At 45.6% G+C, this 288,358-nt stretch overlaps 6 protein-coding genes and 2 long non-coding RNA genes across 16 annotated transcripts; 5 read left to right on the top strand and 3 right to left on the bottom strand.

The window, feature by feature from the left end:
- Window positions 1–15,396: 15,396 nt before the first annotated feature.
- On the bottom strand, window positions 15,397–95,723 carry SYT12 (synaptotagmin 12). 4 transcript variants are annotated; one of them, XM_078858996.1, is made up of 8 exons: window positions 95,649–95,723; window positions 32,439–32,478; window positions 25,480–25,676; window positions 23,899–24,336; window positions 22,372–22,587; window positions 19,060–19,177; window positions 17,611–17,744; window positions 15,397–16,456 (listed from the first exon to the last, which is right to left on the bottom strand). In XM_078858996.1, the coding sequence occupies exons 1-8, from the start codon at window positions 95,676–95,678 to the stop codon at window positions 16,277–16,279; spliced, it is 1,353 nt and encodes a 450-aa protein (XP_078715122.1). In that variant the 5' UTR covers window positions 95,679–95,723; the 3' UTR covers window positions 15,397–16,276. The 4 variants fall into 4 exon arrangements, with proteins under 4 accessions (XP_078715122.1, XP_078715124.1, XP_078715125.1 ...); XM_078858998.1 differs by lacking the exon at window positions 95,649–95,723 and adding an exon at window positions 59,335–59,351; XM_078858999.1 differs by lacking the exon at window positions 95,649–95,723 and adding an exon at window positions 58,993–59,009.
- LOC144933817 (uncharacterized) lies at window positions 55,405–83,958 on the top strand. The gene is made up of 3 exons (XR_013637095.1): window positions 55,405–55,465; window positions 75,246–75,364; window positions 83,920–83,958. It is a non-coding gene; the product is annotated as an uncharacterized LOC144933817 (long non-coding RNA).
- Window positions 95,724–99,035: 3,312 nt separating the features above from the next.
- Window positions 99,036–145,397, top strand: LOC144933818 (uncharacterized). Its single transcript, XR_013637096.1, has 3 exons — window positions 99,036–99,322; window positions 100,585–100,640; window positions 145,219–145,397. It is a non-coding gene; the product is annotated as an uncharacterized LOC144933818 (long non-coding RNA).
- A 55-nt stretch (window positions 145,398–145,452) lies between these two features.
- Window positions 145,453–156,169, top strand: LOC144933816 (L-lactate dehydrogenase). The gene is made up of 8 exons (XM_078859000.1): window positions 145,453–145,579; window positions 149,881–150,028; window positions 152,418–152,535; window positions 152,757–152,930; window positions 153,205–153,378; window positions 153,923–154,040; window positions 154,414–154,537; window positions 155,185–156,169. The coding sequence occupies exons 2-8, from the start codon at window positions 149,897–149,899 to the stop codon at window positions 155,347–155,349; spliced, it is 1,005 nt and encodes a 334-aa protein (XP_078715126.1). The 5' UTR covers window positions 145,453–145,579; window positions 149,881–149,896; the 3' UTR covers window positions 155,350–156,169.
- Window positions 156,170–158,872: 2,703 nt separating this feature from the next.
- SMPD2 (sphingomyelin phosphodiesterase 2) lies at window positions 158,873–173,091 on the bottom strand. 4 transcript variants are annotated; one of them, XM_078859005.1, is made up of 11 exons: window positions 172,991–173,091; window positions 171,679–171,808; window positions 170,135–170,231; window positions 169,926–170,002; window positions 169,472–169,565; window positions 168,022–168,111; window positions 166,637–166,719; window positions 164,936–165,068; window positions 164,225–164,329; window positions 163,442–163,598; window positions 158,873–161,047 (listed from the first exon to the last, which is right to left on the bottom strand). In XM_078859005.1, the coding sequence occupies exons 2-11, from the start codon at window positions 171,729–171,731 to the stop codon at window positions 160,680–160,682; spliced, it is 1,257 nt and encodes a 418-aa protein (XP_078715131.1). In that variant the 5' UTR covers window positions 171,732–171,808; window positions 172,991–173,091; the 3' UTR covers window positions 158,873–160,679. The 4 variants fall into 4 exon arrangements, with proteins under 4 accessions (XP_078715131.1, XP_078715128.1, XP_078715130.1 ...); XM_078859002.1 differs by having other exon boundaries at window positions 172,978–173,083; XM_078859004.1 differs by lacking the exon at window positions 172,991–173,091 and adding an exon at window positions 172,821–172,960.
- An 8,851-nt stretch (window positions 173,092–181,942) lies between these two features.
- LOC144933820 (beta-parvin-like) lies at window positions 181,943–208,630 on the top strand. Of its 2 annotated transcripts, none has more exons than XM_078859006.1 (13): window positions 181,943–182,106; window positions 191,837–191,926; window positions 194,820–194,890; window positions 195,976–196,078; window positions 197,921–198,061; window positions 198,817–198,932; window positions 200,646–200,704; window positions 201,477–201,496; window positions 202,394–202,455; window positions 202,743–202,811; window positions 204,144–204,245; window positions 205,195–205,267; window positions 206,369–208,630. In XM_078859006.1, the coding sequence occupies exons 1-13, from the start codon at window positions 181,977–181,979 to the stop codon at window positions 206,443–206,445; spliced, it is 1,113 nt and encodes a 370-aa protein (XP_078715132.1). In that variant the 5' UTR covers window positions 181,943–181,976; the 3' UTR covers window positions 206,446–208,630. The 2 variants fall into 2 exon arrangements, with proteins under 2 accessions (XP_078715132.1, XP_078715133.1); XM_078859007.1 differs by lacking the exon at window positions 181,943–182,106 and adding an exon at window positions 190,116–190,267.
- A 6,326-nt stretch (window positions 208,631–214,956) lies between these two features.
- On the top strand, window positions 214,957–240,467 carry LOC144933821 (beta-parvin-like). Its single transcript, XM_078859008.1, has 13 exons — window positions 214,957–215,046; window positions 215,709–215,780; window positions 216,470–216,540; window positions 218,549–218,651; window positions 218,907–219,050; window positions 220,276–220,391; window positions 221,378–221,433; window positions 223,595–223,623; window positions 231,346–231,407; window positions 234,393–234,461; window positions 237,763–237,864; window positions 238,213–238,285; window positions 239,579–240,467. The coding sequence occupies exons 2-13, from the start codon at window positions 215,714–215,716 to the stop codon at window positions 239,677–239,679; spliced, it is 993 nt and encodes a 330-aa protein (XP_078715134.1). The 5' UTR covers window positions 214,957–215,046; window positions 215,709–215,713; the 3' UTR covers window positions 239,680–240,467.
- Window positions 240,468–242,523: 2,056 nt separating this feature from the next.
- Window positions 242,524–278,359, bottom strand: LOC144933822 (Wilms tumor protein homolog). Of its 2 annotated transcripts, none has more exons than XM_078859011.1 (8): window positions 276,925–278,359; window positions 260,897–261,034; window positions 257,762–257,876; window positions 255,701–255,788; window positions 253,154–253,325; window positions 251,547–251,636; window positions 250,004–250,087; window positions 242,524–246,527 (listed from the first exon to the last, which is right to left on the bottom strand). In XM_078859011.1, exons 1-8 carry the CDS (start codon window positions 277,604–277,606, stop codon window positions 246,406–246,408), a joined length of 1,491 nt encoding a protein of 496 aa, XP_078715137.1. In that variant the 5' UTR covers window positions 277,607–278,359; the 3' UTR covers window positions 242,524–246,405. The 2 variants fall into 2 exon arrangements, with proteins under 2 accessions (XP_078715137.1, XP_078715135.1); XM_078859009.1 differs by having other exon boundaries at window positions 249,995–250,087.
- Between the last annotated feature and the right edge of the window lie 9,999 nt (window positions 278,360–288,358).

The following is a 288,358-nucleotide window of genomic DNA, read 5'->3' on the forward strand; positions in this document are numbered from 1 at the left end:
GTCTATATCGGCCTTAAAATGAGTTCGGCGGTGGACTATCTGTTTGCTTAAACACGTTAATATTAATTCTTGATCGTTTCTGCGTGGATTCAATATCGGCTGTTCTATAGGATTGGAGGGGGGGTGCGTCAAGCGTACGTGCGCAGGTGGGGGGGGGTCAAGTTTTGACAGATGTTTGCATGCTACAGTACTATATTTACCCAAGAATGTCAGTGTGGAACGTGCGTGACGTCAGTCACGTCGACCAGCCCCCCCTTATTAATAATCATGGGCCCAGCCCTCGGTAATCAGGAGAAGGTGACGTCACTCCACATCTAACAGCCCCCTAATTAATATTCATGAGCAGGTGACGTCACTCCACATGGGGGGGCGAGGCGCCTCCTCCCCCCTCGGCGTCAACTTACAACCCTCACTACAAAGGCAGAACCCTCACGTCACGTGATCTCCGTAACGCTGTTGAGACATAGAAGTAAAAAGAACGTCATGATGAACAAGGGATTATAACCTTTACATGAAATAAGTTTGTGTCACCGCACCCTTACAAAGTGCACACCAATTGATGCAATGAATATCACGTCGCGGTCTGCTTTTCGCGTGCAAGTTTCAGATTTACTGCAATACACCCGTCCTTGGACGGGCAAAAGGCTCGTTACCTCGAGTTATACTCAAGTGTGAGGAAGAACACGTGTTGGCCTGTGTTGTGCCCAGTGTGAGTAATACAGAAGTACTCTCTATACGACGTGTCGTGGAAGTCGCTCATTACACGTGTATGAAAATACACAAAAACAAATAACGAAGAAAATCTTATTGCAGTCCGTGGCATTGGATGAGGGTCTTTAATTGTTAAAAAGACTTCACTTTGTACATTTCAGCTCGGAACAGTAACTGTAACCACCGCACTCCCACTGACAGGAACACGCTGAGTATTTCGATGGCAATTCAACATGTAACACTGAGGTTATTTAATCTCCCAATGCAAAACATGCTAACCACCGCTGCTCACGTCACATCCACCCACCAGAGAGAACGGGTATTGGTGGTGCAGTTTTGTCTCTTATGTATTCATCAGAGACAAAAACGTTGCCTTGTGTCGTCTGGTGAATGTTTCTGTGCTGTTTCAGTTTTCAGTTTCATTTATTTGGTATAGCCCTGTGAGCCATTCGGCTCTTGAATCTGGTGCAACCGCAACAAACAAAAAACAAAAACATGAACAAGAAAACATCTTAAAGTGACTATGCGCAAACAGAAAAATCCAGGAAAAAACTGCAAAGTCTTCCAGAAAAAAAGCACCGTACACCATGGGCATAGACCCCGTTATCTCCCTTTCTACCACCTGAGGAGGCTAAAAGTTGAATGGTTAATTATCTTTATTTGACAGATATAGGTGAATTTTAGGAATGAGTGGGTTATCCCGTAAGTCACTGTCTTCTTAACCCACTTTTGACCGTGACTCTTTTCCAGGAGGGTCTTGTGTGAGTAGATTTGGCCGGTTTTATTGATGCCTCTGACGTGTGGGAGGAAACTCGACGAGTACCTGGAGGACACCGACACATCTGATAGGACAGCACTCAAACCTCTGCACAAAGCTGAGAATCTGTTGCTTTCATGCCATCCCCGAACCACCTTACATGTAAAGCATTCAGTACAATATTCTTGGTTCTTTCGGTAAAGTCACGTAGAAAGGAAACAATAAAATAATACAAATGTTGCAGTCGAAACGTGATAATTTTATGTTTTATATTTTTATTATTGTATTGTTCCCCTTCTACGTGACTTTACCGAAATAACCAAGAATATGAATCCCTGCAGTCACGAAAGCTTTAAATCAAAACATTCAGTACAAGTAAAGTCTCGTCCCCTTCGCTGGCATCATCAGTCTCTACTCTGGCCCATGGATTCTGTGCCATGTCCTCTATTTGGCTTTCTGTTTACTGTACAGTACCAGGCACCTCCTTCAAACTTGCAGCATAACTATTTAAAGTCCAGTCTTTGACTCAAATACCCAGTGACATGTGGATGCTATTTGTAGCCTGTATCTACGGATGTGGCTGCTTGCAGGCTTTCAGGAATCGGTGACCTGAAATCTGTAAATCAAGTCCAGTAGTTCAGCTTGGTCCAAAATAAGAATTATGCCGCACACCATCAACTCATCAAGTCGCCCTGAACTGCAAAGCAATGTTTTAAGTCGAAGCACAATGTTGCCCTTTCAGTACCATTTGTTCTGGGAGATGGATTACATCCACTGGTGAATTCACCAATTTGTCTTTGCGCAACAGGAGCATACAGATTGACCCTGTTGGCACACGCTGTTACAATGACCCCACTCTCACCGTTTTGTCTCGGAGGTTTGTTTTTCACCCAGCCTTTATTCACCCAGCTCTTAAGGTGACCAGATTGTTCGATATTGCGGAAAAGCACAAAGGAGAATACAAACTAACTCTAAAATTGTAGATTAGCATCCAGGCTCCATCTTCTGGGTTGGTCGCCAGAAGTAGGAACGTTTGTGAATGAGATTAAATATTTAAAGTCACAGTCACGACCAACCGAGTCATGTCACTGTAGCGCCACTCTTGTACTTTACGTGCTCAGCATCATTAATAATTCAGGGCTACGTTCTGGACAACAGAGGGTAGCGCAGCAAAATTGTAGTGTACTGCCATGCACCATCGTCCATTCACGACCATCCTGCACTCACCAGCGTGGAGAAGTATTGCCACGTAGCCTCCCACGGCTCCCGTGGGATGTTGAAGGCCCTCATCCAGCAGTGGATTGACAAAACGGTTGGGTGTGGACATTTAGTAATTACCCACAATGCTTTGGCATCTTGCTCACCGATAACTTTAAGTGATTTTTCCCCTTCGTTGTTAACCAAGCGTCATGCTTACCTTGAACAGCCCAGGACACATCGCTTTGGTCAATATCTATAAAACTAGGGGTTGTTTTGCGGGCGCCTGTGGTGCCCCTCACAACCATTTACTGCCTTTGGCCAGGAATGTCACAAAAAAAATTCACACGAACGACGCATTCACGCAAGCACCCGATGCTCCGTTGTGAAGTTTTTAAATGAAACATTTTTTTTATTGTATTATGTTTTGAATTAGATAATTGTATTTGTTCATTAAAAGTTTATCTCATTTTACATCTGGAGGACTTAATTGAAAACGATATTTAGTGTGAATTTTCTCTCGTCGTTAAGTCGATGGCCTTGCTGGGGGTTCGGTTCGATGCGGACTTTCACCTGTTTGGGATTGCGGGATCGAGATAAGGCGACATGGAGCTGCTGGCCGTGCGAGAAGACCGCCGTTTGCAGATCGATTGCAACGTAATCGAACGTCTGTCCCTGTGCCTCTGTCGTTCATGGAGGGGGCGCATAGGTTTGCAGCGCCCCCTGCATGAAAACGACGGAAAGTGCAGCGTTCATCACAGATAAAGTTGTGTGCTTATGTAGTGACAGAGAAAGGTCACTACTGTGTCGGCCCGTACGAAGGCTGGGGGCCCCAAGGGGGTGCCTGGGGGGTCACGTGGTCGAGGGATCCGGACCCTCCCAGAGGTGGGGGAAGTGAGGCGTGTCCTGGGAAGGGAGGCGTGGCCTGAAGAGAGCCAGCCACGCCGGGCGGAGCCAGCCACGCCAAACCAAATATAAGCGTGGTGTGAACGCAGAGCGAGGCTGCTGTTGTACTGTACTCCAAGGTGAAGACATCTTCGGTCGTCAAGTCCCGAGTCGTCGTCCTGGGCCAGGCAGGCCGTTGCCTGCCTGGTCCAGTCTGTGTCGTGTTCCAGAGTGTTAGTGAGTTGAGGAAGGTGGTCACCACCTCATGTAGAGTGTTATATTATTTACCGTTTAATAAATAGTGTTGCCTCCAAGTTGCGTGTGTGTGCACCTAATTCGGTCTTACTACATTTGGTGTAGAAGTGGTCATCGAACTTTCGCTGATTAATTTGAAGAAGCTGTACCCTTCGCTGCCATGGTGTAAAAGCTGGCAGCGAAGTGCAAGACCCAACCGGAGGTGCGGATGGAGGGTGTGGGTTGCACCTGGCCTCTCCCTGCGACGACCACGGAGTCTGGGGCCCCGGTGATGTGCCCCGGGGGATGGGCGACTGCAGCCTGCATGGGAGGAGGCTGCGAGCCCGGGCTGATCGCCATCAACGGCGAGTTGGAGCGACGTCGCTCGTCAACTCGACCAGCTGCTGGTGGCAAGGGAGTGGCCGGGTGTGGTGAGTGATGGCGAAATTGCAAGATGACGCAGCTGTGGCGTTCGCGCCGTTTCGGCGGTGCCGGCGTTCCTGCATTTCACTGCGGCGGCGTTCCCGCCAGTTTCACAGCGCCGGCGTTCCCGCCATTTGCACCATGCCGGGGGTTTCCCGCCACTTCAACGTGCCGGCGTTCCCGCCATTTCAACGTGTGGGCGTTCCCGCACTTCCCACAGCGGCGTTCCCGCCATTTTCACCGCGGCAGTGTTTTCGCGATGGCGGCGTTCCCGCCTTTTGCGCCTTGTGTGCTGCGCCGGCCTGGCGGCGCGCCGCTGCAGCCCTGTGATTACGGGCCTCCCTCCCCACATTGAAGTAAGAAGAGCGGGGGAGGGCATCGGTGGTGAGAGCGAGAGGGGCCCGTGATTGAAGAGAGGGTTTCGACGTTGGAGACACTGCTGGGAGGGACTTTTTCAGTTTGACTCTCCGGTTTTGTGTTCCTCGCGGACGGTTAAATACGGCGTCGAGATCGGTATCTTCTGGGTGTAGTTAATGATTAATTCGTTGTTGGTGTCCCGAGCTCCGTTGATATGCTGTAGGTTGCCGTGTTAACGACTCGTGTTGTTACATCGTTTTGTTGCGAAATCGCCATTGTTATTGTGTATACTGTATGGAGTTTCGCTCGTGATTGTCACGTGTAACTGTAAGAAACTTTGATTGTCATTGTTGCCAAGGTACAGACCGTATGGAGCTTTGCTTGGAATTGTTAACAGTGTAGGGACTGTTGGGTACTTGCTTGTGATTATTTACTATGTACGGATTGTCTGGAGTATTGATTGTGTGTGTTGCCATGTGGGGACTGGATGGAGCATTGCGCCAAATGATTCACTGTACGAATTTCATATACTGCATATACTGTATTAATCAATTTGGCGATTCTTGGGGTTTGTGTATAGTTTTTTTGCTCTCAAAATTCGAATGCCCTGAGTCCCATGGTTAATGTTGAAGGAGATTTTGAAATGACAGGTTCGATTTGTTTCAAACTCGCTGGTTGGTTCCTGTCCGTTGTTGCACAGATGATGTCTTTTGTGCGGGAATGCTCCTTGTGTTCTATATGGATCAGGGGTGCGTTTCCGTTAATTGCCGTCAAATTGCGTTGCTCTCTCCACTCGGTTGGTACAGCTGCATGCTGCAATGCGAGTCTCGGAGATGATGTGTACGGATACGGGATGTGAGGTGTATTGTTGTGACCATTGAATATTCGGGATCGTCACAAATTGTGCGTACCTGTTCGGCATTAGATCAGTTCTGTGGGGGATCATAATTCAAATTGTATGTGTTGTGATGGTGTTAAATTGCGATGGTGACATGCTGCCAGGGATTTGTAATTGTGCTGCTGGCTGTCACCTATCTTGGGGCGCAGGTCCTGACCAGGATGGCCCAGTGAGTGTTGCGTGTCTAACATGAACGTTGTGGTCCCGTCATGCAATGGCTGACGGCTTGACCTGACAGCCCGGAGATTGAAACACTCCGTGGCATGTCTAGCCTAGTGGGCTGTGCGCTCACATGGCTCGGAGAGTGTGGTCCCGTCATGCAATGGCTGACGGCTTGACCTGACAGCCCGGAGATTGAAACACTCCGTGGTATGTCTAGCCTAGTGGGCTGTGCGCTCACAGGGCTCGGAGAGTGTGGTCCCGTCATGCAATGGCTGACGGCTTGACCTGACAGCCCGGAGATCGAGACACTCCGTGGCTTGTCTAGCCTAGTGGGCTGTGCGCTCGCATGGCTCAGAGAGTGTGGTCCCGTCATGCTGTCTGACAGCTTGACCTGACAGCCCGGAGATCGAGACACTCCGTGGCTTGTCTAGCCTAGTGGGCTGTGCGCTCACATGGCTCAGAGAGTGTGGTCCCGTCATGCTGTCTGACAGCTTGACCTGACAGCCCGGAGATCGAGACACTCCGTGGCTTGTCTAGCCAAGTGGGCTGTGCGCTCACATGGCTCAGAGAGTGTGGTCCCATCATGCTGTGTCTGATGGCTTGCCCTGACGGCCCGGAGAGTGAGACACTCCGAGGTGCGTTGAAACAGTGGGCTGGAGATTCGTAAGGTTCAGGTGGAGTTGTCCTGTTACGTTGAGACTGTATCCCTCAGTTGTTAGGGTGCATGTTGTGCAGTGAGTGAACGATGGGTCGTCTCGGCTTGGTCGGTACAGCTATATGCTGCGATGCGAGTCTTGGAGAGAGACTGGGTTAAAATCCCACCGATATGGCCGACGCGTCGGAAAGGCGGTGGGGTGGTAACATGGAAATTCCCCCCCCGATATGGCCGACGTGTGCTACTGGTTGTGACGCCGCGTCGGAAAGGCGGTGGAGTGGTAACATGGAAATTCCCCCCCCCGATATGGCCGACGCGTGCTACTGGTTGTGACGCCGCGTCGGAAAGGCGGTGGAGTGGTAACATGGAAATTCCCCCCCCCGATATGGCCGACGCGTGCTACTGGTTGTGACGCCACGTCGGAAAGGCGGGGGATGCTAACGGGTGACTGTCATTGCATGCGTGATTCTAACGGGGGGGGGGGGGGGGCTGTGCTGGAGCGTAAGTGGGTTAGCCAGTTTTCATGTATAATTGTTGTTAATTCCCCGTTTTCTATGCGGTTCCCTTTTACCCTCGTCGATTCTGTATGTATTACGTGATTGTATTTCTTATCGGTCGCCGGTCATTTATTGATGTTGTTGGTTCGGAGGCACACCTTTTCGATGTTTCACAGTTGTGTTACAGCCGGGGACGGCTGTGTGTTTATACAGGGGGGGGTGATGTAGTGACAGAGAAAGGTCACTACTGTGTCGGCCCGTACGAAGGCTGGGGGCCCCAAGGGGGTGCCTGGGGGGTCACGTGGTCGAGGGATCCGGACCCTCCCAGAGGTGGGGGAAGTGAGGCGTGTCCTGGGAAGGGAGGCGTGGCCTGAAGAGAGCCAGCCACGCCGGGCGGAGCCAGCCACGCCAAACCAAATATAAGCGTGGTGTGAACGCAGAGCGAGGCTGCTGTTGTACTGTACTCCAAGGTGAAGACATCTTCGGTCGTCAAGTCCCGAGTCGTCGTCCTGGGCCAGGCAGGCCGTTGCCTGCCTGGTCCAGTCTGTGTCGTGTTCCAGAGTGTTAGTGAGTTGAGGAAGGTGGTCACCACCTCATGTAGAGTGTTATATTATTTACCGTTTAATAAATAGTGTTGCCTCCAAGTTGCGTGTGTGTGCACCTAATTCGGTCTTACTACACTTATATAAGAGTATAAGATTTATTAGCTTTTTGGATCTTTCTCAAATAAGCTCCACAAACCCAAAGATTCCGACAAGGGTGCGCATACTTGCACAGAGATTTCACCACCAGCGTCGATGTCGTATCAATCAAGGTTCATCATGTTGAGTAGGTGCAGGGAACAGTTGAAATCCCCATACGCACTCGAGTAAATTAACACAGCCTAGTGGAGTGACAAGACATGAGACGTGAGAGTGGATAGAGTATTTACGTGGGCGAGCGCTTCTCTGTGTTTAATGAGTTGATGGAAAAGAAATAGGGTTGTTCTTCTTGGTTCTTTCGGTAAAGTCACGTAGAAGGGAAATAATAAAAATAAAACATAATAAAATACAATTCTCACGACGTTTCGGCCAAAACGCAAGCAGCCGTCCTCAGGTGAAGAACCTGTTCTTGAGAATTGTATTTTATTATGTTTTATTTTTATTATTTTATCATTTCCCTTCTACGTGACTTTACCGAAAGAACCAAGAAGATGAATCCCTGCAGTCACGAAAGCTTTAAATCGAAATAGGGTTGTGTTATTATTAGGTATTGGTGTTAAGAGAGAGCATATTCAAGGTATACAAACACCAGGATTCTGGCTCATTATCGTGATATATATATAATAGGTTCAGTTCACTTTATTTGTCTAACCAGGTGATAACTCAAGAAACAGGGATAGTTTCGTTTGCAAGAGTGGCCTGGTTAACAGGAATAGCAAAAACTAAATAAACGTCAACGAAGAATTTAACATATTGCAAACATAATTCGCTGCTACGCAAATCGGTTGGGGCAGATTTCCTCCACATTGGTATGCACAGACACTGCTTTTAATACATTAACAATTATTACACAAGCCCAGGGTTGGTGACGTCTCCATAATTCTAAATGTGATTTTGGAAACCAAAGACACATTCTCGCAACAACAAAAAAACTAATATTGACTGGTTTAAGGGGGAAAAAAAATCTTCTCTTTGCCTTGGAATGACCTGCAGAGAAAACATTGCATCGCGCAAGGACATACATACGTGCTGCTGGCCTCGGATGACTCGTAGAATGTGGTGAGCACGATGAGACAAGAGACTGCAAATGCGTTGTGTCACATTAATGTGATGCGGGGCACATTTTAAGCAAACATTTCCTTTTCGGTTTGCAGGATGCATGCGACGATGTAGTCCATGGGCCCAGACCAAAAAAAGTAAATCACTTATTGGTACCACCGGAGGTGGCAAAGTCTAGTAATGATTTTTGTAATCCTCCACGTGTGTGGGACATTCTGATATGATAACCTTTGCGGAGTGGCAGCTTAGTTGTAGTCACCATGACTTTTATACCCATACCCTGTGACAGGCGTCTGGAACGATGCAATGGGCATTGTTACTGAAACACTACCTGGACCAAAACCAGTTAGGTCACAAACTGGTCTTTATTTGTTTAAATACACAATAAAAACACAGGATAATAAGAAATACCATCGTGAGGTAAGGAACAACTTAAATATGATCAACATTGACATCCGCATATACTTAGTCAATGATACATGTAATCCCATACATATCGTTAGTGATGGGTATATGTGAAGGTTACATTATTGTTATCAAGCTCTGTGTGTATTTAGATGGTGTTAACAAGGGTAACCAAGTCCAGAATCACCACACTGTGCATCAATGTATACTGCTACTACTACCACAGTAATACCATCAGAATCATTACCCTGTGTCACTCATCAAACTGCTCGTCTATCTCGTCATCTGACTCTCCGAGTTCAAAGTCAGGTTCTGGATCATCCTGCAGTTTTTAGTTACTGCAGGTCTGTAACCTGCACATGTTTGTGCATGTCAGTCCATTTGCCAGACACGTACAGCTTGGCATTTTGCATGAATGCACACACTTGCTTGCTAGCAGTTCCAAGACCACATCTGGTGTGGCTGGGGAGCGCATCCGGTAAATGGCCAGCTTGCCATCATCATCTGTCTATCCACACTCAGCAGGGCTTGGCACCACAGGGTTAGCCTGCAGACAGCACTTCCAGATTGCTGCCTGATGGCTCGTTGAACATGCATGAAGAGACAGTCTCTACATGCTGGCAGCTGGCTGGAACTCGACTTCTCCCCTTTTGGTGCAGAAGAGCTGGTAGCGCAGTTCGCTCACCTCACCAGTGCTGCTATTAGCAACATACATGCGCCAGGTGAACTGCTCAATTTTCTGGAACAGCTCATCACTCACATTCCATGACTGCCCCAGTCGACTAAAAGTCTCTTGGCAGGAAGTGTCCATTCTCACCATCTTCAGGGCATTCAGCTTCCCTCGAGCGGCGAATGCACTGACAGTGTCGCAGCCTGTGACGGCGTGCAAGCTAATTAGACTCTCACAGATGCTGTCTCCAAGTGACCTTGCCAGTTTGCTGATATCGATAAACCGTGTGCGGTTCTGTGTCCCACACTTCTGGTAGATGGGACAGGTGATGTCCTTCTGGAAGCCTAGACAAAGCACCATGACATCGGTGCCCTCAGCTGTGATGATAACTGCCTTTGAGCCCACATTTGCTGCATGCAATGCATGCAGGTGTCAGCTTCTTCATGCGCGGAGTGCAGCTCTGCTACTTCCTCACACATCATCTTCTGTCAACTTGTAGCAGGTTTCCTCACAGGTCATGTACAACACCTTGCCATGCAGCATCTCTCTGTATCGTGGGAGTTTCCACTCTTCCACCAGAAACATGATGAGACTGGTCTTGTTGGAGGGACTGCACAGGAATTTCCTCCACTGCTGGACGTGGTGTCTCCCTGCAAGGTTCTTGTCCTGGAGAGTGGTGTCTGCACCCCGGTTCAGTCGTTCAGCATCTTTGATCGAAGTCTGTCGGTAGACATCAAAAACAACATCAATCCTCTCACTCTGTGCCCCCTCGTGGAGGACCTGGGTCAAGGCTGACTCTGCCACCTGTGCACAGGTTGTGTTGTTGCCATTCATTGTTTGGACCAGGCTCATCCCATCAATGATGGAAGTAGATGGGGTTGGGATGTCTTCTGCAGGAGACACATTCTTTTCAAGCTCTCTGGCAAGTGCAGCCTTGTTTGTTTTTCGTAGGGACCCATCAGCATGCTGCAGTGCCCATGGCAGTGGGCCCAGTGGGTGGGCAAGGACATCCTTCATATTCACCTTCCTGCTTTCAGCCACCAGGATCATGGGGCTGAACAGGTTTCTATCTGCCTGTCCTCTCTCAATGTAATGGCTGCTTTGGCTATAACATCTTGAGCACCAACACTTTTCAGGGTCCGCGGCTCCCTTTTGAGAGACTGATTTTATTCGCCAAGTTCCCTAATGGACAGGTTATCTGGATAGAGGAGGAGTTTTCCTTTCCCATCAGGGAAGATGTGCAAGGCTCCAGCAAATGCACTCTCCAGCTTTCGCATTATGTGCTTTTTTGTTGATTCCTTGACTTGGACAATGCCTAGGGAGTTCATTGAACCAACCAGTCTAAAAGTGAGATCAGTCATCGTCATCACTTGAGGATTGCCAAAAAGCTCCATCCTGATGAAGAGGAACAGCTGATTGTATGACTGATTCACAGCAGCTTCGTACCGGGCTGCAGCATCATTATTTTCATTGCTGGCAACCTCTTCTTTGGAAACCTCCTCTTTGGTGTACAGCCGAGAAAACACAAATAGCGTGCACGACTTTAGTCGTAAACCCAACTGTCGGTGCTGCGGCGACGAAACTTCAGGCAAGACTCGATCAACGAAATCCCCACCTATGAGAGTGCAATTGTATCCACGTAGCTTGGATATTTTTTTGTTCGAAACAAAACGGAGCTGGCTAGCGCCCGGGATATGCTTGTTTCTTGCCTGGGAGGGAAGTGGTCGCACCCCCCCCCCCCGGCTGCTACCCCACCATTATCATCACCGTCTTCCCCAAGCTCTGCATGGACCTATCGAGGACTCACGCCGTCTCCAGGCCACCACCGGGGCCACGTGGCCCTGGGCTCCCCCACACTTCCCGGACCGGAAATTCACGGGACAGCCCAAGCAGATCCACGCCGGGTTTTGAATTGATGCGTTTATTGTTTTTATCACTCACGGTCACTTGCCGCCCTCCTTGGACGAGAGGAGCCCTTTCTGACGGGGGTCCCAGACGTAATTTGAGAGTGAAGTCAAGGAGTCTAGCCGGTCACCAAGGGTTGCCACCTGCCCTGGTTTTCCCAGGAACATTATTTTTGTTCCGGTTAACCGCTGCCCAGGGTAATCTGTTTAAGTCTTCTGGAACGCTAAAAGTCCCAGTTTTTTTTGCCAGTTGTGTAACATTGCCACAGTCAAAACGGCGCCCTTTTTGTGTGGCTCTCCCCTCCTCTGGGAATTGTGAGGCATTCCTCTGCCCGTGGTGCTTACGTCCCAGATTTATTTCTACGGACCTGAGAGGTGGCAACCCCTACCGGTCTGGCATGCACGTGCCTCTGTGTCCCCCTGTCGCGGACCGAGATCAGCGGCTGGCACTGCGTGTACTCCGCATTGACCGCAACGATACCGTGGAGGAACAAACAGCATCCTGAAGGCCAGCTGATGGGCACTGACCTGGTCTAACTTCTATTGAATTCGACAAGCCATAGATGTGGTGATACTACGAGATGTATACATCGCGACGTTGAACAATTATCAAAGCGATGTCCTGCTCAGCTGAGAATTGAGGCGGTGCTCATCTCCCGTTTACAGCCCTGAGCCAGCGATGTAAATTCCACATTCCTATGGCGGGGTGTGGGGGGGGGCGAGTCTATTCAAAGGACAAAACCACTGTTGACTTCCCCACAAAGTGGTACTCATTTTATTGATCCCATAGAGATGATGGGCTGAGTCAACCCCCAACCAGGATATGAACTCGCAACATGCCGGACCTTTCCAATAGCGAGCCACCTGTTAAGATTATTAGTTAAGTCCCTGGCCTTAACTAATAATCTTAACAGGTACATTAACAATACATTGAGGGTAAAGTTAGCACTTTAGATATCTTTACTGAACAGAAATAATACAAAACCACCAGTACTTGCCTAACCTACCAGTAAATGATCATGAGCAAACAAGCTTCTAGAAACAGAATGAAAACAGATAGCGCCAATCTATTCCAGACTTAACTAAGTCACTGAAACTGAAGAACAAGCGTGAATAAATGCAAGAATATGTATGAAATACATGCCTTGGGGACAAACATCCATTTTGTAAATTATTTATTGTCTTAATTAAAAGCAGAGGTGTTGGAATGTTTTATTTGTAACGTCCGGGAAAATAGGCGTGATTGCGAGAGGTGCAAAAACAGGTTTTCCTGCGAGAAAAATTAAACAGCTTCTCATTTGGAAAGGTTATCATGTCCTATTTAACTTCTGTTGATGTAACAAATAAAATGGCACCAATGACGTTTTGACACCTTGGGTAGTGCCCATATCTGGTCTGGCCCAAGGACGAATGTATTATTTTCAGCCTCAACGCAAGCTGCTGTCTTGAGGTGGCAGATGTATTTAATTTTGAACAAAATTGGTGCAGACTAAACTAAACATTTGCTCGCGAACTGCACTGGGTGAAAAGCTCGTGACAGAAGCCACCATTCCACTGCTAATGGCCTTTATCGCTTACACCATCAGACATTCATGCAGAACAAATTTGCAGGACACCTGTAAATGATAGTACTGTGGGAGCGTTATAGATATCAATGATGTTGAATATATTCATACAAATGAAAACATTGTAAACCTCTGCATCGTGTATATGGTATATTTCCAAAGCAGATTTTACGTACACAATATTTAAATGTACATTATTTATAAAATATGGATCGTTAAATATATTTCTCCAAAATAAAATCAAGGAAATGTTATATAATCTACCATACATCATTATACCATACATTATTACAAGACATTCAGTAGGTAAAAGGTGTCTATAACAGCAAAATAACTACTGTATCAACTTTCAATGCGTTATCTACATTACAAAATTCAAAACCTTGTAGTGCAGATTTTATTCTCCAGAATTTATCAAAACTGGATATTATCTCATAATAGTTTGTTTACCTAGCTGATATTTTCTGCCTCTTAACATTCACGTATGGATTTGATAATTAAGGAGCTGACATGTAACGCGACTACTGTTGTAACTAGAGACTGCGAAATTTTTGTCATTCATAAAAAAAAACTGTAGTTAATTTCCAACTTTGCCAGGTCCAATCCAGCCCATGATTCCGCCAGGGTCAGTAAAACAAACACCACCAGTGGATATCGGAATTGGCAGTGCCATAGGAAAGTCTAATTTCCATCACTAGCTCTGAATTAACTGTGAGCATTGCACAACGCTCGTTTGATCATTTGTAGAAACGTTATTTTGGTTCAATTTTATACCTTGACCAAACCACATAGGATGTGCCCGGCTTCATCCAGTCTTGGAACCTAATCAGGTTTGAACCTGGACTGTGATAAGATGGGATACCACCATGCATAACAGGTGTTATAGACTGCACCGTCTGTAGTATTCCATTGGAATATTTTGAGTGTCTAGTATTGAATACAATACCGATTAGGAAACTACCATATTAAGCACCAGTATTGTTTTTTTTTTAAACAGCACAAAATTTTACCATTTACAGTTTGACATAAAACACCAGTTTCAGCATATGTGGGTTCTGTTAGAGTAAAATTGTGTCCATATTAGAAATTCCATTTGAAAGCTTGTGTTTAACCGCAATAGTGCATTTTTGCAAGGACTGCCTGCTTACAAAAACAAAGGTGTACACCTCTTTTTCCCACATTCAAGCCGCGCTGGGGCCATGCCGAGCTTGTCCATCGCATCTACAGGAGGCGCTATAGGTTGTTTTTTTCCCCACTGCAGGATCCAAGTCATCACACGTAATGAATGAGTCGCGAGTCTGGATCATAATGATTAATCCAGATGTCATGTGAGGCCAGAGTTCGTTTTCTTGGCCAGTGGAAAACCACCCTTTCTTTAGAACTGCTTTTCATGTCTCGTTTGTTGTCCTTCCCCGCACACCTCCGATTAGCATGAATTGCTATGTACGGTGCGAAAGAAGTTCAATATACATACGTACAACGAGAGCCCCACGCCGTTGGAGCTCAGATGTGCCAGTGCAAGAGGTGTAGCAGTGTCACATTGCAGCCCCTGCTTAAAATCCCTGTTTAGCAGGCGACTGATAAATGTATCTTAACCACTGGAAACCAAAACAATGATGTGACCATGGTACTCAGCAAAGGCCCCCTCTTTAAAATAATGGCTTTATTCACACACACAATGAGGACGTTCTCATGAATACTCTAATGCAGGCAGACCCTGCACATTGCTATTATGGCTTGTGTTTGGCAATTAGAGAATTAATGAAATGTTGTTTGATTAAATTATCACTCGTGCACTTCATTTGGCTTTGGGTATTGCCACTTGAATTGTTTTCTTTCCAATCGTGTTGTGCCCGATGCGCTGAGTGCACACTGCCCAACCACTGTACTATTCTTTGTCCCTTTGTTTGTGATTAATGCATACAAGTGATAAAAAAACTAGGGCTGCTGTAATTGAATGTCACCAAAGGAGTTGTGGAGCAGCACACGCCCGTGCTTATCACAGCACCTCGGGAATACGTGGAATTCAGGTTATCATTCCCTTCGTTGCAACTGTAAAATAATTGCCTTGCTTTTTGCCCTCTTGCTTGCTAATGAGTGGACATTTCTTTATGTCACGTGGCTCGTATGCGGCGTCAAACTGTGAGGCCCTCTGCCTTGTGGACTCCGGACAACCCCTTGGTGTAGTGGTGAGAGTTGTCGTTCTTGAATGCTCCGTGTGTATGAGAAGGCAACATGTATCCTGTTGTTCCTTCTCTGATAGAAGTGTGAGCAAAGTTGACTGATTAAAACGTACACTGCAATGTAAATGGACGATTTGGAATGGGGTAAATTGTAATGCACACAGGGTAACTGATGGAAGAAAGTGAAAGATGCACAAACGGTAACTGGGGAAATGAGCAAATGTTAATTATATAGGATTAGAACTGGGCCATCTGTTATCAACCATAAAGTAGTGACCAAATTAACGAATAAATCCTAAACTCGCATTTAAAGTGGACATTTTCGTAGGTAGTGTTGTTACAGAACATTTTATCTCCAGTCACACTTAACCAAGTCTGTGTTACAATACATTCTTGAAATCTTCAATGGGCTTTGTAGAATAACATCACTGAGACATCAGCTGAGATGAGACGGTATTTAAAATCAATAAAAAAAGTAATCTCGGAGTAAAATTTAATTTAAAAACAAAGGTTGAAAAGTTACCGCTGGGATTCCGTCGTATTTTATGTCATTTTCTCGTATTAGCGAGAACGTGAAAGTTCGAACTAATATCATTGCTCACTCCTGGCTAGACACCCTTGCAATAACACATTGGACTTAAGTTATTACCAGGGACAAAGTGCTGATGGCGAGTTTCGTGAGTCTCTGCTTCGTTGCACTCGGGCGTGAGCAAAGCCCACCGAGCAACGCGCGGGTGTTGGGCAGGGGACCGCAACGATTTACTTGCGATGCGCTCGTCTCTTCGCGCCCGATGACGAGCAGTCCAAATCTCATCCCGACCCACACCGCCCGAATCATCAGCGAGTCTCTCGGGGGATGCGAGACGCTGTCGTTTCAGCGTTCTGGCTGCAGGTGGTATCTCCCCTTGGCGATCGCGTCTTCCCGACGTGCGTATGAACGACGGTGGGCGCTGAGTGTTTGGGTGGTTGGGTGGTGGCTGGAGCCGCCCTGTCCCCTGGCTGAGCGCTGTGGCTCATGCGTGGGATTTACGCAACGGGTGCCACATGGACACGGGTCTGCGCAGCGTGGCCAGCATCTGCTGCCAATGAGCGAGTGCCACCCCTGAGCTCTGTGGGCCGATGACCGCGTGGCCGATGTTCTCGGCTCTCGTGCCTTCACTGTGGTCAGCCACCGTCACCCGCAGGGAGATGTCCTGCATGGAGGGGGAAAAAAACGTTGGTAAAATGTTCAAAAAGCCGTGACGATGACCTTCATGCTACGCAATGAAAATCCTAGTGAGATGACAGAAGAGAGAATTTTATTGTTTTATATTTTTATTATTTATTGTTTCCCTTCTACGTGACTTAACCGAAATCTCGATTTAAAGCTTTCGTGACTGCAGGAATTCATCTTCTTGGTTATTTCGGTATAGTCACGTTGAAGGAAATAATAAAATAATAAAAATAAAACATAATAAAATAATTCTCACGACGTTTCGGCCACAACGCAAGTAGCCGTCCAAGAATATGGATCCCTGCAGGCACGACAGCTTTAAATCAAAAGAAGAGATATCGACAAGCGATAGAAATGCAGTGAGATAAATATAAATAGAGCTGGAGCGAATGAGAGAAAATGCATTCGCTTGATATGTTTATCACGGTATGAATTGGAGCTGATATTTGATACACCACTATTTTTGTCATTAAACCCAGCTCCGACCCTCAACCCTGAGCTAATTGGGCCCTACGCCTTGGTTTGGTTTACTTACGTAGAGCACCACCATTGATGCTGCTGTCCAATTTGCACACCCATTGCTCGACAAAAGATAGCCCTGCGTGTGATTGCGTTCACACTGACCAGACCATCGACCACGCAGTGAACCACTGTGGAAGCATCGAGAGTAAACGGAGCACTCCACCACACATCACCTGCAGCCATCGACCCAAGCCGTTTCCTGGCTGCGAACTAATCCAGACACAGACTTTCAGTTGCTATTCATTCAACCGCACCTCCTATTCGCACGGTTGGCTACGTACGGTGCGAAAGAAGTTCAACATACAGCCGTACATAAGAGAGAGAGAGAGCGCTATGGACTGGTTCCAAACAATGTGAAAAGATATTTGATGTGCATGAATGAGCAGCTTATAGCTTTGAGTGACCGGTCTAATGCAGAAGTGAATCCAGAAATCGCCCTATGATATCGTCTTCCAGGGCCATACCCAAACGTGTGGTGCCTTCCTCCCCCGCCCCATCTCCTTGTGTGCTGCGTTGGCCCTTATAGGTGCTCGCAAACACCACTCGACGCAATAGTCTGTCAAGCAGGACGGGGGATGCGCGTCCGTCAGCGTCAGAAGAGTGCTCGCTCGCCTGCAGTGTGCTGGCGGGCACGGAGAAGATGATGGCATCGTTGTAGACGGGATTCCTCTCGTCTCTCTTGGTCACCGTCTTCTTCTTACTCACCTTGCGGCCGCCCTGCAGCAGGTACACCTTCACGAAGGGGGCTGCGTGCAGCAGGGCAGATGGCAGACGCAAGATAAAAAAATTAACCCGTAAAAAACAAAGTTTTTCACTATAAATCCTTTATATGCGTGGCATCGGTTTTATTTTATTATTCATTTCTGTTTTTCTTGAGTAAGAGTTTCATTTTTATCACATTGGTATTTTTAATTAAATATGAAAAAAAAATGATTGCCTGCCACCATTAAGCAATTGGTAATTAAATATTTAAAAAAATTCCTAAAAAGTGTAAAGTTATGGAAATTTTTTTCACGAAAATAAATTGTCACGCACAACGAGTTTGTGTGCAAAATGTCAGCTCGATTGGATCACGGGAAGTGGGTTAAAAAACGACCGAAAGATTTGCACGGTCGTAAGCGCGCAAGCAATCAAGTGAACTTAATATAAAGAATTTAAAAATATCTCCCATACAGCCTTGACATACTTTTGGGGCAAACGATGTTAGTGAGCACCTAAGAAGGCCGGAACGGCACACGAGGGGGTGGGTGGCCAGCACCACGCCCGACCCCCTTTGTCTCCCCAGTACACACAGCGCCAGGTACTCATTTTGAGGCTGACTCGACCTAGGGGAGGCCCAGGACCGGTTTAGATTATCGTCACTGGTGTTGGCAGTAAGCGCAGCGCGTTAACCACCACACTACCGCTTCCCAGGTGGCACACACACACGCACACGCGCACACGGGTTCGTGTGGATGAATGGATGGGGTTACCAACAGCACAACATCATCACTCATCACCTTCCCATCATGCGCCACGCTGGTCAGCGCGAGTTAGTGAAGGCAGGAGAGCAGAGAAGCGCCATGCACCACTCTCCGCCGCTCACCATCAGCGTATAATAACACACTATGTCACACGATTTTTTGCTTTTGTGACCGGGACTTTACGTGAAGGAATGACACAAATGCACACGTTTTGTCATTGAAAATAGGTAGGTTTCAAAATAGCACTGTCCTAGTCACAAAAGCAAAGTTTGTGGAGAATAATAGCCATTTTCTGTACTTTTGAGGCATAGGCAATTAGGAAATAACACTTACTACCTAGGAACAAAACATTAATAAATGTGTTACACAGCGTTATTAATAGAGTGGATTATTAACTTTGCTTTTGCGTCCTGGTCACAAAAGCAAAGTTTGTGGGGGAATAATATCAATGTTCTGTACTTTTGAGGCATAAGCAATTAGAAAATAACACTACCCAGGAACAAAAACATGTTATTGTTACACATTGCAATCAAAAGACATCGCACACGTCCGTGATCAGATGCACGCATCGCGAACGTAGGAGAGAGCGACGCCTCACCGCCACTCTCTCGGCCTTGGGGCCACTCGAGGCCCTTTGCCTTGACCACCACGACCGTGAGACGCTCCGCCGTGGGCAGGTAGCTGAGCGAGAGGAGGACCTCCCCGCAGCACTCCGCCTGCACCGCCGCGGAGTCAGACGTCGCCCACGTTCCTATGATTGCTTTTTCGTTGCTTTCATGGCTTTATTTTGGTGATTTCGAAAAGTGTATTGGTTTAGCCATGTTTTTTGTTGTAGTACAGAGTTAGACTGATGGCCTTAATCTAAGTTGTCTTATGGTTGTTGTTGTTGTTGTTGTTTGACTTGCATCCCACTGGGATTTTTGCACACAGCGTTGGTGTACGGTGTTTTTTTCTGCAATATTTTGCTGTCTTTTCTTGGATTTTCTGTTTGCACTCAGTCACATATTCACTTTAAGATGTTTTTTTGTTCATGTTTTTGTTTTTTGTTTGTTGCGGTTGCACCCGATTCAAGAGCCGAATGGCTCACAGGGCTATACCTAATCAATGAACTTGAATAAATGAACTTGAATAAAATGAACGTCGGCGATGACAAGGGGGTAAACGTCAGTCGGGAAAGTTTAATTGAACACGTAGGTTTCGATTTAAAGCTTTCGTGACTGCAGGGATTCATCTTCTTGGTTCTTTCGGTAAAGTTACGTAGAAGGGAAGTAATAAAATAATAAAAATAAAACATAATAAAATAATTGTCACGACGTTTCGGCCACAACGCAAGCAGCCGTCCTCAGGTGAAGAACAGGTCTGTCATTCAGACTCTGTCTTATCGACAGACCTGTTCTTCACCTGAGGACGGCTGCTTGCGTTGTGGCCGAAACGTCGTGAGAATTATTTTATTATGTTTTATTTGTATTATTTTATTATTTCCATTCTACGTGACTTTACCGAAAGAACCAAGAAGATTAACACGTAGGCTTTCGCGACCAATATTATTCATAATATAGGTTTTTGGGTCAGAGCGCGTTATTTATAAATGTGTCGTAACCCTCCACCACCCGACACGGCCAAACAGTAAAAAATGTGTCACGTTTTTCAAAGGACAAAATAATTCACTTCTTTAGCACCGGTGTGCTGTAGAGAGAATCAACAGCATTTTAAAATTTGAGTAGTACGACGTTTCGCTGATAATTATCCTGGAGAAATCCGATGAGCTATGAAGCTCTTTATTATATTTTTCTCACCGATGTCCAGTAGGGGAAGGGTTGGAAAGTTAGAACAACAAACAATACGAAAAACAACCGATAGGAATGCAAAGTATAGGAACGGTAAGCGAATCACTAAAACAAATGTGTTGTTAGTATTTACGTCTTTCAAGGAAGCAACATCCCAAAGCACGCACAGTGTCTCAGCTTGTAGATGATTAACCTAGGCTGTGTTCCAGGCTGACAATGTTTAAAGTTATGTTCATGAGAAGAACAGACGTTGACGTTACGGTCAGACGCGCTATTATAGCACTTTAGTCATGTCCCTGGAATGTCACGCAATCACTCGTATGATTACACATACTATCTTGTAAACTTAATAACTCAAACATTTACAAGTATTGTTCAGTTTTTTTTCATTTGCCTTTTCCTCCAGTGCGCAAACTTGGTTGCATGCAACTGAAACGCTTATTCGTGGACATCTGCAACCGGTTACGAGCGGTTGATGAACCAGTTGCGTCGAGCAGAGGAATCCGCTGAGTGATTTTTGGTCGTTGAAATCCTAAACGCGCTCTTTAATTGTCTTGTTGCGCAACTGCTCGCTCGGATGCGGACAAATAAAATATATCAATATTGGCCAGAAAGGGTAAAACCTATTGTTACTTTTCATACTTTGACACTGTCAAAAGAGGTCCCATTTTGTAGTTGCTAACTCACGAGCTATGAATGCTCTGATAGTGGAATTGTCTTTGTGCTGTTCGCCTTCTGGCGTTCTCTGGCCTGGCACTGGTGAGACTAGGCCATAAAGAAGGCTGACTGGTGTAGGCCAATTAGTTTAAAAGACAATGCATTTATTATCAGAGTGTGTTTGTTTGCATGTTCACCACCAGTACCGCGTGTGGTTAATGCAGACTTGATTCCTTGTCAAAATGTTTCTATTTGGTGTTTGAACATCTTAAAAAAAAATTATTTTGACTTAAAACTTTCATAACTGCAGGAATTCATATTCTTGGTTCTTTCGGTAAAGTCACGGAGATAGAAAATAACAATAATAAAATACAATTAAAATTACAAATTTGAAAAAAATATAAAATAATAAAAGCAAAAATACCAAATAAAAATACTCAAATAAAATTATCAAAAAAATACATTTTATTTCACTATTTTTTATTGTGTTTTTTTTGGCTTTGATTATTTTCAATTTATTTTAATTTATTTTTTGATTTGCTATCTACGTGACTACCGAAAGAACCAAGAATATGAATACCTGTTTTATTGCCAGAGACTGTAAAACCGATTATTTTTCAAGTGCTATTTTGTTTAACCAGGTGATAATTCAAGAGACCAGGATTAGAAGTCTCAGTGGCAAGCGTGACTGGGGGTCACCAAAATGACAAGGGCAAAACAGATTAAATTAACGTACAGCAAATGGAGCTAATAAAATATCTGAATAAAACCATATGCGTCATGTGGTAATTGTAGAATATTACATAAAATAAATCAATATTCTCGACTGTGTTTGTGTGATGGGTCATCAGCCTCCAATCCCTTTTAGAACAACATTAGAATTCAGTAGCGATGCTCTTGCCTGTCTTTTTCGCGCGCGTGTGTATTTAAAAAAAAGAAACCTGTGCAGTTTTCGCGCACACGGTGCAACCCTTGCTCACATAACGCCTCTTAGTTTATGTCACCGCACATTGATTCACTTGCGTCCGGGAAATCGGAAAAACAACAAAAACAATTGCGTCGCACGAGAATTAGACAGTACAGCGCGAACATATATCGATGCTAAATAATACATTCCCTCTCGCGAAAGTCGAGCAGTTGCAGATGTTGATTAAATTTCGATTTAAAGCTTTCGTGACTGCAGGGATTCATCTTCTTGGTTCTTTCGGTAAAGTCACGTAGAATGGAAATAATAAAATAATAATAATAAAACAATAATAAAATAATTCTCAAGACGTTTCGGCCACAACGCAAGCAGCCGTCCTTGAGAATTATTAAATGTTTTATTTTTATTATTTTATTATTTCCATTCTACGTGACTTTACCGAAAGAACCAAGAAGATGCTGTTGATTAAGTTACGCGTTTGTGAGAGCGATCTGGCTGCGGAACTGATCGTTCACGTGTGGGCATTAGGGACGCAGTCCACCTGGCTAGAGTCCTGCAGGTAGAGCCAGGTGCTGAAGGGCCGCACGGAGAGATCCAGGTCTCCGAGCCTCAGCTCGGCGGTCCCCATGCTCAACTGGCGGCCGTTGTTGTCCAGACCGAGAGCGGTGAAGGCGAGCGTCGTGTCGTCCGCAGCAGCCGCATCCAGCGGCATCACGAGACGCTCATCGAACGGCACGGACGCGGCGCTGTGGTGAACCTGCACACGCGCGCGCGGGCACACACACGGGGGTCGGATCCTCGTGCGGTGTCGTAGGAGCAGAGCAAGCTGTCGACTGTGCCACCCTGGGCCATTGCGCTGGGCGCACAGGTGCCGGCCACCGTTGGACCCGTTTCATTAGTTAGACTTGTACACTTGTACACCACTTATTTAAGATTCCTATATGTTGAATGTATGCACCTTCCTGCCAAAGTAAATTGCTTGTCTGTGCCAACTTTCATGGCGAATAAAACCCTTTCTGATTCTGATTACCTTGCACCAAGGCCCATGGGAATCTTGCTATGTCGCTGTGAATTTGGATGTTGTCTTAATCTATATATATAAAATCGCAAATCTGTCTGTCTGTCTGTGTGTGTGTCTGTGTGTCGCCGGACCATACGCAGTTTCATTGGACGGCGGTTGCCCCTGGCAACGGGTAACGACGCATTCGCTGCGGGGTGGACTCCATTTTTAATTCCCGTTAAAAATATGCGCACGCATTAACACGCGACTCTGAGGTAAATTCATCAAAGTTTCACGTCCTCTTCACTCCCCCCCCACCACAATGTGTGCAATTACTATTATAGGGTCGGTAGATAATAAAATTATAGCGATTACACAGTATTATTGTAGCGCGGGGGGGGGGGGGGTAACGGCCCCGGTACCCAGCCTCAGCCGGGTGGGCAATCTAGGCGAGGCCGGAGGCTCTGCACGGTACTAGGCCTCGACACCCCACCACACTATAGGCCGTACATATTACTGCACAGCGGCCCAGGAGATCGTGGCTGGGGGGGGGGGGGGCAGGGGTAGCAGCCCATCTGTGTATATATGTAAGGTTATTAAGAAATATATTTTTCACCCGGGCAACGCCGGGTACTTATGCTAGTATTAATATTACATCTGTTGTGGGTTGCTGTTGGCATGAATGACGCGATATCAATTTAAACATAGCATTTATGGCTAAAATGTTCATCGAGTTTTTTTTTCTGCGTTGGGATGTTTGGCCAATTCCTCAGGAGAAAACTGGAGAAGCTGCGGAAACCCCCACACATGGAATGAAGCTCACATATTTCTCTCCACAAACGGAATAACAAAATCCATAGCTGCTCTGCCATCTCCTCGCCGCATCTCAGCCCAAGCCTACAAAATCACAGCATCTCACGATGGTCGTGGCCCAAAGCCATGAGGCTGGGTTATGTCCAGCGGGCCAAGAGAGTCGAGGTCGAGAAACCCGGCTCACAAAAAACCACGGCGGGTGGTAAGAAGAAAACCTGGGCCGGCTCCGGCCACGTCCCGGTGAGGGCCCCCCACCTTGGAGGTGCACGCCACGCGGTTCCCGGGCCTCAGGCCGAGCTGCACGAAGCAGCGGTGCACGGGGACTCCCTCGGCCTCCCCAAGCTCCTTGCCCTGCAGCAGGGTGACGGCGAGGAGGCCCGCGCGGGCCTCCATCTCCACGCACACCTCGAGCTGCGCCGCGGGGCCCTCCGAGCAGCCGAAGTCCTGGCCGATTGACGACACCGAATTGAGCGACTCGGCCGAGAAGGAGCGGCCCATGGAGCCGTAGCGGCCGAGCGAGCCGCGGCGGGACAAGGAGCTGTCGAGGGCGGTGGAGCTCAGCTCGCCGACGACGTCCGTGCCGTCGTCGTCGTCGTCTTCGGCGGCGGCGGGGTCCAGGATGTACGGCGGTCCCCCGTCCACCACCCGCACCGCGTGGTCGCGGGAATGATGCGCCGGCTTGGCCGCGTGGCACTGATGGCGCAAGACGCGGTGGGAGACCGCGGGGAGGGGATCAGCGCAGCTTCGTTCATTCATCACGAGCCGCATGCTTTAAATTGGCGGGTCGTTGGTTGTGTATTTGTATTCTGCCCGTTTGTTTGGACGAGTGGGTCAAATAAGAATGTTGATGATGACGACAATTGATTAAAAACCACGATACGTAAGTTTATGATTAAAACGATGATGATGGCAATGCACAGTTCTCGACCACGCTCTTAACGATGGTAGTGAAAATGTGACAATAACCTGTCAGTGCATTGCGTATTTATCGTGGTGATGAATCTCCTGCGTGTGGTTTTCGCAGTGATGCACGTTATGGCTCAATGGTGATCATTTATTGAATGGTAAAATAAAAAAAACAACCACACAGCATTGAATTTTGATTTAAAGCTTTCGTGACTGCAGGGATTCATATTCTTGGTTCTTTCGGTAAAATCACGTAGAAGGGAAATAATAAAATAATACGTGACTTTACCGAAAGAACCAAGAATACACACAGCATTGCTCAGAGGTGTTTCCCCACTTCCACCCCGCCCTCCATCTCCCTCCCCAACTCACCTTCCCAAACCCACATCCCCCCCCCCCCCCGTTCTCCCCACCCCCACCCCCCACCTTTCCATACCCCACCTTCCCCCCCACCCCCCACCTTTCCATACCCCACCTTCCCCCCCACCTCCCCCCCATCTTCCCCCCCACCTCCCACCTTTCCATACCCCACTTCCCCCCCCACCTTCCCCCCCCACCTTCCCCCCCCACCTTCCCCCCCCACCTTCCCCCCCCACCTTCCCCCCCCCACCTTCCCCCCCCCACCTTCCCCCCCACCCCCCACCTTTCCATACCCCACCTTCCCCCCCACCTTCCCCCCCCCACCTTCCCCCCCACCTCCCACCTTTCCATACCCCACTTTCCCCCCCACCTTCCCCCCCCACCTCCCACCTTCCCCCCCACCCCCCACCTTCCTCCCCACCCCCCACTCCCCACCTTCCCCCCCACCTTCCCCCCCACCTCCCCCCCCCAACTTCCCCCCCACCCCCCACCTTTCCATACCCCACCTCCCCCCCCCCAACTTCCCCCCCACCTCCCCCTCCCCACCTTCCCCCCCCCCCCACTCCTTACTCTCTGAGCTCCGGAGGCCCACGCGCGCCCGTACTTGGCCTCCAGGTATCGCCAGTCGAAGTTGGTGAAGGGGGCGGCCCGCGGCGTGGAGGCCCCCGAGCGCCACAACTGCCAGAGGTTGGCGGCGGCCACGAGCACGATGGCGAGCGCGCCCAGCGCCAACACGGGCGCCTCCCAGCCGCCCACCTCTCGCACCACTGCGGTGGGCATCGCACACACGGACGTGGAGTCAGAGCCGGCCCAGCCACTAAGCGACCCTTGCAATTGCAAAGGGCCCCGTGGCCAGCAGAGGGCCCCCTAGAGTCACTGCTAGCTAGTGGGTGGAAAAAAATCATACATCAAAGGGGCCTCCAACCAAATTTTGCTTAGGGCCCCCAAAGGTCTAGGGCCGGTTCTGCGTGGAGTCGTGGACAAACGAGCGTGCTGGTGCCCACTCCCCTCCCCCCCCGACGCCACTCACATGCCTCTCTCCACCACCAACAAGGGGATGTCGAGCTGATGAAAGTGTTGGCCATGGTAATGTGTCATATTCTTGGGTTTTTTTCGATAAAGTCACGTTGCCTCCGAAACGTCGTGATTTTTTTTATTACTTTTATTAATGTTTCATTTTTTTTACCTACGTGACTTTACGGAAAAAAACTAAGAATATGAATACTTGCAGTCACGAAAGCTTCAAATCTAGATTGGTAATGTGTGTAGGGACGCTGCGGTGGACTTGCCGCGTCTCTCCACGTGGTCCCGTGGATTTTTCTCCGGGTCCTCCGGTTTTTTCCCCTCCACATTTAGAAACATTGCGTTCAAAGTATTTGGCTGCGATATATTTCCCCGTGATAAGCTACTTGTTTGAGCGATCATTTGTGGCCAGGTCGCTTCTGAAAAAGAGCTGTGTAGCTCAGTGAGTCTTATCTGGTAAAACAAGACGTTGTTAAGTTTTATTTACGTATATACACCGTATGTTGAACTTGTTCCGCATCGTACGTAGCCAAACGTGGTAATCGGAGGTGTGGTGGAAGGACAACAATCTAAACACAAAAATAAATTCTAAAGAAATACGTTTTCAATCTAGATGTAAAAGTGCATAGCTCCAGTTATTTGCGTTCCAGACAGCCGCAGAAGCGCATCTGAAAGCGCGCGATGCGGTGACCGTCTTTGTTCGATGGCGAAGCCAAAAGCCGCTGCGAGGATGACCGGAGTTCGCGTGATGGTTTATACTCCTTGACGAGATCATCAAAGTATTGTGGTTCATTTGTGGCAAGCACTTTGTGTGTGATGAGTACGACCTTGTAATGTCGGCAACCTTCATTCCTCCTGCCAGATTTCACAGCTGTTCCTCAATCAACACCTCATCACCATCTCTCCGATCCATCCACCTGGCAACTGGAATTCTTTCATGCATCGCTTGAACTGCGCTCTGTGTTTACACTCGAAACTTAACCGTACTATTTGTAACCCCTGAACAATGGGGATAGTATAGCAAGTAGATCTATTGATGAGCTGTTTCGTGTGGGTTTGAGTGTTTCCCCCTCATGTGTAGGCTTTTATCCAGACCTTTGTTTTCCTCCCACGAGGGAAAAAATACGATAACAAATTGTAATTAAACAAATCATCCAAGTAGGGCCTTTTCTGTTATTTGGTCACATTTGTTGGAATTCGGTTCCTCAGAGAACCTCAACGATGGGTGGCCTTCGTGAACTCCATCAGCAACGTTATAAATATATGATGCATTAATACCCGTGTGCAAATTGTTCTCATGAATGAATGATGAGTCAGATTCTCATTTACGCTAACGGCTTGAAAAGGGACATTCAAATGTGCTTAGAAAAAGGGGCAAATCCCGACTCGCCAATAACTTGGGTCGTATAAAATCTGGACCTCGCAACAAAACGCACACAACCAACAAAACAGACCGCACGCGTGCGTTGCCGTGTGTCTGTTATGGGCCTCAACGCGTGACAAAACAAACCGAAAAAAAGGTCCCCCGTATAGCCTTAACAGACTGTTGGGGCAAGTGCTGTTAGTGAGCACCTATGAAGGCCGGAAAAGTACACAAGGGGGTGGGGTGGCCAACACCACGCCCGACCGCCTTTGTCTCCCCAGTGGCGATGTTTACACATCGCACCAGGTACTCGTTTGAGGCTGAGTCGACCTAGGGGAGGCCGAGTATCGGTTCAGATAATCGTCACTGGTGCTTGCTGTGAGCAGGAATCGAACTCGGGTCGCCAGGTTCATAGCGCAGCGCGCTAACCACTACACTACCGCTGCTCACACACACACACCACGTCCTCTATTCGTGTACATAAAATAAATGCAAATAACCCATGTTGATGAAAAAAAGCCAACTTCCAACATATGAGGCTTTCAAAGGGCGCTTCGATATTCACTGATCCCAGTGAAAATAACACGCCGATGCTTTATGGGGTGTGTTTTGAGAAGAGCTTATTTTGACAAAGCGTTTCATGTTTGAATATAAGCGGCAGGTGTCTGACGGTACATCCTCATGCGTCGACGTGTTCCAGGTTTTCCTTTGCCATGCCTTGCAATTTATATTTTTCAAAGACCTGTCCGTTATTTTTCTCCATCGCATCCACGCACGCCTTGCACGGTTATTGGCCAAGAGCTTTCATAGCTGCACGCTGACTTAAAAACGAGCGTGCCCTTCAAATGTTTCAACGCAAAGAGCTCCGTTTTGAAAGCGCATCAAATTTAAAATCTCTACTTTCAAACAGCCCCCCTTCTCCCCGTGGAAATTCCAAAATGCTAATATTTTAAGTGGTGACGCAGTGCACGCATCCGTTTTTTTCACGTCCGACGATCAACAATGCCATGCGGTTAATGTTCAGTATTCTTGAATTGAGGGTGGAGCGGTGGTGCAGTGGTCCGTGCACTGAACTGCGAAGCCAGCGACCTGAGTTCGATTTCTGACCCCAATTGGCACCAGTAGCAAGCTTATATCTGAACGCCCTGAGCCTCATTTCACAAAACCCAAATTGCCCAGCATGGTGAAGCATGGTTAAACAACCTCAATCCACATGGCATGGGGAGGCCTTCATCCAGCAGTGGATTGTAATGAAATGTTTTTAATATATCATAGTTTCATTACATTAACTCATAGGTGATTTCGTGTCATAGCCACAGTGGTGTCTGAAACAAACCCTGGTATGTGCTGTCCGAAAGAAAATTCCAATAAAATATTGTCGTACCCAGTTTCCGGGCCTTTATTTCACTCGCTCGATTCAAATATTTGTTTTATTACAAAGCAAAAGGGACTTGCAATTCGTATGGTGAGATATTAGGGTATTTTGTTCTCTACTTCAGGTCAATGAACTGTGCATAATGACAATGATATTTAGTTTCAGATGCTACTGCCTCACACACCGTAGCGCAATCCACAAACACGGAGGCGCGTTTATTATCACTGTTCTTCTTGGTTCTTTCGGTAAAGTCACGTAGAAGGGAAATAATAAAATAATAAAAATAAAACATAATAAAATAAATCTCACGACGTTTCGGCCACAACGCAAGCAGCCGTCCTCAGGCAAGCAGCCGTCCTCAGGTGAAGAATTCTTCACCTGAGGACGGCTGCTTGCGTTGTGGCCGAAACGTCGTGAGAATTATTTTATTATGTTTTATTTTTATTATTTTATTATTTCCATTCTACGTGACTTTACCGAAAGAACCAAGAAGATGAATTCCTGCAGTCACGAAAGCTTTAAATCTAAAAATATCATTGTTCAGCCAATCTCTTTATGGGTGTTCATACATCTAAAACCACTGTTTTGTTTCACCCCGCTATTACGAGTGCAATTACATTTGCAAACAAGGAAAGCTGAATCGCAGGCAAGCCTCTATTAACAAACGATCTAAACAACAACATACATTCGTCGAAGCGACGGAATATGAAATTATTTCTTGGCGTTAAATAAACGCTTCTTATTGATTGATTATACTTGTGCAGCGCAGCTTTATTATAAGTAGCTCTAAATGTTGCCCACAAAGGGCCTCTTGCTTATGTCAGTGATTTTTTACTTATTACACTCGGTTAAATAGACCATGAAACGAAAATGCGATGGCCGATAAAGATGCAAAAAAAATGTCCCGTCAGGAGACGCCAAAAACGCTGCTTTCACCTTTCGCCGTCCCTTCTGAAGGACGGCGCACACCTAAGTGTAACTCCTAAGTGTGCTCTACTGACTCATGGTGGACACACTCCAAAGGAGAAACAAATTATATTCTTGGTTCTTTCGGTAAAGTCACGTAGAAGGGAAACAATAAAATAAAAAAATATATAAAACAATAAAACAATAAAATCCTCACGACGTTTCGACTGCAACACAAGCAATCATCATCAGGTGTGAAAAACACAGCAAGATTTTTTTCTTGCTGTGTTTTTCTTACCTAACGATGATTGCTTGTGTTGCAGTCGAAACGTCGTGAGAATTGTATTGTTTTATATTTATTTTATTGTTTCCCTTCTACGTGACTTTACCGAAAGAACCAAGAATATGAATCCCTGCAGTCACGAAAGCTTTAAATCAAAAGAGAAACAAATTGTCAAGCCAGTCCAGTTAGGTGAACGAGCCCGAACAACCTTTGATGTACACTCGATTTATCACTGACAATGCCCTGAAAATGTATTCCCAAATTTTCATCAGAATGGTATCAATTCACGTATCCCAACAGTTTCATTCAATAAATAAAGTATACATACATCTCCACTGATAATTGGTTTTTTACCATTTTATCTGGCAACAAAACTGACACCTTTTTGTACAAGGAGTCATGTTTGCATAGACCACAATACCTGCAGTCGTAATGCAAACAAAAAACATAACTCTAATAATGTATGCACTGTCCTTGAAATTGATTGGTCCACACCCGAGACAGCTTTTCTTAGAGCCTAGTCTCACATGGTGTTGGACCAGATGACGCCAAAAGGCGCACAACTCAAAGACAACGCACCATCAGAGTATGAGAGCTCGGGGCTAAGCATTTACACCATCGGAACCTCATTTGCCAGAAGAAAAAAATATGAGAATTGTTTTTTTACCCTTTTATCTGGCAACAAAACTGACATCTCCACTGTTATGATAACGTCAACACGAATGACAGCCGAGGCACCGGGGTCGGTTAAACCCACCGTGTAGCCAGTAGCTTCCGGCTGCCGGTAATCCGTTGGCACAATTACTGTCGGCAGCCAAGAGCCTTCATTGCTACGGCTGAGGTCAACCCGAGGAGCCACCACACCATGCGCATAATGGCTTTGTTACTGCTCCAAGTCATACATTTATTCTAGATTTGAAGCTTTTGTGACTGCAAGGATTCATATTCTTAGGTTTTTTCGGTAAAGTAACGTAGGTAAAAAATTAAAATTAATAAAAGTAAAATAAAAATCACGACTATCAACTCCCCCACCTATAAACTGGCTCGTTTTTTGTCTGAAATCCTACGGCCTTTCACTGGAAAAACCACCTCTGCGGTACTAAACTCTACTGACCTGGTATCGACAATCAAGGGGATTGCCCTGTCCCCAGACGACCTGCTTGTCAGTTTTGATGTGGTTTCCTTATTCACCAAAGTTCCTGTACCTGACACCATCGCAGTCTGTCAGAAAGACAAGTTTCATTCAGATGCTGTCTTTCCGACAGCCCTGTTCTTCACCTGAGGACGGCTGCTTGATTTGTGGCCGAAACGTCGTGAGAATTATTTTATTATGTTTTATGTTTATTATTTTATTATTTCCCTTCTACGTGATTTTACCGAAAGAACCAAGAAGATGAAACCCTTTAAATCGAAACTCAGGGTGTCAAATTCACTGCATAGTGAAACAAACCACTTCGCTACCGCTCCATCCAAATTGGTCGTTCATGAAAATAGTTTTGTGTGCGTAAAAGGTAACCACCTAAAATGCTGTCTGATTTTAGATGCACTTAGCAGCTAATTTCTCTGAGATATTTCAGTGGAAACAGCCCCAATGATGCCCGCGCTTTGTGTGTCTTTGACATCTCCGACTGAACCGTCCGTCGGGGATGCCTCGGAGTGTTCCCCACGCGTGTCCTTATAGATCCGCTGGCTTTTTGCGCAATTAAAACAATAAAATCACCAGTTCCATCGCAAATCCACCCGCGCGCTTTGATCGATACCTAAAATAAATATAAAAGCGCTCCACTGGGACACGGGGGCCCAATTTATTTATCGCGTCATATTCGATTCCAGTCAGGGTAAATGAAGATGAATGCTGAAGCCCGCGCGTATTGTTACGCAACCCTGCTCTCCGTGAAGTGCACCGAATCACCGTGCCGAGCATATGAGCTCTTTAAATCACCTGTCTTGGCAACACCTGCCGTAAGGAATTATCATGGCCAGACCGCTTGGATTCAGTGTTAATTAACTGACTGTAGCAATCACTAAAGCAACCCAAAGTTGTTTTGTCCCCTGTGCTTTAGAGCAAAGCTGTTAAGATTTAAATTTGTTTTCCTTCCATGCAGCGAAGCATCCCCGCTGTTTTTTGGCAATTGCTTTATTTGCTTTTGAGGTCAGCGAGATTTCACTTTTTAAACGGCACGCACATTTACTGTCAACTCGCAAGCGGTTGCATTTTCCTTCGTTGATTCGATCTTCTAAATAGTGCGTATAAACGCGCACGTGAGTTATTTTTTACTTGTGCTGTGTACGCACACACATGAGCATGGCCTGGGTGTTTGGGAAGAGCAGCTTAAGAAGTGAACGATACTGAGCGAACAATAATCTCTTTGTCCTGGCTCACAGCCTTCGCGCTAGAGGGTGGATGGTTAGGAGTGCATGCACGTACGTTGAACCTCTTTCGCACCGCACGTAGCCAACCGTGATAATCGGAGGTGCAGAGGGATTGCGGTGGGCACAGAGAATGAAACAGATGAAGGGTGCCGTGCCTCCCCTCCCGTCTCGCCCACACCCCCCCCCCCCCCCAGGCCGTTACGTACCGGTGGACTGATGAAGCCTCAAATCCATCTCCAGGGATCCCTTCACCCGACAGCGACACAGGAAGAGGCATCTCGGGTTAGTGGAGTGAAGCACGCACATTGTGCTGCACGTGCGGTGCACACATTACACGTAGGTGCACAACGTGGACATGCACATTGCGAGCGCAGACGCACAGCTGCCTGCATTATACGCGGGGTTCATCATCATCACCATCAGCAGCAGCCATGATCAATCCACTGCTGGATGAAGGCCTCCCCCAAGCCGTCGCCAGCTCTCACAGTCCTGAAAAGTAGCAAGCCACCTCGCACCTGCGTTGTGGGCCGAGTTCCTGGCTCCATCCCTGCCGTGGGCAGTGCTCGCACGCTCTCAATGGGTAGTGGGGTTAGAGTTCAAAATGCAACGTGCGCTATTGTGTATACAAATAGGCTCGCCGCAGCACCCGTGTCATTGATAAAACGCTGCCTTGTAATTGTAAAAGACGGAATATAATGAGCTCGTGTGGTTGTTTTTTAAAATCCTTTATATTAAGTTCACTTGCTTGCTTGCTTGCACGCTTACGACCGTGCAAATCTTTCGGTCGTTTTTTAACCCACTTCCCGTGATCCAATCGAGCTGACATTTTGCACACAGACTCGTTGTGCGTGATAATTTATTTTCGTGAAATTGTTTTCTCCAAAATTTTCTACATTTTAGGATTTTTTTTAAAATATTTAATTACCAATTGCTTAATGGTGGCAGGCAATCATCTGACCCATAGGTGGCAGCCATCTCAAGCCAGAGGACGAGAGGACTCTAGCCGCTACGCATATAAAGGATTTATAGTGAAAAACTTTGTTTTTACGGGTAAATTTTTTTTGGGTGTGCAATGGCTCTGACTCGGTGCGCTTTTGACTGTCTCTGCGGTGAGCGAATCTGAGTTGCGTGTTTGTGGTTACGTGACCACCTTCGTGTGCCACCAAGCACGTTGTTGGGCATTCGATACACACACACACACGCAGACCGGTACCCGCGTACACAACACGCAATAATCATCATGTACATCGTAACAGCTGGTCCTATACAACGTTAACGGAAGATAGATGACCCTCATATAACACCCGGTTAGAGGCCATTGAGACTAACAGGCTCTCTTTCAAGGGAGAAATCTAATTATATGCCCCCATGTATTACTAAAATAATTGCTTAATTCTTCACTGCCAGCAGGTCTCCAACATCGTGGAGAACTATTTCCATGGCAGTCGACATAATTGGGATGCACTTACGAACTCGGCGACAGCTCGATTCCTGATTGCAGCTAACATCAGTGGGGAGTGTAATCGGAACTGGTCGTGAGGTCCCCATTCACCAACTCCCACTGACCAATGTGGTGAAGTATGGTCACACAACACCCACGATTGGCATGGCGTGGGAGGCGCTTAACGAGCAGTGTATTGACAACGAGTTGAAAAGAATGATTCGTATTACCGTCGTTATTATAACAAATTAAACAGAACAACCCCTCTCCCCCACCTCTCTTAAATTGTTTAGTTGCGTTGGGATCGTGTTCCGCGAACTGTCGCCTGGATGAGTGAGCTTCGCAGCGCGCACTAACGAGCTCGCGTGTTGCTGTAATAAAAGCAACAACCAGCACGGTATAAAACCGGTCGTTCAAATGCCGCGGAAAATCAAAGTGTCTGTAGGCCCTCCGATGAGCACGGCTGGCTACGTACGGTGCGAAAGAAGTCAAACGTACGTTCTTTAATTCGAGAGCCGGAATTTGCGGTCGTGCGGCCTCATGCCTGGTTCGCGGAGCTTGGATGTGCGGTGGTTTGCGTGAGCCACCCACCATTCACCCCCCCACCACCCACCCACCCACCAGCCAGCCCCCCACCAGCCACCCACCAGCCCCCCCACCAGCCACTCCCCCACCATCCACCCCCCCAACAGCCACCCCCCCACCATCCACCCCCCACCAGTCACCCCCCCACCATCCACCCCCCCACCATCCACCCCCCCCCACCAGCCACCCACCAGCCACCCACCCACCAACCACCCCCCCACCAGCCACCAACCCACCATCCACCCACCACCCACCCACCCAACCAGCCAACCCACCCACCACCCCCCCACCACCCCCCCACCACACACCCACCCAACCAGCCACCCACCCATCACCCCCCCACCACCCCCCCACCACACACCCATCCACCAGCCCCCCCACCAGTGTTTGTGTGTTTGTGGATTTGTGTGTGTTTGTGCGTTTGTGTATTTGTGTGTGTATTTGTGTATTTGCGTGTTTGTGTATTTGTGTGTTTGTGTATTTGTGTGTGTTTGTGTATTTGTGTGTTTGTGTATTTGTGTGTGTTTGTGTGTTTTAGGTGATCTGTTTACCCCCCTTGTGCTTTGCGCTACTGTCGTGTGTTTGTACCGTTTGTTGTTGCAACCTTCTTACCCTGTGCCCCTACTGGACATCTGTGAAATAGAGCTTTCTAGCTCATCGGATTCCTCCGGTATAAATACATATTCTGATTAATGTGGCTCTTCACAACATTCAGCTTGAATTACCTGCCTGCCCATCTTCATATATCTCGCTTCGCTTTCGTCAGCTGCCAAACGGCGGCTGACGATGAGGCTACACAAACTTCTTTCACTCCTTCCATTATTTTCGTCACGGCGATTGATTCCTGTGGAACTACGTTTTATCTTTTAAATCTTCCTCCTTCATATGGATGGCCTCTGTTAGTCTCCGTTATTTTTAGTTGCCTAAACCAAAGACGTACGTGTCTTTGTATCATCATCATCATCATCTTCAACATTATCATAATTTTCACCACTTTAATGTTTAATATTTTCATTGCATCATCATCAGCAGCAGCCATTCATCAAATTATCGTTGCGAAAAGCACAAACATGGCGTTGTCATTGTGAGTAATTTAAGTAACCATTATCGTAATCATGAAATCACATCTACAAGCATGTTATTCAATCCTCATCATCAACACGATGAAAACAAAGTAGTATCATCGCCATCATAACACACGCGGAGTATTGTCTGATTTAATCATGCTCATCATTATGAATCCATCGCGGTGACGCTAACGTCATCTGCCCAATTCAAATCCAGGCTCAAGATGTTTCCTCGGCGACTATCGCCGTCTCTGTTCAAGTGTCAAAGTCAGCACATCCTTGTCCAGAGACGTTTTAAATCAGATCGCTTCATCTTTGGAGCGTGTGTGCTTTATTGACGAAACCCAAATGTTAAAACATTTAATTTCGCATCTTCATCATACAGCCGTCTCTTCTTCACCATACCACCATCACTTCTTCACCTCTACCATCACTTCTACACCACACTAACATCTCATCTTCACCACACTAACATCACTTCTTCACCACACCACCATCACTTCTTCACCACACTGTCATCACTTCTTCACCATACACTAACATCTCATCTTCACCACACTAACATAACTTCTTCACCACACTAACATCACTTTTTCACCACACTGACATCACTTCTTCACCATACACTAACATAACTTCTTCACCACACTAACATAACTTCTTCACCACACTAACATCACTTCTTCACCACACTGACATCACTTCTTCACCATACACTAACATCTCATCTTCACCACACTAACATAACTTCTTTACCACACTAACATCACTTCTTCACCACACTAACATAACTTCTTCACCACACTAACATAACTTCTTCACCACACTGTCATCACTTCTTCACCATACAGCCATCACTTCTTCACCACACTAACATCTCATCTTCACCTCTACCATCACTTCTTCACCACTCTACCATCTCATCTTCACCACACTACCATCACTTCTTCACCACTCTAACATGACTTCTTCACCATACTGTTATCACTTCTTCACCACTCTAACATCACTTCTTCACCACACTAACATCACTTCTTCACCACACTGTCATCATTTCTTCACCACACTAACATCACTTCTTCACCACACTGTCATCACTTCTTCACCGTACGGCCATCTCCGTGCCATTTTTGCACTCTCCTCCGAAAATAAACATAAAATTGCTCTTTTCCAATCATCCTCATGCGTGTGTCACCCAATGTGTGTGGTGCCTTCATGTGCCAATGCATTTAGATACATAAACCCAAATTGTATTACTGTACATTATAATGTATCATCTACAGTTACTACAACTCATTATTATCATCATCATCAACCTGCGCGGAGTGATGTTGCTATGCAATCAGCCCGTGTGCAGGGGATAGATGGATTGTTCCATCACTTCGGCTACCACATGCTGGTTTTCACGCTCAGGCACTCCAGTTTTCACGCTGAGCACACCTCGTGCGTGAACGGGAAGCCACGTTCGTGGGTTCACATCTGTCCCCCAAAGGCCCTCAGCCGTTTCCATGAAGCATTATCATTAACACTGCACGCCTGAGCTATAAAGCTGATGCTATCGATGCCTCGGTGTTTATTTCCCGGAGAGAGCCGCGGTATTTTTTGCATTTGTATGTGCGGGCTGACGTTGTGTGCTTTGACAGGAGATTCAATGGCCCGGTGCCAATCGCTGCCCAAAGGAAACCCAAGGGCATTGGCCAAGCGTCGCGCATAACTCTCCGCGCGCGTCTCTACACCGAGGATCTTTTACGGGGAACGGGCGATCTTACCTGTGTAATTGCACCCGGTCGTGCTCGTTCATTAGCTAAACACGGCCTCGACGTGCAAGCGCCAGCGCTGGATGTGTGGTTACAGAGGGCACCGTGTGTGTGCATAGCCCAGCCCAAGAAAACTCACTCCTATGGCAGTCTGGCTCCTGGCAATGCGTGGCACACTCGCTGAGCCGTAGGCTCCTTTTGTGGCCATCATCTACAACCGTGAATACCACGTCACGGCTGTTTGGTGTCTTTTTTTAAATCCTTTATATTAAGTTCACTTGCTTGCTTGCGCGCTTACGACCCTGCAAATCTTTCGGTCGTTTTTTAACCCACTTCCCGTGATCCAATCGAGCTGACATTTTGCACACAGACTCGTTGTGCGTGACAATTTATTTTCGTGAAAGAAAATTCCAAAATTTTCCACTCTTTAGGAAAAAAAAAATTCATATTTAATTTAAAATACCAATGTGATAAAAATGAAACTCTTACTCAAGAAAAACAGAAATGAATAATACAATAAAACCGATGCCACGCATATAAAGGATTTATAGTGAAAAACTTTGTTTTTACGGGTTAATTTTTTTTTATATATATCACCGATTATACCATCGGTACACAACGATAAATATTTCCATCAGTGCGTGCTGCCTGCTACGACGCATGGCGCAGAAACGTGGTCGTTCACGAAATAGGAAGTGGAACAAAAATCGGAAGAGGAGCACGTGGATTGAAGAACGCGCAGTTTAAATACGCAACTCAAACTTAGTACAGTTCGCTGTGGTGAGGATCATCGGCAGCCAAGGAATGGAACGTGTCTAAGAGTGTGTCTGCCAAGGAGATGGAGCAACACAATCAGTTCGTGATACAGGTGCTAGGCGGATTGTTACATTGCAGGATCGCAAGAGATGGCAGCGACTTAGGAAAGCTTTCATCCAGCAGTGGAGTGGCCATGGCTGATGATGATTATTAGTATCGGCATCATGTCACGCGATGAAGAAATCTCGATTGGAACCATCGCAGTAAGCAGCGCACAACCCCTTATTAGAGAATAGCCTCTTGGGAAAGGATATCATAGAACTACTACTGAGGTTCCAACAATTGCCTTCTTTACAGATAACTGTGCAGAGTCTCACATGCCCTGCTGTAAAGGAGTTTGTCATGTGACAATCATTTTTTTAGAAGCGAGACCTGGACATATACCAACTTAAGTAAAAAGACATACATGAAGGTTTGTTTGTAAAGGAATTGGTAAACAGGCTGAGAACAAAATTATGAAACATAAGAATAGGTTTTACCCTTTCTGGCATTTCTTATTTTTCATCATTTTGGATACTGGCAAAAAGGTCCCAGAGTAAGCTGAGAACATTGAACTGGTTCAATAGAAAGCCTTTTTTTATTATGGTGCATGCATCCCTGTTTGAATTAAGTTTCTAACCTTGTTCATTTGTTCTGTCATCCATGCATTTCGTCTTTCGGTCTCTCGATGTGAGCCCAGAATTTTGGAACTGCTCGCTCAGTGCTCTGAGCCATGTAGGCCATCTCAAAACAACCCGTTTCTTGTTTGGAGTTTAAAGGTCACTCTGTCTCCTCTGCTGCCCCCGCAATATGGAACTTCCTCCTCCCAGCCAGACGTGCTGTCAATTCCATGGCCCCTGTTCAAGTCAAGGCTCAGGACCATCCTCATCTCCTTTGGCTATCACTAATTGTCACTTCTTTAGAATATATAATGTGTGTATATCACTGTCCACGTAATGCCCATGTACAACGTCTTGTGACGTTTTTGTATTAGATGACATATACATCGAAATTGTGTGAAATGATTAGTTGTTCTTTCATGAGCAATATATTTTAAACGGTATTTCGGTGACTTCCCAACAATATTAAGGATAATGGGTCTTATTTGTACGACAGTATTCATATCAAACCCTTTGAGATGAGCTATTGTACCGCGAAAAACCATCAGTGCTTTAGGCGGTGGAGGGTTCAGAATACATTGTCTGACACGACATCCTGGGATATGAAAGTCCTCTCCATGCACCCGTTCTGTCTGTCGAGTGTCTTCATCGTGACTGAGGGCTGATGCTTACGACAGATGCTCTCCATATTTTGTGATCTCCGGTGTCTCTCATGAAGAGTGCCTTCCAACTTCTCGCATCGTGCCACCAACGGATCCGTTTCCTTCCTCCTCCTCTCTTCTCTTTTCGCCCGCAAAATCGTCTTCATCATCACGCGTACCCGTTAACGAAACAACATTTTCCAGGTACAGTAAAGTAAACACGTTGTTGTTTGTTGTTTGTTGTTGTCGACTAAATAGAATCTCTGTTTCCAGAAACATCTTGTCGATGGCATAAATTTAAATAAGTTTTAACTTGCCGTGCTCCAGATGGAAAATCAATTCTAGCAGTCCAAAAAAATGGAGCTTTGGACTCGTGACAGCCCATTTTCCGTACAACTTTAATTGGCGTAAAGTGCGAGGCACTCACGGTGCCAAATGTGAAAAATTGCATGCAATTATAATACTTTTAAAATAAGCGTTTTTTGAACACTCACTGGGACCACACAGTCCAGCGCTGGAACCCAGAAAAGGCATTCATCCCCGTCAAATTGTACGAGCTCCAGCGGATGAATGATTGCTGGGTACGGAAAGCCTCTGCACATCAACTTTTCCCTGTTTAATCCCTCTCCTCCTAATTTGCATAAACGTGTCCGCAGGATGAGGAGTGGGATGCTCGGATGCGCGGAATGATTTCGACTCCGAGCGATTTTTTTTTTATGAATTATGATGCAGGGTTGCCGGTTGAATCAAGAATCTATTCATTTTCTATCTCCGGTTTACCGTGTCGTTGTATATTGGTTATTTTTGTTGTTGTTGACTAATTTGTTGCAGTGTTAATGTCTCTAATGAACTACATGTAAGACTAGCATACCATTAGGTCTTTTCGGTAAAGTCACGTAGGTAAAATAATAATAATAAAAATAATAAATGAAGATAACTCAATGAAATCACGACGTTTCGAAGGCAACACAAGTCTCCAAATTGACTGTATCAAGTAAATTTGGCTGTGACGGTCCCACCTGAAGACGGAGACTTGTGTTGCCTCCGAAACGTCGTGATTTAATTGAGTTATTTTCATTCATTATTTTATTTTTTACCTACGTGACTTTACCGAAAAAACCTAAGGGTATCAATCCTTGCAGTCACGAAAGCTTCAAATCTAGAACTAGCATACCATCTGCGTTGTGCAGCAGAGGTCACGTGATATCCGCTTCCACCGGCTGTTCTCGAACACAGAAATATCCGAATGGATTATTGCCTCGTGGCATGACGCCGATAGCACAGTTTGCATTATATTTGGGGGGAAAGACAAAACACTTGTATATTTAGATAATTACTGAATTCATCAATTAATAGTTAATGTGCCTACTAAGTGGGCTGTTGCGAAGCATCGGTCACTTGCCCTGTTTGTGTTCGTTCTCCAATAACCTCTGAGGGTCTGTAGCTTCAAGCAGAGCATTGTCATTGCTCCCCAGTGCTACCAATAAGCCTGAGCCGTGCCATCGATGAACCCAGGTTCAATCCCAGCGACCCGCCTCCTCTCGCTGGAGGAGTTGGTCTCATCCCTCCGCAAAAAGCGCCTGGCGGGCGAAACGACAGCGCCGCGGGGCTTCACGCGTGCTCACTCATTACATCAATCAATCCTGGCCGGCGCGAGCGAGCGGACGCCTCAACAACACGCGTCACCTTCTTGGTTCTTTCGGTAAAGTCACGTAGAATGGAAATAATAAAATAATAAAAATAAAACATGATAAAATAATTCTCACGACGTTTCGGCCACAACGCAAGCAGCCGTCCTCAGGTGGAGAACAGGTCTGTCCTCAGGTGAAGAACAGGTCTGTCGAGAAGACAGAGTCATTCAGAGTCATTCAGACTCTGTCTTCTCGACAGACATGTTCTTCACCTGAGGACGGCTGCTTGCGTTGTGGCCGAAACGTCGTGAGAATTGTATTTTATTATGTTTACTTTTTATCATTTTATTATTTCCCTTCTACGTGACTTTACCGAAAGAACCAAGAAGATGAATCCCTGCAGTCACGAAAGCTTTAAATCGAAATTTAACACGCGTCGCGTCAATAATGACACGAGCGTACATGCTCTCGTCTGTCCGCGCGCGCGTGCCCGCGTGCGCGCACCCGCGATCATATAAATGGGCTCGGCGCAACCAAGCGTCCCTCCGAGGTGCCGAGTGCGTGCCACGCGGGCCATTCGATTAGGGGAAGCAGCGCCGACGTTAATGAAGGTGCTAATGGGTGGGATTCGGGCTGCCTGGCGGTAGGGTGCCCTGGCCAAGCACCCAGATCACCCGGTTCACGTTCCAGGCGTGACCCATGACAAAGCGATGGGCGTCAGCGTCACAACGGCGGTTTCTTCTCTATTTTGCGAATGATTTATTTTGTGAAACCTGCCGTTCGGTCTGGCTGCCCTGCTGTCATGTACACTGTAGTATTCATGCAGGTCATATTTGCTAAGGTGACGTTGGCGTATTAATTGGCAGCAAGTTGCACAGCTAGGAATTAAAGCTTCGGTCGGTAGGATTCTATCCGCTATCCGCCGATTCTTAATCATCATCATCATCTTTCCCTTCTCTCAGCTCATTAACGACGATAGGGCTAAACCAATCTCTGCGATTATTTTTCTTTAGCCAGCATTACCGCTGTGTTCAATCTCAATCCCTTGTCCTCTCGGTATTTTCCCATTGTATGTACCCCCTCCAGGCTTTCTGTTTCCCCCACCTCCGATCTTCTTCCACTTGTACGTGCATCCTGGCTTGGCTCATTCTCGTAACGTGCCCTTATACATAAATGTGTAATACTTCAAACTTCAAATCTAGAATGTGTAATACTGTATATATGCATACGGTTCAACCGGTGACAAATGATACTATTAACTGTGGATGATTAATGCAGTCGTATTTGCGAAGGCTAATTTAGCATACCAATTGCCAGTGAGTTTCAAGGCTAGGTCACCACAATAGTATGAACATGATACTATTCGTAATGTATATATATGATATACATACATACGCGAAATTCAACCGGTGACAAATTACTCTATTATCCGTGACCGATTTGTCGTCAATATCGCTAATGTCGCATTTGTAAAGGGCGATGCATGTATTGCCATTGTTCCGTGGACTTCCTGATAGAGGGGTGAATCATGATTGCAATGCCCCTTTTTCCCCTAGCGTATGTGATGCCAACACCAGCAACACATAATGTGTGTTCCCATTGCTTTGGCAGTAATGCCACAATACTGTACATGAGCGTACACAGCTTCATCATTAGACCTCCTTTGCCAGTACCAAAATATAATAATAGGGGTTTTTCCCCTTTTTACGCCTTTTGGCGTTATTTGGTCGAGCACCAATTGGGTCGAGGCTAAAAAAGAAAGCCGTCCCTGGTGTGGACCAATCAGTTTCAAGGAAAATGCATATATTATCAGAGTATGTTTTTTGTTTGCGTTTTGACTGCAAGTATTGTGGTTAATGCAGACATGAATCCTTGTAAAAAAATGTTTCAGTTTTGTTGCCAAAAAAAAGGGGAAAAACCCAATAAAATGATCGTACACAGCTTGTACAACTTGCAAAGCATGGGGCTAATTGGCGGGGTGGGGGGATATAAAAGATGATGGCACAGTGGTCGTGAATGACGACTTTGTGGCAGCCGAGGGATGGAACGTGCGTGAGAGGACGTCAACCATGGAGATGGAGCGACGAAATCCGCTCTGTAGATGCTCGGTGGATTATCACATCACGGCATCGTGAGAGATGGCAGGCGACGGCTTGGGGAAATCTCCATCCAGCAGTAGATTGATTATGGATGATGATGACGTTGGGGATATACTCGTGTGTGTGACCAAATACATTTAAAACTAGCACACTCGCCGTTACTCACTGTGATGCAATGGGCTTCTCTTAAATAAGATATCACGCGACTACATGGCTAGCCACAACGCAATGTGCCAATATTATACTTTTAACATAATACATGTATCTACAATGCTAAGAGTTAACACTGCATATGTGAACTTAAATTTTATCAGAAAATGTAATATGTTTTATGGTGTATACTTGCAATCTCCAACAATTTTTATTTTCTCTCTGGCTTTTTAATTTACGTGCTGTGAAGAAGGCCAATTCCAGAATTATCACATGTTATATGAATTTTTCACTTTTAAGACCACAGTGTTATTGACGAATATTTTTATTATTACTTGTGATTGTGCACCAATGCCAACACAATTCCACCACGTACTTTGTTTCACTTTGATGGCAAGGGATCAGTGCCTATAACGATTTGTAGATTTGCGAGTAAGCTCCTTGGCTTTTGCAGAGTTATTAAAGAGTCTCCATTCCTGAATATCAACAAATTGAGGCGTGTGCAAAATATCTGCATATTTATGAATGTGTGGATTATTGAGTTATCGTGTTGAGTTGTATTTCATAACACTGAACGTAATAGTGGAAATGCTACATTCCACTAAAATGTACAATTAATTATTTTCAAAAATAACCAAAATTGCTGTCTCTATAGATTGATTTTGAGACCTGATATATATTTAGTTTCATTCCAAAAGCTGTTCAATTGGTGAAGTAAAAGTCATTCATTATATGTTGTTTGTGCATTTCTGCCCAAGTAGTTTTAAGAGAGTAAGCTGTGAGCAACTGGATGTAAGCGTTGCTTTCGTCCCATGGTGTCGTGTAAAGTAAAAATAGATTATGGTAAGTCACGTATAAAGATAAAATGATAAATTAAATAATAGCATACTACGACGTTTCGATTGCAACACAAGCAATCATCATCAGGTATAAAAGTAATAGCAACAAAAATCTAACCAGAAAACTATAGACAGACATATAAGCAGGCAGATATCACAAAGATACATAGAGAGAGGACACGCATCGGCACACAGAGAGAGAACGTCTTTGTGACGAGGCCTTAAATAGAGAGAGGGGGCGGGGGCGGAGAGAGGGAGGGGTTAGAGAAAAATTTGCATAAGATAGATTATGGTAGGCTGATGTTTTGAACAGCGGCCCTTATTCAGAGTGTGCGCAACACAGAGATAGGACAGAGACAGTCCTGTCTCTGTGTGCTTGCACTCGGCAAAGTAGGGCCCTGTGGACAGTCACATTTAGAGAAAGTGGAATATTGTTTTAGCCGTGCTGACTGACGAAGGGTTTCTCAGTCCGTCGGCATCTCTCACGTGACTGCGGTGGCGGTGCAGCGTCAAGTTTAATTGGCATTTAACAGTTTCCCATTAATGGACGTTTAATAGCAAACACTTAAAAATCCAAATTACATGAATAATCTGGTTTTAAATATAATACTAAAACATCCACTTAATTAAGTTCTGCTTCTGCAGGTTGTGAGCCATAGGTTGTCGGTTGTTCAATGTTGGTCGTTGGCTTTAATAGCAGCAACCACAACAACATCGTAATAGCGTTGTCATTTACTTGTCTAGGAAAATCTCACCAAGTCTGAATTTGGATGATTGGCCATTTGCCGTTCACTCTGAGCTCTGGATTTCTGTCTGTATGTTGCTGTGGCTGTACATTGTTGTGGCTATCAGTGAATGTGGATGGTGGGTGTCAGCTGTGGGCGTAGAGCCAGTTGCTGTGACTCATTTTACGATTTATATTTTGTCATCCTTTTTATGAAGTGTTAAGAGACCTGGACCCAGACAAGAGTCAGGAGTTTGGGCCCAAGGTATACATCAAGGAGTATTAGGGTTCTGTGCTCATTCCCAAGGTTTACTGAGCCAAGGACAGCTTCAGGATTCTTACCGAATATTTTTTGTTTCCTTTTTACTCTCTTGTTTGTATTTATTTATTCTGCTTTATTCTACCCATTTGTTTGCTCTATCGATGAACATAAGCATACCATTTACCATTTCCATATACTTGACGTGAATCGTAAACATACGATGGCATGTATGAATCCTGAGTATAATAATGAGGCATTTTAATCACTCTGCTGGTGGTGGTGGTGGCGGAGGAACAGAGGTCTGCGCACTGCATTATAAACTCCATTAGCTGAGTTCAGTTCACAGCCGCGGCTAATAGCAATGTCAAAGGGCCTGGACTACTGATGGGACACAGGAATCTAAGAGGTTTGAGCCTCCAAGGTGGGCAGCTAAGGGGCTTTTATCCCCTGAAAATTTTGAGTAATGCAAATGGTCTGGACCCGCCGAGAGGAATCGGCCAAGGGGAGTGGAGACCTGAGGAGAGACGAGAGTTGGTCTGTGATGGGTTGCATAACAAATCTTAAGTCATATTAATCCTAGTACGCAATATAAGTCGGTGTAAGTTAAAGGGGCTATGTAACTGAAGGAATTGAATGCAACTGGCCATTGGATACTTTAGAAGAGACGCAGGTCACAATTCAATTGCTTCTCGTCTCGTTTTTATCATCTCATTCGTATGATTATTGTACATTGTTCTCCATCTCGTTTGTAAAATTGTGTCCGCTCCATTTGCCTAAATGTAACGATAGCATAGCATTTGCACGAGTGGCAAATTCGTCGATGACTCAACGCATCGATAACCTGCCTCGATTGATCTGCATGCAGGATTGTGTAGCGGCTCACAAATCTGGGCTCTCTCCCGCACACTCGCGCGCGTGTGCCGCGTGGTTGGGGTACATTATGGAGCGGTCGTCTGTGAGCTTACAGCCCAAGATGAAGCGGCGGCGGCTGCCGCATACCACGTGATGCGTCACATCAGGTCCCACAGCGCGGTGTGACAGGTGCATGATCCAACTGCTTCAAAAAGCAATCTGTGCAGCGAGGATGCGTGGAGCGTGGCAATGTGACCTTCTCTCAAGGATTGACATGCATTCCACCAAGTCGGTTTACTCAGCAGGCTGCTCGTTTTTGCGGTAGGCAGCAGCCAAAGATTCCTGTGAAAATGTACCGGTTTGATGCCATCTGTGTGTCATTTAGAGACTGTGAGCACATTTGTAAGAGCAAGCCTCCAAATTTCAGAAATTAAAAAAATTCTGGAACTGTTACTCCACGTGACTATATTTATATTCTCCCCCCCAGCAATCTCTCTAATAGAGTAGATTGTGCAGTGTTCTTTCATCTGATTAAATAATGCATCTGGTTAAACTACTACTGTGATTGTTATTGTACTGACACGCATTGGAAAGTGTTACGTAACTTTAAGTATCATAATGTGACGTATGGATGATGATGATGATGGTAGTCACCACTTTCCATCGCGTGAAAAAGGAAAATGTTCTCGACCGAGTAGAATAACTACGGACATCATAAAAGAAGTGGGACCAGCTATCGAAACAATTAAAGATGTTCACATTAATGCAGTGCCTCAATCGTTGAATGATGGCGCAATCGTTCTTGTCAATTCTGAGAACAAAAATTTATGAAAACTATTTTTAGAACCCTCGGCTTATTCTCACACGGATTTAAACCGCTCACGAATATCATATGGAGCCCAATAATGTACATTTTAGAGGCCAACCGACCAAACAAGGAGGATCTGGGAAATATATATTTCCACAATGAACCAGACAGAGTGCGTACACCTCGACCACCCAATCTGAAACAAAACACGTGAATAAATGCATCGTTAACACTCCCACAACAACACAAGTCAAATGTGCGGTGGGTGGTGTTGGATCTAATCCGTGTTTCAATCCCCTTCATGTCTCTCCAGCTTCATCGTGACCTGGACCTACGTTTGGGTTCATTACGTTGTATTATAAAAAAACACACACACAACACCCCAAGTGTTGTAGTGCGATGTTCTGTCTAAAGAGTATATACTCTAAATGTAATTGTGTTGTTCCCTGTCTACAGATGAATGGGAAACAAACCTTTTAGGCTATTGGCCTTCTAGGCTTTTCAGGCCGATCTCATCGAGCACTATTTGTTTGAGCTTGCAAACACTGCACCGGTTTGGACCTTCTGAATGTCATCAGCGGTATCAGGAATTTGAAATAAATGCTGCTGATTTAGTCACACAAGTAAATGTCACATTGTAGCAAGGTTGCTGTTACGTCTGTACAGCAGAGTGTTTGCTCGTATGCTCTGTAATTTCAGGTACCGGTAAGAGAGGGGAGTACTTTTTATCTGGCAACACAGTCCCTGTCGTTGAAAGGGGCCTTTTGATGTCACAGAAGTGATTGAGGTGTCTGTGTGTTAATGTGTGGCCTGCCAAAAGCTATCTGAAAGCACTATTTAGCCCTCAGTAAGACAAAGGATTCCCACTCCTAATCTAAGGAATCAAAGAAACAACTTGGAGTGGTGATGTTTCAAATTATGTTGCTGCTTTGAATGATGTGTATTATATTTCTGATTGAAAATGAACCTATTCACTCTCACCCTGTGTTCTTTTAAATAATGGTCTCTAACATTGCTAATTTGTTTCAGAATAGCGTGTGCCTAGTTATGAATTCAACATGGTCTATACAACGTTTACGATTTCCCTTCTAAGAATCGTTTCGCTCAAACGCATTCACAGACTAAGGCCAAGAAACCCACTTACATATCCTGGGACAGGTACACCCCCAAACACAAAAGGCAAAGAGATCCTCCGTACAGCCTTAAATAGACTGTTGGGGCAAGTGCTGTCATCATAAACACCAGGTGGCGGGGCCCACACCACGCCCGTCCGCCTTTATCTCCGCAGTGTTGATTTGTTTACACACTGCCCTCGACTTAGGGGAGATCCAGTTAAAATAATCGTCACTGGTGTTGTCCGTGTGCGGGAATCGAACTCGGCTCGCCGGGTTCGGAGCGCAGCACGCTAACCGCTACCCTACCGCTCCCTTACATCTGTAGTGTTGTAAAGGACTGACTTCTAAACTTCTTTATGGCACACACTGTTTATCGTCTTAATACACAGTCCCTATCACACTAAGGGGTATATGGTCCCCTCACCCGTTACCCTGAGGAGGTACAGCCTCCGGACCTTGTACAGCTCCACTCACGCTTAGCTCCTATTCTAAGGAGGTACAGCCTGCGGATCTTGCAGGCTATCTAATCTCCCTGCTATCCCAGCGTCCTATGGCTGGACCTAGGGGATCTCTCCCCGACCACTGGTTACTCTGAGCCCTAGCCCTGATAAGGGCTGGAGGGCTTGGTCCAGGGTCCTAGATGTCTTTGGCCGACTTGGGTCTTCGTGTAGCAGAACTGGCCAAGAGCTCTCAGCGCTCTGGCTTTTATACCGGTTCGTGGCCGGGTTATCCAATCCCCGGCCACCTTGTGGAACCCTCCGATTGGTCCTTCCCAATCTGGCGTTTGGATCCTACCTCACCCCATTTGACCCTGACCGTTTGATTGAGCGGGAAAACCTTGTTTACGATCCGCTCGCGAACAGCGAGTAGTTATCACCACTACACATCGAAAAATATCCGGCGTAGAGCCTGAACAGACTGGGCAAGTGTTGCTAGCGAGCAACTATTGATATCGGCGCGGTACACAAGGGGGTGGGTGGCCAGCACCAGGCCCTACAAAGACAAAGATCCCCCAGACTGTTGGGGACAAGTGCTGTTAGCGAGCACCGGCTGCCTTTGTCTCCCTAGTGGCGATGTGTACGCACCGCACCAGGTACTCATTTGAGGCTGAGTCGTCCTAGGGGAGACCCAGGACCAATTCAGATAATCGTAGCGCAGCGCGCTAACCGCTACACACAGGAGCACACGCACACACACACACCGCACATTCAATCACACACGCACACACCGCACGTTCAATCACACACGCACAAACACCGCACGTTCAATCACACACACGCACGTTCAATCACACACACACACACCGCACATTCAATCACACACGCACACACACCGCACGTTCAATCACACACGCACAAACACCGCACGTTCAATCACACACACGCACACACACCACACGTTCAATCACACACACACACACCGCACGCTCAATCACACACACCACACGTTCAATCACACACGCACACAACCACACGTTCAATCACACACACACGTTCAATCACACACGCACACACACCGCACGTTCAATCACACACACACACCGCACGTTCAATCACACACACACCGCACGTTCAATCACACACACACGCACACCGCACGTTCAATCACACACACACACCGCACGTTCAATCACACACACACACACCACACGTTCAATCACACACACACACACCACACGTTCAATCACACACACACACACAACCACACGTTCAATCACACACACACCACACGTTCAATCACACACACACACACACCACACGTTCAATCACACACGCACACACACACACGTTCAATCACACACGCACACACACACACGTTCAATCACACACGCACACACCACACGTTCAATCACACACACACACGCGTGACTGGAGATCAGGGTTAACGTCAGGATTCCCGAGCGGGCGTTTCCATCGATCTTTCGTGTCGCCCTCACCGAGAGAATAACGCATCCACTCCCCACCCACCACCCCCCACAAATCCACGTCCACACTCGTGAGGGCCCCCCTCTCTACTCGAGTGCGGTGCGAGTAACAAGTGCCACGGGCATTTGGAAGAGCAAATAAGATTTCACTTGAAACGTGGGTCTTCGAAGTCAATACATTTTCTGACCCCATATTTGTGTTTTTGAAGCCAGATATCCCGCACTCCAGGACTCGCGCACCAACACGGTACCTATTTTCGAGTTTACCAATTCACCTACTTTCAGATGCAACATTGTGTGCACGCTGCACGCGCCCGATGATTGCTAAACATACCCCATGTGCCATGGAGAGCGCTGAGTCTGATTAAGAGATCACGTGTCTGTGTCTGTGTCTCCCACGTGATGTCGCCAGAGCTGATTCGATTTAAGGCAGAGAGAGATCTTGAGCGGGCCGTTGTGCGTCCGCGCGATCTGCTATCGGGCGCTTATTCAGGCCAATCGGCTTGCTGTAACATCGCGTGGAACGTGTCGAGCAGTCATCAAGTCGGTAATGACTTCATTTGTAAAGTGAAAATGACGTAAGAATCCCTGAATTAAACACACCGGATAAGAGCCTCCCTTGAGGTCACCAAAAAAAAATCGACCGAACCACACAAAGTAGGCGCCCGCTGCCTTTATGCCACAGTGCCACTCAAATTGGGATGCTCTTTGGAACTTTGTAAATCCAGCCTCACTTGATACAGCAAATCTGGCTGTGACGGTCCCACCTGATGACGGAGACTTGTGTTGCCTCCGAAACGTCGTGAATTTTTTTATTTTATTTTTTTTATTAATTTTAATTTAATTTTTTACCTACGTGACTTCACCGAAAAAACTAAGAGTATTTGTAAATCCACACTTCTGGACGAAGGAGAAGGGCCTCCCACTCAATATTTGTCATGGAGTCTGACCATACTTCACGAAGCTTCTCATTGCGAATAGTCGAGGGGTGTGCGCGTGCCCCGGACTGTGGTTGGGAGTCGAACTCATGGCGCCCGGTTCGTAGCGCGGGTGCCACCACTTCCTCCTTCTCTATACTGGTGAGTATACAATTCCACGTTCCAATGACAAGACCAGGTCCTATCGTGGGCTCTCTCGTCCTTATTACTCACTTATTCTTAGGGTTTTTTCGGTAAAGTCACGTAGGTAAAACATTAAAATTAATAAAAGTAAAATAAAATAAAAATCACGACGTTTCGGAGGCAACATAAGCTTCCGTCTTCAGGTGGAACCGTCACAGCCACGACAGCTGTATCAAGTAAATGAGAGATTGCAGGAGCTACCACTCCGTATATATAATGGTTGGAGAGGGGGGAAGGGCCAAGTACGGCACACTTTTTATTAATATGGTAAGGTGAGGCTTAAGAGGCTGAGCCTTTGTTATGGAGAGGTACGGTTTGTGACTAAGCCTGGCCTACATAACAATAGTGTGAAAAAATAAACAACTAAACATGGTAAAACAAGCCTGGCTGTCTATCAATAACCTGTAATAGTTGTCTGTCAAATCACTTATTACCAATTCGCGTATCGGTCACCAGGCGATGCTCATTTTAGCGACCGCAGAAGGATGATGGCCCGGCTTGATCCAGGTCCGGATCTGAACTCGGCTTCGCAGACGCGTGTCGTGCTTTTGTGCTAAGTAAACGTGATCCGTCTTCCTCGCTGCTGTTAGTACAGCGATCGTTTGTCGCGTGGGCGAAGTCCCGTATTAATTAGAGCTAATTTGTCGAGGGTATAAATCTCACTCCTGCAGACAGAATGACAGGTCAGTATTCAACACGCGAACAGAGATTGGAAGCTTCCTCAAGTTTAATTCGAGTTGCTTCCCCACATTTTTTTCCCTTCTGTGGGCAAGTACTGTTAAACTCGAGTATGTATGTATGCTGAACTTATTTCGTACCGTACATAGCCAACACAGGCACACGTACAAAATGTACACATACCACGCAAACGTGTAACACACACCACCACGTCCATGCACAACACGCACACACACACATAGTCAACACATACAAAAGACAAAGATCCCCCCCTCCATATAGCCATAACAAACTATTGGGGCAAGTGCTCCTACAGCATTCAAACGCATGGACACATGTACTCGCACATACACGCGCCTGGGCACGCTCATTTTTATCATAATCTACAGAAGCAATCTTCATCAATTTGATAATCTCTTAAAGTTGTACTTTAACACGCCAGCGATGTGCAACAATACAGCATCCAGTCCTTCATGGTATTAACCGTGAAGATGGCATATGGATTGATATTTTACAGCGGTGGCGGGATGTTAACTCCCTCGCCTGGTATGCAGGAGGTCGTGGGTCCGATTCCGACCCTGACGCCTGCTGCTGTATATTTGGAGTTTCTCTCTCCCCGTGATCGCGTGGATGTTTCTCCGGGGCTTCCCTCCACATTTGGAAACGTGCGTTTAGAGCGTGTGGCTGCTACACATTTCCACATGATAAGCCACTTCGTTGAGCTATCATTTGTGTCGCTTCTGAAAAAGAGCTATACAGCTCAATGGGCCTCACCTGGAAAAATAAAAATCCTTTTTTTATATTTTCTTTTATATTTTTTCGTGAAAAATAAATATGTACTATATGTGTAACCATGCCTTTTACGACGCACGAACCCCCCCCCCCATGCGTCATTCACATCATCCCGGAGCACGGATCACGGTGAGTAACCTCCAATCGATGCGTTCATTATTCCCGCATCTGCACGCAAGGGCATCGCTCCATCACTCAGCTCGTAGGTGCAAGACGTTCATCCCCTACGACACATACAAGCACGCAGCAGCAAGAGCTGACGTTCGCCGCTAAAGTGGCGGAGGCGTCGCCCCAGATGGACCTTGTGCCAGGCTAGGTGCACTCTGAAATCCACGTGCAGTGTCGAAACCTCGCTGGCTAGATGGAGATCATGGGACAGACACAAGTTGATATGGGTTAACGGACTGAGATACACACAACAAACTCTTTCCTCCCGTTTAGCCGTGTGAACTGAGGGCATGTGCAGTTCGTGAGCATCTGTACAGACAATACAAATATCCCCATATAGCATTTAACAAACTGTTGGGGCATGTGCTGTTAGCGTGCACATATTAAGGCAGGGACGGCACACGAAAGGGGCTTGTGTGATTAGCACCACGCCCGGCCGTCTTTGTCTCTCCAATGCCGATGTATTAGACAACGCACCGTGTACTCGTTTAAGGCTGGGTAAACCTTGTGGAGGCCCAAGACTGGATCAGACATTCGTCACCGATGTTACCTGTGAGCAGTAATCGAACTCTGGTCAGCCGGATTTTTAGCGCAGCGTGCTAACCACTACGCCACCGCTCCCCTTATATGCACACACACAATACACACGATATCACACGCAATAAAGATAAAGGCCCCCCGTATAGCCTTAACAGACTGTAGGGGCAAGTGCTGTTAGCGAGCACCTATGGAGGCCGGAACGGTACACGAGGGGGTGGGGTGGCCAACACCACGCCCGACCGCCTTTGTCTCCCCTGTGGCGATGTGTACACACCGCACTAGCTACTCATTTAAGGCTGAGTCGACCTAGGGGAGGCCCAGGGACCGGTTCAGATAATCGTCACTGGTGTTAGCCGTGAGCTGGAATCGAACCCGGGTCGCCAGGTTCATAGCGCAGCGCGCTAACCGTTACACTACCGCTCCCCACACACAGACAATACACACTATATATCACACACACTCAATACACACTATCACACACACAATACACAAGATATTACACGCGCGCACAATACACACTATCACACACACACACAATACACACACTTAATTCTAGATTTGAAGCTTTCGTGACTGCAAGGAATCATCTTCTTAGGTTTTTTCGGTAAAGTCACGTAGAAAGTAAAATAAAATAAAAACAAAAATCATTTTATTTTACTTTCTACGTGACTTTACCGAAAAACCTAAGAAGATGAATACACACACTATCACACACACACGCGCGCACAATACACACTATCACACACACACACAATACACACACTATCACACACACACACACACGCGCGCACAATACACACTATCACACACACACACAATACACATGATATCACACACACACACACGCGCGCACAATACACACTATCACACACACACACAATACACATGATATCACACACACACACACAATACACACTATCACACACACACACACAATACACACTATCACACACACACAATACACACACTATCACACACACACACACACAATACACATGATATCACACACACACAATACACACTATCACACACACACACACAATACACATGATATCACACACACACACAGACACGCGCGCGCACGCAGAGTTCTCAGAGGCAGTGCGCGGCTCCCGCTCGCGAGTGAATCAACGTGGAGTGTGACACGAACCGAGGGCCGTTATGTAACCGTGTGCGCAAAACTCTGCAGGGTATGTTTTTATACACACACACGTATAGGACGGGCAGCGCATCGCCACTGAATTCTAATGTTGTTTGTTGTTCTATAAGGGATAGGAGAAGGCTGATGACACGGCACCCAAATGTATTCGAGAACACAGATTTATGTTTGTGCAATATTGCCCATTTGGCACAGTTGCTTCTTGCTCTGATTGATCTTTGCTTCATTGCTGTACTTTTATTTCATCTGGGTTTTTTTGGGTTGTTGTAAACGTGTCGTCAATCGCCGGCCACTCTATCCGGGTCTCTTAATGTCTCGAAAGTTGAAATCCGTTTTGTTCGAATTGGGGTCCCCCGCCAAAAGATATACATTTACTGCCAAGAGGTTGATTTGGTTCTGCTCACCGAGTGGCAGGGTCGGCCTAAGTTGACTTAGATCCTCAGTTGCTTTAGGTATCGTGCTAAACCATTACAAACATCATATTCCTGTCATCGGTAAACCAAGTTAAGTGGGACCCTACAGTCGACAGGTAACCACACAATACCCGCTACCGGTGTCAAGTACTGACTGATACAGTATCCACTAGCTTGACAGTACGTGGTCTCTCTACGTTTGAACACCGTTTTAGTCGATTAAGGTGTCTTGACGAAGGTACGAATTCTGTATTCGCTATTATACTGCCATCTGTAAATGTTAGAATCGTATACAATGTAGATGCGAACGACATGATACTCGTAATAAACGAATCTGAAGTCGGTGATCATCATCATCCAGTCGTAGTTATCGCCTATGTGTTAAGGTGCACACAGCAGCATTGTCTTGTGGCAACTCTCCATTATCATCAATCATCATCCTGACTCGGCAGTCATCATCATCATCGCTGTTAAAGTGCATTCATTAATCCATCATTATCACTCCATGTCATGAATTACCTTGCGGCAGTATGGCATAAAGCCCAGCTAATTGTTTTAGCAGTGTGTTCTCTCTCTCTCACGCACGCATGCAAGTGTATGTACACGACTGCACAGTGTGTGTGTGTACAACTTCGCGTCCACCACAGCTCTCACCTCAAGCGCAGATGGAGCGCGATGCTGCTGCTGCTGCTACTGCTAGCGCCGCAATGGAGCAAGGGGCATCTACAGCATGAGGAGGAGCCCGGGGAGAGGATAACGAGAAGGCGTTCGCGACGAGTGAAGTTTGCAGGCACAGCCTCGAAGGGAGGGAGGAAGCCTCCACCACCACCACCACCCGCTATCAGCAGCAGCAGCAGCAGCCGCGGGTTAATGTCGCTCTATGTAGCTTGAGTCGCGCGCACCTCGGCAGATGCGAGCTCGCGTGCTGACAAGGGGGGCGGGTTGTGGAGAGGGGGGGGGCAGCCTTTACTGAAGCACGCAAGGCACGGGTGCAGATGATTCGGAAAGATTTCCAGGACGGCCCATGAACACACTGCTCCTCTATGCCGCTGGTACAGATACTGCTACTTCTGCTGCGATGATATTCACGCTGCTGCTGCTGCTGATGATGGTGATACTGCTGTTGATGATGGTGATGATGATACTGCTGCTGATGATGGTGATAGTGCTGCTGATGATGATGATGGTGATACTGCTGCTGCTGCTGATGGTGATACTGCTGCTGCTGCTGATGGTGATGGTGATACTGCTGCTGCTGATGATGGTATACTGCTGATGATGATGGTGATATTGCTGCTGCTGATGATGGTGATGGTGATACTGCTGATGATGATGGTGATGGTGATATTGCTGCTGCTGATGATGGTGATGGTGATACTGCTGCTGCTGATGATGGTGATGGTGATACTGCTGCTGCTGATGATGGTGATACTGCTGCTGCTGATGATGATGGTGATACTGCTGCTGCTGATGATGGTGATACTGCTGCTGATGATGGTGATACTGCTGCTGATGATGGTGATGATGATACTGCTGCTGCTGATGATGATGGTGATACTGCTGCTGCTGATGATGGTGATGGTGATACTGCTGCTGCTGCTGATGATGGTGATACTGCTGCTGATGATGGTGATGATGATACTGCTGCTGCTGATAATGGTGATAATGCTGCTGATGATGGTGATGATGATACTGCTGCTGATAATGGTGATGGTGATACTGCTGCTGATGATGGTGATACTGCTGCTGCTAAGGATGGCACTGCTGCTGCTGATGATGGTGATACTGCTGCTGCTGATGATGGTGATACTGCTGCTGATGATGGTGATACTGCTGCTGATGATGGTGATGATGATACTACTGCTGCTGCTGATGATGGTGATACTGCTGTTGATGATGGTGATGATGATACTGCTGCTGATGATGGTGATGGCGATACTGCTGCTTATGATGGTGATACTGCTGCTGCTAAGGATGACACTGCTGATGATGATGATGGTGATACTGCTGCTGCTGATGATGGTGATACTGCTGCTGCTGATGATGGTGATACTGCTGCTGCTAAGGATGGCACTGCTGCTGCTAAGGATGACACTGCTGATGATGATGATGGTGATACTGCTGCTGCTGATGATGGTGATACTGCTGCTGCTGATGATGGTGATACTGCTGCTGCTAAGGATGGCACTGCTGCTGCTGCTGCTAAGGATGACACTGCTGATGATGATGATGGTGATACTGCTGCTGCTGATGATGGTGATACTGCTGCTGCTGATGATGGTGATACTGCTGCTGCTAAGGATGGCACTGCTGCTGCTGCTGCTAAGGATGACACTGCTGATGATGATGATGGTGATACTGCTGCTGCTGATGATGGTGATACTGCTGCTGCTAAGGATGGCACTGCTGCTGCTGCTGCTAAGGATGACACTGCTGATGATGATGATGGTGATACTGCTGCTGCTGATGATGGTGATACTGCTGCTGCTGATGATGGTGATACTGCTGCTGCTAAGGATGGCACTGCTGCTGCTGCTGCTAAGGATGACACTGCTGATGATGATGATGGTGATACTGCTGCTGCTGATGATGGTGATACTGCTGCTGCTGATGATGGTGATACTGCTGCTGCTAAGGATGGCACTGCTGCTGCTGCTGCTAAGGATGACACTGCTGATGATGATGATGGTGATACTGCTGCTGCTGATGATGGTGATACTGCTGCTGCTGATGATGGTGATACTGCTGCTGCTAAGGATGGCACTGCTGCTGCTGCTGCTGCTAAGGATGACACTGCTGATGATGATGATGGTGATACTGCTGCTGCTGATGATGGTGATACTGCTGCTGCTAAGGATGGCACTGCTGCTGCTGCTGATGGTGATGGTGATACTGCTGCTGCTGATGATGGTGATACTGCTGCTGCTAAGGATGGCACTGCTGCTGCTGCTGCTGCTAAGGATGACACTGCTGCCACTGTTGCCGCTAACCGCTGCTGCTCTCGCTTCTCCGCGCTGGAGTCGCCCCCCCGCTACCGGAACGCTCCGTGGAGACGCGACTGCAGCCGTCGCTGCGTTGTGGGTTTGGCGTAGGGGGTGGGCTCAGCCCGTGTGGCTGCGTTTGTAGGGGCGGGGAAGAGTGTGGGGTGGTGGTGGGGAGTTGGGTCGGTGAGCAGGGTGGTGGGGGGCTGGGGGCGATGGGAGGTTGTGTGTGTGGGGGGAGGGGGGGGGCTAAGCCGGGGGATGCTGCGCTGCAGCACCGATCACAACCCGCGCTTTGGCGCAGAGAGAAGTTGCCGTGAGCAAAGTCGTCTGCGGAGTGACGCCTGAGCGCGCACGCAGTCACGTGGCCGAGCCGCTCAGAGTACGCAGCCTCGCGCCCCGATGAGTGTTCGGGGTGCACCTCGAGCTGTCTGGCATGATGCACGTATGGTGCACTTCTTTCACACCGTACGTAGCCAACCGTGCTTACCGGAGGTGCGGTGTCTTGTCGGAACTGAAGCCGGTTCCTGCTACGAATATTTACACTGGTCAACAAAAAAAAAGCGTTTTTTTCTGGCCTGGACTTTTGCAGCTGTTTTAGACTAATTTCAGGGTGCTGATTCCAAATCTGATCTCAGATTTGCTCTATCACATCTCATTTTGATGCTATCGGCATACCCCATTTTCATTGATTTTACCCGAAATTAAGTCTGTCACTTATGATTGCAAGTTGTTGCGAGTCAGTGACTGCTTTAGTGTTAAAATATGGTGCTGTATTTTTTAGGATAGTGTGTTTATAATATCATTTATGTAGATATCCACATTTATTTAATATTTTTCTTCTGCAGTTTTTATTGAAAATGCAATATTTGATATCTCAAAAACCTGATGTGATAGACAAAAACTGATGCCAGATTTGGAATCAGCACCCCAAAATTACCTTAAAACCGTTGGAATACCTTATGCGAGAAAAAGTGTGTTGACCAGTGTTATTGTTCTACTGTTACTGGTGAATGATGATGATGTTGTTACTGCTGCTACAGAAACTGCTGACACTGAGAACCTCTTGATTCGTTTAATTGGGGTCCTGAAGCTGCCAGTACGTAGAGCGAAACGTCTGACAATACGCCGAACAGCCAATGCAACCCAGAACACATCGGGAGAGCTGCTATACGGCACACCTGCTATCAAGCCGATGCAGTATTCGGACACAGACTCTCGGTGTGATACCGTGCGTTCTCCTTGACTATATGCACGGTCCTTGATGTACAACGCGACGGGTAGCCTCGGGTATAGAAGCAATGCGCGTGCTGCGCTCTGATATAGTTCAATTACATGTGTCAGTTCCTCAGCGTCAATTGAGAATAAGCGTTGGGAAGACAATTCCTTAACTACATTCAACAGCCATCACGTTACAATATATTTCCATTTTTAAAACTTCACGATTAATAAATACTGTACACCCATACAATTTACGGTCCATTGTAAATCCCTTTCCGCGCCTTGTCTGTCATGTCGAGTTGTTTTGTCGTCCTTCCCCCAAGCTCGTGCGGGTTTGTGAATGACGCACGCCCGAGACTGGATGCGATGTCACTCACCGCTGATATTGGCCGAAGCGTGAAATTGAACTCGGTTCGCCGGCTTTCCGAGTGGTGCGCTAATTCACTGAGCAGCCGCTCTTCCCCAGTGATGATGCGTACAAGATGATACAGTATTTGATCAGCGCCGTATCAAAGCTATCGAAGGTGCAGTGCTCGGTGGTATCGATAGCGTGGGTTCAAGTTCGTTCTCTGCCAAGTGATGACCTCGCCATTCACACTATACTCACTCATCCTGCGCTCACCGTTCGCGACGTTACTATTGTAAAAAAAAAACAATATCTGTAATTGCGACTGGCGAAAAATAACCGGGATGGCTCCTTTTCCGTGTGATTCACTCACCTCGCCTCCACGTGTTCTGCATGTTGGAGGAGGCGTGCACAGGCAACTCTCCGTGCGCCCTGTGCGCGGTGTGAATGGGAACATCCGTGTTTTCACAATGGGTGAGGACACGGCCCCCGAAAGGGTTAAACGTGGCCCCGAGCCGCCCCCACCCCCCCCCCCCCCCCCCCCCCCCCGCTGAGTAATGGTGGAAGAGTACCTTGAGACATCGATTTCCTTTTTTAGATGAAAATTGGCGGCGGATTTTCTCTCCTCTTCCCTCTCCACCCCCTTTCTTTATACACGCCCTGCCTATCTCTCTTATTCCTCCCCATCATGCGCCTCTCAACGTCCCCCACATCCCTTCTGCTCAACAATCTCTTCGCTGTTCCTCATCTCTCTCCGACCATCCGCCTTTCAGCCCAACTCTCCGTAAACTTCCATTGCCCCGTCCATCCCTCTTGGCGCTAATACCACACGCGCGAGTGATTTGATTGGGGCGAATTAATCTTCTTTCGGTATTAAATGCCAGAGGAGCCTGAAAGGTGACCGTTATAGCAGTGGTTTCCAAAGCCTCGTCCCCAGGTCCTTGTTGCACGATCTGCATTTTCACTCTGCGATGGAGGCTTTCATTGTGCGGAACAGCGCTCGCAATAAAACCACGCATCCTAGCCAAGTGAATAGACTCCGCATATGCAGAATGCAACGCGCTTTTGTCATTCACCTAAACCACAATCTGCTCAACCATGCAGACGAGACCAACTTGGCATGATAGCATTCACCCCCACCCCCCTCTGTTTATATTACGTTACAAACACCACCACAACAACTCCAATTACCAAGAAATCTCTCCTGGAGGAATCGCGCACCGTTGCTCGCACTCGCTGAGCCGAGCACAACAACAATTGAGGTTCAGCGTATGGATCCGCATGGGTTTTACGTAATCTCTTTATAACTCGGCAGAAACGGGCCCGGTGCTAATACAAAGGTCTCTCCCCCCCCATCGATCAAGGGGCATCGATTGGTGATCAAGCAGCAGTAGGAGCAGCAGCAGCATACTCCAGCGTTTTAATATTGTAATGGGGGGCGAAGAATGCGCGGATACTCTGCTTCGGGTTGCTGTTTCAGAACCCGCTCCCCAGTGGACAGCGACCGGCGGCCAAGGCAGTATTTCATGCTCTAGCGCAGTGCGAGAGCCCCAATGCAATCCCTCCTCCTCCATAATTGAAGCGGCGAGCATCGTGGGGTCGCTACAGGGCACGGAGCCACAGCTTTCATCCAGACCCATGCAAATGCACGCAAGTCACGATGTGCGCCATAGCTACTCGACGTCGGGCACTTTTGATTTGAAGTATTAATGGAGCCGTCCCTTTGCTGATTCGTTCATTCATGATCGCACGCGCCCTTATAAACTCGTGCGACACACACACACACACTTTGTGTTTGTATTTATTCGCACGGCCGTGCGGGAATTGTACAAAAACACACAACGTCGGTGCATGCATAATACATGGCTAAAGGAGGCCACACTTTGGTGTGCCTGAGAAAGCAGAGCGGCATTACATCGCATTAATGCAAATCACTTGCGCGTGCTTAGCAAGATATTAATAATTTTAATACCCGACTGTCATGTCTTTTTTTTTATATCTCGGACACAATTTTTGTTTATACCTCATGTAGAGATTACTTCTACATAGCCCATAGCCGAATAATCCGTCCTTATAATTTAGCTCCTTTCACGGAAAAAACGCTGTCAGGTTGAATCTCCCCCCTTTAATTATGGCAGCTAATTGAAGTGCACTATTCAACAACAACAACGAAGGCGGACAAGCGCATCCACTGGAGCGAAGGCAAGTGCGTTCGGTTGTTAAAATTGACGCTTTTGACCGTGCATCGTGGAGAAATTCAATATGAACCTCCACCTGCGCTTTAACTGCCGCCCGTGCACTTTCCCCCACCGAAGACGAACAACAAAGAACAACACGGTGATGTCATCGCATAGCGGCGTTTACAATTTGTGCCTTGCCCCCCCCCCTCTTCCCCTAGAGTAGACATCGTAGCAGCTCTTGCCAGCAAGACCCGGCAAGAGCTGCTGACGTGCCCCGGCTCTGCTCAAATAACAAATAAACGAGTTCAATCAACTCGACTGGGATTGCTTTGAGTACGCGAACGCCTCCTCGCTTAATTGCACTGCCGCTCAATTTTTATCATCTGGAATTTTTTCGAGGAGGCAAGACGCACTTGGTAATGAACTCGTCGAGATTATTGATAACAATTACCGCGAGTAATAGCCCCCGTGACTGAGCCTGTGAACTGCCACTCCGGTGACCATTTCCCCTGCCATGAACAGAAGAAAAAAAAAACGGGAGTTCATTTATGGCGGTGTACGTCGTAGCTAATGCAGCTTAAACTGGCGCCTTCCCAAAGCTACCCCCACACTCTCTGCACTCCCCGTATGTTCCAGCACATGCCTGGTTTAAGTTCCAATAGGCTTACGTTTTAAAGGGGGGTTTCTTTTATATATGTGTTAGATCATTTATTTGAACAACACGTGCACAAAAGAGTGGAAGCAAAGTGCACGGGAGCAAGTGGAATAAGCATACGAAACTGTAGGTGCCCCTAGTTGTGATCTTGGAAAACGTAGAGCATGAAGAAAGGCAAAGAAATAAAGAAAAGAGTAGAATTAAATATAGCGAGAGTAAAGGAGGAAATTAAGAGCGTGGAGGGCGGTAATTCCACAACGAGGTGAGTGGATCAAAGCAATAAGTCAACAAAAGGAGACCAAACCTTGACGTGTCGTAGCGAACCATGAAGTGTTTTTATAATAGGTTCTGACATTCCAACTATATTACAAATAGCAACAAAACTGGTCCTCCTTCAAAGCACATGCGATGACAAAAATTCAACACGTTTGTCAATAACACTGGCATTAAAAGGAAAAAACATAACAGGCAACGTTTCAGACAAAGGCCCTTGATAGCACATGTAATTACTAAACTCAACACGTTCGTCACTAACACTGTTGTTGTTAAAGAGAAAAAAATAGGTGACGTTTTGGGCAACGGCCCTTCATCGCGCATACAAAAACACCGAGTATGTTACATTTGACGAGCTGAATTTATCTGCCCGTGCAGTGGCATTCTCATAACATTTGGTAAGAGAAGATAAACACGGTGCTGCTTTTATTTTACAGCACAAACTAGCTGCAGTCACTCACCGTGATTCATTGCTGTGAATTAATGAATTCCTTTATTTAGAGCAAGGTTGGCGCATATTGAGATTTCGCTATCTCTTTTGTGAACGTGCCTGGGGAGGAATGGTAAAAGACTCTGCAATAATAAATACAACGGTGACGTTATATTTTTTTTAATTAAAACGACGCGTCCGTTCTAATGACCTTATTGTAATGGCCCTATGTTAGTAAGGAACCGCTTTCGAAAGAAAAACGGTCATATTCATGAATATTATAATACTAATTCAATGTACCACTTGTCACCAAATGTGTCAATGCACGCATTAGACCTGAATATTTCATTTCAATGCAGTTTAAATTAAACAAAGGGAGGGGGGGGGAGAATTTGCCGAAATCTTGTCTCTGGTATATATTACTACAACTATATAACATTGTTAAATGTTATTGCATTTTTTTTGGTTCTTTCGGTAAAAGTCACGTAGGTAGAAACATAAGAATAAAACATAAAGTGAAGAAAAAAATATAAAAAACAAAACACTAATGTGAACTGTAGCCTAGTTCTTAATCGGAGCGAGTGTACTGGCAGTCTGTAATGTAGACTGTAGCCTGGTTCTTAAGTTTGGTGAGTGTACTGGCAGTCTATAATGTAGACTTACTCTTGGTTCTTTCGGTAATAAAAATAAAGTACAAATTAAAAACAAAAACCTTGACGTTTCGATCGCAACACAAGCAGTCGTCATAAGGAAGAAGCGGGATTAGCCTCTAAAGGCAAACTGTTTATGAAGGTTTAGAGATGGGCGTAGCCCAAGTGTGTCAGCAGCATGGGCGGGGCAGCTGTTAATGTGGGAGAAAACAACGACACCTGCAGTAGGTTTACACCAATCAGAGGGCCGCCAGGCAATCATTGCACCTCGCTCCACACACCCACACTGCTGACGGTGGAGGTTGACAAGAAAACACAAAGCAAGTCATGACCAAAAGTGGTTGATGACATCTTTGCAATAATTGCTTAGCTTATAAAGTTTATAACCATCCTCTCGGTGGAAATTGTGTCTGTATATATGGATGGCTCATGAACGAATCTTTGTTGATCGCCAGTAGGCTTGCAAAGTACCATCGTCTTAGAGAAATCTATTTCGTTTATTATTGCATTGCTTTGTGAGTAAAAAAAGAAATCTGTATTTAATGGGTTATGCTAATTGGGTGATGCGCTCAAGTGAATCGCCCTAAGCCAATCCCTGGTAAGCCCCTGATTGGGCTCTCCAAATCAGCTGTTTCACCAGCCTTTGCGTGCCCCCCCCCCCCCCCCCCTTTTGCTTGTGTGCTATTCACTCACTAATCTTTGGAGTAATATGGTCCAGTGCAACTGTTCGTGAGTGCTTGTCACCCATTCACGACGAGCCCGCAAGATCGTCAGTGCCCGTAGCCGCGCTTCAGAACCATTCCTAACATCCCTGTGAGATTTCAAATGAGCTTTGTTGAATGTGAAAGGTACTCAATGAAATACTCCACGGGGTAGAGCGCCTAACGATGCAGAATGGAATGCGGCTCGCTATTCAAATGGCACCCCAATCCAGGGGCCAATTTTACTTCTCAAATTTGTGTGAAGCAATGGCCTGAAACTGTCATAACATAAACATTTGCAGACATCTCTGCGATGTTTGTGTTGTGTGATAAATGAGATCTATGGGTAGCAAGCGTGCATGACAGCGGCATAGATCAGAGCTATGTGACTTCATGTGTCAGACTGATAAACCCAATTGAGTTATGTCAGAAAAATGTATTTTCCCATGTCAATCGGATAATTGAATTCGGGGTTGGAAGTGGACTAAGCAGACACCGTTGATGCAATCACAGGATCTCCAAACAGGGAAAATAGAATATAAAATGCCTCTGAAATTGCTGTAAAAAGTTAGTTTAAATCCCACAATGTACGACAAACTTGTAATCCATTTAATATATCATAGTAATGATGATGATGATCATCATGATGATTTATGAGGTCCCCTTGTATGCATTGCTGGCTGCTTTCAATATCACTTCTAGACAAACCTAGTTTTTGTCAAATTCATCTCAATAAGAGCCCTCCCCACGTCCTCTTCCATCATCCGCGCTGCGTTTCTCCTCCTGGTTAGTGGACTAACGTGACCCCGGAAAAAAAACCCTCTCAGTCTGGCACTCTTGGGATACGACCAGCTCAATAGAGTTTTTTTCTTTCCTGAATTATTAACCTGAGTGGTGTTCGCTGTCGTCTATTGTACAGCTCCTTAATTTATATGTGGTCTGTTACTTCACATTAGACAGCCTGTGAATATCCTACCTGTTTAAGACTAACGTTGGAAACTCCCATTGTACAAACACGCAACAGCCCCGAATTGCACGGTTGGCGACGCACAGTGCGAAAGAAGTTCAACATACATACAACACAAATGATGTTGCCGTGGTGAAAAATGTGAGCACACTGGCCTTGCAACCCAGAGATTGACAGTTTTATTTCATCTCCGAGTGTGGTAGTTGAACAATGGTGAAATATTTCTTCAATGACCCCTCTTCTGTCCAACCACCGGTATCAAGGGCTACACCATAATTCGTTGATCGTCTGGTCTCATGCGGTGGGAAATGCGCGGGTATTGCCACCTCTGCCAATATGTCTGGTCAGGGTGGAAGAGTGAGCAAAAAAATATCCCACTGGAGGGGCTCTCTCGAACTCCCTCTCTTGGAGGCTTTTCCACCAGCAATTGTGGCGTGGGCGAGCAGTTGCAGGGCTGCACCTTTACCTTTAGGACACGTGGTTATTTCTCCCCCGTAGTTGCATGTAAATGAACACAATGCTCTTGATTAGGATGCTTCGTTCATTCTGTTCCCAATGATAGGAGGTTATCGCACTCGCGCTAGACTGACCCTGATGTAATTGCGAGCCGTGCAGAAAGTGACAATTGCATCCACGTTTTGCCTGTGCTTCCCATAAAACAAAAATTTCAACACATTTATCAATAGCACTGCTCTGAAAGGAAAAAACAATATAATAGGCGATGGCATTGGTAGTGGCCCTTCTTCTCTGCTATCACTATATAAAAGTTCCTTTTAGCGCGGCATTATTGACGAACGTGCTACGTTTTTTTTGTCATTTGCGCTTGTGCACTACCAACGCAGTTTGACACCATTACATGCTACTTCCCATTGATGAAGTCAGCCTAAAACAAAAACACGGTACAGCGTATCATCGTAAAGTACTGGGAAGACAAAGGTGGCCAGAAATTCTACACCGTCACACCACGTTCACCCATTTGCAGTGCCGCCCTTGATGGGTGCCCACAAACGAAACTTTCTGCAACGTTAAGTCAGGCTGAATGCGAGGACATTGTCTGTGTGCGCTGTGTGTGTGCGCGCGCGATGCTGTAGATGTAATTGGGACCGAGTCATTCGTGGTCCGATGGAACAAATTCAATTCTCGGAGCGCCGTAAAGCATCGTTAGTGAACTGCGTTTTTTTCCAGCGAGAGCAACACGTCGCCTGTGGCGTCGCTGCATTGTTGGCGTTAAAGTGAGACACTTGTAATGGGGCCAAGACGGCAGGTGAGTGATGACTTTGCGACACAGTGGGCGACAGTGGTGCCTTCATAAATATCTCAGCGGATATTTACCGAACGCGGCGAGTCCCGTGCATAATGCACCTGGCTCCGGGCGATTTGCTACCTGTCCATGATTTTTTTTATTTATCGCCGCTCGTTTAAATCAATGTCCTGGCACTCGAATTGGTCGACAGTGTTAACATTTTGTCTTGCATATGCCGTCAGTCTGTTATGTAACTGAGAGAAGAAGAAAAAAAACTGAAGGGGGAGAGAAAAAAAACCTCGGGCATTCATGCTGGGCAATGCTCATCGCCAAGACATTAAGGGGGGAAAAAACGATGCCCACAAAAATATGTGCTTCTCTATACTGTAACCGCTATTAACTGAATGTTTCACAACAGCAATCCCAATTACGTACAGTAGCCGAGCGCACTGCTTTATTAACCCAGTGACCCGAGTTTGAATTCCGGTCATAGCTAAACTAACATTAGGGGCAATTGATCTCAGAACCAGTCCTTGGCTTCCCATTCACCAAACTGCAGGACACTCACCAGCATGGTGAAGTATGGTCAAACAATGACCGCCACAGCGTGGGGGGTTGGGGGGGGGAGATTTCACATCCAGTCGTGTATTGACAGAGGTATGCAAATCTATGTACTATATTGTAATTTCTGTGTGGAGATGTTGTTATCGATGTCAGTTCTCTCAATTTCCTTCATCACAGAGTCCTGCTCAATGCACGCAATGCACTCTGCTCATGGCAATAACAGTTACGTGTTTTTAATTGCCTCGTTGAAATGAACAGCTAACACCGTATTTATGCACAAGAATGTAAACATAAAGCGACATTGATTTCAGGTCATAATGCTCGCTCTCAGAGCAAGATTGGCAGAGTAGTGTGGATTAGTTTCGGCGTTACCACGTTGTGGAATGTGTTGAGGGCTCGCGTTGTGATTACTTCGTGTTTGTCGAACACAAACAGCTGCCCCCTGCCAAAGCAACTGCCTTGCCAAAGTTTTGATCGAGCAAGCATTGCTATTATGGAGGCCGTTGCATAACAGATTTGCATTATGGCAATTATTCTGAGAGCTGTTAACCCGCGGCCACAATTACGCAGGCTGCATTCTGTAAAAATCGCAGAATGGCAAAACCGACCCAGTCAGCAAAACGAATGTGTATTCCTGGGATAAGAGAAGGGTTATCGTGTAGAGTATTTTGTCATTGGATATATTTAATTAGTTTCCCCCCCCCTCCCCCATTGTCATAATTCCCGAGCAAGCCTTGGAGGACAGGCCAAGAGATAGAATTATGTGAGGAGTGCTTATTATTATTATTCAACTCCAAGCTGCGATGAAGAGGACCGTTGGCTGGCTCATACCATGTGTCAGTCATAACCAACCAATTTATTATGCCTCTGTTACTTAACTTTGATGCGCAGTAATTAATTAAAGCTATCATTTAAAAAAAAACACGCTTGCAAATATGATTGTGTACATGTACCTGTACAATCCGTTTGTCAAATCCAGTGGTGGATTTGACATACGGATTGAAGGCAGGGAGCATTAACGTTGGAACATAGAAGTACGCAAGTTTAGAGACATTGCATTGACTGTTCAGAAATGTAAGTGGGCATGGGCAGCACACGTCACTGGCAAGGATGATGGCTGATAGTCAGGACTAATGACGAAACGGCAGCCACAGGAGGACACGCGCCCGAGAGGACATCCATATCATAGATGGAGCAACAGAATCAACTCACGTGCAGATGACAGATTGATTATTTGCATTGGCTGAATTGCGTGACGGAGTGGGTTTTTTTAAAAAATCTCACTCGTGAATTGATCACGTATGATGATGATGATGATATTTAATTGACATGTACAGCCAGTAGTTAGTAGGCTCTAGGCAGGCTATTTCTCTGGGATATGGGTGATTTTTACCGTGTACGATACAATTATAATAAACTGAATAATTTGGCGAAATGTTTTAAGTAGGAATATCTTGCAATTTTTTTTGCTAATGCAGTTCTGTCCGACAGTGGCCTCATTTATAATTCTGATGGCACTGTGTGCTCACCCACCCACCCAAGAAGGGGTTCTCGCTCTCCTGCCACCATTGGTTCCGTAAAATGCCCTCTCCTGCGCCAACCCTGCCCGGCCCCCCTCACAATACCCCCTTTGCTCACAGCCACCGAGGTGTGTGGGGGGCAGGGCGGGTGAGAAGTCGCTCCACCGGGAGTGACTCCGGGCTATTTTAGCAGGGAGAGTGAAGTCTGCTATGCGAAGATAACGGCGGCACAACAAAGGGATTTAAAATGGCATTGGAAATTGAATAGCGATCCCAAGTTGATATTTCAAGCTACACGTCTCCCTCAATCGGGGCCCAAACTAACACGCAGATGGCCCTGACGCTTGGGGCAAGGCAATAGGTGGCGTCTGTCCTGCACATCATTGCCTCGCCTTACATCGTCGTCGTTGTTACCGGACAAAGGCGTAATGTATGAATCGCACTGGAATCTCCTTTTGTAAGGTTTCATATTTCGATTGATAGGATAACAACAACAACAAAATGCATTTAAACATTGGAATGGCACGCGACGTTCAAGGCACTGTCATCCTATTATTTACGTTTAAGTGCACGCCAATGCGAAATAAAGTGAACCATAAGAAGGCAACCCCGTAGCAAATCAAATAGAGGGGAAATAATAAACGATCTCAAAGTGGGGAAACATTGTGAACAGACGTTGGGCTTTTATTCTCTACATGGCATGGCAGAGTAAAGAAGGCAACAGCCAAATGTCACCTTTTATATTGTATGAATGTATCTGTAACTACCAGTGGGCAGTGATTATTACAGGCGCATACGTTTTCTTTGCATTTAAGAAGATGTTAATTATGGTTTATTCATGATGATGATGATGCCAAGGCTGGGAGCCTTTGAGGTCAAGGCCAGTGTCAAGGTCTGTCCAGGCCGGATCCTCCAGGCTGATGCCTTGATGAAGGATGGTGTTTCTAAGCCATGTCCTGGGGCCAGAGGTCAAAGTCTGGAATATGAGATAGGAAAATGTCCTTGAGTGAGGCCCCAATGCTAATGATGGGTCTAAAAGACCCAACACTGCTTTGAATGTCAGGATACCATCCGCCAATCAAGCGCCCATTCTGTATGTGGCCTTGTGAAAGCGACAGCTCAAAAGAGCCGAGATTGTGGCTTTTTTATTTCACCAATATGAACACAACTAGACAATTGTATACCGGTTTTATCCTCAAATTAGGGCTCATCATTGCAATATAGCCATCATTCTACCGACACAATTTTTGCCTGTGGAACTTACATTGGGTAGCCCACTCGCTGTATTGTGGGTACAAATGTAACACAGCCTAAGGGCAGCAACAAACCAAATCTAAGCCCTTTCATTGACGAGGCAATTCATCAGATATTCTACTGATATGGTTTTTCTGTTGAAGACATCTTTTTGTGTATATATATATGATAAGTTGTTTCATTGTTTTAATAACTGTTTGATTTCTTCATCAGCACAATCAGAATCTGTATTTATCCCGAAGGAATCCGATGAACTTCGAAGCTCTTTTCCACAGATGTCCAGTTGGGGTGGGCGAACAAGTTACACATCCCTCTCATCAGCCAGAGAGATGTGCTTGACATTTAGTCCCGATCATGTTGCCCTTAGTCACTGATTTTTTTTGTGTGAAAAGTGCTTCGTAAAGTGTGTGTGTGTGAAGCAAAGCTGCCTTTAGCGCTCTTTCAAAGTCGGGACAACTTATTGCTGTTCCGACTTGAAACATTCAACGACGAGAAAAATATTCCCGCTTAATCAAATATGTTGCTGAAGGACAAAGTCGTTAATACAAAGAAGCGTGGCATATTTAACACCTTAGCTATAAGCCGTGTGTGTGTGTGTCAGATAAGCTTTTTGCGAGCACCACACGACTGTGTCAGAGAATAAACATATAATTAAAAAAGCCGAGGAAAAGTAAACTCCTGTAGAGCGTGTTGAGGCCATTCGCCAGTAAACTCAATCATATGTAAATGCATCCTGCAGATACCGTGTCTCAGCTGGCTTTCACGAGCATATAATTACGCAATACATTTAGAAAATTTGTTTGACTGCAGGGGTTTTCCCTCAGGCTGCACCGCAGGATGGCAGGAACCAGATAAATAGAGAAAAGTGTGCTGGTGTTGCTGTTAGCGGAGGTGAATCTGGTGGTGATGGTGGCAGTGCTGGTGGTGGTAGTGATGGTGCGGATTCTGCTGCTGCCAGTGGTGGTGATTGTGAGTTGTCAAGAGTTGTCATGCAGCACTTTAAGGTATAATTTTTTTAAATCTCACTAGCAAATATTTCGTGGCTTTTTAATGAGGTGGAGCAATTTTGATAGGGAATTATTTTCACAATAGAAATCGCTCAGTGGCTAGGGAAATTAATGCGTCGTGTCCCTGATCTTAGCCAGAATCAATAGAATATTGTGCTTAAATCTAGGCACTCTGGTCTTAAGCCAGTACAAAAATAAACATTATATAGAGTAAAATAAAATCATAATTTGGCCTGTCCAGGTCTGATGATGAACATTTGGCGAACCACTCACTCTTCAGGGGAAATGACGACTGCCTCGTGTTGAGTGAGTGATGAGTCGTATTGAGTGACATACCTATTGATGGGATTCCAGACGTAACTTTGATGCGATATTTTACGCAGATTTCCGCTAACAATTATGTGAGGGGCTTCTGATTTTTGCTATCCCATGATTCATTTTCTCGATCATGACGCGACTCGTGCAACACACAAAATTGAATTACAAACTATATTTTACTGTACATGACATTAACTTTCGTGGTATTTTAGTAATTGCAAATTTTGCATGGCATTTAAATGCCACAATTATCTACGCGCCCAAACACATTTCCTGTAAAATAATGTATCGTTTCTTCCGTTGTGTATTCACTTAAAAACACACACACACACATTGCTTAGCTTTGTGATGAAGCCACGTAATACATATGCACAAAATTTAACTTCAATGAAAGGACAAACGTTGCCAAGAGACATCTTGCTCGTTTCGGTGTTGTTCACCGATGGAGTAAAAAGAAAAGTCTGCGCCGTGAATAACGCCACCACTCAGCGGCCAACGGGCAGCGGGTGAGCGGTTGCCACCCGTCCTGGTTGCCCAAAATCGTCCTCTTGTTTTGATGGAAGCTGTCCTGGGAAATTTGCATCCTCCCAGCACTTTAAACAAAATAAAAAACAATCCCTCCCAGGGGATTTGTCAGTTACGCAATAATAAACCACTCAATACATTGCACCGACGTCCAGTTCGCCCCTCTTCCGGTGTTGTGTGACATTCTTCTTCCTATGATATGTCCCGGGTCTTTTTGTGCAGCAGAGGTGGGGAAGACCTATCCACTGACCCATCAGTATCTCTGACGAGTCCTAGACTCGCCGGTGCTAATTTCTTCACGAAATTAGCTACCAATATATGTGTCAACTAAGTGCTTCTTTTATTCTAGTCAACGATGTTTGTGAGTGGACTTAATGAGTCAGTATGAAGGCACAGACTAAGATCATATCGTAATGTTAATAGAGACAGCAAGGCACTGAGGAAGGCCAAACATGGATGCGTGGCTATAACAGCAGCACATGTAGATAAAAGATTGACTGAGTTCAACAATTAGTTGACCTCATATTGGCTCCTTACACCAACATTTAATAACTAGAGTGGATTAGATGTTGAACTAATTTAGTCGACAAGACTCGGGGAATGACTAAATTAAATCCAGAGATTGAGAATTTACGAAAAGGAATACTTTTCCAAGCTGAGATTTTACTTCTGCCATACAATGTTGAGCCACCACGTGTTACATTGCATTGCATGCTCATGGTTCAATTCACGTCGTGTTTGAACAACATGGGGACATTGCCAGTGATTTCGACGTAAGTTCGTCGTCGGTGCTTTTTTTTTTCTTTAATCAATATTTGGACGTCATCCATAACACTCCGATGCATGGTATCTGTATCAGAGAAATTCACTGCATCTGTATATAACACAAAGATCCCCCGTGGAACATTAACAGACTGTTGGGGCGAGCGCTGTTAGCGAGCGCCTATTCAGGCCAGCATGACACATGGGAGGATGTGTGGCCAGTATCAGTCGTGATGTTTACACACTGCACCAAGTACTCATTTGAGGCTGAGTCTGCCTAGGGGAGGCCCAAAACCGGTTCAGATAATTGTCACTGGTGTTGGCCGTGAGCGGCAATTCGTAGCGCAACGCGCTAACCGCTACACTACCGCTCCCCACAAACACACACACAGACACCCACACAGAGACACACACATAGACACACATTAACTGTGGAAAGAGACAGACATAAAAGAAACAAAGCCAGAACATAAAAAATAAAAGGAATCATTCTGTCTAGATAAGGTGTCCCAAAACATTTCTAAAGTCTAATCCTCGCCCACGTCGCTGTACACAGCGCCCTTTTCTGAACAACTTGTGCTGGGCTCATTGGCATAATCTCTGCGCAGATGCCATGCCAACAACTTCAGCGTCGATGTCAAAGTGAATTCGGCCGCCGTGCAGCTTCACAAAGCCGCAGACTAGGAGGGCACCCTGGACAAGTCTGAGATTTCAGATCTAAACAAGTGCCAGTTCGACTCTGTGACACAGATAAAAAATTAACCCGTAAAAACAAAGTTTTTCACTATAAATCCTTTATATGCGTGGCGGCTAGAGTCATCTCGTCCTCTGGCTTTAGATGGCTGCCACCTATGGGTCAGATGATTGCATTGCACCATTAAGCAATTGGTTATTAAATATAATATTTTTGTCCTAAAAAGTGTAACATTTTGGAAGAAAATTTTCACGAACATTAATTGTCACGCACAACGAGTCTGTGTGGAAAATGTCAGCTCGATTGGATCACGGGAAGTGGGTTAAAAAACGACCGAAAGATTTGCACGGTCCTAAGCAAGCAAGCGAACTTAATATAAAGGATTTAAAAATATAAATGGTTATACCACAGTCAGTAGATCGGCTGGTCACGTGTGGTGGGCTAAAGTGTGGGTCCCCAGACATTCTCAAAGACGTTTGGCCAGAGTGAAAGAGTAGACCAAATACTCTCTTCAGGGGCTCTCTAAAGCTCCATCTCGTGGAGGCCCTTCTGCCAGCAGTGGCACGAGCAGGCAATTGCAAGGCTGCGCTTTAACTTTTTGCCACGTGGGTTAGATATCCAGCAGTGTTGAAAGCAAGGCTCGTATGTTTGTTGTTGTGCTATTGGTAAAGCATTTACATGGTCGGTCGCTGCGCTGCGGCAGCGGCCATAGATTGCGTGCCCGTTGTGGAGCACCACAGCAGCCATAATGGAGAAGCTGCCAGAGGCCATCGATCATCACAGTCTGGGGTGCAAGGATGGCAGCGTGGGTGGAAATATATCCTCGAAGGGCAATCAGAACTCTTCTACGGTGTTTTCACATTTCTGAACCTCGGAGAATTGATTGTTACGGCCATAAAGAAAAAAATCCTTCTGCAGACTTTTTGGGGGAAATCCTGTTTGAAAACACCTATTAATGCTAGATTTGAAGCTTTCGCGACTGCAAGGATTCATATTCTTAGGGTTTTTTCGGTAAAGTCACGTAGGTAAAACATTCAAATTAATAAAAGTAAAATAAAAATAAAATAAAATATTTAATTTTTATTTTACTTTTATTAATTCAAATTAATTTTACTTTTATTACTTAAAATTAATAAAAGTAAAATAAAAATAAAATAAGATAAAATATTGTATTTTTATTTTACTTTTATTAATTTAAATGTTTTACCTACATGACTTTACCGAAAAAACCTAAGAATATGAACACCTATTAAGGCCAGCGTGGCACAAGAGTGTGGCCAGCACAATACCTGCCAACCTTTGTTTCCCAATTGCTGATGTTTACACACGGCAGCAAGTTTAGCTATCGCGGTTTTGCGGTTTCACGCCCAAATGTATTGAGGTTCGGTTCGCCGGTCGCGCCCCTGTGGCTCCACCATCCGCGGTTGGCCGCGAGATTCCTGAACGCGTCGTAACTGCACTGCTCGCGACGATGCTGCCGCGGAAGAACGCACACGCTTTCTTGTCTCCACCTTGTCTTCCAAGCGGCCCGTTGTGGATCCCAGACGACGTGTTCCAAGCCTCCAGTGAGGAGGCAAATGGAGTCGTACAGTCCTGTACACTGATATGTTCTACAATATTGTACGCTCCACTTATTTTTTTCATTTTATACATTTACCGTACAAGTTATATTTAACACTAGAAATAAATTCATCTTCTTGGTTCTTTCGGTAAAGTCACGTAGAAGGGAAGTAATAAAATAATAAAAATAAAACATAATAAAACAATTCTCTTCTACGTGACTTTACTGAAAGAACCAAGAAGATGAATCCCTGCAGTCGCGAAAGCTTTACATCGAAATAGAAATAAATTATCATAGTTTACGTACAATATACTTCCTGTTTAATGTTTGGGTTGATATAGGATAACGTAAAACAAAAGGAAGGTGCGCGGGGGGGGGGGGTATTAAGAAGCATAAACCAAACCCTCGTTTTCCCATTTGTCTTTGATTTTGCGGATCGCGGATTTGCCAATTGCGGCTATTTTAATAGACGTAACCTGCGGAATGGGCAAGGGTTTGCCGTACACATTCAAGGCTCAGTTGATGGAGGGAAGATCCCAGAACTGGTTGAAATATTCACCTCCGATGTAAGCTATCGCTGGGAAGTGAACTGTGGTCGCTAGGTTTGGAGGGCAGTTTGCTAACCACTTTGCTATCCACACACGTACATCCACACACGTGCAAGACAAAAGACACACAGACACGTGTAAAGGTTGGCCATTACTCTTCTACAGGCTGTCAGTGCAAATGATGTTCATGTTGAATGATCTAGGCAGCCACTCATCACTGCTGGACAGAGCAAGGGTTATTCTTTGCAAGGTAAATTTCCATTAGTCCACCGCTAATGCAACAATAACAATCTTTTTTTAATGAGGTAAGGCCCACTGAGCTATGTAACTCTTTTTCAGACGCGATGTGGCCACAAATGATAGCCCAATGAAGTGGCTTAGCATGTAGAAATGTATAGCAGCCAAATACTCTAAACGCATGTTTCTAAATAGGAGGGAAAAACCGGATGACCTGGAGAAAAATCCACGCGACCACGGGGAGAGAGACCAAATATGCAGGTGTCAGGGTCGGGATCCGGATCGAACCCCTGGCCTCCTGTACACCGGACGAGGTTAGTTACATAACAAAAGTGTGAGAAAAGAAAGAAAAAACTCAACCTGGTAAAACAAAACTGGCTGTCTATCAATAACCTGTAATAGTTGTCTGTCAAATAAGTGTAATTAAATCTTTTTTGCATGGTTAATCACATATTTCCAATGATTACTCAGTTTGTAACCATCATCACGGTTGAAATGATGTCTGTGTTTGTATATTTGTATGGCTTCGTGTACAAACCTTTGATGGTAGCCAGGAGGTTTGCAGAGCACCTTGGTCTCACACTGGCCAGACGGTTTGCAAGCGGTGGAAGTAGCCACACTTTTCCACTCTTCACATGCGACCTGATGGTCGTCTAACTGGGGCACTCATTTATTTTTAAATTCTTTATATTAAGTTCACTTGCTTGCTTGCTTGCGCGCTTACGACCGTGCAAATCTTTCGGTCGTTTTTTAACCCACTTCCCGTGATCCAATCGAGCTGACATTTTGCACACAGACTCGTTGTGCGTGACAATTTATTTTCGTGAAAATTTTTTTCCATAACTTTACACTTTTTAGGAATTTTTTTTTATATTTAATTACCAATTGCTTAATGGTGGCAGGCAATCATCTGACCCATAGGTGGCACCCATCTCAAGCCAGAGGACGAGAGGACTCTAGCCGCCACGCATTTAAAGGATTTATAGTGAAAAACTTTGTTTTTACGGGTTAATTTTTCTGGGTGAAGAGAGGTGGCGGGGGGGGTTAAGAAACGTGTCCATAGTTTCAGTGGCCGTGCTGGGAGATCGAACTGGCAACTCCTGGTTTGAAAGTCCACTCCGCTAATTATTGTACCACGGCAGCATCCCGGACGGCGACTACAGTGCGACTAATTCTAGATTTGAAGCTTTCGTGACTGCAAGGATTCATATTCTTAGGTCTTTTTCGGTAAAGTCACTTAGGTAAAAAATTAAAATTAATGAAAGTAAAATAAAATAAAAACGTCGTGATTTTTATTTTATTTAACTTTTATTAATGTTAATTTTTTTACCTACGTGACTTTACCGAAAAAACCTAAGACTACAGTGCGACTATGAATTTGTGCGAAGACGCTCGCCCTTCGACGTTGATCTTCCACCACCTTAGCAGTGGGCGCTCCTGATGGCACTCACTTATCGCTGTAATTTTGGTCGGGAGCGCAATTAATAATTGAGCACTCAGGAAGCGCATTAAGCTAATGAGTACGACTAATGAGAAACACTTCCCGTCAATCTCTGCATTAGAACGATCTTCATCCGTCTCCACGCAACTCGGACGCTGCCCATCGAGCAGTGGTGAGCACACTGCAGTTGCAATCCAGAGGCAGCCAGTTCTATCGCAGTTGAAGCAAAGGGCTAGTTTCATAAATCCCATCTTCTTTGTCCACTCTGCAGTATAAATGGGGTACCAACCAGAGTTAGTTGGACCCCCGCACCACCTCCGATTAACACAGTTGGTAACGTACGGTGCGAAAGAAGTTGAACATACGGTACATACGTCGGCAGGTAGCATGCGATGGCGTAAAGTGTGGGTGACTCCACACCCCTTCTAAGGTGTCGGGCCAGCGTGGAAGAGTAGGCCAAACCCACACCAAAAGGAGCTCCCTGGTGTGGGGCCCTTCCACCAGCAGTGGCACGAGCAAGGCAATAATAGGGCTGCACCTTTACCGTTTCACCTTGAAAATAACGCGGAGTCAGCGGTTGCCTCGGTGATATCAAAGCTGAGCTCATCGTATGGTTTTTGCTTTGTCATTCGTCTTTGATGAAGGAATAGAAAAACGAAAACGATCATAGCCCTCGTGTTGATGCTCCTTGGATGAGAGAGGAGTTCAGTTCTGTGAGCGTGTTCTTCATTTATGGCCTCGTTTTGGGGAGAGAAAAAAAATATTCCCATTTTGTTCGTTTTGATTCATTTTTTAAGCGTATGCTTTAAAATGGGCATTTGATCACAAATCCTTATGAACGATAGGTTGTTTGTGCCTCTCCAATGGAGCGTGCCAATTCTCCCACTAAGTGCTGCAGTGTTTCACTGTGATAGTTGTGCGAGTCGCGTTATTTAAGGTGAGAGTGAGTCGATATGAGAGTGAAATGAGTTTCTCCAAGAACCGTCCCAGGGTCTGTGAACTCCACCCTGCCTCATCCGTTCACTTCGAAATCTGTGGTTTCCTACTAATGGCAAGGACATGGAGCCAGACTAAAATATTGTAAGATATTTTAATCAATCTAATGTAATATTGGCAATGGCCATTCAGGGAATGTCCTATGCAGGTCAATAGGATAATTAATTAGCAATGTTTTTAAAATGACTTTTCTAAAATAATGGCTTGTAAGTTAATTTAATTGATGTTTTGGGTTTTGTGATTTTATAAATGACATAATGTACACATATAAGTACAGTCCAAATCTGTCTTAGCACTGTTCGATGAAGTCTTCCCCATGCAGTCTGTCGTGGAGCTGGTTTGACCATACTTCACCACGCTGGGCATTGCAGGTTGGTGAAGCATTCGGTGGGGGGAGGTTTGCGGAACCAATTCAGATGCCACTCACAACTGTTTGTCGTAGCCACCAATCTGACTTAGATTGTCGGGTCCACGGCAGAGGTCGCAAACGGGTTTTGATTCCTTACCCGTACCCGGCCGCACCAGGGTCGTAAACGGGTACCCGTACCCGGCCATACCCGTACCCTACCCGTACCCGGCCGGGTACAGGTAAGGTACGGGTATCGGGTACCTGATTGCGACCTCTGGGATGAAGCCATGTTGCAGGCGCGGGTGGGTTGATTCTAGTAACTTGAATTGTGAGAAGAGACAAGACGTTGGGAAATGAGTGACAAACGGTTACTCACCAGGGACTCACGGCCTACCCGTACACGGCCGCACCAGGGTCGCAAACGGGTACCCGTACCTGTACCCGGCCGGGTATGGGTAGCCGGGTATCGGGTAGGGTACGGGTATCGGGTACCCGGTTGCGACCTCTGGTCCACGGTGCTGTGTGCTAACCACGGCACCGCTCCTCCCCAAAAATAGACAATATCCACAATGACGATATCTGGAAAATGCATGAGCATTTTCCAGATATCGTCATTGTGAGTTTTTCGAGGTCAGAATGTAAAAAGCTGTGGTGTGTGTGTGTTTCTTGTCAGCAGTAAACCACAAAATCTCTATTGTGTGTTTTAGTTTGCCTGCATTACTAGGTCAGGATAAAAAAAAAGTTTAGCCCATGCAAAATGATAATGGATTTGGGCTGTTTGAGTTGTCATTTGGTAAAGGTTTAGTTCAAACAAAGCTGGCATGCCAAGATAAGAGCAGTATTCATTATTTTTGAAATGTATTTGGTAACAGTGAGGTAAAATGCAATTCTGCACATTATCTGCTCAACGAAGGCCGCTCCATGCCGTGCTGGTCACGGGGTTTGCTTGTCCCATGATTCACCACGCTGGGCAACAGTGCGGGTTGGCAAAGGGGGTCCAGGACCGATTTAGCCAACACTAGCCGAGACCAGAAATAAAACTCGGATTTCCAGGTGCCTTATCACAGCGTGCTCACTACTAACCAGAAATAAACTCGGATTCCAGGTGCCTTAGCACAGCGTGCTCACTACTAACCAGAAATAAACTCGGATTCCAGGTGCCTTAGCACAGCGTGCTCACTACTAGCCAGAAATAAACTCGGATTCCAGGTGCCTTAGCACAGCGTGCTCACTACTAACCAGAAATAAACTCGGATTCAAGGTGCCTTAGCACAGCGTGCTCACTACTAACCAGAAATAAACTCGGATTCCAGGTGCCTTAGCACAGCATGCTCACTACTAACCAGAAATAAACTCGGTTTTCAGGTGCCTTAGCACAGCGTGCTCACTACTAACCAGAAATAAACTCGGATTCCAGGTGCCTTAGCACAGCGTGCTCACTACTAACCAGAAATAAACTCGGTTTTCAGGTGACTTAGCACAGCGTGCTCACTACTAACCAGAAATAAACTCGGATTCCAGGTGCCTTAGCACAGCGTGCTCACTACTAACCAGAAATAAACTCGGATTCCAGGTGCCTTAGCACAGCGTGCTCACTACTAACCAGAAATAAACTCGGATTCCAGGTGCCTAAGCACAGCGTGCTCACTACTAACCAGAAATAAACTCGGTTTTCAGGTGCCTTAGCACAGCGTGCTCACTACTAACCAGAAATAAATTCGGTTTTCAGGTGCCTTAGCACAGCGTGCTCACTACTAACCAGAAATAAATTCGGTTTTCAGGTGCCTTAGCACAGCGTGCTCACTACTAACCAGAAATAAACTCGGTTTTCAGGTGCCTTAGCACAGCGTGCTCACTACTAACCAGAAATAAACTCGGATTCCAGGTGCCTTAGCACAGCGTGCTCACTACTAAGCACTGGGCGACCACTCCAGCCCCATGTTGCATTTACCCATTTGTAAAAAAAAATAACATGTTCTGGCCTAATTCTAGATTTGAAGCTTTCGTGACTGCAAGGATTCATATTCTTAGGTTTTTTTCGGTAAAGTCACGTAGGTAAAAAATTTAAATGAATAAAAGTAAAATAAAAAATAAAAATAAAATTAAAATCACGACGTTTCGGAGGCAACACAAGCTTCCGTCTTCAGGTGGAACAGTCACAGCACGATACAGCACGATACAGCTATCGTGCTGTGACTGTTCCACCTGAAGACGGAAGCTTGTGTTGCCTCCGAAACTTCGTGATTTAATTTTATTTTTATTTTTTTTATTTTACTTTTATTATTTTTTTTTACCTACGTGACTTTACCGAAAAACCCTAAGAATATGTTCTGGCCTTTGATCCTTTGGAGTATGAACACTATGTAACACAATTTTTGTTCCTGGGTAATAAGTGTTATTTCGTAATTGCTTATACCTCAAAAGTATAGAAAATGGATATTATTCCCCACAAACTTTACTTTGGTGACCAGGACAGTGATATTTAGAAATGTACCCATTTCAATGAGAAAACGGGCGAATGTGTGTCTTTTCGTTCACAAAGTCAGAAAACAACATATGCATCAAAATTAACATGTATTTATACTAAAGTAATACAAAAATGACTACAAAAGATTTAGAAGTGAGTAATTTTTCGAGATTTACGATTATACTGTAAATCACTTTCACGAATCAGCCCCCTGTTATACTGTCCTTGGTAGCGCCGTTCAAAGTCCAGTATATCTCTATTGGAAGAGCTCGCCTTGCTCCTCCGAGTATGCTCCCATGTTCTCCTTGAATTTATCAAGATGAGCATCAAGGATATGGTCTTTGAGGGACATCATACAGCCCATTGTGCCGTAGTTCTCCACCAGAGTCTCAACCAGCTCCACATAGTTTTCGACCTTGCGATTGCCCAGGAAGCCACGAACCACTGCAACAAAGCTGTTCCAAGCCGCTTCCTCCTTACTAGTGAGCTTCTTGGGGAATTAATTGCACTCCAGGATCTTCTTTATCTGTGGTCCAACGAAGACACCGGCTTTGACCTTTGCCTCAGACAGCTTAGGGAAGAAGTCTTGAAGGTACTTGAATTATAAGAATTAGAATTCTTATGACAATAATGTATATGCTTATGATCCATCATTATCTCAATGACCATCTCCATTTCCATTATCCATCATCACCTTCATGAATGATCATTATCATCCACCACGATCATCATCATGAATCATCATCATTACCAATCACTATCAGCATCAGCCATTATTATACATCCATAATATAGGTTTTTGGGTCAGATTGCGTTATTTATAAATGTGTCGTAACCCTCCACCACCCTACACGGCCAACCAGTAAAAAATGTGTCACGTTTTTCAAAGGAAAAAATAATTCACTTCTTTAGCCCACCGGTGTGCTGAAGAGAGAATCAACAGCATTTTGAAATTTGAGTAGTACGACGTTTCGCTGATAATTACAATCAGCTTCATTGGGCAAGAATGGTGAAGCTCTCCTGTTGCTTCCGGTCTTAAATAGAGCAGCATCAGGGTGACGTCATCATTTTTTACTGTTTGGCCGTGTCGAGTGGTGGAGGGTTACGACACATTTATAAATAACGCGATCTGATCCAAAAACCTATATTATGAATAATATTGGTCGCGAAAGCCTACGTGTTAAATTATTATACATATTTTTCCCCGATCCAAAACGATCGTTATCCATCATCACCCATTATTGATAACCAATGTGCAGTGTATTGGACAGGTGAAATTGATCCACTCTTACCTGCGCCTATCATCTCTGCTTTAATTGTCTTGTCCCATTGAGGTGCGAACTCTTTGCACTGCCGATAACATCCCTGGTTTTGTCCAGCAGTCGCTGTCCCGGCTCGTGATGCATCCTACTAAAGTCTCCTTGTTACCTTAATTATATCTGTGAATGGCATGGCTCTGTTATTTCCCATCTGCTCTCTGACTCTTGTGCTCTGGCCTTGGCTTGTTGTTTCAAGTGTACCAATTTAAATTGGTTTACATCCAGGGCTGGACATTGCCCAGTTCTGTGCAGGGCACTGACGCAGCACATCTCATCAAGTGTCTATCTCTCTCTCTGTGGCTGTGGCTACTAGTCGTGCACCAATTCCATTATATTAGCGACTTGGAAAATATTCAGTGACAAATTATGCCCAACTTAAATCTTGCATTCAGCTCTTCTCTGCCATTTTGTGTTTGAGGATGGCTGTTACAGCAAAGGCAAAAAAATCGCAGAGAGTGGAGGAGGTCACGATTACTCAGCAATGAGCAGAGTGACTCACGGGCCAAGATTTTGACCCATGTGTCACCTCGAGCAGAACGCATCAACACTTTTGCACGGACCCCAATAGGAGTGCTCATTGTAAACATGCAATTCCCAGGCAGAATATCCATACAGAATGTGCTGCATTGCTTTAAGCAGCCAGCTCTGCTTCCATATGCATCACGTTTTTATCCGATGAATACTGCAGTGCTTACGGACGCATTCTCTACCACGGGAACATCGGCATGTTACAAACACATTGCTTTATGTGTTCATATTTACTCATTTTATACTTACATTCTATTTTCATCAAAGTAGCAGGTTTATACCTTATTCATGCACGCTCTCTCCTCTGGGTGAGGAGGATTTTACCTCGCTGGGCTGGTGGCCATCCCGATGTGTGCAGAATGTGCACAGGAATGGTGGTGTCATCTTGACATTTACCAGGTCAGGTCCCACTGAGCTATATAGCTCTTTTTCAGAACCGACCTGGAAATCACAAATGATAGCTCAACGAAGTGGCTAATCATGTGGACATTTATAGCAGCCAAATACTCGAAACGCAATTTTTATAAATGTGGAGGGAAAACCTGGAGGATCCGGATAAAAACCCACGCGAAAACGGGCAGAGAGAGAAAGAGACACGCAAACTCCAAATATACAGGCGTCAGGGTCGGGATCGAACCCATGTCCTCCTGCATACCAGGCCAGGGAGTTGACATCTCGCCTCCGTGGCGCCCCCTCTTATACATTTTCCACACACCAATATATATATTAATTTACAGATACGAAAGCAAGCTGTAGAAGCCCTTTCCAGTATGAATCGTCTTCTCAACCAAAATCCCCTTTACACTGCGTTTCATTTGTATGAGTGCTGAGCACACGTATGGAGAGATATAATCAATGCGGCGCTCCCAAGGTATTTTTTTTACCCAGTTCAAATGTCACGGGTTGTACACAGCTCATCATCCCTGGGTTTCATCCGGTCAGCATGAGCCCTTATTAAACTATATGACTGAAGTAAGTGACTGACTCACAGGCACACGCTCCTCATATATATTATTAATCTAGAAGTATATAAATCGTATTAAAACATACAATGGACATTCCTTAGCTATGGATCTATACCGATGTAGTTGCACATTATATATCCACTGGAAAAAAATACAGTGCCTGACATCCTAGAACAACGTTTAGGCATATAACATTCCAAAAATATAAGCCTTTGTTGCGTAGAAATTAGAGAAACCCTCCCCCAGCAAAATGCGTGCTGCATACGCTTAACACGGGCCCGCTAAATCGCGCCGCAAATCTTCTTGGTTCTTTCGGTAAAGTCACGTAGAATGGAAATAATAAAATAATAAAAATAAAACATAATAAAATAATTCTCACGACGTTTCGGTCACAACGCAAGCAGCCGTCCTCAGGTGGAGAACAGGTCTGTCGAGAAGACAGTCTGAAGACAGAGTCTTGCGTTGTGGCCGAAACGTCGTGAGAATGATTTTATTGTTTAATTTGTATAATTTTTTTTCCATTCTACGTGACTTTACCGAAAGAACCAAGAAGATGAATCCCTGCAGTCACGAAAGCTTTAAATCGAAATCGCGCCGCAAATGTTTATCACAATTTAGAAACAAAAACAGAAAGCCTCGCCATCCTCTGACCCCCCCTTACTGCTCGCACACACAAAGGCAGCCTTCACGCTGCGTTCTGACACCATTGCCCAAGATGACAGATGCATCAGCTCAGGGTAAACTGCACCCCCACCTCGCTCTCTCGCACCACCACCACCGAACCCTCCATCCTTGTCCCAGCAGGAAGATTGAGGTGCCATCCCCCATGGCAGTGTACGGACGGGAACAAAAAGGCTCGGATCGACGGCCGATGCAAGGTCCGTTCTAGCGGAACAGAATTGCGACGTAATTCACAGCCGCAATCCTCACCCCCCCCCCAACGTTGTCTGTGGGGGGGGGGGGGGGGAAACCCGAACCCCATCACCGCCTTTGCCCCCGCGTGTATTAATCGAGGATCACGCTGCAAGATGGGATCCCTGCAGAGGATTCATATTTGTGTGTGAAGCCACGGCGTCCTCTTCTTGGTTCTTTCGGTAAAGTCACGTAGAATGGAAATAATAAAATAATAAAAAGAAAACATAATAAAATAATTCTCACGACGTTTCGGCCACAACGCAAGCAGCCGTCCTCAGGTGGAGAACAGGTCTGTCGAGAAGACAGAGTCTGAGGACGGCTGCTTGCGTTGTGGCCGAAACGTCGTGAAAATTATTTTATAATGTTTTATTTTTATTATTTTATTATTTCCATTCTACGTGACTTTACCGAAAGAACCAAGAAGATGAAAGCTTTAAATCGAAATTTTATCCACGGCATCGTGTTTGTGTTTGTTGCCTCTCTGTGAGCGCCTTGCCCCAAAAGTCTGTTCAAGGCTATTCGGAGTATCTTTGTCTTTGTAGGGAGCGGTGGTTGTAGTGGTTAGCGCGCTGCGCTACGAACCTGGCGACCCGAGTTCGATTCCCGCTCACGGCCAGCACCAGTGACGAGTATCTGAACTTGTTCTGGGCCTCGCCTAGGTCGACTCAGCCTCAAATTAGTACCCGGTGCGGTGTGTTAAACATCGCCACTAGGGAGATAAAGGCGGCCGGGCGTGGTGCTGGCCACCCACCCCCTCGTGTACCACGGTGCCGGCCTTCACAGGTGCTCGCTAACAGCACTTGCCCCAACAGTCTGTTAAGGCTATGTCGGAGATGGCTGTCTTTGTCGTATGTGTATCACAGTTTACACACAGCGCCCGGGGTCTGTCCTGTGGCAGGACTTCTCCCATGCAGAATAAAAACATAAATTGTGAATCATTGTCTTTATTTTCTCTCTGGTTGTGTATAAGTCAAACGGCATCATAGGTGGCAAATCTGCTCGTTACCTTGTGGCAGCCTTGGTTGCCTTGACGCACGCATAACCTGGCAGGTTCGTGGCGAACGGAGGCTGTCCGTGTAATGTCTAAGTGGGGAGTGCAGTTGTTCTGAAGTTAATATCTGACCGTGATGCACAACGATTACTGGGAGATGTTGGAAGCACGGAACCGGGACATTTCCATTGTGGTCAACATCAGCTCTGGAAAGAGAAAAGCTGTCTGAGCTTAGTTTCTTACCACGCAGCTCGCATATATACTGTGTCAGCCTTAATAGGTGCTCGCTAACAGCTGCTGCCCCAACGATACGTCATACCAAATGGAGGGAAGAGTTAGCTGCTTCTTTGTTTTCATTCTTGACATCATGATGCGGTCCTGTCCCAAAATATAACTGATGCTGAGTCTGCACTGACTCGATTCGCTAGACCAAAACACCAAAAAACGGGAAAATGCTAACTTTATTCAAGAAAATATCTGCACACTTATTTACGAAAAATATTAATATATTTGACTCTTTCTGGCAGTAAAGCAAGTGTTAAGATGTTCGAACACCAAATAGATACCCTTTGTAGGGGTATCAAGTCTGCATTAACCGCACGTGCTTGTGTTGAACATGCAAATAAACATGCTCTGATAATATATATGTGACACTGTCTAAGTTGTCTTGTTGTTGTTGTTGTTGTTGTTGTTTGACTTGCATCCCACTGGGATTCTTGCACACAGCGTTGGTGTACGGTTTTTTTCTGCAATATTTTGCTGTCTTTTCTTGAATTTTCTGTTTGCACTTAGTCACATATTCACTTTAAGATGGTTTTTGTTCATGTTTTAGTTTTTTGTTTGTAGCGGTTGCACCCGATTCAAGAGCCGAATGGCTCACAGGGCTATACCAAATAAATGAACTTGAACTTGATTGGCCATCCAGAAGGCTCTCTCTGGTGTAGGCCAATCAGTTTCAAAGACAATGGAAATATTTTCGGACGATGTTTGCATGTGTGATTAATGCAGACTTGGTTCTAGATTTGAAGCTTTCGTGACTGCAAGGATTCATATTCTTAGGTTTTTTCGGTAAAGTCACGTAGGTAAAAATTTCAAATTTTCATTAATAAAAGTGAAATAAAAAATAACATTTAAATCACGACGTTTCGGAGGCAACACGGAAGCGTGTGTTGCCTCCGAAACGTCGTGATTTTGATTTGATTTTGATTTTACTTTTATTAATTTTTATTTTTATTTTTTACCTACGTGACTTTACCGAAAAAACCTAAGAATACAGACTTGGTTCCTTGCAAAAGGTTTTTATTTGGTGTTTGAGCATCTTAACACCTGTTTTATTGCCAGGAAAGGGTAAAACCTATTATTCTTTTCCGTACTTTGATAATGCCAAAAAAAGGTCCCATCAATCACGTCTCTCTGCACGTGTTTCTGTGAATGGATAAAATACGCTCGGATTCACGAACACCACCAGTCCGCAGGGGCATTGTTGAAGTCTGAACTCGGTGTTGTGTCGGGGGGCCCTCAAAACATGAACAGTGAGCGATCTGGCTTTAAAATAAAACCCCGCAGCATTACAAGAAAGAGACAGATTGTGCGAACACAGCGCACACAGGGAATGGTTGCGTGTTCTCTGTATTGCTTTTCGGTTTCGTGGAACTTTGTTGCACAGAATGTCTTGTTGGGAATTCATCATTTAATATCTCAGGGGGAGGTGTTGTTCCCTAAAGTCTGTCGTCCTTGTGTTGCCACTTAAACACACACTTTTGAAGACATTTTATAATTGTTTTTTTTTAACCACGTGTGTTTCAGCGACATGTTTCACGATGTTTTTTTTTTCTCTAGTACAAGCTTATTTCCCAATTGTGTCGTTTCGTGGATTTTCGCACACCGTGAATCCTCAGAAAGCATCCAAGTGAGTCATGCCCTCTGCAGCGCAGAACCGCTTAGCTAACAACACAACCAGCACGACGCAGCTCTACACTCTTACCGAGACACATATGAAGGGCGGCATTGCCGCACGAGGAGGTGGTGTGGCCATCGAAATGCCCGGCCGTTGTGCTGATTTTGTTTACACATTGCACCAGCTACTTATTTAAGGCTGAGCCGACCTAGGGGATGCCCACGACCAAGTGAAGATATACGACAACACAGATGTTGGCCATGAATGGGAATTGTACTTGAGTAGCTGGATTGTTAGCGCATGCGCTGAACCACTGCGCCACCGCTCCACCCAGCACAGAGCCAACCAGCACACGTCAGTCAGCACGTTAGATGTGTTTGTCGTCTGGAGAGCAAGCAGCACATTCATTTACATCATTTCGATTTAAAGCTTCTTTCGTGACTGCAGGGATTCATCTTCTTGGTTCTTTCGGTGAAGTCACGTAGAATGGAAATAATAAAATAAAAATAAAAATATTAATAATAAAATAATTCTCACGACGTTTCGGCCACAACGCAAGCAGCCATCCTCAGGTGAAGAACAGCGTCTGTCAAGGAGACGGCTGCTTGCGTTGTGGCCGAAACGTCGTGAGAATGATTTTATTATGTTTTATTTTTATTATTTCATTATTTCCCTTCTACGTGACTTTACTGAAAGAACCAAGAAGATGAAAAATTTCCATCATTTTGGAGAGACAAAAACGCACTCCAGCAAGTGACATTGTGGTAAGCATTGTGCAGCTGTAACGGTTAACTGCACGTGTGTATTGTCAATCGTGCATTCTGCTCTAGCTCTCAACCCATGGATGTGTGAGGTGGAGGCTGTGATGCACATCGCAACATTGAATGTAAGAATTTGGAGTGGGGGGCTGAGCCCGCACCCCCCAACGCCCCCCCCCCCTCCCACGTCCAGCTGGCACGTAGCGGCCTTACGGTGTCATTAAAATAAAACAAGTAAAACCGTTCCCTCCTAAGTTCCATCTTCGTTCACGTGGATCTTTTAAGATTCAAAAGGGACTCTCTCCTTATAGCTAGTGCTTAAGCTATGTTAAGCAGAATAGGAATGTATTAACATCCAGGGGAATGTCTATTTCACATATATAATTATTTCACACCTTTCTAGCGGCGTGATATTGCGTGTCTGCAGAGGCTGCTGATTTTTTTTTTAAACTTTATTTGAACTCTTTCAGCTGGCGTGCTTACAATTAATTAGTGTGTAAGTAACTCTGTAGCTTCCTGGCTAAGAGACGAAAGCCACCGTGGGATAATGTTGCACATTCTTGCCTTCCAGTTATGATTGAAACACCAATAGCCACTCTACAGGGGTTAATTGCAGCATGCATATGGTACGATGTCATTATCACAGGACAAAATGTGTAACCTCAGGCTAACATAACCTAACGCTAACCATTATCACAACCTTAACCCCCAACTCCTACCATATCATCATGAATCAGCACGACAATTACAAACTGATAATTACATGCGATCAAGTTGTGTAATTAAGCCCTGATGAGAAGGCATCAAAATAAATTGGTGTAAAGATGTTTGTTCTTTCCACACAAATAGATCAACGAATGTGAACTCACACGGGACTTTCTGTACCACGCACGCCTGAAGCTGACACTACTGCCAGAATATCATTGTGAAACATGGCACTGTCGTTTAAAAAAGAAAATCGGACAGCCGAGGAATCACTGATCAGTTCTCAAGCCGCGATCAGCCATCGGTGATGTTGTCGCAGTCCGATATAATCGTATTACAGCGTCTTCCATCGGGATAGTACACTACTAAACAATTTTTTTTATTTCGATTTAAAGCTTTCGTGACTGCAGGGATTCATCTTCTTGGTTCTTTCGGTAAAGTCACATAGAAGGGAAGTAATAAAATAATAAAACTAATAAAACACAATAAAATAATTCTCACGACGTTTCGGCCACAACGCAAGCAGTCTGAATGACTCTGTCGCCTCGACGGACTTGGTTTTCACCTGAGGACGGCTGCTTGCGTTGTGGCCGAAACGTCGTGAGAATTATTTTATTGTGTTTTATTATTTTTATTATTTTATTACTTCCCTTCTACGTGACTTTACCGAAATAACCAAGAAGATGAATTTTTTTTTAATCAGATGAGACCCACTGAGTGATATAGCCTCTTTTTCAGAAGCGACCTGGCCACAAATGATAGCTCAACGAAGTGACTTATCACGTGGACATTTATAGAAGCCAAATACTCGAAACGCATGTTTCTAAATGTGGAGGGAAAAAACAGAGGACCTGGAGAAAAATCCACGCGACCACGGGGAGAACTTGCAGACTCCAAATATACAACAGGCGTCAGGGTCGGGATCGAACCCACGATCTCCTGTACACTATGCGAGGTAGTTTAGGACCCGCCACCGTGACAACCTGCCATGTGCTATAATAATGGCGCGAACATGATATGATGTGCTCACGATTTGATTTGCTTAGCTGAGTGGGACATGGGGAGATGAGCATTGCATTGGCCAGTGTTCGCTCGTGCTCACAATCACAAACTCAGCGGTCTTGGCTGTTGGTGCTCTCCCTGCTGCTCACTGCTCCGAGGACTCTCACACGTTCTTCCTCATCGACCCTGTTCGAATAATACTTGACTCTTGGCTCAATGAGGATGTCTGGAAGGGCGAAGGTTAGCGTTAGAGATGTTCAAAGGGAGTTTGGCTGCGTGCGCAAATGGATACTTATCATAAAACCCAAACGGGCATCCCAGAGTTTTGACTTTATATAGCAACTGAGATGCAAAGAGCTCATCCCAGCCCTCTGACTTCAATCAATATTACGGTCTCTTCTCATATAACGCGGTAGTAGCGTTCCTGAAGAACAGTCCGCACATGAGATGCGCATGCAGGCTGAACAAAGACTGAGGCGCGTGGGTAGCGTCTTGAAGGATCCAGCAGCATCCCCAATGCCTCGTGTGATACTACGCCGAGGCAGCCGTACAGTCGCTTGTTTCTACTCGCGCGACGTAGTTCCGTTCACTGAATCACGTGATATCCAATTCGCATCCGCGTTAGGATAAAATGTCTTCCCTAATACATTCATCGCGTTCTATCCAATTCGCGTTATGAAAACAACACGCATGATAGGAGAACAGAAGACTGTTTGTAATTTCAACAACAGCAGGTACAGGAGGCAACATACTGCGGGTAAACGACGTCGTCCCAACAACCAGCACCAACACACCTGATCAGTGTGATGAAGTATAGTCTAACTATGCCAGTCAAACACTTCCACTCAAACACTCCCACTCAAACACTCCCACTCAAACACTCCCGGTCAAACACTACCACTCAAACACTCCCACTAAAACACTCCCACTCAAACACTCCCACTCAAACACTTCCATTCAAACACTCCCACTCAAACACTCCCACTAAAACACTCCCACTCAAACACTCCCACTCAAACACTTCCATTCAAACACTCCCACTCAAACACTCCCACTCAAACACTTCCATTCAAACACTCCCACTCAAACACTCCCACTCAAACACTCCCACTCAAACACTCCCACTAAAACACTCCCACTCAACCACTTCCATTCAAACACTCCCACTCGAACACTCCCACTCAAACACTCCCACTCAAACACTCCCGGTCAAACACTCCCACTCAAACACTCCCACTCAAACTCCTCCCCCCCCCTCGCACGACCCACACAGCATGAGGTCGCCACCATCAAGCATGACAGTAATATTCGTATGCAGTACTTACTGAATGCAGTTATTAGAATAATAGTTTTTTTTACACTTATTTAGTCATATACTGCACATTTTTTCTTAGGTGTGATTTTTAAAAAAACTTTTACTTTCATCGTCTCTACGCACAGCTCAATTAGATGAAGTGATGAGAGAAGTAGAGGACCACCGTATATCGTACTGCCTTTAAAAAAACGTGCACTTTTTTGTATTATCGAGGGTGGGATGAATGATTTACAGAGGAGTCGAATGCTTTGTCTTTGAATCAAAAATAGTTGCAGGATTCGAGAGTACTTCGAACAGAGTTTCTCAATGAATATTTCAGGATCGACGAAAGGTCATTGAATTAGAGGCCCGTAGCAACGAGACACGGACATGTAAAAGTAGAGCGACGTGTACGAAGGCATTGGCCAACTTTTAAATGAGGGCAAATGCAAGAAAAGAAAAAAAAACCTCAAAATCGTGACAGTAACGGTTAAGGTAGGTGAAAGGGGAGCAGGGATCAGGAGACGATTGGCGAACGTGGCATTGGAGAGATGAACGAGAGAGTCGCAGCGGGCAGGAACGGCAAAACAACACGCAGCTTTCTAAAAAATAAATATTTGAAGTGGACATGCATGAGCCCAAATGGAGAAGCTATACATTAAATTGACTTGCTTCGTACTGACAAACCCCAAGTCGTCGGGGATGTCTCTGTCCCAGTAGCGCAGTAACGACATTATCGGCTCAAGTGGTGCGGAAATCGGTCAGGTGGGGCCCTAATATTTGATTTGTCTCGCAGGGTCACACCAAGGCTTGTTATTGTATATCGAGGTTCCTCTTGCCTAATCACATCGTTACGCTCACGGTCTCGAATATGTAACGCGGTAGAGGCGCTCCGTCTTCGCAAAATAGTTTTTGTTCTTTTTACATTGTTGTTGAAAACAAGGTCGTAATTATAATATATATTGGGGGACACACATCCCCTCCAATATTCAAATATGGTTAAAATGTCCCCCCCCCCAATATATTGCTATAAAATAGATTTCTGTTTATATGATTGTGGTTATGGTTATACTTTATAAATCCCTAATCTCTGCCATTACATACAATGAAACAAGAAACGGTAAAAAAAGAAAAAAAACAGAGCAATGTAATACAATACATAACGACACCATCACTTTATATCGCAAGCATTGTATTTTTTCGATTTAAAGCTTTCGTTACTGCAGGGATTCATCTTCTCGGTTCTTTCGGTAAAGTCACGTAGAAGGGAAATAAAAAAATAATAAAAAGAAAAAATAATAAAATAATTCTTACGACGTTTCGGCCACAAACGCAAGCAGCCGTCCTCAGGTGAAACAGGTCTTTCCGACAGACCTGTTCTTTATTTTATTATGTTCTATTTTTATTATTTTATTATTTCCCTTCTACGTGACTTTACCGAAAGAACCAAGAAGACATTGTATTTTTGTTGTCATTCAAGAACCCAGAATGCAGTGGGAATTTCAAAAGGAGGGAAGGAACAACAACACGCACAACGTATAACAGGCCACGCGTTAATGCATCATCAAAATTCGGGCACGAACCAGGGCATCCGCACTCGCTGCCCAACGGTGGTCGGGGGTGACGATCGGCAGCAGTGTTTCAGGGGAAGTTGGAGAGAATTGGTGAAAGGGGAGGGGAGGGAGTCAAACAGAACCAAAAATAAAATAACACAAACGCGATGCCCACGTTTGTCACTCTTGTTATCTCCCAGGAGCAACTGTCACCATGACGACACCACCGCTTTTAATAACCCTGCCACTCTTTGTTTCAACCACTATCATCTTATGCACGATTTTTTTTTGTAATAATTGTACATAATTAGTGGACATCTGCGACCGCTTCGCGGCTCGTCGGAATTCCTTCAGTCGACATAAAAATTCTGATAAAGATTCTGAGAAAATTGTTGTGGAGCGTCGCGCCTCGGATTAAGACGCCGTACACATCTATACGAGATAAGATATAAATAGACGAGTTGAAGAAAGACGGTCGGCCCGAGGCAGGATAAACGCCGCGACCGTGGCTATGCAGGACGAAGAAACGGACGAGTGCTGATGGGGCCCCTTGCCAGAAGACAAAGAAAGGTCTCCCAGCAGTCGATTAAATCCCCACCCAGGTGGCAGCTCCCGTTGTGGCAGCAATTGGGATGGCGCTGATCCGAATAAAAGCCTCCTCCAGCGCTCGCTTCCCGAGGGGGACGGCCTCCATGGACCCCGGCATCAGCGAAATAAACCCCGCGGCGGCTGCAGCGCTCAGCGGGACATCAGCACAACAAATTCGTGGCCATGTTCCCCGTGGAATTTTGTGTATAGCAACTCGATACACCTTTTGGTTCGTTGCGGTTGCTGGTTGCTGAAAGATGACACGGAGCGTTTTGTGCTTATTGCAAGCGCGCGTGTAATGGAGTGAGCGTGTGGCTCAAAGTGATAAATCGATGCAGATTTTATTTCTAACAAAGTGAGAAGGAACTGAGACACCGGTTTACCTGCATGCCTAGAAAAATTCCAATCAATCCAAACATGCCCTCTAATTATGCATCTTTTGCATAAAAAAAAACCCGAGTTTAATTTGAAAAGCCCACGAAACCATTTATGTACATATATCTTTGGTTCAGAATAGAATGATACCTTGTGCACATAAAAAAGGCTAAAATAATAAGCGACATGCTGAGGGAGAGGGAAGCAATGGCTTACTATACGTTGTTGGATTTAATTGCTTTGGATTTTTTTATTGATTGTGCGAATATTCCACGTGGCCAAATGGAAATGGCATTGTGCGCTGAATTTCGGAACAAATCACACGTCATCACATTTAAAGCGTGCGTTCAGACACCGTCGAATTAATTGATACTGTTAATTACTGGTGATAATTAATTACAATGACTTCAAATCATCGATGTTGGCGCGGATTTTTCATTCATTTAAATAAAAAAAATAGTCAGCCCTTTGTGAATGCACTGCTGGATGAAATGCCCTGTACTCAGTTGTGGGGGGTTGTTTGACAATATTTCACCATGCTGATTGGTGTGGCTTGGTGAAGGGAAGTGCCTAGGGCTGTTAACTACCTCGCCTGGTATGCGAAAAGTCGTGAGTTCGATTACGACCCTGACGATGTCTGTATATTTGGAGGTTGCATGATCTCCCCGTGGTCGCGTGGATTTTTCTCCGGGTCCTTTGGTCTTTCTTCCCTCCACTAGTAAAAACATGCGTTTACAGTGTTTGGCTGCTATAAGTGTCCACATGATAAGCCACTTTGCTGAGCTATCATTTGTGACCAGGTCGCTTCTGAAAAAGAGCTATATAGCTCAATGGGCCTTACCTAGTACAATAATAAAATAGTAAATCGTTTTCATTAAGCTCATATCGCTGGGTTCATAGCGCAGTTTGCTAGCCTTGCAAAGAGCAATTCAGTCTTCATGCTGCCTTTTGTGATGGTTCTTACCCTATAGGTAGATTTCCACACGCGCATGTGCAGTATATCCCTTTGTCAAGCAACTGACGGAGGAGTGCCTCCCCAGGCAGTGCAGGTTATTGGCATTATTTGACGAAGCTTCACCAAGTTAGTCAGTACAGGATTACACTGGTCAACAAAAACAAAACATTTTTTTCTGGCCTGGACTTTTGCAGCTGTGTTAGACTAATTTCAGGGTGATGATTCCAAATCTGATCTCAGATTTGCTCTATCACATCTCATTTTTATGCTATCGGCATACCCCATTTTCATTGATTTTACCCGAAATTAACTCTGTCACTTATGATTGCAAGTTGTTGCGAGTCAGTGACTGCTTTAGTGTTAAAATATGGTGCTGTATTTTTAGGATAGTGTGTTTATAATATCATTTTATGTAGATATCCACATTTATTTAATATTTTTCTTCTGCAGTTTTGATTGAAAATGCAATATTTGATATCTCAAAAACCTGATGTGATTTGGAATCAGCACCCCAAAATTACCTTATGAACCGTTGGAATACCTTATGCCAGAAAAAGTGTGTTGACCAGTGTAATAGACGTGTGAATGTAAATATGGCAGTGGAATTTACTGCACTGTCCCTCTGCCGCTCACAATATAGCCCCGCAGCCTACAGCACCTGTTATGCACAGGTGTCACTAATCACAAGCGTTTTCCAGGGCCAAGCCCTGCTTGGCTTCTGGTGACGAGATTGGCCACATTCTGGGTCCTAATTTTAAGCTTATCTCCCTCTACTTTCAGACGCAGGTCTTTTCATATTTTGTAACCTTTTGAATTCATTATAATTGTAAAAATTAAGGAACTTTTTTTTCCTTCGCACCTCTTTCTAACTGACACCAGATGGCAGCTGTAATGATCCAATTTAAAGGTGAACACTGCGTAGCATTTGCCCTGAAACTAGGAGGCAGATTTTAAATGCCAGCCATCTCTCTCAAAGCTTAGACCTCACTTAACACTTCAACATTTTTTCACATTCATGGCCGTAATATGATTCTATAAGTGTATTCAGTGCAAATTGTGCTCATATGGTTTGTACAAATGTTCTGCTCATATAGCAATGGTACAAATATACTTAGCACTACGTATTTGTATGAATATACTGCTGGACTATGTAAATACTTTATTTAATAGTCTTTATTTAATCAGGGTAAACCCTGCGAGAATGTTCACCATGTGTAGGCGTACGACATGCTGACAGCTTGCGGAGGCCTTCATCCAACACTGGATATATCTTTGGGTGGTGGTGGTGATGATGAGAATTATAATGAAACCCTTGATATTGACATCTCTTTTCAAAGGGAGTCCTGGCACGCTGACAGCTCGATATTAGTTCCACATAAAGCAAATTCAGAATAAGCAGACAACCAATTAATATCGCACACTACATGTGTAAAAATTATGCAAGGCAAATGCTCATTGGTGTAGGATGAAATATAAGTGAAAAAAACAAATAGAACTCACGACGAACAACTCGGAAATGTGGCTTTCCATTCTCTCTCCCGCGGCTCACTTGGCTCGCCCACCACTCAGCCGCGGTTGTGTTGGCGAAGTGAGATCGTGGAGAGCAGCTTTCAGCGACCACCAAGCGGCAAACGCTTTTGCTGACATTCTCTCTCTCTCGTGTGTGTGATGCTGTTGACTCGATTGGGTGTTGGGGGGGGGACATAGAGTGTAGGAACAGCTGCCTTTTACACGTGTTGCAAAAGGAGCCAAATCATTGCCCCTCATTCGATCGTCATTGCTCCTCTTGGGGTTATCCCCCCCCCCCTTGCCACCTCCACATGCCCCCCCCCCCTCCCCCATTAGCTCTTCCCCCTTGGCTATTCGTTTTGGCGACCAGGTCACTCTTGCAAATGAGACTGTGCGGGTTTCTTGAGTTCTCACCTGGTGAGATCAACTTGAATCATGAACTCCACGTGGATGTTTGCCCTTCGAGCTACAGTGTAGCCCCCCCCCCCCCCTTGGCGTCTGTACGCCACACAGGGGCAGTCCATAAATGACGTCACGCGATTTTGGACGATTTTTGACCCCCTTCCCCCCCGTCGTCACACGGCGTCACAAAAAGTCAGACCCCCCCTCAAATATGACGTCACAAAGCTCCGTCACCCCCCCCCCCCAAATAAAACATGCTTAAAATCACTTTAAACTATTGTCATTGTAGTGCGTATTTAATGTGGCGCTGCACTCTGATGTTGTCGGAGAAAACATTTATAAAATAAAGTATATTTAATTAAGTAGAACGTGTTGTCTATATTTATTTAAAATTGCGCATTTTGGTGTGACGTCACATTTCTCACCCCCCCACCCCCCTTGTCACACATCGTTACAAATGTCTGACCCCCCCCCCCTCCTAGGTGCGTGACGTCATTTATGGACGGCCCCACATCTGTAGGAGGCTGGGGTCAGGAGTTTTCGAGACAGCTGTGGAACCACATGTTGTTTTCTAGAATAAAAATAATGTAAATGTGTAATGTCAGCTTAATTGCTTTGGCATTTATAATTATTCAAGGCAATTTACCAAAGCAGCTTTGGGACAAGATCACTACAGTGCGCAACTAAAGCTCTGATCCAGTGCTGGAGTGCACGTGTGTACTGGACTACGCAGGTGGTATCTCCATCAAGCCGGAGAATGGTTACGCTAATACGATTGGTTTATAAGTTTGTTTCCTTTTTTAAATGTTCAAAGTGTATAAAATTTGTAATCGGTAAAAAAATGTAGTGTATTCGTGCGGCAATTACAATTATGTTTAAAAATGCAACATTCATTATTGCCGGGATTGTAATTGCATATTTAAAACATGCAATTACGACAAACCTAATTAAAATCAAACTGGGAGTAAGTGGAATATTTAATTTTGTTCATAAATTAAAATGCTACATTTCATGTTCGACAATTAAATTGACGTGTGGTGAAACCACAGCGTTGTACGAAAAACAAGAATATGTTTTACCCTTTCTGGCAATGAAACAGGTCTCTTAATCTTCAAACACCAAATAGAACCCTTTTGCACGGAATCATGTCTGCATTAACCACACATACTTGTGGTGAACATGCAAGCATTCTCTGATATATGGATCGTCTTTGAAACTGATTGGCCTACACCAGAGACAGCCTTCTTTGTGGCCTAGTCTCGCCAGTGTCAGACCAGAGAACGCCAAAAGGCGAACAGCACAAAGACAATGCCACTATCAGAGCATTCATAGCTTGGTGTGTGCAGCGTTGTTGCAGATGGACTTCAAGAGCTCTAGAGCTCACAAACAATAGCCCTCACCCCTGAGTCTCATCGCACCTAGCAGACCAGATTGGATTGAAACCGCCATGTCCTGATGTCTCTCACCATCGCGCGCAACCTCATCTCCCCCACCTCAATGGCACAATGGCCCTTTTCCCATGGAACTTTAGAAGCATCCCCATGCCATCAAGCGAGGCACGAGGAGGCTTTGATTTCGTAGCGCTACCCAATTGTGTCAGCTTAGCCACCCCATGAGCTGCCCGGAAATTGAAAAATGTCTCCCAGCAATTTGTGAAATTTGCACGATGGTCCATAGAACCTCCTACACTTTGTGCAGGCACTGTGAGTTTGCGTTTTTTTTTACTTGCAGTAGTTTTGGGTTCTGTGTTCCTCATTATGGAGACTCGCATCATTAAAAAGCCATAATGAAGAAAAGATTGCCGTCGGCAGAACGGCTGTTTAATTCCCTGTATAAATTAGCCAAGCGATGTGATGTGCGGTGTGCAACCACAGTCAGCATCTCTAGCCCTGCTCAAGGCAGTTAACCGGTTTATTTTTTACCACCATCGCAGAATCATCCGATGTTCATCAGAAATAAGCTCTGATTTCTTTGCCGCTAAAATTGCACTCGCTGTAATGTGCACGACTAAGGAGTTTATAGCTACCAATTAAATTTACCTGAATGCTTTAGAACGACAATGGTGTTGTCTAGCTGAGTAAATCTGCCACTCGCCACCACAGCAATATGAAGATCATTAGATTTACCTGGACAGTTTGTGCGGTGGATTTGCTATTCCCCAAAACGTACCATCGCAAAGATGCGCAATGAAAGGGCTTTAACTTTTATGGACTCCTGTGCCGAGTGACTCTGTGAACGCGCCCGCCAAGGCGCTTGATAATCGGTTGGCATCGTCATTTAAAACCTTAAGATGCAATAGCGTTTTTTTTTACTCCCCCCACCTTCCCCACCAATCCTCTCGCTCATTGTGGTGGGGGGGGGGGGGCAGAAAACCAATTTACACGAACTGGGCTTGCAGCGTGACCTTTACGTGGCACGTTTCCCTATCAAAGAGAGATCTTCACTCCCAGATGCCTCTGCTGCCCATTCATTAAAACAAGAGATTTTTTTTTAAAGGATGCTTTGTCAGTCTCGTGGTGAATACTGAATTGGTGCGCAAACGGCTCGTGCTGGAAACAAGGTCAAACTCAGGACGTGGGAGTTGTTGCACTTAATTTATTATCCAGGAAACACACGAGCGACTCGTATTGCAGTTGAAGCTCCATCCTGGGTGCGCTAAATTAAAAACCAAGCGGCAGGCTTTACGACCGAGGTACGTGCATTGCATTGAATTAATTTCGTGGGGGAATGCCATCCGACAGTGCGCGAGTGTGCGCAAAATTCACGATAAGTAGTGCGTTTATTTATTAATGATGTTTTACCGGAATGAGCTCTGTCACCCTGTGCTGGGAGCAGGGAAACCGAGAGCTTAAATGTAAAATATAAAATAATTAAATGTGCGGCTAAGTAAGGTGAGCGGGTTGGGCGTGAGCCGTGGTTCTTGCTGGGATTTTGATTGGCAGTTTGCGGCAGACATCCGGTGCTATTCATCTTAGGACCCTCACCACCGCAGGACACCCAGCGCCGCGCGCACCTTATTTATGTATGACCTTATTAATTAAGGCGCACTGCAATTCACCGTACAGCATCGAATACCATGGGGGTATAAACTTTATAGGCCTACTAACAATCGCTACACCCAAGCAGCCACCTAAAGATAGAACATAAAGATCCTGATAATCTATCCATTATCATCATTATCATCAGCCGTGATCACTTTACTGGATTAAGGCCTCTCCAAGACAACCTCTGCAATACCTCCAGATTGACATTATCAACAAAGAGTAAGTTAGATTCGGTCCACGTGATGTGTTTATTTGCTCAATTGATTTTATTTATAATTGTAACCATTGTTGTAGAAAATTTAATGTGAATTTATAAGATTGTGACTTACTCCAGCAGCTGGGAAGGATATCGCACACTAATGGCGTATACATATCAACAATACTGTAGTGTAATTTAAATATTTGCATACGGTAATAACAAAAAGCGTGTTTTCTATATATATAAAAACATTGTGGAATATATCTGTTTTCTGTAACATACTGTCGCAATATACGTGCGTGCATGTTCGTACGTTCCAAATTCATTTATATTCCGACTGTCGCCTGTCCTACTTTTAGTACCTTCTATTATGCCCTCTGTTTCCATTAAAGTGATTGTATGCGACGCCTCTATTGCTGTGACGATTGTCCAAGGTCACTACGGTACCCTTCCTGGTGGAACACATAACATTAGAGTCCGGCAGAAAAGGCTGCTCGTTTAAAGCTGTAATTTAGTGAAATTGCCTGCCATTGAGAGACACCGTTTAGTGAGAAACGGAGACCCTGATTGTCGACATTTACAGATGAAAAAAAACATGTGCTGATGAAGACTGTTTCACTGAAACGTCCATCACGCGTTAGGAATTCGCACATGCGTGTGCGTGTATACACAATTGCTTGGCAATGTTTAATCATCTTTAAACATTCGTGGTTACCTGATTAGTGGAATTAACATCCACTGGATGTGATGCACAAACAATAATCGTTTGTAATATTGTCATTGTTGGGTTATCGAAATATATGTTTTGGTCATTTATTATAATTTAGCATCTGAAAAGCATTATGTGCTGATTTATGTATCTAGTGTTACCCTCATAACTGAGTCCCCATGACAGATGCTTTCCATCTTTAGCGATCTTCAGCATCTCTCATAGAGAGTTTAGTTCATAAGCTGATAGGATATCCCAATTACCAACTCGTGCTTTCTAAAACTTCCATAGGCTGTTCTCCAAATACAAATGAGAATTCTGGAATTGTTCACGTGTTTTTTTCAATAATAATAAATATATATATAAATACAAAAACACGTGCTATAAATGATACATCTAAGTCAATTCATAATTCTTCCATAATGATGAGATTAGACACATTCATCTTGTGACTGTCAATTCCGAGCTACGTCACATCATACATCACGCTCTGTGTATATCTCATGTGGTGCGCATGCATTCCACAATGTACATATTTTCCAGTGGTTGATATCTCAATCGTTCTTTTTTCAGAATGCTGCAGAGTCAGCTTGGAAATCTGGATTGAGGGTGTAAAGCGCTTCCACTAGGTACTAAGATACGCCCGTGCATAATCACCCAGTATTGTTGTATTGTATGTCCGGCCAGGAGGCTCAGTGATATAGTAAGAAGCTCGCAATTTGGAGGTTGGGGGGGGGGGGATGACTCAGCCCATCATCCCTCCGAGGTTGATAAAATGCGTATTACTTTTCGAGCAAGTCAACAGTGGTTGTCTATAATACAGGTTTTTTGGGTAGTCCAGATGTCTTGTGGCCGCCATTAAATTATCTAAAAGGTAAGAATTTTTTAAAGTAAGGTTTATTTAAAACAGAAATTAATACGCAACGGCCAAATGTGAGAGGTCAATTAATTGTGGGGGGTTACAAGACTTCTGGATCACCCGGTACATCGTTGAGAATTCATGAAAGTTCGTATAATCTGATCACTTCCTGTTGACCTGGCCTTCCTGGGTCAGGGGCCCTGCCAGAGCTCCTGAATGGCCAGAGTTGTGGAACAGATGTGGAACATCTCCAAACTTTATGGGATGAAGGTCTTGATCCAGAAACGTATATATGTGCTCCGTTTAGAATCTCTCCATGTCTTCCGTGGCCGTCAACGTGATGTTCGCTGCTCCTGGGAGCCATTATCATCATACAATGCTTTGCTGTGCTCAAGCATTGTTTATGATGCTGGATGCAATTACCAGCGAAACGTCGTACTCAAATTGTACATGTTGTGGTTTCACGCTTCAACACACCGGTGGGCTAAAGCAGTGAACTATTTGTCTTTTGTCAACGTGACACTTTTTTTGCTGATTGGCCGTGTCGGGTGGTGGAGGGTTACGACACATTTATAAATAACGCGATCTAAACCCAAAAACGTTGATTATGAATAATATTGGTCGCGAAAGCCTACGTGTTAAAATATACAATATTTGTTTATATATTTCCGTGATATATATCCAGGGTTTAATTTAAACCGGAAATGTTCATTTGCTTGGCATGTCACATCCATCTCGCCTTATTTTGAAACCTCGTGATAATCTAGTGTTTTGTAGAAATGTGGTGTACAATATTGCGGGATTATTGTGGATAAGTGTATCTTATACTCTCGTGTTAGTGCCTTATGCCTATAATACATACTTCAAGCCAGTCTATCAGCATTCTGTAAAAAAACATCTATTGAGAGAAGTTGCAGGAGAAAGCTCGCTGCCATTACAACTAAACTACTAAACTATTTATTTTACCAGGTAAGGCACACTGAGCTATATAGCTCTTGTTTCATAAGCGACGTGGCCACATGACAGCTCAAAGAAGTGATTTATCACGTGGAAATGTATCGCAGCCAAATACTCTCAACGCATGTTGCTAAATTGGAGGGATAAACTGGAGGACCCGGAGAAAAATGCACGCGACCACGGGCAGAGAGACACGCAAACTCAAAATATGCAGGTGTCAGGGTCGGGATCGAACCCACAGCCTGATGTACACCAGGCGAGGTTAGTTAACATCTCATCACCGTGGCGCTTGGAGTAAAGATGCAACCCTGCATTTGCTTGCTCACTCCACCCCTTTGCTTCTCGATCGTTAAAACATATATAATGTTGACAAACACATCGGTTTGATGAAACAATGTAGTTGTACTTACGTGTCCGTGCTTAATTTGTGTTTCGACGATTTGCAGTACCTTTAAAACAAACCTGGCATGTCTCGCACTCCCATGAAGGGAATCTCGCACCCCAGGGGGTGCGTGCACCCCAGGTGATGAACCACTGCTCTCAACGCATGATTCTGAACGTGGAGGAAAACACGTGGAGGAAAACACCAGAAAAAAAATCCATCTGAGAACGTGCAAACACCGAAAAATACAGGCGTCAGGGTCGGGATCGAACCAGGCGAGGGAGTTAACATCTCGACAACGTGGCACCCCAATGCAAGCAGCCTTCGCAGATGGACATTGCCACGGGTGGCCTCCCCTGTGTTGACGGGGAGAATTGCGATGCCTTTGCCGGCCAAGGCGAGAGCGGAGGTTAAGTCCCCCAGCATGTTTCCCAGAAAAGCAATTTCAATGCCCCGAGGCATCTTCGTCCAAAGGCCGCCCTCGGTGCAGCCGCCGCGACGTCAAAGCGCAGCTGAGCGGGGTCAACCGCGGCAGGGGGCTTGTTGTGGGTGGGAAACACCGAGGCGGATCCCACCATCAAAGAATGCCTTTCATGACCAGGTTGAAGGGGCGGAGGGAGCTTTCAGAAGCGAAATCATGGATTTTCATTTAGCCTTGTAGAGCGACAGGGCAAGTGCTGTTTAGTGAGTGTCTTTGTGGGCTGGTGCGGCAGTGGCGGCGAAATCCTACGGTTGTATAAAGCTGCACCTCTGTTGTCCACGGCTAGGAATCGAACCCAGGTGGCAGACGTTGTCGTGCAACGCGAGAACTGCAACAGCGCTGCTCTGCGTGCAGGGAAACGTCAAACCTCCTCCGATCCGAAGCTTGTTCTCCCCCTCCACACACACACACAGCACCGTCTTGACAATAATTACACAGCCTGGCTCTTATCCAGCCAAATGTTCTCACAATGTGAGCTTAACACGCACATTGCGACAATGGAAAGGCTCTTTCCCAAGTACAGCAGCTGTTTAATTGAGCGCATTGAATCGTCGGTGGAGGGTTACCAGGCAGGCTTGCCAACCTTGCCAGGTGGCTCAGCAGCAGAGCGAGCCCCTCGCAGTTGGAACAATGTGAGTTCAAATCCTGTTTGGGGAGGGGGATTGACTCAGCCCATCATCCAACTGGGGTCGGTAAAATAGACACCACGTTGTGGGGAAGTCAATAGACTCGCCCCCACCGTAGGAACTCTGAATTTGCACGATTGGCTTTGTACACAGGAAGTAAGTACTGAACATTGCTACATGCAAGCATTTCGATTTTTACTACAGCGAAGTATACGCTGTTGCTGTCATAGATTATCATATAAAAAGCAGGTGTCACATATCGAATGATTACATCTCCAGCTCTGTTTTCTAGACCAACCAAATATAATGCCATAGATGGCCATTTGTGTCCCTACATTGCGGAAATGTTTTTTATTTGGTTAGCAAGATCTGCCCTTGCTCGAAAATGCCTGTGGGCGATTGGATCGACGAAGAGCCACTGGTGTTCCTTGGGATATATTCAAGGTAATGCCAGGACGAATGATTGATGATGTTGCACAAATGTTCCCCCGCGTGTCACCCGTTTAATGGTCCTTGTAGACATTGTGCGGTGCAAAAATGCAGGGCAGTAATGTGCAACGCTGAATATGCTGGTTGCCATGGCTACTTGAAAGAGAAGGCTTATTGCATTGTTTGGTGTTTTTGTTGTTGTATGGATTTGAGACATTTTGCCTGAGAAATGTTGACGGTATTGTTGTCGTTGCATTGTCACCTTTGAAATGGCAGGAATAGGGAAGAGAGAAAAATGCCCCTTTATTTGTGCTTCTTGAAAGTCTGATAACGTTGCCAGACCACTCACTACCTCGCAGCAATCCGAAGAAACTTCCCCCTCATTGGTCATGCAAAAAAGAATGGTCATGCAACAAAAAAATAGTTTGTGGGTAAAATACAGACACGGTAATTAATTTGTGATTGGTCGCTAACGAAGATAATGCGATGCATGTATTGAGGTTATGAATGCAGAAGCTCTGTAAGCGTTGTTTAAGCCATGGGCATAATTAAGATAATTATTATCATGGATTAAAACCATGGTTAAACCGTTAAAACTTAATTCTAATTTGTTTTTAATTTTATTACTTTACCCCAAGCACTAATGCTTTCAATAAAATTCGGCCAAATAAGCAGCTACACTTCATTGAGAATATGTGAAGTTAGCAAGATATGGGATAGGTGTGAAACACCAAATCACTGATCGGGCTAAAGTGTCGCTGGTACAATTCAGAGAGTTAAGAGATGTTCACACACAAAGTGAGAAACTGAGAAAAGCCTAGCAGCGCCTCGATGTTCGCCGCCAGTAGTCTTGCATTGCTGTCAACGATGGAATAAATCACTTTCAAGCCAAACTAATTTCCTGCTCAAATGACCATTGAGGCGGTGCACATCTCCGATGTAGAGCCGTGAGCCAAACCTATGACGGAGGCGAGTCTCTCCATGAGACAACCACTCTTCCCTTCCCCACAAAGTGGTTCCTAATTTTTTTTCATCAACGCCAGATTTGAACTCGCAACGTTTCCCAACTCACAACTCAGAACAATTGCGAGCCACTCACTCTGCTGCTAAGCCATCTGACCTTTTATCAAAGCCGCTAAAACAAGGGAAATGTGCACGTTCTGAAAACCATTTTCACAGTGGAATCTATCTGCTGAAGAATGACCGCGGTGGTCAAAGTGCACAAACGGCACAGTCAACCCTGCACGGCTGCTTTTGAGAGAGAGAGAAAAAAAAAACGCAGCAAATTTCACAGCATATCACCAGGTCTAATGATTCCCCATCACATCGACTTCTCGGTTCAGTGAAAATAGCACCAGTCACGAATGTCCCATCCTCGGCTGTAATGGCTATCATTCTTTTATTTAAATCATTTGCATACCGTGCTTTCATGTGCAATGGAGAGAAAAAAATTCATCATTTGTAAAATGTTTTTACCCAACTGAAAAATAAACAGCTTGCTTCCAAAGTATGTGTTAACAGTATCTGCAGTCTAAGATAAAGGTGCAGGCTAGATGTGAGGGAAAGGGAATTTTAATGGGTTTGACTGTCAGCGCTGTGCAGTCAGGGAGCGAGCGCGGTTGAATTTTCTACCATTGCCCTCTGACAAAAGTAAAATGATGGCATGCTCAGATCTTTGCTGAGGCCCTAATGTGCTGTCAGATGCACACCCATCTATCTGCATGTGAAAAACACCAGCGAACAACAAATGCTGATTATTTTGAAGGACATTGCAGTGCCTTAATGTTGTAGGTACAGTTTACTGTTTACTGTAGCTACAACATTTAAATGACTGCATCGGGTTTTCTGTGGTTATGCTGTACAGCTCTCCGCTTGTGTCACGTGACGTTCGGCACAATGTCCGACGTTTCGCTCCATGTTTCACTCCTTTTCGATGTAAAGCTTTCGTGACTGCAGGGATTCATCTTCTTGGTTCTTTCGGTAAAGTCACGTAGAAGGGAAATAATAAAATGATAAAAATAAAACATAATAAAATAATTCTCACGACCTGTTCTTCACCTGAGGACGGCTGCTTGCGTTGTGGCCGAAACGTCGTGAGAATTGTATTTAATTATGTTTTATTTTCATTATTTTTATTATTTCCCTTCTACGTGACTTTACCGAAAGAACCAAGAAGATATTTCATTCCTTGTCGCGCATGATTTTGAACAGCGCACAGTTTAACCCGACGACATAATCGAGAACGTATTCATTGTTGCACCTTCAGAAATCGTAGGCAGGTTGAAATGGAATGAGAAGACAGATTGTTTTACTCTCTCATGGACAGGAAACGAACGTGACTTTTTGTTGGGCTCGCCGCCTTCAGGAAATATGATTTTCACAAAACCAAAGCACTGAGGGGCCGTCCATAAATGATGTCACGCACCTGGGGCGGGGGGGGGTCAGACATTTGTGACGATGTGTGACGAGGGGGGAGGGTTGATAAATGTGACGTCATATCAAAATGCGCAACTTTAAATAAGCATAGACAACACGTTCTACTTAACTAAATAAACTTTTTAATAAATGTTTTCTCCTACAACATCAGAGTGCAGCGGCACGTTGAATGCGCACTACAATGACAACAGTTTAAAGCGATTTGAAGCATGTTTTATTTTATTTGGGGTGGGGGGGGCAGAACTTTGTGACGTCATATTTGAGCGGGATCTGACTTTTTGTGACGCCGTGTGACGATGGGGGGGGGGTCAAAAATCGTCCAAAATTGCGTGACGTCATTTATGGACGGTCCCTGACGCAAAAAATATCTATACTGACTAACATTTATTATTATTTATTCTTGGTCTTCTATGCACTGCATAACTAATCGTGAATACGTGAAATGGCTTGTTCATGCCACTTCTGCCAGAAAGGCCTAAACTAGAGGAGCCTCTAGAGGCCTCTTTCGAGATGATTTGGCCTACTCCTCCCCGCTGGCCAGTCGTTTCATGATAGACTAACTTCGATGCTACTCATTCATATCTGTGGGTGGACAGAGGCAGGAGGATTTCAGAATGGACCGCTCATTTCGACTGTCACGCTGGGAGAACGAACCTGCAAACCAGTGGACTGCAAGTCGCATGTACTAACCATGACGCCACGGAAGCAATCTTCCTTAACATGTTTTCATAAAACATTCAAACTTTCACATCAGCTAGAAGAATTATGGTTGTCCTGGGCCATAAGCCAGGATGATATTTTAAGGAACCTTTTCACGTCTTTGGGCCTGCTCTCACCAATTCGTTTTTGAATACCTTGGGCCGCAATATTCTAACTCTGACTGGGGAGCATTGGAAGCCATTGCCCCTGGAAATCTGGAACCCACAGCATGGTAAACCTGGCATTATCGCTGAATAATCTTGTCCCACCTCCATATGCATTCATTGTGAAAAGATCATTTAGCTTGCGAAGTTTTAATCAGTCGCAAATGCTCTCTGTGTCACAGCGGTGTGAATTAACCTGAATGCAGGGACAATGCAGTCTGTGCGAGACCTAAAACTGCACCCTGACATCTGGCATGTGGTCTCGGGTGCATCATTGGCTATAAACGGTGTCACCTTTGGTGGCACCAACGTAACGCTAGGAGGGAGATTGATTTTCCAGTGAATGTCGCTCCGTTATCTCAGATTGAAATGTCAATTGCTTCACTAAGTTGTGAAAAATTAGGTTCGAACAAATCTATAGCTAACTCCGTGCTGGGATTTGGTTTGTGGTCTTGCGGCTTTGGAGGCGTAATTAATTAATTAGCCGACTCATAATCGTGCCCAGTTGGCGTCGGTGCAAGCCAATGAGGTGAGAAACAGTGGAGACTCCAATGTTTTTGCATCAAAGTATACCGTGTACGATATATATAACACTTTAACAACTTTTTACATTGAAAAGAACACGTCACTATGTGCCGGTGTCGTGGACGAAATTTGAAAATTACCAACACTTATTATTAAAATGATGAGAAATGAACAAAAACATGGTCCACTAATTTCAGTCTGCGCCCACTTCCATAAGGCCACGTCAGAACATGTCTTGTTATTATTTTTCAACCTGGCTACGATTTCATTCAGGTTGAAAAATGAATGTATTCACTGGATTTAAATTATTTGAGGACGCCTACTATATTCCACAGCTTTTCTTTTATATTCAGAAAGACAACATCTATCAACTCGAAAAACATCGATCTCTGGTTTACAGTTTATATTAAATATTATAACACATGCATGGATAATGCTTTGAGATGTTTAAGTACAAGTTAGATAACAAATAACAAAAAGGACAAACTGAATCTTGTGATTCTTATAAGTGACTCCTGTTCCTGCAGATGTGGGGAGTTAAAACATTCATTGTGAGGTCCGGATATGAAAATACCGCGATTGGAGAAGCATCATCTTGATGGAATATTTCCTTACCCATAACTGTTAATATGTTAAGATGGTGAGAAAACAAACTTCTTCTCTGGCATTACTACGCCTCTGATAATATACCAGGTCTCGTCCAATCACATTTATTGTGTTATGCATACCCGCTCGTGGCCGTTTCTCATTTCTGCTTTAACTTTCAGTTGCTGATCCATGGAGGGTTAGATTTGAGTTTTGGTTGGGGTTCTCATTGTTGGGTGAGCGTTATGAACAGTCGTGCCTAAAACTGCTCTCCTTACCTCGCACCTTCTGGGACAACAATCTTCGCCTGTATGTATGTTGAACTTCTTTCGCACAGTACGTAGCCAACCTTGTGAATTGGAAGAGTGGGGAAAGGACAACAAACTAAACACAAAAATCAGTTCTAAAGAACAAAAAATTCAACCTAGATGATTTAATAGTGCATAGCTCCAGTGGCTTCCTAATATTGGAAGGAAAAACATTCCAGATGGCCGCAGAAGCGCATCTGAAAGCGCGCGATGCGGTCACCACATTTGTTCGATGGTTAGCCAAAAGCCACTGCGAGGATGACCGGAGTTCGCGTGATGGTTTATACTCCTTGACGAGATCAGCAAAGTATTGTGGTTCATTTGTGGCAAGCGCTTTGTGTGACCTCATTCACGTTATATAGGTAACAGAGGAATCAACATTTGAAACTGTATCTAATACTCACCACCCTTCATATCTAACATTACAGTGGTGTATAATTTTTTTTTAAACTATAGTCGATTGTGCATCCCCTGCTGGATAAATGCCTCCCCATGCTGTGTCGGTTGTGGGGGTTGTTTGACTATACTTCACCATGCTGTTCAGATATCACTTACCATTCATGGATGCCATCGCCACTTATTTTAGCAATCAAACTCGGGCCGCTAATCTCACAGCACAGAGGCACCAATCACTTCCACTGCAGCATCTATGCACAGTAGATCGCGTGTTATTCCGTGGAGCGTACCTTTAGATAAATTTATAATCAGCCCTGTCTCCAAAATACATCTTCTTGCATTTGGCCTCGTAAATAGCAGCCTTAATATTTCAAAGAAAGCAGACCATTCACGTGGACCTACGCGGCACTGTGTTACACAAATTATATCAATGGGATGGAATCAGAGTTTTTTCGGAGAGATGGGCAAAATGAATAAAAAATGGGATTTCATTATGTGACCCCAACCGAGGATTCACTTCTCAGGGAATATTTTCCGGGCATTCCGAACCTCCAACCCTCCCTCCCCCGGACCTGGGTAGCCCCGTAACAGCACCAGCTGAAATAAAACCGATCGGCAGTGTTGTGTATGGTGGGGTGTACTGTGGCTACTCCCGCCTCTTCCAAAACGTCTGGCCAGCGTGCCAGAGTAGACCAACACAATCTCTGGAGGGCCCTCTTCAGAGCTCTGTCCAGTGGAGGCCCTTTCACCAGCAGTGGCGTGAGCAGGCAAGTGTAGGTTTGCGCCTTCATCCTTTACCTCGTGATACACTGCAGTGGAACATTTAATAAGAAGTAAAAAAAAAATCCGTTGTCACATTTGCCTCGTGATAACTAACAGTCGTTCGCTTTCAGTGCTCACTGAATCCCTGTGCCTTGAAATTAAATCTCGCGGTGCGTACGTGCGGTGTCACTTGTGATTTTTGTGTCCGCGTGCAAAAATGCTGCACCAGTTCTGATGTCACTGCCGCCTTGTGGTGTCACGACTTGTTACCACTGTCAGCGCGAATTTACCACCACAGGGTTCCGAGTTGGGAATCTCGCGACTGAGAAGCGTGGCCTGCGGGGGCCTCTGCCGCACATGCTGCAGAGTGGCCTCGAAGCAGCCGCAGCGCTTGCTCATGACAGGTTGGAGAATGCTAAAAGCATTGCAATGCTGACACTCAGTCCATTTAAATTAGAGGCGCATCTTTTTGAAATGGATGGTGTGTTTATGACAAAGATAAAGACCATCGCTTCCCCCGTATAGCCTTAACATACTTTTAGCGTACACTTCTGAAGGCTTGCATGGGACACGAGGGGGTAGGTGACCAGCACCACGCTCGGCCGCCTTTGTCTCTTTTGTGGCAATGTCTACACATCGGACAAGGTACTCATTTGAGGCTTAGTTGACCTAGGGAAGGCCCAGGACCGATTCAATCGTCACTGGTGTTGGTCGTGAGCAGGAATCGAACTCGGGTTGCTGGGTTCGTAGCACAGCACGTCAACCGCTACACCACAGTATTTTATGCAATCACAGGCACAGAAATAGACTGTATTATTATAGCTAATGTGTGCCTATTAACTCTGAATGCATATGTGCTATGACAGTACTTGCAATGCAATTAGAACTGGGACAATCGGTTTATTAAGTCAATCAATCGACAAAAATGTGTAATCAACTACAATAATCTCTCTCTGGCGGATTACTCAGACCCCTTTTAAATAGTGTCATGCCTCCCGAAGGTGGGAAACCCCCAGCAAGCCACGCCCAGTGTGACGCATCTCATAATGGCACCGATGACGTTTAGAAGGCCCACCAATCATTTGTCCAGTGACACGCATGGTAATAATTTAAATGGAAAATTTCCACCCCCCCCAACTATTTAGTGTCATCCAAAAAAAAAAATTGAGCAGTAAATGGCCGGGAAATTAATTACGAAAACAATTTAATATCTCTAAATATAAAAAAAATTCGAATCGTGGAAAAATGTCCCAGATTTCTTCTTCTTTCGTATGGATTAATAGCAGCAGATTAAATATGTAATTTGGATTAATGATCAACTCAATTGTCTCAGAGCAGAGTTAACGTGTTTGCTTAGCTCAATTAGTAGAGATACTATATGTTTACAATCATTATCATCATCGCTTTGGAGCCAGCAAATTGAGCACCACTTCGTCAAAGGGAACCATTGTGTCCTGTTTTATTGTTGGTCTGACTGTGTCTCATCGTCCGGAGGAGCGGTGGTGCAGCAGTTAGCACACTGCGCTATGGACTTCTGATTCCAAACCATGGCTAACATCAATGATAAGTGGGTATCTGAAGTGATTCCTGGACACTCCCGCCCTGACCAACCCACAATGAGCGATGTGATGAAGTATGGTCAAATAACTCTCATGACTTGAGTGAGGATTTCTTCCAGTGAGGGATTTCAAACGGGCCGTAAATTATCATCATGTCCCGTAAACCTAATTACAGTTAACAAGAACGTCATATTTTCAACAAAACATAATATTAAAACTGTCACGTTGTTTGTGGGACACGTTGGTGCACAAATCATCTTTTTCTTCCGACTGGACGATTGTGTTGCTCTTTTACATGCTCTACCAGGCTGTCAAATCAAATGGTTATAGCTAAAATTCAGCTGCTTCGTGTAATTCATAAATGTAGCAGTAAAATTAACAAGTCGTATCATTATTAGAGCAATTACACTGGTTCGCTGGAGAGTTTCAAATAGATTTGACATTTGTTGTTGTTACAAAGCAATGAATGGTTTAGTGCATCTGTATACAGTACTGTATCTTTGATCTGTTCAAACCACGCCGACTATCAAGAACTTTGATGCTCAAATGATGGCCGTTCTATTTAATGTGAAGAAGGACCATTTATCGAAACGTCACCTATTATATTCATGTTCTTTTTAAGGCAGTGCCATTGACGAATGCGTTGAGTCTTTTTAAATCCTTTATATTAAGTTCACTTGCTTGCTTGCTTGCGCGCTAACGACCGTGCACATCTTTCGGTCGTTTTTCAACCCACTTCCCGTGATCCAATCGAGCTGACATTTTGCACACAGACTCGTTGTGCGTGACAATTTATTTTCGTGAAAAAATGTTTCCAAAATTTTCCACTTTTTAGGAATTTTTTTTTAAATATTTAATTTAAAATACCAATGTGATAAAAAGGAAACTCTTACTCAAGAAAAACAGAAATGAATAATAAAATAAAACCGATGCCACGCATATTTTTCTTTTCTGAAGGTGGTAGTGGTACCACATTCATCTTGCGAGCACTGCGCCACAGTCTTGGTTTCAAGGAACTACAAAAGGTCGAGGCAGGAAACCACGTGGCCGAGGTTGAGGCCAGTGTCAAGGTCGGTCAAGACCGGGTCCTCTAGGCTGAGGCCAGTATCAAGGCTTCGTGCCTTCAAGCCAAGTCCTGGGACCGAGGTCACATACCCGAGGTCAAGGCCTAGGATGAGAGCAGAGAAATATCCTCCTGAGACTGAGGCCCGGTCTCAGAAATCCAAGACTGCTGCACTGAAACTTTGGAATGTGAACGATTCTGGCTTCTACCCACGAAGGTCTGTCTCTCTGAGCCTTGAGACTCGTATTTAGAAGGACCCTGCAATGGAATGTTTTGGAACATCCCATTAAAGTGTGTTTTATTGATGCAAACTGCCTCTGAATATCAAGCCCACGGGTGTTGCTGTGTCCAACACAAATGTGAAGACGATATTTTTCACGTTGACTTTTCAATAAGCCTCAGCCGGGTGGGCAATTTAGGCGAGGCCGGAGGCTCTGCACGGTACTAGGCCTCGACACCCACCACGCGACTCTGAGGTAAATTCATCAAATTTTTCACGTCCTCTTCACTCCCCCGCCACCCCAATGTGTTCAATTACTATTATAGGGTCGGTAGATAATGAAATTATAGCGATTACACAGTATTATTGTAGCGCGGGGGGGGGGGGGGTAACGGCCCCGGTACCCAGCCTCAGCCAGGTGGGCAATTTAGGCGAGGCCGGAGGCTCTGCACGGTACTAGGCCTCGACACCCCACCACACTATAGGCCGTACATATTACTGCACAGCGGCCGAGGAGATCGTGGCTGGGGGGGGGCAGGGGTAGCAGCCCATCTGTGTATATATGTAAGGTTATTAAGAAGTATATTTTTCACCCGGGCAACGCCGGGTACTTCTGCTAGTTGTTATATAAACTAAGTAAATGTTTCACCTAAATGTGTGTTATGTAACCGGACATAGCGGTGGTGATTACGTAACTGAGAGAGAGAGAGCAGCAGATATGATGAATGCGCAATGCTCGGTGGAGTATGTGGACATTTAAAAAAAAGTTTCTGACATACATCGTTTAATAATGCGATGCTGTTCTTAGAAATAGATTTAGTTGTTTGACCTCAAGAAACGAAAGTGATAGTTCATTCCTGGCTTGACCACACGTGTCAATGTGCTGGGAGGCAATATTGATTTGTGCACTGGCAGTAAAACGAAGAGCGTGCGTGGAATTATTCATAGAAATGTCACGATTTTTAAAAAATCTTTGAATCGTTTCCTTGTGAATCGAACTATGACAAAAATCACCCCCTGACCTTTGGTAAGGGAGGATGATTATATTGTATCGAGTAATAGGCCACTGCAGCATGAGTGTAATGGAGATACATCTTTCTATTCTTTGGTTCTTTCGGTAAAGTCATGTAGATAGAAGAAAAAAAGTGAATAAAATTTTTAAATAAAGTTAAAATACCACGACGTTTCGATCACAACACAAGACGATCACTTGTGTTGTGATCCAAACGTCGTGGTTTTTTATTTAGTATTTGTATTCACTTTATTATTATTATTTATTCTATCTACGTGATTTTACCGAAATAACTGAAGCATATGAATTCCTGCAGTCACGAAAGTTTTAAGTCAAAATTTTATACGTGTGTAATAAACGACTGGACCACGATGTCTGTCCCAGTGTCCTTTATTATTCGGTTCGTGCTGTACACCCACACGGCTGTCTTTACTCTGTAGCTTCTCCACGGTGCTGACTCCAATGTCGGCCCGATCCACAACAGCAGCTCCGCTGCTGTTTCTCTCACACAGCCCCCCTTGGCTGTACTCTCTGCTGCTCTTCTCCCTCCGCAGCTCTCACAGCTTCTTGCTCTCTCTCTCTCTCTCCGCAGCTCCTCCTGGCAGCCACACCGCTGCCTCTAACAAGCAGCCCCCTCTCTCTCTCTCTCCGCAGCTCCTCCTGGCAGCCACACCGCTGCCTCTAACACGCAGCCCTCCTGGCTGTCTCCTCCCCAGCTGCACACCACTCCGCAGCTTCCTCTTATCTTCGGGGTTGGCTCCCGATCGCCGTCGGCGCCCCCCCTCTCCACACTTGCCCGCGTGGCCTCACTCTTTTCCGCTCACACCCCGACTACCTTCCCCTTCCGGTTTACCCGCTTAAAGCCCCGAACCTTACCCCCACGTCACATGACTCCACCCCCCGTGACGTCACCTCCGGAAGGTCGCTTACGCCCGCATTACACCACCCTCCCCCGTAGAAAAATCCCAGCCGACCTCGGCTGACCAATAGCAAATCGTAATGCGGCGAACCGAGCTTCCCCCCCTAAAGGACACTAAGCATATAATGTAACAACAAGAACAACAACAACGCAATGAACATCAACGATCGTACAAAAGCATGCAATAAATACAACTGTAAGAAAAAAATAACAAGACAGCAACAATCAACGAAACGTAAGCGATTTGGAACGTGTGCGGGTCGCCGGCCCGTCCCGGACGGTCGGCGGCCCACTCGCAGAACGGGAACGCGATGAAAGTCGAGGAATGACAGGGGGTAATCCCCCTGTCGCAGCTGGAAGTCCACCGACGTCCCGTGTCCCTAAAGAGTTAGTCTTGGGCTTGTCCTGTGACCGTGCCCGCAGCTGGGTCGGAAGGGCTGCAGGGCTCGAAGGTCCCGCAGACCTGGCAGGCGTCCTCCGAGCAGGGCCCCTCGTCCCCCGCAATGTCACGGCCGGCCTGTCTGTTTCGGAGGATCTTTAGCCGACTTGACCGGTGCCGAGGCCTCCTGCTGCGGCGGAGCCGGGAAGCGGGCCCAGCAGTCTCTGGCGTAGTGGCCCCTACACCCGCAGCGGAAACATTCGGCCTCGTTGCGCCGAAGCGCAGGCCTCGCCTCCTGACGGCCCCGTTCTGGTAGCACCGCGCGCGGTCTCGGCCCGCCGCGTCCCGTCCATGGAGCGGAGGCGGCCGTCAGTTGTTGAGGGCCCCGGTCATCCGGAACATAGACGGCCTGCGCAGGGTTCCACCCCAGCGCCTCCTCTTCTTTGACGGGCTCCCCCGTCCACGCCGTCACTTGTTTCCAGCGACGGAGGTTGAATTGCGCATCGAGACACTTAGCAGCCATCCGGGAAGTTAGCTTCTCATGCCCACACACAGGCATGGGGATCCCTAGATCCCGAGACAGCTCCAACATTTTCCCTAATATGAGAGGCTCCAGCAGGTCCTGTGGCGTCTCAGGATAAGCTGCCATGGCCAGCTCCAGCACCGCACCCCTGAACGCCACGGGCGACTCCTCTGGTGCTCGTTGTCGTTGAGCGAATCGCCGATGCGCATCATCTGGTGGCTCATAAGCATCGGCCATTTCTTGAAAAACACCACATAAAGTTGCCTTCTTATCGGTCGCTATGGAACGGAAGAATCGGACAGATTCGTCGTCCAGGAGAGTCGGCAACACCTCCAAAGCCTCCGCATCGGTCCATCTTGCTGTGCGTACCGCCGCCAAGAAGCGGCAGGCGAACGCGCTCCAGTCCCCACCGACGGAAAATTCTTTAACTGTTGTAAGGTGGCGACTCCGACTCCTCTTCCCGCCGTCTTCCAATGGTGGTGGTTGTGATGGCAAATTCAAAATGGCGTCGGCCCGCGGCGTGGCCAAGATGGCGGTTTGGCGCCACGGAGCGCGCAAAATGGCGGCCTCTTGCCGCGTGGGCAATGGCGGCGGCAGGACAGGCAACGTGGCGGCCCGCGGAGCACCACTTGCATCATCCATCGTCCCTGGCGCGACGAGATGGCATAGATGCGCCAGGACGTCCTTAAGTGCCTCCAGTTGTACCGCCATCGCTTGCCATCGTTGATCCGCGTCTGATGATGTCGACGGACCCGCCACCGCGCCAACATCCTCCACTCCCGTTCCCGTGGTCTCCTCAGCCGGGCTCTCCTCCACCACCCCAACAGGATCCGCGGTTGGAGGGAGTTCGTCGTCGTCGGACGAAGAAGCCGATGCAGGCGCCGGATTAACTTTCTTCCTCACTTGTTTCGACATGCCGTTGCACTTCCGACACCAGTGTAATAAACGACTGGACCACGATGTCTGTCCCAGTGTCCTTTATTATTCGGTTCGTGCTGTACACCCACACGGCTGTCTTTACTCTGTAGCTTCTCCACGGTGCTGACTCCAATGTCGGCCCGATCCACAACAGCAGCTCCGCTGCTGTTTCTCTCACACAGCCCCCCTTGGCTGTACTCTCTGCTGCTCTTCTCCCTCCGCAGCTCTCACAGCTTCTTGCTCTCTCTCTCTCTCTCCGCAGCTCCTCCTGGCAGCCACACCGCTGCCTCTAACAAGCAGCCCCCTCTCTCTCTCTCTCCGCAGCTCCTCCTGGCAGCCACACCGCTGCCTCTAACACGCAGCCCTCCTGGCTGTCTCCTCCCCAGCTGCACACCACTCCGCAGCTTCCTCTTATCTTCGGGGTTGGCTCCCGATCGCCGTCGGCGCCCCCCCTCTCCACACTTGCCCGCGTGGCCTCACTCTTTTCCGCTCACACCCCGACTACCTTCCCCTTCCGGTTTACCCGCTTAAAGCCCCGAACCTTACCCCCACGTCACATGACTCCACCCCCCGTGACGTCACCTCCGGAAGGTCGCTTACGCCCGCATTACACGTGTTTATGTTGTCGTGTTGGACCTTTGTGCTAGTGACAGTGCCAATGGGTTGTCAAGCCTTGACACAAGTGGCGCACCGTTTTAGGAAAAAAAAAGACCCAAACAACTTCAGGAAAACAGCAATTGAAACCAACCGTCTAATCCCATCGTCTAATCCTATATTTTGAACAATGCTTTATGACAACCGTCAGGGCAGATCTTGAAGGTCCGTGTGTCTATTGTGCAACAGCTGCAGGATCTGGCAGAGAGGAGAAGGTTTCGACAGCGCGGGCACTATGTGTACAAAAAACTCTTATACAGGAAACGAGCAACTCAGAAAATTGCATTCTGGTAATTTCGTAAAAAATCACCGTCCAATAAATTTAGAAAACTTGATCAACCACCAGGCAGCAGTAAGACAATGATACAACTGTCGATCGTTTTTGTTATTATTATTACTCATGAGTACAGTACAGTAATCAATGTTGACTGTGGCCATCTGCCTCTGGAAGCGTCATATATATTGGAAGGGCATACTCCTTACACCTATGGGCAACCATTAGGTTGGCAAAAATAATCATTCAAATCTGTAAATGATGAGAACCCATCACAACAGAACAATTAGTACGAATCAGAAGACGTGTGTTGTGGAAACTTTCAGTTTTCTTGCCTCTGCGGTGAGTTTCTCATTATTTTGAGATTTGAACGAGAGAGTAGAAAGCGTCGGTGAGGTGTGGCGGTATCAACGGCTCTCGCCATGATGACATCTTAAGGACATCATTACATCTGTATAAAGGTTTATGTACCCGATGCATGTTGAACTGTTTTCACACCGTGCGTAGGCAACCGTGCTAATCGGAGGTTTAATATGTGAACTAAATGCTCACAGAACTATAAACACAATAGCAACCAATATGACAAAAAGTAAGAACAATATAACAAAACACATTCAGTATATATGTTTTATTTCCATAATACAATGCACATTAACCATTTTTCATAACTAATTTGAAAAAAGAGTTAGTCTTGAGGTTGTTCTCCTTGAATTGATCCCGACTCGATGATGCAGTGATGTGGTCAGGCAGACCTATGGTTGCACCTGTCCTGATTTTCTCACAGTCAATCCTCTTTTTGAGACAGTCGACCTGGGAAATCGGTCCTCTTGGGACATTAAAATCCCCGTTTTTTGTCATTTACGTACTAATACACCTCTGAAGACAATGCATGTTCATGTAAGTTCCCCTCTCTGCCAGTATTGTGAAATGTTTGTCTTCCTATGATGTCTCCTGTTTTTTTTAATATACATACCTCGAAGATGGCAACTCTCACGAATCGTTGCATTAACCTTGCTATGGGTTTCTCTCCCCCACGCTGCCCTTTCTTTTCAAAGTGCACTTATTGCATGGCAATTGAAGCCATTTAATAAGTATGACCCGTAAAAACAAAGTTTTTCACTATAAATCCTTTATATGCGTGGCAGCGAACTTAATATAAAGGATTTAAAAATATATTCGCCTGTGGAGGACGCGGGTAATCGATCCCACGACCTTTGGCATGGGAAGCGAGGGCGCTAGCAACTGCGCTACTCCGCCACGGCCTGTAGAGGGGTTACGCTCTGGGCTCTTATACTGTGAATGAGTTCTATTTGAATATATGTAAATTAAATTTTTTTTGCCTAAAAAGTGTAACATTTTGGGAATTTTTTTTCACGAACATTAATTGTCTCGCACAACGAGTCTGTGTGGAAAATGTCAGCTCGATTGGATCACGGGAAGTGGGTTGAAAAACGACCGAAAGATTTGCACGGTCGTAAGCAAGCACGCAAGCAAGCACGCAAGCACGCAAGCAAGCAAGCTAACTTAATATAAAGGATTTAAAAATATATTCGCCTGTGGAGGACACGGGGATCGATCCCGCGACGTTTGGCATGGGAAGCGAGGGCGCTACCAACTGCGCTACTCCGCCACAGCCTGTGGAGGGGTTACGCTCTGGGCTCTTATACTCTGACGTTCAGCCAAAGCCATGAATGCGTTCTATTTGAATATATGTAAAATAAATTTTTTTTGCCTAAAAAGTGTAAAATTTTGGGAATTTTTTTTCACGAACAATAATTGTCTTGCACAACGAGTCTGTGTGGAAAATGTCAGCTCGATTGGATCACGGGAAGTGGGTTAAAAAACGACCGAAAGATTTGCACGGTCGTAAGCAAGCAAGCAAGCACGCAAGCAAGCAAGCACGCAAACTTAATATAAAGGATTTAAAAACAAACGATGTGTAAATATTCCCAAAATATTTGCATAACCCATCGCCAGTCGGAATATGTTGCTTATTCGGCGATGTCCGCAATTTTCATCCCCGCCACTGGACGTTCCCTGATCATGGGGAGCAGAGGCTGCTGAATCGACGGGTGAACAGTCGACTCAAAGTGGGTCTAATTAAAAACGGACTAATTGGCCAAAAGCCATCGTAAGTTGCACAGTGGAATTGCGAATGTTAATTGCAAATCCAGTATCGATTACCTGGAGACTAAATTAATAAATGTACCCACAGCTGAGATTAATGTTGGTTGGGATTTCTTTTTTAACGACGCACAGAAGGTGAACAACTGAACATCGTATTCAAATATCACTGACCAAGGTAGGGAAGCATGGTAACTGATACAGCGTGTAGGCCTCAGTCAGCAGTGGATTGACAAATGGTTGTAAACTATCATTATATTCCACCATTGGAACCTCATTTGCCAGAAGAAAAAATATGATAATTGGGTTTTTACCCTTTTATCTGGCAACAAAACTGACACCTTTTTTTACAAGGAGTCATGTTTGCATAGATCACAATACCTGCAGTCGTAATGCAAACAAAAAACATAACTGATAATGTATGCACTGTCCTTGAAATTGATTGGTCCACACCCGAGACAGCTTTCCTTAGAGCCTAGTCTCACATGGTGTTGGACCAGATGACGCCAAAAGGCGCACGTTATCTGGTCCAACACCATGTGAGACTAGGCTCTAAGGAAAGCTGTCTCGGGTGTGGACCAATCAACTTCAAGGACAGTGCACATTATCAGAGTTATGTTTTTTGTTTGCATTACGAATGCAGGTATTGTGGTCTATGCAAACATGACTCCTTGTAAAAAAAAAGGTGTCAGTTTTGTTGCCAGATAAAAGGGTAAAAAACCAATTGTCATATCATTATATTAATTCAAGGAGACCCTGCACATATCAGTATGGATGTATCAGTATGGATGTACTTGTATGTACAATTTAAAAAAATGTCTGCAATGTGACAGAAATCGCTGCAAACTGCGGGATAGATATTTAATACAAATTTAGCTGAATCTTGAAGTAATATTTATAGTTATGAGTATCCCCAAGGAAATGTAGAACAAATTGCATATTTAAGTATGAAGCAAATACTTCATTCCCAAATGCTATGTTTCTAATAGCAATCTTTAAACTATGTCCAATAGCGTATATGCAATGTTTTCTTATTTTTCAGGGCGTTTTAAAATAATTACTTGTTGTGTTAGTTGTGGAGGTTTTGTTTTACCATCCTGGTCATTGCGGGCTGGTGAGAGTGGAGAACAAAGATGTTGGAGCATGGTAAAAAGTACATTCATTGTATTTTGCAGCACTGTCATTGGCCGACAACGTAGTCCTCAAGAAGTCTGTGATACCGGTTTGATGCATGGCGGACGCCCATCTAGGCACTATCCAGGCTCGATTCTCTGAGATTCTAAGAGCTGATGAAATTGGGTGCATCCCAGGTAATTTTGTCATCGGCACTGTATAGCAGCAATTGTACTGAAATGCCTGCATGGAATTGTTTAAAGCTGGGGAGTGGAAATCGCTGGCTGACCGTTTGATGGATGCTCTCAACCAGTCCAGGAAATTGATATGTATTGATTGTGGACAATAGGGAAATCCCTGCAATGTTTTGATGCCAAGTTTTTCTGAACATGAACTCTCGCATGGGGAAAGAGGGGTCTACCTTCATCTGCCAAATTTGATTGTCATAGATTTACAAAAGTAAAAAACAATACAAACTACTATGCTTGCATTCCATGAAGAAAAATCTACGTTTGCACAAAATTGTATGAACTGCTTATTTGTGTAAGTATTGAGACTCAAGGCTTTACCTGTGCAAATAATAATAATAACTCACAGGCTTTCGTAAATCCAATACTGAATGAAAGATTCCCGCTGCTGTATTAGTCGCATGCGTTGTTTGGTGATATATTCTTAGGTTTTTTCGGTAAAGTCACGTAGGTAAAACATCAAAATTAATGAAAATAAAATAAAATAAAACAAAAATCACGACGTTTCGGAGGCAACACAAGTCTCCGTCATCAGGTGGGACCGTCACAGCCGAATTAGCTGCTCACTTGATGCAGCTAATTCGGCTGTGACGGTCCCACCTGATGACGGAGACTTGTGTTGCCTCCGAAACGTCGTGATTTTTGTTTTATTTTATTTTATTTTCATTAATTTTGATGTTTTACCTACGTGACTTTACCGAAAAAACCTAAGAATATGATTCCTTGCAGTCACGAAAGCTTCAAATATAGAATGTTTGGTGATACTTCATCCCGCTGCTCCGTGTGTGTGAGTGAAGGGGGTTCCTAAGGCCTTCTTCAGATACCACTTGCCACTGATGGTTATTGTGCTCAAGGAAGTAATTTCAGATCGCCTGGGCAATTAATGAACGATGTTTAATTAAGTCTGTGTGTGTGTGTGTGTTGGGGGCGTCGTCGCAGTGGTGAGCGCACCGCTACGAACAAGACAAGCAGAGTTCGAGTCCAGCTCACGACCAATAACAGTGGCGAATATCTTAACCTGTCCTGGAACTCCCCTAGGTCGACTCAGACTCAAATGAGTACCTGGTGCAGTGGATCAGCATTCAGCACTAGAGAGACAAAAGCTACCGGGCGTAGTGGAAGCCGCCACCCATCTCCTCGCCTGCCGTACCGGCCTTCATAGATGCTCGTTAACAGCACTTGCCACACAAGTCTGTTATGGCTATATGGGGGATCTTTATTTTTTGTATTATGCAAAATACAGCATGTTACCCTGAACTGACAAAATGTTTCAACGTTGCTAAATAAATGTTCTTGTATAAATGTTCTTGTAGCAGGCACAGCATGCTCTAAATTTCCACAGCACATTATTTGGATTTGCATACGTAAACACACTGTCGTTTATAACAATTTGAACAATTTGTATGTAAGTTATGCGTGTGTTTGATTTGTGTGATGCGTTATAACTCCAGTATGTATGTCTTTATTGAATTAAATATCGGATCACAAATGCGAAGCAGTCATTACAATAATCTATTCTGCTAATGGAACGCCAGGGGACAACAGAAAACACATTGTGTTGACAACTACAACCCCACGCCGAACCCGGCTCTTGGTCTTAAACAGATGTTTCACATTTATTATGGGTCTTGATGTTTAGTAGTGCAGTGCAAATAACGAGGAGTGGTGCATTACAATCCAAAGATGCATATTGCGTCGTCATAGCAATGTCAGTCAGTGGCTAACAATAACGATGTAGGTATACAACTTGGTAAAAGAATACCACTTAAGTATTTTATTGGTTCTTTAGGAAAAGTCACGTAGATAGAAAATAAAAAGAATACATTTCAAAAAAAAAGAATACATTGAAAATAGTAAAAGCAAAAAATCCACGACGTTTTTAAAATGTGTATTCTCTATCTACATGACTTTACCGAAAGAACCAAGAATATGAATTCCTGCAGTCACGAAAGTTGTAAGTAAAAAAATACCACTTAGGCAGTTCCATAAAATCTACATTTTTTAAAGTCTCGTGAGTAAACTAAGCGTTTAAGCAGCACGGTGAGTGGAATAATATTCCACGCGCAGAATTGCGTGTGGACGGGCGTCGAAATTGGTTCCTGAGAAAATGGCTTCATTACTGTGAATGAGTGGCATCAGGTACTGAGTAGAGGGCCCTCTTCTCTGTGAGCCATTGTCCAATTATTGTACCAGAGGACGACTGCTTCAGAAGGCCAATTTGAATGATCATGTTATTAACCAAATACTAAAACTACAGAAAAAATACCTGAATGCATCTCGCTGATAAAATAATACAAACATGTCCAGGAATTAGCCCTCTGTTTTTTTTTTAAATGAAAATGCAGTCCTCCCGAGGAAACTCCCAGCTCGTGGAGGGCAATTAACTTTCAGTTCCTGAAGAAGCTCGCATCATGCGGAGAAAAACGTTGGACGTCATGCCGACATCATGTCGAACACCCATATAGCTATACAGCACAACTGCAAACACATGCACAACAAGATGTCTCGGAGTTAATCGATCAACATCATTTAGAATACCGATGTGCCAATTTGGGTAATGGTGTTCTTTAATTTAACACGTGTAGGTTATAGATTATGACGTCACAGACATTTTATATTGCTGTTACTCATGCAGAGGTGGGGACCCCAAGGCATGTAACTTAATTTCATATGGAACCACGTGGCTGATCGCAAAAGTATTTGAAAGCGGGTTAAACGATAACCAGCAAACCGGTAGTCGTTTTTCTAATCTGATTCCTGTGAATTTACCGATTGGCACGTGTAAGGTGGAAGTACCCACATTTTACCCCAACCACACGAAACTTGCTAGACTGCTGCTCCGAGGGGGGATGGAATAAAACCGGCTACCTCTGGATGCAAGTCCGGTGTGCAACACCAAAGCAGCTCCCGGTTTCTCAGTAAAAAAAAAATCTACTTTTTTATAACTGTATATGTGGCTAAATGTTCACGAGTTTATCTATAGTTGTTTTTTTTCACGTGATTAACAAGAATGAAAAAAAAACCTTAATTGTAACAACCCAAATTTGGAAGTCCTATTTGGACCTCGGTAAAGAAAAGTGTTCTTGAACATTCCCTAATTGATCTTAGTAATTGCCTTAAAATGTTAAGGAATTTTAAACATTTGCAAGTGCCCCCTTGAGAGCTTCTTTAATTCGACTAAAATGACACTAAGTTTATCGTGCTCATGGTGTATCCATTGACCTCACTACAACAGGTCCACCCATAATGCAATGTCCCAGGAATATTTAACTGTTTTGCTCATAATCTATTAATATATAACACTTAATATTCAAATTTAAAACCTGTTCATTGGTCAAGATGTTTTTTTTACGTTTAATTATTATCAGGCCGCATAGTGTCAAGCGCTGTCTCCAATTCTTTTGCACGACTGCCAAGGCAGTACTTTATCTCCAACATTTTTTTTCAGTTGCAGTCTTGTTCAGGCACAGGTGTAAAAGAATAGGTTTTACCCTTTCTGGCAATAAAACAGGTGTTAAGATGTTCAACACCAAACTGAAACCTTTTGCAAGGAATCATGTCTGCATTAACCACATGTACTTGTGGTGAACACAAGTACATGCTCTGGTAGTATTTGCATTGTCTTTGAAACTCACCCTGGTCTAACACGGTTTGAGACGAGGCTCTAAAAAAATTTACCCGTAAAAACAAAGTTTTTCACTATAAATCCTTTATACGCGTGGCATCGGTTTTATTTTATTATTCATTTCTGTTTTTCTTGAGTAAGAGTTTCATTTTTATCACATTGGTATTTGAAATTAAATATGAAAAACATTTTTTCCTAAAAAGTGGAACATTTTGGGAAAAATTTTTCACGAAAATAAATTGTCACGCACAACGAGTCTGTGTGCAAAATGTCAGCTCGATTTGATCACGGGAAGTGGGTTAAAAAACGACCGAAAGATTTGCACGGTCGTAAGCGCGAGCAAGCAAGCAAGTGAACTTAATATAAAGGATTTAAAAAGCTGTCTCTGGTGTGGACCAATCCGTTTCAAAGACAATGCATATACTACCAGAGCATGTTTTTTGTTTGCATGTTCACCACAAGTATATGTGGTTAATGCAGACATGATTCCTTGCAAAAGGTTTCAGTCACGTAGGTGGGAAAGCATGCTTTGGCAATGAATCATGTCTGAACATGCAAATACAAAACATGCTCTGGTCGCATGTGCTTTCCCACCTGATGACGGACGCTTGTGTTGCACCCGAAACGTCGTGATTTATTTTATTTTATACCTACGTGACTTTACCGAAAGAACCAAAGAGTATGGATTCCTGCAGTCACGAAAGCTTGAAATCAAGTTCGTAACACCTATTTTATTTCCAGCGGCGTGGTGTATTCCGCAAATATGCCCGACTGTGAGGGCGGGCACAAGCTGGCGTGAGTAGGTTAAACGTTGAGTTTTATAAGGGCAACACGGGGTGACCAGCCCCTCCCCACCCAGCCCCACCCCTCCCACCCCCCACCCAGCCCCACCCTCTCCACCCAGCCCCACCCCTCCCATTTTTGGATGCACGACGGACAGACGGACGGACACAATAATCCCCTGTGGGCTGGTGTAACCAGGAGGTTCCTACCAGTAAAACCTATTCTTGTATTTTGATACTGGCAAGAGAGGTCCCAAGATGTCCAGGTGTATGTTTAAACACTGCCCTCTAGTGGACTATGATCTCCTGACAGGCACTATTCGCGAATTAAAAACGGCAGCACTGTAGCAGTGTATTATTGTATTATGTATGCTCGTGCAATTGGGGGTCAGTGGGAACTTGCTATTAACATTGGTTCTTGAACGTGCCATACATAACGAACACGCTAATTAAGGATGGTTTTCATTCCATGTCGTATTTCACGTACTGTGGCTCTGCTTGTATTGGTCACTGCATGCAATCACTGTGTGGCAAAGGGAAATGGAGCAACAACAACATAATCATAAATGCACGTGTAAGATGGGTCGAAAGAGAGTATATCATTATAAGCAATGATATGAGCATCAAGCTGTAAAGTGCAACTGGTGCTAGTGATGATGATGTATGTTGAACTTATTTCGCACCGTACGTAGCCAATCGTGCTAATTGGAGGTGCGGTGCAATATCAATTGTTTATACCGATGGCCTTATTATAAGGCTTGTACCCGCTAATAAATATAATCTGTCTCAAAGTCATCGATCCATCTACATGTTTCCACCAATGGGAAGTGCCCTAGCAACTTTTAACTATAGTTTTACGATGAGCAGACCAACATTCTTGAGAAGAAAGTTACGTTCAGAAAACAAAGTAGACATTAAATTGAAAAACTACACGAAATACAGAATTATATAACGCCCAGCATGAGCTTGTTTATGTTCGTAATAAACGGCACCGATGTTTAGGTGTGTACATTGTTGGGTTATGCTCTCATGAGTTCCTTTTCTCAGACGTGACTGGGCAGTCGTGCAAATCTCTTTGGGGTAGTTTCTATTATCGATTATCTACAGTGGTTTGTGATGCTTTTTGCATTCTAACCTGACATTCGATACATCGTTGTAGCAGAACACGCTTCGTGTAGTCATTACTGCAGTCCAAGTGTCATAGCCATATAAGATCACCGCTTCGTGGTTTAAGGTTCGATATTCATTTGATATTCACAACCACATCATATAAAATATTCAAACAAACAAATTGTAACCTGCAGCGGACCAGTTGTGATTTATTTAACAATACATTTTATTTAACAATAAATCACAATTTATATCTGTGAATCACATTTTTTTTATTACGAAAATTTATAGAAGATAATTAATAGACATTTATCAAACAGATGTGAAAGAGCAAGTTAAAATTGCTAAACAATTCACAACTGGCCACAGCTTCAGAATTCTGTTGAAATGTGGGTGTTGTGGTTGAGAATATCAAATGAATATCGGTCTTCAAATCGACGTTACCACGATACGCAATCGTTGTTGGCATTATTGTGGGACTCCGAGGCTTCTTGATTCACACGAAGATCACTTACCATATCACAGCTACAGCACCTCCTCAGATTTGACTGATGATTAGTTTCCTCTGCTCCACTTATGTTGCGTCCCACGCTATTGGGTACATGTGCAGCTCTTTTGAAACTCAGCTTGGGGGGGAGGGGGTTATTTGACCATACTTCACCACGTTGGTGGGTGCAGGTTGGAGCATAGAAGCACCGTACAATAGTAGATCTGTACGCAAATTGTCCTCTGCTGAAAACAGCGTGCAGCAATTCTAGATTTGAAGCTTTCATGACTGCAAGGATTTATACTTTGGGGTTTTCGGTAAAGCCACGTAGGTAAAACAATCAATAAAATAAAATAAAGAACTCTCGCTACAGTTATTTTGCTGTGCCCTTTTTTACACCTGATGAAGGAAGCTTGTGTTGCCTCCGAAACGTCGTGATTTAATTTAGTTGTTTTCATTTATTTTATTTTATTGTTTTACCTACGTGCCTTTACCGAAAAAAACTAAAGAGGAACGTACAGCAAAACAGCCCTGAGCAGCCTTTGTGATCGGACGCAGTCCAAGGTTGCTGTAATCAACAATGCTTCAGTTAACTGTCGCAGACAAATGCAAAAATCGGTTTCTAATTAATGAGCCTGCAGCTCGCTAGCATCCAGAAGCGTTTTGTTTAATCAGCCTCACTGGGCTGATGAGTCACTGAAGGTCGCAAGCCTCTCGTCCACAATTTGCTTGCTTAGACAAATTCTGCTCGATAACGTTGGTCCGAAATGTCAATAAAGCAAAGGCGGATGGGCTAAAAATAAAAATAAACCAGTTTTTTTTATGTATGTGAATTGTGGACACAGATTGGAGTGCAGTACTGCATTTGCTTATCCATAATCCTCGACGATCAGTCCCTTATACGGGAATATTGACCACACCAGAAGTCTAACAGTGCCAGAAAATAAGGTTAACCTAACACGTTTGTACACAAATAAGGATGTATGATGGATTTTGTGGAAGGTAATTTTGCTTTTATTTTTTACGTGGTGAGACATATATGAAGACGTATTATAACAACGACACTCACCAGTATTGCTACGCAAAATGCAGGGCTTTGCTACGACCTCCAGGTGGCAATAGAGACTCAATCAACATAAAACTCAACACGTTCGTCCAGAAGACTGTGGCTTTAAAACAAGAATCATTATCTACGTGGCAGAAATAAACGTCAACATTGTTCGCGCTAATCACCAGGCGGGGCTGATGCACCATCAGAACGAACAGCCCTACAAGTTGCCCGTTTTTTAAAGAGCTAAACGTTCTACACTGCTCACGTTACAAGAAAACTTGAAACGCAATGAGTTGCGCAAGGAAGGTTAGCAGTGATAACGATGGTGTTGTTTGAATAGCGTGGCCACTGTACAGCACTACATCCACATACACGAAAGAGCCAGCACATTTTACATTATTCATGGCTGCCGAATGCTCAAAGTGCCGTGGGTTTTCCGCCTGATTACACATTGAAAAGACTTTACAGACAGCTGTTCTGTTGAGGTCCACTTATCCATTCCCAGTCCACTGATGGGTGCAGAGTTATGTAAGCCTGTGACTGCTATACTGTAAGTCGTGCTCTGACTTATTTGGTCATATACACTTCGGGACCACATTTTTACCCCATCGGAGATGGCAGTGTGTTTTGGTGGTGTGTGTTTATCTCTTGTAGATTTGAAGCTTTCGTGACTGCAATGATGCATACTCTTAGGTTGTTTCGGTAAAAATAAGTAGGTAAAAATAATCAAATAAAATTAATAAAAGTAATAATAATTACCTACGTGACTTTACCGAAAAAACCTAAGAGTATGTGTTTTTCTCTGTTTAAGAGTGTATGCCATCTTGCTAAAGTTGTATCAGACTATTTATTTAGACAGGAGGAATCCGATGAGCTATGCAGCTCTTTTTCACAGACGTCCAGTGGTGTCGCGAGAAATGCTGATTAGCTGTGGCCCTGACCAAGTTCTTCATCTTTCAGTATCGTATATTGCACAAATCGAGACAATGTATGTTTAAATTACGATTTAAAGCTTTCGTGACTGCAGGGATTCATCTTCTTGGTTCTTTCGGTAAAGTCACGTAGAATGGAAATAATAAAAATAAAACATAATAAAATAATTATCACGACGTTTCGGCCACAACGCAAGCAGCCGTCCTCAAGTGAAGAACAGGTCTGTCGAGAAGACAGCGTCTGATTATTATTTTATTGTTTCCATTCTACGTGACTTTACCGAAAGAACCAAGAAAATGTATGTTTATTTTTGGACTTGAGGTGACTCGATCAGCTCTAGTGCAGGTTCCAGTTGGATTATTGCATTGCAAGTATCATGAGGAATGGCGACAGTTTAATGAGCCTTCATATTGCAGTGGATTGATCATGGTTGATGATGAATGTGACTCCCAGTTTGTTATTATATGGATAGTATTATATGACTAAACGTATTGTCTTGCACAATGTCGCCTTGCAATAATTCACGAAATTTTACCTTGGGTTGCTTAATGCCCGGATGGGAAACATTTAAAATGTGGCCCATTTATAAAAACAAATTATAAAGCCTTTGATGCTGTGTGCCCATTGCAATATGACGTTCAAAAGTGTAATTCTAGTGGAATAGTTTATACATATTGGTATCCCATTTGTGTACGCATACACAGTATGGATATAAAGACAATCTTCCTACAATGTAGTATTGCATATTTAAAAGTGCCTCCAATTCGTGTTTTGTTGGCCTCCTACATAATGAGTATCATCATAAATGTATCTTTAAAAATAACACGTGGTTGTGACAGGCAGTATATACAACCTGAGCGATGTTGACAGGTAAGACACATTCGTGAATATGTAAACACTGATTATAATCACTCGCATCCATAATGTAACGATCTGACCAAAGAGACACTCCTGTGCTCTTCCTGTTGTCACGTTCTGTCCCGCCCCGACTGGACATCTGTAAAAAATTGCTTCGTAGCTCATCGAATTCATCCAGGATAAATAAACACATTCCTGCGGAGGGAGCTGGTAGGAACGTTGGGTTGCTCGGTCAATGGCCAGGGTCAACGGCGGCGTGGTGTATTCCGCAAATATGGCCGACTGTGAGGGCGGGCACAAGCCGGCGTGAGTAGGTTAAACGTTGAGTTTTATAAGGGCACCACGGGGTGACCAGCCCCTCCCCACCCTCCCCACCCAGCCCCTCCCCGTCCTCCCCTCTCCACCCAGCCCCTCCCCACCCTCCCCACCCAGTCCCTCCCCACCCTCCCCTCTCCACCCAGCCCGACCCCTCCCATTTTTTGATGCACGACGGACGGACACAATAATCCCCTGTGGGCTGGTGGAACCAGGTGGTTCTTACCAGTATTCATATTCTGGTTGTTTCGTGCAGTCCTCAGAGGGTTTGTTCCCAACGGGATGAGGTGCCTTGTACCGGCAGGATTTTCTGTTGGCTGACGTATTAACTATTTGATACATGTAAATAACATATCTGGCATTTTAGAAACTACTGAACGTGAGACAAACTCCCTTGAATTTCGGTTTGCAATGTCCTTCAACTACTATATAAGCAAGATGTAAATAGTTTGATCTTCATTTTGGTCTAAATGAACAATGAAAAGAGTTTGTCAAACGAGAGGACAAACAGGTTAAATGTGTTTATGGTTCAAATTTCCGTCAAGCTTTTCAAATTCACGTCTCAAGCCATTGCCACAAAATGGCTCAGTGGCTTCGACAAGGTCAGATAATGCGGACGACAAAAATAGTAAAGCAATGATCACTTGACTGGAAAAGGGGCATGCCGTGCTGCCATTCCAGCGAGCAACAGGTCTCTGCTTACAAAGGACATTTTAATATTCTGCTGAATTTTGTCACTCTGCCAAAAGCGGCTTAGATTACCCTGTCAAACAGTCAACTGCAATGCAAGCCATTTAATCTGCTTAGATTAGTTCATTTGGTTTCAGGGCTTGGCCTTTGTTCAGTAAGAATGTTGTATGAACGTCCACTTCTAGTGCACATGCGGTAGTGTATGCTCATCAATAACGCTGCCTCAAAAGGAAACCACATTCGGCGACGTTTCAGGCAATGGACCTTCACATTTATGTGCGACGAAGAAGGGCCATTGCTAAAAAAACCTATATTTGTCTTCTTGAAGGTGGTGTTATTGACTAATGTGTTCGGTTTTATTCATTTATTATTAATTGTACGTGTGCACCACTGGCATCACGAAATATGTATATGCTGAACATGTGCAGTAGCTGTGCACATCAACCTACTGACCCAAGATACAATTTTAGCTGCAAGGGTCTGAAATCACAAGAGGAACCAAACGTGCAACACCCCTAGAGCCAGGCGATTTGCTTGCTTTGAAATGCGCGGTTGCTGCTGGAATTTCAATTCTTGGTGGAGAGTGCAGATGTGGTCATGCGGTCTGGTGTTGGCTACACACCTCTGTAACGGCCTTCACGATTACAGCACTTTTATGTACATGATGTAATAGGGAAAACAAGAGTTTCTGGTAAGTACAATTTATTTGAGACAAGAGTCTAACAAGTACGTAAATTTATGTGAAGTATATAGTACTTTATTATTTTTCTTGCTGTGGATTTCACACCTGATGACGATTGCTTGTGTTGCAGTCGAAACGTCGTGAGAATTTTATTGTTTTATATTTGTAGTATTTTATTGTTTCCCTTCTACGTAACTTTACCGAAAGAACCAAGAATATGAATCCCTGCAGTCACGAAAGCTTTAAATCAAAATTTACTTTATTATTGTAATGGTTTATATAAGCGCGTGACATTAACAGTGGCTTGATGCCTTCATCCAGCAGTGGTTTGATCATGGCTGATGATGATACTATGAATATTAGGCATGTGTGACTAAATGGTATAGTGTATTACAGTATTCAATACGTCAACAAGTGCCCAGTAAGTGATATCTTTTATGATATCACGGAATCATCGACAGTAATTGATGTACTGATCACACACACACGTGACGTAGGGGGTCAAATGTCAGCTACATCCTCCTGTTGCACGTATACAGCTATGGCAGGGAATTTTTCTGAAGGTCAAGGGGTTTGTGTGTTTATTTGTAATGGCTTGCAAAAATCAATGACCCGTGCTTTGCACGTGTTATGCATTATGCTTGCAGTTCACTGAGAGCCAGATGTTTGTTCCATTTGTTTTGGCGGTGGCGGTGTTGTTGCTACCCGCAGTTGCAAATGAAAGTGTTTGACATTTTAAAGGGCTCAAGGACAACGGTATGCTGCTGGTAGTCAACCAGGCTGAAATAACAGCCTCTTTGGATTGCCTGTACATTGGTGCTATAAGAGGGCCCAACTTTGCATTGCTGGCAGCCTGATATTGAATTACACCGAGCGCAAATTGCCAGCGTTGGGCACACGTCTCGCACAGATGAACTGACATGACGTGGTCAACGTGAAATGTTTCTCAGAGACGTGTCATGATTGTAAGTCGATTATTTTAAATAAACTCCAGTTTGGCAGTAGAGCAATATGGACACGTCGCACTGTGTAAACTTAGTCTCGCCAATCAGTGATGCGTTCTTTAACACGTTGACGCTCGGTGCAATGTGGTCACAGTTGACAATGAAGCACTGTAACCACTCCAGTTGCCACTGCCTTGCCAGCCAAGTTGCCACATGTGGGTTGACAGAACAGCTTTATTGACCCAGTGAAGCCTCTCGTTTGTCCACTCTGCCTTTGCAATAACCCTCAAAAGGTCTGCTCCTTAAACTGCACCATAATAACAATAAAGAGCAACTGCTTGCACACCTAAAAGTTATCTTTGCACGGAGTGGGAAAGGAAATAGTACGTTTCTTATGTAATTATTTACAAACTATAGACATTCCATGTTTGGACTTTGTATCCAATGTTACTATGAATGTATTACCTCAGTAAATCTCTCACAGTGCAACCACTTAACATGGAAACCCATTAATGTATTGGCCATATTTGTTTAATAACATGACCTTGTTGCCTGCTAAACTAATAACCTAAATTCCTAAGGCTGTGTATCCAACATTGCTTTATTTATTTACCGTTATTTTTGTCACTACAACTGGGGTGGCTTGGTTTACTTTGAAAGTCACGGGGTGGCTGCCGCACTGTGCAACTGTTCCAATAACACGAACCATTTCATTTGCCCTCTGCAGGCTCTGAGGGCCTGGCCCAAGGTCACTTGCAGCCTGAAATGAACGCTCCCTGCTGCAAGTGCTGCTGGGAAACGGATGCATCTTGTTAACCATTTATTGACCTGGTGTGCATGGCTCCATAGCTTAAATGAAACAAATATATAATGTGTTGTTATTGTGCTCCTGGGTACTGATTGAGTGCTTAAAAAAGAGCTCCCTAGCTCAATCGACCAAAAATAAACTGAATGACTGTTTTAAAGCGAGAACTCATTACCTGATGCTGAATAAACCAACGTGGGTGTTTATCAATGATTAAGAAATTACGGCAAATCGCAGTGTTTAGTGTTGGCTATGTTATCGACTTATAAAAAGGCAGCTCTGATTGCTAAACTACAGTACTCCTCTTGTGCACAACCCTATTATCCACGACTCTTATTATCCGTGGCAGCTGTAGGGTCTGCAAAAACTCCTCTTATTCACATCCCTATTTCTATTATCCATGATTATCCGCAGATAAGTGGAGTAAAATAAAGATAATATAATCTACAATATTGCCCCCCCCTCCTCCACATCACTCCGGATAAGGAGCATACATTGCATTACACAAATGTATGGAGTTGCAGCTTTTGGGGGTTTTGTATAGGTAATGTGGTCTCCGAACTACTATATAGTACGGTATTGTATGTGATGACCATATGCTCAAACTGTAAAAACCATCACCACACTTGAGCTGCATCTGCAAAATATGTCATACAGCTGTCACTCTAGTCGCCATTTCCGTATTGGGCCAAGAAGTGAATTCTAGCCAGCATCGGTGTCCTGTATAGCACTGTAGATTGTTTTAGTGTTAAGAGTTAGGGTGAATGCAAGTTTTCACTGGACCCAGTAAAGAGATAACCATATCCTGACCAAAGGTTGTGATTGCGTGCCCTGCATGTCATTAAGCTCAAATTCCACACGAAAACTTTGAGGTGTCGTGTCATTGTGTCTATCATCAGGTCACAATTAAGGCAGTAAACTAGTTCAGCATATTGTTATATGGATTGCACTTTGTGCCTCATTCACAAGGACGGGTCTTTCCACAATGCAATGTCAGCGACATGTTAGAATTTTACTTTTAATATAAATGAGTATATTTTAGTGATACTTTTTGATGATTGAATGCATTGTCTGTTATACAACAGCTACTATTAGGTAACTTCATATACCAGTTTTATAACTAGTCGTCAGAAAACGTTTTTTAAATGTAATTTTCATCAGGCCTGATGATGTAAAGTGCAGTCTCAAACTCGTATGATTAACTCCATCTTTATTTACTTTATTTATTAATGTGAGGTTTTTTGTTGGTGCTGTTGCTTAAATACAAACTATTATTTTCATTAACTACTAAAAAAAAGGCACCCCCTTCCATCTATTTGCTGTATGTTGCGAATGCATCCCTGTGGAATTTTACAGGACACAAATAGCATCAGGAATCCCTTGGCAAACCGTCCGCAGAAGTCTGCATGATGTAAAAAAAATTTCTATCGACATGACTTTACAGAAAGAACCAAGATGTTAATACAGTACTGTATCTCTACTTTCTTTCACCCGCCATGCACCGAATCTTTAAACGCAATACTGGACAGTAAAAGGTATGGCATTTGCCAATTGATTGTGCGGAAATGAGAGACCGTGTGAAATGTTATCGAAGCTTAGCATGCATGCTCTAAAAGCATAATGCATAAACGTGTTGCGTGTAAATGCATGCTTTAAGAAGGTTGAACTTTTTTTACATACACAAACCTCTAAGTTTAACGATCATGTAGATTTTTGCAAGAGTAGGTTATCTTTATGCTGTTACAGGATAGTTAATATAGGATTGTAAATCGTTTCTTTCCAAATATTTGTTGGGGTCAAAGTATTATTTGCTAAGATGGGTAGGTGATGTTTCCCTTTGTGTCAAACTGCTGCAAAAAAAAAATCACTTTGTGTATTAATTATTAATTTGTTTCCAATAATACTGTTATGTATTATTTTTAGGAGCAAGGCATACCCAACGTTTTTCTACATACTGTGTTTATAATAGGCCATTGAAAGCATGCTCATTTGACAGAATGTATCAATCAGATGAATACGTAGGTTGCATATTGACCATTGCACTGCACTCCAATTGCTGGAACACAGATTCAATCCCATCCCCTATACCAAGTGAACGCCTCCTCCAGTCTCAGTGGCCTCAAACAAGTGGTTAATAATTCCACGGATAAATAGCAACGACTTCAGGCGGCACTGTATATCCAGTCAGAACGTGCCAGCCACAAAAAAACAGATATAATCCTCGCTCATCATCGTCGCCCTTGTCCCGAAAGTCCTTTATTATATTAATAGATTGTGGCTTAAGTAGTTTAATTATATCCCATAGACTGTCTTTAGTAGGTTATGTTGTGGTTTAATGTTATTAAAAAAAAAACCTCATTTGGAAATTGAACAGCATTGTCAAGCAAGGTCAAACAACCCTCAGGATTGACAGAGGGCTGTAAATGATGAATGCAGGTCTGTATTATCAACACTGTACCGAGTTCAACCTCTCATTTGTTCAACATATTACAGTAAGTAAAATATCTGTCGGTGTAGATCTCAGGATGATGGCCTGACACAGGATGCACTCTGCTATTTAACATGTTGTGTGAGTTACACTAAACAAACGTATTTGCAATGCAGTACAATATGCTGTATGTTTTTGTTTCAGTTTACAGCATAGCATGAATTTGGAGCATCACATGAGGCTTGGGTTGCCACCTATGAGGTACCACAAACCAGGGGATATGATGGGAAGAAGAATATCCCACAATACCATAACAGTGGAGAACCACATGCAAATGCAATGTCTTGGGTGGAGCATAATTATGCAATTCACAAAAACGGGACTTTTAATATCTTACAAATTTCCCAGGACAGCTACTTCAAAACGAAAATGATCGTCGGGAATTCGAGGGCAGGTGACAACCGTAGAGGACGCAGCTGGCATCTCAAATGTTAACCTTTTAAAAACACTGACTTCCAGTTTAATTGAGTCAGCATGGTTATAAATACACCGAGGCTGCACGACACCAACTATAGCCCCTGTCTGGGCCATAACTGACGTAAAGGTCAGGCAGGTTTCATGTTAACGTCTCGCAAGCTAAAGAAAACCGTTCTTAAAATTAGCATCATTTAATAAATTACTGTGAATTAAGAATAAACCCTGTGAAAGTTTGTACGTGACCTGGAAAAATCCCAAAGGAAAATGTGCGGTGTGGCATTTGGCTCAACAACGAAAAAAAAACTCCACAATAATCGGCTGAACCCTTGGAGCAAGAGAAAACGAATGCGTATCTGAAACCGTTGAGAGTAAGTGAACATTGAACTATATGGTGCATATAAAAAGGTTAATGCTTGTGTTTGTTACAATACTGCATTTTATGACAGACTTTGTAGGACACGGGACAATTTGATTATAAATGCCTTCACGTTTGGCTGCACCTGTGTACAGAACTCTGGGACGATGTGGAGGGTAACAAAACTTGGTGGATCGTATTATCTGCGAGAGTTACCCGCTATTTTACGCCGCTTATCCACCATAAATAAATGTGGATTTTAATTGTGGATGGTAGGATACATGTCCCGATAGACTTCTTGTTGTTGTTTGTGAAAAACGTGCGTTTCATAAGAAGATACCGAAACGCCGTTGCATTGCTCTGAGCGTTGCGATAGCTGTGTTTTGCGAGCACGTGGCAATGAATACGAAACTCTGATCCAAGGCTTAGGCTGCTTCCTCGTCGGTGCTGCTATCGTACTCGGGGGGGCCGTCGGGCACGGGGTAGTCGTAGAATGCGGCGGGCAGGTTGGTCTTGATGAACACGAGGAGCTTCTTCTCCACAATCGTGGGCGCCAGTGAGTTCATTAGCTTGGAATGGATGAAGCCCATCGTTGAGAAGTTGGCGAAGTGCGGTTCTGAAATTAAAACCAATTAAACCAGCCACTGCGCCTGAGTTTGCCGGGTTGTCTGCTGCGAGCGAGGTGGCTTTGGCCATGCATGCATGCTTGACTGTCATCCGTGGGCCGAGTGCACACACATGGCCTTGGTGCGAGCGCTGTGCGCCGTGCACACCACGCACAGCTTCATGATGACTCTGGGAGGGTGTGCGTGCGAGGGCTGTCATTCGGCGTGTTTCTGGTTTTTTTAGAGGACGTCTGGAAGGGTGCTTTAACATTTCTTGAATACGCCCTCCATGCAGCAATTGAGCCGACAATTGCAACAAAATTGGCAATTATTGTTATGCTTCGAAATAAAATGTACTCATGGCTCGATCTGATATAAAAACTGCAATATAATCAATTTATAATTGTGGGGGGAAATTGCTTTACTGTACTTAAAACACAGCAATATATAACACTGAGAAAACGTGAAAACAAAGAACACCATTCTGGCATATGTTTGGCCTGGGAAGGCTGTTGGATTGGCCCACGAAGCTATGGCCTGCCAAGACAAAGAGATTCATATTAGTGAGATGAAAGATAAACGAGTGAATCGCCCACATGGCTTGTGTTAAATCCAATGCATTCATTTTGTACAGTTTTTTGTTGCAAATCTCCAACTCCAATTTGATGGAAAATTATAGAGCATGCAATGTAGGCTTGCGCAACATATTAATACGTACCCAAAATTCCAAGCGGATAACCCCTGCCCTCATTATTTGACATTCGGGAAATGTGTTTTTTCTGTTTCTAGCCTTTCCTCTAGATTGACGTGGCAAATAACACACAAAGGACACTCACTGTTGCACTGAATTAGGTTAAATATGGTATCCAATACTGTAATAATACACTTCAGCCTTTTGTCAATCCAATCTGGTGCTGTTGATCACGAGGGTTGTTTTGTCTATACTTCACTACACAGGCCCAGGGGGGATTGGTAAAGGGGGTCTCTCCCAGGACCCGCTCAGGGAGTCGCCCAATACCCACTCACACATCACTCATCACTGCTGTTAACCATGGCCGGGAATCAAACACTGGTCCTTGGGTTTGCAGTGCAGTATGCTGTCCACTGCACCACGTACCCCCGCCAGGTATCAAAATCATCATTTAGAAAACACATACAGTACCGTATTTGGGATACATGCAGATTTTTTCTGAATTATTTAAATATCAAATGAAATGTCCTATTTAAGTGGGAAACATTCAATGAGATTTGTCGACTTGGGGTAAATTGTATATAATGTATACATGTACATAGATATAGAATCCAATTAATTCTACAGTGTGGAATTAATATATAACTCATACGAGTTGGTGATAATGGGCTTCCAACTAAAAAATACATGGTTGAACATAAAATCTTCATAAAAACTGAGCTGTGAGTATAACACGTAGGCTTTCGCAACGAATATCCATAATACAGGTTTTTTGGGTTAGATCGTGTAAATATATGTGTCGTTAAACCCGCCACCACCCAACACAGCCAATTAGTAAGGTTTGTTACATAAACAGAACATGCCGATTAGTTACTAGTACAGCACACCGGTGTGTTGGAGAGCAAAGCCACAACGTTTCAACAGTAGTTATAAATTCAGCTGTAATATACATTTGACGATTTTTAAAATGTCCTTGTCAATTCGTATTTGTGAAAGTCAAACAAAAATACCCCCCCCCCCGTAACAATTTTAAAAGAAAATATTTTTGTGTGAATGAAAGCAAAACATATGTAGATGAGTGTTTAATTGTGTGCCAGACGCTTATTTTGGAGCTTGTGTAAACATTGCATAATTTGCAATGAAATACGATACTGTTGTTTGCCCGTGTTTGCTGTTTTGTATGCCACTATTCATTGTGCAACATGTTATAAAGAAACTAGATTTGAATTAAAATTTGATCTACTTCGGTCTGCTATTCATGCTGAGATCCATGGTTGTTATTTTAATTTCCGAGTCTGCCATCTGAGTTTGATCAAATTGGAACCAATGCAAAACTCGAGACCCTGGCACTAACGTCGGTTGCAGAGGTGTCAATGTTCACCGCACGGTTGCCAAATAAGACATTGCCGCTTGACTCTCAAATCGTGCTCGGACGTTTTTGCACCGCTGATTGTCCATCTGTAAAATATTTCGTTCAGTAATGGCCGTTTCCCAGACCTGTTCAATATGTCGCAGGCAACACCGCTCCTGAAAAAAGTTGGCTTGAGCCATAGTGGCCTCGCAAACTCTTGCCCAATCTCAAACCTGAGTACGATTTCAAAGGTTGTAGAGCGCCTTTATCTGAAGCGGTCACTTCCCCACGTTGCTGTGATGGGCAGATTCAACCCAGTACAGTTGCCCCACTGGAAGTTCCACAGCACTGAGACTGCTACAAGACCATGGGTGACCGGTGCGCCGCAGCGTTGGTTGGTCTTGATCTCTCAACCGCCTTCAACACCATCGACTATGAGATACTCATCGTACGGCTAAGGTCAAGGTTTGGTGTAATAGGTATGACACTGGGGTGGATTGAGCCATAGCTGCATGGTCGATCACAGTTTTTCTTTTTTTTTGTCAAGCTGGGTGACGAACAGCCATCGCCTATGGCATGTCAAGTTGCCGTACCAAAGGGGTCCATCCTCACGCCCTTCATATTTTCAACATTGGTCTCTCCGATCGCGGATGTCATCTCATCGCATGCCATCAAGTTCCATCATTATGCTGATGATGCACAATTGTACACCGCAGTGAAATCAAAGTAAGATATGGAGAGCCTCGGTAACCTTGAAGATGGCATGCGAGCGGTGCACGTGTGGTTTGCATGAAACAAAATTCTGTTTATTCCAGAACAATCAGAGGTTCTGCTGGTTGGCACTCAGGCCCAGGCGCAAACATTCGTGGAAGGATCAGGTGTGGCGGTCGCAGACTGCAGGATTCAGTTTTCAACTCATCTATAAGAGGCTCAGCACCACACTCAACCAGCATATATGTTTGCGTTGGTTCGTTTGCATTGACATGCTAATCTCTCACAATACAATGGCCACCCCTAAGACTCGCACCCATCTCGGTTCCCATCTTTGGATTTCCCACTCGCTTAGGCACAATCTCTAGCCCCCATCCTCTTGCCCGATGCGGCTATCCCCCCCCCCCCCCCCGTATATATGTAAAGGAGAGCCGACACAAGGTTGCAGGGGGTTCGTCTTTTATTCCTTTTCTCCCATCCACACCTGTCCCCCACCGTCTCAATCTCGTTCCCGTCAAACTTCCCTCTTCCGGCCCGTTCTCTCCCTTAGAGCTCCTCGCTTGCTCCTCCCCCTTCTCCTGTCACCGTCCCACTCCCCCTCCTATTGGTGGGAATCCTTCGCCTGACACCCCTACATATATAAGGACTTCGTTTCAGCAGCCTGTTTCTCTATCCCACCTGAGGACGATCGCTTGTGTGGCGATCGAAGCGTCGTGATCGATTATAATTTTTCTACGTGACTTTACCGAAAGAACCAAAGAGTATGGATTCCTGCAGTCACGAAAACTTCAGATCAAGACGGAATATGTCATTTGATTACCACGTGCAAAACATGGTCAGGTCCTGCAATTTTCATATCGGGGCTCTACGACGCATTCACGTGAGTCATGACGGCCCACACGGTGGTGTGCAGCATAGTATGAACAAGGTTCGATTATGTGCAATTCACTACTCTATGGGACGTCTGGCAAAAACATTACCAATCTGCATCGTGTACAAAACTCTTTGGCGCGTGTCGTGATGGGTAATGCAAGATGTGGCCATGTCCGTCCAGTGCTCGCTGAGCTGCATTGGCTTCCAGTTATCGAAAGAATACATTATAAGGTCGCAATAATTATACACAAAGTGCTTGCCACAAATTAAACAATACCTTGCTGATCTCGTCGAGGAGCATAAACCATCACGTGAAATCTGGCCATCCTCGCAGCGGCTTTTGGTTAACGATCAAATTAAGATGGTCACTGCATCAAGCGCTTTCAGCTCCCTACGCAGGAATATGTTTTAAACTAGTAATGTCCGCAAGGATATATCTACTGCTGGAGGAGGCCTCTCTGAGCCATTGCCACCCCTTGTACAGTGAAAAAAAAATCTAATTTAATCCAATTCTTTTTTTGTGTGCATTCCTTGTGCTGTGGGTGTCACTCTATTCATGAAAGGCTTTCGGTCCAATTGGCCGATGGATGTCGCACGCACCCCTTCTTGTTGCACAGTGGCTTAGAAAAATAAAATCGTGCGGTGAAAACAGCACGCAGAACGGTTCAGCGTGAATGACCATATTTATTTAATTTTATTGATTTCAGCCCCCAACCTTCAATGCCCTTCATCGTGTCCACCCTCCACGCTACCATTGCACTCAATGCTACCAAAACCAAACTGTCTTTGCCCCGTGGGAGGCACAGTGGCTTGGAAAAGGTTGGCAGGGAGGGGGGTGGCCCATACCACGTTCCATTGTGGCTTTTGTGCTGGAGGTGGATGGAGATCGGGCAGCAATTGTGGATGCGTCATGCCGACGTGGGAGCATGGGGGAGTGTCATCCGCAAACCACACGCAGCGGCTTACGTGCCGGACGTGACTTCCTTACTACTGCGGCGAGGCTAAAGAGAGCAGGGCTTAATATCTCTTTACTGGCATTTAGCAAACCCCAAGATTTGCCATTTCATTAAACATCTATGTGGCTATAGTTAACCATAACCCAGCCGTTATCCACATGGCTGATTAAAAAAAAAGTATTTGGCTTCTAGAATGATAACGTTGAAGGGGTGAGTATAGGGTGATTGTTAATACAGTACATTTGTAGCACCTTAGTTGGTTTGCCCCAGTGTGAATGGCGCATTCAGGTTATTTTTGGACCACTGCGCATTTCGGCTTTGGGAGCTGTCGTCTGTGTATAGCTGCAGTCAAGAACCGTACAGTCGGTGTTAGACCCAATTGGATGTGGCCTCGATATTTCCAAGGTTGTTAACTCTTAAAATATTAATAAACACCGCATATGGTACCGTATACATGTGTGCTTCAGATGTGATGGACACTGCCTGTGGTTCTATTTAATGAAAATCTAACTTGTTTTAATCAAACTCTATCGACATATCGGTCATTATCCTTGTGAAAGACTCAACGCAGAATGTCCCTCGATTTTATCTTCCACGAAGCTGTTCGGCATCTACATCAGCCATTCGAAAGAAGAAATCCTTAACACAAACGACTCGAATGATTTAGATTTAGTTAGCATCGAAGTGCAATCACATCTCGATACGCCTAAAAAAAAAAGGTGATGGACTGCATCGGAGGGCAAGGGGGTCATGGCAGGGAATACGATTAAAAAAAAATTCTGCGTAATGCTATGAATTTATTACATAAATTAAACACAGTTTAACACGTAGGCTTTCGCGACCAATATTCATAATAAAGGCTTTTGGATTAGATGGCGTAAGTAAAAATGTGTCTTCTTGGTTCTTTCGGTAAAGTCACGTAGAAGGGAAGTAATAAAATAATAAAAATAAAACACAATAAAATAATTAAATTTTGATTTAAAGCTTTCGTGACTGCAGGGATTCATCTTCTTGGTTCTTTCGGTAAAGTCACGTGACTTTACCGAAAGAACCAAGAAGAATAAAATAATTCTCACGTTTCGGCCACAACGCAAGCAGCCGTCCTCAGGTGAAAACCAGGTCCGTCGAGGCGACAGAGTGTGAATGAAACAGCACACGAGCTTGGAGCATATATATAAGCTTAAGTCGAAATATAAATGTGTCGTAACCCTCCACCACCCGACACAGCCAGTAAGGTTTATCACGTGAACAACGCGCCAGTTATTGACTACTTCAGCCCACCTGTGTGTTGGAGAGTAAATGCACAACATTTACAATTTGAGTACCGTAACGTTTCGCTGGTAATTAACATCAACCAGCATCATCGGGCGATTTGCCAGAATAGTGAATAACCAATTATCATATTTTTTACTGGAAAATGAGGTTCCAATGGTGTAAATGCTTACCCCGAGCTCTCATACTCTGATGGTGCATTGCCTTTGAGTTGTGCGCCTTTTGGCGTCATCTGGTCCAACACCCATGTGAGACTAGGCTCTAAGGAAAGCTGTCTCGGGTGTGGACCAATCAACTTCAAGGACAGTGCATGCATGATCAGAGTTATGTTTTTTTTGTTTGCATTACGACTGCAGGTATTGTGGTATATGCAAACATGACTCCTTGTAAAAAAGGTGTCAGTTTTGTTGCCAGATAAAAGGGTAAAAAAACAATTATTAAATCCACCTGCTTCGGGTCTTAAATTGAGCAAGATGACGTCTCCGCTGACCCCATCAGGTGCAGAGGTCAGAGGCGAAGAAGGTTGGGGGGGGTTATTGTAATTATATGTAAGATGAGTAATCAGTTAATTAGCATGTGTTTCCTCTACAAGCAATGCAGTTGTTAGATGTATTACTTAATAATAGGCTTCCAGGCAGCAATAAGACCGGAATCAGGAGGATTGCTTCATTCGTCTGATGCTGGTTGATGTAATTACCAGCAAAACGTCGAATTAAAATTGAAAATGTTGTGGATTTACTCTCCAACACACCGGCGGTCTGAAGTAGTAACCAGAGGTGGGACAAAGTCATTGTTATGCAAGTCCAAGTCGAGTTGCAAGTCATCAAATTCATGACTCGAGTCTGACTCGAGTCCAAGTCACATGACTCGAGTCCACATCTCATAGGTGGGACAAAGTCATTGTTATGCAAGTCCAAGTCGAGTCGCAAGTCATCAAATTCATGACTCGAGTCTGACTCGAGTCCAAGTCACATGACTCGAGTCCACACCTCTGGTAGTAACTAACTGGCGCGTTGTTTACGTGACAAACCTTTCTGGCTGTGTCGGGTGGTGGAGGGTTACGACACATTTATACTTACGCGATCTAACCCAAAAACCTATATGAAAAATTAAACACAGCCACGCACTTCATTCCATGTTTGATTAATTCGAACATGTTTTGTCATCGTGAGTAGGCGACGGTTGTATAAGGCCGCTGTTGCTGCAACTCCTGATGCAATTGTGGAAACTGAGTTGGCAATGGATCAGCAATGCCCCTTCAGCGTCAGGATGGAGTAATGCTCCTGCAATGTGGCTGCTCGAAAAACTAGATTTACAGGCTAGGGGCCGTCCATAAATAACGTCACTCGATTTTGGACGATTTTTTACCCCCCCCCTTCGTCACACGGCTTCACAAAAAGTCAGGACCCCCCCCCCCCCTCAAATATGACGTCACAAAGCTCTGCCCCCCCCCCCCAAAAAAAAAAAACATGCTTCAAATCGCTTGAAACTATTGTCATTGTAGTGCGTATTTAATGTGGCGCTGCACTCTGATGTTGTAGGAGAATTTTTTTTATTAAAAAGTCTATTTAATTAAGTAGAACGTGTTGTCTATATTTATTTAAAGTTGCGCATTTTGATGTGACGTCACATTTCTCCCCCCCCATCGTCACAAATGTCTGAACCCCCCCCCACCCTAGGTGCGTGACGTCATTTATGGACGGCCCCCTAGAGGAAACAATCAATGGGCAATGACTTAACAAAAATGTAATGGCTGAAAACAGGTGGACCATATGAATAGAAGGCGCTTGCTCGATAAGTGAGGGCCATTCATCATGAAACATGATACCAACCTATACACCAGATGAAAAGGGGACGGTAAAATATGTCACCAGGGCATCTAACACTGTACTGAATTAATTTAATGTGCAGTTCATTGGGCTGGAAAATTGTTACTCTTTACCACCTTACCAAAATCGTTCATTTGAATGGTATTTCAGTTTGATTGTTACAATTTTACAATGCATTACCGTATAGGCATTGCTTAAGTTATGTAATTGTAGCGTTGGTTCCCTGAGTAGTTTGTCGTTGTCGAGAATATAAATTACAAAATAAATAAGCGATGTCTCCACATATCCTTTCCACATGAAAAAAAACATAAACGCACTCCCAGAAGGTCGTCCGGCTAATGGGTTGTGTAAGAAATGCCTTTATTTTTTTTATGTGGAGATTAATATATTGTGACACTATTTATTTCACTAAGTGGATGCACGCTCGATAAGAAGGGGGTGGGAGTGTTGCGTGATGACGTCACACGAACTAACGGCGGACGAAGCCCAGTGCGATGAGGGTGCGCGGTGACGTCAGGCGTACGTATGTCGCATTGACAGCGTGCGCGGTGACGTCACGCGAGATGTGACGCTACGACGGTGGGGGGCGGCGGGGGGGAGGGGCAACGCGCGGTCACCCCCTCCCACCGTGCGCGATGACGTCAAGCGGTCGAAGGCTGCGGTAGAGTTGCGCGCGCGTGATTGGATGAGGGTTGGCGGTGGAGGCCGAGGGGTTACGCGTGCGTGATGACGTCATGACGGCCTGAGCGGAATTGCGCGCAGAGTGCTCGCCCGCGTGCGTGATGACGTCACGAGCGACGAGCGGAGAGGGGGCTCGCCCGCGTGCGTGATGACGTCACGAGCGACGAGGGAGAGGTGCTCGCACGCGTGCGTGATGACGTCACGAGCGACGAGGGAGAGGGGCTCGCCCGCGTGCGTGATGACGTCGGCGGGGCGAGAGGAAGGCGCCCGCGTGCGTGATGACGTCACGAACGACGAGGGAGAGGGGCTCGCCCGCGTGCGTGATGACGTCAGCGGGGCTAGAGGAGGGCGCGCGCCCCCGCTTCTGACGCACTCCGCGTCCCCGCTCCGCCGCCTGCAGCCGCCTCTTCCTCTCTGCTTCTCACCGTCGTCGTGTTCCCCGGTACGTGTGGACGGTAGCAAGCGGCCACCGCGTTATTATTTATATCGCGTTAATCACTAATCACGCACACACATCGTCGTTGAGTAACGAATGTATTTTTTTGTCTCTTTGTGAGGCTGATTCTGCGCAAAGGAATGTTCATTCTGCACCTCGCAAAACAACAATAATTATTATATATTCATCCCTTTGTCGGTGACAGAGAGAGAGGAAACAACCCCGTTATGTGAAGTCTGGCTTCATTGACTCGTGCCTGTTTAATCAACCTCGCTGCCTGCCATGCGTGTGGTGAGAGGCGTCGTTTCTAGGCCGATTAGTTGTGGCAATGTGTAATTATGCGATGGCTTGCGATGATTGTCCTGTTGCATCGCGCTCAGATCGTCACCACGGCTGCAGTTGTGGCCTCGTACCGGGAAGCCCTCAACCAGCATTAGCTTCTCCTGCAGCGATCAGAATATTTATTTATAGTGGAGGAATCCGATGAGCAATGAAGCTTTTTTTTCAGGGGTACAACCATATATTTGGTTGAATTGAGCCTTCCGATAAAAAGGCGATGGTTTAATTGGAACGCACAATTTATGTTGTTACCCAGGTCTTCCTTAAAAAAATTGGTTCACTTTGACTCATTTGATATGTCAATAAGGACAGTGAAACATAATCCATTGTGAGAATTGTATTTTATTATGTTTTATTTTTATTATTTTATTATTATTTCCCTTCTACGTGACTTTACCGAAAGAACCAAGAAGATAATCCATTGTTTTGTATTGGTATGCGCTCACGTCTAACCTCTCCACCACCAAACCCACACTGACCAGCGTGGTGAAGTATGGTCAAATAGCCCCGAGGACTGACACAGCTTGAGGAGACCCTCATCTAGCAGTGGATTGTCCTGTGCATCATGCACTTCAGAATTGTCGATTGCAGCGGACAATTTCGAGTGGAGGATGGTTGAGCAAACACCACCTACACGAAATGGAGCCACGTTGGAGGAAGGTTGATGTTCGAAACAAGTCCCGACTATACGTTCTTATAAATCTTAAAAGAAAGTATGTGCAGTGAAACGTAACAGGCAAAATATAGGTGCACTAGAGTTGCTTTTTTCGGGCACGAGTTGACCTACTTAAGCATTGTGCAGCCCTTAATTAGCTATTTGCTATGAAGACTTTGCGGGTGTGTTTTGTCATGTTAAGAGTGTTAATTTACACCTGGAATGGTGATTAAATTGTTCCGCAAAAAAGTCTAAATGTTAGACTTTTAATGTCTTCCCGGAGGTCAGGCTGCAAGCTGGCGTCTGGGTTATAAACGCCCTTGGCGTGGGATGTCAGACCAGCCGGCATTCTATGCGCTCAGGGTTATTCATTATTTAGTTATCTTTTACATCACGGGTGGGCACTTGGTCATTGTGGAAAATGTTTCGGCTTAATTTCTTTTTACGTTGTGTTCTATCACGAAATAGAATACTGGATAATTTATATTCTTTGCCTCGCTAATAATTACAATAATTGTATGTAATAGAAAGTTGAGTTTTTTTATTGTATTGCGGGTCGTTACCTTTTCATTTTGATGTACATTGCAAGTACTTTACTGTTGGTGTGTTTTCCTCCTGCAATTTTTTTTATAGGTTTAAGTAAATACACTTGGTTTAGTAGCAGAATTTTAAATATAATTTTGTGTATGAGTTTAAACATTGCCTGTGAATAAAAAAAATGTATGAACGTTGCCTGCGTTGATTTGCATAGACTTATAAAATGTAAAATATTCATGTCTAAATTCAGTTTTGTTGGAATTTCAGTTTTGTTGAAAAGCACACACCCCACCTTTTTGGCCACGTAGGCAAGGGAAGGGCCTGTGCTATTTGGTTGGGCTATGCTTTTTGCTGGAGGACTAAATGAATTCACACCGATACTTAGGCAACTATGTGAACCCCGCGCCCTGAGTAATTTGCTTGACTCGTATCATTGGCCAGTGATATCTGACCCCCCCCCGTCCTGTCTACCCGCCTTCACCAACTCGCACTGACCGGAGTGGTGAAGTATGGCCAGACAACTCCCATTGGTTATATGGCGTGGGAAAATCATATCTTAGTAGTTGATTCATGCAGGACTTAAATGTCAAATCATCAGTATAGTACTTCAGTAAACCCAAGTTATATGCACATTGTTTTTTGTAATCGGAATTTTTTTCCTAAATTGAGTAAATCAATCCATCAAGAAGAGTTTGTATGTGCAAGATACTTTAAAAAATTATGTTGCCATTTGTTGTGCATGTAATATTTGTGATATTGCAATAAGATAAGATTGTGTAATTGTGCAAATGTTAAGAATTAAAATTGGAAAAAAGAGAAGTGCACTTTTGGAACAGATTGGTAGAAACATCAATACAAAATATTACAAAGAGGTTGTCTAATGTAACTTTAATGGCTTGCACATTTAGTTATCTGGCCCTACACCAATGGAGACTAGGCTCTAAAGAAAGCCGTCTCGGGTGTGGGCCAATCAACTTCAAGGACAGTGCATATTATTATCCTTATCAGAGTTGCTTCTTTTTGTTTGCTTTATTGACTACTTGTGTTGTGGTCATTGCAAACATGATGCCTTGAATAAAGGTGTCAGTTTTGTACCAGTTAAAAGGGTAAAAACCTACCATTATGTGAAACTAATCGTCATACATAATTAGGGCTTAGGGTATTATCTTTGCTTGTAGCTTGAATAGCGTAGGAGCAGTTTTTATGGTACGTGGAAAGTGTTACTATTTTGCTGATTTCTTGCTTCCATAAGCATGTCCCCTAAAGGTTACAACCACATTCCATACGAAGGACACACCTTCAGGGAGTGGCTCGGTGCCAAATAAGTCGAGGGAATACATTTATATAACCTGTGTTTTATCCAGCAAGATGTATTACTACCTCCACAAGTCTATACTAATGTACTACAATATTTTGAAAGTTGTAATTGTATTAGATATATGGCCCCCAACATTTGTCGCCTTTGAAGATTGTTGTTGAATACCAGATGCCAATTATATGCCCCCCCACTGATTGTGATGGAGGCCCTTTGCCAGAGCAACACGCAATGACTGCAGGTTTGGTTTGCACAGTGGGTGTTTGGTTTCTATTACATGTACTACTACATTTAACCGAGTTATTGTGCAAGTTACATGTTAATTCATCATTTATGCTGTGAAAAATGTAGACCTAGCCATTGCAATATTTTTAGCTTTCTCCCTGGATTGTCAGTTACTAATCGTTAGTTGACGTCTAAATGCTGTGTCATAACGGAAATTGAGTCACTGGCCCCATGAGTAGGAGTTGATTTGACTGTACATTGGTGTACGTGCAGCAGCAGCCGTAATCATTCATGGCAGGCAAGAGAGAAAATGACTACCAAGCAGACCACTGGTTTTTTGTTGTTATATAACCTACTGCTTGTGTCCCCAAAGATTACTGCGGTTGTTTTTGTCTTGTGCAAGTTAAATATATGCTTGTCGGTCACACCAACTGTTGTGCAGATTGCATGTGACCAAAAAACAAATGTAAGGGCACTGTTCATGGTACAGAAGCCAGGCTTGTCAATGCACTGTACTGAACGTCTTGTTACCAGTAAGCAGAAATTTTGCTTTGTTCATCTGATCAATTTTTGCACTGCAGAAAACGCTGTATGAGCGTTTTAATACCGGTTATCCAATTTAAAGGCTTGCCCTCAAGTTTTTTTTGTCTGTCCATGCTTCATTTGAATGAATAAGATCCTATATGCTGGAATTTTTAGCTTGATTATTAATAGTTGATCGTTATATGGGTCACTGTTGTCTATATACATACAAGTACTCTATCACAATCTCAATTTGGGTTAATTCTAAAGCTGCCCCTTACACTAGTATTTAGAGAGTGGATAACATTCTTAATGCATGCATATTTCACATTCCATTGCATATTGTGAAGTTTGATACCAAAAATGTAAAGCATTTAACATTTTCTTATTTGGATGCACATTTCACAACCTTGGAAAAGCTGCAAAAAACTTACATTAATTGTATGATATGCCACTGGTATTTTAGTTTCTGCAGATGTCACTGTTAATCGTCTAATTTGTACAGCCAAAGCATGATGGTGCACGTTCACAAATGTCCCACGGCAATTGCAGATTAGAGGTTGTGGAAAAATACATCCACAGGATTTGCAGAACACTTGTCCTTGGACGCAATGATACAGGCATCGATAAGCATAGTACAGTATATAAATACAATTTGTATATGCATGTGCGAAGCGTTTGTAATCAAGTTCTGCTCCGGTTGTGTCTTTGTAGAACTAGTTGAGACACCATGGCATCCACCAAGGGAAAGCTGATCCACGAGATGGTGCCCAGCAAGGAGAGGGATCCTCCCCACAGCAAGGTGACCATCGTTGGTGTCGGCCAAGTCGGCATGGCAGCTGCCATCAGCGTCTTGCTCAGGGTGAGAAGGACACCTCCACACACACCAACACCCTCAGACTTCGACCCCTAACATTACCATGCTGATCCTTGAACAAGTGGTCCCTTGGAACTCGACTCGAGTCACAAGGGACCACTTCTCTCCACGAATTCCAAGGGGTACGAGAGGCCCCAGAGGCTTCAAACGTGGCCTAAATTTAATTTGACCTTTACTGCCAGCTGCCTGTGGGCTCTCACCCAAGAATCTGTATGCACTAAACATACGCACTACAATGGCATACATTTCATTGCCTATTGTACAATCTTGGACCTTAATCTGCCTTTATCTGGACCTTTAGCAACCTTTATCTGTCCCCATTTTTGTTTGCTTTTGTTTAATCCTTGCTGTTTCAAACATTGTCCCCTTATCCATTTCAAACAAACCATTCAAACAACATTATCATTGTATAAATATTTTCATAAATGTTATAACATTACATCCGTGCTTTGCACATAGAATATTGCAAACGCGAGTAAGTTTGATATTAAAATGCTCGAAATGGGTTAAAAGTCTAATCTTTTGGTTGAATATTAATTGTACTGCTGCAATGGTGTCTGTAAATCATGTTTGACAGATTGTAGTCATGAGCTACAAAGCCACCGAACCAGATTTTGTAGGAGCAGCCATAGCATAGAGGAAATAAATGTAGGTTAGTTCTAATAATGCACATGAGCAAGTATGTTCGTTTACAAATAAAGTAACTATTCACGTAGCTATATTTGTACTGCATGCACTGTATACGTCTCCATTTGGTGAAATGGACTGTTCTGCTCTTCTCATGTGATCCGTTTTTTCCCGACCAGAGGTCACTGACTGGCAAACAGCCAAATGCCTGCATAAACACGACGCCTTGTTCCATGAAGTCTGCCCACAGTCACAACTGCTAAATTATGATAGGCCTCTTACACAATGCAGTACCCATGCTTAAGTTGTAGTTGAAAAAAACGGGCCATTGATTAAAAAAGTGTACTTTTAACAAAACATTTGTATTTATTAGCAGTATTTTGCATCTACAATTTAAGGGGATGCTTTGCATCTTGTATTGTGTTACTTTGACAATCAACAGGGTCGTGAAAGTGGTATACTTTGTCGGTTATAATGTGGTACAGTGTCTATTTTATGTTCTCACTCTACTTTCTTGCTGGTGCTGTATTAGGAGGTAATCGTATTGGCTATTTTTGGGAGATGGCTCCTCTTTCTGCACCTCAGATATTTCTGTCGGCTATTTATCCCACCCATGCAAAGGGCAAATCAGAGTTTGTCCCTGAACCTGTTTGACACACCAACAATTATTTGAATAGAAAATGTAAGGCTGGTTTTCGTGTGATATTCAAATCTGGAAATGATGGAAATACCTACGTTTAAAACAACCTATGCAAAAACCATCAGCATCTTTTGAAGTGCTGATGAGTCCTAATGAGGAAATTGGTCCACAGTTGTCTGACTGAATCACTTTTGCCGTCAATCGATCACATGTGCTCAAATGTATTTTAATGGTGTTTTAAGACCAGAGTACCACAATGCACTTCAAAATTGTTGGTGATGTTTACATGCACATTGTGTTTAAAACTTGCATGGCAATGGGCGATGTTAAACATATAGGTGATAATCATAAATACATTTATATAATGTTAGCTATGAATCGAGTAGTGTTTGCAAATGAAAGCTTTGAACGTAGGTCTTTTGTACCTGTTGTACAGAATAATATTTTTTACAAGGTCTCTACAAATCTGACCTGACAATCTGTACTCAGGGAAACGTTTTTGCAGTTCTAAGCAACCTGCTTCTTTGTTTGCATGCTTAAGCTTGTCATGTGTATAAAAACAAGTTCCTTTTCACGCTGAGCTATGAGTTTGCTGAAAATACTTTTAAAAGATACAGCATTATCTGTAAATGGACTTGAGGTCTATATTTCTGTGTAACTTTGTTTAGGAATGTCCTTGTAAAAGTCACATTTCCTTGTATCACTTAAACAGAAAGTGAATGGAAGTCATGCACACTAGGAGTGACCCACTGTAGTAATCCCTTGAAAATGATTCATAGTTAATGTTTCGAAGCAAGCTTTTTCCATTTTAAATATGATACTTGACCAAAATTTTTTTTATATGTAAAAAAAATACTTTATAGTATTGTAAATACTTGCCACCAAAGCGTTTTAATAAGCCAAATTGTAGCTGGTGCAAGATGTGTCATGGTGTTTTGTTGGTACTTCATAGACATAATGCTATATTTAAAAATGTTGGCATGCGTTCAGTTCTTATGGGTGTCGTATATTTAAGGTTGCTTGGTACGTGATTGCCTCTGGCATTGTGGGTGGTGGTGAGTTTGCACACTGAGGGTGACTTGAGGACACGGTTGTGACGCACTACAGGACCTGGCGGACGAGCTGGCCCTTGTGGATGTGGTCGAAGACCGCCTCAAGGGAGAGATGATGGATCTGCTGCACGGGAGCCTCTTCCTCAAGACGGCAAAGATTGTGGCTGACAAGGGTGTGTATTAATTGTGACCAGACGCCAGAATACACTGGGCACCTCACAGATGGACAAGTGCAATTAAAAACCTTTTACTTTAAAAAGGGGTTTTCAAATGTTTTGCTTTTGAATGTATATATTTTTTATCAGTGTTTTTTTAAATGAAATATATATTTGCCAAGGTTGTATTCCTTGATGGACCAGGCATTTGCGAGTGACACTTGCGGTTGCTTGTGTAGATTACTCGGTGACGGCCGGCTCCCGCCTCGTGGTCGTGACCGCGGGTGCGCGCCAGCAGGAGGGCGAGAGCCGCCTCAACCTCGTGCAGCGCAACGTCAACATCTTCAAGTTCATCATCCCCAACATCGTCAAGTACAGCCCCAACTGCATCCTCCTTGTCGTCTCCAACCCCGGTGAGGCCCTACAAAGAGTGGCGAGATGGCAACCTCATGCTCTTCGTAAATTGTTCACTTGTTTCTTTGTACCCAGCTATTGATTTTGGTGCTTTGCTTTGAGTCACAAAAGGTAGGATAACGAGTAATATTGTTTTCACAATCCTACACGATAAAGTTTTTGCGATCACGATTTGACACTGCGTAATGATCACCATGGAGTAAAGCGGTTAGTCTTTGTACATTTTTTTTTTCAACTGGAGTTCACAGCGTTTTTCTCCCTTGTGCGTGACAGTGGACATCTTGACCTACGTGGCATGGAAGCTGAGCGGGCTGCCCAAACATCGCGTCATCGGCAGTGGCTGCAATCTGGATTCTGCTCGCTTCCGCTACCTGATGAGCGAGCGCCTGGGCGTCAACTCCGCCAGCTGCCACGGCTGGATCATCGGCGAGCACGGTGACTCCAGCGGTAAGAAAATGGCCGTTCTCCCACAACTGCAAGCAAGCAATTACATTTTATATTCATTATTAGGAGCAGTGGCACAGTGGTTGTAGTGAACTACCTTTTGGAGCCCGGCCACCCTGGTTCTATTCCCGGAACTGGTGAACGTTATTGTGGCAGTTACATCTGAACCAGTATTTGGTACCCACCCCCACTTCACCCCTCCAAGTTTGATGAAATAACGTCCATGGTGTGGGGATGTCTTTGTCCAGCAGTGAATTGATAAAGGGCTGTAAAGTTGTACAGTTTGATTTCTTGTGTGGCTATAATAAGGCTCATTGTGATAGAGCTAATATTGATTTTAGGATTGTGTGTTTACCCCCCCCCATCTAGATTACTTAATGTCACAACTTTTGCATGAAAATTTGTGAGTTTTAATAAACAAGAGAAGAAAACACAATCTCGACCATGTTTTATGCCATCCTTTGCACCTATTCATTGAATTATGAATATTACAATGATTCAATATGTATGTAATAATTGTGAGCATGCTTTGCTTGTGTTCTGCCAGTGCCTGTTTGGAGTGGCGTGAACGTGGCCGGGGTTGGCCTGCAGTCCCTGAACCCTGACATCGGCACGCCGAAGGATGGTGAGGACTGGAAGTCTGTGCACAAGCAGGTGGTGGACAGGTAAGCTTCTGCTAACTATGCACATTTAACATCCGTGTGCTTGAAAATTCTATACATGTAATGATGCACACACAAAGACTATAAAATATGCAGTTAAAAAACTTGAATAAATTGGTAACATTTTATGTTCATGTATAACATTTATGACTTCTGTCAAAATGTAATGAATGTATAAAGGATATTAATTCTAGATTTGAAGCTTTCGTGACTGCAAGGATTCATATTCTTAGGTTTTTTCGGTACCTACGTGAATTTACCGAAAAAACCTAAGAATATAAAGGATATGTTTGAAAAGGTATGTTCTGCTGAGTAATATTTAAATTCGAGTGATTCTTTGTGCACAGCATATTGACCACTTATGACGTTTTTTTAGTGCCTACGAGGTCATCAAGCTGAAGGGTTACACCTCCTGGGCCATTGGCCTGAGCGTGGCCGACCTTGCAGAGTCGATCCTGAAGAATCTGCGCCGTGTGCACCCCGTCTCCACGCATTGCAAGGTAATGTTCATATAATTAATGCGGCACCACACACCACCTCTGTGTAAGCCACGTTGGCTGTGCCAGAGACACTAGATGTAATATTTTCAGTGTCTCCTTAAACTTTGCTCATGTGGTTGCCTTGTTTACGTGCATGTGGAATTTATAAGGACACTTTAATTGTCTAATCGGAGTTTGTTAGTTTTGCACATTAAGTGAGAACAAAACTAGCAATTGCATGAACACATTCCTGCGGAGGGAGCTGGTAGGAACGTTGGGTTGCTTGGTCAATGGCCAGGGTCAACGGCGGCGTGGTGTATTCCGCAAATATGCCCGACTGTGAGGGTTAAACGTTGAGCACCACGGGGTGACCAGCCCCTCCCCACCCAGCCCCTCCCCACCCAGCCCCTCCCCACCCAGCCCCTCCCCACCCTCCCCTCTCCACCCAGCCCCTCCCCACCCAGCCCCTCCCTGCACGATGGACGGACACAATAATCCCCTGTGGGCTGGTGTAACCAGGAGGTTTCTACCAGTATAACTACACACACTGCTGTTTTTTTATATTATGTTGGCAATTATTATTGATAGATGTATTTATGTGATCTGGATGTCTTAGACCTCTTTCGAGTGCTGCCATATCCAATACGCGTTTGCACTTTTTGTTGCAGGGTCAGCACGGAGTCCATGATGATGTTTTCCTCAGCCTGCCCTGTGTGCTCGGCTCCGAGGGCATCACTGACATCATCAACCAGACCCTGAAGAAAGAAGAGGAGGCTCAGGTTCAGAAGAGTGCAGAGACCCTCTGGAATGTGCAGAAAGAGCTCACCTTCTAAAACGGGAGTCGCAAACTCGACGTTCTATAATGTTGAGCGTCGGGCATTTGAATCTAGAAAGGAAACATTTCTGGCTTTGGCACTGCTAGGCATATATACTTCCCTAAGCCTAAGTGAGCACAGCTTTGCACATTGTGTGTTAGGCTTCCAGTGTAATCGTTTGTCACCACAAACCTTTTGAATGTTGATGTGTGTACCTTGTGTGCCCTTGTAACAGCAGAAGTAGTGACACAAACGTTAAATGTCTGAACATTTTCAATAACTTTATTTGAGTGCTGTACTGGAAACAAAGTTTGCATCAATGTTCTAGACCTTGCCGTTCTCACGCCAACGTAAATAGTTATCCAATTAACAGAATCAATCACCAATTTGCAATGAACTTTGGTCCATTTATCAATGGCTGTGCATATTTTTTAAACCTACTCATGTTTGTCAATGTGTCCAATGTGATAAGCTTAACATCGTAATAAATAAATACATGTGATCAACATTTTGAAATAGTAATTAAATGTGATTGGTCAGTATATTTCACGCATTCAGTGTTTGCAATACCACTGGTTGAGCATGTGCACTTGTTATCATGTGTTTGTGCAGTCTTTTGAGTACATCTGACTAATGCTCTCCACTGGCTGTGCTTTGCTCTGTGTAACTACATGCAACACAAAGTTATAAGTACTGTTAACTGTGCTAGACGTATGTGGTGGAAAATGCCCACACGTTTTGAAACATAAGGCTGAACCCAAGGACGTAATCTGCATTGCTGTACCCTTTGCAAGAAATGGAATATCTGAGCGCGTCTGTGTCATTAAACTAGTTAAAAACCACACTAATGCGTGATCTTTTTTTCATACATTCACTTGCAATACTGTCCTGTTAATGTACAAGCACCTTAATTAAGGCACTTCAAAGAATTAACAATTTGTACAGCAGAATAGTAAGATGAGTTGATGAGAAGGATGGTGGTACATTAATACGATGTGTGAATTAATGATGAAAGTGACAAGTGGTTATTGATGAGCGAGTCTGAATGGGTCGGGAAGTTGAGAAAATAGATATGTTTTAAAATCATATTTTGGTACTGGCAAAGGGAGGTTCCAATGGTGTAAATGCTTACCCCGAGCTCTCATACTCTGATGGTGCATTGTCTTTGAGTTGTGCGCCTTTTGGCGTCTGGTCCAACACCATGTGAGACGAGGCTCTTATGAAAAGCTGTCTCGGGTGTGGACCAATCAAAGTGCATACATTATCAGAGTTGTCTTTTTGTTTTGCATTTCGACTGCAGCTATTGTGGTCAATGGAAACATGACTCCTAAAAAAGGTGCCAGTTTTGTTGCCAGTTAAAGGGTAAAAAACCAATTATATTTTGCGACTGGCAAAGGAGGTTCCAATGGTGTAAATGCTTACCCCGAGCTCTCATACTCTGATGGTGCATTGCCTTTGAGTTGTGCGCCTTTTGGCGTCATCTGGTCCAACACCATGTGAGACGAGGCTCTAAGAAAAGCTGTCTCGGGTGTGGACCAATCAATTTCAAGGACAGTGCATACATTATCAGAGTTGTCTTTTTTTGTTTTGCATTCCGACTGCAGGTATTGTGGTCAATGCAAACATGACTCCTTGTAAAAAAGGTGTCAGTTTTGTTGCCAGATATAAGGGTAAAAAACCAATGATCAATATCGATGGTCTTGGCAAACGCTGAAAATCACGAGGTGGTGCTCAACTGTCTGCAGTGCTGAACCATCGATGGGAATTCCGATGGTGGTGTCTTAACCTGCTCAAGTCCGCATGAATTGAGGGAATAGAGTGATGGAATCAGCTTGTAGGCAGGCATTAGTTTGGTGTGGATCGTTGCACCGGTGGATCATGAACTCCTGTGGCTTGAGGTCTGCATCCAATATCGCATTGGCCACTATACCAAACACATTCCTGCGGAGGGAGCTGGTAGGAACGTTGGGTTGCTCGGTCAATGGCCAGGGTCAACGGCGGCGTGGTGTATTCTGCAAATATGCCCGACTGTGAGGGCGGGCACAAGCCGGCGTGAGTAGGTTAAACGTTGAGTTTTATAAGGGCACCACGGGTTGACCAGCCCCTCCCCACCCAGCCCCTCCCTGCACGACGGACACAATAATTCCCTGTGGGCTGGTGTAACCAGGAGGTTCCTACCAGTATAAATTACTGTTTGTACCAGCGGTTACATACGTGGTTTGCAAACTGGATGTTAGGACAATACAGGATTATCATATGCGTACAACTATTGTGATAGTACTCCATGTTTATACTTTGTCGTGGTAATTGGCAGAGGTGTGGACTCGAGTCATATGACTTGGACTCGAGTCAGACTCGAGTCATGAATTTGATGACTTGCGACTCGACTTGGACTTGCACAACAATGACTTTGTCCCACCTATGAGATGTGGACTCGAGTCATGTGACTTGGACTCGAGTCAGACTCGAGTCATGAATTTGATGACTTGCGACTCGACTTGGACTTGCATAACAATGACTTTGTCCCACCTCTGGTAATTGGCCACCGTTTCCACAAATATATGCTATACAACAGTTTTAAACGAAGCTTTTTGAATTTAAAACGAGAATTGCCTTACAAGAGCGACTGGCAGATTAAAATCAGCGCAACACTGGTAAAAAAAAAAACGCACTTTCAAAAAAAAAAATTCTTGCTGTGGTTTTCACACTTGATGATGATTGCTTGTGTTGCAATCGAAACGTCGTGATAATTTTTTGTATTCACTTTTTTTTCTATCTACGTGACATTACCGAAAGAACCAAGAATATGAATCCCTGCAGTCACGAAAACTTTGAATCGAAATTTACACGAGTCATTATTTTAACGGACACCATTTAATGGCACTTACATTGTAACCAATGAACACCAGCCATCATCAGTGGATGGATCATGGCTGATGCATGCAACATCGGAGTAAAGTTGGACTTTTGCGCCACCTAGTGCAATACAGATGACCAGACCCTGCACAGTCCACGGGAAGTGACTGGTGACTTGTCAAAGGGAACTCCCCACAAATCTTGCTTTTGAATATCACTCTACAAAACAACTATAATAATGCACAAATATAATTTCGTATGACAAATCACGCAGTCACCTCGAAGTCGTCACGTCTTAAGGTTCAGCAGGCTGGAGCCTGAATACTAGTTCTTGGATGAGCAACTTTCATGCATAACAAATCGTGTTCTCGAGGATTCTGTCGGACGTTTTGTGCAGCAGAGGGCGGGTGCAGCAAAACATTGTTTGGACTGAGCCGTGCTCCCCCCCCGCCTTCACCAGCCCACAGTAACCAACGTGGCGAAGTATGGTCAAATAACCCCCATGACTTTCAACGTCACCTCTGGACTAAATGGCCGTATATGTACAAACAATAATATCACGTTCGTCAAAAATACAGAATATAATTTTCTGTTTTAAATGCAGTGTCTCACGTGCTGTTCATTGAGGCTCAATCAAGATGACCCTTAGATATAACGTACAAGATTAAACATCAATCCACGCAAGTCCAGTCCAACGGTCAATTTAATTTGCAAATGTTTAAATTATACAGCAACATACTTAACAGTAAAATGTGCATTTCCATATTAACAACTCCAATCATTTATAAAGTTTCACGCATTGAACTTGGTGGTAATCTGTTGAATGTAATAATTCAAACGCTGTTGTTGCCACCCTAACATTTCCACTGATAGAAACATATTTTGGGGACAAATTACTGGCCTAAACAAAACCAGGTGCAGTCTTCAGGGATCCTGTACATCTTCAGTTTTTAACGAGAGCTGAAAAATTAAACGGGGTTTTGTAGTGCAACCCCCAAATATTTACAACTCCCATCATTTGGTGTTTTTTTTCCCCTCCATGAAATTAAATCCAATATTGAAAATCTAAAACGCTCTTCTACACTTTCAATATACATAATGGGCTTCAAATGTGTATTATCAGGTCACACCCAAAGTCTTTTGTTGCAGCTAAATGTATTCAATCTCAAATACATCGCCATACAGATAAACGTTTTATCGATGGAGCGTTGTGTTGCAATTCGCGCACTGCACTATGTACCTGGCAAAATGAAGTGGATTCCCAGCTATGGCTAACATCCATGGGGAGTGATACCTGAATTGGTCCTGGGTATCCTCTTCCATCAACTCACATTGACCAGCATGGTGAAGTATAATCAAACAATCCTCATGACCGACATGGCATGAGAAGGCCTTCATTCATCGGTGGGTCGACAAAGGGTTTTTAAGATATGATTTCATAAATCTCGACATGCTTCAAACAGGATACTATTCTAAAAGGCAGTCTTTCCATATGAACAGACACATACCGGCAAACCTTCAGCAGAGACAATTATTCAGATTTTTCAAGTGCAATTAAACCATTTCAAGTACCTTCGTTAAAACCCTTCAGTCGAAAGCTCCTTAATGTTGAGCTAACCAAGAGTATATTTAAATGTTGGTTCAGGCTATTGCACATTAATGGAGTGTAATAATTTAGTTATGTCACATCATTTGAGTATACCGAACCTCAATTATAGTTTAAAATATTTGTTTGCTCGTCAATGCAAAATTATATATCAAGAAGTCAAGATATTCTGTCTAGTTTCAGTCTGAACTGAATACAGTAATTGATAAGCCTCCAACAACTAATAAGCTTCCACACAAAAAATACGCAATGCATTTTGCGTCTATTTTCATGTCAAAGGTCTATATGTGAATGAAATATGAATGCACAACAGCTGAATACGTATATCTGAAATGTATATATTTGGTGACTTATTTTCCTGGTTTATAAAATGTACAAGTACACCATAATCTCTAGCTGCTTAAGATTAGAGTCTGTGCATGCAGATTTATACATGTGCAATCGCCCTTGCAGACAACAGCCCTTTTGGGCAAGTGGCGATGGTGGTGAATTCCCTGCACCACAACCTCGGCAAGCTAGCCTTGACGGCCAAGCAGAGTTATGCAACGTTAATGGTAGAGCACGGACAAAGGCATCATTAAATAGGCGCTCGCCAATAGTACATGTCATAGCAAAATGGGGAAAATGTTCGTTTTCTACGTAAGTATACTATATATGTATGATGGGTAAGCAGAAGAACACAATATTTTAGCATGTGTTAAAGCAGTGCATAATTAATGTTGCTGCTGCTTGCCTATGGAATGTCATCATTCTCTTAAATTTGTACCACTCTATTAACTCATGATGTGCGATGCTTGTTTTAAATACGAGGCAGGTTCAGCCGCGAGTACGCAACCCGCTACATCGTTCGGCAATGTGTTTTTACTTCATCACAAAATTTCAGGCCTTATGGATCAGCCCCCCTCCGACTCATCTTGGTCTTGATCTCCTCTTCGGCACCGCGCAGGGCCTTGCTCTCGGCCGAGAAGAGAATGTACATGACGAGCGCGACGACCGCGGTGGCCAGCGCGCACATGCCCAACTCCGACGAGCAAAAGAGCGTTGACGAGAGCCCAGGGTCGTCCGGCTGGGAGCCCGAGATGAGAATCCACCGCAGGGTGGAGGCCACCAGCGCCACCACCTGGAGGAGCAGCAGCCCACCGGACAGCGAGCCCAGCTGCGCCGACAGAGTGCGGCGGCGCTCTGCGTGGCGGAAGCCCCGTGCCACTTCTGCACGCGCCTCCTCCAGCACTTCCTGCTCCTCTGAGCTTTCGGCTGCGAGAAAGATGTGAGGTGTGGACGTGTGACAGTACTCCAAATATAAGACAACTGTAACATCTTGCCGGTTTGGTGTCTGCTCTTCCTTCCGATAATAGGAAGCCACTGTAGCCATGCACTTTTAAATCGATATTGAAAACTAATTTCTTTCAAACTGCTTTGTGTTTAGTTTGTTGTCCTTCCCCCACACCTCTGATTAGCACGGTCGGCCTACGTAAGGTGTGGGAAAAGTTCAATATACATACAAAAAGCTTAATCTTACATGGTCAATTGCTGATAACTTCACTCACCGATTTGTCCACCCATGTCGAGGACTCTACCAGACTGTTTTATCACATCCGTAGTGTGTTCAATCACCATGCTTCAGGCTAAAACATTTCACTTTGTTTCATTCCTCGCACGCCTCGACTTTGGAATTATCTCCCATCGTCTCTCTTCCCAATATTTTAACACGTTCCTTCGGAGTGGGCAGGTAGGAACTTGGTTGGACAGCACATTCGTGCACGACAGACAGACAAATAATCCCTGGTGGGCAGTGTGGAAGCTGTTGTTCCTACCTGTATAAGTGCAGTGTATCGTGTCCTGTATAGTGTAGTGTGTAGGTTAAACGTTGAGTTTTATAAGGGCACCACGGGGTGACCAGCCCCTCCCCACCCCTCCCACCCGGCCCCACCCGGCCCCACCCCACCCAGCACCTCCCCAACCAGCCCCACCCCTCCCACCCTCCCCTCCCACCCCCCACCCTCCCCTCCCACCCCCACCCTCCCCTCCCCATATGCACGATAGACAAATAATCCCTGGTGGGCAGTGTGGAACCTGTTGTTCCTACCTGTATAACCTTGCTCAATTCAAGAAATGTATTCACTCTTTATCTATTATACCCTCAAATCTTCAAGTGCTGTTTGTTTCTGGCTATTTGTTGGGCCATTGGACCCCTGTACTCGGCAATCATGATTTAAACCATATTGAATTTAATAAAATTCTAACTATTCTCTGGGTCTTTCGGTAAAGTCACATAGATAGGTTCAAAGAAAATAACAAAAAACTACAACGTTTCGACCGCCCGTGTTGCCATCGAAACGTCGTAGCTTTTGGTTATTTTCTTTGAACCTATCTACGTGACTTTACCGAAAGACCCAAAGAATATGAATTCCTGCAGTCACGAAAGCTTTAAGTCAAAATTCTACATCTTGGCATTTTCCCCATATATCCTGGTCCTCTTTCTCAAATTATTCCTGTCCTGCACCATCTCCATGTCCACTCCACAATCCAACATCACCTCCTTATAGGTCTCTCACTCGTCTCCACCCTGTTGCTTCCATGTTCACCACCTTTCTTCTGTAGTTTTACTCTCTTCTTATGACATGTTCTAGCAACCCAAGTTGACTTTCTGAATGTTATTAAATTCGAATTTTAAATAAGCTTGCTTGACCATTCTTGTCATAATTGACAGAACTTTGCATTTTTAAATCCTTTATATTAAGTTCGCTTGCTTGCTTGCGTGCTTGCTTGCGTGCTTGCTTGCTTGCTTACGACCGTGCAAATCTTTCGGTCGTGTTTTAACCCACTTCCCGTGATCCAATCGAGCTGACATTTTCCACACAGACTCGTTGTGCAAGACAATTAATGTTCGTGAAAAAAAATTCTCAAAATGTTACACTTTTTAGGCAAAAAAAAATTATTTTACATATATTCAAATAGAACGCATTCATGGCTTTGGCTGAACGTCACAGTGTAAGAGCCCAGAGCGTAACCCCTCCACAGGCCGTGGCGGAGTAGCGCAGTTGGTAGCGCCCTCGCTTTCCATGCCAAAGGTCGCGGTATCGATCCCCGCGTCCTCCACAGGCAAATATATTTTTAAATCCTTTATATTAAGTTCGCTGCCACGCATATAAAGGATTTAGTGACAAAACTTCGTTTTTACGGGTTATACTTATTAACTGCCCATTTCGTGGTCTAACAACTTTGAAAACTGGTCACAAGAAAACTTTGCACAATATTCATCGAAACAAGCTGCACAATATTCTTGGTTCTTTCGGTTAAGTCACGTAGAAGAGAAATAATAAACTAGCAAAAATACAACGATGACATTTATTTTTTATTTTTAACCAAGAATATGAATCCCTGCAGTCACGACAGCATTAAATCGAAATTTAAGCTGCATAATCTTGACTTTGCCATTTATAAGTTATCACTTGTGCAGATATGACTGAAGAATGTGCATTAACATTGATATATATATCTATATTGTAATAAAAAATGTAAATATAGGCTATCTATGAGACTTAAATTTAGAACAAGAGGCACAAGTGGTCAAAATGCAACAGCAGCCATTGGAGAAGATGACACGGGCCACTTTGAACCTGGCCCTTGCCCAACCCCTGTACTCACCTGGTGGAGATGGGTTGGCGAGTTTTGGATCGGGAATTTTTATGAGCAGGGTGGCAGTCACAGACTCGTGGTCCGAGAGAGGCAACCCCTGTCCATCGATGCTTATCCCTGTGGTCGTGTGGACGGCTTCACAGCTCATGGAAAACCCGGCCACACCCTGCCGTGCCGTGCCAGAGGAAAGAGCAACTACGGTGAGGTTCTAACTCACATGGCAAGGGCCATATTGATAAGTGATATTTTAAAAATATTTTCCCAACTATACAAAATACTATTTATGCCAAATAAAATACCAGAATACATTTATTTTCCATTACCACTCAAGTTCACATAATGGGGATTATGAAATATTGAATAAAAGTCCCTTTAAAATTCCATGGAACTTATTTTCATCTTTTAAAAATGAGATGCATTTAGTGACACGGCGCGTAACCTTGTGGGGAGATGAGTCGCGCATATGGAATGTGACGGCACCTTGGCCAAAAACGCTTTTACAAATGACACAATGACAAATTTGGGAAACCCTTTGATCAATTTCAATGCTTTCTATAGGGAAATTTCCCCATAGGAATGGAACTTTAAACTAAACTGTGATTTATATTGGTAAATTTTTATGAAAGTCATCGAGAGATATGACAGATCAGACACAGCTAATACTTTCCACATTAGTAGTTGTTAAAAATCTGCTCTGCTGCAGGCATTTAAGTAAGGATGATTACAGCTTGGAGCAACGATGTGGAATTCAGGACAGGCTGCTGAAGGGGTGGTCATGCGGGCAGGCAACACCTTGTACAAAATGTAGTCGATGCGAATTCCATTTGGAAAGGTAGCCAGCTCATTTTTGCAGGTAAAGCAGTTCTGAGGCAGCAGCGTGCACCCATCCTGTGGCCCCTACAACACACAATGAGACAGTTATCATTTCACATTGAACAACAGCACCTTTGCAAACATTTCAACTCTTATTATTTGTAGTTCTTCATTACCTGGCATACAGGTAAACCTAAATCAAGCTACTGAATGCAAACCACTCTCCGCCCCTAAGCGTGTAGTGCAGAAATCTACAGATATGTGCAAACAACTTTACTGGTTCCACATCAGTAGAAACTATGCATGTAATAATGAACCCCTCACACAGAGATGTGATAAATCATCGTGGCAATATAATGCAGAATTATACGTCTCATTTTAACAATACAAACACAATGTTTGTTGTTCACTTCATTAACATTAAGATAACGTGAGCATACAATTTGCAAAAAAAATATTAATAATTGACTACCAAATATTCTACATGTATCATAAGCGTAACAACATTTTTCATCAATTAATCTATGTACTGTTGCATGCCTATTATAAAGTAAACCCAGTAGATTACACGGATATGTAGATATCTTGGGAACCTTTACATAGAATTTAACTTGGGTTCTGAGTATTTTATTTAAATGGCGGCCAGTCTGGGGAGTAGACAATCGTTGTGGGGGAAGATGGCCGCCTTGCCTCGTATTTTTGGGCCTTCTCATACGAGTCGGTGAGGCCGGCCACCGAGCGTAGCAACCGATTTCCCAGGTCCCCCGGGTGCATGTTGAGGTCTCCTCCAAGGAGAACCACATTGGCCACGTGCGACGTGTGACTGCGGTGGGCGGTGACGGGGGGGGGTAAAATTAGTACATTTTATATACAGAATGTACTTGGGGGTGAAGGTAGCTCTGTGAAAAATATGTTAACAGGCCCAACTTGTATGAAATTATTACATTAGTGTGTTGGTTGTAAGTGTATGGAGCATATTATCAAAATGATGACTATATATGCAGTTACTGTGCTGTTGCTAAAGCAATGACTTACACATTACAGGCGTTTAAGGTTCAGCTTTAAAAACCCCAACTTTCATCCATTGCTTAATAATACTTTATCATGTTAGAAAGTGCGGGCTTGTGAATGTGGGAAGCATGATGTGGCAGCATAGAAGTACAGTACAACATGGATTTGGCTACATTTCACTCTTATACCCACCACATAGCCCTACACTTCCTATGACCTCTGTTTGTTTATGGTGGTCAACCTTCCAAGCACTATCCAGGCTCAACGCCGCTTCGAAGATCCGCTGAGATTGGGTGCATTCTGGTTGATTAGATCATAGTCTCTGATTGTTTAATATGCTGTTACTTATCCTATTACATTGCCTGGAATTAAAATCCCTTGATTAAACACAATGAACACCTGAGTGGACTTTGGCCAACAGACTTATAAATTATTTGACATGTTGGTGAAATCGAACCTATGTAATGGGGAAACTATCACTTGCTCATTGATAAGTAATGACTGTGGCTGTGAGTGCTACTGTTACCGCTTCTCATTGCAGAGCCACATGTGCACGAGACCAGATCCAGTGTTGTTTGGATGTTTGCCTTAATTGGCCCCACAACTCCTCAACTCCAACTCTTAGCAATGGAGTGAATTGCCGAGACCTTGTAGGACTGGAATTCCTTCAGCAGCAAACACAAAGCCAGTTGACAAATCCAAAGAAGAAGCACAACTGCAAATGCTTAAAATCGATCATTTGTAACTGTTAACCAGGCTAGAAAAACTGATGTAAAGGACTTCTGCAAATGTGAAATTACAATTACCCAAACATTTGCAGCATCACATTTCAGCCTTTTAGGCAACAAAGGGTAAATGTGCCAATTCACGTCAATAATTTTTACGTTACAACACACACTAAAACAAGGGCAGCAAGGTACAAATGAATATCGCAAGAGGTTATGTTTATTGATTGTCATCTGCAACCCAGACTGATGTTCAGCATATAGTCAGCAACTTCTTTTTTTCTACCACGTCTATTTGTTGCCACATGGAGGCTGACGATGAGGCTGCAATAATTCTTGCACTGCTCGTCCTTGGCCACAGCGATTACTTCCGATACACCTTCGTTGTTATCTTTTAGGTCGTCCTTTTTTCTACCACTTCACCTCTTGTGTGAATGGTCTCTACTTCTCGCTCATTCCATGTGACAGTGCAAGGGATATTGATGGTACATTTTTGGCCTGTTATATTTCCACACGTCCAAATCAAAGGCGTTTTGAAAGTCTTTATACCTTTTGCACCAAAGTCTGCTGCTAACTTAGCATCTTCCTGTTATTTGCTAGTGACTGCGTAGGTTGTGTGACAGTGTGCGATGGGGAGCAGGTGTGTGGCATGTACCGGATGACTTGGGCAAGCTCCCAGGCCTGCAGCACGCGGTGTGGGTGGTAGGCATCCTTCTCGCGGTTGTACTCTGCATGCAGCTATGACAACCAAGAACACCGGGACAACAATAAAGCAAGGGAGTTCAATATAAATACATACATCACCAGGTAACTAATCTATCCCTTCAGGTACAACCATCGTTTTGGGGAAATTCACGATGAATTAACATTTTTTGTTTCTCTGTTCATGTTGACTTGTTACATCAAGTGACAAAGATAGCCTGTGCTTTAGATTTGTGAGTTACACTTAGGCAAAAGGAACCTAAAGGAACTTAAAAATGGCCATAAATTAGAGTACAAGAACTGCACAGATAGCAGTCTTCTGTGAGAATGAAAACTCAACTGTACAAGTATTTTGGAGATTTGAGACGCCTACTTAAAATAAATGCGTACTCAAAACAAACAGCTCTTTTAGAAACATACCTCGACTCCTGGGCTGTCTCAAATGAGTTTTAAACTTACTTACAGGGGTGTCTATAACGGTATAATTCATGACCGTACTAAAGCATTATAATCAGTTAAGACTATAGACCGTTAAGTGTGGTTGAAATGTTCGTGACGTATTCTTTCTGCACAAGGTAACAAACAAAAAACTTCGATGGTTTTCAACAACGTATAACAAAAGCATTTTAAACCATCACAGCCGAGATGATGGCAAACACATTGGACTCTCTCAAATATCGATAGAATGCGTGTTGCCCATGCCATAGCAGATGTGGAGATTTAAAGGGAGGAAACTCAAAAGACAAAAGTCTTCACTAATGAAGCTTCCAACATGTATCAGATAGCCTGGGATAAGTATCTAAAAGACAAACGCTATTCTTTCTACAGAAAAATCTTGGATTGCGAGTAACTTGGTCTGCAAGTGTTTTGCAAGACGAGAAAATGTTTTAAATAAATATTAATTTGATAAACGAGCGAGGTCTTGCAATACGAGTAGTACGTGCAAACGCTTTGTCTGCCGAGCGTCACGTGATCACAACTGATATATGAGTGCTTTGGATTACAAACACGTTTCCGGAACGAATTATGCTCGCAATCCAAGGTTTTACTGTATGTATATTACAATTCTTTGGTTCCATACGTAGCCGACTGTACTAATTGGAGGAGCGGGGGAAGGACAACAAACTAAACACAAAAAGCAGTTCTAAGGAAGTGGGTTATCATCAACCTGAGATGCATTCTTTTTAGCCTTCATAGTGTGCCTTTAGTTGACAAAAACCCGGCAATTCAACGTATAGAATAAAACATACCATGTCTATGTATTACTTTTAAAGTTGCATAACAGCAGTACTCAAGGAACGTTCGAACTGTACAACGCGACATGAACAAAGTGCCTACGTGTGTGATGTAAGTGTTGACGGTGATTCCTCCAATGTCAATCACAGCCAAGCCAACGGCTTTGCCTCCAAACCAGTCTCCATGGTTCACCTGCAACACAACACCATGTGCACATTGGCACAGTTTAATGCATGTTACTAATGCCCTTCAATCATGTGGCGAAGCCTCACTGCCTCAACTGCTTTGCAAGAGGGTTCTGCATTGACCTGTTTGGCCAATTCTATTTGTGAGTAGTTTGGCTTGTGGGAGGAAAACTGGAAGAGCAAGACAGAACCTGCATCACAAGGGGTAGGACACTCAAAGCTCTGTCCAGGTAAATCCAAGAAATAATTTCTGCATTGCTCCCTGTTGGTGACCCCACACCCAGCATTAAGCACAGGAAAGGTATGGCATGGCATATATTTTCTACACATGTAATCTTTTTATTTGAAGAATAAATCAAGATAAAGGGTGTATTATAGTTAATGCCACGAACAGTCATGCCCAATGAAATTTGGCAAAGGAGATTAATTGAATGTCCCCAGAATTGCTAAATCTTTTATTGTTTTTGTATGTAATATGATGACAAAAATGGACAACCAGCATGAAGTGACTAAAATAGGATCAGATAACATACCCAAGCCAGGTTTCATATTGTCTGTAAAGAGAAGTAAGTGCACGTGGGCAGATCAACATCACGGGGGAATATTAAGGGCTACTGGCCTAGACACTAAGCACAGTGGCAGCCAAAGGAGAGAACGTGCCCGAGAAGATGTTCACCGCGGAGGTGTAACGATGAAACCAGCCCGTGTGCAGCAGCTAGACGATCATGGAAGGGACCCCAGCTTAGCAAAGCCTTCTTCTAGCAGTGGGGCAAAGGTCGCAAACGGGTTTTGATTCCTTACCCGTACCCGGCCGCACCAGGGTCGCAAATGGGTACCCGTACCCGGCCGGGTAGGGTACGGGTATCGGGTACCCGATTGCGACCTCTGGGATGAAGCCATGTTGCAGGCGCGGGTGGGTTGATTCTAGGAACTTGAATTGTGAGAAGAGACAAGACGTTGGGAAATGAGTGACAAACGGTTACTCACCAGTGACTCACGGCCTACCCGTACCCGGCCACACCAGGGTCGCAAACGGGTACCCGTACCCAGCCGGGTACGGGTACGGGTATCGGGTAGGGTACGGGTATCGGGTATCGGGTAGGGTACGGGTATCGGGTACCCGATTGCGACCTCTGCAGTGGGGTAATCACAGCTGGTGATAATCATGCATATCCCCAGGGCACTGAAAGGCAGGTCCTTGGACCTTGTCATTTTAATTTGGTAAGTGCTATGCTGCAATGCACTTTGCCTTAGCGGACACACACTGAGCAACTGCTTCTTAAAAACTTGGCAGCAGTGCAGATGCTGACATCAGCAAGTTTCTTTTTCCATTTTTGCATAAAGTGTGATTGATAAATGCAGGTTACCATGTATGGGTAGCCGTTGACAGAATACTTGAAGAGCAGGGTGTCCACGAGCGGGTGTTTGGAGAGGATGCACAGGCCACTCCCAATGACTCCACTGTGCAAAAACATCGTAGCATCATAAACATGTTTTACTATGTCATACAGGGCCTCGGAGTGTTAAACACAAGACATAAGACTGATTGAGAGAGGTAGTTAATAGAAACTCATTCCTACTTTGCTCGCTATTATACAAAATGCATCTGCCATTTTCCATACGTATCCGAAACTAGAATTTGTTTTCAGTAAATCTCATTATAGCAATTAATAGCACCTCCGATTAGCATGGTTGGCGATGTACTGTGCGAAAGAAGTTCCACATATATACAATAGGAAAAAAACACACAAAGATGACATGTAGGTTTCCCACCACAACTGTACGCAAGCTACGGTTAAAGTAAACCCTTGTAATTGTTACCTCCTGAAGTAATGCGAGTGTGGGTAGGTCTCCCTGGTGCAGTCCTTTATTTGCAAGTAATCTTTCTCACTCCACACCTGTTGTACAGAAATGAAGGCAGAGTTTAGGCTAACTCAGAGTGACGAAGGTGCCCCAGACCGTCTTGTGCCCACACGGTGCTTTCATTAGATAGGCTCGACGTCCGACTTAAAGGACAACAAAGAACTTGCCTCCTGCAGCATCACGATGTCGTACTTTTCGGCGAGTAGGCGCTTCTGCAGGAGGTCATAGCGTTCGCTGCACTGCTTGCTTAGGTACCGAATGCCCCTGTCGGAGAAAGAATGGATTTCATACAAGTGTCGAGCCGTGCTTCGTGATTACAGATGGAGACCAGGGTCGAATATTCAGGGCTGCTTGCCGTTTATTCACACCGACGTTCGCACACTTCTTCCTGTCGCGAGTAGCCCCTACTCCCTGAATCTCGCCCTCTCGCCGGACTCCCTCGACCTCCGTCCAGGCTACCCCCCTACTCATCCACCCCTAGCCTCCTTTGTCTCTCCGGCCCAGGAGCCTTTCTCCCTGAAACGTGCCTCCTCTCTCTCTCCCCAACTCCCCTTTCTCACTCTCCCCTCCCCTTCCGTCCAGGTTCCCCTTTTATCCCCTTAGCCCGGGCTCCTCCCTTTAACCTGGCTCTCCTACCTGGGGTCTTTCTACTTACCCTCCACTCTCTCTCCCTTCTGGCACTCCCCTTTCTGCTTGGACCCCTTCCCGCTGTTGCCCCTCGTTGGGTCCCCATAGTACTCCTCAACACAAGATTTACATTTTAATTTGCTGCACGATGTTACACACAGTGATAAAACTCAACAAATTGTCCTCCCCCACTTATGAACAATGTCAAATGAAAAACGCTGATATGAATGATTAAATTGAATAGCTGTACATGCAATGACGTACAGAGTAATTATAGTCACAAGGTCACTGATGGTGCTTTATGGCAGTGGTTCCTCAACCTTCGCTCTTACATGCAACTCAGCTATTGATTTGGAAGGCAATTCTGTATGCGATGCACAGATGATTGCTGATAGGCACGTAAATGTTAACTATTTATAGTTGAGTCCATTAAGGATGAAACTGAAAATCACTCTGGTATTTAAAAAAAAAACATATACAGCTGTTTTGATAAGGAACACGCGATTCACCCCTTTCATGTAATTTTTATCTCAGAGATTAAAAACAAACAGCCTGTTCTTTCATCTCACACAATAGGAATGGACGTAAATAATAAATAAATGTTATCAACTACAAAAAAAGACGCAGGCTGACCTGGGTACATGGGAAAACACAAAAAATACACGCGTACCAGTCGGTTGTGTGGCCTTGTTTTGGAGTGCCGTTGTGAAAAACCACTTCCACCCACCAAATCTCTGAATAGGTCAGCAAGACATTCTGCCAACGCATTAACTTTATAAAAAATAAATTAAGAAAAACAAGGTTAGATAGCATCCAGATTACTCAACAAAGACATGGTCTCATGACTTTGTTGAGCGGAGAAAGCGAAGCAAACAGCAAAGCAAGTGCCAAAGAGCCATTTAAAATGCACTCTTTTGTTATTTACATACAAGTACTTCATTGTTCATAAATAACAAACCTCAACTCATTCGTCAATAATACTATCTTGAACGAAAAATTACACATGAGGGGGCGTTTCGGGCAATGTATATTCTTCATAGCACACAAAGCCATTGTTTCGTATCACGCTCACGGTTCATATTACCAGCAGTTAAGAGTGAGGACCCTCAGGCGGATGCAAGACTTGTCCGAATGCATGCTGCTGCGAGCTTCGTCTCGTTGCCTTGGTGGTGCTGCTGCTGCTGGTCGTTTGGTTAGTGGATGTCGAGTCGAACCTGTGTGTTTATAGCAACAGTAAAACTCTCATCTCCACAATCAGCAGCTCCAGAACGTTGGCGAACACCAATATCCGTAACAAGGGTCTGATCACGAATCCCAAGAAGCAGGCTTCAGGATTGAATCCACCCTGAAAAAACTATGGTCCACATGAATTAATATCCGCGACTTTCACGACAGCTCCCAAACAAAACCTTCACAAGTGGACATTCAAAGAAAGCGTGGTGAGCAATTGTGAAAACACGAGACCATGGACTAACTGCACAGCAGTGAATCTCTGAATTCAAAACGGAATTCAATGAATCCACCGCCGCACATCAACTGAAAGCCATTTTCCTGGCCAACTAATCTGGACTTAAGACTTTCCACGTCGCTATTAATCCAGCCATGTGTAAGAAGAATACCAGCTTTAAAAAAAAACCCACTCACAATGGCCAAAAGGCACCGTCATCATCCATTCTCAATCCACTGCTGGATGAATTTCTCTCCCAACGGGGTCCCGTTTCCTTCTACATTTTGTCATTCCTGGCCACTGCGAACCGGCTGGCACAATGCGCTGGTGCGCACTGCGTCAAACGAGAATGCCTTGAACGCGGTCAATTTCACACGAAATTGAACCCAAACTCCAGCCCAGGGTTACGGAATTAAAGCGGTCGGAGACGGAACAAAAGCGCAGAGCCCTCGAGTCAAGGGGCGCGCAGTCTGCAAACCCATCAACAATGACAAACAACGTCGCTTTCGGCGACGCACAATTACGACCGCAAGGAAAAACATCTAAACGATGACATTGCTGCCTTGTTTCACTCGATATCGCTCCGAGCATCACAGCGGGATTCGTAAGCATGTAACGTAAACAAAGGCAGCAATAACAATAACAGCAGCGTGTGTGCGGCGTCCCGACCCAAGCCCTCGCCAATTTAACCATCGCACGCGAATTCGCACAGATCTCGTTCATTAAGAGAGAGAGAGAAAGAAAAGGAGAGACACGGGGTGGTGGAAGACTCAAGTTACTTCAGGCTATTTGAAGAGCAGACTGGCACTCTCGAGATGACATTCGCCGTTGTATCTGTGTAGGGTTTTGTTTAATTATTATCGCCTAAGTAGAAAGAGCGCAAAATCAAACGTCTCGGTCTGTCACTCGCTGAAAGCGCGGAGCGGAGCGGCTCACCAAGTGCCCTCACCTCGCCCTGGGTCGCCACGGAGCCGGCAATACACGCGCTTCCGGGTCCGGGGAAACCACGCCCACGACCTCGGCTCATTTGCATGCAAGTACCACGCCCCCTTTTTCTCTTCCCCCCTTTCTTACCCCTCTCACCCCTTCCCCCTCTCATCCCTCCCCCCTTTCACCCCCTCTCACCCCCTCCCCCTTTCCCCCCCTCTAATCCCCTCCCCCCTTTCACCCCCTCTCACCCCTCCCCCCCCCTCTCATCCCCTCCCCCCTCTCACCCCCTCCCCCCTCTCACCCCCTCCCCCCTTTCACCCCCCCACCCCCTCTCACCCCCTCCCCCCTTTCACCCCCTCTCACCCCCTCCCCCCTTTCACCCCCTCTCACCCCTCCCCCTTTCAACCCCTCTCACCCCCTTCCCCCCTTTCACCCCCTCTCACCCCTCCCCCCTTGCACCCCCCCCCCCCCCATCTCTCTCGGCGCCTATTGGTTCGTTGCAAAGCACTAAAATTGAAAGCACTTTGACCCATCATGCGCTTAACTTCTATGATTACGATTTGTTTAATGTTACCAGCTAAGGCCCACTGAGCTATACTGTAGAACCCCACTTAACGACCACCCCTGTTAACGACTAATCGCTTAACAACGGGGCCTCCAGAGAGCCCAATGTGTAGTGTATAGTGCAGTGTATAGTAGTGTATAGTGTAATGTATACTAGTGTAAACTTGTGTAAAGTAGAACCCCTCTTAACGACAACCCCTGTTAACGACTAATCGCTGTTTCTTTTAATATTGTTTTTAATGCTGTTAGTATCTTTATGCATTAATATCCATTGTTTAAATATTTAAAAGTATATTTTTTAGGTGAAAAAGGGTAACTTTCTATGCTATCAAAACAAAGTAATCAATTAACATGTATTTCTTATACTCGCTTAATGACCGAATCACTTAATGACCGGTTTCTTGAAATCAATTTCCGTCGTTAAGAGGGGTTCCGATGTACAGCTCTTTATCAGAATGCGATTTCAACCCTCGATGACGCTTGGAGAGCTGAATGGAGTTCAAAATAACTCAAAATAACGCCACCATGTGAAAGACACAACGCAGAAGATGCCTCTGGGTTTGATCTTCCACGAAGCTCATGCTCCAGCCGAAATCGCATCCACTGAACAACATTCTATGGCAGGTGCGAAAACCCGATGCACAAAATATGGAAATTTCGATTTAAGGCTTTCGTGACTGCAGGGATTCATCTTCTTGGTTCTTTCGGTAAAGTCACGTAGAAGGGGAATAATAAAATAATAAAAATAAAACATAATAAAATACAATTCTCACGACGTTTCGGCCACAACGCAAGCAGCCATCCTCAGGTGAAGAACAGGCCTGTGGCCGAAACGTCGTGAGAATTGTATTTTATTATGTTTTATTTTTATTATTTTATTATTTCCCTTCTACGTGACTTTACCGAAAGAACCAAGAAGAAAAATATGGAAAGTTAAGAACTATCCAGTATGCAACTGTGGTCAGTCCAAAACAGACCGCACAACATATAACGACGCAATGGCTGATCCACAAATATAAAGGAGCAAGGCCGTAATTATAATATATATTGGGGGACACACATCCCCTCCAATATTCAAATATGTTCAAAATGTCCCCCCCCAATATATTGCTATAATAAATGTGCTATGCTATGTAAATAAAAACAACTATTTGCCAGACCTTGGCCACAATATCTGGACTTGTATTCATATAAATCAATGCATAGATTTATGTTTATATGATTGTGGTTATGATTGTACTTTATTAATCCATAATCTCTGCCATTACATACAATGCATCAAGAAATGGTAAAAAAGTAAAAACAGAGCAATGTAATACAATACACTATTAAACATTATTGTGAAAAATAAAAAAAGTCCATCCCATGTGTTAGTGAATTTTTCAATATTTTAGGCAGGAAATAAGTTTTCAAATTTCGATATTTTTCTGGGTTGGGACCCACAGACACCCTGGAAGATTTGGTCCCCCCCAATGTTGACTCCATGGCTACGGCCTTGCAAAGGAGACATCAGGGAGATCCACTCCGCTGCTCTTGACGCTGTTGTCTGGCCTGACCACCTGAATGTGAAATTGTAGCTGTCGTTCTGCGTCTACATCAGCCGTACGACAAGAAAACGCAACTAAAATAATTCAACAACACTGTGTGTAACCTTCAAAGGATTCATAACCGGAAGTTTATTGTCCGACTAAATTACCCATTGAGCTATGCAGCTCTTCTTCAAGGGCGATTCGACCAGCAGACAGACACATACATAAATAAACACGATATAAACATATGAAAGTTTAACACATAGGCTTTCGCGACTAATATCATCCATAATAGAGGTTTTTTTTGTACTAGTGACGAATTGGCATGTTCTGTTTACGTGACAACCCTTACTAGTTGGCTGTGTCGGGTGGTGGTAGGTTTTAACGACACATTTATATATTTACGCGATCTAACCCAAACCCTCTATTATGGAAAACATTAAAATATAAACAAAATAATTATACCCAAATTATATTACAAAAAAGTCCGCATATTCGCATTTGTATTGGGATTTACATAGAAATTAAAAGACGCGTCTGGCAATGGACCTTCTTCATAGCACATGAATAGTAGGGATGGAGAGTCGATCCCGGAACAATAGATTCCCTCTTCCTGAATGGAGTCGATTCCAGCCCCAAGAAAGATTCCAAATCTGGGAATCGAAATCACACGATTGGCTTAATTCTAGATTTGAAGCTTTCGTGACTGCAAGGATTCATACTCTGAGGTTTTGTCGGTAAAGTCACGTAGGTAAAAAATAATAATAAAATAAAATAGTACAAATGTATTAAAATGATTTCTTTTCATTTATTATTATTTTTGATTATTTTTACCTACGCGACTTTACCGAAAAAACCTATGAGTACGATTGTCTTATATGTAATTAATTTAAAACAATCCTAATTGATTTAATTGACGAGTCATTATAAATGCTTCTTGTTGTTAGTTATCATCTGATGTATTAAACGTAACTTGGTAGTGATATATTCTTTGGGTCTTTCGATAAAGTCACGTAGATAGGTTCAAAGAAAATAACAAACCTATCTACGTGACTTTACCGAAAGACGCAAAGAATATTAATGTAACAAATCTAATGCACTCGATTATAGGCGCCGTTGAGTCTCCTGTCAATCAGGCGATTGGAGGGGGAGGTCGCAATTCCACAACAGCATTAGCAGCAGCAGCAATGTCAAAAATGTCAGCCGCGTGGCGTTAACTTTTCGCTTGTTGGGGGCCGTCCATAAATGACGTCACGCACCTAGGGGGGGGGGGGTCAGACATTTGTGACGATGTGTGACGAGGGGGGCGGGGTGAGAAATGTGACGTCACATCAAAATGCGCAATTTTAAATAAATATAGACAACACGTTCTACTTAATTAAATAAACTTTTTAATAAATGTTTTCTCTTACAACATCAGAGTGCAGCGCCACATTAAATACGCACTACAATCACAATTGGTTAAAGCGATTTGAAGCATGTTTGTTTTGGGGGGGGGGGGGCAGAGCTTTGTGACGTCATATTTGAGGGGAGGTCTGACTTTTTGTGACGCCGTGTGACGAAGAGGGGGGGGGAGGTCAAAAATCGTCCATTTATGGATGGCCCCTTGGCGAAACGCATCAGAAGGTGAAATATAACATTAGCAGATGAGAGCTTGCTGCGTACAGCAAGATAAAAAAAAACCCAACATCGCCCCTTGCAATGTTTGCATCCGACGACAGAGTAATGGGCATGTTTAAAATCAAACCCGCAGATATCTGTCTCTCGCCGAGTGGTCAAAATAGCATGAAAATATGTAAATCACCAAACACCTAATCAGTAATAACACTGTACTAATTAAATTATAGAGATTTTTTGGGGTTAGATCTCGTAAATATAAATGTGTCATTAAACAATTATAACCAGCCTGATGAGGCTCGTAATTACCGGCGAAACGTCGTTCTCGAATTGTAAATGTTGTGGGTTCATTCTCCAACACACCTGTGGGCTAAACTAGTAACGAATTGGCATTTTTGTTTACGTGACAAACTTTACTAATTGGCTGTGTCGGGTGGTAGCGGGTTTAACGACACACATTAACGCGATCTAACCCCCAAAACATCTATCTATTATTGATATTGGTCGCGAAAGCCTACGTGTTAAACTGATATAAATGTGATGCTATTTTCGAAGGCTGTGCCAGTCAGCGGCCTGTGGACAGGCAGCCACATGAGTGCCCCGGGTGAGCGGAGGGCGATCTCTAAATGTGGAGGAAAGCCCCTGATACAAAGACGCCCAAAACTCAATGACGAGCAGCTTAACTGTGGCTCTTTCCCTGTACCACAACCGGTAGCTGAACGAGGAATGTTTGGTGTGTTTCGTATGAAAATAGTTCTCGTGGTGTGAATTACGATCATAGTTTGGCTACGATTTTCATCATTCAAGGAGGTCGCTTCTGATGAAGAGCTATATATATCAGTGGGCCCTTACCTGGTAAAATAACAATCAAATGTTTATCTTTACCGACCTGGGATGTTGTTTACTGTAGTTTAGTGATTTTAGTACACACCATTGTGTGTTTTTTTCTTTCCTAAATTCCCCGCCAAAAGAGTTTAACTTTATCTCTGGAGTATTCCCTTATACCGTAAATGCTGTTTGCTGGGCTGTGTTGTCAGCAGCGGGAAGTGTAGCAAACATCCTCTCTGGTTCTCAAAGCAAGACTGTAGCAAACATATATAATTGTACCGTCATCCTTCGTTACGCGGCATCTCAATTTCGCTAGAACGTAACTTATAAACAAGGGGACGGCAATGTGATACGCATATGTTATGTTAGATTTCGCTTTTACGGATTTTTTGTAAAATCTCTAAATAAGAAAACATTTTTGGTGGGGGGAAATCCATCAAATGCACGTTCTTGTTGTTTGTGCCCGCGTGCATTTCAAGCCGCGCTCGTTCTCCGCTCTCAAAGTGCCCTCGTCGCCCGACCTTGGCGCGTGTTCGTGCCTTTTTTGTGTGTTGATGACACCTTTAACAAAAAAGGGTTGCGACATTTTTAAAAGTGTGATTTTATTACGCCAATTTTTTCCCCGCTTAGGGACACGTACATATCTAATAGAAGTCAATGGAGAAAAAGAGCGTTCGATATACGGAAATTAGATTTACGGACACATTTTCATGAACTTATCTGTTCCGTACATCGCAGGATGCCTTTACTGTAGTAATGCTCCAAAGTATACGGTCCGAACCTTGACCAACCCGCACTGGCCATTGTAGGAAGGCTCTTATCCAGCGGTGGATTAACAAAAGGGGACTGTCCGTGTACAAAATACTATATATCCACTCCATTAAACTTTTTAAAATGATAAATTGTCTGATAAAATAATAGACTAATGCTAGTTCAACCACAATAAATTAAAAATAAAATTAAACCTTCTGGAACAATGTTTTCCAGGAGTATTTAATCCTTCAGCTTGTGTTTCATTTAATTTATCATTGTCCATGTATGTGCTCCATATGCCATAACAATAAAAATGATAGATCATGGATGATGATTATGCCTGGCAATGTTGACAGTGTCCCTTTGTGACTGGAGGATATAAATGTGACAAAGTATGGGAGCAACCGTAATTTGCACTGACATTGAAACCGGCGTAGCAATATAGTGTATGCATTGAGAACTTCTTTCGCACCGTACATAGCCAACCGTGCTAATCGGAGGTGCGGGGGAAGGACAACAAACTAAACACAAACAAAAAGTGTTCGAAAAATATCCAGTAGTGCAAAGTCACTAACTGCCTTTCTACAGGCAAACCTAATTTATATTCGCATCAACTACAGTACTTACACATTCAACTCTAGTACAGTACTTGATTTCTAATTATGCAAATTTATTCATTTAAATATGAACATCATCATGAGCATATCAACAATGGAGTGTATGCAATGCAATATGAAAGCACAGTCGTATGCCCAACTGTATTTAAAATGTTATCATATGCTTGGTAAAATAAAAATAATAAAGTTTAAACCCACATTGTTAATGCCATGTGCAACTTGCATAAAGTGCATCCTCCACGTGCCTTCCTGCAGACGATGCTTTTGGCAGTATTACACTTCGATACAACTTAGCGATTTCATTGCTAGACTTAGCAACTTTTGGGGTTTCCCTTGCAACATGTCAAAGCGACGAGCGACAAATCATCTAGAGCGACTTTCTAGGAGGAAGACATGGTGCAGATTTATGAGTGATCCAAATGCATCTATTAGGGATGCTGCATCAACGTACTATGTGTGATATAGCACGTTTTGTGACATGTTTTACAACTTCAGAAAGTCTATCTGGCGACATCTAGCCATTTTATGAGATTCGTTTGATAGATCTTTTCGCCTGAAGGAGTTTGGAAACTGTCCAAGGACACCTCCAATGTATTTACAAAAAAAACAAAGAGGTCACCCTACCACAACACTTTACAGTATTCTATTCACAACCTATTTCGCATTATCGGGAATAGATTACGCTTGCACTTGACTGTTTTTCAGCTCCTATCCATCATCACCATGTACCCACCTACCTACTTACTAGCCCCCACTGGACGTCTGTGAAAAAGAGCTTCATAGCTCATCGGATTCCTCCTGCAGTATAAATACATATTCTGATTAATATGAATCTCTGTTGTAAAATGCCATGATATTTGTTTTGCACTGAGACGCTGCCATACATTTAATTGTATCCACTTACGTATTATATACACTTATTATAACAACCGATTTCATTGCGAATACTACATCTAAACAACCCAAAAAGTGACCAACGTAGAAGTAAGAAAAAGGTCGCACGGAGAAGAAGACAACCTGATGATGATGAAGGCAGTGATGACAATGAAACCGGCACTATTTGGGAGACATATGTAGGATGCACAACAATAGGGAAATTAAAATTGTGTTGTTCGGAAAAATGGAAGGAAGCGAAAAGAGAGGAAGACCCAACAGAGAATGGCTTGACGACGACATCAGAGATTGGTGCCAGAACTATGTCCACGACTTGAGCATCGTGGCACAAGGCAGAGGAAAGTGTAAACAAATGACGGAATGTGCAGTGGGACACTTAAGGGCGTTGTACACCCCTCGCTGCCACTTCTATTCAGTGGCCTAAAATCAAATGTTTTCGTTCAGGACGACCGCTGCAACGTATGATCTTGTGTTTTGATTTAGTGTGCTGATCTTGTGTTTTGATTTAGTGTGCTGATCTTTAAAGGTGCATTTGAAAAATGTTGATACTGCTACTGATGCTCCTGCTGTTGTGGAGTGAGTCATGCAGCCAGCTATGGCTACAGGGTTTGGTGGTACATGTTGTTTATGTCGTTTATTGTGAAATTTCGGTGACATTTCCTATGATCACTATTACATTGCTTATGGCTTTATTTTGGTGATTTCGAAAAGTTTTTTGATTTAGAATAATGGCTTTAATCTAAGTTGTCTTGTGGTTGTTGTTGTTGTTTGACTTGAATCCCACTGGGATTTTTGCACAGCGTTGGTGTACGGTGCTTTTTTTCTGGAAGACTTTGCAGTTTTTTCCTGGATTTTTCTGTTTGCGCAGTCACTTTAAGATGTTTTATTGTTCATGTTTTTGTTTTTTGTTTGTTGCGGTTGCACCCGATTCAAGAGCCGAATGGCTCACAGGGCGAAACCAAATAAATGAAACTGAATCTTCCCACGGATCGCGATGATTAGGCATTTAAATGCATCAGCTTTAGCTATGGTAAATCCATTGCTGGATGGTCTTTGTAAACCATCTTGCACTACCACATCTCAACGAAACCACCGTGCAATGTAGCAATCCACTTAATTTCATCGCCCAATCTCATACATTTCAACCCCTGATCAATGCCTACCTTATTACAGAGCAATTCAGACCTTTTGGGTCACCCCGTGCTCTTATACATCTCAACGTCCATCCTATAAAGTCCCATCACAAGGGAGAAACACAAATAAACAAAACTCGTTTTTTTGCCCCAATTGAAACGGCTGTACGCCCTATGGAGCTGAAAACTCAATTTCCCTGTTCTCCTTAAAACATGTTGACATATTAAGACCTGTTTTATTTCCACAAAGGGTAAACCCTATTGTTTTTTTCATACTTTGATACTGGCAAAAAGGTCCTATTTTGTAGCTGCTAACTCACGAGCTATGAATGCTCTGATAGTGGCATTGTTTTTGTGCTGTTCGCCTTTTGACGTTCTCTGGTCTGACACTGGTGAGACTAGGCCACAAAGAAGGCTGTCTCTGGTGTAGGCCAATCAGCTTCAAAGACAATGCATTTATTATAAGAGCATGTTTTTTGTTTGCATGTTCACCACAAGTTTCGCGTGTGGTTAATGCAGACTTGAATCGTTGCCAAAATGTGTGTTTTTATTTGGCGTTTGAACATCTTGACACCTGTTTTATTGCCAGAAAGGGTGAAACATATTCTTATTTTGACGTGGTTATCCCTTGGCCTGCCGATGATCACCCCCAATCCTACCCCCTGGCAAATGACCCACCCACGACAAAGCGGGGAGCGAGAATGACGACCCCACCCCCTCCAACCCCAACGACCCCCCCACATCCACCACCCCAACCCCCCCACCCCCACCACCTCCACCCCCACCCCCTCCACCCCCAACGCCCTCCACCCCCCCCCCACATCCACTACCCCCACACCCTCCAACCCCCTCCACCGCCTCCAAATCCACCACCCCCTCAACATCCACCCCTTCCACATCTACCCCCTCCAACCCCCCTCACCAACCCCTCCACCCCCACCCCCTCCAACCCCCACATCTCTCCACCCCTCTACCTCCACCCCCCCACCACCCCCTCCACATCCACCCCCACCACCTCCCCCCACCACCACCCCCACCCCCAGTCTGTGTGACGCCACAAACCCGCGGCCATGGCGGCGTCTCCGCTGCGTTCCCCAGCGCCGCAGACTCCCCGCTCCAGGAGGGACGACTCCTCCTCGTCCTCCTCCCTGCTGGGGAAACTCGGGGGCACCCTCGCCCGCAAGAAGAAGTCGAAAGAAGGTGAGGAGGAGGAGGCAGGCAGGGACCCAGCAGGGCCGTCGTCGGTGTTACCGCGTGTGCGTCTGTGTCTGTGTGTGTGTAGTGTGTGTGTGTCTGTGTGTGCGTATGTGTGTCTCTGTGTGTGTGTGTCTGTGTGTGTGTGTCTGTGTGTCTGTGTGTCTGTGCGTGTGTCTGCGTATGTCTGTTTGGTGTGATTGTGTGTGTCTGTGTGTGTAGTGTGTGTGTGGTGTGTGTGTGTCTGTGTGTGTCGCTGTGTGAGTGTGTGTGTGTATCTGTGTGTGTGTGTCTGTGCGTGTGTCTGTGTGTCTGTCTGTGTCTGTGTGTGTGTGTGTGTCTGTGTGTGTAACGTGCATCTGTGTGTATGTCCTTAGTGGTGCTGGCCACACACCCCCTCGTGTAACCGTTCCGGCCTTCATAGGTGCTCGCTAACAGCACTTGCCCCTACTGTCTGTTAAGGCTACGCGGGGGATCTTTGTCTTCTGTGTGCCTTTGTTGCATTGAAACTGGGAAGAGCAGCGGAAGAAGCCGGACGTGGTTGTCTCAACTTTAGCGCAATTCATTCATTGTACGGAATTCACTCATTCAATGTGCCTCGGTGTGTTTCAACGTGTAGTGTCAGACTACTGGATGTGTCTGTCTGTGTGTGGTTAGTACCGCAGATGTGTTTGTGTGTCGTATTCTTTCATGGGACTTAAAGACAAATACGTCAACAATACAAGTGTCGTCGTGGTTTTGGTTCCACGAAAGCACAGCGGTGTATCGTGTAGAGGAATCCTAGATGCGCACATTGTACCAGTGTTGAACTTATTGTAAATCTGCTGCTGAATGAAGACCATCTCCCCTTGCGCTGTGAGGGGAGCGGTGGCGCAGCGGTTAGCGCTACGAACCCGGTCCTGGGCCTCCCCTAGGTCGACTCAGCCTCAAACGAGTACCTGGTGCGGTGTGTAGGGAGACAAAGGCTGGTGGGCGTGGTGCTGGCCACCCACCCCTTGGTGTGCCGTGCCGGCCTTCATAGGTGCCCGCTAACAACTCTTGCCCCAGCAGTCTGTCACAGGTTATACAGGGAGATCTTTGTCTTTGTTGAGGGTTGTTTGACCGTACAGTGCTTTTACTACCCTTCCCACCTGGGGCAAGGAGTGGCCAGAGCTTATTCAGATTAAACACTTGCCACTGATGCCAGCCGTGGCCAGGAATTCAACTCGTGTGCCTGGGGTCAGAGGGCAGTGCGCCAACCACTGCACCACCGCTCTTCAATATTGATGTTTCTATGTATTTATATACAATCCAGTGTTGTATGTTATTTGTGACAATTACCTGGGTGGGCAATGCAGGAACAATACAAATACTCGCGTGATTAGGATCCTGATATAAAACAATACAATTACAGACTCACACAATGTCTTATTGTTGATACATCCGTCAGTGCAATGCATAACAAGCACACTGTTGCTTTTGGTGTAGAGATGTGATCATGGATGTGTTTAAATTAGTTGTATTAGTTTGTTCAACTTAAAGACAACACAGGGACAACACATGATCTAGTCTTGTTTGATTTTGTTTCGTAAAAAAACGGAATTGCAGTATGTAATGTCTAGGATTTACTGATCCTTAGATTAAGCATGTCATTTTATCCAGCATAGAGCACGTAATTTCTTTAATTGCAGGTACAGTATGTTCATTCAAAGTGATATATAGTCAAGCGTTTAACTTCATGACACAGTACAGGAGAAAACAAACTTAGTGTCAATAGGTTCCATAAACGAAACATTGCCTCTAGGAAGGATCGATCCACAGATTAAGCATGTCATTAATAAAATAGAGTGCCTTTAAGTAAGTTATAAAGATTTTGATGAGATATGTATTCCAAATATAATTTGAGAGTTTTTTTGTTTTCAATGTAAACAGTGATAGATATTTGAGTATCTGAATCTTAAGTTTAAGACCAAATTGTTGTTCAGCTATACTTTAATGGTTATTTTGGGCTGATTTTATTACCCTTTTATGCTGTACTGGACTTGAAAAAATACGCTTTGCGTCTCTATAAGTTCATCATCATCAATAGCAGCTAAGCTCTATACTGCTGGATGAAAGCCTCAAGTCCTCTTTAGTGTGTTCACTCATTTGACTGCAATTCCATCACCAGTCTCAACCACCGGCCTTCATCACTTCCAGTGACGTCTTCTGGCCAAGCGAACTTTACCTTTCTTAAAAGTCAATTACTCTAACTTGAGTATTTTCTAATTTGTCCCTCTTTCTATATCTCAGTTAACAGTACAAAAGCGTCCACCCCTCAAAACTGCTTGGCATACTTTTGAGCGTTTCTTTATTTTTTTGTCACTGTCCACGTTTTAGTACAATCCACAGATCAAATGTGAGCCGTCTTTACGTCACAAGGCAAGGGATTTTGAAGATTTAAGTACATACATTATTAATTTAACTGCTCTTTATTAAATCCACGCATGGATGAAGACCTCCCCCTGCCTTTCAGTCATGGGGTTGTTTGACCAAACTTCACTATGCTAGGTGGTGAATGGAATTCGGAACTCTAAAAAGTTGCATAAAGCACCTTACCTGGATTTTCCCGTCATACAGGACCGTACTTAGTGTTTAAAATGATAAACTAAATTCCACGTAAGCTGTTAAAACCAGCACCTGCCGAGAGGCAAGGCCAATTACCTACGGGGCCACACAAGAGGGTGCCATCTTTGTGAAGGGCCATTTGCTTGGAAAGAAACGTAGTATCAGCTGTAAACTTAATGGGAGGGGTGAAATACATTTAAAATACTTGAGACAGCAGATGTTGCGAATGAACTGCGCGTTTGGAGAGTGCTGTCCTTCAAAGTTCGTGCTTGATGCCATGGAGTTCTGACTTCGTGAGACAATGTCAGTTGAGGGGCTATGCTTGCTTACCCCACTAAAACGTGCTTGTATACATTTGCTGCCGTGTTTTCAAATGATAAAGATGCTGCTGTTCGAGGTGTAATAGTTGGCACACTGGACTTTTAATCCAGAGGACATGGGTTCAATTTGATCTCCCGGAATGGCATTTGAATCGACTCACCTCTGTCCACCCAGGAGCACATTTCACAAAGGCAAAATACACGACCCTCTAAGAGAACCCCTCTCTAGTGGAGGCCCTTCTGTCAACAGTGGCGTTAACAAATGCTTGGGCAGCATTGATATTCAGGGCCCTCTCGGTACTCAGTGGGGTCCCGTGTACATGGGGTGAGGCAACGTAGAACCCAAGAGACGGATTTGGAGAAAGGCATAGAGACACAAAGGGACACTGAGAGATAATGTACACACAGGGAAAGACATGAAGAGAGACAAAGAGAGACATGGGTGGAGACAGACACGACTGTGTAACAACCGGTGATTATGCACGTGGTTGTATACATGCGTGTATGGCATAGCATACACGTTTGACACTGAGATGGTAATACAATAAGAACTGATGTGGCATGAGACGCGTGTGCATACATCACGTTTACATTTTCCATTACTTTACCAAGCTAGGTTGCGAGCATCTGCTCTGCTGAAGCGGCATTCACCATGGCAGGTCTCAAGAGGGATTGACAGCCGAAGCATCATGCGCTACACCAGTGGCTCTCAAAGTTTTTTGCACCACGGACCACTCAGCCGATGCAAATATTTCCACGGACCACCTAGCCCCCTCATCCCTAGTGACAAACACATTTGCTTATCTCTCTAAATGCCAGTAATACAAAATGATGAATATTACCGGAACATAAAAACATTGTTGTTGAATGCAGTGATAAGGTAAAAAAAATTGGGTGGGGGAGGGGGGGACATTTAGATCGTAGGGTTAGGGTAGTTTCATCAGGGTAGTTTACTTAACTTAATTTTTTAAAATTAAATTTCACAAGTAAAATATTAATTCACATGCATCACAGCCCCGCGGACCACTTGAAGGACCTTCACAACCCACCGGTGGTCCAGGCACCACATTCTGAGGACCACTGCGCTACAACAGATGATTCACGGCTGGACTCGCTGCTCACGACAATGGCAAACTGCGTATATGCCGTACCCTGCTGTCTAAGCAGATTTTCGTTGGCATGTCAAGTTTAATCCCACATCCAAGGCCCCGCATGGTACATTAGGTAATGGATTTTCCACGTCCACTCTTATTTGATGAATTAGGGTAAGGCATATATCCTGCAGACCATGGAAAATTAGCATCAATAGAAATATACAATATTTAGAATTCCCTTTCCAAACTTTAATAAAATACACAATACTGTATGGAACAAGTAAAGGTAAACTGACAGGAGTGCATGCTACAATATGTAAATAAAGTTTGTTATTCTAAAAATAATAGGCTGTCCATAAATTAAGTTAAGTACAGTACTGTCGTAAGGATTTTATACTCAATCGGCTGAATAACAAAACACCTGAATGGATCATATATAACAGTATTTAATTATTTAGTTTTGTCATTCAACTGCTGGATGAAGGCTTCCTATGTATGTTGAACTTGTGTAGGTTGAACTTCCTTCAAACCGTACATAGCCAACTGTGCTAATCGGAGGTGATGCCATGTCAGTCATTGGCGTTGTTTGGCCATACTTCATCATTCTGGTCGGTGCGAGTTCGTGAATGACGAGGCCGAGGCCAAAGACCGGTTCGGATTTTACTCCCCACCAATGTTAGCTGTGGCTGGCAATCGAACTCGGTTTGCCGGGCTGATAGCGCGGTGCGCTGACCACAGCACCACCGCGCTCCCACATAATGGCCAGCAAAATATGAACATTGCTCTTGACTCTCTACGCTAGGGGTGTAAAGACGGATCCCTACAGTGATTTGATTCATTTCCGTGATGCGGGTTTGCAATCTGATTCAAGAATCAATTATATTTTAACATTGCGTTGAATGGCAGTCCCCCTAATGGCTTCAGGGGTCACGTGAACCCATTGCCTCTAACGAATCGTATGGAAAATCAAAGCCATGGATTCGTAAATTATTTAAGTCATGTGTGCTGAGCCATAGCATTTCTATTCAATGCACTGAATGCATGTGATACCCACACTGTATAGTGTAGATTGATGTTAATCTGAGTGCAAGTGGATTAGCCAATATTGTGGTCAAACCGTTCAGACAGTGCAATGAGCCCTCTTTATGATCAAGCTGCAACGAATTGTGCAGTAGCGATGGTGGTGGGGGGGTATGCATGCATCTGGCTCCAGATCAACGAACGCGCAGCTTCGCCTGACACTGATCGAATTCTGTCATCACACGAAACATTTCAAAAGTAACCATCATGTCACCCAAGATGAAAATATTGTGGCTTTGAAGAGCGGATACGTGTCTCCTCCTCCCCCCCCCCTTACGATTGTCTGAGTAATCGGTACATCACAGTCAAGGTTAGCTGGAAGCGGAGCGGACGTAGTTTTTGAAGCACCCCTTGGGGACAGTCGGCAGTTCAAACTTTGCGTTTTGCGGTTTCGTCTCTGGGCGCTTGTTGAGGGCGCGTCTGGCCTTGCCAATATTGGCAGCCGCATTGCGGGAACCGCCCAGGCGAGCGCCAGCTTCTTGGTGCATCGCCTCCCCCGGATCGTCAAGGTTACTCCATGCGAACTCGCCGCCTCCTGCCAGCTTCCTCTAATGGGGCTTTAAAAATACGTTTTATTTAAACAGTGGAATGAAAACGCACATTGAAAACTGCTGAAACGGTGAAGTTATTTTTTCTCCTGGCTTTATACTTTATTCGAAAAAGAGTGTTGCTGGCTGGCTGGTGGGAGGCACACGTCGTCCAAAGGACGCGTTCAGGCTGCTCGTCATTAACACAAAATAATGTCCAGTGGGCTACGACTGAGCAATTTCAACCTGCACCAAGCTTTTAATGGAAACACATGGGTGACTTGGTTGTTTGATAACATTTATAAATCTTTGTTCTTTATCTGCCGCTCATAATGTTTAATTGATAGGCTGTCCTTGAATACTGTAGCCGGTTACAATGAGCAGACTGTCGGTATTTATTTTCATTTGCTTAATCAGCCGGATATGCGTGGTGGGGCCAAGTGTGGGTACTCCTACCTTTCCAAGATGCCTGGCCAACAGCGTGGACAGAGTGGGCTCAAACATATATATTTTATGTTTTTACGCTTTTTTTATTTTGTTTTTTTGTGAATGTGCGGCAGACCTCAGCAAAAGGGCTTCAGAGCATCATAGTAAAATGTATACAAAATAAACGCCGCACATCTGCAGTTTACCAACATATCCTCAGACATGAGTAGCATTGTAGTTTCTTTCTCAATGCGAGAATATCGGTGTTCAGGCGCAGTTCTTCAGGCAGAGCCGTTCAAAATCTTGAGGGCCAAGGACTGAAAAAGGCCGAGCTCTGAAACGTTCTCGCCCTCTCCGAGGAGGAGCTCTTCAGAGCTTCCTCTCGTGGCGTGAGCAACAAAGTGCAGAGCTGCACCTTCACCGTTCGTTATTTTTAATTAGTTGTTACATTTTAGGTGGGTTTAATTAACTATTTATGAAAAAATTATAATTTTGGTTTCCAACGTATTTTTTTTTCGGTTTCAGCTTGCGGTATTTTAATCACGATGTCTGTGTGCTTTCAATAGTAGTAATTTGGTACTGTGCTGTATACTATTAACTTAAACACTTTGCTATGAAAACGCCTGGCAAGTCATTGTCACTTATAGTTGTCAGCTACTGTCGTGTGTGACATTTATTATTCCCAGATATAATGTTTCTGTTTGTGGTAATTCTCCCCTTAATGCCAATGACTACCCACGAGTGAGGGAGGTTAAAGCGTGGCTTTATATCCACGCATTTTAGAAGTTGCATGTAAGATGACATTTTGAAAACATCCAGTCGGAGAACAGGGAGGGCATCTTCAAAGCTAAGCTCTCGGAGGCTCTCGCCGTTCCTGTTTCTGTTCTGAAGCTCCTTTTGCAGTGTTCATTCTCTACAATGTAAACTCTAAACCGCGCGATGCTCGTTTTTTTTAGCACTCGCCCAGCGATAAGTGTGGTCAGCTGCCGTCGTGTGTTTGATCTGACACGAGGGTGGGAAGAAACTTTTGAGTGGACGGTGAAATGTGTCTCACTTGTGTTTTCTCTGCACGCAGAGCAATCATCCCATTTCCTTCTTGGAGAGTGGTCCGCAGGAAACGGGATCCCTAAATCATTCCCAGATTTCCTACAATTCTGCTGAACTGGCAAAGTAAATTCAGAATCGTGACCCGCATGTTAAACCCGGGTGTTTTATTTCCCCTTCCCCCATCCAAAAAGTTCCATTTGCCAATGAAAAGCTCAACAAAAACCCACACAGTCTTCAAGATTATCAGGGGAATGCCCACAACAAGAGAAATAATTAAAACACTTTCTGGTGTTTTATCACTCTTGTGTTTTACGTCCATGGCGCATTTTCAGGTTGTACCACGTGTTGGGGTGTTCGTGCTGGGATCTTCTTCAGGAATTGCTGAACAAAGTTTTCCACCGTGTGGACCTAAGTTGAATTCCTGGCCCAGGCTAACATCACTGGCAGGTGATATCTGAACTGGTCCTCGGTACTGCCACCCTTTACCAGCCCACACCAACCAGCATGGCGGGGTTTTGAAAGCTCCCAGAATGTGGAGTGAAATGTTGGACAATCTCGCCGAACAATATGCGGAAACAACCCTCAAACGAATTAGGGAACTGTGCAGCACGACAGCAGAAACCTACGCAAATAGTAGAACTCATCTGTCTATTGTCTGTCGTGTTCTTACTGCAGTATATCGGCTTTTGTTTCCATGGCAGCTCTACCAACATTATTTCTTGTTTAAATACGTCTGCTCCCCTTCGATAGCTGTGGATTATACGCGTGAGTGCGATCCACGGTGCAAACCGCAAAGTACATATCATTCCTGGCCGCATCACTTGCAGACACCCCGGTATCTGGAGGGGCAGGCGTGGCCGTTGCTGCTCGCTTTCCCAGCCGTTTTATCCCACAGTGGGCATACGAGCCTGGGCGTATACTTCCTGGCAGCTCACACTCACAGGGTCCCCACACTATAAAGAACCATTCGCTTAATTTCCCAGCTCCTAGCCTCGTGCTGCCTTGCGTCGCGTAGTCCGTAGCTCGGTGGTGCCCTGCGTGTCCAAGATGAACAGTTTGTTTGGTGGAGTGAAGTCCAAGGGGGCAGGTAAGCTGTGGCTTGCAGAGGCCTTCATGCGGCACGCGATACATCAAGGCTGCTGATGATGATGGAAGATCGGCTTCGCCACTTGCTGTTAAATGGAATGAGGACCGCTGTTAAGGGATAAAGTTATATTGCTGCATTTTGATAGTTAACATAAAAATAATATAATGACGTGTTCAAACTGGGTGACTAAGCTTAATAGTTGTCTGAGCCCAAGCAATAGATATGTTTTGAGTGGTGTTAAAAAAACGGTTCCTGTGGAGAGGAATCTACAAAAGTCAACAAGAGATGCTTGGTTGTATGTATGCATGTTGAACTTATTTCGCCATGTACATAGCCAACCGTGCTCATCAGAGGTGTGGGAGATCTACTGATTGTAATCTACTGTCTTCGATTTGTACTGTAATTAAACAATAACACATTCATAGTGTGTCCTCAACATAAGTACGTGCTAGCTATACATCATTCACATTTCTCATTTTCGGAGACTCATTTAATAGATTTAACCTGTGCTTACACAGCACGATGGGAGCGGTGCTGCAGTAGTCCATGCAGTGTGTTCTAAGCCTGCCCAGCTACGTTTAATTCCTAGCCATGGCTAACATCAGTGCCAAGTGCCGGGGCAGTGGTGATGCACGCCTGTAGTCCAGCACTGTGGAGGCAGCAAGGGTTGGTTGATCGCACACAAATGTTATGAAACCTTCCTTTCCCCGCAGGTGTCTAGTAGATCTCATCCCCACGCTCGCCAAGGGAAGGCAGTACAGGAAGTGGACTAATCACCATCTGTTTTCATTTGTATAGGGATAGAGTTGCCCTCTCGTGTGCGTGGGTTTTTCGCTGGGTGCTCTGGTTTCCTCCTTACTCGTATCAGCCAATTAATGCTGAGTTGTGTTTATATTAAACACAACTCAGCATTTGTACTGTAATTAAACACAACTCAGCATTAATTGGCTGAAAACGTCTTATAATAAAAATACAATGCAGGACCCTCCTGAAAAAAAGTCTTATGACTCAGTGTGGCTTCCATGGATGAAGAAAGAAATTATATGTATTATATATTAGACTATTATTATTATACGATTCATTATTATAGAATCTTCACTGGTCCTGGGCACCACCCCTTCACCGATGACAATGACCAGCATGGTGCAGTATGCTTTAAACAAAATAACCCGTGACTGAAATGGCATGGGGGGGGGGAGGAGGTCTTCATTCAGCATTATTTAAATTATTATTCCAGTCGTTATTTAATATATGCTATGTTATCGTAATTGATATCGAACAATAAGTTTTTCTAGTCACCTGCTTTGTGGTGGGTGAATGGTTCGTGTTCACCGTCCGGCGCTCGCCAGCATGGTAAAGTAATGATCAAATGACCGCCACAACCCACATGGCATGGGGAGGCCCTCATCCAGCAGTGCATTCATGAATGAGCTGCACATGCACATGTATGGGTTGGTAGACTAAACGCACTGTTTAGCTACGGTCAACCTGCGGCGTGTACTCCGTACTTTGACATCGCTTTCTATTTGTGCCCACTGCCCCGTCTCTCTCTCCCTGCCCCGCGAGCAGTGAACGAGCTGCAGGAGGAAGGAAAGAATGCCATCAACTCGCCCCTCTCCAACACGTTGCCCGACATCCGCCCGGAGGACACGTTCCTTGGTGCGTAAGTGAATCGTCTGATGTCGAGCCGGCCCAGCTAAATGCCTGCCAGCCCAGTGGCAGGAGCTATGCAGGGTTTAGGCGGTGCAACTGCACCGGACCCCATGAGCAGGTTGGGCCCAGGCACTGGGCCGCCAAGAGGGTGGGAGGGGGGGACGGGGGAATTGGACAGGCGCCCCATGTCAGTGTGGAAGAGTAGGCAAAATAGCCTCTGCAGGGGGCTCTCTAGAGCTCTGTCTCGTGGAGAGCCTCCAGCAGTGTCGTAAACAAGGAATTGCAGGGCTGCATCTTTACTGTTTCAACGTTTACGAGGGCCCATGCCAACCACACACGGCTACTTGTGCGGGTCATACCTCCAGTCATCTCCAGGGGCACAGAAACGTATGTGTGTTGTCCCCTTATATAATTGTTTTTTTTTCCGGGTAATCCGGTTTCCTCCCACGCACAAAAATGTTCAAAACATTGGCCAAAAAATCTCCAACAGGATCCTGCTGACAAAAGGTTTGTGCAGACTCAGGCTTTTAATTGTTATATGAGCAGATGTCTATCATGATTCATAACTTGTCTCTTTTCTGTTAGATCGTGTTGATATGATTATAATTTTTTTCTAATCTTACACCACCCGAAAGAGTCACTAATCACGTGGGCAAAAATGACAATTTATTTCATTTATTAGCAAAATTGGAATGTTCAAAAGGAAGCAAACTGATCCTGTTTTGTGGTGTTGTGTCATTGCACAAAACGTCCTTCTATATCTTTTGCAAAGCAGTGCAACCAGTCATGTTATAAAACGACCCACAGAAGCAGATATCACCATGCTACCTCTGAGATCCCTTCACTTTGCCACTTGTACTTCGAGTAGAGGCCAGCACTTTTCCACCTGGTTTGCATATGAAAGTAATGTTCATCACATTCGAGGATTTTTTTTATCATCAGAGCTGGAATTTAGAAAAAAAATAAAGTGTGGAACAAGGTTTAATGGCATAGGTTTTTACTGGTAGGAACCCACTAGTTCCACCAGCCCACAGGGGATTATTGTGTCCGTCCGTCGTGCAGGGAGGGGCTAGGTGGGGAGGGAGGGGCTGGGTGGGGAGGGGCTGGGTGGGGAGGGGCTGGGTGGGGAGGGGCTGGTCACCCCGTGGTGCCCTTATAAAACTCAACGTTTAACCTTCTCACGCCAGCTTGTGCCCGCCCTCACAGTCGGCCATATTTGCGGAATACACTACGCCGCCGTTGACCCTGGCGATTGACCGAGCAACCCAACGTTCCTACCAGCTCCCTCCGCAGGAATGTGTTTGGTCATTGTGCTGAGACCATCAAGTAATTGCACTTGAAGACCTGGTTTCAGTCAAGCAAATCTTCGATTTGAACCGAGAATCTCACCAGTTCTGGCCGATTGGTCTGACCTCTGAACCACCTGACCTCAACAAGAATGTATAGTTGATCTCTTGATACTTTGAAGACTTTTTCAAAGTCTCAAGAGGAACTGCAAATCAAAGTACACATTTAACCAAAAATAAAAGTATTTCAACCATAAATGTATTTACTTTTATGTTTGATATACTAAAACTGTCCTCTTTAATATTGAGTACCAGTGGATTTAGAAACATTACTAGACCATATTCTGTGTAGTTGACGACCTATTTTGTCTCCGACCAGTGTTTCATTCACACCCACCTGACTTATTTGGCTCGTGTGGCCAGCATGGAAGTATTGAGCTGAAAGCATTCTGGGAGAGAGGCACACCCCTCATCCTTGATGTGGGAACTACCTGTGTGTGAATGCCCTTCTCTTAAGTTATACCTCCATACCTTCTGGATGGCAGAGTCCTCACAACCGGCAGCACCCGTGCTCACCAAAGAGGGCGATGGAACATTCCATTTGCTGGAGTGGTTTATTTAACGAGTCAAAGTCCTCTCTGGGGTGCAAAGCTTACAACGCAAGCTATGCAGACTGAGTGCAAATGACTGCCCACTGCTATTGCTGCTGTACACTAAAGGAGTAAACATTAACCCCCTTACCCCTCCCCTCCCCCCGGGGCGTTATGATGAATTGCTGAGAATTATGATAGCGATTCAATTATGTAATTTATTCTTAACATTGCGGTACATGGCAACACCTGTGGTGGCTGTAAGGGTCGGATGAACCCATAAAAGCATGCAATATAAATGAATGTGAATAAAAACCATGGCTTATTTATGCGATTCAATGCACGTATCGGGACCTTGGTAATTCTATTTATCGATGCATAGTTACCATGCCCCTATGTAAAACTATAAACTCAACTAATTTTATTTGACCAGGTAAGGCCCACTGAGCTACATAGCTCTTTTTCAGAAGCAACCTGGCCACAAATGATAGCTCAAGAAAGTGGCTTATCATGTAGAAATCTGTAGCAGCCAAATACTCTAAACACATGGTTCTAAATGTGGAGGGAAAAACCTGGAGGACTCGTAGAAAAACCCACACGACCATGGGGAGAACATGCACACTCCAAATATCTCCTGTATACCAGGCGAGGTAGTTAACATCTCACTGCTGTTGCGCCCTGTGTATGTATGTTGAACTTTTTTCGCACCTTACGTTGCCAATCGCGCTAATCGGAGGTGCAAGGGAAGGACAACAAACTAGGCACAAAAAGCAGTTCTAAAGAAATAAGTTGTAAATCTACATTTTTTCAAAGTACACAGCTGTTCCAGTGGCTCCCTAATATCAGAAGGAAGAGTGAATACCGTATATTGATTCTTAACCGCAGTGCGTGCGGATTAGCCCGCATTGGGGACAAGCCATTCGCACGCACGTTGATATCCGCGCTCAGGATCTGATGTGCACGTAGACGGTGCGCGCGTGGCCCCGGTCGTGCTGTTGAAGCGCCGCTGTCTTTCTCGCTCAGAGGAGAACGAGGAGCGCACCATGATCGACGCGCAGTCCAAGAGGGACCCCAAGCTGCAGGAGCTGATCAAGGTCTGTGGAAGCATCGGTGTGTGTACTGTGTTGTAAAGACGATAATTTCATATGGAACTCTCACCGCCTTGTGTTTCATTTATGGCAACTATCATTATTATACAGGTAACATTTTTTTTTTAACTTTTTAACTGTTTTTTTTGTGTAGTATGCATTGATAATAATAGGGTTTTTCCCCTTTTTTGGCAACAAAACTGAAACCTTTTTACGAGGAATCATGTCTGCATTAACCACAATACTTGTGGTCAAAATGCAAACAAAAAACACTGATAATATATGCATTGTCCTTGAAACTGATTGGTCCACACCAGAGACGGCTTTCTTTTGAGCCTCGTCTCAATTGGTGCTACACCAGAGGACGCCAAAAGGCCTAGTGCACTGCATTATAAACCTAGTCACCCGAGTTTAATTCCTGGCCATGGCTGACAACATTGGCGAGGGATATTTTAACCCATCCTGGGCATCCACTTCACCAACCTGCACTGACCAGTTTTGTGAAGTATGATTAAACAACCCCCATGATGGATGTGACATGGAAAAGCCTTCCCCCAGCGGCGCATTCACAAGGGATTAAAATTACGTGTTCGCACACACACATGCACTCACACATCAAATGACTCAATCGTGCATGGAACGCTAGACTGTCGCCGTGAACATTCTTTGGGTTTAATGCAATTGCTAGTGGCTTAGAGTTAATGGCAGCTTTAGAATTCTCATGGTTCAGTGTTACTGCCCAAGGTTCACAGAGTCAGACGAAGGCTACTTTATGATTCTTAGAATAAACTTCTAGAAAGCCAGCATAACAAGTGGTAAGTTTTACACTTTGTGTAAAGAAAAGTACAATCATAGTATAGCACTGCTGCCATTTAATAAAATTGAAAAAACATTCTAAACACAGTATATGAATATAAAATGTTGTATTTGGTTATTGACGGTCTAAAGCACAGACGACAGGCCTTTGTACGTATAATTGCTAACATAGGGCCGGCACTTAATGCCTGCAAGCTAACGCCATGGTGGCCACGTGTCTAGAACCTATGAAATATGATTGCGAGTGACATGACGTGTTTGACCGTGTGTCTCAGGTGTTGATAGACTGGATTAATGACGTGCTTGCAGAAGACAGGATAATCGTCAAGAGCCTCGAGGATGATCTTTTTGATGGGCAGGTTCTTCAGAAGCTCCTGGGTAAGTTGTCTTTACTACTGCGTGGGGTTTCACGTCTTTGGGTCGTGCCGTGTGTTGTTCGTTTGGCATTTCACATGAAAGACCCTAGTTGCAGAAGATCCCTGTTTGATTTTCCACGAATCTCATGGTCCACCCTAAACCGCATTCACTGCACAAATCATGGCAGATGTGGATACATGATACACAATTTTAAAATGTAAAACTCTCCAGTAGTTTGCGACTGTGGTCATCCAGAACAGACGGTACAACGTATGATGACGCAATGCCCGATCCACAATTATGAAGGAGACAGGGCGATCCACTCCACTGCTCCTGACAGTTATCTGGCTTGACCAGCTGAATGTGAAATTGTTGTTGTTGCTCTGCATCTACATCAGCCGTACGAAAGAAGTAGATGGCATGTCACGCCGTGTGCTGGAAACTTATTGAAGAATTGGCGTTTCAGTTTAATATTCAATGGTCACATCGGTGAGCTGCACAAACTCATTATCTTCTTACCAGCAGAACCCTGAAATGCAACGTTTCCCTGCTGTCCCGGTGGCAGTATTCGGTATTTAAAACGCTTAATGGATACCGAGGGTATACATTGGGTTCAGATAAACTTGGCCTGCTACTGCCGCTTATTGAGTGCAAGAGCCAAAAGCCGTCATTAACTTTGGACGATTTCCCCTTTTTCTTTCTATTAAAGTGCAAAGCTGAAAGAGATGTTGTATCGCCCCAATAAAATCCCATGTGGTTCCGTTATTTTTGCGTGTCCAATTGGTAAAATAAACAGTGGGGGAGGGGTATAGTGCTGACATGGTGCCTCTGGTGAGATGTTAATACCTCGCCTGGTATACAGGACATCATGGGTTCGATCCCAACCCTGACACCTGTTGTATTTATTGGAGTTTGCATGTCTCCGTGGTCGTGTGGATTCTTGTCCGGGTCCTCCAGTTTATCCCTCCACATTTGGAAACCTGTGTTTCGTGTATTTGGCTGCTGTAAATTTCCACCTGATAAGCCACTTCGTTGAGCTATCATTTGTGGCCAGGTCGCATCTGAAAAAAGCTGTATAGCTCAGTGGGCCTTATCTGGTAAAATAAAATAGTTTCGTTTATAGTTTACCATAGGAGCGTAGTAACTACGCATCCATCAATATAATTACTAAGGTCGCAATACGTGCATTGAATCACGTAAATAATCCGTAGTTTTTATTCGTACACATTTATATTACATGCTAGTATGTATGGGTTCATCCCACCCTTACAGTCACCACAGGCGGTAAGACTTGGTGGTGAACCGCACTTTGGCGAACTTGTCCACTAGATGGCAGTGAACTTCTGCAGAAGAAAACAAAGCAAAGGCATCCTCAAAGCTTTCCTTGACTTGAATAATCCATTGTAATGGTAAGCGTTTAGGAGTCGCGATAATAATGTTTCAGTCGTTATTTGTAATATGGGTGAGAATGGTTTACGAACAAAAGCCCAAAATAAAATTTTCAAGGGAGATGGAGCATTGGATGATATCCGAACCAATCCTGGCCAACTTCTCCACCTCCCATCCAACCACCTCCTCCCCCCCCCAACAACCACTTGGCAAACCCGCAATGACCAGCGCAGTGAAGTAAAGTCAAATAACCCCTTCCAACCCACACGGTGTATATATTTCACACTGCAACCTTAATCAGTTAACCGCAGGTGGGGGGGGCGGGGGCAGCAAAAGCACGTGAGACGACTCGCCTCATTTTCTCAATTGGGTCCCGTAGCAGCAACGGTTGAGTCGCCGTCCCTGGCACAGAGAATCCGTCCACGGGGGGGAGAGGAACGCCGGTAACCGCCGGTGCTGCCCCCGCCTGTGCAGAGAAGCTGGGGAAGCAGAAGCTGAACGTGGCCGAGGTGACGCAGTCAGAGGTGGCGCAGAAGCACAAGCTGCAGACGGTGCTGGAGGCCGTGAGCGCCGTGCTGCGGCCGCGCAACTGGAACATCAAGTGGAACGTGGAGCGTGAGTTCACCGCCGGATGCCGCTGGCCAATGCGCTGGGACTGTGCGATCGCGTGAGACCGGGACTTTCTTGCTGGTGGTGAAGCCGTTACAGAAGGGCGGGTGGAAAATGTGTGGTCGTTCTTTTGTTTGTTAATGTAATCGTTTAGTTTTTTGTTGGTTGGTTTCAGGTTGTGTATTTGTGTCTGTCATCTTCAGCCGTAGTCTGTCCAGTGCTGCATGAAGGCCTCCCCAAGCCGCCGCTATCACGGTCCCATGATGTATCAATCCACCTAGCACCTGCACACAAGGCAGTTGTAGCTCACATGCATATGTTAGGTGGTGTGATGCCGCCCTTGGTTACTCCGTCATTAGTCTTGACCACAAGTCGTCATCCCTTCCAGCGACATCCTGCCCGATCTATATGATGTATTTATGTTCAGTACATTCTTTAATCCATGTGTTCCTCTTCCTCGCTCTCAGTGTAATATGCCAAGCAGGCATCTCTCCATGCCTCTTTGTGCACTTTTCAGCGCATTTTTATTTCTTGGCTATGCCAGCTGTATAAAGTGGCCTCTCTAGAAAGCGATGCTGCAGTGTGTTTTCGACGTCTGCTTTACAGCATGCTTATAATTCACGTATAATTCACCAGGCATTTGCCAGGACTTGAATCATCGACTTGATGCACACAGACTTAGTGGCAAAACGAATTTGACGACTTTGCTGAAATGGCCACTACTATTTGTGACCACGTTGATATGTCTCTCTGTGCTGCAGTGATTCATTCCAAAAACCTGGTGGGCATCCTTCACCTGCTGGTGGCACTCGCCATCCAGTTCCATGCACCAATCCGCCTGCCAGAGAACGTGTCTGTCCAGGTCATCGTTGTACAGGTAGGAACTCTGTTTTGCTGTAGTAGTAGTAATATTATGATTGTCCTAAGGATGAAACCCTGGTTCTAAGAGACCCGGTATGATATGTCCTGCCTGATTTTAAAACAAGACGTTTAAAATGTTATGCCCCTAAGGATTAAAAAAGTAATCTTTGGTGAGCAAATACGCATTCTTGCTTGCACACGTCTTCCAGAAAATGACTACTGGAACAGTGGAAAGTATTTCAGGTCTACATCATAAGTTCTAGATTTGACGTTTTCGTGACTGCAAGGATCCATACTCTTTGTTTTTTTCGGTAAAGTCACGTAGGTAAAAAAATATAAAATAAATTAAAATGAAAACAAATATATTAAATCACGACGTTTCGGAAGCAACACAAGCAACCGTCATCAGGTGTAGACTGCTCCAGCAAAATTACTGAGTTGCTTGTGTTGCTTCCAAAACGTCGTGATTTAATTTATTTGTTTTCATTTTACTTTATTTTATATTTCTTACCTACGTGACTTTACCGAAAAAAAAAAAACTGCATCATAAGGTTAAGATGCCAAAACCACAACTTGGATTTATGCGTTTGTTAGGCTGGATAGATCGTTTTTTCGTTGGTTTATGTAATTTTTTTTTTATGTTTGTGAAGTACGGTGACATGTTTAATTTACAACCAATGTTGCAGTCGTTCTTGAGAGGGCTATTTTTTTGGATGCTACGTCGCACTTTTTGAGAAAGGCAAAGTCTGATGAGAGTCTAAATGCAGATCCTGTGAGACAACGGGAAGGTTATGAAGTATTTGGCGGCTACATCTTTCCATGCATGCCTTTGTAAAATTATAATGACAGCTTTACGCTTTGTGGGAGTAGCGCATTAGCGGCGGACTTTGACAGAGTGCTGTGTTTCAAGTGGCACTGTGTTAATTTATGCTGCAGCTACCATGGAATACTTATTCATTTAATGAGGTAGTCCTCGACCTCTGGTTGATTTGCTTGCATGACCAATCTTGACTCAAATTAAAATTATCTTGGGCATCAGGGTTCCTGTTTCTTTAGCGCTAAGCTAAGAAACTTGCTTACCAAGTCAATTGTGTGACCCAGAATCATTACTATTATTTAAATTTCATTAATTACGTAGCTTGATGCTCTTTTTAATGTTTCGAGAGCAATTTTTCTCTTGGTAGGTTTTATTTGGTTTTCATAAGGTACTGTGGAATGGCTCATTTGAAAAGGTTGTGTATAAGCTTTTATAGCAAAAAAAACAAACCTGCATTTCTGTGAAAATTAACAATGTTGCCACAGTAAAAAATCGAGAATTATTCATCTGCATGAGCATATAAAGGGTTGATCAACATTTATTTCATTAGGATGTACTCTGCAAGTGTAATTGCTGTGTAGATGTTGCACTGTGTTGGAATCATGGTCGTGCTGAATTTCAAATACAATTGAAATAGCAGTTTTTAGTTTTGTTATTGAATACATGTTTAGATTGTACCAATACATTTTCCCATTCTTCTATTTCATCCCATGTTTTAATTCTCCTCAATTTTGCATTACTTTTTTACACTTGGAAATCGTTGTTGTAGTGCATATTCATGTTATATAAATTATTTTTATTAGTTGTTTTTTGCATTTTATGGTGTATTTAATTTTACCCAGATCTGCCTCAAACAAATGAGTACTGGTCTAATTTTGTAGGCTATTAGTAAACATCTCTTTACTTTCACAGAAGAGGGATGGTTGCCTCGCTTCCCACAGAGTCACAGAGGAGATCACGAGTACCACCGAGTGAGTGAGCGCACGTCACTACACGCGCAGTGCGTTTTAGATTCATATATAGAGCCTCCACATGCAACAGCATTTCAGATGCTACGCAAGCAGTGGGACTTGGGAATCCTCGAAAAAAATGGGCATACTATATTCACCTGGGAATGAAACAATAATGAAACAAAAATTTTACTAAACTATTTTTTTTATTTTCCCAGGTAAGGCCCATTGAGCTATCAAGCTCTATTTCAGAAGCGACATGTCCACAAATGATAGCCCAACGAAGTGGCTTATCACGTGGAAATTTATAGCAGCCAAATACTTGAAATGCATGTTTCTAAATGTGGAGGGAAAAAGCTGGAGGACCCGGACAAAAATCTGCATGACCACGGGTAGAACATGCAAAACTCCAAATATACAGACGTCAGGGTCTGGATCGAACACACGGTCTCCTGTATGCCAGGCGAGGAAGTTAGCATCTTCGCACCGTGGCTTAAACCACACTGGTATTTATTTTATAGAGCAAAAGAGACAGTGGCAGACACAGGAAAGGTAGTCTTGAGGCTGGACTAGAATATGGGCAGGGCGCCTACAGCACGGATGTCTGGAGGAAGGGAGTTCCACACTATGCAGGCAGCAGGAAAGATTGAACCGAGCGAAGGTTGACTGGGGGCTTTTTGGCAGGAAGCCCTGGTTGCTGAAGTGGGAGAGTTCATGGAAGCGAGTAGAGCCAGATGAAAATGCAGTAGTCATTGTGAATTTCTATAATCCTTAAACATTTGTTTTCCAACAGAGACATGACTGGAAAATATGGTGAGTTGTTGAATATAATTTTTTATACATATGCATTCACCTCCCTGTCGTAATTTAATACATTGTTATGATTTGATTCAAGTAGCAAATGTTTATTTAAAATTAATGTTGTGGTGAATATTGCTCCTCGAGTTGCAGCTGGGGTCATGAGGACTCACATGCAACAAATATGAATCAGAAAACTGATTCGTACACACAGAGCCCAATGCATGCATCATCATTCGCGTAGGAATTAATTCTAATCAATTAATCTGCATTGTTACACACCTGGAACTCGTGAAATGTATTTCTGTAATAAACTGGTTAATTATAGCCATTGCAGGCACAGCGATGTTTGTTTCATATTTCATTTGTCAAAATTCCAGGGCAAATATTACACGAGGACAGTGAATGCGACTAGAGACAAGACACAGGGTAGAAGCATACGGAGAGAAATAAAATCAACAGCAGTTGACCTCATGCACTCGCCGGACGTTTGGCTTAAATGAAGGAAATGTTGTTGGCTGTGATGCTTGACAAGCACGGTGGAGCATTTGAGATCAGATCGGCTCGCGACAGTCACATGTGCTGTGCTGCTTGCGCTGCTTGTGGCTTATCACAAGCAGCGCAGCACACATGCATTAGCACCGTGCTAATCGGAGGTGTGGGGGAAGGACAACAAACTAAAGAGAAAAATAATTTCTAAAGAAATTAGTTTTCAATCTGGATTTGAAAGTGCATAACTCCAGTGGCTTGCTAATGTCGGAAGGAAGAGCGTTCCAGACGGCCGCAGAAGTGCATCTGAAAGTGCGCGCACGATGCGGTGACCGTGCTTGTTCGAAGCTTCACAAGCTCCTAGATGAACGCCTTAGTTACAGTGGGCGCTCTGTGATGCGTGTGTGGCGTGGGAACCCACAGAGCGCGACGCCTTCGACACGCTCTTCGATCACGCCCCAGAGAAACTCAACGTCGTTAAGAAGGTATCCGGAGGCTGCGTCTCGTCATCCCATTCTTCCCGCTCGCCGATTTTCTTCTGGACAAACTTGTGCTTTGACAATTTTTTTGGCCAGACAGATCAAGGCTTTGGCTGCTTAGGCCTGAGCTGTCAGGATAAAACATGTTTGCTTCTTCCTCCTAAACATCCCTTTCCGGCTCGTACCTTTCTGGTGTGCGGGCCCTGATAACATTAATCCGGCACTGATCAAAGGGCAGTGCTGTGTTGTGCTGAGGAATGTTATTTTTACTTGTTTAATTTTTTTTTTTGCAGTCGCTCATCACATTTGTCAACAAGCAGCTGAACAAGTTGAACCTTGAGGTCACTGACCTGGACTCGCAGGTCAGAGTCGTGTTTTGTGTTTTCTATTTCCACTTCGGCCACAACGGCGTCATTTCAGACGTTTCTCTCCATGCGCCACGCATCCAAGCCGCTGTAAGGCAGGGTTTGCGCGTGACTCGCTGGAAGTCCATGAAAACTCGACGAAGGTTTTTTTTGCAAAATACGCGAAGAACATTCTCTGCATTAGGTGTGTTTCTTTTCAATGTTGGGGTTTAACGTACAAGTGTCGAGACTGGGCCATACTTTTTTCCATTTATTTGACTGTGTTCCCCTCATCATCGCTGCTTGTTATCTCCCAGATGCAGTGTTTACATTTATTCCAGGAAGGATTTACTGACACCCATTTCTCCAAGTCCCATGCACTGTGGATGTCACTGCCATGATGTCACTCACTCGTAGACAATCACTGGGTTTCCATTAAGATGTTAGGAGAATACAATTATTTACATGCATTTGTTTATCCACTGCTGTAGGGAAGGCTTCCCCAACACCCATAGAGTGTAAGCGGGGGTTGTTTGACCATACTTTCCCTTGTTGATGAGTGTGTAGTCGGTTCAAATTTCACTCGGCACTGATGTTTGTCATGGCGGGAATGGAACTCATGTTCATAGCGCAGTGCGGGAACCACTGTCGCACCCCTTGTAAATTGAGTGGCTTTCCGTTTACCAAAAGCAAAATTTATTCTGATTAAATGCCCGCTGATGCTAGTTCACTGTGATTTTGCATTGGTTATTATTATAACTGTCTACCTGCCTCATTCACTGCATCCTAAATGCATTCATCAGAGTCAACAGAAAGGAGGTATACATTTTGATGCTGTCCACAAGCAAGATAAGTTATCGTCACATCAATGTTACAATTTTCAATCAAATAAAGCAATTCTTTGGGAAGCAGTGATGTAGTGGTTAGTGTTCTGCCCTATGAACCCAATAATGATGGTTTGATTCCATGCCAGAGCTAACATCAGTCGTGACTGATATCTGAAACGTCCCTTCAACCCATGCTGACCAGTGTGGTGAAGTACGGTCAAACAACCACCACGACCGTCATGGCGTGGGAAGGCATTCAACAAGCAAGTGAATTGACAACGGGTTGTGGAACAGTACTCATTCTGACGTGAATGTCAATTAGAAGCAAAGCTCGTCAATTAGCGTTACCTGATCACACAGCAGAGCGGTGTCGGGGTTGAAGACCAAGGAGACAAGTGGCAGAGAGACATGTCAGGCAGTTGAGCACCGCGAACATTGCCGACCTGTCAGTGTCTTGAATTGTACCTCCCAAAGTAAACCATGAAACTGATATCACGCGCGTTGTCTCTTTGTGCGGTGATAGTTTGCAGATGGAGTGTACCTCGTGCTTCTTATGGGTTTGCTGGAAGATTACTTTGTGCCGCTGCATAACTTCTACCTCACTCCGGAGGGCTTCGAGCAGAAGGTAATACGGTGAAACATACATTTAAATACTCAAAGGTGCATACACAGGCGGCATCGACCCAGGGGAGACCCTGGATCAGTTCAGATATCCCTCGCCACGGGTGTTAGCTGTGGCTGGGAATCGAACCCAGGAGGCTGGGTTTGTAGAGCAGTGCGCTATCCTCTTCACCACCTCTCCTCCCACATTCATACAAAGTTAAAGATTCCCAATATAGCCTGAACAGACTGTTGAGGCAAGTGCTATTAGCAAGCACCTATGGAGGCCGGCATGGCACACGAGGGGGAGGGTGGCCAGCACCACGCCTGACTGATTGTGTTTCTCGAGTGATGATGTTTACACATTGCACCAGGTACTCGGTTTACTCGACCTAGGAGAGGCCCAGGACTGGGTCAGATAATAGTTACTGCTGTTGGCCACAAAACTACGAAGTTCACACACACTACTTGCTGCTCAACAACACAACAACAGTTGTTTATTTCATAATTTATTTTATTATTTATTTTATAAGCTGGACTTAACAATGCTTATCTTACCAAATATGGCCCACTGAGCTATATCACTCTTTTTAAGAGGTGACCTGGCCACAAATGATAGCTCAATGAAGTGGCTTATCACGTGGACATATATGGCAGCCAAGTACTCTAAACGCACTTTATTCTAAAATGTGAGGGAAAAACCAGAGGAGCCTGAGAAAAATCCACTTGACCACGGGGAGAGAGACATGCAAACTCCAAATCAACGTGCGTGAGAGTAGGGGTCGAACCCACGAGCTCCTGCATAGCAGGCGAGGTAGATAGCATCTCGTCACCAGATGTCGAAAAATCCATATCCCAGTCTTGATTGCCAACGTAAGAAAACACGAACGGGGTGGAGAGTTTAGTTTCTGCTGAGCGCCGGTTTCTCTGCCGGCGGCACGATTGGAAATGACCGTGCCGTGTTGTTGTTCCAGGTGCACAACGTGTCGTTTGCATTCGAGCTGATGCAGGACGCGGGACTCAACAAGCCCAAAGCGCGTCCCGAAGGTCAGGCTCCCCTCGCCACTGGATCACCACGCTTTCACGAACGCTGCGCTGTGGTTACCGCATCGTCAAATGTTTAGTTTGTTGCCCTTCCCCGCACCTCCAATTTGCGCGGTTGCGTACGGTGCAAAATAAGTTACTCGTACATAGATACATCAAGCTTTCCTCCCCGAGATGGGGATATTCTTGTAAATGAGCAACACATACAAGTGCAGCCCTCTCATTAACCCTCACTGCAGGATGAGGGCCTCCCCACGAGGTGCGGGTAGCGGGGGTTATTTGACCATGCTTCCAACGCGTTGGTCAGCGAGGGTTTGTGAAGGTGGGGACTGTCGATGTTGGAGCATTAACAGGGCAGAACGATGGCATTTTCTGCAATACCCTCTGCTTACAACGTAGCTTTGCAGCAGCCTATGGAATTCGTTTTTGTTCTGCACGGTGGTTACCGATCAAAGTTTATCTTCTGAGATCTAATGAGATCAGGTCCATTCTGAGTGATTTGGCAGAGACGTGATACACAAACATCCTTGTAACTGAGATATACTCATTGGATGTTCCTGACACAAATAAATTGTGCCAAATATGACAACACCTTTTGACAGGTTGGCCCCTTACACTGATCAACACGTGGATGTTCATGCCCTGGTAAATATTTTGTTAGTGGATTATTACGTGGGTTATTCATCAAGTTTGAGCCACAGTTTAATGAAACACCGCTGACAGAATCACTGACGATATACCTAGATCCCGTCAGATCTCGGAAGCTAAGACAGAGCCTGGATAGTGCTTTGGTGGGTTAACACCATCCATAAAAGGTGTTGTAGGCGGCTGCTGCTGGGCTATGTTGTCAGCAGAGGGCAATATTGAAATTGTTGTTTTACTCACCATCCCATTAAAATGCTCTTGATAAGACATTCCTCGACTACAAGGCTACACAGCCACTCCGTATCAAAAAAGTCCTTTCACTGACTTGCTGTTTTTGGACATTTGTGAAAAAGAGCTTTATAGGTCATCGGATTCCTCCAGTCTTGATAAAGATTCTGATTTTAATTTTCAGAACATCACCCTTAATGTTTTTTTTCCACTATTTTTTTTTATTTTCAGATGTCGTAAACCTGGACCTGAAATCCACCCTGCGAGTCTTGTACAATCTCTTCACCAAGTACAAGCACATGGAGTGAGATGCCATGCTGCAGTCTGACCGTGGAAGGCTAGAATACGTCCCGCCAGGACCCAATGGCCGCTTGCTCGAATGCAGGATTCTCAACACATTTGGTGTCTCTGTGGATTTGTTGTTGTTGCTGATGTGTATCACTCGGGATGCAATTAATGCATTTTACTACTTGATTATTTGTAGGGGTATTTTTGTTTGTTGTTGTTGTTGTTCGTGTTTACTAATTTAAAATGTGCCACATTCTGTCAGCGCGATCTACAATTTAGCAAATACTGAAAATTAGTTGACCATTAGGGCTCTCATGAGGTATATCAGTATTATTAATATCGTTTAAAATATATCAAGATCATGTTTGGGGTTTTATTCTAGCTTTGTAAGCCCGTTGTCGATGAAGCATTCTCATGCCTTGTCATTCAGTGATGTGTGATGGACACATTTTGGCCAGTAATTGTAGAGATCTAACCAATGTCCCAAGCACGTGCTATTTTGTAGCTCCACGCTCTATAGATACACGTGGTTTTGGTTCGTGTTGTTAAATTGCTCTAACGACGGTGCCGCATTTGTTGAGAGATTTATTACATGCAATGAAATTCGGTGAAAATACACCAGATTAGACGTTTTATACAGGCATGACTGTATACCATTTCTACGATCGATACCTATATAGTAATGATTTCGAAATGAGGCATGCATTTTTCTCATCTGATGAAATCTATGCCGTAAAACATAATTTTAATGTCCCCACAAAAAATCCTCATTGAAAAAAATCCCCAACTTAACATTTGCCCACATCGAACATTCTATTTGACTGGGTCCCCTGAGAAACATTTTACTCTATTGGAAAAGATGGAATGGTAAGTTCACCTTATTTAAACGTCTTCCCTGTATTTCATCGAGGGGTTATGCACTTGTTTGATGTTTCCCTTTTACTTCAGTTCGTGTGCATTCCATTGGGAGACAAATGCCCAGTCATCTCCACTCAGCCAAAGCTGAATGTTCCTCATTTTCTCTGAAGGCTCGTCCACGCTTGCGCAATCAGTTGCGCAACCAAATCGCTCTCGAAATCGCCATTTACAGTTAGCTCCACTTTTTTTTTATCGTTAGCTCCACCTACACCGTGTTGTTGAAACGACCATCTTTGCGCACGTGGTGAAATACGTCACTCAAAAAAAAATCCGTCTCTACTTTGAGCAACCGGTTGCGCAACTGGCAACTTGCATGCGACCGAGTTGCGCAATGTCGCTCGGCTGTGGATGGGCCTCAAGGCACCTTTTGTACTGCGCTTCATGCGCTGTGTGAAGGTAGCGGCCAGCACCAAACAGAGTTGCTGTGAGCAGAGGGCCTCTCTCAATATGACTGCTTGCAGTCATGAGACATTTGTTCAGCTAAATCTAAAGAACACCAAATAAGTAAATAATGCTGATTACCATATAATTTGCCAAATACGCACGAAAGGTAAATTTCCACTGACCGTCCTGACGAGCGCGGTTGAATTTGCACACAGTCACCGGCATAAATCAAGAGCCAGTGCAGTGGTGCCACGTGGCATATGTGTGAGCTGTGGGCCATTCTAAAATTGCTATTTACATCTGTGAAATCCCATTGCTGGCTTTTGATGATATAATGTGATGGGAATTGAGTTGACAAAGAGTTGTGGGAAATGCCTTGGTTGCAGATGCTCAGTGACCACTGCCAGGTGTCTTAGTTTGGGGACGTTGAGTGGAATTTGCCTTCCTTACGGAGCTCGTGTTACAAAGAAAATTGCACCCCGTTGCCTCGATGACGTTTCTAAACGCAATGACGATGTGCCTTTAAAAGTACGGGTCGCTGAGCATCCACTGCTGCCCGTTTATCAGGACTTTTGGTGAGATTTTTTGTTTTTAACGTTTACAGGTGTATCCATGATTGCCATATTTAAGGATGTTGTGCTGCAGGAGTGGCAAGAAATAAAAAAAAATAACAACCAGTGTATTTATGCAAACCCCTGCAATGTTTCTGTTCGAAAATTATGCACTAAAAAGAAACGAGTAATATGCTAAACACTGCTTGGTTGGTAGGTACTTGTGATTGGTGACCCTGAGGAAGACACCAGTATCAACATCGCAAAGTCATCATATTCCAGTGCAGCATGTGACGTGATCTGTGCTTATAGTCTTAACATTAGTAATAAAAGTGACTACTTTGGTGTTTGAGCTGAGGGATTCAGTTTCAATGCTGTTTTTGAAGAAAATGATTCGTGTGTGTGTGTCATGGTCCATGTGGGGAGCGGAGACGCTATGAACGCAACGACACGGGTTCGATTCCCGCTCACGGCCAACACCAGTGACTGTTATCGGAACTGGTCCTGAGCCTCCTTCTAGGTTGACTGAGCCTCAAATGAGTACCTGGTGCAGTGTGTAAACATTTCGACTGAGGAGACAAAGGGAGTGGTGCTGGTCACCCACCCCCTCGTGTACCACGGCAGCCTTCGTAGATGCTCGCCAACAGCACTTGCCCAAAAAGTCTATTAAAGGCGACATGGGGGGAAATTGTCTTTGAAGTTCTATGTAAATGAAAAGCAAAAGACAATCATTGATGCAAAAATAATGAGCTCTTTATATTTTCATATCGACCATTGATTGGATATATGAGCCCATTATTTAATGTTTACGATACAAGGCAGTGTTAATACCAAATATGATGAGGCATGTAAACAATATGGTGCGCCACTACTGACACACTTCCTTTATATCTTACTTAAATATATCGGTTTCATCTGCTTTGTCAGCTGTATGTATCTTGTGGGTTCATGGGGGCAAATACAGCATTTGCCCTCGAACGTTGTGACCAAAAAAAAAAGCAATTCTTGAGGATACACTGTGCTGATGTCTTCTAAATATTTTGATAACATAAGCCAAAGGCTCGTACGATAACCGTAGGGAAGTGACAGACTCAACGATTACCGGAATTCTGGCCGACATTGACAAAACCCAAAGCGAGGTGACTGAACTGGCAGGGATGTGGCCTCGATTCACGTGATGGACACACGTTGTCGTGGCAATCACGCGTGTCGAACGGCCTGCGCGACGCCCTCGCTCGACTAAACAAACCAACCAACCAACCCAACCGATGGTTCATTTGTCAGTTGACTGCTGGTTTGGTGTCTGGTGGAGGCTCGTGAAGGACGCCGCTCCTGGGCAGTCGGAGGCAGTCGCCCTCCGGCAACAACGGAGGACAGAGGAGCGATGCTCGCAACGACGAGCGGAGCGCCGGGTGGCTAAAACGCAGCAAGTTGGCACAGAAGGGGGGAACAGGTGGTGCATCGGCCAGTCGTCTCGGTCATCTCAGTCAGTCGACCCGTTGCGCCTGCTGGGTCTGCCCCGTGACCTCCTGCCAGCGGGCGTTCGACACTTCACGTGGCCTTAACGTGCACATAGCCTGGCACAATCGCCGTGGTGATGTCACCGCCACTTTGTGGCGAATGCTGGTTGTTGTTGATGGCTCTCTTCGCCGTGCTGGTCAGTGGCCAGGACGGCTTCAGATGTCACCTCGCCGCTGGTGATGGCAATGGGCAAGCTCGGGTTTGCCGGATTCATAGGGCGCCGTGCTCGGCGTGTGTACGTGGTGCCGTACCACCTGTCATGTATCAATCATTTGGGTGTTTGGGTTTTTCGGGTATAATTGAATAATGACAGGTGACCCATGGATCAGCAGATTTCGTTTGATATCGTCGCATGCAACGGAATGGTTGAACACACCTGGTAAACCACGCACACTGGTACAGGGCTTTAATTGCAAGCCAGTATTTTCTTGATTAAAAGCCCGATAGCCAGTCATTAGTATGTGACCGGTATAACTGTTCCGAAGGTATTGGTATAAATAAAAAAGCAAATCAGTCGGGCAATGATCTGTGTATAAAAACAAACAAAATAAAACCGTCCAATATCAAAAGGAGTAAATGTGTACACACGACTCAAAATTCATAAGGACTTGATACCACAGACCCGAAGTAGTTGTGATGCTTATTGACGAATGGACTTTCAGCACTATCTGGTATCATTGATCTCAGTCGATAAGCAGACGTCTTCTCTCGCCTGTAGGAGGAGTTGTGCACGATGCATGCTCCGGTGCAGTGCACGTCGATGTTTGGGGCGCCACGGTGGCGAGATGTATCATGGACGATATTGGTCGCAAAAGCCTACGTGTTAAACTGAGATGTTAACTACCTCGCCTGGTATGCAGGAGGTCGTGGGTTCGATCTCGACCCTGACGCCGGTTGTATATTTGGAGTTTGCATGTTCTTACCCTGGTCGGTTTTCCCCTCCACATTTAGAAACACGCGTTTTGAGTATTTGTCTGCTAGAAATATCCACGTGATAAGCCACTTCGTTGAGCTATCATCTGTGATAGCCGGGTCGTTTCTGAAAAAAATAGCTATATAGTTCAGCGGGCTTTACCTGGTAAAATACAAATAAAAACGTTTCGTTAAATAGTAACGACGCGACTCTGTAGCGACACAGCCACACGTGGCAACAGCTGTCCAGCTTGACAAACGACGGTCACCGTCATGGTGATGAAGCAAGTTGCCGTGGGACGCTGATGGCAGCACATAAGAGGCGGTGTTGTCAGCGCTCAACTCTGTCGAAGCGTAGGCGCACGATCTTCCAGCACAGCAATCTCGTCCCCACCAGGTGACAGCTGGACAGATCTCTTCACCGCGACGACAGTCCACCGACTTGTCGTTGTAAAGCCACGAATGAGCTCGTGTTCATCTTCTTGGTTCTTTCGGTAAAGTCACGTAGAAGGGAAATAATAAAATAATAAAAATAAAACATAATAAAATAATTCTCACGACGTTTCGGCCACAACGCAAGCAGCCGTCCTCAGGTGAAGAACAGGTCTGTCTTCAGGTCTGTCTTCTCGACAGACCTGTTCTTCACCTGAGGACGGCTGCTTGCGTTGTGGCCGAAACGTCGTGAGAATTATTTTATTATGTTTTATTATTTTATTATTTCCCTTCTACGTGACTTTACCGAAAGAACCAAGAAGATGAATCCCTGCAGTCACGAAAGCTTTAAATCGAAATTTGAGCTCGTGTTCGTTGAGACTCGTGACTTGATAGGCACAGCTCCGGTGATCTCTCCTCTTTGCGGATCTTCTCTTCGAGTCGCGACTACCTCCACGTATTCACCGACGAGTCTTTGCACGGCCACTCTTCAGCAACGGCACATCTTCAGATCTTCACAGCTTGTCCTGATTCTGTTTCGCCACTGCCTTCCACTCAGTGCTGGATTATCCTCGTAGCAAGAGTAGCTACCTACATAATGCTACGGGCCCCGCACTTTCAAGGGCCCCCGCGCTTAAATGCTTTCAAGCTATCAATTCCGGTTCAGTGATTCTGCACTTGCAATATTACTAGAGTACTATACTGCCTTCAACGTTTATGAACGACTGGGTGTTTGAGGTTAGCGATTTGTCGTAATATCTGGTTGTATGGCAAATAAAAAAATACAATTACTTTACTATGCAAGTGAAAAAATGTGTTTTTTAATATTTGTGTGTTTAAGAAAAATATAATCTAGGGCCCCTTAATAACATATGCTACAGGACCCGCACTAGCTTAATCCGGCATTCCACTCACACTGCACGCTCAGCGGTGTGTGGCTCTGTCTCGTGATGATGGGGCGGCTTTCCAAGGGCACGAGCGATCGCGCTGGCATGCGCGGATTTCTACAATCCGTTCTTCTATGACGCGTGTTTTCATAACACGAATTGGATGCGACGCGATGTATGTATAGAGGGAACGCGTTTTTTAAAATATGTAACGCGGAGGCCGATTGGATATAACGCAATTTAGTGAACGGATGTAAGTAGTAGGAATACGCGGTTGTACGGCTGCCTCGGCGTAGCAATCACACGAGGCATTGGGGATGCTGCTGGATGCTTCCAGAAGCTACCCACACGCCTCAGTCTTTGTTCAGCCAGAATACGCATCTCACGTGTTACCGTATGTTATATATTTATTAGAACGCGCTATTTCCAATACGCGGTGTTCTTCAGGAATGCAACTACAGCGTTATAAGAGAACAGACTATTAACATTGTGAATCGTCTAAAAGTATAAACACTTTAATTTCTTATTCGATCTCTCTATTTCTCTCGTTTGTGGGGCAATGGAGACATTACACATTTAATTGGACCGCCACAGCTTGGCCATCAGTCTATCCTCCTTTTTTTCCGGAGATGCACGTGGTTTGCGTGTGTTTGGCCTCGTGTTCGACACCTGGCACGGCGCAGCTGATCACTACAACGAGCACCTGGGAAGTCGGGGAGGTCTGTGGGACACGATGAGCCAACCTCAAGGCCTTAATGGGGAATGTATATAAGTGGGAGCCCGGAAGAGATCGGGGCAGTCGGGGAAGTTAAGAGGCTGAGCCACGTTGGGTGGTATGGAAAGATCCGCGCCATCGGCCACGTGGCCGAATGACCTCTGCACGCCGTCGGCTAGCGGTGTGCGGAGTGCGGGAGTAGAGGAGCTAACGGAGGAGCGTGCGGGGCACGCGAGAGGGAGCGTGCGCGAGGCGCGCGCGAGGCGACACTGGTCCGAGAGGAGGCCAGTGGGGGTGCGGAGAAGAACCTGAATAAAAGACAAACGGAGACCAGCATCGCCTGACGGAGTCTTTTATTACACTTTATTACAGGATTCTCATTGTTCCACAGCTCTCGAGTCAAGTTAGACTTCTGTCTGTGGTGCCAAGTTCTTTTCAATTAAAATACTAAAAAACAAAACGTTCGTAACCACAGCAACGAATGCATTAATATACTCAACTAATCTGTTCAATGGTATACCCACAGCAGTGGAGATATTTACATAGGGCTTGACCACTTCATTTACGAGTAGTTATTTTGTAATACTTACATAAAATACCCAGCAATACACAGAATCATATTTTATTAGAACAAACAGCCATGTGTTATATGCTTGTCCCTGTATATAAATAGTTTCTAAATGGGGTAAACAAATAGAATGCTCATTCAGTAACATGGGCAGGCCGAACAAAACTTATCAGGAGATGAATATTTGACACCCAAGGGATCACTGCTGATGCCAGGTTGCTGACCCTGAGTCTGAGAGAGCTGCTCTGTAGTTTCAATTGATTTCATCATTAGTGTTATACTGTATGGGCAATTACATGACAGCGACAGCCACTCACTATCCTTTAGGGGCCTTTATCAACATTTCCCTTCATGAAAGTTGGGTAAGGTATAAATATTGTTTTGGTTAAATTCAACACAGGGGATGGTGAATATTAAATAAATAAAAACGCGGCACCCAGTTAATCCCACCTCTTACATTCAACCGCTTTGTGCGTTTATTGACGTGAAATATGTATTCGGCTGATCGTGTTGTACTCTGTAGTTTGTATGCACTTGTCGTGTGTTGAGGTCAAGGGACCGACAGCCAACTGGCCAGACCACAACCACACGAGGCCTAACTACTTTGGAATAGCCTACAAACAATATTGATCCGTAACTGTACTAATCTCCTATGAGAGAACCAGATTATTGATTTGTTCAACACTGTTTGTAATATTCTTGGTTCTCTCGGTAAAGTCACGTAGAAGGGAAAATAAAATAATAGAAATATAAAACAGTATTTTTTATTATTTTATTGTTTTCCCTTCTACGGGACTTTACCGAAAGAACCAATAATATGAATCCGTGCAGTCACGAAAGCTTTAAATCAATACTGTTTCTAATGTTTAGCTCGCTTCTTGCCCTGCATTTTATCCGCACTAATCGGGTACTAGAGGGGACTATCTTAGGCCTGACAGCACTGTTTCAGACACTTCTATCACCGCAAGGGCCTCTTCCATTGACAGAAGTGAACTGAGGTGTACGTCAATAACACTGCCCCCGTCAGATGTATTTAAAAGTTCCATTCGGCTCTCGGTTGAGAACAAGTATAAACCGTAAAAACAAAGTTTTTCACTATAAATCCTTTATATGCGTGGCGGCTAGAGTCCTCTCGTCCTCTGGCTTGAGATGGCTGCCACCTATGGGTCAGATGATTGCATTGCACCATTAAGCAATTGGTAATTAAATATAATATTTTTGTCCTAAAAAGTGTAAAATTTTGGAAAAAAATTTTCACGAACATTAATTGTCACGCACAACGAGTCTGTGTGGAAAATGTCAGCTCGATTGGATCACGGGAAGTGGGTTAAAAAACGACCGAAAGATTTGCATGGTCCTAAGCACGCAAGCGAACTTAATATAAAGGATTTTAAAAATGTTCTCCCCCTCGGCAATGCTCCAACACTCAACGCGACTCAAGGGAACCAAAGCCACGAGCCGCCGCCTGCGAGCCGGACGCGTGAACGCGCAGCCGCACGTGTCGGTGCCTCGTGAAGCTGCGGTGAGCCCTGGTTCGACAGATAGCGCTGCGATTAAGGGGAAACTCGTGGCCCAAAACTTCCGTCTGCTTCTGTGCGAGCGCCCGGGTGTCACCGCCTGGGCACTGGCGTCACGGCACCGATGACACATTCAGGCTGCGGGCGCTCTTTCGCAGCAAAGCGAATAACATAAACTTGTCCGTCGCCGCACCCCTTCGGGTAATATTAAGAGAGGTAAGCGTTATTTTTCGCACGGAACTATGTCAGGCTTATGCATTGTCGAGGGAATATGGACGTAGCAAGAGACTAATGCCGGATACTGAGAACAGGCACGGATAGTCGATGTCGAACAGTGAGACTCGGGGAAAGGAAATGTTGCACTGTGTGATACCGATACTTGAGACGGAATTATATCCGTGGGTGTGGCATTAGTATGTTTCGTAAAGTGAGTGCCAGCAATCAGTTGTGTTTCACAAGGTGTGAAATGTGGTGCCTCTGCTGTATTTTGTGAGTAGCCAAGTGTTGGGTAGACCACATCAAGAGTTGAGTTAATATTTACTCAGATCCAGAAAACACATTTTTATATACCGTCTTGAGAGGGCCCCACATAAAGCACTTGAGAGAAGATGTAAATTATGTTGATAAGATACAAAGGAGATGCAATTAGGACTGTGGAGATGCCACCGGTGCAGAGCAGATTGAGTCCAGGGACACTGAGGGTAAGATGGAGGAATGTGGTAGAAAGAGATGTGGGATACGACCAGAGAAGAGGCAGAGAATAGAAGCACATGGAGAGAGAAACTGATCAGCCAACCCCATGCAGTCATGGGACTTTGGCTTAGGAAATGAACATGTCAATTCGAGTGCTTTCTAATGAATGTTGTGTGAATGCTCAGAGACCATGGCCACGAGTCTGAACGTGTCGGATGTCATGAAAGATTTACAACTTGATGAAGACTGCGATCTGGGTATGAAGATAAATGGGGTCAGATTCAAGTCTTGAAAAATGTTTATTTACATCGGATTTGTAGCGAGAATGTACCAATGTGTTCGTTACCAATATTTAGACAAATTGCAAAGGCGATGGATGTGTTTTGGTCTTTTCATGTGACCCGTATAGTTCATCTGCACTCCACAGCTCCAGTTTCTTTTTACACATGTATATTTCTGAAAACGCAGGAGCTCTAGAGGTATAGTCTTGTATTATTCTAAACCCACTACTCTAAATGTACATGCACAGCTCTTTGCCAATTCCTTGCTGAATGAGGGCCTCCCTACGCAACTTGTACTGACCAGAGTGAAGGTTGGTCAAGTACACTGTCGTATCGGCACGTAAGTTAAAAGCAACATCAGCAGGGCGTGGAAGTCCCCAGGTTTTATGCTTTCCCTCGCCACACTAAAACATAATTTGGAGTTCGCCAAACATCCTAAGGCAGGACCCTGATGAAAAAAAGGCCGAAGGCTCAGTGGAGCATTTATTGGGCAAATTAAAGAATCGAGTTATAATTGTAACATTTAAAATAAGTCGTCTAAACAAAGGCAACACTTTGTTAATACAGTGAACAGGAATATAAAAAATGTGGTTATTGATGAAGAAAAATTAAACCAGCATTTTGTGGTGCTCTTCCCCACCCCCCCCCCCGGCTCGCCACTTCAGACGAAAATGAGACGACACTGGTGATACAGCCCAACGCGTATCGGGATGAACAGTTTCTCCAGCTGTCCGAGGTGCACACTCCAACTCGGTGGGCGATCGGACCGCTGCCTGATTCAAACCAGTTCCCACATTCATCTTCAGGACCCCTCTTCGTGTTTCCGTTTATCGAAGCTCTTTCCAAACTGCATGTTTCTCTCCCCACTTTACGCTGACAGCATTTGAAAGTTTCTTGATATAGTTGTGTATTTTTTTCCATCACATCTAATTTAGAGTTAAAATACAAGCCGCTCCTGTAAAATGCTTGATGCCATCAAATTGTGTTGCCATAATTGCACGTGACCTTCGCGATTGTGATGTGCCCTGGTTTTGGGTTTATGTCCACAAAACGGTCAATTCGCTCACAAAACCATTCCTGTTCTCCATCAAGTGAACAGTGCAGTTTGGGAGCATTCGCTGACCGCAGGTGTAACTCCCAGGTGGCATGAAACATTTAAAATAATCACATTGTAGGCGGCCAGGTGGCTCAGAGGTCGGGACACTGAGCTGGCATTGCTGAGATCCTGGGTTGGAATCCAGACAGGCACCTGTGATTTAACCGGCTTCTCAAGCATACTAAGTGCATGGCCTCTGCTAGGTGCCCAATAATATCATCGCACACACATTTTGGTTTTGCACTTAATTTGGTTAAATGCCAGCTCTGAGAGATAACAAAAATATCGACTTTACTGTCATGTGACGAACATTACTCGTTCCCATGACAGTAAAGTCGAGGCAGAGCTGGTGGGGAAAGTAATACCGGGTTCTGTGTTGACCAGAGTTTACGTGAAGTGATCTCTTCGGTAGTTACGTGATATCTGCCAATCTCAAGCAAATAGCTGCATTGCTTTGCAAGAGGTCCGAATTGATACTTCGTATCATGACACAATGCTTGGATAAAATTGCAGGAAAGATGTTTAAGAGCATTAAAAAACAAAGTTACGAACGATGAAGATTTGGGCATCCGTGTAATTGGCAAGGAATTTGGAATTTAAGCGCACCGCTCTATGGTCACAATATTAGACTAAAATCCGCGTGTTTCAGACAACAGGGGTAGGCAGCCGAACGTCCAGGGCCATTGCTCTTGTCAGACCTGGTGAGGGATAAGCAACCTCTGGTGGGTCTTGTGTGTGTGTGCTGTTTAATGTACAGCGCTGCTGTGGATTACATTAGGAGAGTTCAGTGTTATGGCTGGTAGATTAGCTGCTGGTTCCAGGCTCCGTGGAGGCGAGATGAGTGATAGTGCCTGCGCCACTGGCCAGACCACCGGCAGACATTTCAACCACAAGGACCATACCAAATCCCAGAGAAGGGGAGAATTGGCTGTGGTGAAATGGTGCAGTCCACTGGTCACTTCCTACTTTCTGCTTGCAATAAACTGCTTTGTTGCAACGGTTTTTTAAATGTAATATATAATTACCTTCCTCTTTATGGTGCATTAAAAGTAGTTACATTTCGAGAAATACGTCACTTTGATTTGGTTTTACAAAAGCTAAATTGTTGTATTTTCTTTCATGTATAAATAACTACTGCCTCTGGGAGATCTTGTTACTTCCGAAGGGCTCCCAAAAGTTTAAGTTTTTTTTTTTAAAGGACTCAACATGAATAAAAACAAAAACACACCACGTATTTTATCTGGTAATGTTAGCACCAATTTTAGAGGTCCCTCTCCCCACCTGCCTTGGATCTGCCACTGGCTTCATTAACACAGTGCAAAGTTGCGTACAAAATCTACTCAAACATTTTCTATTAATAGGCATTGCATGTGTGTGCTACACCTCACTTCCCGAACACAAACCCACAACCGTTGTTACACTACCATGCCACATGAGTAAAACTCCATGCTCTTAATCATTGTTGTTGTTCCTTTTAGGGTTTAAATGTTTTCCTTTAACATTTTTTTGTCCTTTTCTAAAATCATAATTGTGTGTTTATTCGTGTAGCCTTCAAATATTTCTCTCAGGTTTGTCTTGAGATATTTGTGCTGTTTGTAGATGCCGTGTGAATCTGCATCGCATCCGCTGTCTCCCCTGTCACTCGCAGGCTCTGCTGAACTGGGTGAACTGCAGTCTGCGAGAGGAGAACGTTAAAGTCCGCTCCGTCAAGGACGACTTCTTCGATGGGCTGGTGCTCCAGCATCTCCTGGGTAAGTGACTAGTCGAGCAGGCGGACATAAATCCATGCGTCTGCATTGAACCTGCCCTATTGGACATCTGCTAGACCGCGCGTCTTGGTAGAGGTGGACGCACCCATGGTGTGACTATGGTTGATAAACCCCGATGTCTAGAGAGATAAGTGTGAGCATGGTTGGCTACGTACGGTGCGAAAGAAGTTCAACATACGCACATGAAAGTACCCAGTGGAAATCACACCGTTCACCGCACCTCCTCTCGCTCTGCAGAAAAGCTGGGCCGCGTGAAGCTCGACGTTCCGGAGATTGCGCTCTCCGAGGAAATCCAGAACCACAAACTGAACCTCATCCTGCAGAACCTCGACCAGCAGCTTTGTGCCCAGGATCCAAGCAAAGTCAAGTGGACTGTCAAGTGTGAGTGGAGACACCGGATCCGTGAGCGGTGATTGTGCCCGATGAGAACGTGTATTTGGCGGGCAGAACATGCCCTTGACTTTTCGATTTAAAGCTTTCGTGACTGCATGGATTCATCTTCTTGGTTCTTTCGGTAAAGTCACGTAGAATGGAAATAATAAAATAATAAAAATAAAATCATTCTCACGACGTTTCGGCCACAACGCAAGCAGCCGTCCTCAGATGGAGAACAGGTCTGTCTTCAAGGCAGAGTCTGAATGACTCTGTCTTCTCGATAGACCTGTTCTCCACCTGATGACGGCTGCTTGCGTTGTGGCCGAAACGTCGTGAGAATTATTTTATTATGTTTTATTTTTCTTATTTTTTTATTTCCATTCTACGTGACTTTACCGAAAGAACCAAGAAGAAAAATGAGGAGTCTTTCATCTCCCATCATTGGACAGATAATAAACGATGTGGCCGAAGCGTCGTGAGAATAATTGTAGTTTTATTATTTTATTATTTCCATTCTACGTGACTTTACCGAAAGAACCAAGAAGATGCCCTTGACTATTAATTAATTTATGTATTACCAACAACTGCGCCAAATGCAGTGCATGATACATTTTTGTACGATGTTATGGAATATCAGCCAGGCTTCATGCCGGCCAGGCTCATTCATCATCATCACGATCCATAGGCAGATCGCCGGTAGGTGTTCACTGCACATTTGGTAATTTCTTTCCACTTTCCCTTGTGTTGTGCCACTATGCTCAAGTCGTGCACATATTTCTGGTACCAATCTATTTTGTCGCCAATCCATTCTGTGTTAATGTTAAGCCTTCGTCTCTATTCGGTTCCTTCCATTTTTCCGAACAACACAGTTTAAATATTCCTGTTGTTGTCCATCCTAAATGCCAGCCATGTGTTTATTATCGTGGATACGTGATGTGTCTAAACCTTCACCCATTCCTTTCTTGCGTATCGCAGCAATATTTTCAGGAGCTAAATGTCGAGGTCTGCTGGCCACGAGAGGGCTTCAGGAGAGCGTCTGTGTAGTTCTTTGCTGTTCCAACTCCATTGAAGGAGCGCAGGCAACAGAGGTTTACTACGCGGTCCTTAGTTTGGGTCGCATGGCTGCAGTTGCACCTATCCGCACCTGCCTTGCCGAAATGGAATTGTTTTACTCTTAAGTCAGTGATTGATGCACATATTTGTGACGATGCAATGGCTGTTTCCCGTGCAGCGATCCACAGCAAGAACACCCTCGCCACCATGCACCTGCTCATTCGCATGGTTCAACATTTCTCCCCCAAAGTCCTCCTGCCCCACGGAGTCTCGGTCAAAGCCTACCTGCTGGAGGTGAGGTCGCATCTCGCTTAGGAACGAATCGATGATTTTCAAATACATTTTCTGCCACAGTTTTCTTGTTACGAAGAATAACGCGGAGAGATGTGGACATGGGATACATCCTCAGGGCTCCCAGCGCTGCAGGTTGTTCGACCTCAGTCGAGTCTCGCAAAAATACGAGTCCGGTATGAGTAGGTTGCATTGTCTACCCAGTGTTTTATTTGCCATAAACTATAAACTAAACAATTTTTTATTTTACCAAAAAAGGCCCCCTGAGATATATAGCTCTTTTTCAGAACGCCACGAATGAAAGCCCCACGAAGTGGCTCATCACGTGGAAATGTATAGCACCCAAATACTCGAAATACTCCAAAATAATGCCACGGTCAGAGGAGAATAGTAACTGCTTGCATTCAATCCTTACACGTAGGCCTGTCCATCTCCCCATGTATCTGTGTGAGTGTGTCTATGCACTGTATGTATGTATGGATGTACGTAGATGTGTGTCTTTGTGTCAATGTTCGTGTGCCATTGTGTCTATCCACACACATCTATGAGTGACACACCTGGGAAAGATGGTAATCCACATGTTGAACGGAGACCCATATCTCACCAAACTCACCGCAGCTCCAGTCTCCGTTCTTCTGGCTTGTTCAATTCCGATTTGCCCATTCCAGGTTATCAAAAATAATCTAGTAAGCCGGACACAATCCCTATCAAGCGAATGACAGGTATCATTCGCATATATGTACAGGCACAGTTAATTTAGTAGCTAACCTTCATGGGAGCCTGCCACGCTGGTGAAATCCAAAAATTTTTTTCCAGGACCCGTTGCTTAACAGGGTATAATTACAGAAACTTATGCAAGCCGGATGCGCACTCATCACCTGCTGAAATTTAGTTACATTTTTCATAAAGAAACGACACGATAATGTCTCAAAAAATGTAATGCGATCGTCAAGCTCACGATAATCCCACGTTTGTTCCGTGCGGTTCAGAAAGGTAAAGACACACTGAAGGCCGAGCAGGTTATGGAAGAGCTGACTCCAAATCAGTGAGGCAAACGCACGATCTCACGCACGCACACAAACCACAGGAGTGGGCCTAGAGATGCCGATTCTGAGGTACAAACATACTGAAGCATTATGAGACATCTCCTTTACCAGTGGCAAAATGTAGTAGTAGGTTTTTACCCTTTAAACTGGTACAAAAACTGACACCTTTATACAAGGCATCATGTTTGCATTAACCACAACACAAGCAGTCGAAATGCAAACAAAAAGAAACAACTCTGATGATGATAATGATATGCACTGTCCTTGAAGTTGATTGGTCCACACACGAGACAGCTTTTCTTAGAGCCTAGTCTCCATTGGTGTTGGACCAGATGACGCCAAAAGGCGTACAACTCAAAGACAGCGCACTATCAGAGTATTGAGAGCTCGGGGTAAGCATTTACACTATGAGACATCTCCTTTACCAGTGGCAAAAATAGTAGTAGGTTTTTACCCTTTCAATTGGTACAAAAACTGACACCTTTATGTGGTTATTGCAAACATGATGCATTGTATAAAGGTGTCAGTTTTTGTACCAGTTGAAAGGGTAAAAACCTACTACTATACTGAAGCATTTTAAACACGTAGTAGGCTTTCGCAATCAATATCATCCATAACACAGGGTTTTTTTTTGGTGGGTTACGCGATCTAACCCAAAACAATTTGATGGATAAATTTCGATTTAAAGCTTTCGTGACTGCAGGGATTCATCGTCTTGGTTCTTTCGGTAAAGTCACGTAGAAGGAAATTAATCAAATAATAAAAATAAAACATAATAAAATTATTCTCACGACGTTTCGGCCACAACGCAAGCAGCCGTCTTCAGGTGGAGAACAGGTCTGTCAAGTAGACAGAGTCTGACTTATGTTTTATTTTTATTATTTGACAGAGTCTGACTCTACTTGACAGACCTGTTCTCCACCTGAAGACGGCTGCTTGCGTTGTGGCCGAAACGTCGTGAGAATAATTTTATTATGTTTTATTTTTATTATTTTATTAATTTCCTTCTACGTGACTTTACCGAAAGAACCAAGACGATGAATTTGATGGATACTGAGGCATTCCACGGGATCGAGCGGTGTTCTTCATTGCAAGGCCCCCGGGGGGCCACTGGCGGTCCCTGCGGCCTTGAGCGCGGCCTCTGACATGCGGCCCCCGTCAATACACAAACACCCCGCAGCCTCATCGTGCTGCTGTCAAACCCAAATGGCTTCAAATGTGTGGCGGCCCTCGATGTCTTACCGGCGCAAGTAGCCCCCTTCTGAATATTTGTGAAGGGGCCGTCCATAAATGACGTCACGCACCTAGGGGGGCGGGGGGGTCAGATTTTTGTGACGATGTGTGACGGGGGGGGTTAGATAAATGTGACGTCACATAAAAATGCGCAACTTTAAATAAATATAGAATTGTTATAACAACACTAATTGTTATAACAACACTCCTACAACATCAGAGTGCAGCGCTACATTAAATATGCACTACAATGACAATAGTTTAAAGCAATTTGAAGCATATTTTATTGTAAAAATGGAAATATATTTTTTTTTGGGGGGGGGGGGCAGAGCTTTGTGACGTCATATTTGAGGGGGGGGTCTGACTTTTTGTGACGCCGTGTGACGAGGGGTGGGGGAGGGGGTCAAAAATCGTCCAAAATCGCGTGACGTCATTTATGGACGGCCCCGAAGAACACTGTGGTAGAGAATATCACTCACGATCAGGGGAGAGTGAGTGGGGAAGTACCCGTGTATGCATTGCTTTGAGTGGTGTATGATAATTATGCAACGGGGAAAAACAAAGACGTTGAATGTCCAGGGAAGGCTTACGGGTTTCCCAGGAGAGCTCCCTCACACAGAGGATGCTGCTGGGAAAACCAGGAGAGGTGGCGAGCCAAGGCGTGTCGTAGACCTGACGCAGCCCAGGGGCAATCATGCTCACGGAATGAACGATGTGTTTGAGAAGAATGGATGACAAGGAAAGATGCAGATTGTGCTCTGGACATTCGTTAGAGTAGTTGTGCATCGTGTAATGGTCCTGTAGACGTTCACATACCTGACCTTTTCACGTATACACCCATAGCTCAGTCCTCACAGAGCCAGATATGCGACGTATCACGTGTCGTGAATGGAGTTGCTAATTCAATTGTCTCGTTTCGTTTACAAGGTTGCAAGTTGAGAGAGAGTGTCAGAACAGTGAGTCATACATTGACAGTCGTACACAAAGAGCACCGCTTGCATTTGTAGTGGTGATACGCGCTGGGTGTATATGTCGTGTGCCAGCGCGTATGTACGTGTGTGTGTGTGGTGACGCGCGCTGACGGGGAGGAGCAGGCGTCAGTGCGCGGGTGGGGGTAGTGCTGCTGATTGGCTGTGTGCCGGTGACGCGCCCAGAGGGAGTGATCGGGTAGCAGCGCGGTGTGATTGGTCGGGGAGTGGAAACACGCGCTGAGCGGAACCGGATCGTAGGGATAGCGCGTGGGGATTGGGTAACTGGGGAGCGGTGCCGACGTTGAGGTCCGCATCCGCTCCGTCTCCCGGGAAGAAGGGGTATATAAGGTGATGCACAGAGGAGCAGGGGGCAGAAGTGGAACCATCTAAGAATGAAGACGAAGGTGCAGAGATAGGGCCCGGAGTGGAGAGTAATGGAGAGTAATGGAGAGTAGAGGAGAGTAAGGTATAAGCGTGTAGCCAGCGAGAGAGAAAGGTCTACACGAGCTGAGCAATGTATAGTGTGTAGCCAGCGAGAGAGAACGGTCTACACGAGCAGAGTAATGTATAGTGTGTAGCCAGCGAGAGAGAAAGGTCTACACGAGCTGAGCAATGTATAGTGTGTAGCCAGCGAGAGAGAACGGTCTACATGAGCTGAGTAATGTATAGTGTGTAGCCAGCGAGAGAGAAAGGTCTACACGAGCCGAGTATGCATACGGTGTAGCCAGCGAGAGAGAAAGGTCTACACGAGCCGAGTATGCATACGGTGTAGCCAGAGAGAGATGCAAAGTCTACACGAGGCGAGTGGAGAGTGTAGCAGAGGCGCAGAGTCTACACGAGGCGAGAGAGGAGTGTAGCCGAGGCGCGGAGTCTACACGAGGCACAGAGAGCCGGCAGCACAGAATCCAGAGTCAAGAGAAGCGCATTGTGAGAAGAGAGGCCACGCGTTGTATTGTTACAAGTCAAGATTTAATAAAAGAAGTGTGTTCCCGTCAAGGAGTTTCCTGCCGTCATTTTCCAATACTTCATCTGGCGTCAGAAGTGAAACGGGCTTCCAAGTATGGAGACGAGGAAGACCCGTAGGACCCACGGGATTGACCGCGAGGAAGACCTGGACGACTCGGGGCCGCTGGTGGCGGGGGGTGAGGAAGAGGACTTGCCCACGCTGCAGGGTCCGTCGACGGCGCCGGCCGAGCGACCGGGGACAGACGCCGGGCTTCGTGAGGCGCACTCCCGACTGGCGGAGCTGCTGCTCGCCGCCGCGTCCATCTTGGCGGAGATCAGCTCGTCGGGAGGAGCGGGGACGGTGGGGGACATTTTACAAGGTCGCCCCGCAGATTCCCGCCAAAACGAATGGGGGATTCCCGCCATTGCGCCTGGGCCTACTTTTGGCGGGAACGGCGAGCGCCACGTGGTGGTGGGTTCCCAAGCGCGCGCATCGACGTCATCAGCGCGCGAGGGGGTCCGCCATCTTACGTCTGCTGCTGGAGCCGCCATCTTAGACACCGACGGACAGGCGGAGAGGAACCACGAGGCGGATGACTTCATTTTTCAGCAGCGCCTGCCCACGTTGTCAGCCTTCAAGGCGGAAGGCGGAGACTGGGGCCAATTTCAGCGAAGGTTTTTGGCCCATCAAGAGATGTCAGCGTGGTCCGATGCTACGGCGCTGCGGGCATTGCCCGCCATGCTGGACGACGATGCGCTCGCGGCCTTCAGGGCTGCACGGAAGTCGGACCGCTCCACGCTGAAGGATGCGCTGGGGTTGTTGGCCAGGGTCTACGGGCCTCCCTCTACGTGCCGCCATCAGTTCTACGCAAGACGGAAAGCGGCCACGGAGACCGCGCTGGCCTATCGCACGGCGTTGCTGGCTCTTGCTGATGCGGCGTTCCCTCGGATGGACGAGGAGGGCCAAGACGCGATGGTTTTGGAGCAGCTGCTCAAGTTGGCGCAGGACCTGGGGGTCCCTATCAACACAGCTGACGAGATTGATATTTCTTCTTTGAGAGTCGCCACGAGTATTCAAGCGCACGAGGCCCTACAACGGAAGCAAGGCGTTGGTTGCAACGCTGCTGTCGTCGCAGCCCCGGGTTTGGTGGTCGCCGAACCCCAAGTCGTCAGCCCACGAGAGGAGGCGTTCGCCACGGGACGACCAGGGGACTGGAGGCCGGGGGCCCGGTCGCCTCTGCGATCGGGCCGAAAGTCGGAGCAACCAAGATCTACTCCGACCCTCGTCACGTGCTATAACTGCGGCCTCCGGGGCCACGTGGCGTCCGGGTGCCGCGCTCCGCGGCAGCGCGCCATGGGAGCTCGGCTGGACGACGACCGAGAGCCCAAGGCATCTCTACAATCCCCGGCAAGTCGCGGCACCTCACACGCTCGGCCTGTTTATTCGGCACACATGGGACGCCGCGTTGCGGCGGAGGAGGGCCGGTTAAGGTTCGGGGATTCGGTTCGGCGAGGGGGGTTCGGCCGGGACCAGGGAGACATTGAATGGGCGGAATTGGGGCATAGAATTGTGGCTGCTTCGGCGGGTTCGTCCGTTGTTACGGGATCTATTGATGGGGTTGAGATTAGGGTGTTAGTGGACACGGGGGCATCGGCAACTATTATATCGGACCTCATTTATAATATTCTTCCGGTCCAATGTCGTCCGCTGCTTCCAGTGGATGTGCCAGTTTACGCCGCTAATGGGGGATCGTTGGGCATTATCGGTCAGGTTAGGGCGTCCATTTGCATTGGAGATATCAAATTGTCGGGACCCGTTTTCGTTTCGTCTTCTTTGGCAGTTCCGTGTCTTTTGGGCACTGACTTTTTGGCTAAAATGCCCATTAAAATTCTTATCGATCAACGATGCATTGAACTGCCATCGGGTCGCCGGATTTCATTTTTGACGGGCCCTACTGACATTCGGACGGCGTGCGCTACGATACAAGCGGTGGCGACGCAGACAGTGCAAGTGCCCCCGGGTTCACAGATGTTGATTCCCCTCCGGTTGCGGAAACCATGGGTGAGGGAGGCTTCGGGACAGAGTATGCTTTTGGGTCCCTCTAACAAGGCTGTCGGGGGTCTTGATTTATCGGTGGCTCACACTTTGGTGCGGGCTGACAGGGATCCGTTTGTGATGGTTTTGAACGCGGGGTCGCGACCAGCTGTCATTCCGCAGGGCACCGTGCTGGCTCACGCGGCGCAGGTCCCTGGGGATGATGGTTTGGTTGCGCAGGTGGGCGCGAGCCCCGCGCGGAACGTTGAGCCAAAGGAAGACCTTGAGTGGGTCCATTCGTTATGTGCCGCCTCGGACGATTTGTCGGCGGCGCAGTTGGGTGCGCTGCGCGAGTTGCTCATTGAATTCTCGGATGTATTCAGTAAACATAAGTATGACATTGGGTGCACGGATTTGTTGCACCATCACATTGAAACGGGCGATGCGGCGCCGGTCAGGCTAAATCCCTTCCGACTGAGTCCCGTGGAGAAGGAACATGTTCAGTCGGCTGTTAACGATATGCTAGAAGCCGATATTATTTCGCCCTCCTCTAGCCCGTGGGGAGCGCCTATTGTGCTGGTTAAGAAGCAGGACGGGTCCCTGCGATTCTGCGTTGATTTCCGTCGCCTGAATAAGATCTCTGTGGCTGACGCGTATCCGCTCCCCAGGATGGATGAGTCCCTCGATGCATTGTCTGGTGCGCGATATTTTTCGACTCTTGATTTGTTATCGGGGTTTTGGCAGTTGCCGCTCGACGAAGAGTCGAAACCTAAGACAGCATTTCGGACTCCAGGGGGGCTGTTCCAGTTTAACCGGTTACCCATGGGACTTCACTCCTCTCCAGCGACGTTTCAGCGACTTATGGAGCTGGTTTTGTCGGGCTTGCAGTGGGATACATGCTTGATTTATATGGACGATGTCATTGTTTTCAGTAAAACGTTTGAGGAACACCTCCGGCGATTGAGAGGGGTGTTCTTGCGAATGCGATCGGCTAAGTTGAAATTTAAACCGGCCAAATGTCACCTCCTTCGTAGATCCGTTAGATACTTGGGTCACATTGTCGATTCTTCGGGGATCTCCACCGATCCCGCGAAGACGGATTGTGTCGGTTCGTGGCCGACACCTACGTCCGTTTCCGACGTGCGTAGTTTCATCGGGTTTGCTTCTTATTATCGGCGGTTCGTTGAGCACTTCGCCACTATTGCAAAACCCTTGCACGCTCTAACGGCGAAGGGAGTGAAGTTCAAATGGGGACCGGAGGAGGAGGCCGCGTTTCGCTCCCTCCGGGACGCCTTGGTGGGTGCCCCACCCTTGTGTTATCCCGATTTTGCCAGTCCCTTTTTGCTGGACACGGATGCTAGCAACACGGGCATTGGGGGGGTGCTATCCCAAGTCGTTGGGGGTGTCGAAAGAGTTGTCGCCTACGGTAGTAGGGTGTTGTCTCCGGCGGAGCAGCGCTACTGTGTCACCCGTCGCGAGCTGCTTGCCATTGTTTTTTTTGTGCAGCAGTTTAGGCCATATCTTTATGGTCGTCACTTTACAGTCCGAACGGACCACGCGGCGCTACAGTATTCATTGAGGGTCGCCCAGCCCTCGGGCCAGTTGTCGCATTGGTTGGAAGTCCTCCAGGACTATCAGTTTACGACTACGTACCGTAAGGGGTTGCGACACACGAATGCCGATTGCTTGTCGCGGTTGTTGCCTTGTGATGAATGCGCGTGTTTGTCGGGATCGGCGCGCTGTAAACCGACGCTTGCGGGGGAGATGGGGGCACTGGCTGCGACAGCGGGCGCACCGATCGGGGATGATTCCACTGCCTCTCAGGGTCGGGACTCGCTGCTCTCGCTGTCGCTCAGCGAGTGGGGCCGCCTCCAGATGGCGGACAGCTCGCTGCTAGCATTGCGCCGCAAGGTTGGGGGTCCCGAGGGGGACCAGGAGCGTACCGGCTCCTATGTACTTGAGCGGGGCGTGTTGTTGAAATGGGACAGTTTGTCCCGGCGGAACGCACTCGTGGTGCCTTCCGCTGTGAGGGGGAGGGTTGTCTTGGCGGCACACGAACGCCTCTTGCACTTGGGAGTTAACAAGACGCTTGCCCTGCTTCAGCGTGACTATTACTGGCCGGGAATGGGAAGTGATGTGGTGCATATCCTGAAGGGGTGCGTTGAATGCGCCAGGCGTAAACCACCGGCCGTGGCAGCTAATCCACCGCTGCAATCTATTCAGGTCTCGCGTACCAACGAGCTCGTTGCACTCGATATTTTGGGGCCCTTCCCAGTCACGCCGAGAGGGAATAAATATTTGTTAGTGGGGGTCGAATACTTTACCCGATGGCCTATGGCGTGGCCTCTCGCTAACCAGTCGGCAGCGGCTGTGACGGATGCCTTCGTCCAGGGCTATGTCCTGGACAAGGGGGCTCCCGAACGCCTGCTGACCGACCAAGGTAAAAATTTTTCGAGTAAATTGTTGCAAGAGGTGTGCGATCTGTTGGGTACCAAGAAGGTGCGTACCTCCCCGTACCGCCCGCAGACTGACGGGATGGTGGAGAGACTCCACAAAACCTTGACTTCCATGCTGTGCCAGCAGGTGTGCGAGGCACATGTAGATTGGGACCTGCAGGTCCCGGGAGTCCTTGCTGCGTATAGAATGGCCCCCCATGCAGCTACGGGGTTTTCCCCATTCTATTTGATGTACGGTCGGGAAGCTGACCCGCCAATAGAAACGCAACTTGGCCTGTCCGCTCCACGAACTAATTCTAATTTGGCAGAACATATTAAGTTTAATATTCACAAGCTGACAGAGGCGAGGGAGGCCGCGCGGCTTAATTCGCGGGCTCGCCAAATTGCTAATGAACGGTTGCGGGCACGGAAGGTGTCCATGCACGAATGGAAACCAGGTGACAGGGCCTGGCTGCATTGCCCTCAGGCACCCTTGGCTACGTCGCCTAAATTGTTGAGGTCGTGGAGGGGACCCGTGGAGGTCGTGCGCGTTGCACGGCCCCAGTGCGTTCAGATAAAGTGGGGAAAGCGCCGGTGGTACGTTCACCCCTCCCGACTGAAACCGTTCTCGCCTCCATATGGCCTCCCCTTGTGTCGTGATGGCCGGGCGTGTGACGTGACCGGCGACCCAGGGGGGGAAATGTCTCTGCCTGATCCACACGTATTTTCGCCTGATCTGCTCCCAGGTGTCTCGGAACTGACAGCTGCCGATCACCGGCGGCCGGATCTCCGCGGCGGGGCCGGCCCTTTCAGGCCCGTTCCGCGCCGTCTGGAGCAGCCGGAACCGCCGGACGGTCGTCAGTGTCCCGCCCCATACGATGGACCAGCCAGACGGACTCGCGCCAGGTCGTGCTACTTTGCATGACCTGCCTCGTGAAGAGTCGGGGCAGTTGGAGCGCCTCGTCACTGCGTGTAGTCGCAGGGACGTGGGGCGCGTTCGTTTCGAATTTGCTCGTATCGTGTTATTGTTGACTTTTCGGGTTCATTGTCGATCTGTACATAGTTATTCTTGTTGTTGTTGTTGTTGTGTTATGTTACGGGGCACACTCGGGGGGTTACGGGGTTTTTTTTTGTTGGTTGTCGTTTTATCGTCGCGGTTGGTTGTTGTTAGCAGCCGGGCCGGCTGCGAGCTATGTGGGAGGGGGTGATGTAGTGGTGATACGCGCTGGGTGTATATGTCGTGTGCCAGCGCGTATGTACGTGTGTGTGTGTGGTGACGCGCGCTGACGGGGAGGAGCAGGCGTCAGTGCGCGGGTGGGGGTAGTGCTGCTGATTGGCTGTGTGCCGGTGACGCGCCCAGAGGGAGTGATCGGGTAGCAGCGCGGTGTGATTGGTCGGGGAGTGGAAACACGCGCTGAGCGGAACCGGATCGTAGGGATAGCGCGTGGGGATTGGGTAACTGGGGAGCGGTGCCGACGTTGAGGTCCGCATCCGCTCCGTCTCCCGGGAAGAAGGGGTATATAAGGTGATGCACAGAGGAGCAGGGGGCAGAAGTGGAACCATCTAAGAATGAAGACGAAGGTGCAGAGATAGGGCCCGGAGTGGAGAGTAATGGAGAGTAATGGAGAGTAGAGGAGAGTAAGGTATAAGCGTGTAGCCAGCGAGAGAGAAAGGTCTACACGAGCTGAGCAATGTATAGTGTGTAGCCAGCGAGAGAGAACGGTCTACACGAGCAGAGTAATGTATAGTGTGTAGCCAGCGAGAGAGAAAGGTCTACACGAGCTGAGCAATGTATAGTGTGTAGCCAGCGAGAGAGAACGGTCTACACGAGCTGAGTAATGTATAGTGTGTAGCCAGCGAGAGAGAAAGGTCTACACGAGCCGAGTATGCATACGGTGTAGCCAGCGAGAGAGAAAGGTCTACACGAGCCGAGTATGCATACGGTGTAGCCAGAGAGAGATGCAAAGTCTACACGAGGCGAGTGGAGAGTGTAGCAGAGGCGCAGAGTCTACACGAGGCGAGAGAGGAGTGTAGCCGAGGCGCGGAGTCTACACGAGGCACAGAGAGCCGGCAGCACAGAATCCAGAGTCAAGAGAAGCGCATTGTGAGAAGAGAGGCCACGCGTTGTATTGTTACAAGTCAAGATTTAATAAAAGAAGTGTGTTCCCGTCAAGGAGTTTCCTGCCGTCATTTTCCAATACTTCACATTTATTTACAAAATCCCATTATTATTATTGCTCCTTTAAAATTGTTTCGATGAACACAGCTTTAATTTCCACAAATATCTTCCAGGCGACAATCCCATCGACGTCATTTTCAGAGTCTCGCCGGAAAAAGTGCCTCAGCTTGAACAGGTAAATCAATCCCATGACAGTTGAATTAAAAGGGTCTACATTTACACATTTATTTCTTGCAACATTCGGGGGGTGGCGCAGTGATTAGAACTGCGCTGCTCAATCAACCTGGAGGTCCTCGGTTCAATTGACTGCGGCTCACATCTCTCCCCACCACGACCTCCAGCCCTCCTCACTCTCCGTTATGATCAAGTTCTGACAGTCCCCGACTTACGAGCGAATTCTGTTCGTAGGTCGAGGACTGTCGGTGTGGTTAAACAACTCCAATTATTGACATGGCGTACGTGTAGAGGCCTTCCCCATAGGTGTGGTGGTGGATTTGCAAAGGGCTGGATACTCTGAATAATATCTTTCCATCACCGCATACACAACCGGGCTGCAGAAAATGCTACCGAACTCAAGGATTGACCAGTGGGTGGCGTTACACACCCAAAGCTACATCTTGAATAAGGCGAGTCGCCAGGCACGCCATTCCTGTGTCCAAAAATCCATTCAAAGCCAACCCCATAACGTCTGGGTGGCGGGCGGGGGGGAGGAGGGTGGGGGGAAGGTGGGTGGGGGGAAGTGAGGAGGGGGAAGGTGGGTGGGGGGGGAAGGTGGGTGGGGGGGGAAGGTGGGTGGGGGGGGGAAGGTGGGTGGGGGGGGAAGGTGGGTGGGGGGGGAAGGTGGGTGGGGGGGGAAGGCGGGTGGGGGGAGGTGGGTGGGTGGGGGGAAGTGTGGGCACCTGGAGGAAGCCGACCCCCCCCCACCCACTACTGAAGGCTCAGGGCACCTTTTAAATTCTTATCGTCAAAGTCAAGAGAACGTTGGGTGGTCAGAGCTGGACGAAATGCGACATTTTAGTCCGATCGAGTATTGGGCATCAGAGCCGTTGCACCACCACGTCTGGGCGAGAGCTCGATCGAGCATGGTGGATGATAGACAAAAGGAGATTGTCGTTTCTCATTCTATTTTCGCGTGCCACATTTGCTTCGAGTTTGTTTAACATTGGCTGCGGCGTACCCACCCCCGCCAGCTCCGTCAGGAGTTTTTGTATTGCCACCCCCACTCCACCACTGAACAAGGAAGGTCATGTTACGCGGTTGATTATGAAAGTTATTTGTTGGCATTACAAAAGTGTCTGTTGACAGAAGATGTTGAGAACACTTTTAGAAACGTGTTGAAGCTTTGATATAGTATGCAGCATCTCTCTCGCCGTTGAGGCTAGTACAACAGAGAAGCAGATAAAAACCAACGAAAAATGTTCAGCAGGGGCGTGGGCCTTACCGTTGCTGAGGTGTGGTTGAGATTTGTCGTGGTCGATTGTATTATGAAAAAATCCAACAGTATTCTGACAGCAACAGACAGAAATGCATGAAAATGTAAGTAGGTTAACATTATATTCTTGGTTCTTTCGGTAAAGTCACGTAGAAGGGAAACAATAGAATATAAAAGTATATAAACAATATTGTTTTATATATTTTATTCTTATCATAGAATATGAATTCCCTGCAGTCACGAAAGTTTTAAATGAAAATTTAGGTTAACATTGCTTTATAAATGGTACAGATTGTAAGTTTTGAAATAGAATGTGATAATGAAATCATATCATTAGCTAATTCGGTATGGGTACCATTCGTTTAGCGCGAGGCTATCATGAAGGCGCTTTGTTTCACCTCAGGTGAAGTATGGTATTCTTCACCTGAGGACGGCTGCTTGCGTTGTGGCCGAAACGTCGTGAGAATTATTTTACTATGCTTTATTTTTATTATTGTATTATTTCCCTTCTACGTGACTTTACCGAAAGAACCAAGAAGATGAATCTATGCAGTCACGAAAGCTTTACATCGAAAGTTCACATCGTTGCGCTTCACGAACAAGTGCGCAAACACCCAAATGTGCATAGTATTGCCGTAGTTTTACAGTCGGAGGTGATGTCGCTATGTGTTTTTTTTACCAATTAGAAAATTTGCGAGTAACTTTTTACATTTGTATCGTGACGCTGGCGCACATGGCCTGCTCTTCTTCGAATAACGTCGCGGGATCTTGAACGTCCGCTGTGCAGTAGATGGCACGTGTTTGGTCAGTACACCTGGGAAGTATTAACCAGGGCTGCCACTGAGCTCAAACCTCGAACCTCTGCAATGAGCAGCAGATGCGCTACCGCTCGTCAATGTCACTGCCCTGTATTCAGCAAAGACTTGTCATGAAGTTTGGACAATTTTTTATTTGATGAGTTTTTGGCACGTGTAAGGCAATGGGAGTACCTGGAGAAAATCGAGGAATTCAAGGGGATAAAGGTCAAAGATCCACGCAGATGGATTCCATAAATAATGACTGCCACCTTTGTGATTAAACAGTGGTGGTGATTTGAATTAGTCCTTCTGTGTAAAACACAGTGCGCTTTATGTAAAACAATACCCATTGCACAGAGACGCCAGAGCAGATATTGGGTTTTGGGTCAATTGGTGAACTTTAAAGTTCGTGGACACCACGAGATCTGAACCCTACCCTCCTGCCTCATCAAACATGACCCACACGGGGGTGGCACGAAGCCTAGAGCAGACCAAGCCAAACGTTCAGAGCCCAAGCAGCTGAAAGGGCCGAAAATGAATGCAAACAAAAATACGGTCGAACCAAATATGAGATCAATTTGAAATCCTAATGAACAGAAAAATCATACTCTATTAACATTTACAAAGCTTATTAATCTTTCTCATCCCTATCTTGTGTACATCTCACCTTCTGTAATAATAACTCAAACTTAGTTTTTTCGCATACATCTCTCGAATATCATCACTACATCCGTGTCCCATCTGTTTCTCTCTTCTTTAATCTAACTCTATCTCTTCTGTCTCGTCGTTAGGCGTTTATAAATCGAAAGCCCCCCCTCATCCCATGAATAATTTCTATTTAGGGCCCTCCAAGAGGCCGGAACAACCACTGCAAAATCCAACAATGAGTCCGATCTCTTGCCTGCGCTGACCAGCTAAGGTGTGTCTTCAGATGCTGCTCGCCTTCGCAAACGGTCACCTATCCGGGCTGCATCTCGACATCACGGACCTCGTCACTCAGGTGAGATGTCCAGCAGGGGCGAGTGAGCATTTGTATGTAAGGTACGTATGTACATTGAACTTCTTTCGCACCGTACGTAGCCAACCGCGCTAATCGGAGGTGCGGGGGAAGACCAATAAACTAAACACAAAAAGCAATTCTCAAGAAATGAGTTTTCAATCTAGATTTAAAAGTGCATAGCTCCAGTGGCTTTCTAATACCAGAAGGAAGGGCGTTCCAGACGGCCACAGAAGCGCATCTGAAAGCGCACGATGCAGTGCCCGTCTATGTTCAATGGCTCGCCAAAAGCCACTGCGAGGATGACCGCAGTTCACGTGATGGTTTATGCTCCTTCGTGTGTTAACCATCAGTGTTCGATGGCTCGGCAGTTTGCACGGCCACCCAGAGGCAGTGCCAACAGGGGCAATACTGTCCGCCCCGGGCCTCGCACAAAACAGCGCCGCACGAGAGACCTGTGGACGGTGAAATAAGGAGGTCCCGCGTGGAATTCTGGTCCCTGTCCTCCAGGAACCTCTGGGTGGGCGCCACGGTGGTGAGATATTAACTCCCACGTCTGGTATGCAAGGAGGTCTCGTGGGTTCGATCCCGACCCTGATGATGCCCGTATATTTGAGGTTTGCATGTTCTCCCCGTGGTCGCGTGGATTGTTTTCCGGGTTTTTCCCTCCACATTTAGAAACATGCGTTTAGAGTGTTGGGCTGCGAAAAATGAACACGTGATAAGCCACTTCGTTGAACTATCGTTTCTGAAAAAGAGCTGTATGGCTCAGTGGACCTTACCTGGTAAAATTAAATACAGTTTAGTTTTGATATTTTCTGTTATTTTCTTTGAACCTATCTACGTGACTTTACCGAAAGACCCAAAGAATATAGTTTAGTTTCTAGTTTAGGGGCGGCTCTGAGCGTCCTTTGTTTCAGGAGTCTGTACATATTGTTGGGTGTTATGTTGTGGTGGTGTTTGAGAATTGAATGAAATTGTTAAACACCTGTTCTACTGTCACGCGTACACAGCACTTTTCCAAATCCACTGCAGGATGATGGCATTTCCGTGCCGTGTGGGTTGTAGGGGTTACTTAACCACACACCACAACACTGCTCTGTGGTGATTGGTGAAGGCTGGGCACATAGATGTGACTACAGAACCATAATAGATGGGCGCAATGGAAATCTGATTGGTTAAGCATAAATATTGTTTTCCTCTGCCTAGTTAAATTATATTGAATAAATTAATAATTGTTTTATTTATTGCACATTGAATTTTAATCATCCTCACCTACCATCGTTGCAGGACAGTCATGTAAGAAAACGCCGGAGTAAGTTATTCTCAAGTTACTACACAGACATGGAAGAGAAAGATTCCAAATGGTCCTTTGGCAAGTGTGAGGCTTTATATTTATTTTAAGAGTCAGTGGCCGATGTCACTTTTTGACGGGTATTTATTTATGTGATTCTGTGCAAGCGCCCGTGTGTGTGTGTGCACGTGTGTGCGGGTGCCTTTGTATGTCTGGCTCTGTGCACGTATGATTGATTGTCCGTGTGCCTGTATGTATGTACTGTATATATTTGGTTCTGTGTATGTGTGTCTGCCCAACGACCTGCCATTGTTCCACTGCAGGAGTGGGCGTCCACATCGGATCCAATTCAAATCACAATAGCCTGGTCTTGGCTAGCCGATAAACCTTGCAAGCAAAAATGTCACCATCGCTTGCAGCTGGGGTTGGCATCGTAGCCCCCTCCTCCCGATGCCGAGGGGAAATGGGTGAGGTCCAGGACTTTGACTCATGCGGCTGCCTTGGCCCAGCACCTGCTTGGGTGCTTTGTCATCAATTATAATCCTCCCACCAAACCCATCCCTCCATCCACTCTTCACGAGTGATGGGATAGTTGTGGAGAGAATGGAGACGTTTCCATACCAGGGCAGTGTGCTTATGGCCACCTCCAGTTTGGCAGCGGAGGTCTCACTCAGAATCAGTAGAGCGGCATCATTGTTTCATCAGCTGCATAACGTTGGCTTATCGTTCCGTATGGAACTCCGGGTCTTCTCAGCCACCGTTATACCCTCCATTATTTATGCTTGCGAAAAGTGGAGTTCTTTAAAGGAACATCTGTGCCAGTTTGAAACGTTCAGGCTACCCTGCCTATGATCCCTCCTGTGGTTTAATCGGGCTTGATTGTGCTAGCTCACACATCCTTGAAAGATCTGGACACAATACCATCAGTGAGCTCCTCCAGCAGGTGAGGCTACGTTGCCTGGGTCACGTAGACCGCGTTCCCAGTCACCGCATGTCCAATCAGCTTCTGTTTTGCCGTATAGAAGGGGCTAAATGGGCGCGGAACAGGCTCGAGAAGAGATGGACTGATGTGGTACAGGAGGATGGGGAGCTGAGTGGACTTGCCGATGACTGGTGCCAGCAGTGTCAAACCCAGCCTCTGTGGAGGAGGCTCGCGTGTAGGACGCTGTCGGCTAGTTTGAGACAGTCGCCCTTCAACAACAACGGCGTGCAGAGGAAAAACGAACACAACAACGAGCAGAGCGCCGGGCGGCTTGAACGCAGCGAGTTGGCGCAGTGGAGGTCACAGGTGGTGCATCTGCCAGTCAGCTCAGTCAGTCAACCCACGGCGCCTAGGTCTGTCCCGTGACCTCCTGCCAACGAGCCTTCGACACTCCACGTGGCTTCAAGGTGCACCTAGCCTGGCACAAGCACCGTGGTGACATCACCACCACTTAACGGTGAACAGCAATCCGTTGTTGGTGTTGTCTGTGAGGGGATCGGCAGTGTAGTAGTTCGCACACTGCTTTCCGAACCCGGCGTCGCAAGTTCGATTCCCACTCACGGTCAACATCGGTGACGAAAAATGAACCAGACCTGGGCCTCCCCTAGGTCGGCTCAGCCTTAAATGAGTACCTGGTGTTGTGTATTAAACATCACCATTGTGGAGACAAAGGCAGCTGGGCGTGGTGCTGCCCACACCACACACACAGTCTCGTGTGCTGTGTTGGCCTTCATAGGTGCTGCTCGCTAACAGCAATTTTTGTCTTTGTGTGTATGTCTGCGTATATGTGTGTTTGTATATGATTTCTTTTATATGTGTGTGTGCATGTATACATGTGTGTCTTTGTCTCAGTCAGTCAACCCACGGCACCTGGGTCTGTCCCGTGACCTCCTGCCAGCGGGCGTTAGACGCTTCACGTGGCCTTAAAGTGCACCTAGCCTGGCACAAGCGCCCTGGTGATGTCACCGCCACTTAGTGGCGAATGGCGGTTGTTGTTGTTACGTTGGTGCGACCGTGTCCACATCAAGTTTGCAGATGGAGTGATGCTGGTGCTACTGCTTGGCCAGCTGAGCGGGTACTTTGTCCCTCTCCACAGCTACTACCTGAGCCCTGAGTCAAGAGAGCAAAAGGTGACATTTCTCACTGTGTGTGCCAGTCAGAAATTCAACAAATCATGTCCAGATACAGTAAATCATTGTTTTAGCCACATGGTTGGTGATATCTCAGTCTAGTGATTCGTTTGCTTTCAAGAAAGGTGATATGGGTGTCGTTTCCTGGGGCACATATAAAATATTGAAATATTTATGACATGAAGTCTTTCTGTTGGTACTTTATAAGAGGAACGTAATTCTTCAAATTGTCGGCGATTCGAAAAATTGTCACATTTCGGGGTCACAGCTCCGTAAGGAAAAATCTAATGTTTTGCTTTGTTTTTGCTCTCTTGTTTGTGCAAATTTCCTCGTGTGTTACTACCGCAGGTGCACAACGTGAAACTGGCACTAGAACTCATGGAAGACGACGGGAACCCAATGTCACCCGTTCAGCCGGAAGGTAACGCAAGCAGGGCCACACGTTGAAGCGTGGGACACACAAACGCTTTGCGTTCGGTGACTTGGAGAGCCGAACGCCCTTTCGGAAACCTTTTTTGTTCTTCTTGGTTCTTTCGGTAAAGACACATAGAAGGGAAATAATAAAATAATAAAATAAAACACAATAAAATTATTCTCACGACGTTTCGGCCACAACGCAAGCAGCCGTCCTCAGGTGAAGAACAGGTCTGTCGGGAAGACAGTGTCTGTTTTCTTCCACGTGATGGAATACTGTCCTTAAAGTGGAATTGGCCAAACATAGTCGAGTCCTTTTATATTTGGTTAACATGCGGTGCCTTTCTGGCATAAATCTGACACGCAAAGCTAAAACATCCCAATGAAGAGTTTTAAGACTCAGAGTGAGGCCTTTCTGGATGTATACATCACATTGTTGTTATTATTAATCCGTGTAAAAAAGTGCACAGGCATAGATAATTCAGTTGAGATTGCCTTCCACTATAAAATCTCACCTTCACCTACACGTACTCTGGCCAGAGTTTAATTCGAGCAGGATCTGTCCAGGCCATCACACCACGTCCAGTAGATCTCTCAATTTGACTGCAGCTACAAACGACGTGGACACTCCCAGTCAACCAGTGACCAAGAAAATGATTCAGTGAGAAGTTAAGCTCCCGATGGTCGGGGCGATCACAGCACTTGCTTGGTATTCGAGTCTCCAAGAATGGGCATTGCCATATTCTTAGGTTTTTTTCGGTAAAGTCACGTGGGTAAAAAATTAAACTTAATAAACGTAAAATAAAAAATAAAAAATAAAAATCACGACGTTTCGGAGGCAACACAAGCTTCCGTCTTCAGGTGGAACCGTCACAGCACGATAGCTGTATCAAGTGACTTGTCTGTAAACCCATCTGTGACTTGATACAGCTATCGTGCTGTGACGGTTCCACCTGAAGACGGAAGCTTGTGTTGCCTCCGAAACGTCGTGATTTTTATTTTATTTTTATTTTACTTTAATTAATTTTAATTTTTTACCTACGTGACTTTACCGAAAAAAACCTAAGAATATGAATCCTTGCAGTCACGAAAGCTTCAAATCTAGAATGGGCATTGCCGTAAATTTTCACGTGGGACTCAGGCGAACGGATGGAGGTCTTCACCTCGGTTGTGCGTTGGCCGGAGCGACTCGAGTCTTTTCGCCGAGTTGCACCCACCCCTCTCCCCACGCTGGGAGAGGCCACTCTCTCTCTCTCCGCTGTCCCACAGCGAGCCGTCACGAGTGAGTCTCTCCCTGCAGAGATCGTGGACGTCGATGCCAAAGCCGCCATGAAGATTCTCTACGTCCTCTACAACAAGCACAAGACCTCGAGCATCGCGTCTCAACCCCAGTCCTCGTGACTCCTCCCGCAGCCACGGCGCCCTCTCGCGACCACCTCATTAAGTCGCCTGCTCGCTGCACGTACCCGATGTTTGGTAATCGCGCAATGTGGTTTAGGGGATTCTGTGGCCGGGGTTACCGCGGCGTCTAAATGCCATCACCCAGACACACCGGTGGAGGATAGGTGCTTAGAGCCATCATCTGGTGGTGTGCTTGTGTAGTTGTCTGTGTGTGTGTGCTTGTGTCGGGAGCGGTAGTGTAGCAGTTAGGGTGCTGCGCTACGAAACTGGCGACCCGGGTTCGATTCCCACTCACGGTCAATACCAGTGGCGATTATCTGAACTGGTCCAGAGACCCCCCCCTAGGTCGACACAGCCTCAAATGAGTATCTCATGCAATGTGTGAACTTCGCCACTAGGGAGACAAAGGCGGCCGGGCATGGTGCTGGCCACCCACCCAGGGGTGGCCCGGGATTGTCTAGTTCGCCGAGTTAAATGGGGCGCCAAATTCGAGGGGGGAAAATACAAATGATAAAAATACAAATAAAATAATGAAGATGTCATTATTTCAATTCCCGTGCGTGTGCAGAGGGAATATGAATTATAATTCACTTCTCAACATCTCTGAGAATGTATTGGTCAGACGGACGGACGTACAAACGTAATAAGTATGCCTCTTCTTCTTGGTTCTTTCGGTAAAGTCACGTAGAAGGGAAATAATAAAATAATAAAAATAAAACATAATAAAATAATTCTCACGACGTTTCGGCCACAACGCAAGCAGCCGTCCTCAGGTGAAGAACAGGTCCGTCGAAACGTGAGAATTATTTTATTATGTTTTATTTTTTATTATTTTATTATTTCCATTCTACGTGACTTTACCGAAAGAACCAAGAAGATGAATCGCTGCAGTCACGAAAGCTTTAAATCAAAGTATGCCTCTGTTTAAAAAAAAGATACTATTAAAAAAACACACACACTAAACGGAAAATAGGGGCGAAATGTTTCTCAGTTTGCCAAACACCCCTCAGCCTGGAGCTGCCCTCGTGCTGTGTGGGGGTGTGGGGGTGGGGACTGCGCGCTTCGCACAGGGCGCCAGTTGCGGGCAGCAGCTCGTGCAGGGCCGCCCTGACACCCACCCCCTCGTGTGCCACCGTGCCGGCCTTCATAGGCGCTCGCTAACAGCACTTGTAAGCCACCGAACAGCATCCAGTACTGTGTGGAGCGCTTGGTGTGTGTGCGTGATGTGAGGGGAGCGGTGGTCCTGGGCCTCCCCTAGGTCGACTCGGCCTTAAATGGGTACCTGGTGGGGCTGTGTTAAACATCGCTATCGGAGACACAAAGGTGGCCGGCCGGACGAGGCGCTGGCCACCCCCTCGTGTGCCACCGTGCCGGCCTTCATAGGTGCTCGCTAACAGCACTTGCCCCAGCAGACTGTTCAGGCGATACGCTGTGGTCGCCCCGACACTGTGTGTTGTCGTTGAACGTGTGATTCGTGCGTGGCTATTCAGGGCACAACGCACGCATTTGACGCACGACACAGTTTATTGCGCCTTTTACGCGACACGCGGGACAACACAGCACGTCAAATAACAGATACGACCACTCAATTCCAGTCTACGTGTGTTTTCTTCTCGGTTACAAATCATATAAGCTATTTCTCAATTATTACCAATAATGTTATTTTTTTTTTACAACAAAAGCAATATAAGCAGAATATCCCCAAAAGACGGTATACAACTGTATATTTACATCACGTCGCCCTCTGACTAATAATAAGAAAACAAATTGAAAATACTACAAACAAATCAGACGAAAATTTATCCAAAAAATATATTTAACAATAAATGCCTTGGGTTTTTTTGGACCAGCCTGGTACAGTCTCATTAGGTTCTGGAATATAATGCATAACATGTACGTCATCTAAGCAACCACAAAACCAGTGTGGTAGTTGACACGGCTTCTACAACAGACACATACTAAGTGTCAATAGATACACGTAGGAACTGCGCTTTTAAAAAAGAAGTGATTTAGTAACAACTAAATTACATGTCAATTATATTAAAAGAGAAACTAAAATGTTTAAGATGACGCTTAATAAAAAAAAATCAATACTTTTAACGCATGTAGTTTTCCTCCTTGTGTTTGTAGTGCATTTGCAGTAAATCATCGTATTAATATTGTAATGTCGGTTTTCAAATGCTGCTGAATACTATGAATTATATCAACGCATTAATACATCGAGAACAATGCAACTAAAGCAGTGCTCAGATCTTAATCACAATCTCATTTAATTGGCCAATCACACAACATATAGAGGATCTCAGAACTTGGGCAATTGTTGGAGCTGGCTCACCGCCGTGGCTGCTGCTGCCTCCACGTTTTTTTCGTGGTCCCTCATGCCTCTGGGCTGTGCCGGTGCATTACAAACTGAAACTATTATTATTATCTAATTTTGTCAATGCTAGAATGGTACAAGATTAGTGTGAGGATAATATTTGGGCAAAAAAAAAACCTGATAGTGCATTGATACTAACAAATACAATCCATCAGCATCTTTTGTCATGGTGTATTTAGCAACAATACACCGTTATCGTTCAGGGACATTACCTGGATTATTGATGCGACCCTTTGTCAACATGCACTGAGCAGAGTGGTGAAGTATGGTCAAATACTAGATTTGAAGCTTTCGTGACTGCAAGGATTCATATTCTTAGGTTTTTTTTCGGTAAAGTCACGTAGGTAAAACATTAAAATTAATAAAAGTAAAATAAAATAAAAATCACGTTTCGGAGGCAACACAAGCTTCCACCTGAAGACGGAAGCTTGTGTTGCCTCCAAAACGTCGTGATTTTTATTTTATTTTACTTTTATTAATTTTAATGTTTTACCTACGTGACTTTACCGAAACAAAACCTAAGAATATGGTCAAATAACCCGCGACGACCCACACGGAGCGGGGAAACCCTCATCCAGCAGTTGATCGACACAAATGGCTGTACACGTGCACAACAGATATAAGTTCCAGTCTGATTGCCGCTGGTAAATATGAATGGGTGAGCAAGCAAAAAGGTGGACATTTATGGGAAAACATTTCTTCCTAAACGACGCACGTAATGGATCCTGGTACCATTAACGATGCCCTCAATTTGCGATTTTATTTCGGCAGTCACAATTCGTCCATTTGTTAAGAGCAGAAATATTCCGGGCACAACGTAAAAATTCCATCCAGTGCGACGAGCCCGTGAAATGCGTGCAATCTACACACGGCATATACTGTGACATCTCAAAATAATAACATCATCATCATCATCATCACTCACCAATGCGGTACATTACGGCAGAAAACGATTTAAACGGGCCAAGGATCAGGAGGTTGTTCTGTAAGTGCGACCTCCACATCAATAACACAGCCATCACCACTTGTCCGGGTGCATCGTTAACCAGAACGGGTCACGCGCAAGACCCGTGCGTTGCACGTTCAACTCGATCTGCAGCCTGACCCAGGGCTGGATGTACACGGTGGTGGTGGGGGGGAGCCACACGGGACATTCGTCTGGCCCTTCTTCGTGCACTGCAGTGCCACTTATTGTAAAGTAAGTGGCTGCTGTTTCGTGTCCATCGTTTGTACGCAGTTTCAACGCGAGTTTTATTCGGGGGGGGGGGGGGTGGTAATCTGGGTTATTGGATCAACTTGACGATGGTTTGGGGAGAATCGTCATGAGGCATCAGGTCACTCACGCAACGCAGTTTCGTTTTATACAGCGTTGTGGCGTAGATGAACGCTCGCCCCGTCCATAAGAAGGGCTCGCATCGGCTGGGTGTGCATCTACGCGTGAACTTTATAAACACTTCAGAGCTCATTGAGACAAAGCAACAAAACGTTTAACTTGTGGACAGGCAAAACATGTAGAAAGTCTGCCTCTATTGAAAGTTGTTTTCTATAAAGCCAGAATTGTCTCCAGTGATTTTATCGCAATATTACCGCGTCGTGTTTATAGAACACGAAGTCAGAAACTGGCCACGTATCCTGATGCGGCAAACCGTGAGGTACACACGGTGTGCAACTCGTCCCTGGTTTGTGCTTGCACGAAGATTGGTAAACACAAGAAAGGTGTTCCCGTGGTAGGTCGCGAGGTCGAGAAGCCCTGGTCGAGAGGAGCTGCCAGGTTGAGAGGTGGCAACATTTCTGCCACACACTCACGCTTATGTTTTACTTCTACTACTTGTTATTCCAGTTGTGCTACGACACCTTGTCATGAGGCTACGTGTCCATTCGAAAAATCTCGCAAAGCAGCGCATCGCCCCGTCATTGAGAATGGCCTGCAGAAGTAGACATCACAGCACTACTTCTGAACTTTTTTTCCCCACGTACAGAGAAATGTTCATGGTGTGGAAGTCAAACTGATATTGTTAATTAATTTTGTCAAATTAAGTGCACGACCAAATGTAGTCAATGATGCCAGGCTGCGACCATCAACGCATTACACTTGAGGATCTGCTTCAAATCATGGGTGGCTACCAGGATTCAAACCCACCCAGGCGGCTCCCAGTGATGCCGACTCAGTGCTCGGGCCCATGGGCCCACACGGCCACTCCTGTGTACCGCTACACACGCTGCAATAACACCGACCGAAGCCATCTCGAACCGTGCCGATTGGTGAGCACTAATCGCGCGTGGGTGACAGACTCAGGCAATAAATGCCACATGTGTGGCCGTGTCAGTTCCTGCGCACCAATCAAATGCATCGCAACAAAACACCGCATTCACGTCGTGACCCGTTTTCTGTTACGACGCGTACAATTGGTGTGCGTCGTATACGACTATTCAATGACGGACACACAGCAGCGACGCCAATTGTGTAATATTGAGCATAAATTCCCACAGCGCAAATACCTCATTCCTCCAACTCATCCTTCCACTGTGCCCGGGATGGACATTCCAATAGTAATGCTTTGCAGGTGTGGGACTTTCGCTAGGAATCTAGGGTCATGTTTGCCATACCAATAACTTCGTTAAGGGACAATTTATCTCTCGGCAGCTATAATGTGCATCGTGACCAGGACCAACGGAAAGCCACGGAAGTGACCATTCTCTTGCGATGCCAAACACGCGCACGACAACTTCTCGTTGTCACAACGCGCCAGGTAAATGCAACTCGCAGTGTCTGATAATTTAAAAGTGTAGCGCTGTCGATGTGCAATATATATATTTATTTATTTTTTCTACAAAGCGAAGGGCCACCTTCCGAGTATTTCTATCGGCCCCGATAGCGCATTGCTTCATATTCCTTTCGCAGTGCCCTCTGCTGAGCACGGTCGCGCTACTTTGTAGCGAGCAGAAGAGATCGGGAGAAACTACGTAAGGTCAAACGGCCGCTCGCTCGGACCGTTATAGACACAGCGCACATTGGCGCTCCTTTGTTCATTTACAGGAAGTGTTATCATAGCTTTATGCCAAACACACGGCACTGTTGTGTGTCCTACACAGAAAACAATGAACTGCCTATGAAGGAAAGGACAAAAAGACACCAACGGACATTCCACAACGGAACGACGCATTAAAGAGAAAACGACTCAATATGCGTTGCTCGAAAAAGAAGGTTCCGACACGCACATTGTATACATGGAGGATTACGCACATGCTGCTTAACTGCTGAGGTTGCTGCTTCGGCTGACGTGTGACAGTTTACTAATCCAGTTAACAGAGCAAATGTTTATCGCCCAAACACAGAAACAGCCCACCTCGGCAAAAAAAACAACAACACCGGAGAGATTCCACAGGAAGAATTCACAGATTCGCGGATCCAAAAACGTGACGAACAAACTCGGAAGGGGGCTTCATTGAGAAGATGACGTCTACACACAACCATTGTCACGACAGTAGCGGTAATAATGCATGCGCAGGCGTTGTTATTTACAACAGCTTCGCAGAGACGCGAAGCTATTGATCACACTCATGCCCTGGCATGAGACCCAACAGAGGCAAAGACGTGCTCACTGCACGGTGAACCAAGCCACAAAGTGGCATCATGGGACCAGTGGAAATTCCCAGAGAATTTATTTTAACGTCAATCATCTGTGATTGATGGCCAAATCTAACAGTGGTGGGGGGCGAGGTGGGGGGAGTGGTGGTGCAGTGGTCAGCGCACTGTAGTGTGAACCCCGCTTACTTGAGCTGGATTCCTGTCCACAGTTACCATCAGTGGGGAGTGATATTTGAACCGGTTCTGCCTCCAACCCTCCACCCCTACCCCCCCCCCCCAATCCACCGACACCTCTTCACCAAACTGCACGGACCAGCGTCGTGAAGTATGGCCACACAACTCCCATGACCGACACGGCGTGAGGAAGGTGTTCATCCAGCAGTGGACTGACAAAGAGCTGTAACATTATATATATATATTATCTACTGTTGGACAGGACACCGTCTCCCTTCACCGCTGCACCTGAAACCCCCAGTGTGGAGCACAGCCGTGAGTGACAAATCATTTTGCCGTGGGGGGTGGGGACAAGGGGGGGTCGTTGTCCCAACTCCTCCGAATTCATTGACACCAACGCACAAAAACTAACTTCCGAAAAAGGTGGCGTGCAGGCCGACCCAACGGGGGCTCCGCCTTGCACCTTCCGTCGCCTTCCAGGTAGCCGTGGTGAAGGAGACTTCCCCTCCTCGCTGGGCACCTCGCACGGGGTTTCTCGCTCGGGGAAATTGCGAGGGAACGGTCTGTCCGCTTTCCCCGGACTCTCTCAGATGGGCAGCTGCAGCTTGGTGACGTTGCGCTGGTGCATGTTGTGGTGGCGCACGAGTTCGTCGGAGCGGGCGAACTTCTTCTGGCAGTTTGGCCAGCGGCAGACGAAGGGCTTCTCGCCTAGAGGCAGCAGTGACACACGCAGCCGAGGGGAGTCCGGGCAGCGTTAGACGAACGAAACAAATATATTTTTTGTTACATTTGCCAGGTATTGGCTCTTTTCAAGAGGCGACCTGGCCGCAAACGATTGCTTCAACGAAGTCGCTCATCGTGTTGGAATTTATAGCAGCAGCTTAATGATCTGACCGCATGTTGATTCTAAATGTGGAGGGGGGGGGGGAAACAGAGGACCCAGAGAAAATTCCTCGTGACTACTCGAGAGAGAGAACACACGAACTCCAAATATACAGGATTCGGGCTCAGGATCAAACCTACGAGATCTCCTGCGTACTAGGCTAGGGAGATAACACCTTCCTACTCTAGAAGCTGCACAAAGTGTGCACGAGTGGGGCGCACAGATGATACACCTGCCAGTTTCATTTCAGTCGGTTAAGCCGTAACTCCTGGGAGTGGCTCGTGACCTCGTGCCAGGAAGCCTTCAACACTCCACGTGGCCAAGGAGCCTTTGACACTTCGAAGTGCCTCTAGCCTGGCGCAAGTGCTGGAATGATGTCATCTCCACTTAGAGGCGAATGGTGGTTGTTCTTGTGGAGGGGTGAGTGTACAGCGCTTTCGGCAATCCACTGCTGGGCGGGAATTTTCCTGCACCGTGCCGGTCACGAGGGTCGTTTGACCATACTTCACCACGCTGGCCTAGTGCGGGTTGGTGCAGGTGGGGAGTGTAGACGTTGGAGCATGGTACGGTAGAACAATGGTTGTTGCTGTACTGCCTTCGACTGCTCGCAACGTAACACAGCGCCCATACCCACGTCGTTTTGCGTTGCCCTCACAATGTCGGGAGTAACAAGTCGTACTTAAACTCTTTGTTTTTCTTTTTCCGGTAAAGTCACGTAGGTTCAAATAAAACAAATAAATTAAATCACGACGTTTCGGAGGCAACACAAGCTTGATACTGCAATTTTGATGCGACGGTTTCACCTGAAGACGGAAGCTTGTGTTGCCTCCGAAACGTCGTGATTTAATTTAGTTGTTTTCTTTTTACCTACGTGACTTTACCGAAAAAAAACCAAAGAGTATGAATCCTTGCAGTCACGAAAGCTTCGAATCGAGAATTAAGTCGTACTTACATGCTCACCGATAGCAAATGTAAACCTCCACGGTACTACTACCTCGGAGTACTTATTCTAAGTACTCTGATGTCAAGGCTCTGTCTCTGGAGTGATCGGCCTTTTGCCAGTGCAGCTCCCAGACTGTGGAACGTTTGTTTTTGCCTTTGGTAGTAAGGCAACCGGAGTCGCTTCGAGCTATTTAACTGGCCTTTACCCCACAGTTCTGGCCCCTTACCCTGGCGCTGTTAATTTCCTGGCTTTACAAACACAGCGGCGCATTGGGGTTTACGGAGGAAATGCGCCTTGCCAATGTAAATTATAATTTAAGATTAATAATTCTTATTCTTATTAAGATGATGCCATTCATCTGCGTGAACCCACGATTAGTTACTGGTTATCATATATAGTACATTCCTACATTGTATTCACGTGTAAACATAAAAGCGTGTTTACACGTTATTTAAACTAAATGTAAGTATACTATATATTAATTATATTCATATGGATATATACAAATTATATATATATACACGATATCGCAGGCTTGCTGCGATAACATGTATACGATATGAAATGTCACGATATGGAGACTATCGCATTATCAGTTTCCCTGAACTTTATAAATGCATTTTACATTTTATCATTTTGTTTTTGTGCTTTACCGTACTGTACTTCGAGTACGAATTCAAGATTACTTTGACGTTCAACTGCAGTTCACTCAGTATAAGCCCATCATGAGTCTTCGAATGATTGTGACTTACAATCTATAGCGCAGTTATGTCAGCTACTCAATAATAAAATAACGAATTGCTCTACAGACACGATTATGTGACCTTTTCAATGACGTGCACTCTGGCAAACATTTTTTTATTATTATAAAACACTGAATTGTTTTGTTCGGACTATTTTATTATTGTTGTTGTGGACTTTAATTGTGATTCCATAAATATTTTTCGAGGAAAGGAAATACAGTACTACGAAAAGTTAAACAAGCGGCAGTAACAACAATGACGATACTCTGAAACACGGACGATGCGATTACCGACGATCTTATATTGTACAATATATCGCAGTGTTGCCATGTCACCGTGACCCTAATACGCTCGATAAATACAATTACTATGACGGTTGGCTACGTACGGTCCGAAAGAAGTTCCACATACATACACAATATCTGCACGTTATTCGTAAATTATTTTTGGGTCAAGTTGCGCGGGTACAATGCTAATGTGTGTGTTGTACACCCTACCTCCACCTGACACAGCAAAAAAATTATGTCGTCACGTATGCAAAGGACGCCAATTTGTATTGCTTCAGCACATCACTCATATTGAAAAGTTATCCTAAATATTTAACAATTTGGTACGACGTTCCGATGAGGTTCTGTATCTATGTGTGTTGAACTTCTTTTGCACTGTACGTAGCCAACCATGCCAATCGGAGGTGCGGGGGAAGGACAACAAGCTAAACACATAAAGCAGTTCTAAAGAAATGAGTTTTCAATCTAGATTGAAAAGTGCATTGCTCCAGTGGCTTCCTAATATCAGAAGGAAGAGCGTTCCAGACGGCCGCAGAAGCGAATCTGACAGCGTGCAACGCAGTGACCATCTTTAGAAGTTTAACTGTTGTGGGGGTTCTCTCGAACACGTGGGTGTGCTGAAGCAATAAAAACCAAACATGTGGCGCGTTTGTTCGTCACGTGAGAACTTTATTTATTTGGCTGCGTCGGGTGGAGGAGGGTTGTACAACGCACACTGGCTTTTACTCCTCGTGCGATCTGAACGAAAAGTCGATTACGAATCATCGCTTTTGTCGCGAAAGCCCACCTGTTAAATAAAAAGACATGCTATTGTTCACATTTAATTTGCATCGTGTTGATCTACAACTTATAACAAGTGTGTTACCTAATCCTTACAGTATTTACAAACGTTTCAGTAGAAGCTGGATTTAAGCACAGTTCTCAAATATCATGGGACCTCCTTTGCCAATACCAAAACATGAGAATAGGTTTTCCCCTTTTTCTGGCAACAAAACAGGTGTTGAGATGTTAAAACACCAAACCGAAACCTTTTACAAGGAATCATGTCTGCATTAACCACAATACTTGTGGTCAGAATGAAAACAAAAAAACATACTATGATAATATATTGGCATTGTTTTTAAACTGATAGAAGCAACACATGATTACATTACATTGGTCGGGGGGCGAAGGCAAAGATAAACTTCTGATATCAGCACCCTACTTCGGCTGACTTTGCTCCAAGGGGTGTGCTTATATCCAGCATCTGCGGTACAGCATTCCGATTCAGCGACGTGTCTGCAATGTGCTCAAGGGGAATAGAAGATAAAAGTACGCACTTGGTTTACCTGTATGAGTCCGCGTGTGGGTCTTCAGGTGATCAGACCGGGCAAACTTGCGGTCGCACATTTTGCACTGGAATGGTTTCACCCCTGTGACACACAACAAAGACAAAAGATCCCCCCCCGTGTAGCCTTAACAGACTGTTGGGGCAAGTGCTGTTAGCGTGCACCTATGAAGACCACCACAGCACATAAGGGGGTGGGGTAGCCAACACCACGCCCGGCCGCATTTATCTCCCTAGTTGCATTGTTTATACATTGCACCAGGTTACTCATTTGAGGCTGAGTAGACCTAGGGGAGGCCCAGGACTGGTTCAAATATTCGCCACTGTAAGCCTTGTAGCATGGAGGGGCAAGTACTGTTCGTGAGCTCCGATTATAGCTGCCAGGAAATGCAACTGGGTGGTGTGACCAGTGCAAACACGATGGCAAATATCACATGTCCTCCCCTGTAGCCTACATCGGCTGATGCGGCAAGTGCTGCTAGTTAGCGCCTATTCAAGCTGGCCTGCCACACAGGTGGGCGGTGTGGCCAGCTCCACACCCAGCCACCTCGATGGTCTCTCCAGTGCTGATGTTTACACACAACACCGGTACTCATTGAAGGGTCAGGATAGCTTCAGACACCGTCATGTCGCTTGTGGTCTGGATTAAAACTCTGGGATCGTAATGCAATGGACTGATCATCGCGTTGCAGACCCACAAACAACAACAACAACAATAACCGCCGTTCACCATTCAGTGGCGGTGATATCACCGCGGCGTTTGTGCCACGCTCGTTTTTTTAAAAAGTTACGTTTTAAACTGAGAATATACCGTATCGTTTTAAAATTCAAGTTACAGATATTTTCATCCATGCTCACTGCACTATATGCATTTGTACAGCAATGGCTATATCCTAGAGGCCACTGTAGCCTTCACGGGTTTACGCGTTTGCTCCACATGAGGCACCCATCAGTGGCATTTGTCCCGATATGTCAACAGCACATTCAGTTCCGTTCGCTCTGATACAGAGGAAACTTTGGCTTCGGGGTCTTTAAATTCCAGTGTGCGTACACCACCGTGTTTGTAAACATATTGTAGTCCTGCCATCACCAAAATATCATGGAACAAAAAAAATGTAGAGAAAAAAAATCGCGCATATGCATGGATGATGTTTCGCGCTTTCCAACGTTCGTTTGTCTCGGGAGGTACATAGTCATGATCAGGACAAATGTTTTTTTGCATATTTGCGAATAGATTTTTTTTTTTAACTCTGGGTTGTGTCTCCAAAGTTTTGGCCAACGCTTTGATCTACTTTGACCGCCGATAGCAACGCAACTTGATGCTAAAAGTTTAGTTCACATTGGATCATCTTGATGAGAGTTACAGGGCCCCCGTCCGTGCCCCCGGCTGTTCAGGACAGAGATGATTGCGTACACGCGTTCAACTGTACATGGACAGCATTCAAGAAACCACACGCGCATGATCGATGATCCGACTGCTGTTAAGAGTTGGGTTCGATGATTGTGTCGATGCCGTGTTTTTTACTCCACGAGTTCTTGCTCACCTGTGTGCCTTCGCTGATGCCTCTTGAGCTGATCGGAGCGAGAGAATCGCCTGCCACAGTCCTTGTAGTCGCACTGGTAGGGCCTCTCCCCTGCACCCGCAGACGGAGCTCTCATTAGCCACCAACCATCGGCACCGTCGTTGTCACCGTCACTTGGGTGAACGTCTCAAACGTCGGTGACACTCACGCACCAGTGCACGAGTAACCCTTACCTCCGAAGCACGAACATATTCGCTATCTACGCTGTGTCCTCAAAATAGCGTGAGCGGTGATATATATATAAATATCGTGTTTCGGATGTAATGTGGTTTTTGGAGGGACGCAAAAAATGGACCGGCGTGCAGAGCAATTCCGACTCGTTGGTTGCTGCATCCCCACGCTGTAGCGGGCCTCCACGCACATTTAGTGCCGCACTGCACGGGAACGACTGCTTTAGTGGATTGTGAGTTCCAGCATTGCCTTGTAATTTTTGGTGGTTTCAGTGAGGATTTTTTTTTTAATATTTGTTTTTTATCACTTTTACAACATAAAAAAGTTACTTTTACTTTTGCTTGGTAGTCGGGTATTTACTTACTTGGTAGTAGCTGTATGTATTATTTGGTCCTCATATAATTAATGTACAGCGTTATGGGATGCAATTAGTATGAATTTCGCTATATTAAATGAATGTCAGTTACATTGCATGCTGTAAATGGGCTCAATTTGGTCTGCATGGAAATTATGGGGATTTGTTACAAGAACGGATTTACCAGGGCATCGCACCTCTGAATTAGCCCAGTATTAGCATTGCACACCTGTACCCGTTCTGCTTTTCTCAGCATCGTCCCCTTTTTGAGCGCTAGCAGAACAACTCCTTGTAAGTTGTGTAATACTGTAGAACACCGCTCAAGACAATGCATTTGCACGTCCTGAAATCCTTCACTTTTCTGGCATTGTGAGATATATTTCTTCTCCAAGTGATATTTTCTTTTGTCTTGTGCGTGTGTGCATCTCAAAGGTGGAAACCCTTTCCGAGGACACACGCGCAACCACAGCTGAGTCCTCCTCACAGCAACTTTTGCCGAGCCATTGAAAAAACACGGTCACTGCATCGCGCTCTTTCAGATGCGCTTCTGCGGCCGTCTGGAACGCTCTTCCATCCGATATTAGGAAGCCACTGGAGCTATGCACTTTTACATCTAGATTGAAAACTAATTTGTTAAGAACTGCTTTATGTGTTTAGTTTATCTTCTTTCTCCTGCACATCCAATTGGTTGGCTACGTACGCATGCTTGGCTACGTACGGTGCAATTGAAGTTCAACGTACACGCATATACGTACGTGACTGGCGCCACCATCTCACAACGTCTCACAACGTCGAGGCGTACGTTCACATGTGTCAGTGTTCTTCACTCAATTTTAGAGGAGGGGGGGGGGGCACTTTCGCCGATAAGCCACACAATGTCGACGTGAGGGCCGCCACACCGTCGGGAGTTTGACATCACGACGACTACGGGGAGTGTTTTCACATTTGTGCATTGTTGGCGCGGTGGAGTTGGGGGGGGGGCACACGTCAGGGGCCGCATGAAAGGCCGCCCGGGGGGCCACTGGCAATGAGGAGCACTGACCCGTGTGCTTGCGGCAGTGCATCTGCAGGTGCGACAGCTTGAAGTAGCGCTTGCTGCAGCCCGGGTAGTTGCACATGTAGGGCCTCCTGTCGGCACGGCCCCGGCCGGACGGGGTCCCCACGGCCTGGGTCAGGGCGCCGCTGGCGGCCCCCGACACGCGGCGCATCCCTTGCTAGAGACGACGCCGAGGGAAGCAAAGAGGGGGGGGGGAGTAGGGGAGGGGGCAGCCGACATAGGCGATTGTTACAAATCGCAGTCACGCGAGGGTTTAGGTAGCGTCTCAAGACGCTGTGCAGAAACGTGGGGAGCGAATTTTTTATATCGGAGAGTTGGTCAGTCATACGTCTCTCTGTGAGTCTAAGGGTGCCCCCCGTCTATCTCTATGTTCGTCTATGGGTCTCTATGTGAGTTTGCGTGTCCCTTACGTGAGGCTGTGCATGTGCGTCTATACTATAGAATGCAACAACAATGTGGATTTATGGAGCATCTTAATGCAACCACACCTCAAGGCGTTGCGCATAAACAGTGGGTGTGTTTATTTCATCGAGGCAGCTCTCTGTGTGAGTGTATGGGTTCCTATATGAGTATGTGGATCTCTATGGAAGTCTATGGCTCCCTATGCGATTATGTGGGTCTCTGTGGGGAGAATACAATGGTAATACAATGTGGATTTATATACACTGACTTTCACGTCAGTCTTAGAAATTGCACTCCTATCGTTTTTTAAATTATTTGCTGTTGTACTTTCTGGACATCTGTGAAAAAGAGCTTCATAGCTCATCGGATTCCTCCAGTCCAAATAAACATTCTGATTCTGAATTCCCGGAGCGGCGTTCCAGGTGGTTCCATCTGCGATTCAGGGCACCACTCCCCCTGCCCAATCACCCGAAGGTTCCAGAAGCTTCACCCCGAGGCAACCACGATGGCCCCAGGATTTCACGACGCACGAAAGAGCTCGTGACGCGTTGTTTTCGAGAAGAAGAAAAAACCGCTAGGAAAAAGGCGTTGTTGTTGTCGTTGTTGTTCAACACAGAAATACTTGGAAAGGTGACGGCGGTTGCATTTTTCTCAACTACCCTCCCCCCCATTAGCATTTGTTCCTCGCTTTCAGAGAACAATTGCACCCAGCTTTCACTCGGTGCCCTCCTGGGAGACTGCCTCGCCATCAACAGCCGCGATTGTAATTTGATGTGAACTGGTGAAGCCCGCTTCCTCAGGGCACCACGGATGCGAGCAGCGGTTACTGCCAAAGCCGTCGAGAGTGTTCCCAAAGCGCTCATAGCCAGAGCGAAATGAGTTCGTTGAGCAGGCGAGGGATTACTGAGACAGCGTCGATCTGCATTCTCTAACGGAGACGCGGAATAAACTCGATGAGTGTGGTTCTTCTTCACCCCCTGGAGGTGCGAGATGCCCCTTTTGGGGATGTGAGACCATCATGGCCAGATTCTTCTTTTAGAAGGTAAATAATCGAAACACAAATTCAGCACGTAAGACCAACTGCTTTGTTTTGTCAAACCTATGCCCTGTATGCATGAACATTTTACATTTTTATTTACGATTGAGGGGAGTGTGGGAGTCCCCACCCAGAAAAAAAATCTAAAGTTGAAAACGAATTTCCTGCCTAAAATATAAAAAAATTCACTAACACAAAGGATGGACTTTTTATTTATTTTTTACAATAATGTCTAATAGTGTATTATATTACATTGCTCTGTTTTTTCTTTTTTTTTACCTTTTCTTGTTTCATTGTATGTAATGGCAGAGATTAGGGATTAATAAAGTACAACCATAACCACAATCATCTCCACAGAAATCTATTTTATAGCAATATATTGGGGGGACATGTTGAGCATATTTGAATATTGGGGGGGGGGGGGATGTGTCTCCCCCCCCCAATATTTATTATAATTACGGCCTTGCTGTATACTGTATACAGTACACATTGCGCGGTAACGGAATTACAAGAGCCACGGAATTGCCTCTTTAATGTAGCACACCGAACGGCTGTGAGAATGTCGAGTAATTAAAGCTCCTCGAATGCGTTTGCTTGTTTGCAAATTGTCCCGTGTCGTAATTCCGTCACCGTGCAGCTGATCTTACACTTTAGTGCGTGTACAAAGATACATCAGAATCTTGATGAGAATCTGATTTTTTTTATTTATATCGACTGGAGGAATCCGATGAAGCCGTGAAGCTCTTTTTCAGAGATGTCCAATATGGGGTGGAGTGGTGGTCATAAAGTTACAACAAAAAACACGATATATGATCTCCCCCGTGCAGCCTTACAGACTGTTGGGACAAAGTGTCGCGAACGGGCGGATATGAAGGCCGGGGGACATCCATTGCGCGTGGGGGAGGGGGGCTATCCAGCACCACGCACGGCCGCCTTTGTCTCCCAACACTGACACGTAGGTATACACACAACAACCAGGTAGTCATTTATCGCTGAGTCAACCTGGGGGAGGGGGGATGGGGGGGTCAAATAATACTCGAGAAATGAAACGCAGAGCGCGCTAACCGCTGCGCCACCGCTCCTCACTCGCTCACCTGGATGCCGTGGGTCCACACGCGGTACTGGGTGCTGTAGAGGAACTGGCTGCTCGTGGCGTCCGTGCTGTACCCAGATGCGTGGTGGCTGCAAAGCAGAACAGCGCGGGGTTACTCACAACGGATCCCTCCTTAGGGGCCGTCCATAAATGACGTCACGCGATTTTGGACGATTTTTACCCCCCCCCCATCGTCACACGGCGTCACAAAAAGTCAGACCCCCCCCTCCAATATGACGTCACAAAGCTCTGCCCCCCCCCCAAATAAAACATGCTTCAAATCGCTTTAAACTATTGTCATTGTAGAGCGTATTTAATGTGCCGCTGCACTCTGATGTTGCAGGATAAAACATTTATCAAAAACTCTATTTATTTAAGTAGAACGTGCTGTCTATAGTTATTTAAAGTTGCGCATTTTGATGTGACGTCACATTTCTCAACCCCCCCCCCCCCAGGTGCGTGACGTCATTTATGGACGGCCCCTTACCCCAGAGTAGCCGCAGGCAGCTGCTTGCTGGCCAAAGTGATGTGCGCTGTGGGGTGTGCGGTCAGCACCGCGCCAGATCTCCCGAGCACTGATGCGTAATGGCAACGTTAACTTATTTACTGCTGAGTCGACTTAGCGGTTGCATACGACCAAGGTTCGGATACGACGTTCAGATGGTGTTAGCCACGAGCGGGAATCGAACCCGCCATAGTCGACGTGATCGGAGTGCAGTGCGCTAACTACTGCGCCACCGCTCCCCGTGGTGTAACACAGGCAAGGCAATCATCCTTGTAACCGAGGGACTTTTGGGGCAAGTTCTGTTAGCGAACACCGATGGAGAGCCAGAAATGGCTCACGAAGGGCCGGTGTGGTTAGCACCACGCCCGGCCGTCTTTGTCTCCCCATTGCCGATATTTAGCACACACGCAACTTACGCCCATCCAGTCACATGTACACGCCACGAAAACGTTTTAATTTGAGTTGCTGTGCAAACATAGTAACACAATTCACTCACAAAGCATGCATTGATCCGTGCAGATATTGTTTGTACAATGTATCCGTGATCGTTATTAACCATTGCCGCTGTTTAGAAAATAAAAATCTAGAATTTTAAAGGTTTGACCCACTATTACTGTCAATAGCGGATATTTTTTTTTACCATAATCTTCGGATAATACGCCGCACAAAGGTTGGTATAGCGTCTTATAATCCGGTCGAGGTGTGTGTATGTGTGTGATTAGATGTGTATGACATTATTGCCACCGGACACAAGTTAGAGGATGCGTCTTAATAATCCGCATCAGACGATCGATCGTCGATCAAAGATCGTTCGCTTTGCACCGCTGCCAAGACGCGCAGACGGCGAGTTGTAGCGCAGTGGCCGGGGGCTGTTTATGGACGTTATTGATGTAATGTTGCCGGCTGTGTTCTATTGCGAACACAGTAAAAGTTTACGATGTAATTTTTACGAGAAGGAATCGAGGGTAACCCGCGTGTAAACACGATCCGGGCGCGGGACCCATCTCGCAATATTTCACTTTAACCAGCACAGTTCAACCACGCGGCAGTTAACACAACACGACACTCAGTGGTGATAATAACAATAACAATAATACAGTAATAACAATAAAACACAATTGCGCGTGTTGCATATTCATTCACAGTATTGGAGCAGCGATATCAAACGATGCAAGACCACTGGCACTTAATATCGTGTCTACGACGCCTGCCAATTAGTGCGTTCCAGGATTTCCCTCCCCCATCACCGTCGTAGCCTTTAACGGACTCTGCGGGGACGAGTGCTGTTAGCGAGCGCCTATTAACAATGCCTACACGTGGATGGCCAAACAGCCCCACGCCAGGCCGCCTTTGTCTCCCCATACTGATGTTTACGCACTGCACCAGGGACGCCTTTAAGGCCGAGTAGACCTCCGTGGCAGCCCCGGGACTCGTTGAGATATTCGTCACTTGACGTTGGCCGTGACGAGCCCGGTTTGGCCGGCTTCGTAGCGCAGTGCCGATCACCACTTGTGGCGCCACCGCTCCCCACAGCACCACACAGACGCACGCACGCACCCGTTGTAGGAGGCGGAGGAGTTCTTGAGACGCATGGCCTGGCTGGAGGCGCAGCTCATCTCGGGGGAGCCGTGGCACGCGTACATGGGCGCCATGGAGAACTGCTGCTCCGGTGCTGCGCACAAAGACAAAGATCCCCCGTAAAGCCTTCACCGGCACACGAGGGGGTGGGTGGCCAGCACCCCGCCCGGCCGCATTTGTCTTCCTAGTGGCGATGTTTACACACCGCACCAGGTACTCATTTTGAGGTTGAGTCGACCTAAGGGAGGCCCACGACCGGTAATAATCGTCACCGGTGTTGGCCACGAACGGGCATCGAACCCGGTCGCCGGTTTCGTAGCGCAGCGCGCTTACCGCTACCCTACCCTACCGCTCCCCACAACACACACAGACACACACACAGACACACACACACAGAGCCACACACACACACAGAGCCACACACACAGAGCCACACACACACACAGAGCCACACACACACACACAGACGCACACACACAGACACACAGAGCCACACACACACACGGGAGGCCTCAACTCAGCGAGCAGACCCGGCGGTAGATGCGTTCCAAAAAAACGGACGCACAAAAGGAAAACCCCACGAGAGAGCTGCCTGCCGAGTAGCGCACACCAGTACCACGATGTTGCCCCAGGTCCCACCGCGTGTGAGTTTACACCGCATAGTGGAGTTAATTTTTGGTGGAATAATGTTATCCGCATATACAGCGCAAAAATCGCACAAACCGAACAGGCGTAAAGCGAGGGAAACCTGCATCCACAAGAAGCGCTGCCCTGAGTCGCGATGTTATACAAAAAAAATCAATCGACACGTAATGTACCCTACCGTGTTATTGAAGCGAATCGCGACGTCAAATTTAGACAATTGAATCGTATGCGGGGCAAATCATCATAGGCCAACTTGTAACAGAAAACAACAAATACTGTAGTGGGCACCACAGTGCACGCTATGGTCTCTTAACTACAAAGTCAAAATATATCCCGATTCGCTCTAAAATCGGATGTAATATTGTACAGCAACGAAAACTAAAACCTAAACTTAACAACAGGAGCGGCTTACGGGTGTAATGCGTCCACAGCGTAACACGCATCTCGGATCGCACACAATATGTACCCAGATTGTTATTGGTGTTAGTAGCTTGGTGTGCGAATACAAACAAATTACGTGGTGTCCGTAAGGAATCGGTTTCCTAATTGCAAATTTAAACTTAATAATCGTGTATGTTTAGAAACGAGTTGGGCGATTTTTTTTTACAACGGGTCGAACACTACTTAAGGTTGTTATAAAAAGGTTAATATAAAACAATAACTTTCTTTTAAATAATTTGCCAACGCAAAAGCAGGGGTGGGCAGCCGAAATAACAAGAAGAGCATTTTTTTTATTCGGTACAAAACTCAATATTTCAAGAGCCGCATTGCGTGTACATGCATACTACACACGTACATCACGTGACAACGCGGGCCTTAAAGAGCCGCATGCGGACCCAGAACCGCGTGTTGCCGACCGCCCTGGTCAGTGCCGGATTATCCCAGTAGCACAAGTAGCTGCATAAGTAGCTACACAAGTAGCTGCATATGTAGTAGCTACGGGCCCCGCACTTTCAAGGGCCCCGCGCTTAATGCTTTCAAGCTATCAATTCCGGTTCAGCGATTCTGCACTTGCTCTATTACTATAGTACTATACTGCCTTCAACTTTTATGAACGACTGGGTGTTTAAGATGAGCGATTTGTCGTATTATCTGGCTGTATAGCAAATTAAAAAATACAATTACTTTACGATGCAAGTTCAAAATGTATGTGTTTTAATATTAACGGTTTTTTTGTATTTAGGGCCCCTTCATAACATATGCTACAGGCCATGCACTAGCTTAATCCGGCACTGCCCCATGTCTAAAGTAATTTGAAGTGATTTGAATGATCTTAAACACAGATGTCTCTCTCGATAACCCTTAAATAGTTTTTTAATGTTACTGATTTTACTACATTTAAAACTAAATTTTGTTCAAACCCACTTACACAATACCGGCTGATCACTCATTTACGCGTTCTACAAACGGCACTATGAATATGCGCTAACGTCTCTCTACAAATTACGACACGTACAATATCCAGTACATTTAATATAATAATTACAGTGGTTACAATAAATGCATTCTGTTTAAATAGACATTCGTAATAGTCGAGTATAGTACAGTCATTGGGTACGGGAGCGGTGGTGCAGCGGTGAGTGCACTGCGCTATAGGAACCCGGCGACTCAAATTCGTTCCCTGGTCACGGCTAACATGAAATTTGAACATCACAAACCTGCAATGACCTGCGTGGTGAAGTATGGTTAAACAGTTAGTTTAAAACAACCCAACCCTATAAACAGAACGACGTGGGGGGGCCTTCATTGAGTAGTGGATTTCCAAAACGTTTGTTAAAATGTATCATTATAAAGGTATTAATAAACCAGGCATTAACGAAATCCATTTCCTACCTAACCTATCTGAACATAGACTTATAAGTTGCTATTTATCCAGCCATACGCAAGAACACGATGATTATTATTTCGTATTAAACAATGGCAAATTCAGCGTTTTCCCTTTTGTACGAACCAATGTATGCACTTTTAACTGCACTGGCTTACAAGGGTCACACACATTACACATGCAAGGGGGCAGATATTTCGTGCTTACTAATCTTTGTTATTCCAACTGAACTTTCTTGAGAGATACAGAAACGCAAACATTCGCGGTGCCACGCAAAAATAGCGCGCTGCGTGCACGACTCCCCGAAACTTAAAACTTCAACTCGTGACGTTGGATAACTTTGACCCACGCGTTCACGAAAAATGGGGCAGCCTTACATTGCTGTTGTTTGTCGCAGTTAGAACAACCAGCGACTAGATGTCTATGCGATCGAACAACCCACCAAAACGACCTCGTCATGTGAAGCAGAGCTTTCGGCCTGCCCGTAATAGCAGTGGTCGCAATCCTAAACATATCTCCGAGTCGAAACGAGCAACGAGTTACACGTGGCATCCCATCGAAAGCAGTTATACAATCGCGACTGCCAAATCAGAGAGGATAGAGAGAAAGAGAGAGGTGGGTGGGGGGCAAAATCGCGTGGGTACCGAAAGGTTGTGGCTGGTGCCCGATGGCCTCCTCGTGCTTGAAGAAGTGGGACGGAAACTGCGGCGGTGGATGTCCCGGGTTGGGTCCGTAGCACTGGCTCGGGCTCTCGTAGCTCATCGCCGGGTAGCCGGCGTTCACTGCCGTGGGGGGCACAGAGTTAGTATTAGAGTCCACAATGTGTCCGCCCTCGGGCGATGTTGTCTTCGGCGGTTGTAGCCGCGCGTTGCTCGCCGTGTCATTGTCTGCCCCTAGTTTTTGCGCTGCAAGTGCTGCGACGAAGCTAATTTAGCACGCGGAGCGAAACGTCGGACATCGCGCCGAACGACACGCAGCGCAAACCCGAAAGCACATCGGAGAGTTGCACGGCAGCACAGTCTACAGAACGGAGTCGCTGATGCACGCTGATGCCTGCTCTGCATGATCCGCACGAGATAAGCAAACAGAACCACCACATCTTACGCATGTTTGTGACTCTGTGACTGTTCGTGCACGTGGACGAGGGCGTCCCCACGCTCTCTCAACCCCACGGGGTAAAAACTTAATTTGGAGCTTTCGTGACTGCAGGAATTACTCTTTGGTTCTTTCGGTAAAGTCACGTGAAAAGAGAAAGTAATAAATTAAATACTAGCATACGACGTTTCTATTGCAACACAAGCAATGATCTGAAATAGAAACACAAATCTAGTATACTTAGAAATGTAATGTAATACAACAGAGAGTCGGATAACATAACAGTCAACACCCAACCTGGTTGATTACGTTCTTCCTGAGAATGCTAAATTTGAGAGAGAGATAAAACACAGAACCAGAGACATATAGACAGACATATAAGTAGAGACAGATAGCACAGCCCCGCAGTGGCCGATGACCCCTGCTGTGCATGGTGGTCACCATTGAAAGCACAAATATCCAGGCTCAACCCGGTGCATTGCGGGTGGTTTTGTAATAGAAGCAAATTTAAAGTCAAGTTGTCATTTCTGTTGGATTTCTTTGAGATGTTACTGCAACACTTTGTCTCTGTTGATGAGAGGTGGGAAGGCAAAAACCCCACATTTATCCCACCGCCCGTGTTCGCTTTTAATGTTTTACTTTCCCCTGGGAGCTTTGGTGAACGCGGTACAAAGGTGGGTGCAGAGATGATCCTTGCGTTTTAAAAAATTGCCTTTGTGCCTTGTGCACGCCAACGTGAAAGACAGAGTTCATGCAACTTTATCATCAGCAGCAGTAGCGGCAGCAGCGGCGGCATCACCAGCCACACAGTCACAACTTCGTCATCATCATCAAACAACGGCTTTCGTCACCCAATCGTTTCGGTCAAAATCAATAGCAGCACGAAGCCTTAGCCACCCGAAAAAAACTCAACACACGAGTCAACAACGCTGCCTTAAAATAATAAAATCCATGTTAAACGACGTTTCAGCGCAATGGCCCTTCTTCATAGCACATACAAACATCGTCGTCAATCAACAGTAACAAACTGATCATCAAGCAAAGCCTTAGTCACGAAGTCATCATCATTCTCATCAGTGTCATCATCAAATATCATTACAAACGCAATCATCGCCAAAAATCATCACCATCAACGGTATACTTAGCAAAATCATCATAATCGTAGCCGTCAATAAGGTGCGTGTGTGTGTGTGTGTTGTATGGAGAGCACTGCGCTACAAACCCCGCGACCCGGGTTCGATTCCCGCTCACGGTCGACACCAGTAACGATGATCTGAGCCTCCCCTAGGTCGACTCAGCCTCAAACGAGGACTTGGTGCGGTGTGTAAACATCGCCACTAATGGCGTGGTGCTGGCCACGTACTCCCTCGCCTTCATAGGTGCTCGCTAACAATAGTCTGTGAAGGGCTATACGGGGGACCGTTGTCTTTGTTTGTGTCGCCATCAATGCAAGAACGTTGCTCTCTCTCCGTGTTTACGGCCGCGCGGGGCGTCTCGGCTCTGCCTTGTGTCCAGCGGTGACACGCGCCGCTTTCTCTAATCATCTGAGCAGCCACCTCGGCTCTCAAGTCCATCCATCAACGTCACCGTTGCCCTGCAGGGGACTTCCATTGCGTTGCTTTGTTGCCGGCGTCTGCCGAGTTTGAAGCGTGCGCACGAGACCGTATCGCGTATGGAGTTAGGATTATCGGCGTAAGGCACTACCACTAGAGCGCTGCAGTATTTTTGCGCACTCTATTCCGATATTATGGCAAGACTCTCCGCATCGTGATGACAAAATAATGCTATAAGAGAGGGTTCTGGACTGTACCGGCTAAAAAAAACGAAGCACTGAATACGGTGCAGTAATATAACAAATAACGCGTTCATTCTGACGTAGTGTGTGGATCGGGCTGAAGCGGTGGCCCAATTCTCGCCCACGGCGAGTGGCATCTGAACCCGTTCTGAACCCCACTCCTTCACCAACCCGTGCTGACCAGCGTGGTGAAGTATGGAAGTATGGTCAAACGGCCCCCATAGCCGACACAGCATGGTGAGGTTTTCGCTTAGCAGTGAAGTGACATTGCCATCATCATTCATTCGGTTCCGAGTGCGATATCGGTGCTTCTCCTGGCATCTCACTGCAGCGGCTTTTGGCTCAGATGCGCTTCTGCGGCCGTCTGGAACGCTCTTCCTTCCGATATTAGGAAGTCACTGGGACGATGCAAGTTTAAATCGTCTAACTTGAAAACTAATTTATTTAGAACTGCTTTTTGTGTTCAGTTTGTTGTCCTTCCCCAGCCCGTACCTCCAATAAGAGTGGTTGGCTGTGTACGGTGTGAAAGAAGTTCAACATGCACATGTACAGTAGTGAGTTTGTCGCAGCGAGTAGTGTGTAGCAGTAAATGTGTAGTGAGTGTGTGGTAGTGTGTAGTAGTGAGTGTGTAGTAGTGAGTGTGTGGTAGTGAGTGTGTAGTAGTGAGTGTAGTAGTGTGTAGTAGTGAGTGTGTAGTAGTGAGTGTGTAGTAGTGAGTGTGTAGTAGTCCGGCAAAACAACCCCCTACCTCCTCGTGGTGCCGGACGGGCAACTCTGTCGTGGACAGTGCTGTGGGGGGAGGGCCAATGCCTATTGGCCTCTCCCCTCATGGCGTCTGTGACCACCACAGTGGCTAAACGGAGGCTCTGGACGGGTGCGAGATGCTGGTAACCCCTCCACCATCAATTCATTACCACGAAACCACGACTTAAACATAAATATGTAACTAATAAGCTTGTGCCGGAGGCCCCGGGGGGACAGGCGTCTATGACGCAAAGGTCGCAATCGGGTACCCGATAAGCGTACCCTACCCGAAACCTGGCTACCCATACCCGGCCGGGTACGGGTACCCGTTTGCGACCCTGGTGCGGCCGGGTATGGGTACGGGTCGGCCGTGAGTCACTGGTGAGTCACCGTTTGTCACTCATTTCCCAACGTCTTGTCTCTTCTCACAATTCAAGTTCCTAGAATCAACCCACCCGCGCCTGCAACATGGCTTCATCTCAGAGGTCGCAATCGGGTACCTGATACCCGTACCCTACCCGATACCCGGCCGGCTACGGGTAGCCGGGTATCGGGTAGGGTACGGGTACCCGTTTGCGATCCTGGTGCGACCGGGTACGGGTAAGGAATCAAAAACTGTTTGCGACCTCTGCTATGACGTCTCCTGCCCAAACCCCAATTGGCGGAGCCAGAAGACTGAATCTTCACACTCGGGGCTCCTCCAGAAACAACGAAAAGCCACTTTGTGTGGCCACGTAGAATGTTCGAACGCTTACTGCGGAGGAGATTCTGCCACTCCTTTGTCGGGAGCTGGACCGGTACCGCCTGGATCTCTGTGGCATTCAGGAGGTCCGGTGGACCAGTTCTGGCTCCTGCCACCATGAGGGGTGGACAGTCCTCTACTCGGGGCAGGAGACTGCCAAACAACAGGGTGTGGCTCTTCTTTTGAACAAAATAATGAAGTGGGCGTGGGAGCGTGGCGGTGAGGTGTGGGAAGCTGTAAGCCCCAGGCTACTTTGGACTCGCCTTCCCATCAACCGGAGGCCAGGAGTGGTGGTCGTGGTTACTTATGCCCCCACTGAAGACGAACATCCGTGGAGGGATGCAGGCAAAGCCGATTAGTCAGATGCCTTATATGACCTCCTGTCACAGGTGCTGGCAAAAGTGGCCACTCGGAACAGAGTCATCTTGTTGGGTGACTTCAATGCCCGAGTTGGTCATGTTGCTGGCACCTGGTCTGGAGTGATTGGAAGGAATGGCCAGATCAGCTCAATAACAACGGTAGGAGGCTGCTAGATTTTTGCGCAGCCCATGGGCTTGTAATTACCAACACGCTCTTCCGGCATCGGCGATTCCACACAACATCATGGATGCATGCCGGGTCCAAGCAAGAACATCTGCTGGACTACATAGTGACGGACCAGCGGATGCGAGCCCATGTCCTTGACACCAGGACCTACCGTGGAGCAGATCTGCCCTCTGACCATCGACTAGTCATCTGTAAGATGCGCCTGACGTTCTTCCACTCCGGTGGTGGGTGTACACCCAGGACCCCATTCCAACCTAAAGTGGCCTGGTCTCAGTTAGCTGATGAAAGTTGCAAGCGAGAATCTCATCATCGCTTGCAGCTGGGGTTGGCATCGTCCCCCACTCCTCCTGATGTCGAGGTTAAATGGGCGAGGTTTAGGACTGTGACTCATGCAGCTGCAATGGCTGCTTTGGGTACGCGATCCAGACCTCCCCAGATACCTTGGCTGACAGAGGAGGTGTTCAGGATAGTTGAGAAAAAGGCACAGGTCCACTCTCATCGGCTATAGCATCCCACGTTAGAGAATGAGGAGGTTTACCGCAGCCTTCGCTCGGAGGTTCGGAGAGCTGTAAGGCACTGCAAGGATGGGTGGTGGTCGCGGGTTGCTGAGGAGATGGAGTTTGCCTCAGTGGCCCGTAATCACAAATCACTATGTAACTCCATCAAAAAAGTAACTTGCAGCGCAACACCTATTACCATAATTAGGGGGAAAACGGTGATCCAATCTCCGATCCCCAGGAACAGGTTTGCAGATTTGCTGAGCATTTCTATGAGGTCCTGGGGGAGGGGAAATCCCTCAGCCAGGAAAACATCATGGCACAAAGTGGGGATAACCCTGCTGAGGCTGCGGTGCCTCAAATATTGGAAGAAGTCACCCCCTGTGAGTGGCTGGCTGAGGTGCCATCTGTTGAGGAAGTACTGAAGGCGATCCGGAGTCTGAGACCAGGAAAGGGACCGGGCAGAGATGATCTCCCAAGCGAAATGCTGAGGGAGGGTGGCATTTGTGCACAGACTGCCCTATATGACATCATAACAACAGTCTGGACCACTGGATGGGTTCCGCAGGATTGGAAGCATGCCCTGGTGGTCCCCCTCTTTAAAAAGGGGGACCGCACAGACTGTAACAACTACAGGGGCATCTCACTCCTCAGTGTGCCGGGAAAGGTCCTGGCAAGGATTATTCAACATCGCCTTGCTTGGCACGCTGAGGAGAGGCTTGCGGAGCCCCAATGCGGTTTCAGGAAAGGGTGGTCCTGCACAGATGCCATATTTTTTGTCCGTCTGCTACAGCAGAGGTATAGGGAATTCCAACAAGACCTACATCTCTGCTTTATTGACCTGGTCAAGGCCTGATACCATCAATAGGCCTGGGCTCTGGGTTGTTCTTCGTGCTTTTGGAGTCCCTGACCCTCTGCTCATGATCATTAAGGATCTTCATGATGGTGAGCGAGCCCGGGTAAAACTACGTGGCCGGGAGTCAGAGCCTTTCCCTGTACACCTTGGGGTTCGACAGGGATGTCCTCTGGCTCCCACATTATTTAACATCTATTTTGACCACGTAGTTCGTGAAGCCTTCAATAGCTGTACCGAGGAAATTTCCATTTGGTACAGATATAATGGCAGGCTGATCGATGCCCGGGTGCGATCAAGGGATGGCTCCCTATTGGTCAGCCACGTTATGTATGCCGATGATTTGGTAATAGCTGCTCATTCAGAGGAGGAGTTGGAGACGCTGCTGCTGAGATTGGAGCATGCCACTAAGAGGTGGGGCCTTACCATCAGCCCCACCAAAACTAAGCACCTGCCTGGGTATTTTGTACCATCGGACACTCCACCCCCACAACTCCCAATCGGTGATGGGGCAGTAGTGGAGAGAGTGGAGTTTCCCATACCTGGGCAGTGTGCTTATGACCGGCTCCAGTTTAACAGCAGAGGTCTCACTCCGAATCAGTCGAGCGGCAATATCTTTTTATCGGTTGCCTTCTCTTCTCTACGCTTGCGAAACGTGGACCCCCCCCGGTTGGAAACATTTAGGCTGGCCTGCCTATGATCCATCCTGGGTTTAACCAGGCTGGATTGTCTGAGGAGCTCACAAATCCTTGAAAGATTTGGGCAAAGTCCCATCGGTGAGTTCCTCCGGCAGGCAAGGCTGCGTTGGCTGGGTCATGTAGCCCGCATGCCCAGCCACCGCATGCCTAAACAGCTTTTGTTCGGCCGGATCGAGGGGGCTAAACGGGCGCGGCACAGGCTAGAGAAGAGATGGAGTGATGTGGTACAGGAGGACGTGGAGCTGAGTGGACTTGCCGATGACTGGTACCAGCGGTGTCAAGATCGGCCTCTGTGGAGGAGGCTCGTGAAGGACGCTACTGGGTAGTTGGAGGCAGTCGCCCTCCAACAACAGCGGAGGGCGGAGGAGCGACGCTCACAACAACGAGCGGAGCGCCGGGTGGCTAAAGCACAGCAAGTTGGCACAGTAGGGGGCACAGGTGGTGCATCAGCCAGTCATCTCGGTCATCTCAGTCAGTTGACCCGTGGCACCTGCTGGGTCTGCCCCGTGACTTCCTGCCAGCGGGCGTTCGACACTTCACGTGGCCTCAAGGTGCACATGGCCTGGTACAAGCGTCGTGGTGACGTCACCGCCACTTAGTGGCGAATGGCGGTTGTTGTGTATTGACAGTACGCGTGGCGTTGGGTAGTTACGTTGTTCTGGTGGCTGGGTCTCGGAACCGCCACCGGTTTCTCCATCATCACGATGTGTCCGTATATATCACGATGTGTGTCTATATATAACGATGTGTGTATACATGTCACGATGTATAAAATACATTTCTAGGTGTGTATGTTTTGCACGTTCCTTTTTTTAACTCGCGATTGTCGTTGTTACTGCCGTGCAACAGATTCAGACACGCGTTGGCGTCTTCTCCGCATTCTAAGACGCACCTCAACACGCGCACCCAGTGTCATCGGAGTCCCACTACTCTCGTGGGGCGTTACAAGTCGTGCTGCAGACGTCAGCGCGTCTCGCAATGCGCAGAACACGGCCACAGGGAGAACGATTTGGGCAATGCGCCTTGAGCAAGGGGGGCAACGCTGTTAATGAGTAACGAACGCGTTTGATTTTGACTCTGTACACCGCTGCCAACGCAGTCACTCTGCCTTTGTATTCGTGTTATTCTTCATGTATTTGTGTGTGTGCACGAGTTAATGACTCTATTAATTGCGTAGAACTTAACCATCGTGCGCTGTGTTTAATATTGAACTCTGCGATACGTATCGTCGTCCCCGGATGCGGTTGCATTTCGACGTTACATTCGCATTTAAATTGTGGCTGTTGTTATGATGATGATCATCATCATCATCATCAGCAGCAGCAGCAGCAGCCATGAGCTATCCACTGCTGGATGAAGGCTTCTCCCCAGGCCGTCGCCATCTCTCGCGGTTCCGCGATGGGACGAAGCTGCCGTGATTCCAATTAGGAAGTTATCAATTACCTCGAATGCATTAACATTTATAAAATATACACACATCGTTCGAATGCACTTCTTTACAACAGAGGTTAACATGAAATTAACTTTCGCTAGACATTAGGATTGACGAAAGTGTTGCAAAGAAAAAAATCCAAATACAAATCAATACAATTGTGGACAATCGTAAGCAAAGGATAACTGCACAGAGCGCGAAATTATTCACAGGTAACGATTATACGAGGTGTGTGTGTGTACGTGGTGTGTGTGTACGTGGTGTGTATACGTGTGTACGTGGTGTGTGTGTACGTGGTGTGTGTGTGTATGTGGTGTGTGTGTACATGTGTACATGGTGTGTGTGTGTGTACCTGGTGTGTGTGTGTGTACGTGGTGTGTGTGTGTACGTGATGTGTGTGTACGTGTGTACGTGGTGTGTGTGTGTACGTGGTGTGTGTGTACGTGGTGTGTGTGTACGTGTGTACGTAGTGTGTGTGTGTACGTGGTGTGTGTGTGTACGTGGTGTCTACGTGGTGTGTGTACGTGTGTGTACGTGGTGTGTGTGTGTGTACGTGGTGTGTGTGTACGTGTGTACGTGTGTGTACGTGTGTGTGTGTGTACGTGGTGTGTGTGTGTGTACGTGGTGTGTGTGTACGTGGGATGTGTGTGTACGTGTGTACGTGTGTGTACGTGTGTGTGTGTGTGTGTACGTGGTGTGTGTGTGTGTACTCGTGTGTGCAATCTGTGTGCGTGTCGATGTTGGGAGCGGGAGTGCAGCGACTAACGAGATGAACCTCGACCCCAACCACCCGAGTTTGATTCCCGCTCACGGCCAACACCGTGAACCGCGCCTGAGCCTCCGCTGGGTCGACTCAGCCTCAAATGAGTACCTGGTGTAGGGAGGGGTGTAAACATCGCCAATGGGGAGACAAAGGCGGCCGGGGGTGGTGCTGGCCACCCGTACCCCCCCTCGTGTGCTGTGCCGACCCTTCAGCGCTGCTCGCTAGCAGTATGTTGTTGTCCATGCAGTCTGTAATTGTTCCTACAAAGATGCCCCCTTGCAAGGCTGCAAGGGCGATCCTTGTCATTGTTTATACGCGCGCACACTCAGCTGTGAACTTAAAACACACACACACAGGAGACACGGAGAAGACTTTAAATACCACAACCACACTCACCCGCGCTAATCCAAGGATAACAAACAAGGACCGGAGCCAAAAAACATTCGTCTCGTCACCACCACAGTCCCGCGCCTGGGCCTCCCCTAGGTCGACTCAGCCTCAAATGAGTACCTGGTGTAGGGGGGGAGCGTAAACATCGCCACAGGGGAGACAAAGGCGGCCGGGCGTGGTGCCGTCCCAGCCCGTTATAGGAGCTCGCTAACAGCGCTTGCCCCAACAGTCTGTTACAGGGGATCTTTGTCATCGTCATCAGCCATGGTCAATCGACTGCGGGATGACGGCCTCCTCAAGCGCAACCTTCGATTAGGACGGTCGGCTATGTACGGCGCGAAAGAAATTCAACTCTACATAAGAGTAAGTAACAATCGGTCGCTAAACCTGTGCGTGTAAGCGACTTTTGTTCGCCGTAATTTCACAACTAAGCCCAATACCGTGACAGTGGCATCAGCAATATTATTGATTCCGTATTATGTATAGCAACGCTCGTTTATTGCTCTGAAAGTAGATGACACGTGCAGTACTATATCGCTAACATATGTGTTATATACACAAGTACTGTATGTATTGCAATTATCACACGATATTATTTATTCAGAAAATTAATTTCGAAGAGAAATTTAGTGCGTATCTGATATTTCTGAACAGTATATTGATACATACCAAGTGCTGCACTAGTTTATTATATCCATCTGTTCGTACATATTATATCAAGTACTCTACTAATATTTGATAGGCATATTTCCGATAAGCCTATTTCTATCATACGTATCACAACCCAATAGCAATATTATGTTATCGATTCATGTAAACCTGTAAAAACTATACGCAATACTCTCTACATATAATGATATATTTAAATCAATGTGTGAATATAAGTGTAAGCTAAATCCCTGCACGTTGTACATGGCCACGCAGTGCACTTTGCCGTATTGCACATTTACTATGCCTATATGTATCATAAATACATTTTGTATAATTCAAGCACAGCGATTAAAGATATTGCCCACGTGTAGGATTGAAATTTTATCTTAAATGTGTCGTGCGTGTTACTGGAAATAAATACGTTCAGAAATAAATTTGCGTTGTCGATTGATTGCGATTAACTCGTTTTGCAGTTTTACTTTAATGTTTAACTCTCATCCGATTCGCCAATTTAACGAATTTTTGAAAGTCGTCGCGAATTAAGGACGCATGTCCCGATGATATTACTCGCTGATAAATACCTTTGTAAACTGGCATACAAACGTACATACTCACAACTTAGGTACACGATCATCTACTCGTATATTCGATATACGACAAAGTGTTCATATACGTATACCGTTGCAATTGAGCTCACAGCGCTTTGTCAATCCACCGCTGATTTTAGACCTCCGTACACCCGTGTGAGTCGTGGCGGGGTAGTTTAACCATACTTCACCACGCTGGTGAAGCGATCATTTATACACATCATCATCATCAGCCTTGATTAATCTAACACTTACTAAAATCAGTTAACCCGGAATTTCCAAACCCAGAAATGGAAGATACTGTAATAACTTATAGTGCTACATATAATCATGCATATCACAGATATGCATGATTATATGTAGCAGATAGGCATGATTATATGGCTCCGTAGAATATTCAGTGGCGAGGCGGATTGGGTTCGTATCGCAGTGGTTAGGGCCGCTGCGCTGTGAACCTCAATACCTGAGTCGGATTCCCGGCCAAGGCCAACGTCAATGGCGAGTGAATATCGAAACCTGTCCTTCTCTCACATCTTAATCAACCCGCACTGACCAGCGGGGTGAAGTATGGTCAAACAACCTCCCCATGACGAACATCACATTGTTTCATTTTTATTATTTTATTATTTCCCTTCTACGTGACTTTAACCGAAAGAACCAAGAATATCACAAAAAGGGTTGTACTTTATTCTCCTATTAAATATTTCACCCCTCGATCAATGAATGCCTCTTCCGGGGCCGATATTTTCCAGCAGTTACTGTTGTTTAAAATCAAGAAGAACTCTGGCAACCGGGTTCGACTTCTTCTTATTATTCCGACCATCATCGGCAAGGTCGTTGTTCCGTTCAACAGATGCTTTCGCTGCACTGCCAAACAGACGCAGTGGACTGTCACAGGGGCCGGATGACGGACACGCGCCTGCACGCGATACGCACGCCGAGAGCGTTGAACGCTCTCGGCACGAGACGTGCAGCGAACGCGCGTGGGATGTTGATGGATTATATCGAGGCTCGCGCATATATTTTTTTTTGCCGGACAAATCGCTGTACAAACAGGGCGCCTTTCCCCCCGTCGGAATATGAACGCGTTTTCCCCTGGAAAGCATTAACGAAAGACAAATTGAGGTGCGGCGATGCGGGTTGACGTGTCTTATTAGAAACAGATTGCGTTTTTGTTGTGCGTGCGTGTGTGCATGCATGTGCGTGTGTGCGTGTGTGCGTGTGCGTGTGTGCGTGTGCGTGCGCGCGCAGGGGTTAGCGTGCTAAGCTACGAACCCGGCGACCCGAGTTCGATTCCCGCTAACGGCCAACGCAAGTGACGAATGATCCGAACGAGTTGTGGGCCTCTCTTCTAGGTCGACTCAGCATCAAATGAGTGCGATGTAAAAAAAACATCGCAAACTGGAGGGACAAAGGCCGGCGTGGTGCGAGACAAATCACTGCACGGGCACTGATCGAGAGCTTCACTGGACTCACCGCGCACTCTACCCCGGGGACTGTCAATGCCCTCGGTGAGATCGTGCAGCTAATTCTCGGTCAAAGCGTCTATCCCGGTGAGCGTAGACTCTTGTTCATGATTTCTCACGTCTGTGAAATGCGCCTGCCCTTAAGTTCATTCGTCTGTCCACGTCTTATTAGTTTTACGCGCCATCATTTACGAGTTCATGCTCCTGTAAATGCCCGTGCTTGTACGTTCATGCGCGTCGATGCACCTTGTCTAAAAGTGTACGCCCTTGTCAACGAGTTCATGTGCGTGGCAGGGTACCTATCTGTGGGTTAATGCGCCTATCTGCGATTTAAAACATCTGCCTGAGTTCGCGTCTATATTTGTGCGTCTCCGTGTTTGTTTAAGTTCACGTGGCTGTAAATGCGACGAAAAACAAGGTCATGCGTCCGTCCGTTTATTTATCTATCCATGAGTCCATGCGTCTATCTATGGGCTCGTATGCATATCTGTAAATCCGTACTTTAACCCATGAGTTTCAGGGGTAACTTCACACCGACGCTGAATGCCACGCAGGCTCCACAATAAACGTGCGCATCAACTCAATTAACCACTCGTGCAAGTACCGACTCCCAAAATATACGCCTCTTAGCCCTGCAATATACACATATACTGCAGTGCGTATATCGAATCGATATGTATCAATTCCATCATGTTAACACGCTAGAAATCCTGCGTACATATGCATCACACATATTTAGAGGAACAATCAATTGTTGTACTGTCCTTCTATGCTCACTCGTCTAAGCTCCCCACTTTCACAAACCCGCACTGGCCATTTCGGTTGAATACGGTCAATAACCACCACGACCCGCACAACGTTAGGAGCAGGGCCTTCATCCAGCAGTGGATCAATACCGATCTCTACTGCATTCAGGAACTGCTGGTGGTTTTTTGAAAATGCGCAGATGCCGCGCGCGTTTCGCACACGTGTCTGTAATGTTGTTGTTTGAAATGTATGCTTTTCCGACCTGCAATATTATTCTGTTATGATGATTGGATTTCTCGTCATTCATCTTCTTGGTTCTTTCGGTAAAGACAGCTGTCTTCCCGACAGACCTGGTCTTCACCTGATGACGGCTGCTTGCGTTGTGGCCGAAACGACGTGATAATTATTTTATTATGTTTTATTTTTATTATTTCATTATTTCCCTTCTACGTGACTTTACCGAAAGAACCAAGAAGATGAATCCCTGCAGTCAGGAAAGCTTTAAAGCGAAAATTTCTCGTCATTTACAAGATGTATACGACGCCATCCCATTGCCGACTCACAGCCACTTCGAGGAAGGCGTCTATCAACGTACGAGCTCTTGGTTTAGTTTAAAATGCCGTGTGTAACGTCTGTATAACGGTCTTGGCTCATGGACTTTGAACAACGCGAGCAAACGAGACGCGCGAGTTCACGTTGGTGGCCAAAACCATAATTTAGCCGAGCCATCGCATCTGCTTTCTCACTGCCCACGGAGTTGCAGACAGTGAATGATCATGGCCAAAACAGACTCTGCTATTTCTTATTATTATTCTTTTTCGGTGAAGTGCAGGAAAACGCCGGGAACCAATTCAGCGAACATTTCTCTCTCTTTATTTGAAGCTTTCGTGACTGCAGGAATCCATACTCTTTGGTTCTTTCGGTAAAGTCACGTAGTTAGACTTTACCGAAAGAAGCAAGTCACGTAGTTAGACTTTACCGAAAGAAGCAAAGAGCATCTCTCTCTTCCATAGGCGACGTAGAGAGCTGTACTGTTGAATGTTTAAGGCAAGTAAAACAAAAAGTTTGCGCGTGGACAAGACGCTTGCCGAGACGTGATGACGATGGCCGATGGTCGAGACTAACGAGGGAGTGGCGGCCCAAGGACGGGGAACAAGCCGGAAAAAAACGATCAGACGGGCCGATGAGATCAAGCGCACGTGCAGGAGAAATCCGACGCCTTGGGGAGGCCCACATCGAGCGATGGATCGATCGTGGCTGATGGCGATCAAGATGGCCGTAGGAAATGAGAACTATTTATTTTTCTCGAAGTCGTAATTGTAACAACAGCTCCGTGTTGCACTGCACGCTACGCGCGTGTCGTATGTTGCCCGCCGTGTGCGCGTGGGATATCATTCACCGACGTGGTTCGAGCTTGTGGCGTTCACCCGACAGTACATACGTAACATTCTTCAGTTGCGCGTGATGGTCTAAATCAAATCCACAGCACGCATTGCTCCCGTCAAGCGTAAAACTTGATTATAAACACTGCCAACGAGGTTTAATCAGAACGACACTCAACCGTACAGCTGGCATTACGACAGCTATGAACAACTACAATAATAGAACAATACACAATTGTAATCATATGTCAGTCCACTGCTGAATTAATGTCTGCTAGGGGAAGGGGGTCGGTGATGACCAGGGCCCTGGAACCAGTTCAAATAGCACTCGCCACCGACGGTAGCCGTGGCGGGGAATCGAACTCAGCCCACCGGGTTCATAGCACAGTCGAGTATCTAGAGCATCATCCACCCCTGCCGGGCTTGCGAAACATTTCCGCGAAAATGCAGTTGGTATAAACTAACCGGTTAATTGAACTCTTAACGTCAAGTTTATTTTTCGTTTCACGGTCACTGAGAGTAAAGGACGATCTCGACGTTTCAGCCGACCAGCCTTCTTCATGAAACATTGACGTTTACAGAGAGTTCCCGCACCGTTTGTTGGTCGGTGAAGTGTTATGCCAGATGATGCCCTAAGCGCACCGGCTTCAATGAAGCGGCGATGCATTTAAAACGTGCAAACACCCTGGGGCTCATTCTACACACAGACGTATTAAATGTGTAATGTACGGTGTGCGCTCAAAAGGTCGACTCAGATGGCTGGGAACACTCTTAAGAACAGAGCAAATCCACATCGGAAGAAGGAAGGTGGAGAAACGTTGAAGCAACAGGGATGGATCATGCGAACTGCGGTCATCCGGTCATCCTCGCAGCAGCTTTTAGCAAGCCATCGAACAAAGACGGTCACTGCATCGCGCGCTTTCAGGTGCGCTTCTGCAGCCGTCTGGAATGCTCTTCCTTCCGATATTAGGAAGCCACTGGAGCTAGGAAATGTAAAATTTAAATTTAAACGTAATTGCTTTAGAACTTCTTTTTGTGCGTTGTTTGTTGCCCTTCGCCCGTGCCTCCTATTTGCAGGGTCGGCTACGTACGGTGCAAAAGAAGTTCAAAATACATGCATACATCGGAAGAAGGAAGACGGTTAACATTGAAGCGCCAGGATGGAGACTCAGAGGCAAGGTCGAGAAAGAGGCGGTTTGAAGTGGTGAGACCAATGATGTGGTGGACTGTGGTGGAGTGGACATGGACATTCTAATGTTCTATTCTTGCATTTGGCAATTTGATGGCTCAGAACAGGAATGAGTGGAGAGAGAGAGAGATGGGACCAGGAAGGCAGACGCCTCGCACACGAGTGGGAAACGGGCCGGGCAGAAAATAATGTTAAAGAAATAATGTTTACTTTTTAAAATGTATGATCCACCCGTACGTAAACACGCGGATGCTCCCCGTGTTATACAGAGGCAATGTGCGTGCTGATTATCAACGTACGCGATGTGCAAATTGATAATATAATCGATATTTTAAGTGAATTATTTGGACATAATATATTCATTTATGACCGGGTGAAAGCTCATTGAGGAGGTCGCGAGTATGTTTTTAAAGTGAAATTTTAGTTTAAATAAGCGCAGCGAAAACAAAACTATGAAAGAGTAAATGCAACTACCCAGACTTTTTTAATTCCTTTGTAACACTAACATTAATGCGAAGTCAAAATTAACAAAATATACTTTTGTTTTACAAATGGATAATGATTCCCTTTATTTATACAGGAAAGTCTGAATGAGTCTGCATACTCTTTAAGGAGGGGCTAGCATCGGGATATTTGGCAAATTCCATTTGACCTCAAGTTGTAGAAAGGCCGAAATGCTCCGCACAGATCGATGCAAGAATACGCTTCTGCAATCTCCTGGCAACCTACGGATGGGTTCTACCCCGTGTTCAGGGACATAAACAACTGACAAAGCTCCCAGCATGTGGGACGAAAAATGTACGCCCTTGTCAATGATTTCATGTGCGTGGGCAGAGTACCATTCTGTGAGTTAATGCGTCTTTCTGTGAATTAAAACATCTGCCCGTGAGTTTGTACGTTTACGTGTTTGTTTTATGTCCACGCGTCTACAAATCCGACTAAATACCAGGCCATGTGTCGGACATAACGCCGAACAAACACGCGTGAGTTAGCAGGGCCAGAAAAAAACAACACGCCGGCGAGCCGTGAGAGAGCACGACCGCGAACACCGCGGACCGACGACAGCGGTGTCCACAAACTCCGTGCGGTGCTCACCCTGGGCTCTGCTCGACGTCTCCAGGCAGGGGTTGAGGTGGTATCCACCTCCCGGATACACCCTGGCTTGACTCGACGGGGCCATAGCCATGGAGGACAGCGACTGAGCCGCTGCCACCATGGGGCCTGGATGCTGCGGCTGATTGCAGGACTGCTGCTGTGGTGGTGGTGGTGGCGGTGGTGGCGGTGGCGGTGGTGGAGGCGCCGGTGCCGGCAGTGCCGATTGCGATGCCGCGGGGACTTGCGACGCGACCGATGCAGGAAGCTGCCCCGAAGATCCGTTCCCGAACTGCCCGTAGCGGCAGGCGCTGGTGCCCGTGAGCTGCCCCGTGAAGTGCACCGTGAACGCGCTGAAGCAGTCCTCGTGTTGCTCCTGCGCAGACGCAGCGGCCGCCGCGGCCGCCGCGGCCGCCGCCGCTGCCGCCGCCGAGGGAGGCCACCCGGGCGGCTCCTGCTTGATGAAGGCCGGCGCGTGGGCCCCTCCGTGAAGGCCCGCGGCCGGGTTGTAGGCGCTCGGGTGCGCGAAGTCGATCCAGGGCGAGGCGGCGGACACGGGCATGCCGGGCGACAGGAAGGTGTTCATGTCGAGCACGTCCGAGCTCATGGCAGCGCCGAGGTCTGCGTGAGCCGCGCCGCCACCCCCGCCGCACGGTTTGTTGTCCTGGAGGAAGCGGGTCCACATGCGTGAAGAGCGCCGGTCCCCTTCCTCATTCACCTCCTCCTACTGCCTCAATCCTCCCTGCCTCCTCCTCCTCCTCTCTCGTTCTCCTTGCTCGTCTCTCTCTCTCTGTCTCTCTCGGGTTCTTCTTCACACAGCTGAGCTGAGTTGGTCGATGCACAGCAACTCGATACAGCGCGCGCACGTGCGTCTTGGCATTTGCGTGCGTCTTCGTGTATGGAGATCCCTTTTGGTTTGATGTGCGCGTCTGTGCGTGTCCGCGAGTTGTATCGCTGCGTTGCCGATGTGTCAGAAAGTGTGCAAGTGTTCTCTTCGCTTGCGTAACGCAGAGTTTTAGAGCGCACGAGGAGTCGGTGCCGACTCCACGTTCGCGCCTCGGTGGCTGTACAAACGAGCGGTATATAACTCGTGTACAACAACAACTTCAACAAAAAGTAAGGGGACTAAAACGTTGCTGCTATCGGGCTCTGTAAGACGCGTTTGTAGGAACGGCGGCTACATGGATGGAGCAAAAGGCTGACGGCCCTCTGACGATGGCTGTGAAGAAAGCAGAGCGAGGCTATTGAGACGTGAGAGCGGTCTGCGTGTGTCGCCGGAGACTTTCGCGTGTGCCGCTCAACTGCCCACACGGCGGGCCCTTAAAGAGGCGAGGGGTGCGGAGAGGGGAGCGGGAGGGAGGTGAATGCGCGCTGTGTGTGTGTGTGAATGTGTGTGTGGGGGGAGCGGTACTGTAGCGGTTAGCGCGCTGCGCTACGAACCTGGCCACCCGGGTTCGATTCCTGCTCAGGGCCAACATTAGTGATGATTATTTGAACCGGTCCTGGGCCTCCCCTAGGTCGACTCAGCCTCAAATTAGTACCTGGTGTGTAAAACATCGCCACGAGGCAGACCAAGGCGGCTGGGCGTGGTGCTGGCCATCCACCCCCTCGTGTGCCGTTTTGGCCTTCATAGGTGCTCGCTAACAGCACTTGCCCCAACAGCATGTTAAGTCCGTACGGGGATCTTTGTCTTTGCGGTAGCACAACGGTTAGCGCTACGCTGCGCTACAAACTCGGCGACCCGAGTTCGATTCCCGCTCACGGCCAACACCAGTGACGATTATCTGAATCGGCCCTGGGTCTCCCCTAGGTCGACTCGGCCTCAAATGAGTATCTGGTGTGGTGTGTAAACCTCGCTACTTGGGGAGACAAAGGCGGACGGGCGTGGTGCTGGCGACCCACCCCCTCGTGTGTCGTACCAGCCGTAATAGGTCCTTAAATAGGTCCTTTAATAGGTGCTCGCTAACAGCACTTGCCCCAAAAGTTTGGTAAGACTACGCGGGTAACTTTGTCTTTGTGTGTGTACGTGAGTGTGTGACGCCGCGCTTACTCAGAGCTCTGCTCTCATTCGTCACATCATAAAAACGACAAATGCCTTTACACTCTACGTATGTGTAAGTTATATATATAGTATATATCCTGTAGCTAATGACACACACACATAGCAACGGCGAATAACCTGCCTGTGTAAATCAGAGAGAACCATTTAACACACCAGCCCATCTTTAAACAAACTTGAATCAACGGTTGCTGCTTGACAGTGGTGAGCCCGAAGGGCGCTTTTGTATATTCTCAGTGATGTACATCATCATTATCATCATCCGCTCTATCCAGATTAAAATAAGTTATAATACGAGCTAGCCACGCAGTTCCAATACGTGTTCAACTACGCATAGTTGCTTTGAATAAAAAAAGATGCTCATATAATCTAATTGTAACAAAGTTATTACTCTAATAATATTTGTGTGCGTGTAAAAGTTCACAGTAATAAGCATCGCCCATATCCTTTTGTAAGTCTTTATGTTGAATGAAGATCCTCTCAAGGACCGGGTCGGTTATGCGGGTTGTTTGACCATACTTCGCCACGCGGGGCAAGTGCCGGCAAGGAATGAGTTCGGAGCCACGGTGACAGCCGTGGATCGGGAATCGAACTCAGGCGGTCGGGCTCATAGCGCAGTGCGCGAACAGCTTACCAATCACCGCCAAACCCTGCGGGGTATATATGATGAGATGCATTTTATTTAAAGAAAATGAGTGTCCATTGCGACTGAATGTATATGTTACAAGGCAGAACATGGCTCATGCAAAGCGCAGCGTAACAGCAGAGATACACTATTTTAAATAATGTATTATTTTATTTAAACTACACTTTGTTCTCTATCTCTGCGCTATAATTAATCAAAACGCAACTTTCCTTTGCAATAGATAATTTCAATAATTAAGACTACCTATGAAAACAAAAACACGCTTTGACAATAGAGTCCACGCGCAGTCTGCGATGGGCATCCCACTTGACTTGCCATCGAGTGATCGTCGGATCAATTCGATCTCTCGGCTCGGCAGTTAAAACAACCCGGCACATTTCGAATTTTCCCCACATCTACCCCAGCAGTATAAATGTGTACCACCACATGTAGTTGATCGGCAGGATGCGGACGGTGGGGTAAAATGTGGGTACTCCACACTATTTCAAAATGACTGTGCAGAATGGAAGAGTAGACCAAATACCCTTTAGTCGGGGCTCTTCCGCAAGCAGCGGTGTGTAAGACGCAATTGCAGGGCTGCACCCCTAATCGATTACAAATAAAATAACAAAGTTTAAATATTTTTCCAAATGCAAAAAAAACGTCCGTGCCGATTTTTTTTTATAGAGTCCACAACGGCAGACGATACAATATATAATGATAATAATGTCAGAATCTGAATATGTATTTATACTGGAGGAATCCGATGAGCTCTAAAACTATTTCTCATCATCATGAATCAATGTCGATCACGAGTCTGCGATGCCACTACAATTCATCTCACCGCTCCATCTCATCACAAGTACACTGACAAAGAGGCCCCGTACAGCCTGTAACAGACTGTTCGGGGCAAGTGTTGTTCGTCAGCACCAATGGATGTCGGCACGGCACACCAACAACCCAACCCCCGCCTTTGTTCCCGCAGTACTGATCTTGACACATTGCACCGGTCACTCATTTGAGGCTGAGTCGACCAGAACAGGTTCAGATATTCGCCGCTGGTATTGGATGGTGAGCGGGAATCGAACTCGGATCGCCGGGTTCGTAGCGGAGTGCGCTAACCATACAATACAAAGATCCCCCTGTAAGCCTTAACAGACTGTTGGGGCAAGTGCTGTTAGCGAACACCTATGAAGGCCGGAACGGCACACGAGAAGGTGGGTGGCCAGCACCACGCCCGACCGCCTTTGTTTCCCTAGTAGCGATGTTTTGAAGCACCGCACCAGATATTCATTTGAGGCTGAGTCGACCCAAGGGAGGTCCAGGACCGGTTCAGATAATCGTCACTGTTGGCCGTGAGTGGGAATTCGAACTCGGGTCGCCAGACTCGTAGCGCAGCACGCTAACCGCTACACTACCGCTCCCCATATATAAAACACACACACACACGCACATATACAGTACATGCTAACACGTGCGCACACATATACAGTACATGCTAACACGTGCGCACACATATACAGTACATGCTAACACGTGCGCACAAACATACCACTTGAACTGATCTTCATCGCTCCATCTCCGCCGTTGACGTCCTCTCGGCCTCCACGTGGCTGTCATTCCCCTCGTCAGTGTCGCCCACCGCCTATTCTAGCGACACACGGGGGCCACTTTTTTTTCTGAACAGTCCACGTGAAATGCCCAATGCGCGTTAAATTCCCCGTTTCGTGGGTTCACCTTTCCGTGTCTCGGTGTGATTCCGATTGTGCGTCTCTTCGCCTGTCGTTTCAACTGTTGTTCCGTTTAATTTATTTTCTTTCTACGTGACTTTACCGAAAGAACCAAAGAGTAATTCATTCAGTCACGAAAGCTCCAAGTCAAGTTTGTTGTGCCATTGTTTGCGGCAGTGTCCACGATCATTACAAATTCGTTTGCAGCGTCCACTGATGGCCACTGGTCTTCTCCCTGACGTTTCTTATTGTTGTTTATTTTCAATTCGCGTGTTTCTCTCTCTCTCTCTCTCGCTCTCTTCCCCGTGGTGGTCACTTGGATTTTCTACGGGTTCCTCCTGTTTTGCCCCCCCCCACACACATTTAGAAACAAACACGCGTTTAGATTATTTGGTTGCGACTATAAATTCCAACTTCGACGCGCTATCGTGTTTAGCCAGGTCGCCTCTGAAAAGGGTTAATAGGTCAGTGGGCATTTGCGTGGTAAAAAAAAATCAAGTGTATACTTAAAAAAAAATCCGATCGGTCTATACAGTACACACATATATGCGTGCACATGTAGCTGATGCGTGTGGTTGTAGTATCAGCTTCGTCCCGCGGGTGACACACGTGAGATGATAAACGAGAGTTCACGCCGAGTTCAGAGCGCAGTGGCCGACGTGGTCCCAAAAAGTGTAATTATAAGGGCCTGCTCTTATCGCGAGCTGTGCATCCATGCGTGCAGACCGTGCGTCTGGCTAAGCCTCGCCTATGAGCCCTACACAAGGGGGCCATTCGCATCCGTGTCTCCTATGTTGCGGACTGTGTCATGCATCTCATCGGAACACTCACGGGTCAATGGTCTGCGTTGAAAGCGCATCAGAACATCGCACGGCAGATGAGGCAACGGCATCTCCTCCGACACCAATGGATAATCAAGAACAGTGCGACTGGAGGGTCACCAATCTCAAACTACAAAACCACGTAGTATAGTACCGCACGTGAGTCTATGGGTGTCTATGTTTGTATATGGATCTCTCTGTGAGTCAAATCGTCTCTGTGTATGCATATGGGTCTCTATGTAAGTCTATGCATTTCCATGGGGCTATATCTCACTCAAACTTTGGCCCAGAGTAGTAACAGCACTCCCCATTTCCAAAATTATTGTAGTATAAATACATGTTAATTTTGGCTAATATTTTTTTCTGACTTTATGTGAACGAAAAGACACAAATTCGCCCGTTTTCTCATTGAAAATAGATACATTTCAAAATATCACTGTCCTGGTCACAAAAGCAAAGTTTGTGGGCAATAATAGCCATTTTCTGTACTTTTGAGGCATAAGCAATTAGGAAATAACACTTCCTATCTAGGAAAAAAAAATGGTTACACAGTGTAGCTCAACGAAGTGGCTTATCATGTGGAAATTTATAACAGACAAATACTCCTAACGCACATCGATTCTAAATGTGGAGGTAAAAACCGGAGGACCGGGAGAAAACTCCAAATATACTTTACAGATTTTGATAGCGCCTATGATTGATATCGCCAGCTCCAACGGATGTTAATACTCATTAACGTGCAGTGCCCACTGACATTCAGCATCTCTCGTACAACAGAAGTGCGTGCTTCAAGTATACGAACTCGCCTGTGCATAGGAGGGAACGCATGCATATTTTAGATGTGAATAGGTGCTCGCATAATTTATTAACTCCAAATTAATCCTCCTAGTACCTCCAGTGTTCATCTCATTGATACGTTATGGACTTCTTTTCATGGCAGTGTTCATATTTATTGATGATAAAGCTTAGAAATACATCTGATCGTCCGTTCTCCTCTACGAATCTCAGGAACGATACCGTCGGAGTTGTTTGCGAAGTTCCCAGAGTCGTGGCTGTTCGAGTGTGCAGGGGGTGCAACTGCGCTGGGGCCCACGGGGCAGAGGGGGGGGGGGGGCAAGGCGGTGATGGGTGGGGAGGGTGCGAAACGTCGGACTACAAAGAAGTAGTGCGGGTAAACCGGATGGGGGCAATTAATTCCCTCGTAGCAAACAGGGCCCCATGCCAACCTCGTTTTTCCACCCGCTGATCATAACGGGGTAGACCAACAAACCAATTCTTCTTTCGAAATAAAAAAGCACATACATCTCATTCGTACATCTGTCCTTCCAGATTGCAAAGTCAGGTCGTTTTCCTTACACTTCTCGTCAGACCACAAGGGCCCTCTGGGAGTGAATAATTCCATCACCGATGGTTTCGTAACAAATTGAATCTCCGGGACCGGCGTTCGTGTGGGCAGCAGGTTCAGGCTCGCGTAGACGACCACAATCTTGTCGGTTTATTTTTATTTTTTTAAAGCCCCGCGCATAGCAGAAGCACGCACTCAGGGCCACACTCAGAGGGCACCCACGCAAGCGGTGGGATGAAGCGGCGACAGAGGCACCACCGGGGAAGAGCGCGTGATAAGCGAGGCTCTGCTGCAGCTGCTGCTGCTGCTGGGTTCCCTTTCGGGCGCCGGTGTCATCAGTCAAAGCAGCGCCTCGCAATGTCAACACGGGCCGATTATCGCGCGTCTCGCCGCGTGAAGACACGGTACTCCCCACAGATTGCGCCCTACCTACAGCAACATGCAGGACCAGAAGCTCCCCCACACACCACCACCCCACACACCACCATCACCATCCCACTAGAGAGTTGAGCAGACTGTCGTCGGGGAGAGTGCTGTCATTAGCGAGCTGCAACTATTTGAAGACCGGCACGGTTAGCACCACCACGCTCGGCCCGAGGGGTTGTGTTTACAACGTGGTGATGTTTACACCATGGTTGTGTTTGTCTCTTGAGTGGTTGTGTTTGTCCCCTGAGGGTTGTGTTTACACCGTGGTTGTGTTTGTCCCCTGAGGGTTGTGTTTACACCGTGGTTGTGTTTACACCGTGGTTGTGTTTGTCCCCTGAGGGTTGTGTTTACACCGTGGCTGTGTTTGTCCCCTGAGGGTTGTGTTTACACCGTGGTTGTGTTTACGCCATGGTTGTGTTTGTCTACTGAGGGGTTGTGTTTACACCGTGGTTGTGTTAGTCTACTGAGGGGTTGTGTTTACACCATGGTTGTGTTTGTCTACTGAGGGGTTGTGTTTACACCGTGGTTGTGTTAGTCTACTGAGGGGTTGTGTTTACACCATGGTTGTGTTAGTCTACTGAGGGGTTGTGTTTACACCGTGGTGATGTGTGTCTCCTGAGGGGTTGTGTTTACACCGTGGTTATGTTTACACCATGGTTGTGTTTACAACGTGGTTGTGTTTGTCTCTTGAATGGTTATGTTTACGCGTCGCATCAAGAGTATTCGTTTGAGGCTGAGTCGACTTAGATGGCGCCCAGGACCGGTTCAGGTAATCGTCACTTGTGTTGGCTGTGAGCGGCAATCGAACTCGGGTGACAGGGTTCGTATGTACGGTATATATATGTACAGCGTGTACATAACGTATCGTTGTTTCGAGCGTTTGCGTAATAGCTCACCAAGCTACAAGCTACGCACCCTCCGAGCTGAGCTCGATTCGTGTGATATCTGAACTTGTCCTGACCACCCTCCCCCCGTCGATTGCACTCAAAGACAAAGAACCCCCGTAGAATCTTAACACACTTCAGGGGCAAGTGCTGATAGCGAGCACCTTTGAAGACCGGCACGACGCACGAGCGGGTGGGTGACCAGCACCACGTTCAGCCCCCTCTGCCTGCCTCGTGGCGATGTTTCCACACCAGGTACTCATTTGAGGCCGAGTCGACCTAGGGGAGGCCCAGGACCCGCTCGGATAATCGTCACCGGGTGTTGGCCGTGAGCGGGTGTCGAACTCGGGTAGCCGGGTTCGTAGCGCAGCGCTAACCGCTGATGAGGACCGTGCACCGTGCCTGCCGCTGGCGAGGATGATCGTGCACGACCTTCATTGCACACGATCATCGCCATCGCTAGCAGCAGGCACGATCTATCCGCTGCTGGATGAAGGCCTCAACCAGGCCGTCGTCGTGGAGGGGGGTTGGCCACACGACCCCCTCGTGTGCCATTCCGGTCTTCATCACGCCACTCGCCCCAACAGCCTGTGTGGGGTGGAGGGGTGGGAGGTGACCTTTGTAATTGTGGTTCAACCTTTTGACCGCACTGAAATGACCAATAATGGCAGCGAGCGAGGGCTGGTTTGCAAAAAAAAGACAAATAAATGTGGAGGAGCCCTTGATTTGCAATGCTTTAGGAGACAGGGGCGTTTAGAGGGCCAGTTGCGTGTGTGCTTAACGGTTCACTGCGTCCGCGAATGGGTTCTGGTCCCATCTGTAGCGCCCATAAAAAAGAAAATACCTCGAGAGGGCGACCACACGAGCAGCACCCAAAAGTGGTTCCCCTCGCACCTCTGTTGGTGCTGTTGTTGGGGTTTAGTTCAGGGGTCGGCAACCTTTCAAAGGAGAAGAAGAAGAGCCATTGTTTGTTTGTTTGTTTTTATCCTTGACCAACATAGCCGCATCACACGCAGAACTATAATCCAAAGCAGCAGGTATACAGCAGATGACTTAAACAAACAAAATAGGTGATGGAATAAACTGCGTCTGTTTAAGAACGAAACAGGAGGGTTTGTCAACAAATCTGGCTGTCGCCTGATGATGCTGGTTGTAATTACTGGAAAAATTTCTTACTCGGATTCTAAATGTTTTGGATTTATTCTCCAACACACCGGTGTGCTGTACTCGTAACGAATTGACATTCAGTTTACGTGACAAACCTTACTAATTGGCTGTGTCGGGTGGTGGAGCAGGTTAAACGACACATTTATATTTATGCAATCTACCCCAAAAAACAAACTTCTATTATGGATAAAACTGCGTCTATTTAGTGCCCCCCCCCCCACAGTTATTATTTAACAATACAGTTTGACTGCTGTACATTTCATTTTCACCAAGACATTCCACAGTGACCCATTGCCTGTCATATTTAATACATTGCTTATTATCTTCGTGTTAAATTGCGTGTTAAGATTTAGGTTTCAAACATTTTTAACGGCTGCCCGGAAGGAGGCAGCCGAAGACCCGCAAAGAGGGCAGCCAAAGAGCCGCATGGTTGCTGACTTCTGGCTTAGTCGATGCACACCAGCACCGCGTAAAACAGCTACCAGGCCACCCGAGTTCGATTCCCGCTCACGACCAACACCACAACGAAATGTCACAATTGGTGTTTGTTGTTGTTGGTGGTGGCCACGGTTGCTGTTTGCTGTTGTTGTAGATGGTGGTGTTGGTGGTGCACTTGCTGGCCACGCGTCTTCCTCCCCGTCTGCCTACAGGAGCTGTTGTTGTTCCGCGTTGCGGCGTCAGTCACGTCCACACGCGCGTATCTCGGGGCCACTGGGGGAGTTGCGCCGCGTTGGTGTGAGAGCACGAGGCACGCCGAGAGGGGGACACTGAGCAGGGCCCATCCGGTGACATTCCCTTCACCACGAACCGACACTCACTTGCGGCGCGCATTCCAACTCGAACCCTTCCTTCCCACAATCTCAGCGATCTGCGCCATCACTCCCGTGTGGAGGTGTTCGCGATGGTGCTTATTGTGCTCTGTGTGTGCGGTGGGGAGCCGCGGTGGAGCGGTTAGTACCACCCGAGTTCGATTCCCGCTCACGACCAACACCGGTGACGATTATCTGAACCGGTCGTGGGCCTCCCCTAGGTCGACTCAGCCTCAAAGCAGTACCTGGTGCGATGTGTGGTAAATATCGCCACGAGGGAGACAAAGGCGGCCGGGCGTGCTGCTGGCCACACACCCCCTCGTGTACAGTTCCGGCCTTCATAGGTACTTGCTAACAGAACTTGCCCCTACAGTCTGTTAAGGCTACACCGGGGGATCTTTGTCTTTTTGCTACTGCGGGTTGTACCGCGTATTGTTTGTCATTGTGTCCGACGTTTCGTTACACGTTTCGGGCACATGGGAGAAGCTCACGGTTCCGGAAGAAGCTCCCAGGACGCGGAGCGACACGTCGAGCAACGAGTGACACAACCCGAAGTTCACGTCTGCTGCATCGTTCCCCACTCAGTGTGCGAGCGTGGCAGCCGAGAAGCCTCTCTCACCGTGGTTTGCATTCGGAATCAGAATCTTTATTTATCCTGGACAAATCCGATGAGCTGTGAAGCTCTTTTTCACAGATGTCCGATCGGGGCGGGTCAAAAAGTTACAACGACATTAACAAAAACAACGATCGGAGTGCAGAGTATAAAAAAGGTAAGTAAATCACAAGAAAAGTATTAATAACATAGATAAAGTATCTAAGTTCAAAGTGCATAAGTACACCAATTCCAAAGCTTGGGCAAGGCAGCACAACAACAGAAAAAAATCATTTCCAGACCACACCAAGACAACAACACACAATCCATCAACAAAATTGCACATTAAAATGTAATTATCGATACATGGGTATACACTAGCGATACATCGGGTAACACAAACCAATTGAATACAAACCAACAAGCACCATCAGCCATCATCAATCCACAGCTGGATGAAGGCATCCGCGAGCCGTATACATTTCTCACGGTCCTGCAATGCAAGACATCACCTCGCACCTCCACACGGGCTCATTTCATTGCTCCATCTCCGCGGGTGACGTGCTGTCGGACGAATTCACTCCCTTGGCTGCTGCTGTGCCATTATTCCTACATGCACACTTTTGCGTGGATAAGCTCGCACATATATTGCAGGATGGCCCAAAAGTCAGGAGACGTAAGATGATATTTATTTTAACACTGGTAATAAATTTTTATTATTATTATTATTATTATTTAAGGTATTATATTTCTAGTATTATCATCATCATCTATATTTCTCCCTCCTTTTCAGGTGACATTTTAAACAATTTTAATAAAATTAACTGAATTGAGACAAAACGTAACTGATGAATGTAATCTTTTTTTGAAAAAAGTCCTAAATTAATTTGATGCATGCATTCATGTTAAAGTAAGTCAGTTTGAATATTTGTTAAAATAAATTACATAACCCTATGTAGTGTGTTAAAATAAATATAGT

This window comes from Lampetra fluviatilis, chromosome 8 (genome assembly GCF_964198595.1).
Source record: "Lampetra fluviatilis chromosome 8, kcLamFluv1.1, whole genome shotgun sequence".
NCBI classification, from domain to species: domain Eukaryota; kingdom Metazoa; phylum Chordata; class Hyperoartia; order Petromyzontiformes; family Petromyzontidae; genus Lampetra; species Lampetra fluviatilis.

Coding starts and splice junctions, on each gene's coding strand:
- SYT12 (XM_078858996.1), bottom strand. CDS start 95,678: ATGGAAAGCCACATTTCCGAGTTGTTCGTC. Junction 22,588..23,898: donor GCGTGGCGTGCACCTCCAAG/GTGGGGGGCCCT, acceptor GCGCGTGTGCAG/GTTCACCACAGCGCCGCGTC. Junction 16,457..17,610: donor TGCCCGCCAGCACACTGCAG/GCGAGCGAGCAC, acceptor CCCTCCATGCAG/GACATCTCCCTGCGGGTGAC.
- LOC144933816 (XM_078859000.1), top strand. CDS start 149,897: ATGGCATCCACCAAGGGAAAGCTGATCCACGAGATGGTGCCCAGCAAG. Junction 150,029..152,417: donor CCATCAGCGTCTTGCTCAGG/GTGAGAAGGACA, acceptor GACGCACTACAG/GACCTGGCGGACGAGCTGGC. Junction 154,538..155,184: donor CCGTCTCCACGCATTGCAAG/GTAATGTTCATA, acceptor TTTTTGTTGCAG/GGTCAGCACGGAGTCCATGA.
- SMPD2 (XM_078859002.1), bottom strand. CDS start 173,074: ATGCAAATGAGCCGAGGTCGTGGGCGTGGTTTCCCCGGACCCGGAAGC. Junction 170,003..170,134: donor ACATCGTGATGCTGCAGGAG/GCAAGTTCTTTG, acceptor TCTGTACAACAG/GTGTGGAGTGAGAAAGATTA. Junction 166,720..168,021: donor TCAACACTTACATCACACAC/GTAGGCACTTTG, acceptor TGGTTGTCATAG/CTGCATGCAGAGTACAACCG.
- LOC144933820 (XM_078859006.1), top strand. CDS start 181,977: ATGGCGGCGTCTCCGCTGCGTTCCCCAGCGCCGCAGACTCCCCGCTCC. Junction 182,107..191,836: donor CAAGAAGAAGTCGAAAGAAG/GTGAGGAGGAGG, acceptor CCCCGCGAGCAG/TGAACGAGCTGCAGGAGGAA. Junction 201,497..202,393: donor AGACATGACTGGAAAATATG/GTGAGTTGTTGA, acceptor GGGAACCCACAG/AGCGCGACGCCTTCGACACG.
- LOC144933821 (XM_078859008.1), top strand. CDS start 215,714: ATGGCCACGAGTCTGAACGTGTCGGATGTCATGAAAGATTTACAACTT. Junction 219,051..220,275: donor AGTCAAGTGGACTGTCAAGT/GTGAGTGGAGAC, acceptor TTTCCCGTGCAG/CGATCCACAGCAAGAACACC. Junction 223,624..231,345: donor TGAGAGAGAGTGTCAGAACA/GTGAGTCATACA, acceptor AATATCTTCCAG/GCGACAATCCCATCGACGTC.
- LOC144933822 (XM_078859009.1), bottom strand. CDS start 277,606: ATGTGGACCCGCTTCCTCCAGGACAACAAACCGTGCGGCGGGGGTGGC. Junction 261,035..276,924: donor GACGTCGAGCAGAGCCCAGG/GTGAGCACCGCA, acceptor CCCCCACGGCAG/TGAACGCCGGCTACCCGGCG. Junction 253,326..255,700: donor TGTGGACCCACGGCATCCAG/GTGAGCGAGTGA, acceptor CGTCGTCTCTAG/CAAGGGATGCGCCGCGTGTC.